This window comes from Stigmatopora argus, chromosome 10 (assembly GCF_051989625.1).
Source record: "Stigmatopora argus isolate UIUO_Sarg chromosome 10, RoL_Sarg_1.0, whole genome shotgun sequence".
NCBI lineage: Eukaryota > Metazoa > Chordata > Actinopteri > Syngnathiformes > Syngnathidae > Stigmatopora > Stigmatopora argus.
The window spans coordinates 1,558,049-1,780,941 of record NC_135396.1 but is presented as its reverse complement, the minus strand read 5'-3'; the positions used below and the strand labels follow the sequence as shown (position 1 = coordinate 1,780,941).

At 39.8% G+C, this 222,893-nt stretch overlaps 5 protein-coding genes and 2 long non-coding RNA genes across 10 annotated transcripts; 3 read left to right on the top strand and 4 right to left on the bottom strand.

Annotated features, from left to right (window-relative positions):
- Positions 1-16,074: 16,074 nt before the first annotated feature.
- LOC144083133 (uncharacterized) lies at positions 16,075-17,643 on the top strand. Its single transcript, XR_013303482.1, has 2 exons — positions 16,075-16,200; positions 16,485-17,643. It is a non-coding gene; the product is annotated as an uncharacterized LOC144083133 (long non-coding RNA).
- On the bottom strand, positions 17,166-25,481 carry ppp2r1bb (protein phosphatase 2, regulatory subunit A, beta b). The gene is made up of 15 exons (XM_077610661.1): positions 25,184-25,481; positions 24,146-24,236; positions 23,926-24,026; positions 23,606-23,838; positions 23,367-23,514; positions 22,195-22,350; positions 21,146-21,260; positions 20,962-21,032; positions 20,483-20,617; positions 19,657-19,830; positions 19,528-19,588; positions 18,339-18,493; positions 18,098-18,240; positions 17,938-18,029; positions 17,166-17,864 (listed from the first exon to the last, which is right to left on the bottom strand). The coding sequence occupies exons 1-15, from the start codon at positions 25,259-25,261 to the stop codon at positions 17,848-17,850; spliced, it is 1,770 nt and encodes a 589-aa protein (XP_077466787.1). The 5' UTR covers positions 25,262-25,481; the 3' UTR covers positions 17,166-17,847.
- Positions 25,482-25,859: 378 nt separating this feature from the next.
- On the top strand, positions 25,860-26,996 carry med29 (mediator complex subunit 29). Its single transcript, XM_077610666.1, has 4 exons — positions 25,860-26,056; positions 26,132-26,190; positions 26,457-26,541; positions 26,609-26,996. The coding sequence occupies exons 1-4, from the start codon at positions 25,898-25,900 to the stop codon at positions 26,837-26,839; spliced, it is 534 nt and encodes a 177-aa protein (XP_077466792.1). The 5' UTR covers positions 25,860-25,897; the 3' UTR covers positions 26,840-26,996.
- A 140-nt stretch (positions 26,997-27,136) lies between these two features.
- mlf1 (myeloid leukemia factor 1) lies at positions 27,137-35,943 on the bottom strand. Of its 2 annotated transcripts, XM_077610664.1 has the most exons (8): positions 35,353-35,943; positions 34,652-34,802; positions 33,427-33,522; positions 30,448-30,531; positions 30,249-30,377; positions 29,001-29,160; positions 28,792-28,930; positions 27,137-27,904 (listed from the first exon to the last, which is right to left on the bottom strand). In XM_077610664.1, the coding sequence occupies exons 1-8, from the start codon at positions 35,394-35,396 to the stop codon at positions 27,844-27,846; spliced, it is 864 nt and encodes a 287-aa protein (XP_077466790.1). In that variant the 5' UTR covers positions 35,397-35,943; the 3' UTR covers positions 27,137-27,843. The 2 variants fall into 2 exon arrangements, with proteins under 2 accessions (XP_077466790.1, XP_077466791.1); XM_077610665.1 differs by lacking the exon at positions 33,427-33,522.
- A 148-nt stretch (positions 35,944-36,091) lies between these two features.
- On the bottom strand, positions 36,092-143,320 carry rsrc1 (arginine/serine-rich coiled-coil 1). Of its 2 annotated transcripts, none has more exons than XM_077610663.1 (10): positions 143,216-143,320; positions 142,642-142,833; positions 141,784-141,903; positions 120,825-121,007; positions 100,031-100,067; positions 88,487-88,538; positions 59,854-59,925; positions 40,179-40,285; positions 37,530-37,628; positions 36,092-36,601 (listed from the first exon to the last, which is right to left on the bottom strand). In XM_077610663.1, exons 2-10 carry the CDS (start codon positions 142,821-142,823, stop codon positions 36,509-36,511), a joined length of 945 nt encoding a protein of 314 aa, XP_077466789.1. In that variant the 5' UTR covers positions 142,824-142,833; positions 143,216-143,320; the 3' UTR covers positions 36,092-36,508. The 2 variants fall into 2 exon arrangements, with proteins under 2 accessions (XP_077466789.1, XP_077466788.1); XM_077610662.1 differs by lacking the exon at positions 143,216-143,320 and adding an exon at positions 142,939-143,176.
- Positions 143,321-145,611: 2,291 nt separating this feature from the next.
- shox2 (shox homeobox 2) lies at positions 145,612-151,474 on the top strand. 2 transcript variants are annotated; one of them, XM_077612279.1, is made up of 5 exons: positions 145,612-146,285; positions 147,266-147,477; positions 149,326-149,383; positions 149,948-150,036; positions 151,209-151,474. In XM_077612279.1, exons 1-5 carry the CDS (start codon positions 145,997-145,999, stop codon positions 151,464-151,466), a joined length of 906 nt encoding a protein of 301 aa, XP_077468405.1. In that variant the 5' UTR covers positions 145,612-145,996; the 3' UTR covers positions 151,467-151,474. The 2 variants fall into 2 exon arrangements, with proteins under 2 accessions (XP_077468405.1, XP_077468404.1); XM_077612278.1 differs by having other exon boundaries at positions 151,173-151,474.
- LOC144084031 (uncharacterized) lies at positions 147,756-215,702 on the bottom strand. The gene is made up of 5 exons (XR_013303700.1): positions 215,576-215,702; positions 213,540-213,656; positions 177,306-177,448; positions 161,202-161,250; positions 147,756-148,630 (listed from the first exon to the last, which is right to left on the bottom strand). It is a non-coding gene; the product is annotated as an uncharacterized LOC144084031 (long non-coding RNA).
- Between the last annotated feature and the right edge of the window lie 7,191 nt (positions 215,703-222,893).

Genomic DNA, 222,893 nt, shown 5'->3' with positions numbered 1-222,893 from the left:
ACATTGTATAGTAAGGCTTTTTTTTTCTCTCATAAAAAACGACATAGTATAGTAAGGCTTTTTTCCGTAAAAAACAACATGGTATAGTAATGCTTTTTTTTTTTTTCTCGTTAAAAAACGACATAGTATAGTAAGGCTTTTTTTCGTAAAAACGACATAGTATAGTAAGGCTTTTTTTCGTAAAAAACGACGTAGTATAGTTAAGCTTATTTTTCGTAAAAAACGACACTGTATAGTAAGGCTTTTTTCCGTAAAAAAACGACATAGTATAGTAAGGCTTTTTCCCGTAAAAAAACGACATAGTATAGTAAGGCTTTTTTTCGTAAAAACGACATAGTATAGTAAGGCTTTTTTCGTAAAAAACGACATAGTATAGTAAGGCTTTTTTCCGTTAAAAAATGACATAGTATGATAAGGCTTTTTTAGTAAAACACGACATAGTATAGTAAGGCTTTTTTTTGTAAAAAACGACATAGTATAGTAAGGCTTTTTTTCGTAAAAACGACATAGTATAGTAAGGCTTTTTTTCGTAAAAAACGACGTATCGTTAAGCTTATTTTTCGTAAAAAACGACACAGTATAGTAAGGCTTTTTTCCATAAAAAAACGACATAGTATAGTAAGGCTTTTTCCCGTAAAAAAACGACATAGTATAGTAAGGCTTTTTTTCGTAAAAAAACGACATAGTATAGTAAAGCTTTTTTCGTAAAAAAACGACATAGTATAGTAAGGCTTTTTTCCGTAAAAAAACGACATAGTATAGTAAGGCTTTTTCCCTAAAATCAACATAGTATAGTAAGGCTTTTTCCCCTAAAACGACATAGTATAGTAAGGCTTTTTTCGTAAAAAACAACATAGTATAGTAAGGCTTTTTCCGTTAAAAAATGACAGTATGATAAGGCTTTTTTAGTAAAAAACTACATAGTATAGTAAGGCTTTTTTTGTAAAAAACGACATAGTATAGTAAGGCTTTTTTTCGTAAAAACGACATAGTATAGTAAGGCTTTTTTTCGTCAAAAACGACATAGTATAGTAAGGCTTTTTTCGTAAAAAGCGACATAGTATAGTAAGGCTTTTTTCCGTAAAAAAATGACATAGTATGATAAGGCTTTTTTAGTTAAAAACGACATAGTATAGTAAGGCTTTTTTTGTAAAAAACGACATAGTATAGTAAGGCTTTTTTTCGTAAAAAACGACATAGTATAGTAAGGCTTTTTTCGTAAAAAACGACATAGTATAGTAAGGCTTTTTTTTCGCAAAAACGACATAGTATAGTAAGGCTTTAAAAAAAAAACGCCATAGTATAGTAAGGCTTTTTTTTCCGTAAAAAACGACATAGTATAGTAAGGCTTTTTTCCCCTAAAAAACGACATAGTATAGTAAGGCTTTTTTCCCTAAAAACGACATAGTATAGTAAGGCTTTTTTTCCGTAAAAAACAACATCGTATAGTAAGGCTTTTTTTTTCGTAAAAAACAACATAGTATAGTAAGGCTTTTTTTTAGTAAAAAACGACATAGTATAGTAAGGCTTTTTTTTCTTAAAAAACGACACAGTATAGTAAGGCTTTTTTCCATAAAAAAACGACATAGTATAGTAAGGCTTTTTTCCGTAAAAAACGACATGGTATAGTAAGGCTTTTTTTCCCCTAAAAAACGACATAGTATTGTAAGGCTTTTTTCCCGTAAAAAACAACATAGTATAGTAAGGCTTTTTTTTCTCGTAAAAAAACGACATAGTATAGTAAGGCTTTTTTTCGTAAAAAACGACATAGTATAGTAAGGCTTTTTTCGTAAAAAACGACATAGTATAGTAAGGCTTTTTTCGTAAAAAAACGACATAGTATAGTAAGGCTTTTTAACTAAAAACAACATAGTATAGTAAGGCTTTTTTCCCTAAAACGACATAGTATAGTAAGGCTTTTTTCGTCAAAAACGACATAGTATAGTAAGGCTTTTTTCGTAAAAAACGACATAGTATAGTAAGGCTTTTTTCCGTAAAAAAATGACAGAGTATGATAAGGCTTTTTTAGTTAAAAACGACATAGTATAGTAAGGCTTTTTTTCGTAAAAAACGACATAGTATAGTAAGGGTTTTTTTCGTAAAAACGACATAGTATAGTAAGGCTTTAAAAAAAAAAACGCCATAGTATAGTAAGGCTTTTTTTCCGTAAAAAACGACATAGTATAGTAAGGCTTTTTTTTTCTCGTAAAAAACAACATAGTATAGTAAGGCTTTTTTTTAGTAAAAAACGACATAGTATAGTAAGGCTTTTTTTTCTTAAAAAACAACACAGTATAGTAAGGCTTTTTTCCATAAAAAAACGACATAGTACAGTAAGGCTTTTTTCCGTAAAAAACGACATAGTATAGTAAGGCTTTTTTTCCCTAAAAAACGACATAGTATAGTAAGGCTTTTTTTCCCTAAAAAACGACATAGTATTGTAAGGCTTTTCCCCCCCTAAAAAACGACATAGTATTGTAAGGCTTTTTTCCCGTAAAAAACAACATAGTATAGTAAGGCTTTTTTTTCTCGTAAAAAAAACGACATAGTATAGTAAGGCTTTTTTTTCGTAAAAACGACATAGTATAGTTAGGCTTTTTTTTGTAAAAAAACGACATAGTATAGTAAGGCTTTTTAACTAAAAACAACATAGTATAGTAAGGCTTTTTTCCCTAAAACGACATAGTATAGTAAGGCTTTTTTCGTCAAAAACGACATAGTATAGTAAGGCTTTTTTTCCGTAAAAAAATGACATAGTATGATAAGGCTTTTTTAGTTAAAAACGACATAGTATAGTAAGGCTTTTTTTGTAAAAAACAACATAGTATAGTAAGGCTTTTTTCGTAAAAATGACATAGTATAGTAAGGCTTTAAAAAAAAACGCCATAGTATAGTAAGGCTTTTTTTCCCGTAAAAAACGACATAGTATAGTAAGGCTTTTTTCCCCTAAAAAACGACATAGTATAGTAAGGCTTTTTTTCCCTAAAAACGACATAGTATAGTAAGGCTTTTTTTCCGTAAAAAACAACATAGTATAGTAAGGCTTTTTTCCCCTAAAAAACGACATAGTATAGTAAGGCTTTTTTTCCCTAAAAACGACATAGTATAGTAAGGCTTTTTTTCCGTAAAAAACAACATAGTATAGTAAGGCTTTTTTTTTCGTAAAAAACGACATAGTATCGTAAGGCTTTTTTTTGTAAAAAACGACATAGTATGATAAGGCTTTTTTAGTTAAAAACGACATAGTATAGTAAGGCTTTTTTCGTCAAAAACGACATAGTATAGTAAGGCTTTTTTCGTAAAAAACAACATAGTATAGTAAGGCTTTTTTCCATAAAAAACGACATAGTATAGTAAGGCTTTTTTTCGTAAAAAACGACATAGTATAGTAAGGCTTTTTAACTAAAAACAACATAGTATAGTAAGGCTTTTTTCCCTAAAACGACATAGTATAGTAAGGCTTTTTACGTCAAAAAGACATAGTATAGTAAGGCTTTTTTCGTGAAAAACGACATAGTATAGTTAGGCTTTTTTCCGTAAAAAAATGACATAGTATGATAAGGCTTTTTTAGTTAAAAACGACATAGTATAGTAAGGCTTTTTTTCGTAAAAAACGACATAGTATAGTAAGGGTTTTTTTCGTAAAAACGACATAGTATAGTAAGGCTTTAAAAAAAAAAAACGCCATAGTATAGTAAGGCTTTTTTTCCGTAAAAAACGACATAGTATAGTAAGGCTTTTTCCCCCTAAAAAACGACATAGTATAGTAAGGCTTTTTTTCCCTAAAAACGACATAGTATAGTAAGGCTTTTTTTCCGTAAAAAACAACATCGTATAGTAAGGCTTTTTTTTTCTCGTAAAAAACAACATAGTATAGTAAGGCTTTTTTTTTAGTAAAAAATGACATAGTATAGTAAGGCTTTTTTTTCTTAAAAAACAACACAGTATAGTAAGGCTTTTTTCCATAAAAAAACGACTTAGTACAGTAAGGCTTTTTTCCGTAAAAAACGACATAGTATAGTAAGGCTTTTTTTCCCTAAAAAACGACATAGTATAGTAAGGCTTTTTTTCCGTAAAAAACAACATCGTATAGTAAGGCTTTTTTTTTCTCGTAAAAAACAACATAGTATAGTAAGGCTTTTTTTTTAGTAAAAAATGACATAGTATAGTAAGGCTTTTTTTTCTTAAAAAACAACACAGTATAGTAAGGCTTTTTTCCATAAAAAAACGACTTAGTACAGTAAGGCTTTTTTCCGTAAAAAACGACATAGTATAGTAAGGCTTTTTTTCCCTAAAAAACGACATAGTATAGTAAGGCTTTTTTTCCCTAAAAAACGACATAGTATTGTAAGGCTTTTTCCCCCCTAAAAAACGACATAGTATTGTAAGGCTTTTTTCCCGTAAAAAAACAACATAGTATAGTAAGGCTTTTTTTTCTCGTAAAAAAACGACATAGTATAGTAAGGCTTTTTTTTCGTAAAAACGACATAGTATAGTTAGGCTTTTTTTTGTAAAAAAACGACATAGTATAGTAAGGCTTTTTAACTAAAAACAACATAGTATAGTAAGGCTTTTTTCCCTAAAACGACATAGTATAGTAAGGCTTTTTTCGTCAAAAACGACATAGTATAGTAAGGCTTTTTTTCCGTAAAAAAATGACATAGTATGATAAGGCTTTTTTAGTTAAAAACGACATAGTATAGTAAGGCTTTTTTTGTAAAAAACAACATAGTATAGTAAGGCTTTTTTCATAAAAATGACATAGTATAGTAAGGCTTTAAAAAAAAACGCCATAGTATAGTAAGGCTTTTTTTCCCCGTAAAAAACGACATAGTATAGTAAGGCTTTTTTCCCCTAAAAAACGACATAGTATAGTAAGGCTTTTTTTCCCTAAAAACGACATAGTATAGTAAGGCTTTTTTTCCGTAAAAAACAACATAGTATAGTAAGGCTTTTTTCCCCTAAAAAACGACATAGTATAGTAAGGCTTTTTTTCCCTAAAAACGACATAGTATAGTAAGGCTTTTTTTCCGTAAAAAACAACATAGTATAGTAAGGCTTTTTTTTCCGTAAAAAACGACATAGTATAGTAAGGCTTTTTTTTGTAAAAAACGACATAGTATGATAAGGCTTTTTTAGTTAAAAACGACATAGTATAGTAAGGCTTTTTTCGTCAAAAACGACATAGTATAGTAAGGCTTTTTTTCGTAAAAAACGACATAGTATAGTAAGGCTTTTTTTTCGTAAAAAAAACGACATAGTATAGTAAGGCTTTTTTTCGTAAAATCGACATAGTATAGTAAGGCTTTAAAAAAAAACGCCATAGTATAGTAAGGCTTTTTTTCGTAAAAAAACGACATAGTATAGTAAGGCTTTTTTTTCGTAAAAAACGACATAGTATAGTAAGACTTTTTTCGTAAAAAACGACATAGTATAGTAAGGCTTTTTTCCCCGTAAAAAACGACATAGTATAGTAAGGCTTTTTTTTCGTAAAAAACGACATAGTATAGTAAGGCTTTTTTTCGTAAAAAACGACATAGTATAGTAAGGCTTTTTTCTCGTAAAAAACGACATAGTATAGTAAGGCTTTTGTTCGTAAAAAACGACATAGTATAGTAAGGCTTTTTTTCTTTAAAACGACATAGTATAGTAAGGCTTTTTTTTCTCAATAAAATGTATTTACTATACCATGTTCATGTATAGTAAGGCTTTTTTCTTATAAAATGACATAGTATAGTAAGGCTTTAAAAAAAGACCATGTATAGTAAGGCTTTTTATTTAAAAAACACCATGTATAGTAAGGCTTTTTTTCATTGACAAAACAACCATGTATAGTAAGGCTTTTTTTTCTTAAAAAATGACATAGTATAGTAAGACTCAAGATAAAAATGTAAAGTTGGATAAAACTGGAACCACACAGGAAGTCTTCCACAAGATGGAAAACCTCTGCAGACTGGGACCGAGGTAGAGAACATGCAGAGTCACTCCTCCAAGCTTATCCGCACAGTTCCTCAGTAGTCTGGAGCTGAAGACAACAGTAGCAGAGTACAGCTCTTCGACTCAGTTGCTTCTTCTCCCGGCACTTTTGTCCAGCTCCGAATTTCCAGCGGCATTGAGGTATTGCTCCTTCTGCTGCGTATTGTAACAGCTAGTCCCACGTGTATGACAGCGTAGGCATGGCTGAATGGTTACAAAAAAGAAGTAGCAGAAAGAAGCCAGGCTAACAGAACAAGGAAAGTTGTAAAAACCTTAAAGTAAAAAGAATAGAGTACATAGTAAAGTAAAAATGAAGTTTTCGTAAAAAACGACATAGTATAGTAAGGCTTTTTTTCGTAAAAACGACATAGTATAGTAAAGCTTTTTTCGTAGAAAACAACATAGTATAGTAAGGCTTTTTTTCGTAAAAAAAAAAACGACATAGTATAGTAAGGCTTTTTTTCGTAAAAAAACGACATAGTATAGTAAGGCTTTTTTTTGTAAAAAACGACATAGTATAGTAAGGCTTTTTTCGTAAAAAATGACAGTATAGTCAGGCTTTTTTCTTAAAAAATGACAGTATAGTAAGGCTTTTTTCTTAAAAAAGAAATAATGTAGTAAGGCTTTTTTTTCTTAAAAAACGACAGTATAGTAAGGCTTTTTGGGGTTAAAAAACGACAGTATAGTAAGGCTCTTTTTTGGTTAAAAAACAACATAGTATAGTAAGACTTTTCTTCTTAAAAAAATGACATGGTATAGTAAGGCTTTTCTTCTTAAAACGACATAGTACAGTAAGGCTTTTTTTCGTAAAAAACAACAGCATAGTAAGGCTTTTTTTGTTAAAAAAACGACATAATATAGTAAGGCTTTTTTTCGTAAAAAACGACATAGTATATATAGTAAGGCTTTTTTGTAAAAAAATACGTATTATAGTAAGGCTTTTTTCTTAAAAAATGACATAGTATAGTAAGGCTTTTTACTTAAAAATGACATTATAGTAAGGCTTTTTTCTTAAAAAACTACAAAGTATAGTAAGGCTTTTTTCCATTAAAAAATGACATAGTATAGTAAGGCTTTTTTCCGTAAAAAACGACATAGTATAGTAAGGCTTTTTTTTTCGTAAAAAAACGACATAGTATAGTAAGGCTTTTTTTCTTAAAAAATGACATAGTATAGTAAGGCTTTTTACTTAAAAATGACATTATAGTAAGGCTTTTTTCTTAAAAAACTACAAAGTATAGTAAGGCTTTTTTCCATTAAAAAATGACATAGTATAGTAAGGCTTTTTTCCGTAAAAAACGACATAGTATAGTAAGGCTTTTTTTTTCGTAAAAAAACGACATAGTATAGTAAGGCTTTTTTTCTTAAAAAATGACATAGTATAGTAAGGCTTTTTACTTAAAAATGACATAGTAAGGCTTTTTTCTTAAAAAACTACAAAGTATAGTAAGGCTTTTTTCCATTAAAAAATGACATAGTATAGTAAGGCTTTTTTCCGTAAAAAACGACATAGTATAGTAAGGCTTTTTTTTTCGTAAAAAAACGACATAGTATAGTAAGGCTTTTTTTCTTAAAAAATGACATAGTATAGTAAGGCTTTTTACTTAAAAATGACAGTATAGTAAGGCTTTTTTCTTAAAAAAATACAAAGTATAGTAACGTTTTTTCTTAAAAAAAAGAAATAATGTAGTAAGGCTTTTTTTCTTAAAAAACGACAGTACAGTAAGGCTTTTTCCCTTAAAAAACGACATAGTATAGTGAGGCTTTTTTTCATAAAAAACGACATAGTATAGTAAGGCTTTTTTCCCCCTAAAAAACGACATAGTATAATAGTAAGGCTTTTTTTCCTAAAAAACGACATAGTATAGTAAGGCTTTTTTCCCCCTAAAAAACGACATAGTATAGTAAGGCTTTTTTCTTCTTCTAAAAAACGACATAGTATAATAAGGCTTTTTTTTCCTAAAAAACGACAGAGTATAGTAAGGCTTTTTTTCCTAAAAAACGACATAGTATAGTAAGGCTTTTTTTCCGTAAAAACGACATAGTATAGTAAGGCTTTTTTTCCCTAAAAAACGACATAGTATAGTATGGCTTTTTTTCCCTAAAAAACGAGGAGTATAGTATGGCTTTTTTTCCCTAAAAAACAACATAGTATTGACAGGCTTTTTTTCTCAATGTTTTTTCCCATGTAGGCAGGTGGGGTTCAAATCCCAGTTAGGAAACATTTTCCCTCAATTATTTCTATGTATGTATAGTCAAGACTTTCTAATAATGACAAAGATTAGAGTGGCTACTTCATGGTGTAGTGGTTAGCTCACCTGACTGCCGTTTGGGCGGGCGGGGTTCGAATCCCAGTTGGGAAACATTTTCCCTTAATTATTTCTATGTATTTGTAGTCAAGACCTTCCAATAATGACAAAGTTAAGTGTGGCCACTTCATGGTGTAGAGGTTAACACACCTGACTACCGTGTGGGCAGGCGGGGTTCAAATCCCGGTGGCCGCTGACTTTAGACAGACTGGTGGATGAACCATTTTGCCATTAAAAAAGACTGAGTCATCTTTCCTTAAATAAAAGCACCCAATGACCATGCATAGGCGGGCCGCCTCGTGGTGTAGTGGGTCAGTCACCTGCCTGCGACGTGGGTGTCGAGGGTTCACGTCCCGGTGTCGCCAGTCAGCGACTGTATGGTGTCGGCAGTCGGCCGCAGGCCGACTGTCGAACACCACCAGGAACCCCTCCCCCTCAACTGTCTTCCGGTCAGCCGAAGGCTGACCGGAAATAAATTGTTTTGCTGAAAAAAAATGACTAAGTCTTTATTTTAATGAAAAAAGGATCATCCATTTACGGAACTACATTGTGTAGTGATCAGTCAAACGACAGCGGGATTCGAACCCCAGCTGCCCACATTGCAGTCAGGTGAACGAACCTCTAGGCCACGAATTGGCCACACTTTATTTTGTCATTATTGGAAGGTCTTGACTACAAATATATATAAATAACTAAGGGAAAATGTTTCCCGACCGGGATTCGAACCCAGGCTGCTCACACGACAGTCAGGTGAACGAACCTCTAGACCACGAATTGGCCACACTTTACTTTGTCATTATTGGAAGGTCTTGACTTCAAATATATAGAGACAACTATGGGAAAATGTTTCCCAACCGGGATTCGAACCCTGCCTTCCCACATGGCAGTCAGGTTAACAAACCTCTGCACCACAAATTGGCCACTTTACTGTGTCATTATTGGAAGGTCTTGACTACAAATATATAGAAACAACTAACGGAAAATGTTTCCCAACTGGGAATCGAACCCCAGCCTCCCACATGGCAGTCAGGTGAGTGAACCTCTACGCCACAAATTGGCCACACTTTACTTTGTCATTAATGGAACGTCTTGACTACAAATATATAGAAACAACCAACGGAAAATGTTTCCCAACTGGGATTCGAACCCCAGCCTCCCACATGGCAGTCAGGTGAGTGAACCTCTACGCCACAAATTGGCCACACTTTACGTTGTCATTAATGGAAGGTCTTGACTACAAATATATAGAAATATATACATAGTATAGTAAGGCTTTTTTCCTTAAAAAACGACATAGTATAGTAAGGCTTTTTCCCTTAAAAAATGACATAGTATAGTAAGGCTTTTTTCCGTTAAAAAATGACATAGTATGATAAGGCTTTTTTAGTAAAAAACGACATAGTATAGTAAGGCTTTTTTTGTAAAAAACGACATAGTATAGTAAGGCTTTTTTTTCGTAAAAAACGACATAGTATAGTAAGGCTTTTTTTTCGTAAAAACGACATAGTAAAGTAAGGCTTTTTTTCATAAAAAACGACATAGTATAGTAAGGCTTTTTTTTCTTAAAGAACGACATAGTATAGTAAGGCTTTTTTCCATAAAAAAACGACATAGTATAGTAAGGCTTTTTTTCCCTAAAAAACGACATTGTATAGTTAGGCTTTTTTTCCGTAAAAAACGACATGGTATAGTAAGGCTTTTTTTTTTTCTCGTAAAAAACGACATAGTATAGTAAGGCTTTTTTTCGTAAAAACGACATAGTATAGTAAGGCTTTTTTTCGTAAAAAACGACGTAGTATAGTTAAGCTTATTTTTCGTAAAAAACGACACAGTATAGTAAGGCTTTTTTTCCGTAAAAAAACGACATAGTATAGTAAGGCTTTTTCCCGTAAAAAAACGACATAGTATAGTAAGGCTTTTTTTTGTAAAAACGACATAGTATAGTAAAGCTTTTTTTCGTAAAAAACGACATAGTATAGTAAGGCTTTTTTTCGTAAAAAACGACATAGTATAGTAAAGCTTTTTTCATAAAAAAACGACATAGTATAGTAAGGCTTTTTCCCTAAAAACAACATAGTATAGTAAGGCTTTTTTCCCTAAAACGATATAGTATAGTAAGGCTTTTTTCGTAAAAAACGACATAGTATAGTAAGGCTTTTTTTCGTAAAAAACGACATAGTATAGTAAGGCTTTTTCCCCCGTAAAAAACAACATAGTATAGTAAGGCTTTTTCCCCCGTAAAAAACAACATAGTATAGTAAGGCTTTTTTTTCTCGTAAAAAAACGACATAGTATAGTAAGGCTTTTTTTTCGTGAAAAAGACATAGTATAGTAAGGCTTTTTTTCGTAAAAAACGACGTAGTATAGTTAAGCTTTTTAACTAAAAACAACATAGTATAGTAAGGCTTTTTTCCGTAAAAAAACGACATAGTATAGTAAGGCTTTTTTCGTAAAAAACGACATAGTATAGTAAGGCTTTTTTTTCGTAAAAACGACATAGTAAAGTAAGGCTTTTTTTCATAAAAAACGACATAGTATAGTAAGGCTTTTTTTTCTTAAAGAACGACATAGTATAGTAAGGCTTTTTTCCATAAAAAAACGACATAGTATAGTAAGGCTTTTTTTCCCTAAAAAACGACATTGTATAGTAAGGCTTTTTTTCCGTAAAAAACGACATGGTATAGTAAGGCTTTTTTTTTTTCTCGTAAAAAACGACATAGTATAGTAAGGCTTTTTTTTGTAAAAACGACATAGTATAGTAAGGCTTTTTTTCGTAAAAAACGACGTAGTATAGTTAAGCTTATTTTTCGTAAAAAACGACACAGTATAGTAAGGCTTTTTTTCCGTAAAAAAACGACATAGTATAGTAAGGCTTTTTCCCGTAAAAAAACGACATAGTATAGTAAGGCTTTTTTTTGTAAAAACGACATAGTATAGTAAAGCTTTTTTTCGTAAAAAACGACATAGTATAGTAAGGCTTTTTTTCGTAAAAAACGACATAGTATAGTAAAGCTTTTTTCATAAAAAAACGACATAGTATAGTAAGGCTTTTTCCCTAAAAACAACATAGTATAGTAAGGCTTTTTTCCCTAAAACGACATAGTATAGTAAGGCTTTTTTCGTAAAAAACGACATAGTATAGTAAGGCTTTTTTTCGTAAAAAACGACATAGTATAGTAAGGCTTTTTCCCCCGTAAAAAACAACATAGTATAGTAAGGCTTTTTCCCCCGTAAAAAACAACATAGTATAGTAAGGCTTTTTTCCCTAAAAACGACATAGTATAGTAAAGCTTTTTTGTAAAAAAAACCGACATAGTATAGTAAGGCTTTTTTTTCTCGTAAAAAAACGACATAGTATAGTAAGGTTTTTTTTCGTGAAAAAGACATAGTATAGTAAGGCTTTTTTTCGTAAAAAACGACGTAGTATAGTTAAGCTTTTTAACTAAAAACAACATAGTATAGTAAGGCTTTTTTCCGTAAAAAAAAACGACATAGTATAGTAAGGCTTTTTTCCGTAAAAAACGACATAGTATAGTAAGGCTTTTTTCGTAAAAAACGACATAGTATAGTAAGGCTTTTTTTCGTAAAAAAATGACATAGTATGATAAGGCTTTTTTAGTTAAAAACGACATAGTATAGTAAGGCTTTTTTTGTAAAAAACGACATAATATAGTAAGGCTTTTTTTCGTAAAAAATGACATAGTATAGTAAGGCTTTTTTCGTAAAAAACGACATAGTATAGTAAGGCTTTTTTTTCGTAAAAACGACATAGTATAGTAAAGCTTTTTAACTAAAAACAACATAGTATTGTAAGGCTTTTTTCCCTAAAACGACATAGTATAGTAAGGCTTTTTTCGTCAAAAACGACATAGTATAGTAAGGCTTTTTTCGTAAAAAACGACATAGTATAGTAAGGCTTTTTTCCGTAAAAAAATGACATAGTATGATAAGGCTTTTTTAGTTAAAAACGACATAGTATAGTAAGGCTTTTTTTGTAAAAAACGACATAATATAGTAAGGCTTTTTTTTCGTAAAAAAATGACATAGTATAGTAAGGCTTTTTTCGTAAAAAACGACATAGTATAGTAAGGCTTTTTTTTTCGTAAAAACGCCATAGTATAGTAAGGCTTTTTTCCGTAAAAAACGACATAGTATAGTAAGGCTTTTTCCCCCTAAAAAACGACATGTATAGTAAGATTTTTCCCCCTAAAAAACGACATAGTATAGTAAGGCTTTTTTTTCTCATAAAAAACGACATAGTATAGTAAGGCTTTTTTTTTCGTAAAAAACGACATAGTATAGTAAGGCTTTTTTTTCGTAAAAAACGACATAGTATAGTAAGCTTTTTTCGTAAAAAACGACATAGTATAGTAAGGCTTTTTTCCGTAAAAAAATGACATAGTATGATAAGGCTTTTTTAGTTAAAAACGACATAGTATAGTAAGGCTTTTTTTGTAAAAAACGACATAATATAGTAAGGCTTTTTTTTCGTAAAAAAAGACATAGTATAGTAAAGCTTTTTTGTAAAAAAAACCGACATAGTATAGTAAGGCTTTTTTTTTTAGTAAAAACGACATAGTATAGTAAGGCTTTTTCCCCTAAAAACGACATGTATAGTAAGGCTTTTTCCCCTAAAAAACGACATAGTATAGTAAGGCTTTTTTTTCTCATAAAAAACGACATAGTATAGTAAGGCTTTTTTTTCGTAAAAAACGACATAGTATAGTAAGGCTTTTTTCCATAAAAAAACGACATAGTATAGTAAGGCTTTTTTTCCCTAAAAAACGACATTGTATAGTAAGGCTTTTTTTCCGTAAAAAACGACATGGTATAGTAAGGCTTTTTTTTTTCTCGTAAAAAACGACATAGTATAGTAAGGCTTTTTTTCGTAAAAACGACATAGTATAGTAAGGCTTTTTTTCGTAAAAAACGACGTAGTATAGTTAAGCTTATTTTTCGTAAAAAACGACACAGTATAGTAAGGCTTTTTTTCCGTAAAAAAACGACATAGTATAGTAAGGCTTTTTCCCGTAAAAAAACGACATAGTATAGTAAGGCTTTTTTTTGTAAAAACGACATAGTATAGTAAAGCTTTTTTTCGTAAAAAACGACATAGTATAGTAAGGCTTTTTTTCGTAAAAAACGACATAGTATAGTAAAGCTTTTTTCATAAAAAAACGACATAGTATAGTAAGGCTTTTTCCCTAAAAACAACATAGTATAGTAAGGCTTTTTTCCCTAAAACGACATAGTATAGTAAGGCTTTTTTCGTAAAAAACGACATAGTATAGTAAGGCTTTTTTTCGTAAAAAACGACATAGTATAGTAAGGCTTTTTCCCCCGTAAAAAACAACATAGTAGAGTAAGGCTTTTTCCCCCGTAAAAAACAACATAGTATAGTAAGGCTTTTTTTTCTCGTAAAAAAACGACATAGTATAGTAAGGCTTTTTTTTCGTGAAAAAGACATAGTATAGTAAGGCTTTTTTTCGTAAAAAACGACGTAGTATAGTTAAGCTTTTTAACTAAAAACAACATAGTATAGTAAGGCTTTTTTCCGTAAAAAAACGACATAGTATAGTAAGGCTTTTTTCGTAAAAAACGACATAGTATAGTAAGGCTTTTTTTCGTAAAAAACGACATAGTATAGTAAGGCTTTTTTCCGTAAAAAATGACATAGTATGATAAGGCTTTTTTAGTTAAAAACGACATAGTATAGTAAGGCTTTTTTTGTAAAAAACGACATAATATGGTAAGGCTTTTTTTCGTAAAAAATGACATAGTATAGTAAGGCTTTTTTCGTAAAAAACGACATAGTATAGTAAGGCTTTTTTTTCGTAAAAACGACATAGTATAGTAAGGCTTTAAAAAAAAAAACGCCATAGTATAGTAAGGCTTTTTTTCCGTAAAAAACGACATAGTATAGTAAGGCTTTTTCCCCCTAAAAAACGACATAGTATAGTAAGGCTTTTTTCCCTAAAAACGACATAGTATAGTAAAGCTTTTTTGTAAAAAAAAACGTCATAGTATAGTAAGGCTTTTTTTTCTCGTAAAAAAACGACATAGTATAGTAAGGTTTTTTTTCGTGAAAAAGACATAGTATAGTAAGGCTTTTTTTCGTAAAAAACGACGTAGTTTAGTTAAGCTTTTTAACTAAAAACAACATAGTATAGTAAGGCTTTTTTCCGTAAAAAAAACGACATAGTATAGTAAGGCTTTTTTCCGTAAAAAAACGACATAGTATAGTAAGGCTTTTTTCGTAAAAAACGACATAGTATAGTAAGGCTTTTTTCCGTAAAAAAATGACATAGTATGATAAGGCTTTTTTAGTTAAAAACGACATAGTATAGTAAGGCTTTTTTTGTAAAAAACGACATAATATAGTAAGGCTTTTTTTTCGTAAAAAATGACATAGTATAGTAAGGCTTTTTTCGTAAAAAACGACATAGTATAGTAAGGCTTTTTTTTCGTAAAAACGACATAGTATAGTAAAGCTTTTTAACTAAAAACAACATAGTATTGTAAGGCTTTTTTCCCTAAAACGACATAGTATAGTAAGGCTTTTTTCGTCAAAAACGACATAGTATAGTAAGGCTTTTTTCGTAAAAAACGACATAGTATAGTAAGGCTTTTTTCCGTAAAAAAATGACATAGTATGATAAGGCTTTTTTAGTTAAAAACGACATAGTATAGTAAGGCTTTTTTTGTAAAAAACGACATAATATAGTAAGGCTTTTTTCCGTAAAAAAATGACATAGTATGATAAGGCTTTTTTAGTTAAAAACGACATAGTATAGTAAGGCTTTTTTTGTAAAAAACGACATAATATAGTAAGGCTTTTTTTCGTAAAAAATGACATAGTATAGTAAGGCTTTTTTCGTAAAAAACGACATAGTATAGTAAGGCTTTTTTTTCGTAAAAACGCCATAGTATAGTAAGGCTTTTTTCCGTAAAAAACGACATAGTATAGTAAGGCTTTTTCCCCCTAAAAAACGACATGTATAGTAAGATTTTTCCCCCTAAAAAACGACATAGTATAGTAAGGCTTTTTTTTCTTATAAAAAACGACATAGTATAGTAAGGCTTTTTTTTCGTAAAAAACGACATAGTATAGTAAGGCTTTTTTTCGTAAAAAACGACATAGTATAGTAAGCTTTTTTCGTAAAAAACGACATAGTATAGTAAGGCTTTTTTCCGTAAAAAAATGACATAGTATGATAAGGCTTTTTTAGTTAAAAACGACATAGTATAGTAAGGCTTTTTTTGTAAAAAACGACATAATATAGTAAGGCTTTTTTTCGTAAAAAATGACATAGTATAGTAAGGCTTTTTTCGTAAAAAACGACATAGTATAGTAAGGCTTTTTTTTCGTAAAAACGACATAGTATAGTAAAGCTTTTTAACTAAAAACAACATAGTATTGTAAGGCTTTTTTCCCTAAAACGACATAGTATAGTAAGGCTTTTTTCGTCAAAAACGACATAGTATAGTAAGGCTTTTTTCGTAAAAAACGACATAGTATAGTAAGGCTTTTTTCCGTAAAAAAATGACATAGTATGATAAGGCTTTTTTAGTTAAAAACGACATAGTATAGTAAGGCTTTTTTTGTAAAAAACGACATAATATAGTAAGGCTTTTTTTTCGTAAAAAAATGACATAGTATAGTAAGGCTTTTTTCGTAAAAAACGACATAGTATAGTAAGGCTTTTTTTTCGTAAAAACGCCATAGTATAGTAAGGCTTTTTTCCGTAAAAAACGACATAGTATAGTAAGGCTTTTTCCCCCTAAAAAACGACATGTATAGTAAGATTTTTCCCCCTAAAAAACGACATAGTATAGTAAGGCTTTTTTTTCCTCATAAAAAACGACATAGTATAGTAAGGCTTTTTTTTCGTAAAAAACGACATAGTATAGTAAGGCTTTTTTTCGTAAAAAACGACATAGTATAGTAAGCTTTTTTCGTAAAAAAACGACATAGTATAGTAAGGCTTTTTTCCGTAAAAAAATGACATAGTATGATAAGGCTTTTTTAGTTAAAAACGACATAGTATAGTAAGGCTTTTTTTGTAAAAAAACGACATAATATAGTAAGGCTTTTTTTTCGTAAAAAAAAGACATAGTATAGTAAAGCTTTTTTGTAAAAAAAAACGACATAGTATAGTAAGGCTTTTTTTTTTAGTAAAAACGACATAGTATAGTAAGCTTTTTTCCGTAAAAAACGACATAGTATAGTAAGGCTTTTTTCCGTATAAAACGACATAGTAAGGCTTTTTTCCGTAAAAAAACGATAGTATAGTAAGGCTTTTCCCGTAAAAAACGACAGTATAGTAAGGCTTTTTCCGTAAAAAACGACATAGTATAGTAAGGTCTTTTTTCGTAAAAAACGACATAGTATAGTGAGGCTTTTTTCTTTAAAAAATGAAATAATGTAGCAAGGCTTTTTTGTAAAAAAAAAACAACATAGTATGGTAAGGCTTTTTCCGTAAAAAACGACATAGTATGATAAGGCTTTTTTAGTAAAAACGACATAGTATAGTAAGGTCTTTTTTCGTAAAAAAACGACAGTATAGTAAGGCTTTTTTCTTAAAAAATGACCATCTATAGGAAGTTCTGGCATTCTGAAGCTGGGATTTGAACCCAGGATGCCAAAGCTGTAAGACTGACGCAGTAACTACTACAAGACTAGAAGTGATCCGGCATTTTCAGGTTAGTACGCTGCATCATTCCTTTTGAAATGTTTTCACAACTTTTTTTTTATCTTAAGGTGAAACGGGAAGCTGAGTCATTCCAAAATGCAGCTATTGTAGTTGATGTCATCGTGTCACTGTCAAACTTCCTTTTCTTGTTAACTCGTGCCGAGAGAGTGAAAGTGGATGACATACGTATTCTTTGTAACTTTATTCAGATGAGGGAGGATACAGTAGAACAGCATCAAATGTGGGAAGCACTGAAAGGAACAATAAAACAAAGTACACTGGTCGTCAAGGTAAGTCTTCAAGAAAAAAAATACAAGACTAAAATGGGGGTTTTTCTTTCCCCAAATTATCTTCAATTGAGAGGAAATTCTCATTTTAATTGGCCCAATTTATTTGTTGCCATCAAAGGCAGGGAGTTAAAACATTCCTGTAGTTAGCCTGGGAGGTGGACTACACATCCTTGGTGTCCTAAAAGTACAGGACGTCAATCTTCAAGCCTAACTGCATTCTTGTGCATTGTTGTTTGGGTAGCCAATTAGAACAAACATATAACACTTACTTTCTCAATCATCATGGGTGTTTTGAAGTTTTATTATTTAGAATTTCAAGCAACACTGGATAAAATGCTCACGCTTACATTGCTTGTTGATGTTTTGGTGCTAAAATTATGGAAAATAAAAGGGGGCTCAAAGCAAAAGGAGGAATGTGAGTGGGGTTGGTGGGACTCATAATGCTTGGCTAGAGAGTAATATTAGCAGGGCCTGATTTTACAGCGAGAGCTCTTTCTAATTGGTCTGTACAGTTAGCCGTTGATCTTACACATCAATAAATATCTTGTAAAAGGCTTGAGCTGAGACGTGTCGCTTGAGTTAGGCCAGTGAGAGAACTGCAAAAGAGAGAACACCACTTTTTAGGATCTAAAAACGTAAACAAGGGACAGTTAGTGGACTTTTGCTTACCGCTGATGGCCTCCTGGGCAAAGTACTTGACGTCCATGTCTGTGTCGGTGGCCAGCTTCTCCAGCACCGGCTTGACTTCTCCCTGCAGCGTGCTGGCGACACAAAACAACGGTGAGATCTCCCACATTCTCCCACTTTCGCCACCTCCGCTAGGACTTACCTGCCGTCCAGGATGGGCCCGATTTTCTGCAGCGACTTGGCCACGTTGAAGCGCACGTTGGCCACCTGATCGTTGGACATCTTGAGGACCACGGGGAGCATCTGCTTGGTGGTGATGTCCTGACCGCACGCCTCGGACAGTGCCTGATGACGCAAAATACAAGTTGGTTAGTCGAATAAAGAGCACAAAAAAAATACTATTTACCGTCTATTTCTCTTGGGTTTACGTTTGCGAGACTCACGTTGATGCAGAAAAGAGTGGTCATCCTGTGGAGGTAATTGGGATCGTTGGCCATGCCCAGAACCTTGGGCACGATGGTGTTTTGCGCCCACTCGGCCCCAAAGCGCTCCACCAGCTTCATCAGGTTGCAAGTGGCCGCCTCGCGGATGGCGTACACTGCAACGAGAAACGGCGGTCAACGGTGAGATTGGGCTGTCGGCAAAAAGAGCTAAAAGTGTGGGATGAAGTCAGCGAGGAAAGCATTCTGAGGAGAGCATATCCCCCCCCCCTTTTAATTTAGATCTTACATAACAGTAGTCCGCCTAACCCCCAGACGCGCGACATTCCAATGATGTAATGCAGCTGGCCCTTTGTCCTCCATCACACATCTCTAATTGGGGAAAAACTCCAGAGGAAAAAAAAGAAGTGCTTCAACGCGACCTACTACGAAAGACAAGGTTCCAGTGTGTGGCGGTGCAAAGCGCCACCATGTTTAGGGAAACTATACTAGTTTTTTTTTTACGAAAAAAAAGCCTCACTATACTGTCTTTTTTTAAAGAAAAAAGCCTTACTATACTCTTTTTTTCTTTAAAAAAAAAAAGACAGAGTATAGTAAGGCTTTAAAAAAAAAAATAAAAAAAAAACCAAAGCCTTACTATACTCGTCTTTTTTTTAAAGAAAAAAAAAAGCCTTACTATACTGTCGTTTTTTTAAAGAAAAAAAAAGCCTTACTATACTATGTCGTTTTTTTTTAAACCTTACTATACTATGTCGTTTATTTTTTTTTAAAAGCCTTACTATACTATGCTGTTCATTTTTTAAAGCCTTACTATATACTATGTTTTTTTTTTTTTTTTTTTTTTTTACAAAAAAAAAGCCTTACTATATACCATGTCGTTTTTTTAAAGAAAAAAGCCTTACTATAAATGGTTGAACGTCAAAAATCATATTTGCTCGTGGGTAAAGAGAATTTTTAGATTGGTGACCCTTACCAGCGAAGTGTATAAAAAAAATAAAGCTCAATTTTAATTTTAAGGTAGTTTCCCTTTTTCCAAGTTTAAAAAAACCACAATAAATCACCTATTGCTCACGGTTTGGTTTTAGCTGACACGCATCGATTCCGCTTGAAAAGGAAGCGATCGCCAACTTTCAAAATAAACGCAGCCCGTGCCGAGCAGCACGCAAACGAAGAAAGGCAGAAGCGTACGTACCGTGGTCGATAAGCCAGGCCATGCAAAGAGTGTTGAGCTTCTCGTCAAAGAATTCCACTCCCTGAGGAAACAGAACGCCAATTTAAAACAGCGCAAAAAAGCCACATTTTCTTTTTCCGCATTTCTTACCAGCTGACCCGCCAACAGGGGCATGTATTCGATGATGGCCAGGCGGACCCTCCACTTGGCGTCCTCGGCCAACTCCACGATGGCCGGCAGGAGGGACTGGGACAGCTGGCGGATGCCGATCACCTCGTTGACGCAGTCCAGGTTGGAGATGATGTTGAGACGTACCTCGGGGCACTTGGAAACAAACCATTTTATTTATTCATTTTTGCTCAACAACTTCATGTCTGTCATATCATAAAAGGAGAAGCGCAATGTACTGACTGACTCTTTACTATTTCATTGTGCAGACCGTCGGTAGGGTGAATTTCCCTCGCGCCTCCATAAAGAAAGTACCTCCCCAAATAAAATTTAATGAACGGAGCACAGGGGGTCTTTTGGTTTACGACGCCGGTGTGAGCCAATTCTGTAAACCAAGTTTATCAGAAAGTAGGGGAGGTCATATTTACAGTATTTATTCCCCTTAGGAAATAGTGTATTCTGCTTTTTTTCCCCATTACGAACACATCACGATTCAAGTATTTTTGCATCTAAATCCTTCATTTCTGGCTGCATTTCGAAAGTCCAGGACAAATTCCTGGGAAAAAGTTCAACCAGATGAACTAAAGCGTCAGAATCTTCCTTGATTGAATTACACGTTTAAAAAAATCAGTGTTTACGGAGGAATTTTGAACGCATTTTGATGACAATCGCCTCTTCAATGACCTTCACGGTATGTATGACCCGTCTAAAGTTTCGCATGATGTTATGATCGCATGCTTGGCACAGCCCGGGTAAATAAAAGAAGAAATGGAAGAGGAAATAAAGAACAAATGTGAATTTCCTTTACCTCGTCCTTGAGCTGAGCCAGGAAGAGAGGCAATAAATGCTCTATTGTGTTATCCTTGCCCAAAATGGCAGAAAGACCCATAATAACCAAGGCCAGTGCTGACTTCACATGTTGGTTGGTGTCGGAAACCAGCTCCTGCAAAAATAGAAAAATAAAAATCAGCATTCGTAGGTTGGAGATGATGGACTCATCAACATACATTTGAGGTTTCACACTAAAAATATTGATCTACGCAAAAAAAGTACAGCTAAAGTCGTTACACGCGAGTAAACACTGCCCCCTGCTGGCTGTAAAGCAGGCCTATTCAAACAGCATCATAAAAATTATACGGTTTTTTTGTCTCCAAGGTGTCACAGCAAAGCACATAAAAAATATTACAAGTTGGGCGGTAGAAAGAAATATCTTGCCCTTGTGCATGCAATTGACCATAAAAGGAGACTAAAGTTCACCTAGGTTTTTTTTAAATATTTTTTTTTTACCTTGACGCAAGGTAGGATGTGAGTCATGATGATCTGCTCACGGTTGTCCTCTGGGAGATTCTCGCAGAATTCTAGCCAATAGAGAGGAAAGATATTTACGTTAAGTGGTAATATTTGACACCTAGCTCAAATGGATTGGAGGCATAGTCTTATTAATAAATTGGCTGTGGATTTATGGACTGACCTTTGACTTTGTTGGCTGCAGCAGCACGGACTTCAGCCTCGCAGTCCTTGAGAAGGTTTTGGAAAGCTGGGACCAGGTCATTCTTGGTGATTTCTGGGCCCACTGCCTTTTGGAGCTGTTTTAAAAAATAAAGTCATAATATTCCTCGCTGATTAAATCGTTTCATTTCAGTAAAAACAACATTAAAAAAGGTGCAATGACTGATCGGGTGGCCAACTTAGCAGTAGATCAATAAAAAAATAACTGATCTTATCAGAAATCAATAAGCCATAACACATTATTACTAGAATTAAATTTTGCCATTTTGAATCTAGGAAACGTTTTAAATGAAAGCTAACATTTGGGCCACATTCAGACTAAAAAGTATTAAGATGTGGAAAAAAAAGAAAGACTTAAGAGAACTGATATAATTTAGTAGTTCATTCCCACAGTAAAGAAATGGAGCATTTTACTATAACCCTGCTATTTTCATATTCTAAAGCAAAAATACTGCATTTTAATTTTCGGTAAATGCATCTTTTCAACGTTTTAGACAACTATCAACTGTGTATCTAAAACAAAAGCCCCATTTCACACTAAACCAAGAGTAATTAAAAACTATACGCCGCTTATGGGAAAAAAATGAAATAAAATTTGGCATCTGATTAAAAAACAAAGATACAGTGATGAAGAAAGTTGGCAGAGGAGTAGTCCCAATGACCATGGCAGTAAACATCCATCATAATGTCATTTTGGAAAAGCGCAATCTCATAATAAGCACTTGAGGTCCAGCGGCAATCAACGTCAGCAGTAAAAGGGCTTATCCGGCAACTCTCACAGCCCGCGGATGATTACGTTTTGAATATGGTCTGCCACAACTAAATTAACAGCAGTGCGCGCGATGCAGCTCATTTATATTCAGGAGATGAGGCACGGCCATCTTAACTCAGCCTTATTGAGAATTTTCCCATTACCGACACGAGTTTGGCTGGAAATAACGGCAATCCCCAGCAATTATTATTATTATTATTTCCCCCCACTTGATCAGTCCAAAAGCAATACAAATTCACCTCAGAAAACTTGTCGGCCACCATGTAGCGGACCCTCCAGGACTTGTCCTCGGCGGCCTGGCGCAGGGTGGGCATGACCAGGGTCTCCAGGTCTTCTGGAGGCAGCAGAGTGGCAATGCTGACGCACGCCTCCACCGCCAGAAGCCGCACAGAGTCCTGGTGGAAAAAAATGGAGTCAACGAAGGAAGGACTCAGATGGTATTATACATTTAGAAAGGGGTAAAAAAAAAAAAAAATCAGAGGCAAAATTGAAATCTTATGAAATGCTCAAAGTTCGCAAAATAAAATAGGTTATATGCTCCCCAAAAAATTCAAATCATGTCCTAAAATAACACGCGTTTCTTAAAAACACTGGAGTACAAAGAAAAGCTCCCTAACACAAAATAGTGACTAAACAGTAAACAATAGCAACACAAAAACAAAAGGGAAAAAAATGTTGATGTCAAATCTCAGTCTTTTACCAAATTAATAGCACAAAAAAATTATTTTACTGAGGCCCAGTGTTGTCAAAATAATTACTAGACCGACTCAACTTGAGTAAAAAAAAAAAAAAATTCCTACCACACTTCATAAGATGTTACATGCATTAATATTTAGTTGGATTGCTGCTTTTGTCCTCGCCAAATGAAACCAGTCAAGGACAAAAAAAATTGGAGATGAGCTACAACATTTTTAGGCAATAACTGATTATGAATAAATTACTTCTGCTGGCAATATTAAAATGTTACCACCCTAGGAATATTCCTCAAACTTTATTAGCAGTATCTTGCCTATACAGGTATCAATGAGTTTGTATATTTAAGAGCATTTTTTTTCTTAAACAGAGCTTAAAACCTTCTTAATAACATTAGTCGTTTTATAGATCTTGCAATTGGGGAATGCCTGTTGGTGAACCTATCAATCTAAAATGTACATTTAAAAATGAAAACTAAAGTTGTTAGGAAATTACATTCTAAAAACCTGTGTTAAATATATAGGCTTTCGAAACCAATGTCAAATATTTCTGCTTTTACAAGAGACAGGATTGATGTGGATTGTCAAAATTATATTTTCCTATTCCTTCTGTATTATAGTGTTCCATTTCTAACTCAAAACTAAACAGCTTCTAAATAGTTTTAACTATTTGGAATGAACAAATATATATAAAAAGGGGGGTTGTTGGGGGAGGATACCTGCTCATCGGACGCCAAAGCGGTGAAGAGAGAGATGATGTCACTCCTGACGTAATCCAACTCCAACACCCGGGCAAACTCGCCCAGTTTGGAAGCGGCGGCACGTCGAACCATCGGCGTGTCATCTGAACAAAGGGTGCGGAAATGCCTAGAAGAGACGCCGCCACGACCACGACAACATCGTCAACGCGACTTGGAAATACAAACATAATAATCCACGGCGTTAAAATGCGACTCACTGGCGAATTTCAGCCTTGACGGTGCTGGAAACGCGGGGATAACAAACGCTAAAGAGGCCGCAGGCGGACGTGCGGGAGGTGAACCAGTCACCGCAAGACAGGCGTTTGACCAAAGGCTCGAAATGGACCTCCAGGTCAACTGGAGAATGCTCCTGAGAGATCTTGCGCAGGGACTCCACTGCTTTGTCGCGAACGACCGTCTCCTCTACTGTAGCGAGGCTCTCCAGGGGTGGCTGGAGGTCAGGGAAAGTGGGAAGCCATATGTCAACAACGGGCAAAATGCCATTTTTGGAGGAAATTGTAGAAGACGTGGAACCTACCAGGAGGCAGTGGACGTACTCTGGGCCACCCACCAGCATCGTGAAGTTGCCAAGCTGCTCGGCCAAGGCCAGCAACACCTCGTCTTCATCATAGATGGTGTCTAACAGAGGGGGGAAAATGATCATTCCAATTGACCAATCACATGATAGCCCCGTTACATAAAACATGACTGTCGAGCTAGTGTGTTTTTATAGGGTGGTGGTGTTAATGGGTTACTACCTGTGAGGAAGGGAAGCAGTTCGGTGCGAGTCCGTTCCACACCGAGCGCCAGTGCAATAGTGGACAGCTTTTTGATGCTGTTCAGTCGCAACTGTGGAAAAGGAGAATGAACCCATCATATATTAGCTGCAACTGACAATGCTAAATGTCCAGTCTATTTTGACTGGGAGAACCGGAAGCGATTATTTGTCTTTGACACTGTAAACAGCCGATCCTTAAATAAATTGAATGTCTTATTGTTGTAAATAGTGGGAAATATGTCAGATACTGCAGAATCTACACCAAACTGTATACCTGTTTATTAACCATATATCCATAAAGATATATACAAAAAACGGGGTCGTGTTTTATCAACCTGAAATGTACGAAAGTATTCTATAAAGGTGCTTTGGCCATCGGTACTGTATAATATAATGTTTATATATGTATATATATAAAAAAACTATATTTTTGTAGTTACAAAAAGCAAGTCGAATAAACTCTAGTTAACCATAGTAGAGAACAACTGTCATTATGGATGCAAGAAATTGTGATTTAGGGAGTGGGTGTGGGTCTTCTATTGGCGGCCGCATGTTTTGGTACGACGGTTGGCTGTAATAAATACAAGCACAGATCCCGTTAATGCGCCATTCAAAGCCAATTCCTCGCAGATCCCTATCAAATGTAGCCATATTTGTTGTCGTATGGACGAGAACTGAAAAACGACCAAGCTACTGTCATGGTGTCCAATCACTCGATACGGAAAAACATCAGAAGCTAGCTTGGATCAGACATTTTTTGGCCCATTTAGCTGTTGAACACAAACTCGAAAAGAATACTATATCTGATCATACGTGTAGTAGAAAGAGTAACTTTGAAGAAAGGCATCATCTGGACGTGGGTGCGACCGTTTGCGAACGCCGCATAGGCCATGGCATGTTTTCGAGTTAGCAATGCTAACCAGTTATCAAGCGGTAAATAAAACACCACAGCGATCCCTGTGATCACCCGATCGGCAGAAAAGCGACAGGAAAGGAAAATATGCCAATCGCCACGTACCTGAACATCCTCGTTTCGCAGTTCGTCGATGAGAACTGCAATAGGGTACAGAGAATCGTCTCCGTCGGCTCCGGCCATTTTGGAATATACAGCGGTGATGAAGCGAACGGTGAGAACTTGGCCTGCTACGGGGTTTCCGGCCAGTTTATAAGGAGCGATGACGTCTTCAAGGAAATGGCTTCTCCCACTCTAGTCATGAATTCATATAGAAGACGTTCATGCTCGTTTCCTCTTTTTCATCTTTTATTAAGATCACGTCAAACTGTGGCTCCAATTGCTCGCAGAGCCTGACACAATAAGATAGTTTACTTTCAAAAATATATATCCATTTGCAAAAACACGCACCTAACCCACACGTTTCTGGTCAATGCACATGTATTCTATATTTTAAAGTGTACTTTTTAACCATTAGCAACATGTCTGTTTGCCTGTCTCCCGTTTATGTGTGAATTAAAATAAATAAAAAAACAAATGATAAACGTTGGATTCCATCACATTCATATGGGCTATATTTTTTTTTTATTTAACAAAAAGCAATTTATAGCTATTTTAAAGGACACTCAATTGACAACAATATTACATTCAAACAAAAGTCCCTATGGAAGAAAAAAAAGATCAACAACTGACGACGCTCATTTCCATTGGCCGCTAACACGCATCAGACATCTACTCTCATATATCTAACATCTACCTAACTGCACCAGTTGAGCCAAGATGGCGTCCCAACAACATCAACCCGGTGTTCCAAGTTTACAACAACAACAAGCCGCTACCCTGCAGCAGCAGCAACAACAGCAGTTGACTCAACAGCAAGACTTTGACCCGGTCCATCGCTTCAAAATGCTCATTCCGCAATTGAAAGAAAGTCTACAGGTAACGCACTGGATAGAACCCCAGCTCTTCCTATTAACGGCGTTTAACGGCGTTTATTTTTGTTTCGCCTCGCAGAACCTCATGAAAATCGCGGCGCTCAACTTCGCCCACAACACGAACATTGACAACGGAGTGTACGTACCCTTATTTTTCTTTTGTTTATACGTCCGCCGTTAACGACGGAACTACGTCATCAAGTGGCGACCCAAAATGGAGAAGCCATCACCCGCGGTGGTTTATTATTATTTTAAATCTAATTTATTATTTGTTTTTAATGGGCCCTGATGAACTTGAATGTTTTAAGAGAGAAACAAATAAGAAACACAGTAAATACAAAATAGGCTAAGCAAAGAGCCACATGTTCACCACTCCTACACTATGAAATGGGTTTCTGTTCCAGTAAAAGCAGCGACACTGCAGTCCAACGCTTTGACAAAAGCCTCGAGGAGTTCTACGCCCTTTGTGATCAGCTGGAACTGTGTTTGGTGAGATCTGCCCACCTTGACTTTCCCTTTCACCCTTTTGACCCTTGACCTCCATCTGTTTTTTTAGCGGCTGGCTTACGAGTGCCTCTCGCAGAGCATCGACAGCGCCAAACATTCGCCCAACCTGGTCCCCACCGCCGCCTCCAAACCAGACACGGTGCAGGCGGAGTCCATGTCCTACGCCCAGTACCTCGGCATGATCAAATCCCAAATTTCATGTGCCAAGGACATCCATAATGCTCTGCTTGAGTGTTCAAAAAAGATCGCCGGAAAGGGACAACCTCCAGGAATCATGTAAATTTTCAGGGCATTGACTTTTTAAAAAAAATGCCATTTAGCGTTGGTTTTGTTTTGCCTGCTTCTGTGCAAGAAGTCATGTTTTTGGTCAGTTTTCACATTATCTCTGCACTTTGGGGAGACTGGAGGAATCCATTAAAGGTATAGGATTGAAAACTTGTTTGTCTTACGTTAATGAATTAATAATTGCCGTTAGCACAACATGATCAACATAAAATTTCCTGATATAGCACCAATTCATTTTTTTTTTAATTTCAATATTTTCCCTCAAATAATTGGAAAATTGTGGGTCAAAATGTGCACATTCATGTTGACATTTTTATTTCTCAATGCTGTGTATATTCAAAATATACGAGAGCAACAGTTGCGTCACTAAGCTTGGATGAAAAATGAACAATACAAAAAAAAGGAAAGTTTTTTTTCTTTGTACAAAGATTACAGCAAATACAAGACATTTTCAGTACTTAGCAACATCTGTTTGACCTCATCTAAGTGCATTTGAATCATCCTAAAATCAGACACTCAAGTTATGGCCCTGTGGTGATGGTCTCAGTGTCATTTTTTTTTTTGGACACCAACTCAAACAATCAATTCCAAATGACAAACACGTTCTTAGCATTTTTTTTAAAATCCATAAATGCCATCTTATCTCCCCGTTCAAACCAGATACCGCGATACTACCCGTGCTTTCCATACATCTCCAACTTAGCTTCATCCGGAAACCAGCTAGCTAACCTAATCACAGGTATCATTGCAAAGTTCTCACGTCCTCCATCCTTTTTTTTTTCTCCACAAAGCGGGAAAATTTGAAATGTGAAAATTTTAAGCGATACGGTAGCAGAAGAAGAAGAAGCAGCTTCGTGGACAAACTGCGGAACGTTAAACCTTGAGGAGCACTCACCAGGTCAACATTCAAAATGGAGAAAACTAAAACATCAGGGATGAATGATACCATTATGTTTGTGTGCCTAGCTCTGATTGCGTTAGGGAGCACTGGACAATTGTTTAATCTTTTGTTGGGTTGGAAGACTTCAGGATACTTTTAGGTTTGGATTTGGGATGTTCTCTGCAAAGGCACATAACAAACAGGTCATATGACAAACCTCAATCCAGTAAATCATTCTTTTTTTTTTTACTATTAAACCTTTGGCTGCCCGATGCTGGCGGAGATTCATGCTTCCGAAAAATGGCATTTTACTTTTAAATATATGAAGGTTGTATTTTCTTCTTTTGCATCATTTTCTGGTCATGTGAACACAATTTCCCATCCAAAAATCTTAGGTTCTTGAGATTATTCATATATTTTTTCTTGAAAAATGACAACTTTTGGGAATTGAAAAAAGTTTTAAAAATACAAGTCAGTCTTTTTTATGCCAGTATTACTCATAAAGATTTATAATGGCCATATGTTATGGAAACAATGGAATAGATAGTTTTGGAATATCTTATTGTCAATAAACATTTTAGTCATTCATTAGCATGAATTGGTATATGTTCATAAATATGTACTGTCCCTTCATTAATAAATCAAACTCAATGATAGATCAAAATGTTATCCGTCAACTTCAGCTGCAACTTTAGAGAATTTGTAGACTATCATTTGTGTAAAAAAAAATCAAATTTCTTACTGAATTTACTATCGAACTTATGAATATTTTTTAAAAAAAAATCATACATTCCATCTTTCATGCAGGTTTAAAAATCTAGAAAAAAAATTCTCATGTGCACTTGTCTTCTGTTTACATTTGAAATACTCAATTCCATTTAACTGACTCTAAATATTTTTTTCCCATTGTTCAAGGTGTAGGGAGCATGGCGCTAACTTCAAAACATTTCTTTTAGCATTCATTGCATTTTTGGCGTGTTGGGCCTATCACGAGATGGTTTTAATTTTGGCAAAAAATATGCTTTGGGCAGTCAAAGTGTTAAAAATTCCTCCGCTAAATAACTAACCTGTGGGTGCGGGCACTACCGGTGAGAGCTGCCGACTGGCCTCGGTGATGATGGGGCGGCTCCAGCCGAGGCATGGAAACAGGAGGCTTGAACTTGGACAGCTCCTTCTGCCACTCCTCGTCGAAGGACTGCGCTTCGGCTAAGTGTGAAAAACCAGGACGCAAGAGTTATGAGAGGAAAAGGACAACAATAAAAATGACTCAACGCACATTCATCGATATTCTGGAAGTCCTGGATGAACTCTTTATCTCCCGTTTTCTTGTTCATTTTCTTCTCAACGACGTGTCCCCGGTCTTGGATGTGGTGGCCGATGGACATCTTCTCCATGCCGCTTTCAGAGTCTTTCAAGGCTCTCATTGTCTCCTTCACCTGCGCACGAGCGGAGCATTTTCCATAGGAGGAAAAGTTTTTGGTGATGATGTTGATTCGCATCATGTGGGCGTGTATTTTTAGGATCATTATGATTCATAAAGTGGTGACCTGATGCAAGTGATGTCGTATATTGTCAAGGGAAGTGTTATTTTTGGACTACTTTCAAAGTGAATGTTGGACAATAAAAAGAACGGAGTGAAAGAGTATTTGCTTGTATTTTTATTTTTTATTTTTTTTTTAAAGCAGCTTTTTCAGTAGGTTCAAATTATTCCAGCAAAAAAAAGCTGCTAATTTTTTTTCCATACCTCTCATTAAATTACCAACTAATTTTGTGTACTTTCAACAATTACCTGAAAAACTGGAGACATTTCTCCAAAATACACTTGTTCTACCAAAATATTCGATTTAGCTCCATTTTAATACAATAACTTTGAAATCAAAGATTATATTTTCATCCTGAAAATAAATCATTATGCCCAAAATACTTGCACTACAATACATCCATAATTACCAATATTAACACAATCATATTAACAGAATCAAAACTCCAAAAACATGCTAATTTTCTTTCCCTACCTCCCATTAAATTACTAACTAATTTTGTGTACTTTCAACAATTACCTGAAAAATTGGAGACATTTCTCCAAAATAGACCCACTTTTTCTAGAAAATATTCTATTCAGCTTCATTCTAAGATAACAATTTTAGTGATTAAGATTACATTTCCTCCCTTAAATTATACTATTATGCAAAAAAACTACAATACCCATAATTACCAATGCTAACACAGAATAAAAACTCCAAAAACATGCTAATTTTCTTTCCCTACTTCCCATTAAATTACTCACTAATTTTGTGTACTTTCAGCAATTACCTGAAAGATTGCAGACATTTCTCCAAAATAAACACTTTTTCTAGAAAATATTATATTCAGCTTCATTCTATGATAACAATTTTAGTGTGAAAGATTACATTTCCACCCCTAAATTATACTATTATGCAAAAAAAAAACTTGCACTACAATAATTACCTATGGCAACACATCATCATATTTTAACGGACCGCCACTGCGAATAATTACTTACGCCTCCGGGGCCCCGACGCGTCGACGACGAGGCCTGAAAGACCTTCGGGGGGTCGTTCCCAACCTTGGAATAGGTCATGACTGACGAGGAGCTGAAGGTGTGGGTGTTGGCGTCCGTGCCCATGGTCTCCTGGACGCGCAAACCCAATCAAAAGCGTCAGAGGAAAAGCTCGGGAGGAAACTCGGCGGCGTGAACTCACAAGGTTTTTGTGCATCCCGTCCATCCTGCCTCTCATGTTGGTCACAAAGTTGTCGAACATGCCGAAAGGGGTCATCGCCGTGTCCTGCACAAACACGGGAGGGAGAAAGAATGCTGGTCACGGCAGCTGCTTTCAAGGCATTACCAGCTCATAAATGACGCCCTTATGGTTGTATGTATTTAAAAAAATAATAAACATACATTGGATAGTCCCCTTTAAATGTGTTAGCGGCCAAATTGGGACAAAATCACAAAGCGTTGCACCGTAACTAAACTTTACGTATTTTGCGTATGAACTTTACGCCCGACTCAAGTTATTTCTATTTTAAAACGTGATTAGTTTTGTTTGTACTGAACGTGCATTCTTCAGCGTGGCATTTTCAGCTCCCGCTCAAGTCTGATTTATATTTAACATTGACTCCAGTTCGTTTGGACCTAATTCAGTGATTTTACACTTGTCACTGGCGCCTGATGACAAAAAAAATGAGTGGCCAGTCAATGGCATTGATCAGAATACAAACATTCATATATGTATCCCTAAAAAGTCAAATAAATACACTTTTGACCCCGATACATATCAATATATATCCTGACATTGTACAGTAATCCCTCGATTATCGTGTGTTCACTTATCGCGAATTTACTATTACGCAAATTTTTCTGCTATTATTATTTTTTTTAAATTATTTATTTTATTTTATTTTTTTAAGTTCATGAAACTCTTGCTACTAGGACTCAGCACTGAAAAAAAAGTTAAAATAAGGGTGACCCTATTTTGCGATTTTTCAATTTTAAGTGGACCAGACCATTTTAGATATAATATTTAATTTTTTTTAAATAAATGGATTAAAAGAACTGGATTAAAGTCCCTGAATATTCCATTTTTTTATAGATCTAAAACAATGTCTATTTTAGTTTATATATATATATTATTAGATTTTACAAAATAATTTTTGAACTAAAAACAGAAAAAATGGATTAGAAAATTGCAATTATTGATTTAAAAGGGGGAAAAACAGGAAATTTAATATACATCTATACTCTTCATTTGAATTTGATCCTAAAACAGAATGTCGACACTCATGATTTACTTTCCCGGGCCACACAAAATGATGCGGCGGGCCAGATTTGGCCCCCGGGCCTCCACTTTGACACCTGTGGTCTACATTAACCGTGATATTCGGGGAATTACCGTATTTCACCTTATAATGACATCATATAAAAGAATTTTTTTCTTATATATACAATTTTTTTTTTAAAGTCAGACAAACGGCTTTAGAATTTGAGCTCAGACTTTTAAACATTAACATTGCTTTCATCACCTGCAAATTCTTTACTTTCCCATATTTCACAAACGTGGGTCATCATCATTCTTGACTCTGAGTTGGCTATTTATTTGAATTAAATTTTAAGTCTGCATTTGTGAGACAATAAGCATACTGCCTACCCATTGTGAACCATATATATATTTCTTTTGGCATAGCTCCGCCCACTTGATCTGGGATGGAGATCATTCCACGGCATGAACGTTTCAAAGCGTGGAAGTCGGCCGAAGCCTTAAGTACTACGACCGGGCTTTATCTGGAACAAACCTGCCGGGTGTTTATGACTGGCGCGAGCATCCCGGCACGTACGAGGGGCTACGAGGGGCTACAACGGGCACGGTGTTGAATGACTTGTGTTCCATGTGTAATTGGGTCGCATTGCCGGAGATTAACGGCGACTTTGGCGCTGAAACCGAGCTTCATTCTGAGAAGGCTTGCACGGGGGGCCGAAAAGCCCAAAGGCTACCACGCCGCGCTCGCTCAGCTCTTTTCCAAAAGGTCAAGCTGATGTAAATAAAACACTCCTGCTCACTATCTCCCAAGGCCAATTTTATCCCAGAGTGGCATCTACGGGCAAATAAATGCCACGTCCATTTGGGAGGGCATTATATTTAGACCGGACGGCTTCGAGTAGAAGATAAGGAACCGTAAAACTGACAAGATGGCGTTCCACGTGATGAGAACGCCACTCTGTATATGGCAGTAGTTCTAGAATAATAACGTATTGATCCGAATATAAGACGATGTTTTGTTGCATTGAAATAAGACTGAAAAAGTGTCGTCTTAAAATCGGGGTCTAGACATTGTACCTGTTCACAGCACTAGCTGGTGCCGATATTATTTACATGATTATTAAATTAGTTATTTACATTTCATTGACAAATGTGATTGCACTTTCGTTTACATATTTAAATGTTCAGATGTTATGATGTGAGTTTTTGCATGATTTGAATGAGGCAAAATAACATTTTTCTCTCGAATGAATTGTTATAATCATTTGTTTCAGATGTACTGTCATTATTTTGTGTATAAAAATTGAATTTTATGTTTTTCAAACTTGAGTCTTAAAAAAGAGGGGGTCGTCTTATATTCGGGCCAATACGGCATTACATACCTGTCAACCTCTGCCGATAACTGCCCTTATAAATGATTATGATTCCCCTTACAAACCCCCAAAAAACCTTACAAACACCGTATTTGTAAGGTTTTTTGGGGGTTTGTAAGGGGAATCATAATCATTTATAAGGGCAGTTATCGGCAGAGGTTGACAAGTATGGTATTAGGATTTTTGATGACAAGGGACTGTTTCAAGACTGAAAAATAGCATCATGTGACTGCAAATTTATAAACAAACGTGGACAGAAAGTGAAAGGTGATACAAAGTCGTGAGTGACGATCCTCAGGGGATGGCGGGGAAACGTGAACCCGCATTACTATGCTATCTAAGTGGGAAGTAAATCGACCGGCCTTATTTTGTGTTGAATACTAGATTTGAAAACGAAAATCAAGAGTATGACGTGGCTGACGTGTTGATGTATGATTTGCTTTTCTATGACAGGTGCATTTTTTTACAGAGCAGTGATCATTAGAGGCGCAAACTAGCTTCAATTAGCTTTTTTTTGTATAGTAATAAGAGAGTAACATGTTTGTCTCACAGTTCTGAAGTTCCGAGTTCGAACTGCTTGGTTGCGGCCTTCCTGTGTAGAGTTTGCAAGCTCTCCCCGGGTTTGCGTGGGTTTTCTCCAGGTGCTCTGGCACAATTCAAAAACATGCATGTCAGGTTCAATGGTTTTTTTTGGCCAATGGTCAATTCCCACTACTTTTGTCCAGCTTATCTTTTAAAAACAAATCATTTAGATAGCAGAAGATCTAAAGAAGCCAAATGTGGCTCTAGAGCTGCACCCTCTATCCTAGTCAACTACACTTACAAAAAAAGTAAAATACTTTCTTTAATACACACGCATTACTCCAATAGACAGAAAAAAAATGCAGATTATAGTATACCAAACCCCATTTTGAGAGCAGATTAAAAACTTTTATGCGCATTGTGTGCAAAGGTTAACACTTTCAATACTTTGAAATTGACTTTTTGTGTCCAATTATAAAATTATTTCTCATTTACAAACTGATATCAGCACCCCATGCAACTCCAAAAGGATCAAAAGTTGGAATCGCCGCTTTTCCGGCACTGAGTGAGGTCATTAGCGCGGGAGGTATTATCTAGTATTCAAGAGGCATCAAGTTGCTGTTTATTGAGGCCCAGTCTTGTGATCAAAGTCATTATCAAGGATAAATATACAGGCCTCCATGGCATAGCGGGATTAAACTGGTTCATGTGCTTGTCCTGATTCGAGGGAAGGTTAACGGGTGCAAAACTGGAGACCAAGTCCTACAAAGTAGGGCCTCTTGCTTCAGTTTGCTTTGAAAACCATTTTTGGAATATCAATAAAGCAGATATGCAACCTAATTTGGCCATGTTTCATAATCAATACAATAGTGTACATTTAGTTTGACGTTTTCAGCTCAAATTTGGTGCACATTTTTTGACATCCACTTGATTTCCCTACAGTTGAAAAACTAACTCGCTTCACAAAAAGCATCCTTCTCCAGCCTTCTTTTTTATTATTATTATTATTTTTTTCTACGACAGTGTTGTCCTCCATGATAGCAAATGTTTACTAAATAAATTCAATGGAACCTTATTGATTTTAGACAGTTATTTCTAGTGCTAAAAAGGCTATACTTTGAGATTTGAGTGAAGTATATGTCATTTATCTTAAATTGTGGGCTGTCTCGACGAATATATTGGATTCAAAGGGAACTTTAACATGAGCAGTTAACGCTTGGAACAGTTCAATCGCTTTGTTGACATGTTCTCACCCTGTGATTGCCCCTCAACGTCGGCGGGTCCAACGGGTCGTGCCCGCGGCTTCTCCCGTCCGTGATACTCGGCGTGAAGGTTCCGCCCATCGGCTCCGAGAAACTCCGCATCACCTGGCGCATGTGATCTCGGTGGGCCCGGAATGGATCTCTACAAAAGACAAGGAAGGTTGCTCAGTAAAAGGTGCTACTGGTTGTTGGCCAGTTGGGATACTGGGAGTGTCATTTCTAGTTTCTACGAGGAAATGGTGTTCATAATTTATATTGCTAAGAGTGATCTCAGTCAAAATGGATTGGATGTTGAGCCCAAATTCAGATGGATTTGATGTCAACTGTTGTCAATGGCAGCCAATGAGTTAAATACTAAAAAGTAAAAGTCAAAAGGAGACTTGGAACAAAAACTGTTATTTTTTTTTTAGCTTAGGTTATTTATTTGCACTCATTTCCAATGCTGCTTATTAAAGTCAAGGTCGAGGTTATTTATTCATTCAAATGACCATATAAAATGACTTTAACCCAGAATATTGGATTTTAGTTCAAATATTTTGAGAATTTTGTCATCATACAAATTAAAACCATAAATGAGACAATAATGTTCACTTTTGAGATGTTTAGAAACTTAGATTTGTATATATTAAAAAAAAACGTTGAGCTCTGATAATGACAATAGTAACAACACAGCTTTTGACGTCAAAACTTACGAGAAAAAGGGGTCATCGTCAAAATCCCTGTAGTTTCCAAACATTTCCAAGGGGTTACAAAAAAACGTGAGTTTAAACAATATGGCCAGATGAACAAAAAAAGAAGTCGAATTTAAACAAACATAATATTCCGAATGGGCTGCAGGTGTATCACGTTCGAGAGAAGCTCCGGTAATGCCCGTGGGGAGGGTGGAGCTAATTTAGGAGAGTGGGCATTTAACCACGTGACGTCAATACCGGGCTCTCATTGGCCGATGGGAGACCACTTCCGTCAACGAGGTTGTTGTCTCGCTCAATGCTGCCATGACGACGGCGCTTTGGAAGCGTGTCGTAAAAACTAGTCTTTGATACTAGTCATCGTATTTAAGTGAAACACAGCCATTTAGGCACCTTCTGACAAAACGGTGGCCAAAGTCCACTATTCGCGTCCATTCCGTGGGTGAAATAGCTTACGAAGCCACGGTTTCAAGGGTGTGCGCTTGCTTTTTTAGCCTGTATTTAGGAGCTCATTACCGCACCGGCTATTTGGAGGGGCAATGGCGGGGTGACAGTGTCCCACACTGGGTATAGATTTACCATCTGGTCCGGGCCATAAATAGGCCCGGATCTGATTCTCTGCACTGTCTTAAAATGTCACTCATAATTAAAATCCAGACATGAACGAACGCGACTTAATTAATCTTGGACAGTCAACAAGGTCACACAGTTTGAAAAGAAAAAAAAAATGTGAAAAGACGTCTGTCAACTAACGCTCTTTATTAATGGAGTTGTTTACAAAAGTTGACACGCCATATCGGCGGTTTCAAAAGTCTTAACTATGTGTTCAAATTATTTTTGGGGGGTGAAATATAAAACAGAGACCGAGATTAGTAGTCATTTAAAAACATTTCCGCCAACGAAATGCAGGAACGTTTCAAAAAAGTTTTAAATTGACTAGTACTCGAAACATCGCTTACAGCGACGCCTAGTGGCAAAATGCAAGAATGGCGTAATCCACTATATAAACAAAGTAGTAATTCTAGCAAAAATGATATCACAGCTTCCACTAGGAATTAATTCTCATTGTCATTCAATTAAACACATTTAAGTAATAATTGAATAAAACTTGAAAGGATATGATGGCCAAGTCCAGATGAAATAAAATGGCGTTCCTCGGTTAAGCCACGGGACTTCCCATGAGCCTCTCCTGGCGTAGGGAATGAAGTCGGTTGAGCCACAACTCCTCAGCCTTCTCTTTGTCAATGAACAGCTGTGTGAGATGACAGATGACAAAATCGAAGACAATAATAAGCGCTCGGATGAACATATTTCCGTTTCAAACATCCGCCATTGTACATTTTTATTCCTTAAAATGTAGACCAGAATTTTGATTTTAAAGGGGGAAAAATCAGTAAATTTAATCTATATCTATACTCTTCATTTTAATCTGATCCTAAAACAGAAAGTCGGCACTCATGATTTACTTTCCCGGGCCACACAAAACGATGCGGCGGGCCAGATTTGGCCCCCGGGCCGCCACTTTGACACATGTGATCTAAAAAGTTTAAATGGTTAAACACAGAATTATGAACAAAAAAAATGAAACAAAAAAAATGTCATCCACGCACATTACGGTATCACACTTGCGTGTTTGCTAGCCTACGGATCGGAAAGCGACCTGTCAATCCGTCACCCCTGACCCGACGTTGCGTTTTTAGCCGGGTTATTTCGTAAGACGTCGGGGAGTTCATGTCTTTCGGCCCGGTGCTGGTTCTGTGGCACTAATGGGGCTGTGTGTGTGTGTGTGTGTGTGTTTGTGTGTTTGTGTGTGAGTGTATACACTGTGAAATTCATCTGTTCTAATTGGTAGCAGAGTTGAGGCCTTGCCCGCCCGGGGACATATTGGTGCCATATATCAGCCCGTAGCAAGGACTTGTGTGTGTATTTATGTAAAGTCTGTGTGTATGTGTTATCTGCATACATCAGGTCATAACTTAGTTTGCCCACAGGAGATAGATGAGCGAGCGGAAAACCCCGGGAGCATTAGTGCAGGTTAAAGTTTGCCTCTTGTTTTTTTTTAATTTTTGCGCTATACACAAATAGCTGATCGAAGATGGTAGTGGGTATACGACACCCCCCGAGGGTGGATGAGAACTCCTGATGGGGTGTTGTTGGGGGTTGTCATGGTGACCACTTACAGAAGGGTGAGCCAGACTGTCGGTGTCATTGTAGACAATGGATAGGGGAAAAGTAACGTCCACAGTTTCGGGTTCCTGCTTCACCACCACAGGCTCAATCTGGTAAGAAAAAGAGGGATTTTTTAAAATAAAATGGATACTTATTGGTGTCATTTTAATCCAATTCTGACAGTTTTTGATAAATGGAGTGCATTAGAAATGGAGGTGATTTGTATTTTCTTCAAAAGCCTGTCAGGTGAATTATTTTTTCCCTAAAGGCATGGAGATATTTGAAGATAATCACCAAAAAAAGATTGTTTTACATTCTTCCACCATACACAGAAATTACAATTTTAGGTGATTAAAAAATCAAAACAAAAAACAACAAATACTACAAGCCAAAATATTAATGTTTTGTACCCAAGTGTCAGCCACATATGTAGACACTAGGTGTTAATTATAATGATTAATTTTGATTATTAATCACATATTTACAAACAAATAAACAAAATGAAAACATTACTGTTAATAAAATTAAAAACAAATACTCTAGTTACGGCCCCCAGTAACACTATCACTATTTTTTTCATATAATTATCTTTTTTTATTTTATACATATATTTCAAGGGAAAAAAACAATTAGATAATAAATTAGCGAATTTAAAATGCATAATGCATACATTTATCAATGAGTGAAGACCTCCATTTATCCAGCAGGTAGCAGTATAGTTCTTCTGGATTCATGAAGTTGTATTGAAGCATCATGGTCACATCATTAGGTACACTCAAACAGTAAAAATATATATACATAAAAAAAGTTTGCATTTACATTGAACGTTTTGAGTGACTCGTATAAAACAGTGTTTTTTTCGGGGATTCTACTTTGCAGTTGCGGGTGAAAAAAGAACATTTTGATGTTTGTAATGGTTATTTTGACTGGCTTCAGCTTTTGAATTAGCTACTCTACGTATTGGAAATGTTATGAAGGTATTCTAAAAGCTTGTTACCGTAAGAGATACTTGATCCACCGTTTCCAGTTGCATTCGTCAAAAAATAAATAATAAAGAAATGACTGGGAGCTATTTTAAAATGGGCAAAAAGGATGAGCCATCTTCCACCTGCTTAAGTAGTAAACATTGAGCTGGACATGTTGCCAAGTGTGTTCATGTTTCAAAGTGTGTGTGATGAGGAGCTCTAGAGCAAATGTTTATCATTTGGAAGCATCTTCTGACATTCAATTTGGCTGCAAGCTAAAAGTGAGGCACGTCTAAGAGGTTCACAAGCTAATAAGCACGCTGATAAGCCAAGAAGCAAATATTCAACCCACTCATCTTAATAGTAACGTTCCACAGAAAAGCTAAATTTGGTTAAAAAAATATCTCAATTTTATAAATACTACTTCCCACATGTAGACGTGTGTTTCAAAGGGTTATAAGATTTTATTTACCGTATTCTCACGACTATAAGACGCACCGCATTACAAGGCGTACCGCATTATAAGGCGCACCCTCAATGAATGACACATTTTTTCCCATATATAAAGCACACGTAGATATTTCTTGTAATAATATTGCCTGAAAAAATATTGCTTGAAAAAATACATTAAATTTCCACAAGCAGGGCGAGTGGCTAGCGCGTCAGCCTCACAGCTCTGGGGTCCTGAGTTCAAATCCAGGTCACGTCCACCTATGTGGAGCTTGCATGTTCTCCCTGGGCCTGTGTGGGTTTCCTCCGGGTACTGTTATTATTTATCATGGAAATGGGAAAAATCCATCCAATTTTTACATTGATCTAGTTTTGAAATCATAAATGAATCAATGGTATAAAAACACTTCATGCGAGCCAATGCGGTTCAAATTCATTTGACTATGATTTGATCACTCAACGGCATTGAATGTGTTCATATTAACACATGGTTTATAAAGGAGTCAAAATTGGATTGGATGAAAAACAATAACCATAATTAACCACGTAAATTTGTTTTTTTGTATTTTCTTAAATGTACCAAAAAGTGATGGTGAGCAACATGTCTCCAGTGCAGTGGTGGTGAACACATGGCTCTTGAGCCGCATGCGGCTCCCGGCCAAAATGAATGCGGCTCTTTGCTTCTTATCATATTTTGTATTTTTGGTGGCTCTTTGCCTTGTTTCATGTTTCTCTTATTTTTATTCTCTCTTAAAACACACTCAAATTCATCAGGGCCCATTAAAAACAAATATTTAAAAAAATCTGGCAAATTGGATTTTTTTATGCTGTTTCTGACGTGAAGTGTGGCTCTTTGACTCTTACAGTTTCAAATTTTGACTCTTTATGTCTAACTCATTCACCACCCCTGCTCTAGTGCATCATTTATTGAATAAAATATAAATATTTCTGAAAATATATCTATGTAAATGTTAAAACCTCCCAGTTGGAGGCGAACAATATCGTGGAATCTCGACCTTGGTGGACACACGACCTATGTCAGATGCCCCCCGCCTTCTACAAAAAAAAAATCCCAAACAAATTAAATCGGAGGAACATTTCAATAATGACTTGTGTGCTCGCTTTATATCCCCATTGGGTGACAGATCCAGGACGCACCAGTTCGTCTGAATGGCTAACGTTTGATTGGTCCCTGGCGGGGGGGCCCCAATTGATTTAAAGAGCAAAAAATTGCCGCACGGGTACCTTGACGTCGTCCCGAGATGATTTGAAAGCCTGTGGAACAAAGGAGTCGCTCTCGATGGCCTCGATGTCCTTTATCCTTCGCACTTGCTCCTCTAGAGAAGTTCCCTCTGTAAAAAAAAAAATGAAATAAAATAAATAAATAACATGAGAGCAAGTCACCCGGGCGGCCCCGGCTGGCCAAGCGGACTCCGCTTGGACGGACGCAGCCGACTCGATTGCATGTGATCCGTCTGCGTAACGCGGCCTGACGCGTAATGTGACATACGGGATGTTATTTTAATCTTTAAGGGAGATTTGGCGTGCGCCGCCAAGGGCACGTCGCGGAACCTCCGAGAAGGCGAATAAATGCTAACAAAATGAGAGGAAATTACACTGGGAATAATGCATTGTAAAATAATCACAAATAGGAACGCAAACTGGCCGCAATGGAATTTCATTAAGGAGACAAAATGGGATTAGGTTTCATCCATTTTTTAAATCTTTTTTTTTGGCCACAGACGATTGTTGCCGCGGTTCGTCCAATCATGCACAAAGATGGGAAAAGGCTTCCAGTATAAATGACTCCTGCATATAAACACATATCATTCGCGAAGGATGGCTTTTATGAGAGTTGGTGGGATGACCCAAAAGGAAAAGTTTGCCTATGAAGTGCGCCGTTATTGTTTGGGTGTCAATCTTGCCTCCGATCAGTCAATATTCATCCCTTGCTCCCGTGTTTATCTGTCCTCCCTTGCACACACCCATCTGTCCATCTGTCAATCTTACACAAATGTGCAACTATTTGGGTGGTGTGGTTAAAATAAGCACTCTATTGTAAGCGGTACTCGGACGTTTGGTCGAACGGATGTTTGGTAGAACGGACCTTTGGTCAAATGGACGTTTGGTAGAACGGATGTTTGGTAGAACGGACGTTTGGTAGAACGGACATTTGGTAGAACGGACGTTTGGTAGAACGGACGTTTGGTCGCCGGGTTGTTACTGTTGTTTTTTTTATTAGACTCTTTTGCATTCACACTCTCATTGACACTCATTTATTAGCAATGATGCTAATTTATTAGCAATGATGCTAAATTATTAGCAATGATGCTAATTTATTAGCATGACAAAATTGTTGAAAGATTTCAGATATTTTTGTACTTTAAAATGGGTGAAATGACTAAAATAAAAATGCACATATTTGCATGTATATACTTTGATATTCTGAGTATGGCTCTCAAAAAATATAATTTTAAAGTATAAAAGTCTGTCAAAAAAATCTACAAAAAAACATCCCAAATTTTCTACATTTCACTCCAAATTTACGGGCAAAATTGTTCGCAATGACATTGAAAAAAGAGCTATCTTGCACTCAAACACAAGTTTTTTTTTTTTAAATATATAGGCCGTCATTTTGCTAAATTTTTGCTCTAAACGCCTACATTTGAGTTAGGAACATTCGACGTTGGCGTTCATCCTAACCCCCGATTTAAAGCAAACATACCAGAAGAATATCACAGCATATTTGACATATTTCAACAGAAATCAGCAACTTGTCGACAAACTAACATAGCTAAAGTTTGACTGAATTACTATCAGCATTTCCCTTTGGAATAAATCAAATCCAAAGAGAATGTGTTCCACTTGAGAGGCGGCGCTCGTACGTGCAGTTGACTCAGGCACGCCACGCTGTCCGCGTACACACAACTAATACAGAAAATGAATTCAATCCATTAGTTATAACAAGATGGGTGTCACAACACTTGGTCATGGCGTGGGGGTGTTTAATGAATACATGAATATTTGTCTGGGCTTCTCACTTACGCTTGCGCACACCCATAGACACGCAATTAGAACGGCACTCAAACATAACCGGGTTTTGATTTAAACACAGTATAGAATTGGACAAATAAGTAACAATTATGCCCAGGAGCGTGTCATGAGTCATTACAGCGAACGAGACGGCAAAATCAAATCACTACCCAGGCACCATTTTCATTTGGACATTTACCACCCGCATTTTAAACCATTCCAAATGATCCTTTAATGGAAAATAAACACTCTATCCATTCATTTTCTGTAGCGTGAGCCACACGCCAGTGATTTTATTTTAGGTGGTCCGCCCTCCAAAATAAAGGTCCTGCGAGTGTTTGAAAATATCGGATATGTCCACTAGGTCTGCCTTCAAAATACAGCAGGGGTGTCAGACTCGGGTTGGTTCGCTGGCCGCTTTAACGTCAACTTGATTTCACGTGGGCCGGACCATTTTAGATATAATATTTAGATTTTTTAAATTAATGGATTAAAAGCCCTGAATATTCAGTTTTTTTGTAGATCTATAACAATGTTTATTATACCTTTTTTTTAAAAAATATCTTTTTCGATTTTACAAAATGATTTTTGAACTAAAAACACAGAAAAAATGGATTAAAAATTACAATTATTTGTTTAAAAGGGGGAAATCAGGAAATTTAATATACATCTATACTCTTCATTTAAATTTGATCCTAAAACAGAAAGTCGGCACTCATGATTTACTTTCCCGGGCCACACAAAATGATGCGACGGGCCAGATTTAACCCCCGGCCCGCCACTTTGACACACGTGAAATAGAGCGATGTTATTCATCTCCATTAAAAAACTACAAAATGTAAAAATAAACTCGTTTTAAGCTATGTGCAGCCTTTAAATTTGGATTTTAGAGCGACATAATTGTACGAGACTTAAATTATTTTCCAACACATTAGATCGGAATGTCTCTTTAAAAAAATGCGATGAGTGGGCGGGGCTACAGCAATGGTTGATTCAAATATTCTGGTTGGTTAAGTGTCCTGTTGCATCATTTTTATGCTCGCAAATGATAACTTAAACATGTAACTTGGTCAAAATTTGTTCTCGACAACAGACCGAATGTTATTTTTATCTATTTTTATTTTTACAGTTGGCATGTTTGTACTGGCCAAATACTTACATTTTAAGTATTTAAGTACAAAGAAAAGTGGGTAAGAAATAGAGGTCGATTCATGAAGATTGTTTGTTGTTTTTTGTTTTCCAAAATCAAGGGGCGGGGCCCATTTTGGACTGGTCGCAAGTCCACTTGTATGACAAAAAAATAGCTTTTCAGTCCCGTTCGCGCTCAAGTGCAATTTGTAGTCTTCAACAAAGCTATCAATGTCAGACACGCACATCAATGTCGATATCAATGTCAAAGACGCGCAAATGGAAATGCAATCAATCCATTACGACCTCCATTTTTTTGGGGACAAACACATTATGGGTAGATAAGATGACTCGCACATGCTGTTTGTCAGATATCAGCGGCCGAGATATGTATTTCGCCGGGAAAATCCCACACGATGGACTGGCGGAGCGAAAAATCGATAGAATAGCGGGCCGTCGGCTCAAAGGTCAAAGTGGATATTTAATATTGACACATTATCTGACAAATGAATTTAGCTTTGCCCGTGACAGTGACGAGAAGAAGGCGAAAAGGAGCGAGACGTCTTGTGTGTCGGTTTTCAAAGGGATTTTCGACCAGCGCTAGGAAATGGGAGACGCTACGTAAACAACCGCACTGCTTTCATGTCATATTTCCCCCCGCTGTGGTAAATGTTTTCAAAATTCCGGTAATAAACAAACAAAAAATAAAAAACACCAAGACGAATCTATCGTGTTAAAACTTTGCAAGCTAGAGGAATGATTTACGCAAAATTAGAAACGTTTATCCTCAGTCAGGAGGAAATGTAAACAAACTACGACAACACCAGGGATTAAAACTAACGCAATTTCGTGTCTGGCTAGAGTAGAATCGCTGGTTTGAGTGGTTTTGTGTATAAATATACTGTGCGAAAATTGGCAAAATGCCATAAAATCAAATTCCACTTACCGTATTTTCTCGCGTATTAGCCGCATCCGCGTATAAGCCGTAGCCTTAAAATCGCCTTAAAATCGTTGAATTTTACGATTTCTCTTGTATAAGACGCCCCCTTCAAAATTTTCACCTCCATATTCATGGTTTTAACAGGGACTAAAAATGTGTTACTTTGAAGGGAAAATATTAAGAAAAATCCTCGCACATTATATAGTACTTCTGTGATAATGTATGAATCGAAAGGATAATCTGCTGGATTGCCGAAGGGTTGCCTAGTCATAGACAAATTCAAAAAGGAAGTCACGTGAGCAGTACAACCAGGAAGTGTGTGTCTGTAGCGGTCTAGTGTTTGCCAAGTCTCTGGGTGCAATAATAGCATGAGATACACATTACGCAGGTATCAAGGCTGATAGGATAGACCTTCGATCAGCCTTAACAACATGGTAAACATTACGAAGACATGTATCAAGGCTACTTGCGTCTAGACAGTCAGAGCATGTTTAACTACCGATAAAAGGTAAGATGGCGAGGACTGAGCGAGTAATGGCATTTTTTTTTCATATTTTTTGCAAGATACGCCTTTTTAATACATTTAGTTTAGAGTTTAATCTGTTTTTCTTTTCTCTATTTTGAAACAAATGAACATATCGGCCGTAATATCTTGCATTCTGGCGTTTCGTCTTTGTCACCCTGCAGTTTCGTGCATGTCAAGTCTAATTTATGCGCATATGAGCCGCTCCCTTGATTCAGACATCATTTTTTTAGGTACAAATATGGCGTATATTTGAGAAAATACGATATTTAAATAAGTCTCCATAGAGGTTTATGGGCAACCACTGATATGATCCTTTCCCAAATACGCCAATGAAAACCCCCGACCTGACCAAGCCACGGTTCCAAATGATTCTGAGTTCGACCAACGGTAGCAAAAGCGAACAGGTGTGAGGATGCATTTTTCCACGCAAAAGCGGCAGTCATTAGCGAGAAGAGTCGGACAGACAGCCACGCTGACAAGCGGATCAATGCGCTATGCTTCCCTCTAAATGGCTGTTTGTCCACCTCATTGATTAAGAAGCAGAGGAAATCAAACAAGCCAATAGCGGCCTGATTTAGAAGCCGTCAGCGTCCGAGCCTCAGAAACAACCGGTCGCCGATAAAATGGCCACAAGAGGGAACTGTTCAACAATGCATGTCAGATACTCGCGGCCAGTGGAGCGCCTGGCTTGGCGTTGGAGGAGCGTCCTGCAAGGATGACTGGCTACAATTGACCGCAAATTTGGATGTAATGCCAAATAATTTCATTAGCTCAACAGTTTTGCTGAATTGGGGTTCAATAAATAAGAGGTTGTGGCTTTGGGAACGAAGCAAATGCAGCAAATCTTCAATCTTGTTTGCAAAAAAGGTTAAAATTCAATTAGCCGCACTGACGGTATGTTGTATAAACTACACACAAGGTCTTAAATAAATGAATAATAACCTAAAATTTTGATACGATTCCAGACCAAAATGTAAAAATGAATATTTCTGTGATTCAGTTTAATTTTTTTTTCTCTTAGTAAGTAAACAAGTGTGACATCATTTTTGCTATTAATGATCTATACTAGGGTCAGACAGCAGAAAAATACATGATGTAAATTTGATTCTACTATAGTATATCAGTTTATTTATGACCATCGTTATGAAAGAATGACTCTAAATTATACTTTTGTTCTTCAAATGAAAGAGTTGTTTTTATGTAACCATTTAAAACCACTTTAAAAAGTACTAAGTTAAAACTGGTGTCATATAAAGTAAAACTACTGGTGTGGAAGCTAACATTTCTGCGGGTGTGTGCAAATATTTGAATATTTAGTGAAGCATTGGTTGAATTTGTGTAATATTTTACTTTACTCCATCAGTCGTTTAAAGTTCTAAAAATGGACTAAGATGCTTATTTGTAGAGAAACACATGCTCACGCAGCAAAATCCCAGCTTTCAATTAAGTGTCTCCCTACGCAGCTGTAAAGATGAAATTCAACACTCAATTTAGGCCATCTCAGTAGAGAATTATTATTATTTTTTTGCTGCTAATTGATAGAAATTAAGCCATTAATCAAGCCACTAGCCATCACTCAGCCCAGGGAAGAGGAATAGCAACTTTGCTAATAAGCACCATCCCTATTTGAGCCCTCATTAGCATTCATTTTTAATGTAATTATGCGATTCTTTTACAGAGGGCTCATAAATTACGGCTCTTTTGTTGCTGGCTGGCCTTGTAAAATCTAAACTAACGCTTTGTAGTCTGATCTTTAAGGCAATTACTGGCTTCTTTACTCTTTTATCTCGCTGCATTTTCAATAACCTGCTCTCCAATGATTTATCTCGCCTCTTTCTCTCTCTAACCGGCGGCCAACTGCCCCTTCGCCAGCCCCCCGCCATCCCCCCCGTACACCCACCTACACGCGTGACGCACCGACGCACGGCGCCATCCTGTTGTTTACATCTCCATTACACATTTTCCAAATCGCGCAATATTTACGAAAATAACGGCTGTTTTTAGCAGACCCACGTTCAGCTTTTGAGTTTGACTTTCATTCATTCATTTTCTGAACCGTTTTATCCTCACAATGTTCACGGAGGGTGCTGGAGCCTATCCCAACTGACTTTCGGGGACACCCTGAATCGGCAACCAACCAAAAGGAGACAAAAGGACGACCAATCATAGCTAAGGGCAATTTCGAGTGCCCACTCAGCCAATCAGGCATGTTTTTTTGGATTTGGGGAGAACATGAAAACCTGGATTTGAACCCAGGACCCCAGAGTTGTGAGGCCGATGCGCTAACCACTCAAGCCACCGTGCTACTGGGACAATACATATTGATGAACATATACATGTAAATATGTGCCCTCTTTGTGTACTGTCTGCTCCAAAAAAATGGGCTGGTCACATCTAAAACGGGGTATCAGTGCCATCTACTGTCGGTTGCTCATTAGTAATATTTTGCTCCGTCAATTGCAGTGACTTTTTGCGAAGTAATTAAACATCTAGATAATCATAAATTTAAAAACATACTTTTAGATTGGTCGGTGGAAGGTTTTAAGTTCGCACTCCCTTGGTCCTTGCTGTTTTTCTTGGTTAGGTCACTAGCGAGTAATTTGAAGGGGGATCAAAATAAAATTTGGTAGGTACATTTACGGAAAGTACATGCATTGATCCTCAGAGCCAGATTTGGGATTTTTTTTTGTTCTGCCGGTTGGTTGGAGTTCATTTTGAACTAGTTTTTAGTAGTACAAGTTGTTTCCAAGTCCTCCATTTTAACCCCCAACATTTTAAGATAGTCTCCCCTCCCTACACTGCATTTAAAAAAAATATTGGAAAGAGCTGCCAAATTATATTTGTAGTCTACAAAATCTAAGAAATGAAAACAAACTCACTGGAAGAGGCGAGTCAGAAGCCTTCCTCCGTTGCAAGTGGATTCATTAAAAAGGTGTCCGGCACGGGCACTGGCGGGCTAATACTTTTAGAGTGTATCGATTACCAGGACCACGGACAGCTCCTGATGTTTAGCCCTCCGAATGCATCAAGTGGCTAATGAGCAGCTATTAGGCTCATCGATTTGCTGATTTCAATTGATAGCTGGCAGGCCAAAGCTGCATGTCAATATTTGCATAGCTAATAGCCGCTCGCTTCAGGCACTGAGTGGAAGCGAAACGAGGGCGGAAAATAAAAAGCACACCAGAAAACAAAGATGGGGAGTGCGTCTACTCTCGACGTTACGTTTGCGCGAGACGGCAAAGAAGCTGTTTGCAATTGTGACGAGACGCGGCCGAGGCCGACCGGGGGGTCAACGGGCCGCCGAGGAAAAGCCCACCAACAGACAGACGGAGCCAGATGTCTCAAGTGCGTCCCCCAGGACTGGATGCACGTATATATGTATGCTTTTTCAATTGTGGCTGAGAGAAAGAGATGTCCAATAACAGAGCAGGTGGCTAAGCCCGTTTAATGTGCGTTCCCACGAGACACACACACGCACACAAAACGCACAATCATATAGTACCCCTCGCGCTAAAAACCTTATAATCCGCTAGGCTCACAGATCACATCATTAGGTACAATTATACAGGTTTACTACAGGTTTTATCAAGTGCAAGTCCTTTTTAAGGACACTTAGAACTGAATTTTGTGGCAATTCTACAGCAAATCTCAGGGTTAACCTGCTAAAAACTTTCCTAAAATGTATCAAACTAAAATCATGCAATGGAAATTGCCATGACGGGGGAAATTGAACTGTTTTAAGACACTGTCAACACAAATATTACTTAGGAGACATGTGTCAAAGTGGCGGCCCAGGGGCCAAATCTGGCCCGCCGCATCATTTTGTGTGGCCCGGGAAAGTCAATCATGAGTGCTGACTTTCTGTTTTAGGATCAAATTAAAATGAAGAGTATAGATGTATATTAAATTTGCTGATTTGCCCCCTTTTAAATCAATAGTTGTAATCTTTTAATCAATTTTTTCAGTTTTTAGTTCAAAAATCATTTTGTAAAATCTAAAAATATATAAAAAAGCTAAAATAAACATTGTTTTAGATCTATAAAAAACTGAATATTCAGGGCTTTTAATCCAGTTCTTTTAATCCATTTATTTAAAAAAAATCTAAATATTATATCTAAAATGGTCCGGCCCGCAAACCAACCCGAGTCTGACACCCTTGGAATTAACACAATAGCTTTTAGGGGGTTTGTCTCATTTTGACATCATGCAGTTCTACAAACACAACAAATAAACTTATTGTAAAACTTTAAGGGGAATAAGGAGAACATCAATTTAAGTGTATATTATTCAGTTGGTGTGAATGACTTCATGGCCATTTAGTCAACACGTGACACGCTCATCCTGCTAATCACGTTCCTGATTGAAACAACATCGGTGCACGCCATCCGACGTCTTTGGGGTCCGAGAACACAATTTGACCTGGAGTAAGATATGTGATTTGTTGATGCGCTATTTTATACGCTATCTATTTGGCATCAGGAAATGAAATGCAGCTCGTGACTGAATGTGAATACAGGTGCACAAACACACACATGCACACACACGCACTTGTGATAGTCATCGGTGACTCTCCAGTCAATAAAAAAGACGGAATGATAAATTAAAGAGGCAAACAAGCTGCTAATGACAGGATGACACGGAAGCCGTGCCTCAGCTATCTCCTTCCTCACCCCGTTCGCTCATTTTTGGATTATTATGTTTAGAAGACTCTACAGTAATCCCTCGATTATCATGGTTAATGTAGACCAGACATGGCCGCGATAAACGAAAAACCGCGATGTAGGGTCACCTCTATTTATAAATAAATAAATAAATATATCTATTTTTTTTATTTCAGTGCTGATTTTCAGTAGGAAGCAGAAGACAGGGGAGTGGCTTCAAATTAATTTAAAAAAAAATCCCCCAGAAAAAAAATCTGCAATGTAGTGAAACCGCGATATTCGAGGGATGACTGTATTTTACAAATCTCGAATTTTAAACTCAATCTCTATTTAGCAACCATTTACAAATGGACTGAAACAGGATTCATCACCAGAGTGAAACTAATTCAGTCCTTTCAGATTTTGCTTTTTTGACGAACGTGTCAATATTGCTTATGCGGATAAAATATAAAAATGAAGGGATTAGTGCTTTTAATTATAATAGGTTAAATGTTGCTAAAAAAGTCGCATATATGGATCTAATGTTGAATAGATTAGTTCAAAATGGAGAAAAAAAGGGCTATATTTCCCTCGTTTTGACATTTCCGAGGATCGGCACAGCCACAAAATCGGGTGAATAAAAATATCTAATCGGGACATCCTTGGTCTAAAAATTAATTAGTGAGCTAGCATTGTCAAATACACAGCAATTATTCCCATCTTGACAAAGACATCTCAACACTTCGCGGCAACATCAATGCATGACAGAAATGTGTGTGTGTGTGTGTGTGGATGCATCTGGCTAATATCACACACACTCATTAACAGGTGACACTTTTACAGGCTGAGCCGTGAAATCTTAAAAGGTCGCAACCACTATTTCTACAGGCAGCCATTGCCCTAAAACATATTCACATTTTCTTTTCTTATACTTTCTAGGAAAAAAATATTGCATATTTCTACATTTTAGGATAACAGCCAATGTGTTACTGGTGTAGCTCCTTACGAACAGATTTTTAATGTGATGAAACTATCAAAACATGCATTCAAAGGGTTAACTTGATTTGAAACTAAGCCATGGGTGTGTGTGTGTGTATGTTAAAGACTAAGTGGCGAGGTCTTGGTTTTTTCGATCCTTTCCTCTTTTTCTTTTTTTATGTACACGTGTATAAGCCGAGTAAAACACCAAGTAGCTAATTACTTAACGAGAGAAAGCCCTTCAAAATGAAAATGATGTCATCGGAATCCAGGAAACGGGCTCAGCTAACACCAAAATATGCGTACACCACAGTCTTCTTGACGTGGAGCCATCGAGCAAGTCGCTCCGCTTCTAATTGATTCTCTCTTTCATTGGATTGGCTGACGGGATGTGTGTGTGTGCGTGTGTGTTCCGCTGCAAAATATATGAGTAAAGGTCAAAGCCGTGTGCGTTGTGTGTGTTTCGGAGTTGCAATTAATTAGGAAAATGCCCTCAGCCCTCCTTTTCTGACCTCCCTTTTTAGACTAATAATCTTGTTACAGCGCTGTCAGTATACTTACAGTTTTTTTTATGGACAAAATGACCAAAAAACGCATCTAGAAAGAATAAAATGAAATCACCTGACCATAAATTTTTTGATGAATTTAGTTAAAGCATGTTCATTACAAATGTTTGATTTATTTCTATTTTTATTTTTTAGAAGAAAACAACGTCTTTATTTTTTTAAATCTATTTAAACAGTCTTAATTTTAATGTATTTTTTATTTCTATTTGTTTTCATTATTTTTATGTTTAATTTACCACCAATTCAGTGTCAGCTGGGATAGGCTCCAGCACCCCCCTATGCTTAATTAAATCACAAAAAAATGTGGTTGCCAGATCTAGTCCAGCCTCGGTTTTTAAAACAATGCTAATGATGGGATCTTAAAAAAAATGTTTTCTTCTTTTAAAATATAATAAGAAAGCTGATGGGACTTTCAATTTTAACGCCTCAAAAGTGATAAAAAAATCCCCCCAAAAAGCCGCAGGAAAACTTTTCACGATTCCCATTTTTGACACCTACAATATAAAGCCTCGTATTTATACGTCCGCTTTCTTAAAATCCAACATTGACTTTACGACGGCTTCCGTTTGACTGAATTTACATCAAAAAACAATTTACTTTGACAGCAGAGGTCTCACTGTAAATGGTTTTCATCAGACGTCCACTCCCGCTAAAGCCACAAACAACTACACAATTGCTTCTACGTGACCTTTAATGTCTAAACCGCAAGGGTTTGTTGGAGGTGGGTGGCGGTCGGCGCCACCCAAGAGGACCACGGCACTTTGACCCAAATCCGTCTGCGGGTGTGTTCTAATGACTGCAGCCTGGCCACCCGCTAACGCCACCGCCGTGTGTGATCATGTCCAGACCTACAGGTGTTCTGCTTCACCACCCGAGGGGGGCGGGACCGTGTTTTCGCACAACGACGCAGACGATTCGCCGATACATCCACAAAACTGTTATTACATTAGGGGATTTGGGTGGTAATAAAACTAGATATTGGTGAAATGTCAACCATCAGAGAGGACAAATATATTTTTGCTTCGACCTGCTCGATTATTTGTTTGCGATCTACAGCAAGGGTGTCAGACCCGGGTTAACATCAACTTGATTTCACGTGGGCCGGACCATTTTAGATATAATATTTAGATTTTTTTTTAATAAATGGATTAAAAGAACTGTATTAAAATCCCTGAATATTCAGTTTTTTTTATAGATCTAAAACAATGTTTATTTGAGCTTTTTTATGTATTTTTAGATTTTACAAAATGATAATTGACAAGGCCACTAATCATACAATTAATCACACACAGGCCGAAGAGATAAAAGGGGGAGGAGCTGAGATTGAATGGGAGGGGCAATGAGAGAAATGTGCATTACTAAAAAAATCTATAACGCAGTAATTGCCCATCTTATCACCTCGTAATGAGATAAATGGAGAGGAGACGGAAAGGTAAGGACAAACCTGGCAAGCCCATGTTATTTTTTTTTGCATTTCATTTTTTTACCCGCATTTTGGCCGTAAAACGTGCGACAGAGTTTGGGCTTCACTTGGGGAGGGAGGAGAGGGGAAAAAAAAGGTCTCCTCGTGATAATTAAATCTTCTCACACTGATTTTCTGCCAAATTTATTTCCCCCGGGAGCGGAACTGTGATTCAGTGCTTAGCAGCCTTGCATAACTAATGGTCTTGGCGTTGGGTGGTGGGGGGCTACGTTGGGGGTGCCGTGCACCTGAACGAATTGGGAGGAGCAAATAAAGGCAGCCAGTGGCACTTTTCATCTCCAATCAATCATTATTTGGCCGACGCGCGAGCGAATCGGCAGGACGGGGTTTTATGTAAGTTTCAAGCGGACTCTTTTCAAATGGACCTTTGAGGGAAAAGTGGAATTAATTGCAGGCCTGCTCTTCTTCTTTGAAATCGGTCCCGCGGTGCATTGTGGGCCAAAAAGCGAGCTTTTATTCTGGGAGTGAATGAAAACGGCATGGTGAGGGGCTCGATATTGTTACTGGTGGGATTGTGTTGAACATAATAACACAACAAATAAGGCTATTCATCACGAGTGAGGATTGGGGATGAGGCTAATGCCGCGGATCGTTAACAAATCAATAGAAATTTGATTTTTTTTTAAACATTGAAATCACCGGGGGATTCGCGCAGTAATAATTCCTGTCTTGATAAGGTAGTGCAGTGTTTCACTTTTTGTATTGAAAAAATCTCAAGGCACTAGCTAAAATAATCCCAAAACTATTTTTTTTCACACCAATCTAACGTCATTAAAGTTGAGGTTAAAAAATTAATGCAGTTTTTTAACCTTATTTTAATTTTTGACTTTTTCTCTCAATATTATGCAAAATGTCATGTGCAATTTTCGTTATTAACCTCATCAAAAAGAAGAAAAAGAAGAACAAAGTAAGCAAGAACCTGCAACCATCGGCGGTCTAAAAATGACTTACAAAAAAATATATACCGTATTATCTGCACTATAAGGCGCAACTAAAACTTCAATTTTCTCAAAAACCGACAGTGCCCCTTATGTAAGGATCAATATTGGTTCATCCTGCTATGAAATTCCCTTTAGCACAGTTGCTTTGTAACACAACTCCTAACCACTTCAATTACAGCTCCATCTAGTGGATGTATAACACAATCCCCTACTACAGGGGTGTCCGACTCGGGTGGGTTCGCGGGCCGCGTTAACGTCAACTCGATTTCATGTGGGCCGGACCATTTTAGATTTAATATTTAGATTTTTTTATAAATGGATTAATAGAACTGGATTAAAAGCCCTGAATATTCAGTTTTTATAGTTTTAAAACAATGTTTATTTTAGCTTTTTTTCATATATTTTTAGATTTTACAAAATGATTTTTGAACTAAAAACACAGAAAAAATGGATTATTTTTTTTAAATTATTGCTTTAAAAGGGGGAAAATCAGGAAATCTAATATACATCTATACTCTTCATTTGAATTTGATCCTAAAACAGAAAGTCGACACTCATGATTTACTTTCCCGGGCCACACAAAATGATGCGGCAGGCCAGATTTGGCCCCCGGGCCGCCACTTTGACACATGTGCCCTACTACAACCACCACCACTACTGCGCCTTATAATCCAGTGCGCCTTATATATGAAACAAATTTTAAGACGTTTTATAGTGTGGAAAATTCGGTAACGGCATATATTTGACTGCAAAAAGATTCTTTTCTCTTTTTAGGTCAATAACGCCACATGCACAGACTATTAAAACAGTTATCAAAGAATGGCGGAAGACCGAGTCGCCAGACCCAACGCCCACCCCCCCGGAGTCGAACAAGATCTAACAACATCTTTGTTTAACGCCTCGCGTGTTTGTTAATGCGACGAGAAGGCAAACAAAAATAGCTCCCATGTTAAATTTGGTCTCTTGTCCTTCACGCGGCGGCCCAAACGCTGGCCTTGGTAATTAAAACATTTCAAGCGCAAGGCAGTCCCCGGTAGAAGCCCCACCCGCCACCTCCACGCTCCCCGGGTGTGATATGGGGGTCACGCGCCTGTAGATTCTAATTTGCGCGCCATTTGTATTCATGACAGACACGTGCTAAATATTTAATAGCAGCCCGGCAGGAGTTTTGTATTGTTAGGCTTTCCAGGTCAAATAATTTGATTTCCAGGCAGATTACATTAAGCATCAATGTCCAAGCAGGCACTTTCACTTGCCTCTCATTTCCTGGCTTTTATTGCAGCTCAAACCCGAAAGGATATTCGGCTTTGGATCTCACAAGAGCTTCTTATCCGAGGGATTACTTATTATTTTCAATTAGAAAAGGCATGGCGCGGATCGTTAGAAAAAATGCTAAACGGCGGCGCCGGGTGCGAGGGGAACGGTTTGGGGAGGCGTGTCTTCATGACGAAGACAAATTAGGACTACGGCGGAATATTTAGCATCAAGTGGTTTTCATTTTTATTTTTGGTCTTGTGGGATTTGAACCTGGGTGGGTAGACTTTCTGCATCCAATGTAAATTTTGAACGTCAAATTTTGGATTTAAAATTATTTCATGAGAATATCAAGGTGTTCAAGCGTACCAAGCGATCACTAATCTGCATTAACGCTGTCGAAACGTAAAAAAATATTTCCACTATATAAATATTAATGTCAATTATAGATGGGTGGCTGTTAAGCCTCTTAAGATGGTAAAAATGGTGAAATAAAAGTACTTTTGAAGGCAAATAAAATAGGATGTTGGTGTTTTATAGTAATCCCTCGAATATCGTGGTTAATGTAGAGCAAACATGGCTGCGATAATTGAAAAATCACAAAGTAGGGTCACTATATTATAACTTTTTTTTTCTTCCAGTGCCGAGTCCTAGTAGTAGGCTTCCGGTTACGAATTTCAGCGTGGATTTTCACATTTTTATGGATAAAAAAAAAAAAAAAAAATTAATAGCGGAAAAAATTGCAAAGTAGGCTCACTATATTATATATTTTTTTTCAATGCTGAGTTTTAGTAGCAAGAGTGGCTTCTGCTTACGAGATTCAGCGTGGATTTTCACATTTTTATGAATAAAAAAAATTAATCATTAATAATAGCAGAAAAAAATCGCAAAGTAGGCTCACTATATTATAACTTTTTTTTCAGTGCTGAGTTTTAGTAGCAAGAGCGGCTTCCGCTTACAAGTTTCAGCGTGGATTTTTAATTTTTTATGAATAAAATAATAATAATAATTAATAGCAGAAAAAAATAGTAAAAAAGTAGTGAATTCGCGATAATCGAGGGATTACTGTACACAACAGTTGAGAGCCACAATGATGATGATAATTTATCCTCATTATATTTATGACATACTTCCGGTTTAGTTAGTCCTTCCAAAATGAACACTTGGTGACCACAAATATTTGACAAAATGATTGACAACAGAGATAGTTACATAGCAAAGAGGCCTTATTGGATGCCAGGTCGAAGAAGGGGGGGGGGGGGCATCTGAATATTTAATGGACATATAATTCCTCCATGTGCTTGCACACACACCGGCAGACACACCAGTCCAAAAGCACCCCGTGACCTGTCCTACACACAAAGTAATTAGAGAAACAGTCCTTTGGTTTGGCTGCCCAAAGAGCAAACGCTAGGTATATATTCCCCTAATGATGTGGGTTAAAGAGCTATTATACGTCTCATTAAAATATATGATCTCCCAATCTGCTGCTGGTTTGAGCTAATGGCCAGAGAGCGGCACGTGGGAGGCTAAAACACTAGCGTTGTTAGCGCTTTACAGGGCGCACGTTTACATTTGGGACGCCATTGACGGCTGGAGACGTCCTCTCCATTTTGATTGGAGAAACTTGAAAAAATAATTACTACTACGTATATACCGCCTTATAATCCAGTGTGCTTTATATATGGAAAAAAAAAAAAAAAGTGTCATTCATTGAGGGTGCGCCTTAAAATGTGGTGCGCCTTATAATGCAGTGCGCCTTATAGTCGTGAAAATACTGTCTACAAATTCGAAAATTCGGGTGCCAGGAATTTTGTTAAGATAAATCATTTTGAAATATATGTTTTTAAAAATGATTTATAATGACCTCCATGGTTTTTTATTGACTTTTGACAACTTGATCTCTTTTTCAGAAGCACCATCATTTCCGAACAATCCTTTACATATGTATTTTTTTTCTTTTGACCACTGACAGCCTGTTATATTTTTTTCTCGGCTATAATTATATAAACAACTGTTATGTTTGGAGATGCCTATTTAACCTATTGCTACTTTGACCTATATTTGTTCTAGGTTTCTGCTAGGTTTCTCCAATAATAAAAAAAGTATGACTTATATGCATTTTTTTATCCTCTTTATTGTGCATTGTTTGGCCGGTGCGACCTAAAGTCCAAGAAATAGTGTAATTATCTTTGTTTAAAGACACCATTGTTCATTATAAAGTTACGCACGAGTTTCTTTGAACTTGCTAACCACAACCGCTAACAATAGATGTTTATCGATTACGCAGGCGTACCTACAGAATGGCCGGAAACTTTTCTCCTTCATTACTGGCAGTTTCTAATGCAGTTTGCACAACAAAAAGGGAAAAAAATAAATAAAAAAAACAGAATATCACGGATGTCAAGTGAGCCTGGTGGGCATGCAAAGTGCAATCTTTTGACTTGAAGGGATTGGACTCAACAAAAGAGCGATCCTCCCCTCTCATTCTCCCCGCCTTTCATTTCATACGTTTCCTTTTTCAAGCGCTAGCATCATCTGGCTGCCCTTAACCAGCGAGGCAAACATTTCTTTTAAGTGGAGACTACTTTGTTAACTGATGGCCACGGGGCCAGTTATTGATCCCTCTTCTTTGGCTCCGAAAAGCCCTGATGGTGAAGCCTTCCATCATTTTCTCGCAGGGCCTCACCGGCAACGATATTGCACACATGGCTGTTGTTGACATGAATCAGATCCGGGTGGTTTCGATTAGCGCCACGCTAGCGCGCGGACGCGTTGCCGGTCTGCGATCTATTTGTGAACGAGGCGTGTAGGAGGAAGCGTTCCTTCTACTCTTTAAAGGTTTCCTCATTTCGCACGACTTTAGCGATTCGAGTAGAAACTTTCTCGCAGCGTCGACCTCGTAGAAGACCCTGCGGGGAACGCCGAGAATGCCACAAATTCAACTTCGTCCTCATTTTGCACTCTTGTGATTGCGTAAAAGAAAAATGGCTGCCCCGTTGTGCCAGTTCCGGGCATCCCTGTCAACCTGGGCCAATTGCTTATTGTTATTAATGATTGCAATTACCCTTATTAAGCGATAAAAAAAACCAACTTGTTTAATCATATCGGGTGCACTTAAGTCTAAAATTTTCCCCAAAATGGACGGGGTGCCCAATCAGTATGCTCTAAATTCAAGATTCTGTAGTCCCCGAAAAATGGTATTAGAACAACACTACCTGTACTCTGTATGCATAAAAATATGAATAGTCTACCTTGACAGGTATGATAAAGCTGCTATTACGATTATGAGTCTGTTTTTAAAATTTCACAAAAGTTGTTCAGCAGGTTTGACCATGACAGTTTTGTCATCACAATCGATATATCGGTAACCCCAAAAAAGGGAATTACAACAACACTACCTGTACTCTGTATGAATAATAATATGAATAGTCTACCTTGACAGGTATGATAAAGCGATTATGATTCTGTTTTTAAAATTTCACAGAAGTTGTTTAGCAAATTTGACCATGTCCTGATTTCAATCATTTTAATTCAAGTGAGGCTGGAGTTATTTAGCATTAAAAGGGCAAAAAACTCATTTTCTTCCTTCCTCCCATCAGCTGTCAGGCTCTTTAACAAAACAAATGGCTGAGTGTTAAGACCTACCGTATTCATGCATGTACGTACATCTATGTGTATGTATGTATATATGTGCTTATATATATATGTATGTGTACATATATGTGTATGTGCACGTATGTATATATATATATATATATATATATATATATATATATATATATATATATATATATATATATATGTGTATGTGCATGTATATATATATATATATATATATATATATATATATGTGTATGTGCATGTATATATTCATTAACTTACTTATTACCTATCTATTTATGTCTAAAATGCCTTTCCTATTTCTGCATCCTCACCCTCTTGCTACTGTGACAACAAAATTTCCCGAATACCAGATGAATAAAGTTATCCAATAAAGTTATCCAATCCAACCCAATTTTTTGACAGTATTGTCATCGAAATCGATATATCGGGAACCCCGAAAAATGGCATAAGAACATCACTACCTGTACTCTGTATGCATAAAAATATGAATAGTCTACCGACAGGAGTAAAAAAAATAGCTGGCAAACAAGTAGTCACACTTGGTTGGTTAATACTACTATTATATGGTAGGTATAAAGAAAAGGAGGAAAAGAAGAAAAGGTTGCAAAAAGGAGAGCAAGAGGAGAAGGAGGCGGGAACGCATCGCATCCCAACCGGAGCCGGTGACCAAAGAAGGAGTGCAAGGCTAATTACTTTCTGATGGCTGCACTTTCATTGGGCCAAAAGGGCAGCTAACTTTAAAGGTCACACTGCCACACACACACATACACACAAATTACACAAAAGCTACAAGAGCGTCTCGGCCAATAGAAAAACACTAAACACCCACACTAGAAGGAATTATTCTGCGGCTACACGCACGCGCAAAGACGGACAGAAAGACGGACGTGCTCTCATTTATACGCTGCCCTGGTCAGAACAAGGACTGGCCTCATTATTCTGTCTCAGGACTTTTATTAGCAGCAGCATATCCCGTGGAAATGACTCTTGGCTTTATTGGAATGTCTATCGAGATCCGATACGTGCACGAACGGGCCGTCGGGACTTTGGCGCTGCCAGCAAATGTATTTATTCACTGGCTGCGGGGTAAAGAATGCACATTTTCCCTGGCAATTGAATGCTAATGAAGACGGTCTTTGTAGAAAGGCACGTACTCCAAGTTCATGTCAGAAGTGGAGTGCAAATATGAATTAAATATAGGTTGGACTTTAACTTCGTTTTAAGTTGCAGGTGGTACGAGAAGGTTTATGCAAAAAAATGATCATGGAAAAAAAAAGAAAATGGATGTAAATAGAAAAGAAAACGTGTATTTCAGTTAAAACGGTGCTCGGACCAAATAAACGGGCAAATAATCCACATTACAGAAATAATACGGTGATTTTTTTAGCAATAAAATACTCTCATGTATCAAATATCTTGAATAAAAAGGTTATTATACGCTTTTTTAGCCACAGTAACATTTAGCATTTTTTTTAGCTTTAAGCTTTATTCAATTTTCAAGCCTCTTAAATACATTTTTCATATCCTTAAAGGTTCTTTTGTTTGTTGGATTATTTTAATGCGAGTGGATTTTAGTTGGCAGTCGCAATTCACTCTTATCTCAATTTTTTGCTCGCAACTCAAAGCAAAGAATCGCAAAAGACCGCATTGTATTTGGGAAAATCCATTTCAGAAGGCACAGCTGAGCAATAGAATTATAATAAGAGGACATGGATTTCGGTCAGCAATATTTCGCAAAGGAATAAAGTAAACAAAGTGGGTGTAAAAGTTCTGAATCATGCGACATATGCGTAAACAAACTCACCAATATTCAGCTTTTTACGGACCTCCTCCTCTTGCTTGGCTATTTTGGCCTTCAGAACTTCATCGCTTTTGGCTGAAGGGAAAAAGAAAAACATGAACATTAAATTCAAGAAAGATGTCAAAACAAACAAGAAGCATCTTGGAAGGTCCCTCAAAATTAATAGGCATGGCGGCATTTTAAGCATTCATCTTCATAAATTCCCCACTCGCGACTTCCTAAGTAAAAAAATAATCTACATTAACGCTGTCGAAACGTAACAAATATTTCTAGAATATAAATATTAATGTCAATTATAGATGGGTGGGTATTAAGCCTCTTAAGATGGTATAAAATGGTGAAATGAAAGTACTTTTGAAGGCAAATGAAATAGCACGTTAGTGTATTACAGTAATCCCTCAAATATCGCGGTGAATGTAAAGCAAACATGGCCGCGATAATTGAAAAATCGCAAAGTAGGCTCACTATATTATAACTTTTTTTTCAGTGCTGAGTTTTAGTAGCAAGAGTGGCTTCCGCTTACAAGTTTCAGCGTGGATTTTCACATTTTTATGAATAAAAAATATTAATAATTAATAATAGCGGCAAAAAAATCGCAAAGTAGGCTCACTATATATAACATTTTTTTTTAGTGCTGAGTCCTAGTAGCCAGAGTGGCTTCCGCTTACGAGTTTCAGCGTGGATTTTCACATTTTTATAAATAAAAAATATTAATAATTAATAATAGCGGAAAAAATCGCAAAGTAGGCTCACTATATTATAACCTTTTTTTTCAGTGCTGAGTCCTAGTAGCCAGAGTGGCTTCCGCTTCCGAGTTTCAGCGTGGATTTTCACATTTTTATGAATAAAAAATATTAATAATTAATAGCGGGGGGAAAATCGCAAAGTAGTGAATTCGCGATAATCGAGGGATTACTGTACACAACAGCTGAGAGCCTCGATGATGATGATGATCTTTTATCCTCATATTTATGACATACTTGTAGTATTCTTAAGCAACATTATGAAAAATATCATGTGCCGAGTGGCAGGATTATCAATACGGTAAATGAATGACATCCCGTTTTGCGCCATTTTGTTTATACATCACTGGCGCCGAAGGCCTTGGCGGGGCCATTCGCCTTCATTGCGATTTTGATGAGTAAGTTATGTGAAATAAATTCCCTGATAACATGACACTAGAAAAAATGTTAACGTGTTTTCTCTCAAGGTGGGCGGAGTAACCCGATAGAAGAGTAGGTGGAGGGCAATCAGAAAAAGCCAAAAGTGTGAATGGTTGCGATGATTACGCTTTGTCTGGAATGCTAATTGGAAACGACAGGCCGCATGGCTGCCAAGCAAACGCGTTCCAACAAAATACCCGCACGGCGTAATGTGTAAAGTGTGCGGGTGCATGCGCGCGAGGCCACGGGGTGAGCTCGACTGTGCCGCTGGTTTTGTTGGCTAATTGGCGTAGACAAAGAAGCCGTCACACCGCCGCTACGGCTGCTTAAGTCTGGAGGTTACGCATCTTTACTAACAATGACTCCACACGGATGACTGCATCCTGGCGTCTGCCTCACGCCGCCTCCGTGTGCGGGCGCCGTACGCGGCGGGTGGGTTGTCGTTGCGGTCTGAAGCCGAGTTACGAACGTCCCAATTTGAGAAGTCGGAGGTTGGCGGGCAGGGAGCCAAACGCGACTTGAGGATTTTAGCGTTTCGTAATTGGAGTGTGACGTCTGTGGTCAAACATGGTACCTTTCTCAAATATTTAGTCAGTTTTTGCAGTGTTGATAGAAGGAAATATTGTGATTTTTAAGTTAAAAGCGAGGTTTTGATCAAGTGCATCCTAGTGGAAAAATATATATTTATATATTATAACTCGGATATTTACGTTTTATACCATTTTGGCATGTGATGATGAAATTTTCTTTTTAATAAGTCTTCATTTCTACTTAATCTTTAAATATGGTGACTTTCAAGCTTAACGCAAGGTTTTGATCAAGTGTATCCTAGTGGAAAAAAATCTTATTTTGGAATTTGAAAAAAAATAATAATAATATAACTTGTATATTTAAGTTATATACCATTTTGGTATGTGATGTGTTAACTTTTCTTTTAAATAAGTCTTCATTTCTACTTAATCTTTTAATTTGGTGACTTTCAAGTTTAACGCAAAAGTGTATCCTAGTGGAAAGATTTTTTGTTTTGTAATTTGAAAATATATATATATATATATAACTTGTATATTTAAGTTATATTACATATATACACATACATTGTCCATTATATATACAATTTGGATATGTGATGCTGAATTTTTCTTTTAAATACGTCTTAACTTCTACTTAACCCTTTAAAAACATGATGTTTTGTAGTTTACTGCAAGGCTTAAAAACGGTAAGCCCTGCTGTAATTGAAAAGTTAATCAACTCATTCGATGCCAATGATGGCATTTGATGTTCAATACATTTGAACTTTGCAGTTAATAATCACATGATTTTTGGTCATGATGACGAAACTTGCACGGCGCATTTTCTCAGGTGGTACGCAATATAATTCAGTAGTAGAGTAGCTTTTACCCTGACTAGCATTTAAGCTAAGGTAGACGTTCCGCGATTTGGCACGATTGCTCAGCCTCTGCTAGAGTTGATTTTGCGTACTAAGTGTGTTTGTTTGTTTGTTTGCGCGTGCACGTAGGTGTGTTATAGTGCATGTGTGGCTCGGGGCTACAGCCAGACAGGAAAGAGATGGCGCGGTAGAGGTGCCATGCCAGAAGAAAAGGGTCCAGAGACAGGCGGCGAGATGGCGGCCAGGTAGGGGAAAAAAAAGGAAGAACCGACAGCTCGAGGGGGGGACAAACTAACGGGCAAGTGAGAGAAAAAGGGCGCTAACAACATCGGGGGGATTTGACGCCTCTTTAGCATTGTTTATCCTCCACCTCCATCCCTTCATCCCAGCGCCAAAAGCGTCTCTCATCCTCTCCTCCTTCTGTTTTTGCCCTCAACGCATCGGCGCCGGTCTCTCCAGTACACCGTGCAGCGTGCCCGGGGGCGATAGCAGCAAATCAAACTGTTTATCCATCCATCTCTCATCAGCGTACTCGCCCGGCGGGCCCCCCCGGCCCCCTCAAAACAATGAAAGCGGGAGCGAGCGCCGAAGCCAGGGATGCCGTTTGATTACATCAATGCGAGCGCTCCTTGAAAACATGAGCTGGAACACCAATGGCTACAAAATTATTGGGACAACAACTTCTACGGGAGTCGGGGTCGACCTCCAAAGCGGGGGTTTGACGCTAGCGATGTCCTGGTCCGATACTCGGGATCGGCATCGGGTATTTTGCGGGTGTTGCCGATTTTGAGACAAGGTTCAAGTAGTAGCATTGAGCTTTTTACACTGCAGTAAATTCAACTACTGGTAAATATAATTTCTCTCCAGATGGTAACAGAAAACGTTGTGAAAATCGAGCATTCTACACAGTCACCTCTAGAGCCAGCTTTTGTTGAACTGTTGGATTTTTTTTTTAATACAATTTCTTGCAGTGGAGGAGGAGCTTCCTGATGGAGGATTTTGTATTTAACAGTATTGTCCCAGTTCTGGCGTTTGTGTGTTTTTAAAAAAAATATCTGACAGTGATGGTCCGTTTTTTTGGTTTTCTGTCCAATACTTGTTGTCATACGGCTTCAATTGTTTTAGTGCGTTGAGCTTGCTTTAATACTTGAGCTTTAATACATACGATATATGTGCATTAAACAAAAAAAATGGAAAATTGGCTTGGAATTCCAAAAATCAGGGGCATAACACAATTTCTTGTCTTGGGTTTGACAACTCTTAATTAATCAATTACTCTTTTTGGGTTGAAGGGTCCAAAACGGATCTATACTATGCTGTAGTACCACTGCTAAAATGTGCAATTCGTGGAAATATCTTCCTTAGCAGCTTTGTGGCTGCCGTCCATTTTGGGATAATAGCATGACGGACTTTTATTAAAGCGAGTAATAAACGCGCTTTCACTTCATTTAGTCGGCGTTCCATCTTGGCCGCGCGGCGGGGGTGGAGCGTGGCCTGATTACGAGTGTAATTGCAGCTCGGGGGAGTCCCCGCCACGGCTGCCAGAAGATGTTTCCGGCGCTACGACAGAGGAGAAGAAAGTCCGCAAAAAGGCAGGTTGCCATTTCTTTTATTCCTCCCTTCAGAAACTCTTCTTCTATCGCTTCTTTTCCCTCCATTCTCCCCTTGGCAGGATTAGCGGGGTCTCGTTAGAGGGGGGGAAACGCAATAACGCTGCAAACCAGGTGGAACGGGGCCATTATCGGCCGCGAGATGGATGGGCCGACGGGGGCCGACGGGGGCCGCCACGCGTGAGCGCGCAATTTAGATTCAATAAACTGGCAAAGCAAGAGCCGCAATCTGATTTATCTCTTTACACGCCGCCGATGCTCGCCGCTCCGTGGCTGATTCCCTATTACCGCGCGGAGAGGGACTATTCATCGGATGTTGTCGAGGAGGGGGACTTGACAGGGTGGGGAGGGGGTGTTTTGGACAGCAGCAAAACAGCCAGAGCAGAGGCTTTAATGCGCTTACGTGAAGATAAACAATTAAATCGAAGGCTGAGGTGAGTTATAGAGTTATATCGAGGACAGATAGAGAGGGAGGCGGTTGCTTAGGCCTTAGGCTTCGCATCCAGCGCTTCGCTGGTAAGAAAGGATCTCATATTACGGAGTTTGAAAGAGCAGCATCCAGCCCACGTTTTGCAGCGAGTCAATAGCACATGTAAAAAGCAGCCTGCCGAGGTCAGCGCCACAGTTATTCACTTAGCGCGTATGCGCGGGTAATGCAAGAGGCCGCGTGTTGGCGGACAGGCACGGCGACGCGTCCTTTTTGACGGCCGGCGTGCGGTGGGCGGCGCCCGCCGGTCAAAAGTTGGGTAAATCGCCCTCGCGGTCGACGACAAACTGAATTTTAGAGACGACGCGCTGCCATTGGAAAAATGTCCCTTTCAATCAGGTGAGAGCTTTACTAGCACGCAAGTTCGCGTAAAAGAAACCGAGGTGATGAATTAAGGGATAAGAGATAGACAGAGATGCTAGCAAAACAAAAAATGGCGATTTTTGGGAAACCACGGCAAAAAAGATAACCCTTAAAGACCTGGCATCTACGCCGGTTGCCACATTTTGGGTCGTGTAGGCCACAAAATTAATGTTAAGTGTGGCCTACATGACGCAAAAAGTGGAAAAGCATGCCAATTAAAATTAAACACAGTTTTAGTTGTTGTTCTTGTGGTCACTAACTTTGAAGAACTATTCCTCCGTCATTATAAAACGCGTCGTTTTGCAACTTGGTAGCTAAGTAGCATAGGCCAATATTAATTGATGCTTGGACCCCGATTTTTCATTTTTTTTGTATGTAAGGCTGATTAAAGAATTGCAGACATATTGTTTCTGTGGGTTACGAATTAGCCACATTTGTGCTCTTCATCACAACTTGCAATGTACTGGAATACACTTGTACTTTAGTTTAATGTATTAAAATCAGTCTTAAATATTGACTCTAAAATAAAATACTACAAAAAATACCATTAAAATGAAAACAAACAGTAATAAACACACCCAATATCAATCTAAAGTTGAATTTAAAAACAATCTAGATGTTCCACCACTCTGACTCAAAGTGGATTGGACGTCAAGCCGCCATTATGTTAAATGAGTGTACTGCAACGAGCTAGGATCATTGCAATTTTCAAAATAAATGGTAGAAATGACACTAGCGGTGTTAGAACAAGAGACAAAAGCAAGTAGATCTCTCACTTTTGTCCTAACCTTTGTCCAATCAGGCCTTGCGAGAATGTAAAATGCCCAACGCATATTTACCAATGCCTGCAACGTTTTTCAGCATCCGAGTGAATAACAAGTGCAGCAGGTGCACAAGAGTTTGTCCACCACCGGGGGGAACCACTAGGTGGCACAGCACGCAGGCAAACCGAAGGTTATGGCGCGAGAGGCCTTCACTCAAATTTGGGCTTTGATGCTTTCATCGCGTGGCGCTAGGAAATAGGCAAGAGTCCACGGAATACGTCACACGGGAGTCCACATTGGACTGCAAACGTCATGGAATATCAATTAGAACTGCTCTAAGAATGACACTTATGGGGGTCCGAGATAGAAAAGCAAAAGTGCGTTTTCAACTCATCTTAATTCTATTGAACTTGAACCAGTCCGCCAAAATAAAATGCTGCTATTAGGAAACAAATAATGCAACAAGGAATACACACGCTGCACAAAATCAAACCTGAAATGCTGTAATTATGACTCGTTTTTAATTGCCATGTTTGTCTAATCCAGTATTCAACAAAAGCAAATTAGTGTGTTATGACTTACTTCCAAGTTTGTGTGTGATTTGTTGCAGGAAAAATCAGGGAAAGACATTGTTTTTATATTTTCAAGACAAAAGTAATCATATGAATAATTGGGACTAAAGTCCAATCAGCGTTTTTTCGCAGGTTGCTTCCGGTAAAAAGGGGAATAAAAAATCTGAAAAACTGGCACCGATGACTAGAAATAATAGTAGAAATTTAAAAAATTCAAAATTTCGAAAATTACCGACTAATGTTAAGTATTAGGGCGGCGCGTCGGTCTCACAGTTGTGGGGTCCTGGGTTCAAATCCAGGTCAATCCACCTGTGTGAAGTTTTCATGTTCTCCCCGGGCCTGTGTGGGTTTTCCACGGGTACTCCGGTTTCCTCCCACATTCCAAAAAACATGCATGGTAGGCTGTTTGAACACTCTAAATTGCCGAGCCACGATTGGTCGTTTGTCTAATGGTGCCCTGCGATTGGCTGGCCACCCGCCTCGTGCCTGAAATGTAGCTGGCATAGGCTCCGGCACCCCCCGCGACCCCCTGTGAGGATAAAGCAGATCCGAAAATCAATGAACGTTAAGTATTGAGGTTTTAGTGAAATATGTTCCAATTTTCCCTAGAGAACTTCAGACCCTGGAGGTTGTGGGCGGGAATTCCGATCAACAAACTCAGCCGCGGGTCTCGAGGTGGGTGTTTCAAGGTCCGGGATTTTAACCCGCACTTTCTACTCTTCACACTCTGCAGCCACTGGGTCAGATTCAAGCTCCAATCTCCGTTATGGAAATGTACCGCGCGAATTACATTTGCCTTTGCCGATCATAAAAGACGGACGGCATCGACGTGAAGACCCTTGCGAGACGAGAAATGGTCTTTCCGGCGAGGGCGTGTATGCCTTTCAGGCACGGACGGACTCCTCAAGTTCTGCCAGGAGAACTTTTGCCGGAGATGAGTGGGTAAGTGCACATGGCGGGTCTTGAGAGGGCAATCAGAGCAAATCCATAATGCAGGGATTGCCGCGTGAAATATTAAAGCATTCGGCGGCCCGCCGATGACATCTCACCCCCGACTTCAACCCCGTCATGTTTCCGCACGCTACTTCCTTTTTGTTGGGTCTGATATTTTTTCCCGCCCTCTCATCTCATCTCATTCATGTTCTTCGAATCTTTCCTTTTCGTTTCAAAACAGCTCTTAATTCTTGGCAGATGTTGGGTCCCGCTTTTTTTTAACCGCACTCATTGAACTGGATGGAAAAGCGGCAGGAAGATATGAAAAGGTCCACGCGGGATATTTGGCAAGACGCCCTCATTCCATGTACCTGTCGGAAAGCCCAAAATGGGAGTTTTGGCCCTTTTCCATCAAGCTCAAAAACTGGTCGACTTGTATTTGATCACCTGAACACAAGCCTGTCAACTTCGCCCCATTGATCCCCTTTTTAATAATTGCAATTCCCCTTATTAAACGATAAAAAATGAAACACGGCACATATTTACTCACATAGGGCGCACTTAAAAGTCTATCATTTTCCCCAAAATGGATGGCGTGCCCAATCAGTGTGCAGTAAATTCAAGATTCTGTTGATGTCGCTGTATGACGCTGACAGCTAGACTGTCTGGGTACATTGCTTGCTGACACGCTATATTTATAGAGTGAAAAGGTGGTATGCTTAAAGCATGACTATTGGCAGTCGACAATGACGTTTTCGTCTGTTACCAGTGACCTAGACGATCCGGATTAGAGCCAAAATGTGTAAAATGAGATCGGTTTTACAAAAAAGTAGACCCAAAATATGGTGTACACAATTTGAAATGGTTAAATATGTATAAAATACGGGAAAAACCTATAAGTCGACAGTTATGTCAACACCACAGTGATCAATTATAGTAATTTGTGGCATATGCCACGTTTTTGCGTACTAGACTCCGCAATGCTTTTATTTTCAATGAGTAGCAATTTTACGGATGAAATATAATAACTGTAGGCATATCCTATGACATAGAATGGCTTTAAAAAAATTCACCTGAGCCAATTGGAAGTATTTTCGCTCCTCATAGTAAACAATTTTTTTGCGTCACAATCCTATAGAAACAAGGCTGGCGAACACGTGGCTCTCGAGCCACATATGGCTCTTTACTTCTGATCATATTTTGTAAATACTGTGACTCTTTGCCTAGTTTCTTATGTTTATTTTCTTTAAACACACTCAAATTCATCAGGGCCCATTAAAAATAAATAAAAAAATATATTTTAAAAAATAATTTAGCAGAAGGTGTGTCTCTTTGACTCTCGCAGTTTAATATTTTGGCTCTTTGCGTCTTTATCCCTGCATTTTATCTTGCCGTGGTAATTTAGTGATTATTACAAAGCATTTATCAACACAATGTTATGCGGTATGGGCACATACTGTAGCTATCAAATTTCCATTACCCAACTAAAATAAAACCAAAAAATGGACTTTCCACTGCTAGTCAGAATTATCGGAATGATCCATTTATTTTTCTGCATTTCAGTATGTTTGTTTGTCCACCTCCCACTTGCGCTTCATTAATACCAACTTCCTTTTCGAATACTGAGCTCTCCCCGATTGGATCTGTGGTGAAAATCATTAAAAAGCCCCAAATTGCCTTGAAATACAACAAGCCTCTACAAGCTTGATACCAGTGCCTATCAGGCTAGTACTGTGTGTTCTCTATTTAGCTAAATGGGAATGTAATAAATCAGGAACTAACATTTTCACCGCAAAAAAACTAAACAATCTGAGTGTGAAAATATCCGTGCAAGCCCGTGTGTGTGTCCACTTATTCTAGGGTGAACGCACTTGATCGGGGCTTTGAAATGGCGGAGAATGAGCTCGGGTTCCCCGCTGAAAGCCGGCTGGATTCCATTGTGGTAGCGCAGCGCTGCGTCTGTTTAGTGTGTGTGCGGCGCCGGTCGTGCCGTGGGTGGGTGGTTGGGTGGGTTATGTTGCTGGGGCTAAGACCATCAAAACCCCCGCACATGAAAGGTAAAGCGCAGCGGCTAATCGGCATAATGACACAAGGAGGCTAGCAAAGAGGCGGCCACTTAGAAGAAGAGAAAGGCGAGGAGAGGCTCTGGCTGTGTCAATGGGGCTCGGTTCAACTGACCACATTACGGGAACAAACACGCAGTGCCACAACAGAGCCGCAGGCTTGGTGGTCTCGGCTGCTCTTTTTGGGGACCATGTCGTCAAAGACTGAGCGCGACGAGAGCATTGTTATTCCAAAATATTACTTTTTTCTTTCTTTCTACCAGCCGTTGCAGCAAATCCAAACATCAGCGTTTTTGCCGATATTCTCAAAATGGAAATTGTACTTTTTTCGCATTCTAAGGTTGTGTTTTGAGTCTGCTTCTGAAAGCAGATCTCTTAAAACAAGGGTGTCAGACTCGGGTTGGTTCGCGGGTTGCTTTAACGTCAACTTGATTTCACGTGGGCCGGACAATTTTAGATATAATATTTAGAGATATTTTTTTATAAATGGATTAAAAGAACTGGATTAAAAGCCTTGAATATTCATTTTTTTATACATCTAAAACAATGTTTATTTTAGCTTTTTTTAAATATATTTTTTAGATTTTACAACATGATTTTTGAACTAAAAACACTGAAAAAATGATTAAAAATGACAATTATTCATTTAAAAGGGGGAAAATCAGGAAATGTAATATACATCTATACTCTTCATTTTAATTTGATCCTAAAACAGAAAGTCAGCACTTATGATTTACTTTCCCGAGCCACACAAAATGATGCGGGGGGCCAAATCTGGCCCCCGGGCCGCCACTTTGACACGTGTGTCTTAAAAACGTTGCCAAAACAACTAAAAAAATTGCTTGTTTTTAGGAAGCTTTCAACATATTACAGATAATGCAATACACATGTATGCATACATACACACATCTATATATACAATATAAATGATATTATATTGATGCTCAAAGTCCATTTATTTCAACTGTACTTAATTAAAAATGTGCCTTAGATTAGCGTTCTGTTCCATCCGACATTTTGAACATAAGGCTAATAATAAACTTTTATCAGTGTCCATATTCCTCTCCTAAAAAATCTATAAACTGTCCAATAGCAATGTAAACTTTCCCTGTGCATATTTGAATATTCATGGAACCAATAAAAAGCATTGTTCCTAAGAACCTTTGAACATCCGTCACATCTTTGCCCATTTCCTTCCACTTCATAAATCTGAATAAAGAAAAACATAACAACTTAGCCAATACCCTTTTGAAATATCCTTCCAGATTTGTCAAAAGCCACCAAATGACAGCCAAATATGTCATTTTTCACCCAGTCTCAGTCTGTGAAAAGGCTGAATATTTGGCATCGGGACTCAAAGCAATTTGGGTTCTGTTCTCCACCGCTGTAGAACGTTTATCATTATTAGAGCTGAATCCGGAATAATTCCGGCTGGGTAAAATGTCAGGAAAAAGCCTATTTTTTCTCCATTTATCTTACAATATATGTTAGATGGCATCCTCCTTTTTAGAGAAGACACACACCATTCCCCTCCACTTCCTTCCTTTCCTCCCTTCGTCTCTTAATGCTTATTTTCACGGCTTTGCTTAAAATATTGATAATCAATTAGCGCTACGTCTGTTTTGCTACAAGAATGGCTGTCGCGCTCCATCACTCTGTCAGGGCCAATTGGCCGCTCATTCAAAGTTCATCTTTCTTTCTTTTTTTTTTTCCTTTTCCTGGTCGGCTGTGCGCCTTTGGAGGAGTCATTACGCGCCCAACATAGCCCGAGGTGCAATCACCTATTCTCTTTCATTACCGGCGAGATGGAGAAGGTGAGAGAGATTATTAGAACTTTGGAATGATCACAAAGCTCCACGCCGCCTGTCAGATCCCCCCTACGTGTAATTCATCTGGCCTCGCTCATTCACCCCCCCCCCCCCCCGCGCGCCTACCCCCCCTCACCGCCGCTCTCTCAGCCAGGGGTTTGGCCACAGACATTATTCATGAACATCTGCAGCGCGCTGAATATTCGGCAGCTTTCGCCATGATGAAAAGGGAGCTGCCCCCCTTTAGACTGGAAAATTAACATGCCGGCGCGGAGATTACGGACATTTTATTGCTAGCTTGGCGCTTTGACGCGGCGAGACTGGCCGCTAGCGATGGATGAGGAGAGACGGAAGATTCTCTCATTAGGATGGTGTCGAGCAAGCTTTTTGGGTGGAGTGAGAAACCCCGTTTGGCATTCCGGGCGTACGTGTAATATAGAAAAAAAAACAGGCAAATAGAAAACAAAGGCATGAGATGCACAATTAAACAAGCGGTATGGATCTAAAAATAGCTTTTTTTTCATGACGCAAAAAGAGATGTGCCCAAATACATCACCTAGTTCACATGTGTCAAAGTGGCGGCCCGGGGGCCAAATCTGGCCCGCCGCATCATTTTGTGTGGCCCGGGAAAGTAAATCATGAGGGCCGACTTTCTGTTTTAGGATCAAATTAAAATGAAGAGTATAGATGTATATTAAATTTTCTGATTTGCCCTTTTAAATCAATAATTGTAATTTTTTTCTGTGTTTTTACCTCAAAAATCATTTTGTAAAATCTAAAAATATATTTAAAAAAAAGCTAAAATAAACATTGTTTTAGATCTATAAAAAACAGAATATTCAGGGCTTTTAATCCAGTTCTTTTAATCCATTTATTAAAAAAAATCTAAATATTATATCTAAAATGGTCCGGCCCACGTGAAATCGAGATGACGTTAACGCAGCCCGCGAACCAACCCGAGTCTGACACCCTTGACCTAGTTCGATAGTCTGCGTGTGAGTATCTGGGTGTGAGTGGTGGTCTACAGCAGCTGGTGTGAGTTTACCCTCAAAAGTGCACTGACAACTGTGGTTACAGTTTTAAGATAAATACAGTTTATATAATAGAAGAAAAAAAGTCAGAAAAAGCAGTTTCTTGTCTATTTGCATGTGAACTCCAGCATCTAATTGGCTATCATCGGACCCTCAACCACAAGTATTTACGATCGCCAAGGCAACAACGTAAGAAGCACACTCGAAGACACACACACAAACTTGGAACCTACGCGCAACAATAAATTTGCAGGTAATTAACCTCATCCTCAGAAATAAGACATTTCAAAGTTCGCTTCAAGAACCAATGAACAACAAGTCCATCAAAAACTGGAGTCCTCCTATTGGCTGGGTGAAGAAAGCCTGAAGTGAGTCAATTTTGTGACGTTTTTCAGGAGCCGTCCAAAACGTAGATCTGTTTTAGCAGTTGAACCACAAGAACCAAACGTAAAGAGCCTCGTCAGTTACCCAAACTATGATCATAGCAAATTCTAATTGATGAAGTTGATACCTGCCTTTTGCCTACATATCTCAAGCCTCCAATCCGGATGTTCACCATATGAAGAACCCACAACGTTCCCCACTAAAGACTCATCAAAAACCTGGTTCACCTGCATCTCCGGGCCTTTCATTTCTCTCCATTCCGAGAACGAGTGCTATTCCTCTCTCGGGCCGCGAAGAACGCAGCTGGAGTCCGGCCAAGCGACAGCTTGGCCTCTCTCTCGTTCTCGCGTTGACGAGCTATGCTAGCGGTGCTTTTGAAAGGGCGCCAAGCCTCTGTTAAAAAACTGGTTAAAACACTACAGGACAGCCTTTACCTCGGAAGGCCAAAAGGTGTCCTTCCACATCCTTTGGCCTAATATTAGAGCCAAAAGACGTTATTACTGACAAAATAATTCGGGGCACTCTGAAGTCATTGTCTTACCAGAATATTTGATTGGTTCTACTTCTTCCTGAAACTACTAGCAGCCATGAACGAAAGAGAAACCCTTATCCAATGATTTTGTTAGCTGTAGTTACGATCCAGTGGAGTGAATTTAATTTTCCATACCTGCCGCGAAAGATTTGCAAATGCATGTGGAAATTCTGTGACCTAAAACTCAGAATCTAGCCTAAACTTTTCTCCCATTTAAACACAAACAAGGAAACGAGAGACAGTCATAATAGATTGTTGAAGCAAAAAGATGCCTTAGTGGTATAATGTCATGGCTTAATCCCCGTTTATCCTTTCCAGCTCGTTCTTGCTGACTTGATTGTATTTTCTTTTTCAATTTGCAAAGATTTGTTTCTGCGAGTCGTACCAGGTATGAAATTAATCTTTATCCCGGTTTTGTTACGTTTGCACCACTCGGACAATGAGCGGCGGCAATTAGTCGGCTAGTTTGGTTCCAAGCTTTTTTAGCCAAGTGCCCCCATTTGCCAACTTTTGCCTTTTGTTCTTGCCACACAATGCCGCCCACTCACCCATGGTGTCGTTCTCCCTCCCTCCCTCCCTTCCTCCCATCCCTGCCTCACACCCACACGAGGCATTACACAATCTATCCAAATGTGCTTCCATTTAAAAGCCCATTACCAAGTCCCTGTTGTTTTGTTCTACGCAATTAAAAAGAAACACGGCCTTTATAAGAACTCGGCTTCATTTGCGCCGTCTCCACTCATTTTTTTGTCTTTCTTTTTGCCATTGGCGCTTCTCTTCTCCCGTTCCAAGGAGTTACTACGAACAGGCCAAGTGAGCTCCTCTTAATTCCTCAGGTTTTGTTTGCATATAGGCTTAGATTGGTTCCATTTGAAAAGGCTCGGTGCCATGCTTCATCCTTAAGCTGCGATATAGCGACTGCCAAATTGAAATAAGGGTAGACGCACGCTCGAAGCGAGAGATGCTGACAATCTTGGAGACCGAACTCACTAAACGCTGACGTGCTCATAAAGGGTAAAAAAACAACAACTTAAAAGCCGTATTTTGAGTGATGATCAACTTTTTAAACTTCAAAAGAGCATCCGGGGATAATTTCAGACTGGGAAGCACTCTGTGAGTGGGGAGGGTCAAAGTTCAAAGGAGGGCAAACAAAAATTAAAGACAATGAGTACATAGTGACAACAGGGTCGATAATAGTTGAGGTGCTAAATTACTGCATTGAGTCATCCGTGTTTACAAATGTTTTTGGGCTTGGCGTAAATGCCGCCTAAGATGTCATTCCAACACATCAATCACAATATGTAAAACCACCAACTAACCAATAAAAGCATAATTAAACCAACAACTAAAAAACAATAGCAACACAAACAACTATTCATTGTATACAATAGCAACCAAAATTGATGGACCGACCAAACAGTTAGCAGCCGGTAGCGGTAGCTCCGTCCGCTCTTGCTCGTTTTGAGTTTTTGCTGCTTTTCTTTCTGTCTTTTTTTAATTGCATTTTGGTATTTAGTTTTTTACCTAGGTCTACAATGTCTTGTGTTTTTTGTGTCTCTCTTGCTGCTGCAACCAAGAAATTTCCTGAATATGGGATGAAATAAAGTTCTAACCTAACCTAACTAGAGGACCCATTAGACCTCAACTACCTTCCGGTCAACTAGCAAGCAGAGCTTGAATGAAATCAACAAACTAAGCCTACTGACCACAAACCATGAACTGGCTAATCCGTGAACAAAACTCCACAGAACCAACTAAATTGACAGTCAGTCAAATGAACAAATGACAAATAAACAAGAACATAAATGACAGACCTTCTAACAAGACATCAACATGTGCCGTCCGTCCCTTATTAAAAAAATCAACCTCAAATTCAAGAACTAGTAGCAAATAAATACAAAACACATTTGTGCGGCATTCAAAGATTTTTACGGCCTGTTTCTATCATTTAGCAACTGACCGTTCTTTTGACACGTTTAGCAATTGACATTCCAAATCTAAGTTGACCAAGATACTGCTCTCACAAATCCAGCTAGATCCAGATCCGTCTTTAGTTCAATCAACGACTACTCTAAAGACAAATCTGCCATATGCACTTATTCTAGCAACACGCCCTGACAGGTTAGCCGGTCTGGTCTTCCTTGTCAAAAATTGATGAGGACGTTGAAGTGGGCCCAGACATCAAATCACAAGCGCCGGTTGGAGACGCTGACCATCGTTTCCCGGTGCAGACAGCTCTATAATTTGCTTCGGTCAAGACGTTTCTGAACCCCACAATGGCTTTCAAGTGTCTCTCCACGTGGCTGAAAAGGATCACCCACTACGTAACGTGACAAGTAGCTAATGTTGGTTTACTAAATCATCGCCTTGTCCTCACAAGTGGAGAACTTCAAGTGGGTTTGAAGTATCCTTCTCAAAGATACTTCAATAGCAGCAACGTGACGTGCCGTCTCCCACCACAGCCAGTCGGGCCTCTAAAAACAGCATATTGTCCTTATTGATCTCTACTGAAAGCCCTCCAATAATAAATTGGTGCCCCAACCGGACAGGGAACGCCACACGGAGGTTTAAGCCCACTAATTGAGTCAGTGGTGAAAGGAAGCCATCGATCGGGAGCATTATGTGAAATTAAACAGTACTGCAAAACTGGATCAAAACGAATTAGAATGAATTTTCCGGGTAACCCTCGGGATGGAAGAGATTATCACCCTTAAACATGAGGTGATTGTAGCGTTTACTACAAAGTATACAACCATTGATGACAAGATCAGTTCCGTTGACAAAATGTATTTATAAAAAAAACAGTATTTTATTTCAATGTAAGGTTCTCATCTCTTCTAGCTCAAAGACCTGTGGATTGAGTCCACTGGGGGAATGAATAAAGCAAAGGGGCCGCGGCTGGTTCATCTATTGGTGCCCGGAGACCAGCGTAATCTGGTCCCCCTGCTCCCCTCCAGCAAGCCCCACTGGTGTGCCCTTAAAGCTTCCAACCTTCTCCTGAGGTGGGGAGGCTTGCTCATGTTTAATGATCACCTTCTGAGATCATGCAAACATATAAGAGGGAACAAAACAAATCAATTGTGTTCTCTGTAAACATCAGCAAATTGCCAATTGTCATTGAAGGCAATTAAGTAGACAATCATGTACTGCTCACTTCTATCGTTTGTAGTCATTTAAAAAGAAGAATAACGACTAGTTTACATGGACTAATCTCTATCTTGGGCCTAAACCATTTTAGGCTATCAGTCAGGAATTAAAAGAATCAAAATCTATACGAATAAAGGGGAAAAAAGTGACTATTTTCCAGCAAACATAAAATGCCAAGACAATTTTAGAGCTTTTTACGTCAGTGTGGTAATAGAGCGACATGACTAGATTAGATTAGAATTTTGTTTCATCCCATATTCGGGAAATTTCCTTGGTTGCAGTAGCAACACAGACACAAAAGACATTGTAGACCTAGGTAAAAAAAAACAGACTGTTCAAACTCGTCTTGAGCAAATAAAGTTGAAAGAATGGGCGACAATTCAACGTAAAAATCAACAACAATCGGTTTCCCAGATTCCCAAAAGTTTCTAGACTACCGACCATCACAACTTCGGTTTCGTACAAAATCCAACCTGATGGAAGGATTTTTTTTCAGCATGGACTCACCGATCAACAAGCTAATGTCCCATAAACCATTGACCACAGATCTATCCTAGCATTAATAGATCTTAATTCCTTCCGCAAGTACATCAGTGCAACTTTGCAAAGAAGAGAATGTTGTATATTTTCAACGGCATCCTGAAAAGTACAACTGTTGCTTTTACGAGCTGTCACAAAACTTAATTCCCGCCACGTTGTTAGCGGAAGCGCCACTGCCGCAAACACGCCTCCACACCATATCCACTTAGAACAAAGTTAACTACATCCACTCCACAATGTGTCTCAATCTACTTACACAGGCAAATCCCGGGATTACATTACACTTAAATAAGCAGCGGATATTGTCAGAACGGCTTTTGTCGTAACCGGCTTTTCTGAGGGAATTTTCCGACCTCGGATTGTGACAACAAAGACCCCCAAAAAAAGTATTCGTCGCTGGCCTCCATCTCCACGAAGAGTTCAGGAGGATCGGAGGGGGCGTTAAGATGATTTGTGGGCCCTTTCTCCTATCAGATCATCTCAAACGTGAGCGATTACACCGGTAATCAGCCACGATCCGGCGCTGGCGCGGTCTGCCTCGCCGAGATAAAGGGCGAGCGACGAGAGTTAAGAACGGAGAGAATGAGACCTGAGAGAGACAAGAGAAAAGCAGGAGGAAGGTGGCAGATTATCACACGCCAGGACGACCGTTTGCGAGCTTCTACAGCTTTACTCCCGTCTCGAACATTGTTTCTTTGGGGAGATGGGTTTGTCGCGGGCCAAACAAATAGCTGACACCGCCTCATCAAAGCTCGGCAGCGCCAGCCAAGTGTGGCTGTCGACAACAACGACGAGCGTCAGAGAAAAGCAAAACGGGAGGACGACAGAAATCCCTTCGCTAATTCCCCAAACTCTAATCCACTGGGTTTAATGGTCTACGTGTACATGTGTGTTGGGGGATTACACGTTTATCGTCAATGCTCATCCCGATGTGTGTGTGTGTGTGTGTACTTACAATACTGGCGCAGGGATTTAAACGGTCATTCACTATCACACGAGCACACATTCTGTCCAAGTGAAAATAATGACAACAGACTATCGACTGGGTTTGATAATCCAGAGGAAGTCCCGATGTGGAGACGCACTCCGGTTTTCGTCAACTCGAAACGTTGTTAGCGCTGGGCTCAGCGAGATGCTATCGACACGGGGTCAGAGTTCCTACCTTGCGGCGTGGGGGCTCAGTTTTAGCACATAATGGGGATTTGAAGGTTTGTCAGATTACATCTGTTACACAGCAGTAGCTCCGCTATAATCGTATCACTTGACACACATGATGTTGTCACACATACGGGGAAATCTAACACACACCTAAGGTTTGTCTGAATATAAGTATAAGGCTTAGTACACAAGTACCAAAGATGTTCCTCCACTGCAAGATTTTGTACAAAAAATATATAATAAGGTTTGCTAATAGAATCAGAATTAGAGCTGGGCGATAAAACGATAACGATAATTATTGTGAAATAATTTTTGTCAACAACCATACTAAAAACCTTTGATAAAAATGCGAAAACTTGAAACTATACTACTCATAATTTCTTTTCTCAGAAAGTAAGATAACATAGTTACTTTCATATTCTATGTATATTTGATTTGATGTATATTCATGTCTAAAATGCCTTTCCTATTTCTGCATCCTCACCCTCTTGCTACTGTGACAACGAAATTTCCCGAATACGGGATGAATAAAGTTATCCAATCCAATAAAGAGGAAAGTGATCTATTTACTTTTTCATGGGATTTGCAGTTTCGAATTTAAAACAAAAAAGATGTGATAGTTAGACTGATTTATCTTTTTATCGTGATAACAATTTTTGTCATATCGCCCAGCTCTAATCAGAACATGTACTTGGATTAATGCTGTCCTCCCTAATGAAGAAACGAGTAATATTAGCATTAGCCACATGAAAACAAGCTCCAATAAAAAACAAAAGAGAAAACATGTGTGCTACAGATGTGGGAGCTCAAGTGTGTTTACGTTTCAGAGCGCAATATTACGAGCAGTAGAAAGAAGGGAAATTAAATGAGCATTAATTCACATATCTCGACACCAAGAGATGTACTTTCTCGTATTTGTACTTCTTGGTTTAAACATTGCGAATTGAGTTTGGGTCGGCCAGATTAAGGTCACCTGATTGTTTCCATAATGGAGAAGAATTGGATTGGATAATCCGTGTTCGGGACGATATATATAATGTTGAATTTGCAGGATTTGTTTAGTGATGGAAGACAGTGGAAGATTTTGGAAGGAAGAGTGAGTTGATTTGCTTCAGGAGGTGTAGCAGTGCAATCTGTGAAAAATTAAAGATCACGTTGGAAGTGTAAAACAATTTGCCTCCATCTGTTCCAGAGGCTGGGAACACGATATTGGAGACGACAGGTGTGTAAATGTTTATTAGCTGCGCTGTGTCTTTGAGGTGAGAGGGAAAAAAAAGTCACCCACACTAATTTCATTCAAACAAACCTTCACTTTTGGAGGTGCCAAAGACGCAATATGCGTGCGTTCGTGCGTGTCTTGGCAAAAAACATTTCAAACGCTTCTGGATGTGAGAGCAACTAATTTTCCGCGTGAGCATCGCTGCCACGCAAGGGACGAGACCGGTCACAATATTTTTAGCGACGTATCCCTAATGCAGAAATTGCAACGCCTGAGGACAACTACACACTAGAGTTTATTCTAATTTGAGGATTTTTGTGCAATATTGCTTCAATTTTGGTCAAAAGCAGTAATTTGTGAAAATTGGGACAGACGATATTTGGCCCCAAAAAGTTTTTTTCCCCTAATTGTGGCAAAGTAATTTGCGTGTTGAACAATTTTGAGTCCAATTGACTTTATATTTGGAACTTATCCAGATTAATGTGTAACGTTTCACGCATATCCAGATTAACATGTAATTTTTCACATTTATCCAGGTTAACGTGTAACTTTTCACATTTATCCAGATTAACATGTAACATTTCACGTTTTTCCAGATTAACGTGTAACGTTTCGCAGTTATCCAGAAAAAAAAGACACATTTCGCACCTTTCTGGATTAATGTGTAACGTTTCACGCTTATCCAGATTAGCGTGTACTTTTTCACATTTATCCAGATTCACGTGTAACATTTTGCGCTGATCTAGATTAACATGTAACATGTTAATGTACATGTTTATCCAGATTAATGTGCAACATTCCACTCTTATCCAGATTAATGTGTAACGTTTTACGCTTATCCAGATTAATGTGTAACTTTTCACATTTATCCAGATTCACGTGTAAAATTTCACGCTGATCCAGATTAACATGTAACATGTTAATGTTCATGTTTATCCAGATTAATGTGTAACGTTCCACTCTTATCCAGATTAATGTGTAACGTTTTACGCTTATCCAGATTCATGTGTAACTTTTCACATTTATCCAGATTCACGTGTAACATTTCGCGCTGATCCAGATTAACATGTAACATGTTAATGTTCATGTTTATCCAGATTAATGTGTAACGTTCCACTCTTATCCAGATGAATGTGTAAAGTTTTGCGTTCATCCAGATTAATGTGTAACGTTCCACGTTTATCCAGATTAATGTGTAATGTTTCACGCTTATCCAGATTAAGCTGTAACGGTTCACACTTATCCATATTATTGCTAACTGTTTCACATTCATCCTGATTAACGTGTAACGTTTGCCGCTTCTCCAGAATAATGTGTCATTTTCCACGCTTATTTTCCAATGTGATGCTCGGCAATATGAAAATTCAATGAAATAATGAGCGGGGGGAAATTCATTAGACGCGTATCAATCAAATCCTTCTCAAGAGCAAGATTCATGAGGATGTTCACACGCCGCATAATCATGCCTCCGTCTGCTCATCCCGCTACGGCATAAAACATTTCATCTGGGAGGAATTCTTTCTGTCTTTGGACTGGATAAACGCCCCCGCCGACCCACCCGAGCCCCCCTCCATTCCGTCGTCTTCCCGCCTTGATCTTTCTGGCTCTGCGGCTGCCAGAAGCCACAATCATAAAATTATTAAAATGCTGTTTGCCCGCCATTAATCAGCGGCGGCGATAAATCCTCACGCGGGAAGCGACGGCACACATTAGTCACACACCTCCGGTCCGTCGGAACGAGCCGCCCAAAAAAAAAAAAAAACGGAACGGGTCAATCATAAACTCATCAAAGGCGTCATTTAATTCCTTGGTTTGGACAAACGCAATTTGTTTACGAGAGCCATGTCAGGTGTTGTGGAATGAGGAACGGCGAGCGAAATGCCTGGCGCATTCATCACAGCTTGATTACGTGCGACTCGGCGCTTGTTTATCCTAATTTCATTCATTTCTATCAACAAAGCAAACACAGGCGAACACACAACCATTAGCCTTGGTCGGGGTTGGCACAATTAAAGGCTCGCCATTAAATAGACTGATGATGAATGGGCCAATACAAACTAAGACAAAGGGGGTTTTATTACTTCAATTGCATCTAAGTGTGTGTGTGTGTGTGTGTGTGTGTTTGCTGTCAACTCTGAATAGAAAAAAAAACGACTAACTGTACAATGCGACACGCTGATGAGATCGGAAATGAAAATACAAGAATGTATGCACACGCAAATAAATGAGTCTATAAAACTGATTTATAAGTCGTAAAAACTTCGAATCAATCATTGATAAAGATTCTGTATTTGAGCCATTTGAAGTATTTTGTTGTTTGTAAGATCAGTGTTTAAAGTGCTTGGATATAACTCATGGCACAAAATGGCCATGCTCCAACGCGCTGATTATTTTTGCGTTTAAACGTTATTATGGAAGGAGGTCTTGGAAATGTTAAATTTTCCGACATTTTGAACCAAATGTGAAGGTGTTTGTCACGAAATGATTTAAGGCACATGTGTCAAAGTGGCGGCCCGGGGGCTAAATCTGGCCCGCCGCATCATTTTGTGCGGCCCGAGTAAGTAAATCATGAGTGCCAACTTTCTGTTTTAGGATCAAATTCAAATAAAGATTATAGATGTATATTATATTTCCCGATTTTCCCTTTTTTAAATCAATAATTGCAATTTTATCAATTTTTTTCTTTTGGTGTTTTTAGGTCAAAAAGCATGTTGTAAATTTAAAAATAATTATATAAAAATATTTTCGGTTTTCCACTAATATTGAATAAAATTTAAAAATAATCCATTTGAAATGAAAACAAATGATTATTAGATGTTTTCCCTTACTAAGAAAAACAAGTTCAAATAAACAGTTTTATATCTATATATTTTTAGTTCAAAAATAATTTTGTAAAATCTAAAAATATATATAAAAAAGCTAAAATAAACATTGTTTTAGATCAATAAAAAACTGAATATTTAGAGCTTTTGATCCAGTTCTTATAATCCAATTTTAAAAAAAATCTAAATATTATATCTAAAATGGTCCGGCCCACATGAAATCGAGTTATTGCGGCCCGCGAAACAACCCGATTTGACACCCTTGATTTAAGGCCTGCTCTAATCCAAACTTGATTTTAATCAAAGAGGTTTTAGTGCTAGAAAGTCGACCTTATCGAAGGGGCGGGGACAATGCACCACTTGTGGTACCGTAGCACGGAACCACGAGAACATCTACGGGTGCTAATGGGGCTAAAATCCATTCATGTTGACACGTCAAATGAACAGATGCTCCAATGTAAAAGGACAGCTGGCGGAAAGATGTACATGTGTCCTCGGTCTTGCCAAGATGTAGTTTGACTGGAATCTTTAGCGTCGACGCGGTGATATTTCAATCACGGCACATCACTCTGGATAGCCCCGCCCAAGATATAGTGCTGAATAAATAAAATTGCCTGGCCATATGTTGTTAACATTCTCAACTCCTTCCCTTCTCATCTCTCCCAGTGTGTGCGCCCCCCCCCACCGCTTCGTTCTCCCCGAGCGCCTGCCAGCGGTCCATGCTAATTAAATTACTTAGCAAAGTTTACTTAACAGTAAACGCTTAGCAAAATTTAAGGCGTTTGCAAATTTGCTTTCATTCCACTTCAGTGCCGAGGCCCGTTTTCGTCTCCTCTGAAAATAATTAGCGTGTGCATTTGCATCAAAATCATTTTTTACCATATGTTGCAAAATTATGGAAAGCAGTAAATTAAAAAAAAACTTTTACTGTTATGGAAATGTCTACATGTTGAGAGACAGACGAGAAGGACGGAGGGGGGATGGAGCGATGCCACCATGTGTCTCCAAACACTGACGACAAGGAGGGGTGCGGAAATAAGTCTGTTTGCATTGGAAGACAGTCGTTCGGGTGGGTTTCGAGAGCCCACCAGATGCTGTTTGAATTGAAGAAAAACAAAAGGCCCGTTCAGAAATATGCAACCTAGCGACAACTCTAGCTTTTAGACGGGCGTCCAGGTATACCGATTTGGCGGCTTTGGCTTCTTATGTGACCAGGGACCTTCACAACCTCGCTACCTCAGCAGAGCCAGGAACATTGTCAGGGACCCATACCACCCTGGTCACAACCTGTTCCAGCTGCTGCCCTCTGACAGACGCTACAGGTCTCACAAAGCACGGACAAATAGACTTAAGGACAGTTTTTTCCCCCACAGTCATCAGGACTGACTTAATGCTGTTAGATGATTGGATACGATGACTCGGCAATTAGTAAAAGCTTTGTCATGACTCCTGAGTCAAAAATAGAGGACGTCATTGTCTATTTATTAAAGACAATGCAAATAATTAATTGGATACAAGCCCTTGGTCCTGCATCTCGCATTGTCATCAAGAGACACACTTTTGGACCCCCGAGAATAATCCTTATTGGAATAATATCCAGGCCATTTTTGTTTTTAAACCTGAGTCACTTGTTAAATGCTTATTCAGGTATTTGGAGGCGGGGCAATCTCCCTCTAACCGTGAGAGTGTGCGAGTCATAATTACAACGGTTGACTGGAACAATGAGGTAATGGCACATAAATCCATTTGATCAATGGTTCCAGGGGTGAATTATAGGATGCCGTACAGTGACATTATCCTCTCAAAGAACATGGTTGTGTGTAGCAACAACGTGAAGGGGATTTTTGTTGTGGTTGTGTAATAAGAAAAGATGGAGGGAATTTAGGACACAGTTCTTCTCCCATTAGTGGGTCGCGACCTTCTGGTGGGGTCATGGTGGGATGCCAGGAGTTCATGTGTGACCATTAGTAAAAAAATTAAAAGCATGTTGCTATGCTTTTATTTTCTATTTTTTAATTGGTCGAACTTGTATTCAATGTAATTGCGCATCCACTGAGGTAGGTGGCAGTGTAGCTGTCATGGCCTTTTTGCACCAAGCAAATAATCAGTGTAAAACTCTCGGATTCTGATTTAAAATAATTAAAATGAGATAAAACTGAATAGGTTGAATGAAAATGCAGGTAAGACTAAAAAAATACAAAATAATGATAATGACGCTTATTCATTTATATATTTATTCATGTATTTATTTATTAATTTACTTATTACCTATCTATTTATGTCTAAAATGCCTTTCCTATTTCTTCATCCTCATCCTCTTGCTACTGTGACAACGAAATTTCCCGAATGCGGGATGAATAAAGTTATCCAATACAATCCAATTCAATAAATTGAAAGCTTTTTGGAAGATGCATGGCCAATACTATAATCATCTGTTGAGATATATTTTGTTTTAAATTAAGTTTTCTCGTCTTCGATGCTTCTGTGGTCTAATTTCCTCGGGAAACAATAAACAAATATAAATATATATGACTGCGAAACAGAAATCCCAATTATTCTATGACACAATTGCAGCTACCAACAGATGTGCGGTTAGTGGAAACACAACAGGTCATTGAGTCATAGGACTGAAATTGTATGTCGGTTTGTGTGCGGGTAGACGGGAGGGATGGAGGAGGAATGGGGGAGGAATGGGGGTGGGGTGCAAGAAATCCCCTTTGAGATGAAGGTCAACACCGTCTAGTGCTTACATTAGTCATGAGTGACACAAACAAGTGGTGCTGTGACCAGAGTGGCGGACAAATTAAGATGTGCAAAATGTCTAATGACTGTTATTATCCAAAGTAATCCACTGCAGCATTCCACAAATAGCTGGGCTATATATGACCAAGTCAAAAATGACGATGTGAAGGTGCTTCAAGACAAAAATGTGATTTAAAAAAACTAAGGGCTATCAATTTCTTTTAAAAATGGAGGTTCCAGCATCCCAATTATGTCTAAAAGTGGCAGAACAAAGGGCGGCAGCCTCCTTAATGTGGGGCATTAGTCCTTTAGTTCCAGAGGGGGTAAGGTGACACCCCCTCCATGTATGTGGTCTGCACACTATACATCTGTCAGGGCCTAAGGGGGTGGGCTGCACGGGGTCTTCACGAAAAGAGCAAAGATTGAAAGAAAGTGCATGTTTAGGAACCCCTGCTGGGACTCAGAACTATTTGCACTGAATTCGTTAGCATGATCGCGCCAAAAGGCTAACTTCTAAGAAAAATATGACAGAAAATGAATGTATAAAAGTCATTTGAAAACAAGGCTGCGTATAGAAAGAAATTTGATCTAAAAAAAATTTAGGGGGTGTCACAACTTAGATTTTTTTTTAATCGGATTAAAAGAACGAGATGGAAAGCCCTAAATATTCCATTTTTATAGATAAAAAATGTTTATTTTAGCCTTTTTGTAGTAAGGGAAAACGTCTTTTAAACATTTGTTTTTCATTTAAAAAAGAAACAAAATATTTTTTATCATGTTCAATATTAATGTGGAAAACCAAAAATATTTCTATATATTTATTTTTAGATTTTACAAAACGCTTTTTGAACTAAAAACACCAAAAGAAAAAAAAATGGATTAAAAAACTGCAATTATTGGTTTAAAAAACTGCAATTATTGGTTTAAAAAACTGCAATTATTGGTTTAAAAAACTGCAATTATTGGTTTAAAAAACTGCAATTATTGGTTTAAGAATGGTAAAATCAGAAAATATAATATACATCTATAATCTTCATGTGAATTTGATCCTAAAACAGAAAGTTGGCACTCATGATTTACTTTCTCGGGCCGCACAACATGATGCGGCGGGCCAGATTTGGCCCCCGGGCCACCACATTGCCACACGTGGTGTAGCTTATCACTAAATGTCTTGTGAGTGAACAACCGCAGCCAATCGAACCGCTGCTGCGCAACTGCATTACCGCCGCGTCCGGTAATGATGACTTGCTGCCAACATTCCACTTGAATACATCAGAATTATCTTTGGCGTGCATTCCATACGCATTCAAATCAGAAGAGGAGCAGCTTAGCGTTATAAAAGGCACCGAAAAACAAGCCGTCCAATTTGGACTTTCTCCTTAACGACTTCAGACAGCTGTCAAGCGCAGACCGAGCGGCGAGGAAGTTAATTCGGACCGCCGAGCCCCCGCCAAGTTCAAGCCCGCGATGAGAGCTTAAGGACTGTTTGTTTTTGCTGCCGTCAAAGGTTCAAACGGGGAGAGGACGGAGGTTTTGATGACCCTGTGGCCCTCGGGCCCGCGGTGGGTGTTCTGCAAACACTCCCCATTGACACGCGGATAAGGAGAGACCCTCCGACCCTTCGCCAGCGCCGCCCTCGTACGGCGCTCGCGCTCATTTGAGTGGAAATGGACGGACGGCACTCTCAAAAGAGGCTGAAAAGACACGAGTACAATAACGGGTGGGAATCTGCCCGCTGTGTATCAATGTACTTTTCGGGGGGAGCGCATTAGCGTGAGATGGCGTCGCTGGTGGGATTCAAAGGAGTCACGGGTTGCCCTTGACAGGAATTGCCGTCCAATTCTCTTTCAAAATGGACGCTGAAATGCGAGTATTCACAAGCAGTCCTCACAGAATTAAGTGAATTGAACGTTTGTGGTTACATAAGTTATTCACGTCAGTCGGCAATGTCAATATAGAGCAAAAAAAAATGACAACCATGCCTGCTTTTGAAGGTACACGGTCGATTGGTCGCTGGTCTTTTGGTCACCGATCTTTTGGTCGCCGGTCTTTTGGTCGCCCGGAAGGTAAGTGATAATTACCATTTAAATCGTAGCTCAAATTCCCGAAATACAAACTGTGAAGTACTATTTACTCATACTTAATGCCCTAGTAATTATTAGGCTAAAGAAAAGCTCCAAATTTCCTGACAAAGACCCTGACTTACGTAGCTTCTTAAAGGGACAACGCATGTACATACAAACTCTTCTACACACACACGTCGGCTCAGTGAAACTGCTCATGGCCATTGTTGGCTTTTATTGATGCGTAGACCATGTTGTTTTACTTTGTTTTGTCGCCGGTCTTTTGGTCGTCGGTCTTTTGGTCGCCTGTTGTCGCGGTCGGGGCGACCAAAAGACCGCGACCAAAAGACCAGCGACCAAAAGACCGACGACCAATCGACCGCACACGGTATCTATCCATCACGGCAGAATGCCAAATTACAAGTCTGAAATTATCACTTATTTGGGTCTTTTTCCAGGAAAACGCACCTTATGGAGAAGCACTACCAATTTCATCATACACCGTCTCTGGGTATGATGACAATTAGGCTTTTGTCGAGCCAATGATGATGATAAAGCCTATGTGCGATTATTATTATTATTATAATATTCTTTTTCATAATGCAGTGACAGACTGTCATGGTAAGAGAGTTTGAAATACGAACTGACTTGTGTGTATTTGTGTTCATATTCACATATGTGTATTTGATATGTGGGCCAAGGAGGAAGTGACCCATAAACATATCCATCCATCCAGCTCTTTCATTGAGAGCCAGTGATGCCCTCCTCCTCATAATCCACATACACTGTCACTCTATAACACACACACACACATATACACACACACACACGCTTAAAGCCCCCAGCGAGCGCTAAGCAGGCCAGCGGGCCAGCCGAGGGGGCTCATTACAGGTCCGCGGAGCCCCCCAACACAAAGGCCTTATCCGCTTTAGCCACGGGATGATCTGCTCTCTACTGACTAGAGAGAGTCCATAGACGGACAAAAGGCAAGGGGGTTTGGGGGTTTTTGGGGGGGTCGTCGGAGAGAATCGGGGGAGCCGCGGGCTTCAAGGATGTCAGGAGACCCCGGGAGAGAAAGCCTGGCGGCCGCTCACAGAGGAGCGCAGAGGAGGAGGAGGCGGCTTAAGCTCCGTGGCTACGTCAGGACATTAACATTCACACAACCTCCCAACATCTGCTGCCTCCCTAAACTACTCCCCCCCACCCAAAATCGCTCCCTCGTCTGCTGCCCAAGACGGGGGGATAAAGACAGCCAGGCCAGGAAAGCACTCACCAAGTTACTTAACCACCTTTAATTGACTCGTGGTGCTTTTATGTATACAAGCGCAAATTACCTGGACCAAGATGGCTACTCTAACTTTTTTTTCTCTCTCATAATGTACTACTTATTGATGTAACCACTTATTCAATGTTGACGACCACTTATTTATTATGTTGACTACTTATTTATTGATTATTTATGTATTAGTTATTTATTGGGTATTTATCTGTTCATGTATTTGTTTGTTGTTGTTGTCATTTGTGCACTTCTCTACTAATTTATGTGGTTGACTACTTATTTATGTATTGATTATTTATTTCTTATTAATTATTGATTGAGAATGTGTTTGTCTTTTTGTTTGTTGTTGTTATTTGTGTACTTTGTGGTGAAGCTTTAAATCTCATTATATCTGTATCATGGCCTTAAAAGGATTCAATTCAATTTTTGGGACAAATTGGAATTGGGGCTCAACTAAGAGTGCTTCAGGGAATCATTGATACAATTATTTTTCAAGAAATACAATGTTTCAACAGTGGTGCATTCAATGCCTGTTTTAAGGGCAAAAAAAGAACTAAAACGGGTCTTACCGGCTGCCTGCAGAACCAACTGCATTCGAACTTTAGCCTGCTCTGCTGGTGTCTGTAAAGAGAAAAGGGAGTGTTTGTTCAATCTATTTTTTTATCCATTAAGTACATTGGTAATCCATTTTTTGTCAGGATGTTGCCTAATGCTGCTGTTTATGCTTTTAACTTGTCCGTTAATATCTCCCCGATTAGATTTAAAAGTCTTAATTGTCGGGAAATAAAGAAAAAAAAATCAGACTTCTGAAAAAATACAAGAGGTGCATCCAAGACACACTAGGGAGAATCAAAGAGGAGGTGACAGAGACTTTTTTATAGTCCTTCATGCCGCTATTTGTGCTTTTAACTTGTCCGTTAATATCTCCCCGATTAGATTTAAATTTCTGAATTGTCATGGACGAATGAAAAAAAAAATCGGACTTCTGAAAAAATATAAGAGGTGCATCCAAGACACACTAGGGAAAATCAAAGAGGAGGCGACAGAGCCTTTTTTGGGTCCTTCATGCTGGTGTTTGTGCTTTTAACTTGTCCGTTAATATCTCCCCGATTAGATTTAAAAATCTTAATTGTCAGGGAAGAATGATGGTGAGCAGAGCCATTAAAAAGTGGGAAAAAACGCGTGTTTGGAAGCATTCCTCCCGCGTTGGAACGGCGACCCTCGTTACCATGCGGCGACGGAAAGCGTGTAGGATTAGAACGAAATTAAATGCTAATGGGGACGGGATCTGAAACTGCTGCCTGAGAGCATCATTTAGATGGCGAGGCCTGCCGGGGTGTCGCTGACAGGAAACGAGACCCCCCCCTCGGTCCCCCACGTCCTCCCCTCGGCCCCCCACGTCCTCCCCCCGGCGACCCACCTCCTCAACCAAAGCGAAAAAAAGAAGAAGAAAATCTGATTTATCAAACTGTAAACTTGTCACTTTGTAAAAACGTCACTTTCCAGTGGCAGGGAAATATAATGACCCGCTTTAATGCGGCACACTTAATGCGGGTGTATGTGTGTGTACGTGGGTTTGTGGGTTTGTGTGCGGGTGTATCCCCCCCGTAGCAGGTGACATTGCGCATCACGCTCCACGTTGACGGGCGCCGCTCGACAGCTGAAATTACCGATGGCTATTATGCCTGGGAAAAAAAAGGACGGCTTGAATTGCTCAACGGCGCCCACGCGAACATCTCCGTGTGTTTGATGGGACAATTCAATTTATTTTCTGGAGGACTTTCTATTTTTAAAACAAACATCTTCGCTGTTTGAAATAAGATGCATCCTACACATGGAAAAAAGGAGGGTACATTTGAAGGTTAAATCTTGTATATAGTTCATTTTTCCATGCCATTCTCTTTTTTACCATGTTTTCACGACTATAAGGCGCACTTAAAAGTCTTAAATTTTCTCCAAAATAGACAGGGCGCCTTATAATCCAGTGTGCTTTATATATGGAAAAAAAATAAAATGTGTCATTCATTTAGGGTGCGCCTTATAATGCGGTGCGCCTTATAGTCGTGAAAATACGGTACATTAGATTTGACTTGCCGTTTTTATTAGAAAAGAGCTTTTTAGGAGGTGTAAATTGAGAAAAAAAGAGTCATTATTTTTACATCATTAATATTCGGAATAAGCGGTGTGGAAAATGAATGAATGAAAGAAAAGAAAAGTTTTTATAGAGTATGTTCTCAGTCAACAAAGGGTGAATTGAGACATTTCAAATAATCAAAATCTAAATTTTTTTGTTAAGGAGCATTTTCCACAAGAATTCGTCAAACTTTCAATAAAATAATCACACTGTTTTAATTCCGAACTAGTTAATACACTAATGTTGTAAGCCAAGGGTGTCAAACTCGGGTTTGTTCGCGGGCCGCAATGACATCAACTCGATTTCATGTAGATTTTATTTTTTTTAATTGGATTATGAAAACTCGATGAAAATCCCAGAATATTCAGTTTTTTATAGATATAAAACTGTTTATTTGAACTTTTTTTTCTTAGTAAGGGAAAACATCTAATAATCATTTGTTTTTCATTTCAAATGGAAACATTTAAAAAAAAAAATCAATATTAATGTGGAAAACCGAAAATATTTTTATATATTTATTTTTAGATTTTACAAAATGCATATTGACCTAAAAACACCCAAAGAAAAAAATGGATAAAAAATTGCAATGATTGATTTAAAAAGGGGAAAATCAGGAAATATAATATACATCTATAATCTTCATTTGAATTTGATCCTGAAACAGAGTCGGCACTCCTGATTTATTTACTCGGGCCGCACAAAATGATGCGGCAGGCCAGATTTGGCCCCCGGGCCGCCACTTTGCCACCTGTGTTGTAAGCAATAGCATTCTATCGTTGGGTTATTAGCCTAAAGTAGAAAATGGAGGAAATCTAGACATATTTCTGCAGTTATACATACTCAAAAGTCGGAGAAGTAACATACATGAGGCGAAAACGTGACAATGCACTCCGACGCATATTTTCCCTTTTGAATTGACATGTGCATGGCCTCTTCCTCTGTGTGTAATTCATTAGTAAACAATAAAGAGGCGTTAATTGCCCTCCCCGGAGACATCTGTCGGAGCCAGAGAGAAAGAGCGAATAAGAGAGGCTGCTGAAGTAGCATCCTGCTCAATTAGAGCACAAACAAACAAAAAAATGCCTTGTGTGTAGGTTGAAATAGAACACACGCGCCCAGCTTATTAAAGTCAAAAAAGATCAACAGAAGCTGGAAAATGCTAGAAATTGAAAAGCAAACTTTTCAAACAATGGCCATTGCATAACATGGCTTATGTGCATTGTAGTTTGTAATATAGGCAATGTACAAAAGTATGTTAAGCTTCCAGCGAGAAGTGTTAACGGTCTAATGATGTGATAACGTTTACTGAAAACAAAAATGGCTGCCTTACTATAGTTCAGTTTTACAGGATATCATTTTCAATTTAATACAAGACCGTTTTTTTAACATATTTACTTGGTTATCAGTTCTACACAATTTTTACATTGCAGCACAGTTAATCATCATCATTGAGTAAAGATTAATTTGTATTTATTGTTCAAATTGTGCATGAAGTGGTTAGCACATCGGCCTCGCAGTTCTGGGGTCAACGGTTTGATCCCACGTGGGTCTACACCACATGTGTCAAAGTGGCGGCCCGGGGGCCAAATCTGTCCCGCCGCATCATTTTGTGTGGTCCGGGAAAGTCAATCATGAGTGCCGACTTTCTGTTTTAGGATCAAATTAAAATGAAGAGTATAGATGAATATGAAATTTCCTGATTTTCCCCCTGTTAAATCAATAATTGTAATTTTTTTAATCTATTTTTTCTGTGTATTTAGTTCAAAAATCATGAAGTCAGCTGGGATAGGATCCAGCACCCCCCGAGACCCTTGTGAGGAGAAGCGGTTCAGAAAATGAATTGAGCATGAAGTTACAGAGGCTAAAAGTGAACTGTATTTTAATATTCTTTATTTAGTATTTATTTTAGGTTCAATGTTGGTCATAGTGAATTTGATCATTATTCAAACCTTACTCAATTGAATAAAATAATTAAAAAAGGGTGGCCACACAAAAAATGATTGAAATTTGGACTCAACTATTTGGCTTGGAACAGGTAACACATGAAGTTAAAGCGAAAAAGTAACATTTTGATGACGGTCCCTGAGAAGTTAACATTTGTTTGTAGGGTAGATGTTACATTTTTTTTAGCTTTCCATCTCCAGCTTTGCTTCTCTGCGGCGTCTCTCCTACTCGCCGACCCAGCATGCCTCGCTCTGCCTGGTCAGCCTCGGGCCTAATAATAACAATAATGGCCTCTCAGAGCAGCTTTCCATTATAAATAGATGTTTCCTTCAAGCACTGCCTCGTTATGCACAGGGTAGCATTGTTTTTTTCTTTTTTACCTAGCTGGCCGGCCGGCTCAGGCTTATTTATTTGCCTAATGGCTTGTGTTTATTTTTGACTAATGGGACAGACGGCGGGCACTTAGGCTTGACAAAGCATGTCCGTCAACACCGCGGCGAGGTCGGCCAGCGCGGCTTGACCGGACTTCCTCCTCCCTCGTGCGAGGCGAGAGCACGGGCCCAGAGTCGCGCATAAATAATTGAAAGGGAGCTCGAGTGGTATTAACAGGGCAAGCAACGTTTGGTACGTTTAAAGGGAATGGAAACGACCTTGTTGTTTTTTGTAATCGTCGTAGACTGTCAAACGGGAGAGAGCATGCTTAAAGGCTGAATTAAAAAAAAAAAAATAGTGGCCCATTACAGGTTTTTGATCCTCCCATTTTACCAGAAATGCCAAACAAGTACCTGTACATGATAGCAAGGTGTCAAAACTATGGCCCGGGGGCACGATCCAGCCCGCCACGCCCTTTTTTGCGGCCCGCCAAACTTAATCGTGAGCTCCAGATATTCGAATATAATTTTAAAATAATGAGTCAGTTTAATTTGATCAAATGAAATGTAAATAAAATTTGGGTAGTCCTGGATAAAATATCCAGATGTACAGAAACCAGAGCATAATGACAAATTCCTTCTTTTTTTTAACATACGAGCAATAAAAATAAAAATTCTACACAATATAAAAACTATATTTAAAGTGATAGAATACATAGTGTACTTTCTTTGAGTTGTTTTTGTTCAATTCAGAAAGTGTTAATCATTTGGATCTTTTGTGAAAAATATAAATTCATTTTTTTTTCAATTATATTAAAAAAATTTAGGGAATATTTGCTATCAAAAGTTTGCATGAAAGGATTCAGTTTTATGTCAATTATGTCTGAAAAAAAAGACTTAAAATTATATTTCTGACCTTGATCATCAACAAAAGCTGTTGATTAGTGGCATGCCAAAATGGCTGCCATTACGATATGTCCTGTAACAAACGAGTGAAACACACAAAGCATATTTTTTTGTGGGTGCGTGCTTTTAGATCGACACGTCCATAGTTTTCCCCACTTCTTGACCAAAATCAACAAAACATCTCCAACTCCAACAATGCTCACAAGGACAAAAACAATGACAAATGACACATCATAGATAAAGAACTATAACAGAGACCGGTTGAACGAATGCTTCTCAATTCCCCAATAACGACAACCTCCGAAACTCCTCCTCATCACGAAACTTTGACGCTCCCGTGACATCAATCTCAATCCCCCGCCACCCTTACCATCCCTCCCATATTGCCGTGGTTTATTGACCAAAACTAATGGAGCGCGGGCCCAAGATACTCCCTACGACTTGCTACTCAATAGTCATCTCATTATATCCCATAATATAGCGGGCCCTTCCCGATCTCCCTCCCCGACCGACAGATCTACAGCCCAAAGAGGACGGCCCCAAAAAAAAACGAGCTGGGAGAGAAAATGTAATATTTCCGTTTTTAATATCAAGGTCTATAAGATCAGGGCAGAGATGGGTTCCACGGCAATATGTTTATTTAGATATTTTATATGAGGGGGGGTAGTCGGAGAGGGGGTCCGGCTATCGGCGTCTGTACGCCGTTGCGGAGTATATGAAAAATAATGTTGTGTATGGCTATACTTTTATATATATTGTCAATATGGCATGGGGGCGCTTTTACAATGTGCCATACTTCAGGCCGGGGCTAACAGCATTTTATGGCCCGCCAGCAGTTCATCTTCATGTCTCGGGCAGGCAGGAGCGCTGCATAATAATGTCGTTTCCAGGCCCCAAATGCTATTTCGCGGGCGGGGGCTCATTTCTCAAACTTCACCGCTTTTACAATTTCCCCAAACTTTTATTTCCGTCATTATGACCAACAAGATTTCATTACGCATTTAGAATGTAAACAAGCCACAGCCATGACGCCCAGTCGGGCCCGCCTTTTCCCCCCCGCCGGAATGACGGCGTCCTCCGAACGCTCCCCAAACGACGGGAAAAAAATGGCGACACTTTACGAACCCGCGGCGATGCAAAAAGTACCAACACGTGCGCTTGTAAAGTGCTACGAACAAGATGCGACTCAAAAGTGTGTGTACGCTCTCCACAAAGGCGGAGATGTGGGTGCGCGGGGGGTGACGGGACGTGGGGGGAGTTTACGCTCGACTCGCATAAATCATGTAGAAGAAAAATGAGCAAATCTGCGAGCTAACTCATCTCCTCTCCATCCGGAGAAAATGAAATTCACGGGAATACCTATCAAAACTGCAATCATCCAGAGATAATATCTTCTTTGGTCTATCTGCACTTTCCGATTTAATTTCCTCCATGCCCTTGACATCCAGCGATAGCATTAAGATGAAGCACGTACGTACAGTAAGGGAGTAGTTCTCCACACCGCTTGATATATGACATCGCCGCCGTCCGACGTCGTCGTGTCATCGTTTTGGAAAATGGATGCCGTCGTTCTTTTGTTTGGGGGGGATTTTGGGGCGGAAAATGTTATAGGTTGATGGAGATGAGGCAGCTGTCGGGGGCGCAGACGCATAGAACAAACTCGTCTTGCGTGGTCATTGAAATGACTCCATCGTTTAGCCGCCACCTCCACATGAGAGACCCTAAGACAGGGGTGTCAGACTCGGGTTGGTTCGCGGGCCGCTTTAACGTCAACTTGATTTCACGTGGGCCGGACCATTTTAGATATAATATTTACATTTTTTTTATTTATAAATGGATTAAAAGAACCGGATTAAAAGCCCTGAATATCCAGATTTTAATAGATTTAAAACAATGTTTATTTTAGCTTTTTTTTAAAAAAAAATTTAGATTTTACAAAATGATTTTTGAACTAAAAACACGAAAAAATGGATTAAAAAATGACAATTATTGATTTAAAAGGGGGAAAATCAGGAAATTTAATATCCATCTATACTCTTCATTTTAATTTGATCCTAAAACTGAAAGTCGGCACTCATGATTTACTTTCCCGGGCCGCACAAAATGATGCGAGAGGGCCATATATGCCCCCCGGGCCGGCACTTTGACATACGTGGACTGTAAATGGTACTACCAACGAGAAACAGATTGTGTTATGTCTACAATTTTGTCGAGAGTGATATTTTTGTCTGACTGGATGATGTTGTTAAAAAATTCTATCGATATCCGGGCCGCTAAATTAAGGTAAATTTGAATGTCTGGGAACAAAAAGGGGTTATTTCATCTAATTTTATGCAATATAACTAAAAAAAAATTACAAAGCACATTGGCTAATTCTACAAATTAATTTCGATCATGTATGAGAACATTACTCATGAATACACTTTGACACATGTGCCCTAAGCCCTCGATACTTTGCTTCAGATATTATGAAATCATCAACATATTTCCATGCTTATGTGGAATAATGTTGTCTACACAATGAGTCGCCCGTTTTCTCCTTATAACTGTCTTTTCTTTATCATCTGGAAAGATAAAGAAAAAAATGCAACATGCGATAACGGTTCTCTGCCAAACTTGCCCTCAGGATCACCCCAAGCGGGTTGCCAGGTCGGATATCATCACAGAGTCCGAGGCATTTCCAGCTGTCCGTCGTTGTCTGTCATTAAGACAACCGGGCTACCATTGGTGGTCAACTTTTCAACTCGCCGAGGGACGCCATCAAGTCGTACTCAAGTCAGCAATGTGTGAGAAGCCCGACAAGTCTGTGCCCTGACACTGACACGTTGCAGAATACAGGAATAGTTAAAAAAAAAGTCAGCCGGGTCTAACTCCAAATTATACCAAAACCTCTTGTTACCTGAATAGCTTCATTTTAATCATACAATATCCATAAAACATTCGACAAAAGGCGGACAACATCCTGAATCGGTGACCAGCCAATCACAGGCAACAAGGAGACAAAGGACAACCAATCATAAAGCTAGGGGCAATTTAGAGTCCAACCAACTAGCCTAGAAAGCATGTTTTTGGGATGTAGGAGGAAATCGATGTACCCAGACAAAACCCATACAGGCCCGGGGGGAACATGCAAACTCCAACATGAGGACTCACTTGGGATCGAACCCTCAACCCCAGAACTGTGACTCCAAGCCGTTAACCACTCTACCAACGGGCCGCTTCCAAGGCAACATATTCCGCCTAAAAACTGCAATAAGGTTGTTAAATTGCAACAAAATGCCATTCTGTGCTAAACAAGCACAACCATGGTCTCCATTTACTGTAATGTATTCTCTACTTGATTTTGAAGAAAAAAATAATTGAAAAAATGCGTAGACCTATTTGATTAGCAGCTGCGGGGCTGCCTATTTGACTACGACTGGTTTTCTGAGCTGAGCAAAGAATCATTGGAGTCATCCTCAAGTGATCTTGCTTCACTGCTTATGTACAAAAGCATTGCGCCGAATGGGATGCACTGGGAGCAATTATCTTCCCTCTTTTTACTTTTTGTTCTCTCAGATTGACGCAGTCTACAGAGATGCAAGAACAAAAACAAATATCTTCGCATTGCCAAATACAAAAACCAATATAGCCACCAATATATCCTCCACTTATAATGCTGAAAATAAGAAAGCAGAGACAAAAATATGCACAGGCCTCAGACTAATCACAAATCCATTCAAAATAAATGTTTTTTTTACATTAATTACAAAAATCTAACTCTCAAAATGGGGAATATTTTTTATACAAATTATTACCGTATTTTCTCGCATATAAGCCGCCTCCGAGTATAAGCCTCACCCTTAAAATCGCCTTAAAATCGTTGAATTTTACAATTTCTCTCGTATAAGCCGCAACTTGATTCACAATTTTCACCTCCATATTCATGGTTTTAATAGAGAGTACAAATATGTTACTTTGAAGGGAAAATCTTAAGAAAAATCATATTTCTGTGATACTTTATGGAATCGAAAGGATCCTTTGCTGGATTGCACATTGGTCGCTGTGACCTGTGATTGGCTCAGGGTATGCCCCACTATCTAGGACAGCACCGGTGTCAAAGTGGCGGCCCGGGGGTCAATTCTGGCCCGCCACATCATTTTGTGCGGCCCGAGAAAATAAATCATGAGACTTTCTGTCAATTCAAATGAAGATTATAGATGTATATCAAGTTTTTTTAAATCGCTACTTAATCAATTTTTCTCAGTTCAAAAAGCATCTTGTAAAATCTAAAATAAATACAAATTTTGTCTAATTCCACTATAATATGAAACATAATTAAAAAAGATTTGGTTTCCTTTTGAAATGAAAAACAAATGATTAAAACACGTTTCCCTTACTAAGAAAAACCAATCAAATACTCATTGTTTTAGATCTATAAAAAACAGAATATTTAGGGATTTTGATCCAGTTCTTTTAATCCAATTTTTTTTTAAATATCTAAATATTATTTGTAAAATGGTCCGGCCCACATGAAATCGAGTTGACGTTAATGCGGCCCGCGAACCAACCCGAGTTTGAAACCCTTGATCTAGGATATGCTCCAGCACCCCCACCACCCTCAAGAATAAGAATGACTCCCCGGCGAAAGAACATTAGAAGGTTACCGGTTTCGACAATCCCTATTGAGACTGATTTGCTTATTCTGAAAGCCTTCATTTGAACAATAAAGTTTGAGAGGGTCAAAACAAACATTTGGAGTCTCTGAACATTTTTAAGGACCTTTCCTAATATGAAGCCGTTATTAGAAGAAAGCCCCAAATAGTGTGGATTGATTAATAACAGAGCCCCGTTTTTATTCCAGCAGTTTCAAGAGCGGCATCTAAAAGAATAATATGTCTCAGACTGAGTCGGCTTGACATGCTCATCTGGAGAGCAGTACATCAACACACAGTCATAAATGCCTGTTTGGAAATCTGCTGGGATGTTTATGAGAGCGACTGAGAGGGAACAACATTTTCAACACTTCTACAAGTCTTCCTCAAGGGGGACGGGGATGGGGGGGAGAACATGCTCCATTATTTACTGTTCCCGGTCCCGAGTCCTAATCAAGAGCGCCGAGCTCCCCAGGCAGGCGAGCTCCGGGGTGCAATCTCCCTATAAGCATAAACATACCCATAAATTCAAACAAGGTGGCGGGCGGGCGGGGAGGGCTTCCCGGAGACTTTTTGCGCGCAAAAATATACGACAATAAAGGAACGAATGTGTGCTTTTATCACTGTGTGTGTAATGCTCAAATAAAATGTTAAAAATATACTCCAGTGTGTGAAACCAAACGCCTGCAAGGGAGTCAGGATGACTTGCATGCGGCTGCATGTCGCTTTTTTTAAAATACATTTGTTAAAGATCAAATTAGACTTGACTAAAATGTACAAAAAAATAAGATATTTATCGGAGGAATGAAAATATTTCCTTGACAAGCACTTTTTTCGTGACGATGGCGTATAAACGTGCCGTGGATAAGTGTAACATAACAAGAAGAATGCCAATTTCGCTATTGTATTATTTATTGATTATTTCTAGTTGTTATTTGTGTGTCGTTTTTTAATACATTTGTTAAAGATCAAATTAGACTTGACTAAAATGTGCAAAATAATAAGATATTTATCAGAAGAATGACAATATTTCCATGACAAGCACTTTTTTCGTGACGATGGCGTATAAACGTGCCTTGGATGAGTGTAACATAACAAAACGAATGCCAATTTTGCTATTGTATTATTTATTGATTATTTACTTGTCTGATTGTTTATTGTTGTTATTTGTGCACTTTGTGGTGAAGCTTAAAATCTCATTATACTTGTATAATGACAATAAAAGCATTCAATTCAATTCAAGAACTACTTTTCAGTCAGTACATCCAAGTCTGTTTGTTTTGTTTTTAAACGGTATCGTGGCTTTATTATACTGATTTAAGATGAGTGCATCTTATGCGCTGTAGGTTCACTTACACAGTATATACACAAAGTGATTAATAATGTTAATGCAAGTAACCCTCACTTGAATTATTAATGTTACTCTTTCTGGAGCTTTGCATTATTGCATCCATCTTTTTTTTCGACCTATACATTCCCATCTAATTTCCTCTCTGCTTTGACTGTCTAACCAGCCAATCACTTAACATTTATTTCCAATTATAAGCATTTTTCCTTCAAAATATAACACACTCACGATTCAAAATCAACAACATTTAACGGGCCTCTGGTCAATTTCCCATATTACCGTTATCACTGCATTTCAGTTTAAAAATGGCTTCAAAGTTCCGACATTTTGGCATATTCAGGGTCATTTGTGTGTGTATGCAGTTTAGTATGCAGGGGGACCAAGACGTGCGACATCCACAGAGAACCAGGACCCTCGCTGACCCCCGTTTATAATTCATCTAGCGAAATATAGGGGCCAAAAGAAAAGTCTTGGTTCTTTCCCACCCAAAAAGACGACGAGAGAACCTTTCCACTTTGTTGCATGGCACCGTGACCTCGGATTAAAGCAAGTAAGAGAAAAAGCTTAGAAAGCGACATTAAATTTTCAGGTTTTTATCCCGGGAGAGTTTCCAGTGGGCTCTCCCGTCCGTCTACCCATGTGTGAAGAACAAGCCGATGTGTGTGTGTGTGTGTGTTTAACAGAATGACATGATTTAAAATGGTCATGTTGTGCTGAAACTTAGATTTACTAAGTGCTTGTTGATGTTGAAGTGCGTGACGTAAAATAGAACTTACCAGATGTTCCAATCCGGCTTTCATGATGGCAGCATCCCTGGAAGACAAGATCAAATTTCCAAACCGTTACTCAAGTTCCCACATATGCAAACAAAATTATTGACTATCAATTACTTTGTTTCATTATGCTCTCACTTTTTTCATCAGAAAGCTGGCACTTCATATATTTTGCTAATTATGCAATTACAGGGCACACGCATGTCACAAAATATCCATACTTTAGGTACATGATACTCATACGCTACTGAACAGTTGAAGAGTGTAATTAGATGAATTATTTTATGATTATTCCATTAAAGATTGCCGGTAAAATGCAGTTTTTTTGGAATATTAGTACAATTCAAGCAACAACATCAATAACATGTCTTTGTTTTCTATTTGTTTGAGTCTGACAACCAACATTAATATATATATATATATATATATATATATCATATTCAGAGAGTATGTGATATAGTAGTTAGCAAAAGAAGATTTATAATAAAAAAAAACAGCCATTAGTGGCAAAATATGTCCAATAAAAATAAACATGGAAGCTAAAGCAGTGCTTGTCGACCAAAATCCAAACAATGAATTGCAAAGACAACATTATTGTCAACGGCCTTATTAAACTGACTCCTCCCACTTCAAAACGATTGGACGAACGCAGTATCTTCATCAGTGGCAGCCAATGAAAAAATAATATTAAAAAGTGTGGGTGATGAACAGAGCTGAAGCGGCAGAATGGCAAGAGGGAAAATGCTTGTGCATGTGTGTTTATGTTCTATGAGAGAAAAGGGCAAATAGACAGTAAATAATGGATGCAATTTTGGCATATTTCAAATTTGCAGCAGTGGAAATCAAAAGATCAAGAGAATACAAACAGCCTCCGATCCCAGCACCCTCTACTAACTCTAGTCCCTTTTACTGACAACTGTGTGTGTGAATGTGGGTGGGTGTGTGTGTATGTTTCTGTGTGTGTGTCTGCACATGAAGAGGCTTATCGACAGGCTTCAGTTGCTAATGCAGCCGGCAGCATCGCAGTGTAAATCTATACCATCTCTAAAATTACACACTGTCCGACGCGACCCCCCCCCCCACCACCATCGCTGACCCTTTCCTCCTAAAAATCTATCCATCCATCAAGCCAGATTCTATAAGCGGGGTCAGTCCCACATCATTAATTTCAAATAAGGTCTGATGGAATGATAGGAAGATAGATTAAAGAAAAAAAAATGGTGGATGGAAACTAATACAACATGGGGGCCGAGTGGGGTGTAGTGTTACAAAAAAAATCTCATCATTATTTCCAATGCTGATTGAGTTGGAGTTGGATTTATTTAATAAAGGACAGCACATATTAATGAACATATATGTGTAAATTTGTAAGATTGTAGCCGAGGGTTAATTTCCATCTTTAGTGCCTTGTGCAGGTTGAAGGTAAAGGATGACACATTATAGACACAAATAGCACAATTTTAGAGAGCGTTGTGTTGGCAATTTTGTTCGTCTAAAAGCCAGGCTTTAAGATGATTGGCCAAGAGGTTCAGAGATGACGTTTGGTACTTGGTACTGTATTTTCACGACTATAAGGCGCACCGCACTATAAGGCGCACCACATTAAAAGGCACACCCTAAATGAATGACACATTAAAAAAAATCCATATATAAAGCACACTGGATTATAAGGCACGCTGTCTATTTTGGAGAAAATTTAAGACTTTTAAGTGCGCCTTATAGTCGTGAAAATATGGTAATTGGTTTTAAGTTACAGGTATGTAAGGCACGGACAGAGAAGGTGTTTTGGCTAATTTAGCACTCTTTTTGAAGGGAACTACACATTCACCTCTAGAGCCAGCCCTTGTTGATTTTTGTACAAAATCTTGCAGAGGAGGAGGAGCTTAGTAATGCAAGGTTTTGTAAACTAAGGTTGCATCTGCATATTTAACCTATATTGTCCCAGTTCAGGCATTTGTGTTTTTTTTTTAAATATCTGACAGTTTTTGGTTCAATACTTTCAGCGCTTGCTTATAAACGGTTTCACAACTGTTCACAACAAGCGCGCAATTTGACCTAAAACGGCATTTAGATGCCACTCAAGCTCAAATAGTCTAAAACGGTTCATCTTAGTTCCTTTCCAAGTGCTTCTGTTTTGATGAGCAACTGATTGCATCAACCGCATGCGAGCAATAACATCTCTAATTTGAGAATTACAGCCCTCCTTCCCTCTGAGGAAGGTGTTCATTTGCTCAAGATAGACAGATCGATGGATAGGTAACTTCCCTTGAGGGAAATTAAGAAAATATAAAGTGGCAATGAAAGCCGGGGGTCAAAAGGTAAGCAGCGAAAAGCCGTTAGTTGTTTACTCCTCCTTCTCGGCAGCACAAAGTCAACCACTTAAGGCCAACTTCATCTGGACTGTAATTAAATTACACGGTGACAAAACACCCCGCCGCATTCATTATACATGGAGGGCAGACAGCGAGACATTTGTTACCGTGGTGACAGTGCGTGTAATCCGCTAATGAAGCGCAATTAACGGGAAACAATCTAACACGAGGGAGACCGGGACGCCGGCTCGGGACCCTCCTCCTCTTTCCGTATCGTTTCCCTCCCATTTGGTGGTATCAAATTTGGATTGAAAAGCGGATTTTTAATGGACATTTAAGCAGCTCCTTTTTTTAAACGGGCAAGTGAAAGCCATCCGTTTGACATGCTCATTCCTGTGTTGAACACAGCATCTAATCTGATGAGGTCTTCGGGGAGCCGGATCTCCGTCCGCCCCCCCCAATCGCCCTCCCTTCTACTCACCCCTCCTTCTTCGCGGCCGGGGCATTGATTTCTGAATTACGCCACAATATTAAATAATTAATATACTTGCCGTGATTGATGTTTTGCATTAGGCCCATATTAGGTTATCAATCAAAATCCACTTGGTTTAATGTAATAATATTGAAAATATGTCAGCGCCTGTTGGTCCACTGGGTTGGAGAGTAATGGCGGTGTAGCAACCAGGTTTGCGAGATGCACTAGTCGTGCTCGCTATAACTGTTAATGATGGGTGTGACAACAAAGTCCAACTTGTGTTTTTGCCTTAATGTTAAAATTGTAGCTGGCGAGCAACTGGCTAGTAATTAATAAAACTACTGAAAATACTTGTTAATGGTGGAGCTTCTTTAAGTAGAATCCTATTGTGCAAAAGTCAACAAAATGTGATATATTGCCAAGCCATGTTATCCGAGATACAATCATCGACCGTCTCTTTAACAATGATATCTAAACATAAATAATCAAATTGTTGTTATCCGTAGTCCAGGGGTGTCAGACTCGGGTTGGCTCGCGAGCCGCTTTAACGTCAATTTGATTTCACGTGGGCCGGACCATTTTAGATAGAATATTTAGATTTTTTTTTTTATATAAATGGATTAAAAGAACTGGATTAAAAGCCCTGGATATTCCGTTTTTTTATAGATCTAAAACAATGTTTATTTTTAGCTTTTTTAAATATATTTTTAGATTTTACAAAAGGATTTTTGAACTAAAAACACAGAAAAAATGGATTAAATTGATTTAAAAGGGGGAAAATCAGGAAATGTAATATACATCTATACTCTTCATTTGAATTTGATCCTAAAACAGAAAGTCGGCACTTATGATTTACTTTCCCGGGCCACACAAAATGATGCGGCGGGCCAGATTTGGCCCCCGGGCCACCACTTTGCCGTAGTCGGTCACATAGTGTCTATTTCGACACATAATGTAATAAAAACACTAGGCAACTCCAAATTGGTAACACCAGAATATAAATAAAGCTGTTTCGGTGCTAAAAGAGCAGGGAGTGGCAGATTTAGGGTGCTGATTTGAATTGAGAGATTACATAAATAAAGCTGGAATAAACAACTGAGCAAGAGCAAATTAAATAAAGACTAGTAATTAACCCTGGTGACTGCAAACAACACATGTCGACACTTGGCTCTTATGATTTCAGTCTTTCTTACTTCCCCTTTCTTAATAAATAGATGTCCATTCCTTTTTAACAGGGATGGCTTAAAGTCAATGCTCATTTTCAATTGCCATTCAATGGTAAGAATCACTCGGGCTGGATTTTACACCGCAGGCCATTTCTGATTGAACGCAAATTCAATTTGGAGTAAATTTCAAGTACGACATCGTATTGTCCCATTCAACCGAGCCTCACTTGTCGCCTCACCTTCTTCAATGTACCCAAACCTCAAAGCTCCAACCGGCAGACAATTAATTACAGGCAAGATGAGCTATCATTTGTGCTAAAGTTTGTAATAATTGCATTAGGTCTATCAGAGAATTTCACCTCCAGGACGCCAATCTTTTCCCTGAATGCACCCCCACTTTCAGCCAAAAGGGCCAAGGCAATGAATACCTTTAGAAATCCAGAGAAGAAGAAAGAGCAGGAGGATTCATTTGATTTCCAGCGAACAGAGCTGCCCATTAGCCAGGCACTCATCAGCCATGCATTATCCGCGAACTGTGTGTGTGCTGAAGCACTTTAATAGGCTTTCCTTCTTGGACTTGGGTTATCCCTTTGCACAAGGCTTATAACAGAGGGCCACACACGGCCTGAAAAAGCACATGATTTAGCCCACATGTGTCAAAGTGGTGGCCCAGGGGCCAAATCTGGCCCGCCGCATCATTTTGTGTGGCCCGGGAAAGTAAATCATGAGTGCTGACTTTCTGTTTTAGGATCAAATTAAAATGAAGAGTATAGATGTATATTAAATTTCCTGATTGTCCCCCTTTTAAATCAATAATTGAAATTTTTAGTCCATTTTTGTCTTTGTATTTTTAGCTCAAAAATAATTTTGTAAAATCTAAAAATATATAAAAATAGCTAAAATAAACATTGTTTTAGATCTATAAAAAAAGGAATATTCAGGGCTTTTAATCCAGTTCTTTTAATCCATTTATTAAAAATATATATACCATATGTTCACGACTATAAGGCGCACCACATTATAAGGCGCACCCTCAATGAATGACACATTTTAATTTTTTTCCATATATAAAGCACACTGGATTATAAGGCGCCCTGTCTATTTTGGAGAAAATGTAAGACTTTTAAGTGCGCCTTATAGGCGTGAAAATACGGTATATGATCATCAAATTCACGGCATCTGCGCCATAGTGAAAATAAAAGCCATTTTATTGACCATTTGGGTAGAAAAAGATTTCAAAAATATATATCAATTGGAGGAGCTTAGGGCTTTTGATCCAGTTCTTTTAATCCATTCATAAAAAAATCTAAATATTATATCTAAAATGATCCGGCCCACATGAAATCAAGTTGACGTTAAAGCGGCCCGCGAACCAACCCGAGTCTGACACCCTTGATTTAGGGTGACCCTACTTTGCTATTTGCTCCAAACAATAGTTAATAAGTTAAAACCTCATTTCGTCTTTTTAATATAGTCGATTAAATATACGTTCGGCAACGTTGCATTCTGTCTTCATTTATGTTTAAGTGCCAACGTCATTGGAATTGGTATGAAAAAAGAGATGTCACTAGTGTGTGTGTGTGTGTGTGTACAATTTGCTACAATTGCATGCCCTGTCAAGTATGTCATTGAGAATTCATACGTCGTTTGACGACCCAAGTAACGACAGGAATAGTTATTGGAAAATCAATAGAATAGGGACCAAGCATAACACCCCCACCCAACACACACACACACACACACACACACAAGTACACAATCAAATACGCAAACACTTCCCAGCAAGGACATGTGCCTTTTACTAACAAAAGGCAAATGCTTGATATGAAGCTGTCAAGGATCCGATATAAGGAGCACGCGAACCCCCCTCGGGCCGGATTGCTCTCATCATATCTCGATTTAAATATTCAAATTGAAATTGAAAAGGCATTCTTATGTGGACAGTGTCACAGGAAACTCTGGGGGATTTATATCGCAAATAGGAGAGATGGCAAACAAAAACAGACTAACCAGATTGAGAGATGTCGGGGGGGAGGGGTTTATTGGGAGCTGTCAATCTTCCAGGAAATCAGGATTCTTATTTTATATAAGGAGAGGCAAGTTATTTCTTTAAATTATTAGAGATGCATGTTTACACCAGCAGAAATACTGTATTTTCACGACTATAAGGCGCACTTAAGTCTTAAATGTTCTCCAAAATAGACAGGGCGCCTTATAATCCAGTGTGCTTTATATATATGGGAAAAAAATTAAAATGTGTCATTCATTGAGGGTGCGCCTTATAATAAGGTGCGCCTTATAGTTGTGAAAATATGGTCATCATTTTTTTAACAAAGTGAAAAAAACACTTCATTTTTATGATGTGTGATAGTAGGGAAAAAAGATGTCAATGTAAGCCACTATCACCTGAACGTTCAATTTTAAATGCCGGTACCATTTTAACTAGGCATTGTCTAAGTCACAGGTGTCGAAGTGGCGGCCCGGGGGCCAAATCTGGCCCGGCACATCATTTTGTGTGGCCCGGGAAAGTAAATCTTGAGTGCCGACTTTCAGTTTTAGGATCAAATTCAAATGAAGATTATAGATGTATATTATATTTCCTGATTTTCCCATTTTTAAATCAATCATTGCAATTTTTCAATCAATTTTTTTTTTCTTTTGTGTTTTTAGTTCAAAAAGCCTTTTGTAAAATCTAAAAATAAATATACAAATATTTCCCGTTTTCCACTTTAAAAAAATATTTTGCTTCCATTTGGAATAAAAAAACATGATTAAAAGACATTTTCCAATACTAAGAAAAAAACCCTCAAATAAATATTGTTTTAGATCTATAAAAACAGACTATTTAGGGCTTTTCATCCAGTTCTTTTAATCCAATTTCAAAAAATAAAAACATCTAGATATGAACCAACCCGAGTTTGACACCCATGGTATAGAATCACATTTGGAAATCTTTGGGCTCTTTTGGTCCCTAAAAAAACGATGGAGAACAATGGCAACCCCACGCAGCATCTGTCATGGCACAATTTAAAAAGATGATCTGGGTATCCAATGGTGAAAAAAACAGAACAAGACGACAGGGATGGGTGAGAGGTTATTCATTTGCAAATCAGGCCCTGCCGCTCAGCTCTTTTGCAAAATAGAGGCGAGTGCCAGGAGTTAACAAGGTAATCACTTTCAATGCCGCCCTACGATTGTACAATCATCGCCAGAACCCGAGAGAGAGAGCGACGAGTAGCAATCTTGCTGAACACCCCTAGATAAGCATTTGTAAGGACAATCTGCGTTTAATATTGGGGCATTTTTTACTACAATAAGAGCACGAAGTAGGTAAAGGTGAAATTTTAAACGACTTTTCAAACCTTCGAGTACATGGTTCAATTATGCCTACTGGGTAAAGAATAATAGTGCTGAGACGTGGATTGAAAAATTGGAATTATTTGCCAGGTGGTCACTTATTTTTACTGGGTGAAATTTGTTATAAGGTGTAAATGGTACTACAAATGAGAAACAGTCGAGAGTAATATTTTTGTCTGACTGGATTATGTCGTTAAAAAAATCGATATCTAGGCCATTAAATTAAGGTAAATTTGAATGTCAAGGAACAACAAAGGGTTATTTCTTTTTTTTTTCACTTGGTTATGCAATATAAGTAAAAAAAATGGCAAATTTTACAAATTAATTTCGATAATTTATGAGAACATTATTTAAGCATCGGAAAATAAAGTTAGAAAAAGTCATTCAGGAATGGGATATGTGATAAGTGGAAAAAGGGCGAAAAGAACAAAGATATATTAAAAATAAACTGTCTTAAGATGTAAAAATGGTCACCTTCCTTAAAAATAATTAGTAGGGTTTAGCAAGGTCAACATTTCAGGACAAGATACAAGTTACTGTCGTACTAAACAAATAAAAAGCTGTACATTGCAAAATAGTATAATTGTACAAGTATGAATACACAATTTTCGAAAGTTACACTTAAACTATTCAAGTACACAATGAGTCTAACCCTAAGATTTCCCTATTCCTCTCATGTATTTAAGGCTTCTTAAAGTACTTGCAGAATTTAGATCAGATAACTTTATTCATCCCATATTCTGGAAATGTCATTGTCACAGTAGAAAAAGGGCGAGAATACAGACAGACAGAAAAAAAACAGAATTTCTATCTGCTAGGGTCAATATTAACCACAAATCGATTAACAAATCCACCACTGCCGCTCTCCGACATTTGCGTGTACTTTTAATAAGATTAATCCCATCTCCTCTCCTTCTCCCTTTATGTATTTTGACATTTCAACATAATATTTCCATATTAAACGCGACGGGACGGCTGTTTACAGGTCACGTCGTCAATTCTGCATGACAAAACGGGCAAAGACGCCGGCAAAGGATAAAGCTGCGTCAAATTGAAAAGCGGTGCATGCAAAAGTGCTCCGAAAGAAACCCTAAAGCCAAAAACCTGTCCTAATCCCTTCCTCTCCTCTCTTTAGCCTGTGTCAGCTGTACCCGGCTGGCCCAAGTGTCAGTTAGCCCCGGTTAGCGCCTCATCTACATAATCAATATGACAACCTTATTTTTCCAATGCAAACAGGATTTGCTTGCTGAGCTGTGTTTGCTGATATGTGTGTGTGGGTGTGCGGGGGTGTGCGGGGGTGCACGCGCCCAGTCGGTCTTTGGCCAGCCGCAGTCATGGCCCTCTTTAGGCTTAATTAGATTAGGTGCGATTATCCCGGCTCTACCTTACAAGTGGACAGGGTGGATAAAGCATCCACAAAGAACCGCCTGTCACAGCGACTGGGTTCTTGCGTGCAGGTTATCGGGGGGTCCACGTTGCGTACATTGTTATTCATTTCGTCTGCGTCCCGTGGCTTTTTTTGGACTTTACTTCGACGCTGGCTACTCCTACGGCGGGGACAAATATTTCTGTCGTCCCGCCTGTCCGTCAGAATAAAAAAGCAAGGCCGATGTCCAATGTTCCCTCTAATTTTTTGTTTGTCTGGGCAGAAAGACAACCTCCCTGAGCACACTGAGTAACCGGTGTGAGCAACATCATCATTGCTCGCTATGGGCACACACCGGTATCACACCTGCCATAAGCAGGTGCATGTCTACTACACATAAATGATTTAGTAATAATAAAATGTAATGATTAATATATATATGAATGGGCGGCCCGGCGGATGAGTGGTTCGCGCGTCGGCCTCACAGCTAAAAAATAAAAAAAAATAAAAAAAGAATAATAATAATTGGGATTTTATTTTGTGCGCTCCATATGATTTGCTGTGCGCAGAGAAGACGAGAGTAGTGCGCAATTGCGCACACGCGCAGCTTAGAGGGAACATTGGCGATGTCTTGAGAGCGCCGGGTGAAAGACTTCAAGGAAGGAAGGACAAGTTTTTGGGTTGGCAAGGTGGTCACTTGCCACAAGAGTTGAGGTCTTGAAATTGTTTTGTTGCAAAAGTGATGGTTGTCAATGGAATGTTTTTGCTCCGTGCTGATGGGAAGGTTGTGTACAAGGTGAAGTTTGTGCTGTTGCAATTAGTTTTAGCATCGAGATGAGCGCTTCCATTGGGATTGTTGACATCCCGTGTTTATCGGGGTCGGGTTGACCTACCAAGAAAGATATCGGACGATGTGTTTTGGCCAAAAACGATGATGAGAGAGAGAGCAGATGTCCTTCATGTTTTCACTGTACTGTGCCTATAAAAGATGTCGAGTTTTGCAAAAAAGTGGGTCTTTCCTCTTGTCTGGAACCGGAGCATATTGTGCATTTTGTTTCAAGTCCAATAATAGTAGTGGTGTTAAGAGGTGTATTTTGGGCCTGACCAAAGATGGCGCCTGCCAAACAAACAAATGATCATTGCACTTGCAATGTGAGTTATCAAATGACTGCATTACAATGCAATAGAAACTGTAGCTTCTGCTTGCTTAGGTAGCATTCACCAGGACTGCAGCTTGAAGTCAAGTAAGTAATAATGCCTCAAATACTATCACTAAAAGTACTACCGTATTTTGCTGTTTGATATAAGATTAAAAGTCTTAAATTTTCTCCAAAATAGACAGGGCGCCGTATAATCCAGTGTGCTTTATATATGGGGAAAAATGTGTCATTCATTGAGGGTGCGCCTTATAATGCGGTGCGCCTTATAGTCGTGAAAATACGGTACACCAACTTTTTTTTCTTGATTAGCAACAAAACATATTTTCCTGTCCAAATGCATTTACATAATTCTCCTAAATCGCTTGCAACCTGCCACACAAAATCGTGACTTTGGCGATGTCAAAGACTATGACAGCAAACCGAGATGAGATCTTTAACACTTGGCTGATTTTGTCTTCCGTGAAAGTCAGATGGTATAAAATGGTCTGAAAAGGTACAAATGAATGCAAAGAAAAGACAGGAGAAAATAAAAGAGGGGAACAGGGTAATTGGATTGGGCATGCATGCGAGTGGACTAGGTGTGCGAGTTTCTCTGTGTGTGTTGGAAGGGGGTGGGCTTTTATTTGGCCGGATCTGGTCTCTGTCATCGCGCTCCAGGCCTGGCTTCTCTCTCCGCCTGCAGCGGGTCTCAAACACATCAACACACTCGGACACACTCGCAGCGCTAAATGTGTTAGCGTTGTGAATCGCCAACGGTCAGAGAGCCAGATTTTTACTGTATTGGTGTGTGTGTGGTTCGGCCTACCCCCCCAACGCAAGTATTTGCATACTCCTTTAACAACTGACTAAATGGTTAAGCAGATTACAGAGCGCACTAAGTGGATTGTCACAGCTCGCTATCGCTCGCTGGGGATGGCTCTCCTGTGATTAAAAGTGGCCAGATACGTATTGCCCTCACTCGCAGACACATTTGGAGCGGTCATTCTCAGACGCCTCGTGCTACAACGTGACTCTCGAGATAACAAAAACAAATCTTAATATCCCGGAAACATTTTGTTTGTATTGGAGTAGCAGTGTAGGGAAGAATGGCGGACTCTGATTTCAGAAATGTATTCGTAGGATATCGTAAAAATAAGACGCTACCTTTAGTGTCATGGTTTTGTCCCTAGGTAACAAAATAACGTTACATCTCGATAGCTAAACAAGCGTAAAAATCAGCTATTTTAAATGGCCAAATTCAATAATTCAATCTTCCTTGGGTTTGTATGCTAGCCTAAATGTTACCAAGTCCAATGGATCTCAAACATTTTACCTCACGCATGTCAAAATGTAGACATAATGATATATTTTAGCTCCTCATTCTCTCGCAAGATCTACGCCACATGTCAAAGTGGCGGCCCGGGGGCCAAATCTGGCCCGCCGCATGATGAGTGCCGACTTTCTGTTTTAGGATCAAATTAAAATGAAGAGAATAGATGTCTATTAAATTTCCTGATTTACCCCCTTTTAAATCAATAATTCTAATTTTTTAATCAATTTTTTATGTTTTCAGTTCAAAAATTATATATAAAAAAGCTAAAATAAACATTGTTTTACATCTATAAAAAACTGAATATCCAGGCCCTTTAATCCAGTTCTTTTAATCCATTTATTTAAAAAAAAAATCTAAATATTATATCTAAAATGGTCCACGTCAAATGAAGTTGACGTTAAAGCGGCCCGCGAACCAACCCGAGTCTAACACCCTTGATCTACGCCCTGTACCTGAGACCAATCTTTCTCCTATCAACTTTCATGAATGATCTCCACGTTAGACAATTATTCCTGGTCTTTGTTCCCATTCCAATTCAGCGCAGACCGTTATACCAAGGAGGTTTCTGCCAAAGCAATCATCGCCTAACTACAATCAACTGCTTCTCCCTGCAAGACAATGGACTGGTGCTTCTCGTTCCCGCCCCAGCCAACACAACCACGGGCTACGTACGACATATCTAACCCTTTCCGATGTTCGTACAGTTCCTCGTTAAAGCGCTGTCTAGCGCTCCCCTTTTAATAAACCCTCAAACGCAAGCAACAACTCATCGATTTGATCCAATGCGAGACCACCCGAACCTTCCTAGGACTTTGTGTTTGAAGTCTTCCTGATCTCCCAAAGTCCCACTCCCCCATTCAGACACAGCCTAGAGTCCTTCACACAAAGCAGCAGCAGCAGTCACATCCATACCACCCATGCACACGCTCCCGATAGGCCGAGCAGACGCCGCGGGCCTTGGCTACCTACTTCCACGCACACACAAAAACACTTACTTTGTCCGCTTACTGTGGATTACCGACACTAATGAGCCGATAGATGTTCAACGGAGGCGAAGAAGCGGGCAATCGGTTCCTCGGAGTGAGGCGAGAAGGGAGTTAAAACCAAACAGCGGTAGGATACTGGACCTATGTGTGTGTTGGTGTGTATGTTTGGACCCAGGGTATGATTTTGTTTTGGCTGTGCCTCGTGGCGTCGTGTCTTGCCGAGGTTAAGGCTGAGCGATGGAGCCGCGCTAGCCCGGCGGCTTCGGCCGAGACCCCATTGGCGAGGCTGCTTCGTCGAAGGAGAAGGCGATAATGAGAGCGTAAAATCAAACGGCGGCCAATAAAAAATCCTTATCATCCGAATGTTTTGAAGCGTGAACAGCATTAAGTACAGAATGGCCCGGTGGTTAGAGTGGTTAGCGCGTCGGCCTCATAGTTCTGAGGTCGGAGGTTTAATCCCAGGTGGGTTGCGACCTTCCAGTATGGAGTTTGCATGTTCTCCCTGGGCTGGCGTGTTTTTTCTCCGGGTACTTTGGTTTCCTCCCACGTCCCGAAAACAGTTAGGCGAGCTGATTTAACACTCTAAATTAAGGGTGTCAAACTCGGGTTGGTTCGCGGGCCGCTTTAACGTCAACTTGATTTCATGTGGGCCGGAACATTTTAGATATAATATTTAGATTTTGGGGGGGTAAATGGATTAAAAGAACTGGATTAAAAGCCCTGAATATTCAGTTTTTTATAGATCTATAACAATGTTTATTTTAGCTTTTTTTAAATATATTTTTAGATTTTACAAAATGATTTTTGAACTAAAAACACTAAACATTAAAAAAATCAGGGGGAAAATCAGAAAATTTAATATACATCTGCGTATACTCTTCATTTTAATTGGATCCTAAAACAGAAAGTGGGCACTCATGATTTACTTTCCCGGGCCACATAAAATGATGCGGCGGGCCAAATTTGGCCCCCGGGCCGCCACTTTGACACAGGTGCTCTACCCTATGGACCCAGATCTGAATTTATCTGGCCTACACCGATAAATATCACTTCTTTGCAACAAAACAAACACAGGATGTTTGCCATAATAGTTGCAGATTGTTTGCACTCCTGTGGTTAAAAAAAGCCATCTAAACTCAAAGACTCAATAGAAATATGACAATCATAACCTCTACAAAGGATCCAAAGCTGCTACCAGAGGAGCATTTTGTGAACGTGGCCTGTTTTAAATGTGACTCTTTTGGTGTTAACAAACAGCCATCTGCTAACTTGAATGGAACAACTGTAAAGAACCAGTTGGGAAATGGATCACAACAATGGGTGAAGAATACCAGTATGCTATGTACTTGTTGATACAAACTGTTGAATTAAAGATGCTAACCTCATTTTTTTACCATTATACTAGCACAAACATTCTGTTCTCCAATGACCTCACCGTGGAAATAAGTAAAGTCAGACCATGATATAAGGAGACGCAATTCCAGTCACCTTGGGGTCCAAGATCATTTCTCAAAGATTCTGCTAGCACAGGGGTGGGCAACCCGGTCCTGGAGGGCCGCTGTGGGTGCAGGTTTTTGTTCCAACCGATCCAGCACAGACCCATTGAACAATAAGATTTCTGCCGAAAACAAGAAGCACCTGAAAACAGTCCACTGATTGGATAGGACACCAGATTGGTGAAAAGGTTTCCTCTTTATCGGTTGGAATGAAAACCCGCACCCACTGTGGCCCTTGGTGGAATAGTTTTCCCGGTACCCGGACATTTCGTCGACGGACAATTCGTCGCCGGACTCTTCGTCGCCAGACAGTTCGTCGCCAGACAGTTCGTCGAACAGACATGTCGCCGGACGATATGTCGAATGGATATTTAGTCAAAGAGCGTTTTTGTCGAACAGTTGCTTCCTCGCGAACGATTGTTTTGTTGCATAAATAATTTGTTGAAGCGATCAACCAGGTAATCTCTCTCTCAAAATTATAATCACCCTAACCTTAACCACTAACTTTAACCACTATCCCCTAACCCTCATTCTAACCACTAACCTTAACCACTATCCCCTAATCCTAATCCTAACCACTAACCTTAACCACTATCCCCTAACCTTAATCCTAACCACTGACCTTAACCACTATCCCCTAACTCTAATTCTAACCACTAACCTTAACCACTATCCCCTAACCCTAATCCTAACCACCAACCTTAACCACTATCCCCTAGACCGCTTCGAATTGTCCGTCGACGAATTGTCCGTCGATGAATTGTCCGGTCACGGTTTTCCCACCCTTGTTAGCCTGTTAAATCATTTTGAGACTCCAGCCAAATCCTATTGACAACTCAATTATCAACCCACAACGTCATCTTCGACATGACTCCATCTACCAAAACAAACTCTTTCCACAGCCCAACAAGTACGGCTCAGCGCAGAGTCAAACCACGACGGGCCTCCTGACCTTGTACAATGGTCTGATTAACACAACCACACACAGACACACACCCACACCCATCCAATCAGCGCTCTCCTCTTTACCACCGGTGAACGGCAATGAGATCTCTTAACACGAGCCGGTGGTTTTCAATGAATTTTGCATGAAAACATGCCGCCGGAGCACCAAGTTGCCTGCTGTCATACTAGAAGAGTGCTAAATGTTTAATGACGACAACAGCGCGAGCACAACAGAGTGGCTTGTCAGGGTGCCGCTGTGAGGCCCCCCCACCCCTCTTTCATCCTGACAGACTCTTTAAAAAGCTCCTGATCCCCCTTGCCATCAACATGGCACTGCCTGGCTCCTTTTCCTCCCACCCAGCAAGGAAACCTGGATGTAAATGAGCTTGGAGTACCGTCTGTGTGCGACCGTGTACGTGTGATTGTGTTTCTTCGGAGTCAGTGATACGGATCTCGGCGGTTTAAAAGAAGACCCCAACCCCCGACATCACCATTAGGCGAAGAGGAGAGGAAATGAGAGAGAAGACAAGGTGGCAGGCGCAGACAGGATGCACAGCTGCAATTGGTGTTTTAAATATTCCTCAAACATTTCACATCTGTCAGCTGTCTTTCTTCAGCTAAAGGAGCATTTGTCATTTGTCAGCCTCCCCATCTCCAGTGGAAGCAGGCGAGGAACATCTACGTCATCCCGGGTTCGAGTGCCGACGATGCCGACATGAAAAGGTCCACGGATAGACCGGCTACGTTTGGAGTGGAGTCGAAAAAGTTGAGCCTTTTTTTTACGGAAGTACTGATGTATCGTTGATGATTCCTTTCTTAAAGTTCGCTTCTGTAAAGGTTTTTTAAAAAAAAAAACAATTTACAGAATGGGATTTTCAAGATCAAGTTAATTAGCAGATTTTTTTCAAAACTTTTAAATCTTTTTTAACTAAAAACAAAGAATAAAATGGATTAAAAATTGCAATTATTGATTTAAAAGGGGAAAAAAATCAGGAAATATAATATACATCTATAATCTTCATTTGAATTTGATCCTAAAACATAAAGTCGGCACTCATGATTGACTTTCCCGGGCCGCACAAAATGATGCGGCGGGCCAGATTTGGCCCCCGGGCCGCCACTTTGACACGTGACCTAGTCTAGTCAAACGTGGGTAATCAGAGCGCAGGATAAGAAGGTCAAACTGAATTTAACACTGGCTGTCAATGACAGCAAAAGACGCCCAATCCATTTTTGACTGGAAAGATTGACAGCGATCATTAGCTGCCAACCCTCCCAGCCCAAATGATTGGACGCCATTAAAGGCAACCATCGTGTTGGTCGCTGGCGTGGGAAGTTGATATGTACGCTGAAATAAAGACAGTCTAAAGCGAGGTCAGAGATAAAGAAAGAGATTCCTATCAATGCTAAAGGATATTGAAGCCTTAATAAGAAAATAGATAGAGTAGTCTGCCTTAACATTTTCTTTGATAGCTTTATTTGTTTTTCTGATAGTGATCTAAAAAAAGCAATATATTTAATGGCAGCAAATATACGGATCGCTATTCGGTTAAAAGAAATTGCCGGCATTGTCGAAATGAATTTAGAAGGCACTTGTGAGCATTTATTAAGCGTAAGAGACCTTGAGAATAGAAGAATAAACACAATCCATAGTTTTACAAACTATATTTCGTTTCTATATTAAAAGTCAACCTTTTACTACACACTTGGTAAATTCCTGTGTCATACTCAAGTGAGACATGATATTTATAAAACGTATTATGGCATGTTGGTTTCAATAAAATGTCTTGGAACGTATTAGTTATTGTTTGTCTATTATTCTGTATTCTAATGGGAGAGAATTTGTTGAAGGTGGCTCGCCAATTAAGATTGACTAGACAGCCCAAATTTCCATAAACTACCCACTTGATATTGATTTTAACTTGTGAGTTCAGTCCTCCCACACTGATGTGGAACTAAACAGATGGCATGCTTCACTTGATGGAATCCACACTAAAACGTACCCCCCAACACAATTCAATCCGGCATTTTAGAATGGTGGGTGCGGACAAAGAAGGGGGCACTGAATTGTCGTTTAAATATTGCGATTGTTCAGTTTTATGAGGATTACCCAGGTTCGAGAAACAAAAATAATTACACTAGGTCACAAAAATGTGGTGTACAATCTGTTGACGTTAAAAACGTGGCTCTCTGTTTGCTACAATCCTTACCTTCGTTTACGCCATCGGTTTCAACTATGCAGAGGCAAAACATTGCATAAATTATTTCTACTCTGCGAATTTAAGAGTTATGGACCTGTGTGTGTGTCTTGAGCATTGATTTTTTTAATCATATTTGACTAGATTTGATCATGTAATTCGCGTGTAAAAGAATTTTAAAGCTGACCTAAAACAGAAGGCCTCTTGACCTTAGAACAGGGGTCTCGAACTCAATTTACCTGGGGGCCGCTAGAGGCCGAGTCTGGGTGAGACTGGGCCGCATCAGGATTTCCACAAGAAAAGCACTGATAAAACATTCCAACGTTATCAAATACCTTTATTTTTTAACAAAAAATAATGAATTAAATAAATTAACTTAAAGATGAATAAAAAATCAATCAATCAGTAATATAAAACCAAATAATACTAATGAGCATACAGTAGATATACACTGGCTGGCTAAGTAGAGAAAATGAATTATTTTTATTCCGTTTCAAATGTCTGTATTAACAGCTCTTTAACCTTTAACTTTCTGAACTTGAATGGAATATTCTGAACACGGCTTCTTTTGCCTACTCCTTGCTGCTAGAGACCTGGCAGCGCTTCTTCTCACATAGTCACATTTGGCTTGAGGGAGGAAGCAGTGGAGACCCTCAGTAGAGCTTGAAGATGCTCATCAGTAAGTCTGGACCTGTACTTGGACTTATTGAAGTTCAAGGTGGAGAAGAGCTTCTCACACAAGTATGTGCTCCCAAAAAGGCACATGGTCCGCTTGAACCTTCGGGAAAGTTCAGGGAAGCTGGGGGTCAACTCTCTCAAAAATTGCCCAAGCTTGTCTGCTTCTCCACTCACCTCCCTGAACTTGGCTTTGAGTGCAGAGTTGCACTGCAGGTCAATGAGCTCCATTTGAAGCTCAGGAGGGGCATCTTGCACATCAAAGGAGAAGGGGTCCGCAAAAATTTGAAATGTGGCTTTGTGTGTCTTGAAGTCTGCAAATCTGTGATCAAATTCCTCCTGTAGCTTCGAAATGGCCTCAACATACTTCTCACCACTGAATGGTGTACCTGCATCCACGAGAGCCTTGCATGCTGGGAAATGGCAAAGGTTTGTCTGAGAGAGCTGGGCTTTCCATAACACAAGTTTAGTGCAGAATGCTCTCACGTTGTCATAGGCAGCACTGACAAGTTGCCCCTGGCCTTGTAGCTTCTTGTTCAGTACATTAAGCTCATGTGTGATATCAACAAGAAAAGCCAAGTCCATGAGCCATTTGGGATCACTTAGCACAGGATCAATCAACTCACAAACGGCGTAGCTAGCTTTGACTGCTGCATTACTGTCTTTGGTAGCCTTCTTGAAGAGATCCTGTTGCCTCAGAAGACGTGTTTTAAGACTGGCAACCTGGTTGGCTCTCTCATCTCCCTGGTATTTTTCGTACTCCTCAGCATTTCTCATAGTACAATTACGTTTCAAATTGTATTCCTTGTGCACCGCAACTTTTTCAGTGTAAATGAGACACGTCGGGGTGCCCCTGTGTTCAACAAAGAAATATTGCACTCCCCACTTTTCTTGAAACTGTCTGTGCTCATCACCGACCTTTCTCTTCACGGCAGGCTTTGAAAGAGACATCTCTGGGGCTCTGTAATATGTTTTTCCACTTGGAATGAGTCTCGGGTTGATCTTTCACATTCAGTCGCGCGGGTTTGTGGCGCATGTGCACTTTCGCTCTCCGTTTCAATCGCGGAGATGGCTACAGACACTGACACAGGCTGGATCACGGATCATAGCGCCTCATTCAGTTCTATGCTGAGAGCAGCGGAGGAGTGTGCGCGCCGAGCGGAGTGATCGGCCTCACGGCTTCTCCTCCGCCCAGCTGATTGGAGGAATGAATGAGTGAGTGAGCGAGGCACTGGACAGCCCGGCCGATGTCCCGCCCTCCAGAGCCGTATACCTCACCGTGATTGGTTCATTCAGCTCCGAACCAAAGTTCCCTCTAATTTTTTGTTGGTCTGAGCAGAAAGACAACCTCCCCCAGCGCACTGAGTACCAGTGTGAGCGACATGATCGGTACTCGGATGATTCGCCTAAAGACGTTTCGCCGACGGACGTTTGACAGACGGGCAGGTCGCCGAATGGACGTTCCACCGAACGTTCATTCGGCCGAACGGAGGTTCCGCCGAAACGGGATTCGAACGCTCGCCCCGCCGGATCGTGTGTGTACAAGTTTTTCAACCTCGGCCCGCGGGCCATATACGGCCCGTTAGGATTTTTAATCCGGCCCGCCGCCGGTGTTGTCCAAATTATAGTAAAAATCAATGTTCGTCTACCATCAATGGCAGCCCGGGAATAAGCACTCTTGGGCGGGCATGGCAGTCCAGGAATAAGCACTCTTGGGCAGGCAGATGTAGCAGAACCGAGCCGTAAAATGACAGCAATCGGGTCAAATCCATCCTAAAACAGCATTTAATGATTAAATACAAATACTGGATGATATCGCGATGGAGGCAAAAAAACGTCTATAAACGTCCATTCGCCAAACGGCTCAAAATGCTCTCAAATTCGGTCAAATCCAGCTGAAAACAGCGTTTAATGATTAAATACAAATACTAGTATTTGTATTTAATCATTAAACTAACAAATACTAGTACGACCTGTCCGTCTGTCAAACGTCCGTCGGCGAAACGTCTTTAGGCGAATCATCCGGTCACGACATCATCATTGCTCGCTATCGGCACACCAGTATCACACCTGCCACAAGCAGGTGCATGTCAATGTTCCCTCTAATTTTTCATGTAAAACATGCTGTAAAACAAGAAAAACATGAGTGGACAGAGCTACTGCCACTGGCTGCCACTTAAACGGCGCCATCATGGGGAAAGGGGTAAAAAAAAAAAATAAAAAAAAAAAAAAAATTAAAAAAAAAAAAAAATTGATCTTTCATATTAAGACGGGGGCCGCAAATTATCGTCCCGCGGGCCGCAGTTGGCCCGCGGGCCGCATGTTTGAGACCCCTGCCTTAGAACAAGGGTGTCAGACTCGGTGTCAACTCGATTTCACGTGGGCCGGACCATTTTAGATATAATATTTAGATATTTTTTTTTATAAATTGATTAAAAGAACTGGATTAAATGCCCTAAATATTCATTTTTTTATAGATCTAATACAATTTTAATGTAAGCTTTTTTTCTTAGTAAGGGAAATCATTTATTTAAGTATTATTAATTAATTTTATTTAATTTATATTTATTTGTTTTTCATTGCAAAAGGAAACCACATTTTTCTTTAATTATGTTCAATATTAAAGTGGAAAACAGAAAATATTTTTATGTATTTTCAGATTTTACAAAATGATTTTTTAACTAAAACCACTGAAAAAAATGGATTAAAAAATTGCAATTATTGAATTAAAAGGGGGAAAATCAGGAAATGTAATATACATCTATACTCTTCATTTTAATTTTAAAACAGAAAGTCGGCACTCATTATTTACTTTCCCGGGCCACACAAAATGATGTAGTGGGCCAGATTTGCCCCGCGGGCCACCGCTTTGACACCTGTGCCTTAGAAGAATACTCTAAATACAATCTGCCTTTTCTTCCAGATTCAAAACTGACTGTCTTTTCTCCCATGACACTAAAGCACTAGAGATCCGATGTTTTTATGCACCAAGACTTATTGCAGGTGGACCACGAGTGGCTGAAGTTGAATTAAATATAGTAAACTTGAAAAAGTCACACACTAAAAAAAAAAAGGCTATCGCCATATCATCCTGTCTTGCAAGGGGGAACTGGATGAGATTATCAGAAGAGCTCAGACAGATGCTTGATTGCAAAAGGAAATTGAGGGAGAAAAGAACCATTGAGTAACAGACGGATGGACGGAACACCGAGGCCAAGCTTCATATTTAACTTCTTTAAGACCCCGCGTGTCCTCTGCGGACTGGACATTAGGATTGAAATGGGAGTGGCCTAAACACCAGCATTCTCCGACATGTACACTTGCATGCAAGGAGTTATTCATCACTCACCCCTTTTTTTCCGCCTTGTCCTTCTCCTTGTCTCTATCTCTGTCACGGCCTTTGTCCCTATCCCGGTTTTTGTCCCGGTCGCGGCCCTTGTGGCGACCGCGGGTGCGATCCCGGCTTCTGCTTCTTCGCCGGCGACCGCGGCTCGCGCTTGTGCTACGAGACCGGCGGTGGCGAGAATGAGACCTAAGGGAGGGATAGAGAGCATGTTTAGGCGACTGGGGAGGAAAAATGGAAGTGCATTTTAAAGATCTTGGTTTTGAATAACTTTATCTTGTGGTTAAACATCTTGGTTTTGAATAACTTTGTCTTTGGGTTGTTTTTCGCCTGGGATAGGCTGGCCACAACAACTTTTTCAGGGAACGTTATTGAACCTATAGTCTGTCGTTGACGTCTCTAGACCTCCAGTCCATTTGGATTTTAGAATTCACCTAGCTGGGATGTGACTTTTTATACTTTTATATTACTATTTGTTTATTTTTCTTGGGAAAACGCATTTGGGGAGTAGCACCACCAATTTCGTTATACGCAGCTGTGTATGATGACAATAAAGGCTTTTGATTTGATTGATTGATTTGATTGATTGACAGGCAGGGCTGGCAGTGAATGACCACTGTCAAAATGGTCTGAACTTTAGCGCCATCAAAGGCAGGGAAATATTTGCAGCCAATCCTCCCAGTTTAAAATTAATTAGATGTTCGGTGTGGTCAACGGCAGACAAAGAGCTAAATGCAATGAAATTTAACAAAAATAATAAAATCCACTTTTGAGCATTATTGTAGGCTATTAACCGAGTGTATTTCTGTTTTCAGTTATTTTAATGTGTGTGCATATATATTGCATATACACACACAAGCATGTACTACAGATACACATAAAAATACAATAGTTTTTTTTACTATCATGATACGACACAATATTTCATTTGCGTTCACACCGATGGACAATTCTCATGAATAAGTCAATACCCAAAAACAAGAATCCAAATTCCACACAAAGACCAGCACAAAGATTCACTCTTCCACTTTGAACCAACCAGATGGGTGGCTAATCGATGCCAGTTTTATTTTGAAAATCAATCAGATCAAAGTAGTCTGCGTGGATTGTGTCCGAATTGAATTAATCGAGCCCGGAAAAAAATGTCGCTTTTCAATGCACGTTGCTCGTAAATCTCCAGAGTACTTTTAGTGCTCTTTTATAGTCTCGGTGGTTTCTCTCAATAGTTTTGACAATAACATATAGACGATGCCATAAAAAATAAAAAATAAAAAAAAGATAACATGACTTCAAAACGCCAGAGAAGTAGATTAAATCGACTGCAGGTGACAGCCCACCCGTCTTCACGGGGTCGTTAGAGAAGACGGAAACAACGTAATTTTGGTGAGCGTCGCCAAAAGGCCGACTTCGAGCGTTCCGTGTTCATCCTTCACCGTTTGCCTTTAATGACACGGTTACATAAAGTCAAAGACTACACACACATCCACACGCTACGACGATAAAGCCAATTAGACGGAGACTCGGAGGAGGACCCGTCCTCGGTATTGATCCCGCGGCTGACCCTCTGCTCTCCAAAAGATTTACAGCGCAAGATTTACTCTTTTACTTAACACATGACTGCACGGTTTGCCACGCCACGAATCAAGACGGCAGACAAAAAAAACGCAATCGCGTTTACGAACGTATAGAAAAATAACAAGACGATCCTGGAAATGAGTCGGCGTGCATCTGATCGCGAAAACGGCGGCCTAGATTGCGCGATGTTCACGGCGTGATGCCGATGCCTGATTGGAAATCCCAGCAGAAATCAGCGGCGAAGATAGCGTTATTTTCCATCATCTATCATTTTATTGATTTGTCTATAAAAAGAGTCAAACCTGCTGTCCGCCAGCTTTATTGCTTTCTGCTCTTCTTTATTAGTTTGCAGTTTGGGACATCCACAGCTGTCTCTCTGCCGACAGAAAACTAATCATTTTTCTACACAGGCCTGTCACCACACAAACAGACAACGGTCTGACAACTGTTGCGATCAATTAGGAGACGAGGCGACGATCGAGATCGCCCCAGACGAGCGCCGCTATTTCGGGTCGCGGCTGACGCCGTGTTCGTACCGTCGCGCTTTACCCGGGACTCGCAGAGGGACGCTCACGCCAACATGGCCGTAATTACACATTTAGATGTCGAGACCGAGGTCTCAGACAAACAAAATGGCTTGGAGCGCAAAGGAGCACCAGAGGTCAACCTCGTTACCGTATGTACTTGTATATAAGTCGCCCACGTGTATAAACCACACCCTTAAAATTGCATTAAAATTTACAATTTCTCACGTATAAGGCATTTCTGACACTTGGGGACAGCAGGTTTGACTGTTTTTAGAGACAAATCAATAAAATAAATATTGTTTAGTGTTTTATCTGTTTCTCTTTTGTAATAAATGGCCGTATCGGCCACATTGTTTTGCGTCATGGCGTCATGATGTAATGACATTATGGTGTGATGGCATTATCAACTTGCAGTTTCATTTAGTGTTTTATCTGTTTCTGTTTTGTGATAAATGGCCATATCAACCGCATTGTCTTGCGTCATGACGTCATGGCGTCATGGCACCATGGCGTCATGACGTCATGGCATCATGATGTAATGACATTATGGTTTTATGGCATTGTCAACTTGCAGTTTCATGCATATATTTTTATGCACATATAAGCAGGTACCCTCGATTCAGTCCTCATTTTTTGTCCGACAAATGCGGCTTTTATGCGAGTAAATGCGGTAAGTCGACATGAGTACAGTAGCTATACAGTAATTTCTCGCGTATAAGGCATTTCTGACACTTGGGGACAGCAGGTTTGACTGTTTTTATAGACAAATCAATAAAATAAGTTTTGTTTAGTGTTTTATCTGTTTCTCTTTTGTAATAAATGGCCGTATCGGCCACATTGTTTTGCGTCATGGCGTCATGATGTAATGACATTATGGTGTTATGGCATTATCAACTTGCAGTTTCGTTTAGTGTTTTATCTGTTTCTCTTTTGTGATAAATGGCCGTATCAGCCGCATTGTCTTGCGTCATGACGTCATGGCGCCATGGCGTCATAACGTCATGACGTCATGGCATCATGATGTAATGACATGATGGTTTTATGGCATTGTCAACTTGCAGTTTCATGCATATATTTTTATGCACATATAAGCAGGTACCCTCGATTCAGTCCTCATTTTTTGTCCAACAAATGCGGCTTTTATGCGAGTAAATACGGTAAGTCGACACGAGTACAGTAGCTATACAGCTAGCATTATTGAAGAGATAAAAATGGCCATTATCGTGTAACAATGGCACGAGAACGCAGAACAACAGAAAATAATAACGGCTCATTTCTTTCTTGAAGAAATCATTGATGTGCCACATTATTTATGGTCAATATAAAAAGTGTACACCATTTCCTAGTTTTAATAAAATAAAATTTCTTTCCACGTTTGATGAGTATGTCAACTACAAGTTGTACTTTTTAAATGGCTTTAATGTCGCTGCTAAACTCTGAACAGTTTTTCTAGTGAACTTGTTCCACTCAGCTTTTTTTTCCAATTGAGTTGGACAAAATAATGGTCATATTAATGGGTGAAACATGTTCTGAAATTCATCAGGCTGAATATTTTCACATCACTCAATCCTCACATTTGAAGGGGGAAATGTAGACTATTTCCAAATGTAAAAATGCAAGTCATATTTAATCTTAAACGTCAGTGGCTTGAATTGTGATGCCTAAAAAAACAGGAGTAGCATGTCATTAAAATGGGCTTTCAATCGTTACTGAAAATATATTTTTCCCCATTCTGCTACTATTACTTGATGAATTATACTTTCCATAAAATGACTTTGCTCCCATCTTCTGTCATACCCCAATTTTGATCAAACCCCCTAATCCAGAAGTAAAATATATTCATTAAATTCACCACACATTTGATGGAGGCTGTTCATCAGCGTGTACAAGATCGGCCATTAGCCTGCATGGAGAATAACAACTAATGTGAAAAAAGGAAAGAAAAACATTGGCATTTTGAGCCTTTGGAGTCTCCAGGCGAGATAATTCATCAATGGCACAAACAGACTTTGGAATGAGTGACTTTGTGTGTTGACAATGCCTGCGCATGTTTGTAATCAACAGTACATGAGGGGGGGAAAAAATAGGACAGAGTTGCAGTGTTCCAAGCTTTTTAGTCTTACATTTAGCGCCAAGCAAATTGCGGCCAGAATCCGCAGATGCATTCGCCGCCATCACTGTTTCTGCAAAGCCCCCGCCCCCTTCCTCTTTTTCCCTGTGAAGAAACAGCCCACTTCTGGGGTGTGTGGCAAATTAAATTTTCTGTAGTTAATAGACTGAGCTTGTGCTGCTAAATGTCAATTTCCTGACCAAGTCCTTCCCCTTGGAGAATGATTAGCTAATTTGAGGCAGGAGATAAATGGGCCAATGCGGGACAAACCGAGATAAACAGTCGTGCTCCGACCGACCGACCGACCGACCTGGCGCCATCATGTCTTTCTCCGCTTTACGTTTCATTGGCCTTATTATCGCCGGGAAAAATAGGTCTCCTATGGCCTGAACATATTTTCATTTCGAATAAAAGGACCTTGCTGTTTTGCCGCCCGACATCACTGGCTCGTTTTCGCCATTTCTCGCTGGTTTTTCGCCATCCGGTCCATTAAATCCCGGCTCCCCCATTGGCCGGGGCCGCTTTCCCGGTGAATTATCAATAAGAGTAATTATGCGGCATGTTGGGGCCCGGGCTAATGCTTATCGCCGCTGACCCCCCGGTGCGCGGCGGGATATGATCCCTCGCCGCAGCCCATTGGAGTAATTATGCGGCCGGGTGTGAAGCTGGATGGTGTGCTCGCCTTATCTGTCAGTATTCCATTTCTCTATTTTATAGAGGGAAAAAAAAATTGGACATTAATGGCGGCGATGCGATATGACGGGCGTCAGATCCAGGTGAACGCCTCTGCTGGCATATGACCCCGGCGGAGTCATTATTAATACCGCGGCGTGTAGCGAGGAGGGACATGGCATCGACGTGGGCCAAGATGAATCCTTTATCTTCAAGCAATTGCTGCGGAATTCCTATTGTTTGCTTATTTTTTATTTTTTTCGAAGGCGAGTAGCAGGGAAGAAAGTGGAATGGTCATTTGTAAGTTGTTACAGGCAGACGTCTTGTTGAAATGGTCCCTGTCTGTCCATTAGGCCACTATTGTGTTTATTCAAAGATGAACGGCTTTGATTGCAACGCTAGCATGCTGGAGTAAATACTGGCAATTGTGAGACGTGGGTGTCCGGGCGGGGTCTTTGTTAGCAGCACAAACTATGTGACATTAGAAGGAAGGAACTAATATAGACATGTCGTTAAAGATAAATACAGTGAGCCCTCCAATATTGTGGTTAATGTAGGGCAAACATGGCCGGGATCATTGAAAAATCGCAAAGTAGGGTCACCCTAAATCAAGGTTGTCAGACTCGGGTTGGTTCGCGGGTCGCTTTAATGTCAACTTGATTTCATGTGGGCTGGACCATTTTAGATATGATATCTAGATTGTTTTTTATAAATGGATTAAAAGAACTGGATTAAAAGTCCTGAATATTCAGTTTTTTATAGATCTGAAAAAATGTTTATTTTAGCTTTTTTTAAATATATATTTAGATTTTACAAAATGACTTTTGAACTAAAAACAGAAAAAATGGATTTAAAAATATATAATTATTGATTTAAAAGGGGGGAAATCAGGAAATTTAATATAAATCTATACTCTTCATTTGAATTTGATCCTAAAACAGAAAGTCGGCACTCATGATTGACTTTCCCGGGCCACACAAAATGATGCGGCGGGCCAGATTTGGACCCCAGGCCGCCACTTAGACACATGTGGTCTAAGCCAAGGGTGTCAGACTCGGGTTGGTTCGCGGGCCCCTTTAACGTCAACTTGATTTCACGTGGGCCGGACCATTTTAGATATATTTAGATATATTTTTTATAAATGGATTAAAAGAACTGGATTAAAAGCCCTGAATATTCAGTTTTTATAGATCTAAAACAATGTTTATTTTAGATTTTTGAAATATATTTTTAGATTTTACAAAATGATTTTTGAACTAAAAACACAGAAAAAATGGATTAAAAAATGACAATTATTGATTTAAAAGGGGGAAATCAGGAAATTTAATATACATCTCTACTCTTCATTTGAATTTGATCCTAAAACAGAAAGTCGGCACTCATTTACTTTCCTGAGCCACACAAAATGATGCGGCGGGCCAGATTTGGCCCCCGGGCCGCCACTTTGACACGTGGTCTAAGCCATCGCGTACTTTGCGGCGATTCCTAGCGCCTTCCGCGGGCCGTGAACCGAGGGAAGGGATAATGCGAGTGTTTGGAAGGAGGAAGCGGCTTGGGAAATGATTGCGACATCTCTGGTAATTAGAGGAATATCATAAATTAAACTTGTGTCTGCCGAGGCGTTTGAAGAGCACTCAAAAGTAATAAATTCTGGATGGCGAACATATTTGCATTCCGTTCAGCTGGCAGCGTCAGGCGGGAACAGCTGTTTTCCACGTCTTTTGGCTGCGGCGAAATACACACTCCTCACTCAAGGTGCTTTTGAGAAATGTTGAAATGCCAGAAAGAAAAAAAATAAGAAGAGAAAAGTGACTTTTAAGCAACACTGCTGTGCGCTCTGTCGGTGGAATTAACGCGACGGGGAACACCACGTTTATGAAGTTGTTCAAATGTGGAAGTGTCTCCTGCTCGGAAATGGCGATGCCAAGGATGCTATAGTTTCTTACTTTTGTGCGGTTGGGGGATAGAATATTTACGGAAAGCTAAGATGAGTCTGATTGATCAGAGTGCCTTGGTTAAGGACATATAGGAGGCAAACATTTCCAAACATTCCTCGAAGATTAGCAAATATGAAACTCGGGATGCTAAATTCATTGGTCTTATGTGTTTTTCAACTACAGACGCTCCCCTACTTACGAACATTCGAGTTACGAACAACGGTACATACGAACATGTCTGCAAATTGTGTTTATGTCGAAAAATGTTCGTAAGTTCGATTTTGTATTGCGCGCCTTTTTCCGAGTAGTGCTTCTACCGTAGTCCCGTAAAAGTCATATTCAGATTTGTCATAAAATGCTGTTTTCTTTCAATTTAAGCGGGCGTCAACAGCAACGTCTGCAGAGCCTGGCTGGCCCACCAAGCAGAAATAAAACGGCGGACGGACCACCCACCAAAAACACACGCCGTTCCAGGCACTACTAGGTCCACTCATTTGGCCAAGTTCAAAGGACCCTCACATCTAAATGAGCCGACGTGGGGCGGTCCACCACGACGGCAAAGAACAAATTGTGCAGAAAGAAGCTTTTCAGTTCGCGTCTCCGTACGCCGAGCGTCACTCAGTCGCCCCGCCGCAATCCTAAACCCCGAGCGCCCGTCACCTTTGACCCCAGCGCGGCCTCGGCTTGTCATGACACCCATTAGCAGCTGGGGACGCGGAGGGCTGGGACGCAAGGTCAAGTGAAGGTCATGCTAAGACTAGGTGCTAACTTGCCAACTCGCTCACAGCCACTCATGCAGACCCAAGCCAGATTTTTTTATTCTTTTTTCCGTCCCACCTTGCCGCCACTGCCTATCGTGGCCTGCAAAAATTAGTTATGGGCTGTTTGGAGAGTCGGTAGTGCTTGTCAAGGCTGCATTTATTTGTAGAGCCCAGAATCACGACAATGTCTCAAACGTTTTTTTCAACAGGCACAAGAAAAAAATGAAGAAATCCCCTAATCTGAGCCACTAAAGGCAAAAACACATTTGGAGAAAAATAAGAAGCCTTGAAAGGGGACCAAAAATTTCTACTTTGGAAGTCAAAAGTGGAATTGCTAGAACTCCAAGTGAAATTTTATTGGACAAATTGGACAGCTCAAAGAACAAAACATACTCAATTTATTTCTTTTATTTCTCTATACTAAAGCACTTCCATGCAAATTATTTTGTGCTAGTCTTTTTTTAAGTTTCAGATTGTCTCTAAAAAATGTAATAACTTTTTTTTTGAAATATCTTCACAACATTATTCTTATTGACTATATTAGTTAAATATTAAATTACATGTGTTGTCTCCTATAATACAACACTATATATCATGACACTTTTTTAGAGATGGTACGCTCTTTTTCGCTATTTTAAAATACTCTCAAGGTTGTTACATTTGTATTTTTCTTCATATAATACTACTTTCTCTTCAAAATATTACAATGACCGTATTTTTCGGACTATAAGTCGCATCTGAGTCTAAGATGCATCAGACAAAGAATACACAACGAAGAGGAGTAAATATATGCAAGTCGGACTGGAGTATAAGTAGCATTTTGTTGGCTTTTTTTTTTATCTATCAAAAAGCCAGAAAAAACATTATACTATAAGGTAATAGTAAAACAGCGAACAACAGACGAAATAAGCACCTGCTAACATCGCTTTAGCAGTTTTTGTAGCTATAAAAACACAACATAACAAGAGGTTGGAGACCAGAGTAAAAGACTATAAAACATCACAGTTAAGAATAAGTAAATATAGTTATAGATATAAGTTAAACAAACCCAAGCGCTAAAGAAAGTGTGACTTAGTCCTGAAAATACGGCACTCCCATAATAGCCTCTATTTTAACATAAATAAAATGCTGAATTCACTCACTAGCCACCCAAAATCTCTCATTTAATCTTCCACTGATTTTGTTTAAGTATAATGAGATTGCCGTATTTTCACGACTATAAGGCATACTTAAGTCTTAAATTTTCTCCAAAACAGACATGGCGCCTTATAATCCAGTGTGCTCAATATATGGAAAATAAATTAAAATGTGCCATTCATTGAGGGTGCGCCTTATAATGCAGTGCGCCTTATAGTCGTGAAAATACAGTAAAAGCTTTCACCACATAGTGCACAAATAACAACAACAAACAATCAGACATATAAATGATCAATAAATAAGAAATGGTGTCTGGATGTTTTAGGTTTTGTACTAAGTATTGTTACATCATTTTTTTTAGTATTGGAGTCTGCATTTTGTTAACATGACAACACTAATATGGGACCATAAAAAAAAAAAGAATGATGAATGCAATTTCACGATGATGAAGAAATCTGTGTCCAATTAGCAGGTGTGCGCTCGAAAAAATAATGTTTTTTTTCTTCCCACCTCTTATACACATCGCATATTTATGAAGTGGCGCAAGATCTGAGGGCCCCGAAAACGAGCGCCTTTTATTGTTTAAATGTGGACTGTTGGTCTCTCTGTGTGCTTAAGTGATTTAGGAGCGCAGTCACAAGTGTGCTATCGAAAAAAAAAAAAGAAATCATAAACGCTGAAACAAACCATGTGGGCGGACTGTAACAGGCACCGAGGAAGGGCCGACAAAAAGCAGACGCCAATTCCACTACCAACGGGAAACTACACTTAATTAAACACCCAAGAAACAACTTGGGAAAGGACCTTATTTCAAACAAATAAGCAGGACTTTCGGTTTTCCAGGATAAAGTTGTCTTTTCGCAAATGGAATTCGGGACTTGCCTCCATTTTTCAAAGCTTTTATGTCACGAAGGAGAGAGCCAACAACAAACAGCCTCTCGGGAAATGAATGGAAAGTGAAAGAAAACAGTTACGTGTGACCAGACAGCCCTTGAAACGACATTTATTTATTGTACTAATCCCCGTTGGACGCCACCCATAAAACCGAGATCTTGTCGTTTTAAAAGAGTTCATAAAAAAGTGATATTATTGAAAGAAACCGGAGTCTCCTATACATGGTCTTTACGACTGTAGATTATGATTCGGTTACTAGTTTGGTCTCTAACGGGTCAGAAAAGTAGGGATAACAATGACTATTATATGGTATCAAAGTCACTATATACAACCAGATTATTCACTATTCGCAATTTGATGTTATTTTAGTAATAAGTGTGACAATTGGCTATACAGTACACATTACATTCATGTAACTAGAGATGCAACTAACAGGTGATTGATAAATAAATCATTTTTTCTTATCAAGCCATAAAACTGCCTTTTTAAGAAGTACACAATTTAATGAAAACAGTACATTATTTCAAATTAGCGGGATCAAAAAGCACACAAACAGGTCGCTAGATAAAAAACCCACACTTATCAATATCCCCATAAGAAGATACATTATCTAATCGTTTGTAACTTTAGCATTCCAATTGCCATCTCAAAAATGCGCTTATTAACTTTTACTCACCTTTAATTCCCTATCTCCAATTCTCCAAATTGACCACGTGTAAAAAGCCAAACATTATAATTTGAAGGTTATTTACCATATTTTCTGGACTATAAGTCACACCTGAGTATAAGTCGTACCTGAGTATAAGTCGCACCGGAGTATAAGTTGCACCTGAGTATAAGTCGCACCTGATTATAAGTCGCACCAGCCCAATAAATGCTAAATTAAGAAGGAAAAAACATATATAAGTCGCACTGGAGTATAAGGCACACTTTTTAGGGGAAATTTATTTGATAAAATCCAACATCAAAAACATACATGTCATCTTGAAAGGCAATTTAAAATAAAAATAAAATAGAGAACAATAGGCTGAATAAGTACGGTACAATAACGTTACCTGACTGAATTGCCTGGGAAAGTCAGTAACGACGTAAAATATTAAGAATTATTCAGATAACTCTAGCATAAAGAACAAGCTAACAAGTTTACCAAACTATCATTTTCACTCCAAATTTCTAAATCCAAAGAAATCATCATTTTCGGGAGGTAGACGCGATTAGCATTTTTTTGTTTTCTTCATTTCATTAAATTTCTCGCTAACTCCAAACTTTCTTTCTGCTGCTCGATTACCGTTTTCGGCTTCATATCTCACTAATTGAAAATAACATGAGAAACGATATAATAATGTGTTAATAATTTCACACGAGTCGCATTCCCCGGCCAAACTATGAAAAATAATCCGAAAAATATGTTAGTCTGTGACTTTAAGTATGTATCTGGCCAATGTCAATTTCAATGGCTGTAAAATGCCTATAAAATGAAAGCAAACGTTCCCTCGATTTAATTTCAAGCCAAAATAAAGTCGCAGCTCGGCTCGCCGTTTGAGCCAAACACGCAACAGTTGGCCATTTTATCCTTCGGTCAACTCGTCTATTTGGCGTCCTCACACCGACCAACGAGTAGAAAACCTCATGTGGACGCTGAGAAAGTGTTTCATTATGTTCAAAAAGATTTCAGTCATGCCGCACGCGATTCCGGTTTCAATTCTGCGCCACAAATAAACGAGGGAACGTGCGAGTGACGCCCGCGGCCTCCCGACGAATGTAGGCGGGGCTTCCATTAGCCGTAATTTGCTCCCAAGTCGGCCAATTGGGGAGAGAGATGTCGATGGGCGATGACGGAGGGCCCGTTTTTGGCAAGACCATCCGCATAGCGCCAATTTAGCTTCTCAAAAAAATTTCGTGCTATCGTTCCAAACACCCTTTTTATGAAAAATTCGGGTAAATTAACAGATCAAAAGACGATACATTTAAACATGACATAGTAAATGCGCTCACGCTGAATTTTAGACTGCGTCAGTGTTCCGATTTGGGCTATATAAAGACATATTTGCCGAAAAACGTCCATATGCTTTGAGCCGGATCATAATGGGAGTTCAAGGTAAACAAGCGTGACTGAGGTTTGTCCATGTATGCTCGTTTGGCTCACGTCTCCACGGACATACAAAAAAAATCTGGCCAGCACACAACCTTTCCTTTGAATGTGTAGTGTAGAAGAGATGACTAATTAGGTGCTGTTTTTTTAAAGATGGAGACTGCAATTTAGAAAGGAATTGTTTTAACTAAAGTAGCGATTACGATGGTCAAGTGTCTAAAGCAAGGGTGTCAGACTTGAGTTGGTTCGTGGGCCGCATTAACGTCAACTCGATTTCATGTGGGCCGGACCATTTTAGATATAATATTTAGATTTTTTTTAAATAAATGGATTAAAAGAACTGGATCAAAAGCCCTAACTATTCAATTTTTTATCGTGACCGGACGTTTTTCGTCGAAAGACGTTTGGTCCCCGACCGTTTGGTCCCCGTTTGGTAGAACAGACGTTTGGTAAAACGGATGTTTGGTCGCCGGGTTCGCTCATTGTCAAATTATGACAGAGTTTACTCAGGGCTTTTAATCCAGTTCTTTTAATACATTTCAAAAAAAAAAAATCTAAATATTATACCTAAAAAGTCTAACACCCTTGGTTTACGGCAAATCCGGTTGGGAGCAACTGGTAGAATTTTCTTAGCTTTTCTCTTTCTCTATCGCCGGCGTCTGTGGTTTTTTTGCCGGACGACCGGTCTTTTTTCTAAAGCGAGCCAAACGGCTCAATGACGACGCTCGGGCCCTGCCAATTAGAAATAATTAGACAGGCATTTCGGTGGCAAGCCTTTTTAAGTGCATATATAACGATGCGACGACGCCTATTAAGCGGGCCGAGGTGGCGAGGAGGAGGCGGCCTCAAACGCTTTGGTGCCCGCGAAAATAATTATGCCAGTGATCACAAAGCGAGCGGCACATCTCTGTACTTCACCTCCACGCGTTTCAAAAATCCACTTCATTAGCTCCCGTAATTAATCCTCCAATAATTGCAGGAAGAGCCCAGTTTACCTCCCTTCGTTTCTAATTATCATCTTATAAATAGTTATGCTTCTAATTAATGTGTTCATTAGGCAGGATATTTCTCTCAAAGCTTCGCTGGGAGCCAAAGGTCCGGCTTGGCTCTCTCTGAAGCCTAAGCAGCCAGAAGGTGAGGCCATCCTGCCTGCATTTGCTTTTATTTTACTACATTCAACCTCCTAATTGGCATTTAAAACCCAATTTGGAAGAACTTCAAGAAGCTTAAATGGGGGGAGAGAGAGAGAGGGAAGAGACTTTTACATTTGGTGCTCGTTTTAACATGGCAGAGCTGAAAAAAATGTGTCTGACTTTTTCCTTTGGACAGACGGGCAAGCTTTTCCATTGTTAGCAAATCGACAAAATGAAGGCTTACTATGGTTTCGCCTTGCAAAGGCGTTTTGGGGAAAAATTTTAATAATTTGTAGCTGCCAAGTTATACGTTTTCCCTGTATTTCATACGTTGTTTGCCGTAAAACAACTTTTGTACGGGATTTTTTTAAGTATGTTTTTGGTAGGAGTGATCTCGTCTTCCCCATTTCGGCTCTAAACTTTTCCATTGTTATCAAATCGGAGGCTTACTATTGTTTCCCCTTGCAAAGGTCTTTTTGGGAAAACAATGGTTATAATTCATAGCGGTCAACTTATACATTTTTCTGTTTATTTTAGCTTTTTTATATATATTTTTAGATTTTACAAAATGATTTTTGAACTAAAAACACAGAAAAAATGATTAAAAAATTAAAATTATTGATTTAAAAGGGGGAAAATAAGGAAATATAATATATATCTATATCTATCATTTGAATTTGATCCTAAAACAGAAAGTCGCAATCATGATTTACTTTCCCGGGCCACACAAAATGATGCGGCGGGCCAGATTTGGCCCCTGGGCCACCACTTTGACACATGTGATCTAGTGAGTCACCATAATATGAGAACTTCCTCATTGTGCGATAGCATTATTGAAATAAAAAAAAAAACAACCACATTGTTGATGCAAAGAGAGAAAGAGGAAAAATTTGAAACTGTTCAATTGCGGCAATCTTTTCCCGACCTAATGTGATTGCTATCTCGATAATGCGATAGCGGCTTTTGCGATTGTTTTTTTTTTCTTAGAAAAGTATGTCTTACAGAGTGCAGACTAGGCTGCCACCCTCGGGATTTAGACTGGTGTGTTTTGGAGGCATTGGGATTGAAAGCTATGCTGGAGTGCTATTGGAGGACGAACGGCGGAGGAGGGGTGGCGGGGGTTAGCGCTCGCGGCGAGGCAAGGATGAAAGCGCCTGTCCATGTCAGTCACTTATTCCTCCCTTTGGTAAATAAAGGTTTCTGACAACAAAGGCGTGCGGCGCCTGACTGGCCTTTGCAGTGGATAAATAAAAAAAGACAACACAGAGAAAGAGTTCAGGCTGAAGAGGATCGGCATCGCCGTGTCAAAAAATATGCTTTGGATCTCACAAGGGAGCGCGATGACTTAAACCAGGTCAACTTTTGTCTTAAATCAACAGCTTGCATGATGACCAATTAGAGAAGAACGAACGGTCAACCCGGAAAGACGACGAAGTCAATAGAACGAGTCGGACAAATGCATTGGCGCCTTGAGATATGGGATTAATTCTTTGAGTTGAGTTTGTACTTTGATTTGCGAGGACAGTTTTGACAGTTGAGTGCTGCATGGTAGCAGTAAATTCAATTCATTCCAACAGGGGGCGTTTGACAAAACTTCTTCCAAACAAAAAACGATACTGGGCACTTAAATATCACTTGAAATTGAAACCAAAAATGACCTTTTTCATTCACATGAGTAAAGTCCCTAATTTGGATGAACATATCATCCATGTTGTTGTGTTAAAACTATTTATGCAACACAAAAAAGGTGGAACAACACACGGAAATTGTCATACCCTGAAAACCACTTCTTGAACGGTGACTTCAATTTTTGACTAAAGTCCAGCGATAACCTAATATGCATATTTTGTTTTGTTATATTTATTTGTCGCCCCAGGAAGAATAAAACTTTGATTTCAAGGCACCACCACCGTGCTGTTCATCAAGGTTTTGGTTTGAGCCTGAAATCATTTGATTTGACTGCGGTCTGGCAAACTTTTGTTTTATATTTAAAAATCACGGCTAATGACAAAAACATGAAATTCCAACAGCTTTTTTCCCCCCACCAACCCTCTAATGCAAGGGTCGGGAACCTTTTTGACAGAGAGAGCCATAAACAATTCATATTTTCCAATGTTATTCCTTGTGAGCCATACTACGAATTTATAAGTCAAAATACATACAGGTAAACGAGTGCCTTTTCAATTTTTTTTTGTAATTTCACCACTTTTAAAGTGAAAAAAAACGTAATATTTTTTCAAAGATTCTTATGCTGTTGCTAATCAATGAGAGGATGCATTCCATAAGAGTCTACTGCAAAAAAAATGAATATTAAAGCAGTTCTAGATGTAATATCTCAGTTCTGTCACCAGCAATTTCCATATTTTAGCTCACAGGTTAGCAAAGAGCCAGATGCACCCATCAAAAGAGCCACATGTGGCTCCCGAGCCATAGGTTCCCTACCCCTGCTCTAATGTATTCTTAAAATAATATTTTCAGGCAACACCAAGACAGTATTATGGACGCAAGAAAAAAATAAATAAACGATGTTCAAGTATGAGTTCATGTCCATCAATATAAGCAAATTACGTCGTCTTTACGAAAGAAAGAGCTGTGCATTGTGGGTAACTGGCCGGATTTGACGTGTCATGTCCTCACACTCACTAACTCCCTACGAAAAAGGAAGTGACACGCCGACACCTGCTACATCTCACACACACACGAACACGCGCCCAGTACAGTGTGAATTAATATCCGACACTTGGGGAATTACTGATCCAGGTGGTCCGGTGAAAGATTTTGCTCGGCCCACCTCTTGTCTTCATCCCTCCCTCGGCGTGACCTTGCACACTGGAAAAGCTATCTAGCAGATGTAGGACACCTCATCTTATACTGCTGAGTGAAATACATACTGGGCTATTGCGGAGAGTTTTGCACACATACAAAAAAAGTGAAGTGGTTAAGTATGTGGCTTTGAGAAAAGTGGTTAGCAAGGGTGTCAGGGTCGGGTTGGTTCGCGGGCCGCTTTAACGTCAACTTGATTTCACGTGGGCCGGACCATTTTAGATATAATATTTAGATTTTTTTTAATAAATGGATTAAAAGAACTGGATTAAAAGCCCTGAATATTCAGTTTTTTTATAGATCTAAAACAATGTTTATTTTAGCTTTTTTAAATATATTTTTAGATTTTACAAAATGATTTTTGAACTAAAAACACAGAAAAAATGGATTAAAAAATGACAATTATTGATTTAAAAGGGGGAAAATTGGAAATTTAATATACATCTATACTATTCATTTGAATTTGATCCTTAAACAGAAAGTCGGCACTCATGATTTACTTTCCCGGGCCACACAAAAATGATGCGGTGGGCCAGATTTGGCCCCCGTGCCGCCACTTTGACACATGTGGTGTAGAGAGTCGAACATCTATAAAAACGGTGCGTCCATTGTGTGTCAAATACAGAAATAGCACTCGTTACTGATACTGCTGCTTAAAATACGATGCGCCATATAGCCGTGAAAATACGGTAAGTACAACCCAAATCACCATTTGACATGCGTTATTGCTAATGTTGACGCTCTTTAAAGCTGCCATTTCTTTTAGCAAAGCATAAAAACATCATAATTCCTCTAACCGTTTACTAATCACTGCGCGTTTAAAACGCCGCGTGAAAGCAATATCACAAGAAACGGGTGTTGCACCATGCACCAATACCAAAACCGAATCCCAGGGTGGCACGATCGAGTTGATATGACTTAAGTAGGCAGAATTATTATCATTTTTTGCCTTGCATCTGATGATACAGCTCATATCAAAACCCGTGTTTGCACCAGCCTTAATGACTGACTGAGCCACCCGCGTTTAACCGCGGTGGCCGTGGCGCGTGACAGCATGATGCCGCGCCTGTGATCCCACCGTGATGAGAGTCTACGTCGGAACCGGGCCGCGCGTACATCACGACGCCCGCACGCGCATTGGCTGGCAGGCTGCGGCGCACATCCACCGAAACAGAGAGATGCCTGCTCAGATCAAAGAGAATAAACATTAATGGCAAATAGGTAATCTGCTCCTCTTGTCTGTTTTACATTTCAGGGCAAGATTGACTGCCTCTGGGGGACCGGGCCCTCCTGATTGAGGGCACACGGAGAAAAAAAAAAATAGCGAAAGACAAGAGAGAGCGACTGAGTGAGCCACGATTGATGGTAACCACATGATAGACTATTATTCTTATTTGGTGTATCTTTTCATTCCTATTCATACAGCAGCCATTGGAAAGAGGATAATAACGTTCACCTTTTTCAGACGACTATGGTCCTAATCATGCCTTCAGACACGCACGTAGGTAATTATTCCCTTTTTTTTGTCTGCTCTCCATTTCATCATTCTGCGTTGTAACCCAAGCACTTCTTCAACATTCAAGGCCACATCTCAACTTTTCCAGTTCCCTTCAAAGTTCCAGTAACCCATTGTCTTGCCTGGGATCATGCACCCCCGCCACTCGGTCATATTCAGCTACGATGCGTCGGGTGCTGGCGTACCCGCGGTGTCTTATATCCTATCTATGTATCCATCATGAGGTCCTGTCCACTCAATCCTGTACTGATCTATCAACCGTGTCCTCATATACACATAACACACCCCCACACACACTTCTAACCGACTAATATCACTGTACAGTCCAAGTAAGCCTTGCTCTCAGTCCACTAAGGTGACAGAACAGTTCATTTGCTAGACAGTGGATATTAAAAAAAAGTTTGACACTATCCATGCTGAAATGCCAGATTTTTATTTACAACCATTCCGAACTTTTACCACCATTAACGTGACCTCTAAACCGAACAAAAAACCTCCTGGTCGTTTCATGGGTACTCGTCGGGTTTGGTCGCCGGTCTTTTGGTCGCCCGGAAGGTTATTGATAATTACCATTTAAATTGTTACTCAAATTCCCTAAATACAAACTTTGAATTATTATTTAGTCATACTTAATGCCCTATTAATTATTAGGCTAAAGAACAGCTCCAAATTCCCCGTACTTTTATTGTGTTTTGTTGGAGAACTTGTTAAGACCCTGACTGACGTAGCTTCTTAAAGGGACAACGCATCTACATACAAACTCTTTCTTATATACTCACACGTCGGCTCAGTAAAACTGCTCATGGCTATAGTTGGCTTTTATTGATGCGTAGATCGTGTTGTTTTAACTTGCTTTGTCGCCGGTCTTTTGGTCACCCGTTGTTTGGGTCCGGGCGACCAAAAGACCACGACCAAAAGTCCAGCGACCAAAAGACGGCGAACAAAATACCGGCGACCAAACGACCGCACACGGTTTCATGTTCCCAATGCTAAAATGCCTACGCTCTCCTCTGTAGCGTCTTTTTCATCCTAATAATAACATCATTAAAACCGCCACTACGGTTGGCCTTTTTAATGTTAAAAGCTTTCCTCCTCTCCAGATTTGCAATTGAGCTACATCTTAAAAATGGAACCAGAACGGAACAAAAAAAAACGTCCACAATGTCAGACCTCGGCTAGCGTTGGGAACTCTGCCGGGTGCCAAGTGGAGCTGTAAAGTGCAAACATCCATCCAGGTTTTGATGTGTGGGAGGATGCAAAAGTACCTGGAGGAAACCCACGCCAGCAAAGGGCGATCATGCAAAATGCACGCAGAAAAGAACCATTGCTCGGTACTCAAACCTGGGACCTCTCAACTGCAAGGCAGAGGTGCTATCCACTTCAACGCTGTGCCACAAATATTGCTAGGCGATAAATGGAAGAGCATAATTTAACATAAAAGAAAATATATTCCATTGTTCATTATCCAGATAAATACAAAAACTAAACAACAAAAACAAGAGGAAAAAAAATGCATATGATCACCAATCAGTGGCGGGCCGTCAGGGCCTTCAAGGCCTTCTCTGCTGGCCTAAGAAATATCTGAATCATATATTATATTTTGTCCATCAATACTTATTAAATAATTCCAAAGCTCCAGTATTTGTATTTAATCATTAAATGCTGCTAGGAAGTGGATTTTACCCGTTGAAGGCGCTACGAGAAAATGCACGGACCGCCACTGTCACCAAAGAATATGTTCTGATAAGTTAAATAAGCAGTGACAAGCAAAAAAAAGCCCAACATTCTGTCTGGAAAGTTCTCAAATAATAATATAAAAAATAAAAATAATAATAACGACCATAATAATAACATTAATAAAAAAAAAATTATCAAAAGAAAAGAGAGCCTCGAGATCTTGTCAAGTGAGGTGGCCATTAATGAACAGCTTAATAATGATTACATTTTTTTTTTAATTTAAAAAAAAAGCCAGTGACCAGCAACAGGATGAGGGGGAGGAAAAAGGGGAGGGGCAATGGGGGGTGGGCGTTGCTCTTTATATATTTAGCTGTTCAATTTTTTTACAAAATATCACTGACCAAATTGGAGCTCTTTACATCAAGCTTGCTGGTCACATGATCATATTGAATGTATTATTCAAAAAGAGTCGGCTGCGACTTCAGCTCTTTTTCGACTCTGTATCACTGTTGTAAATATGGACACAGCTATATAAACTATTTTGATATGTTTGCGTGCCGCCGCCGTATAAAAATGGCGATTCTTCCTTTCCAATCGTCCGTCTAATGTTTGTCCTCCGAAAAAGCCGCCATGAATTTCCGACAAGATGGCACTGACTGAATCCCTCCGGCTCCTCCTTCGACTCTTCCCAACTGCTCGTCGCCGCTAAGCTGATTACACAACTCGGCTAATCACGTCGCCGCGTTTGTACGCGCCAATGTCACGGGCTCGATTTCTAAATCTCCCAAATCCGCCGCACCTTTCATCTGACGGCGCTCCGACGCCGCCGTTTTCCGACAGATGTTCCCATCGCCGTCGCCGCGGTGATTGACTGTTCATCCTGAAAAGTGAGGCCCCGCCCCCCCATAAAAAAAGTTGCCCAACAGTGCAAGCATTAGCTAGCATGTCAAAGGTCTCACTTGCCTTGGTGCTAACACCTTTCTAATGAGAATATGAAACCACGTTTCCCCTCCATTTGTGATTGAAATGATCCCATTTCTCCGCGGCGCTCACATGCAAATAAACAAAGGGCCCCGCTCGCTGCATACATTACGAAAACCTTTTCTCCGCGTGTGCATCTGTGCACGTCTGTGTGTACGTGTGAGGGATTTAAAGGAGGAAAAAAAACGGCATTTTACTGGTTCATTAGCAGCAGATTAGCGATGGTAATGACACGGGGGCACCGCACACGGAGAGACGTTGCCTTTATGTTGCTGAAAAGGATACATTGGCTGCAATGTATGTTTATGTGTGGTGCAGGCGTGGATACTTAAGTCTCACGTGAATTAGTGAGTGCCTTGAAATGCTAAAGAAAAATAAGTTGCGGATGATATGGTGGTAATCGTGACTCAACAAATCAACTAATGGTTAATCATGTTTTTTATCATAATGACTGAATGGAGTTGTCATCATAAGAGATTTCAGTGCAAAGAAAGGATGCGAACAATGATTTAAACTTTAGCTTTTTATATCTTAGTTTGATTAGAAACTATGCAATAATATAAAGTAAAGTGTAGAGAGGTCCCGGGTCCGATGACATGATCATAAATCGAGCCAATCAGAAATAGTAGATGCAAACATGTCATTTTACTTACCTTTTGGCAAACACAATTGGCAATTGTAAACAGTCTAAATTACCATATCTGGTTATACATATGTTGGATGAATAAAAAACGAAATTAAACAACAAAAGACTACAATTTTGGGGATGGAATGTCATTTGACAGCTAACATCTTAAACCCAGATTATAACTGTCTTTGATTTACATAATTTTTGAACATTTCAGAAATATAAGTACCCTCAATTTTTTTTTTTAAATATTTAATACATTGCCGATGTATCGGCAGCTCCTAAAAATTTGCTAACTCGGACATGGGTGCAAAAAATATGTGATTGTGGCATGTTTGGAATCCTATTATATGACTATTTTTCTACTTATTTTTCAGAAGACTAATGCATTACTTGGTGCATTGGTATGATTTTTTTCTTAACAGTAGCAGTTTTCATCCAACACAAAGGATTATAGAGCACAGCAACAAATAATCACTGGTAGTAGAAAGTTTGTTTTTACCTTCTGTCCCGACTCCGTGACCTGTGCGAGTGGTGGCTCCTGCCTTTGTCGCCACTACGACTTCTCTTTTTTCGGGATGAACTGTGTGTGGACGAGCTGCTGCTCGAACGCTTCTTTTGTCTAAAAAAAAAAAAAAAAAAAAAAAATCTTAAAAAACATACCATACCACTCAACATAAAGATCACGAAAAGGAAGGCAAAGTTTATCTTTGTTCTTTGCTTTTGACCTACTGAGCATCTCCATTATCGCTATTGATAATTATCATGAGAGTTAAAAACTGTACATTTGTGTAAGTTTTGACTTCCTCTCGTTCAACTTGAAAAGTTTGCGTATCCTATTTGATCACTTGATCTCAGAACGGTGAGGCATCATGCTCACTATACTGCCATGTTTCTCCATATGCCTGCGAATTGATCAAAATGTATTGGTTAACATAAGTGAAGAGAGCTCCCAGGGTTGGATGGCCCCGCCCGCCCTGCGTAGACAGGCAACGACTTCCCATCAGCAGTAATGGACCTTGACCAGGCCTCATAAATAATTACCATCAACCGGCCTTGTGTAAGCAGCTTCACATAACTGAGGATGGATAACGGCTTGACGGGGGCTACGGTCACTCCGAGCCTCTCAAAAGGGAGCGTTGTAAAAAACCCAGGCCGTCCACTGATGAACTAATACCAGTTGAAAACAAATTATAACATCCATGCTGTTCTTACTCTTCGTGTTTTGGGGATCTGGGGGAAAACATGTCAACTTCAAACTGATTGACAGTTCTGCATCAACAATGAATAAAGTGTGTCGGTATACTGTAACTAGTTCTAGGGAAAACTGCTTAAATATTGCATAGAAGGTTGACTTCACCTTCTGTCTCTGTCCCTGGACCGTGAGCGACTCCGGCGGATGGATCTATGGCTCCGGCTACCTGTCGCTCGACTCCCGGAGGAGGACGAGGATGATGAGGAAGACGACGACGATCGCCGTCGTTGTTTCTTCTTCTTTCTGCTTCGGCTTTCACCTTCGCTGCTTGATGAGCGTCGACCCATGACTGGTTCACTGACACAAACAAATAAGCACGAGGTTTCACATCGGCAAATGTTTGTAGCATGTTTCAGAGCAGCTACTTCCACGTCAAACAGTCACGATCAACACTACATTCACGTGGTTACTACAAATAACTCATCGTAATAGGGACTTGGTGGGAAATGTGTTGCTTTTCGCGGATATAGTGTGCCAAACATTGCATGTTTACACTAGCTAGCGTGCTAGCAAGGCTAATATTACAACGCTACAGTCGAATTATTGATCAGATTCATCAGATTGCAATCCGATTTGCGGCACATATATCTTCGTGAGGGGTTTTGTCATTTGCATGTGAAATCCAAGTTTTAAAAAAGAAGAAATTGACATTATCATTGTTGTACATCACGCTCCTCACCGTTGCCGAGCTCCACAGCATACACGCTACAGCGTCCAGACAAAAACAGTCGAATCGAAGCATGTCGTTCGAGTTCACGCCGGCACACTAGACGCGAGATACATCGATCGATTGACTACTACAGTCTGGTAACAATTCCATGTGCGTCTTTTTTTCTGTTTTGCTAATTTGCCATCAATTAGAAAGTAAATGTCATTATGGTGTGGATTATTGAATACAAATTTAAAAAGTGGCATTGTATTTCATTTGTGAAATCATATTTTAATGGCATTTTCTTTTTCATCTTACTATTTATCAATGTAATTCATTTTTTTCAGTAAGTATTTCATATAGATTTAGCCTTTTTATTTTATTTTTAGATTTTTCTGCCACAAAAAAACAGATTAATATACTACACCATAGTAAGTGTTCATCAACAATGAGATTGAAATATAAACATATTAAGCATGAATAATAAATGAATAGTAGGAAAGAATTCATACAGATTAAATGCTCAGGAAACCAATATAAAAGTTAAATACAACTGAACTGTACTGTATTATTATCATATTTACCACGAGACAACAACACATTTAGAATTTTCAATTTAATCGATTTCTTCAATCATCCCTTCAATTCTCGTGCAGAAATAAACCATGCATACTTGGATTTTTCTGCACCTACACATTTGTAGTCTCTCTACAAAGTACTGTTGAATTCATAACACGATTTGCCTGCAACTCTTGAAATCGGGGGGAGTCGCTAAAGTAAACAGGATGCTCATCACCGCAATTAGGCAGCACGCAATGCTGCTTTGGGCTGCGGCGTTTCGGGAATTACAGTAATTAATGCTTAAAGGTTCACACACTGAAGCGTCGTTAATATTTAATCTGCGGGAATTATTATCATCACGGTGTGGAAATTGAGATACATATAGATTATCAATAAACACGGCTCATTTAGCAGCGAGGAAAGAAAAAAAAACCTGCTCTTTTCTCTTAATTGCTCTCATTGTTTATTTACAAATATGGGCCATAATAATTCCATCGGTAATTAGCGAGCCCATTGGCAACGCATACGAGAAGAGAGAGAGAAGCGTTATAATTGAACGTTTAGCTGCTATTTAACAACATAAAGATGTCTTTAAAAGGGCCTCTGAGGATTAAAGCCATGTATATAGCATTTCAGCAGGGATCATTCAAGGCGTAGCATTTCATAAAATACAGATAAAATATGATATATAATATAACATTCAAGTTCACTACGTCATTTTTTTGCAGAATCTAATGTGTGAGTATATGTTTAAGTCAACTCCATCATAATTGTTAAAAAATATTAGAAGGTACATAACTTTGCTCAGCGTAGCAACATATATCATAACATAATATAATATAAATAATATGATATATCAATATAATATAATATAACATAACATAATATAAGATAACATAACACAACATAGCATAACTTAACATTACATAAGATAACATAACATAACGTAACATAACGTAACATAACATAACTTAACGTTACATAAGATAACATAACATAAAAACATAACATAAAATAACATAACAACATAATATAATAATATAATATAAATGATATGGTATAATATAATATAAATGATATGGTATAATAATATAATATATAATGTAATATAACATAATTTATCATATATACTTTGAATTCAGCATTCAAAACAGTGCATTCTCATCAAAACCTATAGAAACGAAACCTAATTTCAAATAAAATGTGTTTGCAGAAACTAAAAAGATGCATGTACCTCTATATATATTTTTACTAACATGCCCAAATTGCAATCATCCAAAATCCAGTCCACCTTTGGGCCCTGACCCTTATTTTTATCACCCCTCCACTTCCACTCCAATCCCCATGTCTTCATTTATCTCCAAACAAGTTCATTTATATTCCCTTCAAACGCAAACCCACAAAAACCTCCCCACGAAGATAAACAAAATGGTCAGTGCTTGCAAAACAAAACAAAAACACATCAAAATCTCCTCATGAACAAGTCTATCACTCATCACCTACATGTTCTATTGATCAGCGATAGAAGAGAAAACTCTCTCGTCATTTTCCCAGATTTCCAAGCCACTCCCCTGCAAAGAGAGAGAGAGAGAAAAAAAGAGAGAGCAAGAGTAGTCGAGAGAGAGAGAGAAAGCTGAGATTCATGGCATTCTCTCGGGTGTTTAAAAAGTAACTCAGGACAATAGCAGCGAATGAGCGCTTAATTAAATTAATTAGTCCTTCTTGTCAATCTTGGATGAATGGCCAATAGCCGAGGCGGCCCTGCTGCTTAATATTTCTTCTCCTTTTTCTTCACTTAAGGGTGGATGGAAGGAGGAGAGGGAGGGAGGGAGGCAACGAGGAGGTGTGGGAGGGGGGGTCTCGTATCCCGGCATCCTGAGGGGAGGTAATTTGCACGGATCAAGGGGGCAATGCGCCGCAAAGTATAAATAGTGGGACTTCAATCGAGGATCACCAGCAGGTTCCACAACTCCGTTGTACTAAAAGGAGGGAGAAATTGGCCGGGGAGGAGAGACGCGTCTTGACGTGCCATTTTCGGGCGCCCGACTTGGCATCAGCATCACCTCATCTCGGCTTTTTTTGGGTTTTTTGCCTTTTGTTTCAAGGGGCCACACCACCTTGATGTCTTAAGCCGCCTGCCGTGGAGCGAAACGGACGCGGAGAAAGTCTGCCTTGACTGACTGACTCGTTTTTTTTTCCTTCTTTTGGGCGAGAGGGGGGGAGAAAAAACCTCGAGAGTGTGTGTGTGTGATGGAAGAGCTCACCGCCTTCGTGTCCAAGTCTTTCGATCATAAAGTCAAGGAGAAGAAGGAGGTGATCACCTACCGGGAGGTGTTGGAGACCGGCGCGGCGAGAGCGGCCGGTCGAGCCGGCGGCGGCGCCGGGGAGACCCAAACTCCGGAGCCCGGGAGCCGGGAAGAGGCGGTGGCGGCCGCGCTGGTGGCCCGGAACGTGGCGCTCTCGCCGGCCAGAGACGCGGAGGGGATCGGGATCGGGCCCGAGAGGCACAGGGATCCCGGGAGCCCCAAAGTCATTGACGGTAAGGATCACGTCGATTGACTGCTAAAAAAAAAGTTGCGAGCTCGAAAATTTGATTTGGGAGACAAATTATGCTCGCAGGCACTTTGGAAGCTTCACGTATGGATCATTTAATATTTGCCACTGACATGATCATTCGTGAGATGGGTGAAAACACATGAATGGAATCAATATCTTATTTTTTATAAATGCAATTTCGTTCGTATTTTGTTTTTAATGCTGGAGTATGAAAGTACTTATTGGTGTCATTTTTTTTATCGCTTAATCTTTTAGGTACAGGTTAACTTGTCAATGTGTAACCGTAATATGACCTATAAAATATCGATTTCTCAATTTAGTGTCCAAAAGAATTAAATAATCATACTATCATATGGACACAAAATTGATTCGTTCAATCCATGACCTTTTATAATAAATTGCTGCATTTTAAATTTATAGTTCATATGTTTACAAAAAAAAAACGAATTTATCAGTCACCATTTTCTTCTGCAGCAGATTAAAACTTGTCAACATATCCTCTATTTTCCATTTTTTTCTCAATATAATCATTTATTTTATTCAAGCAACCTTGCTCAACATGGCCAGGCCGAGTTGCGCGTTTCCCCGCGTGGCTCTCTCTCACACACACTCTTTCACACACACTCTCTCACAAACACACACACACACACCAATACACACATGCGCGTGCACGCATCCCCAGCAGTAACGTGCACACAATACCTTGCATATTTATAAGCGCTTAATAATTAAAGAGCTTTATGTAGCTCGACAAAACATCCGAGCTCTGATCTGCTCTTTGATGGGGTTTTTTGGAGGCGGTGGGCATAAGGGGGGTCCTCACCCTTTTTTTTTTACCTTGCATTGGTTTCAATGAAGCAAGCATCCACCTTTCGTGCAGTAAAGTATCTAAAAAAAAGTATGTGTGAGAGTGGAATAAAGCAAGAAGCTGTAGTGACGGGGATGTCCTTTGGACCTTTAAAGGGAACACGGATGTGAAAGAGAGGAAAGAAGAGTCCGGGAAAAGCATGGAGGACGAAGCGCAGACCAAAATCAAGCAGAGGAGAAGTCGGACTAACTTCACCTTGGAGCAGCTCAACGAATTGGAGAGGCTCTTTGACGAGACGCACTACCCGGACGCCTTCATGCGGGAGGAACTCAGTCAGAGGCTCGGCCTGTCCGAGGCCCGTGTACAGGTCAGCACATACACACACACACACCTGCACGCACACACACGCACTTGCACATACACTTGCTTGGGTTGCACTGCATGCCGCTATACAAGAGAAACAATCTGAGAATATGCAATATACATCGATGCATAAATGAATAGATAGACAGATAACCATGATCCATTGCTCATAGTTTCTAACAATGTGACAAGTTATATATGAATATATGTATGGATTACAACACCATACTGTAATAATAGTAGCGAGTAAGTCAAAAATGGAAAGAATAGAAGCATATAATGCGTTAAGGGGGAAAATAGCCTTTCAACTGCATGTATTTGCTTAAAGCAAAAATTGTGGCACTGCCCTTAAAAATGTAATTTGTTTAGGATGAATACACATCGAAGGAATACGTGATTGAATTTAAAACGTTATTTCGCATCGTTTGGAAATGGTAACAGTCATGAATTAAAAATTTCCATCCATAATCATGCATTCTAGTTGATTTCTCCAGGGAATAATTAGTCATTCCAAATAAGAAATGCACTGCTAAACATGCGTGCATTACTTAAACAAAATTTTCATATTTGAACGATTAAAAAAAATGAGACGGTTGTTTTACTTTAGCTTGAAAAACATGCTGGGATTTAAACGTTTACATTTACACTATAAAAAAAACAATCATTTCATCATCTCATGAAAAACTACGGTATTAATGAACCATATTCTAAACCACATATTCAATTGAAATCTTTGTTTTTCCCAACGTGATAGTCCTAATTTAATTTCATGTCGATAGACGTACTTTATTTGTCCGCTGTAATAAAAATATATCGACGTATTGCCTCATTTTGATGTATTGTTGCCCATTCAAACAATGATGCTTACTCAATTAATGTGTTAACAATCCCACTTGGGAGTCGTGTGTGTGTATATGTGTGTATATATGTGTGTGTTTACATCACGTGAACGCACATGCTTTTAATCCTCACCATCCACAATGAATGTGTGTGTGTGTGTGTGAGTGTGTGTAACATGTTGTTGTTACCGTGAGGGCCCACGAGCAAAAAAGACCATCTGGGCAAAAACCCAGTGAGGCTTCCAAGGAAGGATGAAGCGAGGGGGGTCTTGGGGGGGGTCTTTCAGGCACCACCAAAAGAATTAATATCCAGCCTTTCTGTGGTGAAAATAATAAGAGTGCTCAACAGATTTGTTTTGTTCCATTTGTACCCCCCGTTCACTTTGCAATCCCCCATTTGCATCCATTAAACGCTGATATTTTAACATCAGAATTGCCACCAGCACATCTTTACATATTAATAAAAAAAGCTATCTTTAATATGAACCCTTTTCTAGCTTTATTTTCTATTTGCCCCTTGCCTCAATCAACATTTTTTTTATTAGCGCGATACATAAGGCTTCATAATTGTCCTAGCATGTCGTTTAGTAAAGATTTTTTTCTATTTTTGTTGGACGACGTGCAGTAATTAACGATAGCGGTCATTTAATGCGGTGCAAGGAGAGACAGAAAGAGGGGTGAGTGGGAGGGACGGCAGGCCCACGGATGGCGGCCACTCGATAGCACAGTCCATTCAAGGCGAGTCTGCGGGGACCCTCGTGAAGAGAAAGATGACACCCACCCTGACAAGGTTATTTATGACAAGGCAATCGTCCTGCAACATCTCCGCAATTTGCCTGGATGCACGAGTCGATATCGCTGCTTCCTTTCTTCCTTTCAAAACGCCCAGTTTTTACAGCTCTCGCACATTTCACTGCATTTGGAGAATTTTAAATGGTCATTTGTCATCATTACGGTCATTTTAAAATGCTCGGAAGCAATGAAATCGATATGAATTTTGTGTATTCCAACAGGTTTGGTTCCAGAACAGAAGAGCCAAATGCAGGAAGCAGGAAAACCAGTTACATAAAGGTACGCTTATGCTGCATTTAGAAATGATAAAATGCACGATAAAATATGATGTAGCATAACATAACTTAACATAATGCAATTAATCGTCATTGCACGTCATTCAATGATGTTATGTGGGTGTTTAGTGATGAAAAAATGTTCACAATACCCATTTTATGACAAAAAATTGAATACCATGTACATTTAGTCATGTTAATCTACTGTAACATTTTAAATCAATATTGCGCTTAAATATGGCAACAATACCGCCTTGACTGTTTTAAAATGTATTTTCCACGAAGCTTAAATATGTAGCAACTTCCAACAGATCCATTAAATATTAACCATATAAACAAAGTTAAATACAACTAAGCTTTTTCCAGGCAGTGATTCATTCACTCTGTTAAAATGACTTTGAAAATGATCGAAATTTAGAAATTTTGAGCTTGCAAACGTCAAATTTCAAAAGAAAAATAGCCGTATATCAGCCATCGGATGAGGAAGAAATATGAATTTGCTATATTGTTTAGAGAAGCATAACCCTCTCGCTCTTTGAAAATAATTGTTCTTGTTTTCTACCTCCAGGGGTCCTGATTGGAGCAGCCAATCAATTTGAGGCTTGTCGTGTGGCGCCCTACGTCAATGTGGGGGCTTTACGGATGCCCTTCCAACAGGCAAGTGTCTCTTTCAAGGTGCCCTCAAATGCTGTTGCAATGCTAAAGATATATTGTAGCATACAGCACCAAATTCAAAATGGCCTACTTTGGGTCAGAAATAATTTATATTTTTAAAAGTTATTCTTTGAGAGCCATACTGAAAATTTCAAAGACAAAATGCATGAAAATGTGGGCCTTTTTGGGGGGGTCATTTCAACATTTAAAGTTCAAAAAGTCTCTGAATTATTTTAACAATATTGTTATGGGAGTTGTAATTATTTTAAAAAACATTTTTTTCTTGTTAAAGTTTTATGATATATGATATATGAAAATGATCTGTGAAAAATAATCTTATCTTGCTACTCAAAATTGATACAAGGAAATATCTACAATTATTGTTCTTTCACTTAATGGTACAGAATTTTGCAACTGCATTGCAAAAACAAACTTAAATACAAATATTGTAATTAAGTCAAAATGTTGTATTTATAGCAATACATTTCAACTGTAAACAAAATCCATTTTAGTTTCAATCTGATAAATTGTCATGTACAAGAAGATGAATCTCAAGTTTTAACATTATAAAGGCCATGTAATGTAAAACATGTCCATTTTTAAAATGATAAGTTTGCAATTGATGTGATAAGCTTCACATTTTTAAATTCCCTCATTTTAACGTTCCATCGGGATCATTTTAATGTTTCAACGCGATGCATATATGTAATAACGACCATTTTTATCAGTCACAAGATGCTAAAATTCCAACAAATCTTATAAATATATTGTTCCATGGTAACCTTATTGTTTTACCATGACAATTTTAAAAAATAGTGCTTAAAAACGACTCACTAAACGAGATTCTATTAAAAAAAAAGTAGTGAGTCAAAATCTTCTAAACGAGCATTTTTAAGGCATAACGTGAAAATCTAAAACTGACATTTTGTACACCATTGCTGTTTTTTTTAACATTGCGGAGAATCTAATTGAATAAAATACTCTGCGACCAACGAGCATTAGTTTACACACCCCTGAAACAGCAAAAAAAAAATCTGAAGTTGACTTGAATGTCCCATAAGCCACTGCGAACTTAACGCATGTTCTCCCCCCTTTTTCTCCCCTCCCCTGCTCCCTCCCCCTTTGCGTGCATCCCGTAGGATAGTCATTGCAACGTGCCGCCCTTCTCCTTTCAGGTGCAGGCGCAGCTGCAGCTGGACAGCGCGGTGGCGCACGCGCAGCACCACCTGCACTCGCACCTGGCCGCGCACGCGCCCTACATGATGTTCCCGGCGCCGCCCTTCGGCCTGCCCCTGGCCACGCTGGCCGCCGAGTCGGCGTCGGCGGCGTCGGTGGTGGCCGCCGCCGCCGCCGCCAAGAACACCAGCAAGAACTCGAGCATCGCCGACCTGAGACTCAAGGCCAAGAAACACGCGGCGGCGTTGGGCCTGTGACGACCACCATCACCGCGAGGACGCTATTTACGTTTTTTTGTTTCCAAGGAAGGACATCTAGAAGAATAAAAGACTATTTATGAATCGATAAAAAAAGGGACTACCTGATACCTAGCCTACGGGAGTGATTTTTTTTTTTACGGCCAAAAAAACTACACGGGACACACTAAAACGCCCCCTGGTGGCACGACGAGGAGGAGGAGGAGGATGCAGCTGGCACGGTCGATACTTTGTCAAACAAGGCGAACCATTCTGCAGTTTGTGTTAACATCGTATTATTATTAAGATTATTATTATTACTTACAGAGGCTGGCCTCGTTATAGTTCAACACCAACCCTCCCAAAAAAATAAAAATAAAATGAGGGGATTCCTATCCAAAATGTTTGCATGACGCTGACCTATATGACCTTTTCTTTTTTTTTTTAGTTTTTTTTTTCTTTTTTCCCCCCAATTAAATTTGGGTAAAGGTGAAACATTTTGAACACAAATGTGAGATCATAATATATGTTTTTTTTTAGTTTTTTTTTTTTTTTTGCTGTGTGGTGTTAGATCTCCTTTTAAAGGGGATTCTTATGTTATATATATAACAATATATAACAAAAAAATGACTGTAAAATACGGTACGGGCACATGTAAAATATGTTTATACACAGGAAACATTCATTATTTTTTGTTTTTGTATTTGACCTCATTTGTAAGCCATTTTTTTTAATATTCCTGAAAGTTAATTCATCTGAGGCACAGGTTTCATATAAAAAAAGATTTAAAAAAAATAGCCATGCCAATCTTTTCCATCTCATGTGAAACGTGACTCCACCAAACCAAAATGTTTTTTTTTTTCCCGTTGCTATAATAAATGAACTAAAAGTTCTTTACGAGTTGACGCTTTTATCGGATCAGGAGGGGCTCTTTGTTCCAAACATTATTTATTGGTAAAGAATTGTTCTTAAATAATTCATGAGCCTTTTGATAACGTCAACGGTGACAGGTCCGTTTAGCGAGCAACGTTGCTTGTTCTCCTGCCAAACTCATAAATGATGCATGCTTTTTGGTTATGGAACATTTTGAAGAGGTTTTCCGATCATTTTGTCCACACTTACACCAGAAAACAACGCGGCGATAGCAGATTAACTCAAGTTTGGCTCTTAATTCTTTGTTATTTTCGAAAAAAAACCTCTTTCATTTGGCGATGGAGCCCTAATTGTTGAATTGGCGGTGGTCAAAGGGGGCTTGACGGCCATTTTGGGGATGACAAGGACTTTGCGTGAAATCTTGATGAAGGCCCACGCCTGGCAGATTCATTTCCTGACATCTTAATTGCGTCTTATTGTGTGGGTAGGAAGGGAGATCGCCTTACGATCGGCAAATATCCGCACGCGACAATGGTGTCCTGAGCTATTAATTAATAGCCGACTCACTTTGACTCCGCACACGCAAGTGTGTGTGTGTGTGTGTGTGTGTGTGTTGGTGTTGAGGGGGCCGAGATCTAGACGCCAAATCTATTGACTTATTGATCGCCGGTAATGGAGGAGACGGAACTGGGAAACTGAACTGATGGTGGTGGGAGCGTTTCCCTGCCCCACTTCAGAAGATGTACAATATTTAAAGAGCCTTTTTTTCACCCGTACAATAATTTCAGACTATTTTCATAGTTTGGCTGGGTCTAAAATTCAAGTGGGACTTGGATATGTTTTTGTTTTTTCTCTTTGGCCACCAAAACCTGTTTTTGGGTTTGTGATTTTAAAAAAAAAAGCCCTTTGAAAAATGAAAAATATATTTATATCTCTGCTTCGTTGCGAATTCTTTAGCTTATAATGCGAAAAATACGGTAAGTGAAAGCATTTAAATTTTTTTAAATGGCAAACCAGGAGTGCCATATTTATGATTATGGTTTATAGCAAGGGTGTCAGACTCGGGGTGGTTTGCGGGCCGCTTTAAAGTCAACTTGATTTTACGTGGGCCGGACCATTTTAGATATAATATTTAGATTTTTTTTAATAAATTGATTAAAAGAACTGGATTAAAAGCCTTGAATATTCAGTTTTTTTATAGATCTAAAACAATGTTAATTTTAACTTTTTTAAATATATTTTTAGATTTTACCAAAGGATTTTTGAACTAAAAACCCAGAAAAATGGATTAAAAAATTACAATTATTGATTTAAAATGGGGAAAATCAGGAAATGTAATATACATCTAAACTCTTCATTTGAATTTGATCCTAAAACAGAAAGTCGGCACTCATGATTTACTTTCCCGGGCCACACAAAATGATGTGGCGGGCCAGATTTGGCCCCCGGGCCACCACTTTGACACGTGGTTTATAGTAAGAATAATTCCATGATCACTCAACCCCAATAATTATCGATCCAGACCAAAAATTCTGTACTATCGTACCTAATATTGAGACCATATATGAATTCCGGCCCTATAGTGATTAGCACATTTCTTAGCCTAGCCATCACTTTTCCCCCAAAACCACTTAAAAGCCACCCAAAACTGTCTCTAACTTGCCCAGGACTTTTTCAAAACCCCAATAAATAAAGCTACTTATCAACACGCCGTCCATAAATCACATGACATGGATTAAATCTATTCCAAAAATGCTGCCATATCGAATAAAAGAGCAAAAATAAGTATCTAGCCAATCTAAAAACCTGATCACCATGACATCTTCTCCCTCCAACGACCCTCACCAAGGCTTCTTTCTGCCGAGGAGCGTTCTGGATGCTATCAGGCCGCCCCGAGGTGTTGTGTGGGAGGGAGACCAGGACCCTGGAGACATGGAGACGGGGACACACAAGGGTCTCGCTGATTAGACCCACAGACCGTCCCGCTTCCCTCTCAACACACCCTTAAGACACACATTGTACCAGCGCACACACCTAGTCAGACGGGAGCCAACCGGCCTAACGCTTTGTCTTGGTTCTCCACTGTTGTTATCACATCTACTTAAAATGCATCAAATCCAACATGGGAAATTGCCCATACTATCTCCCCTCCACACACCCACACATTTACGTCTGAGTCGCAAACAGCACTCCTTCATATCAACTGGTGGCGTTTTGTTGCTATATTTACCTCAGCACGGCCCCTGAGACAAATGCGCAATGCGCTCTGGTTCCCCCCCCCCCCCCCCCCCACACCGGACCCCCAACCCCCTCCCCCCTTTTTTTGAATCAAATTAGAGCTTGTTAAACACTCTCGCACTGACAGCCAACAGAACAGATTGTAAATACGCCGTTTCTACGCGTTGGAGGATGTGCACGCATTGTCTTTTTTATTTCGTGTATTGGCCGCATGTAATGAATTCTGCAAAGATTGTCGTGTCAGTAATTTTTAATGATCCTCTAAGGGGGGATGATCGGCCGTGGAATATTTTTACGTACACTAGGTAAATAGTGGAGTTAAAAGAAAATGTTATTTCAGTCCCGAGAAAAATTAAGTGATGGGATGAATTCATGAATATGTGAGATATTGTCTAGATTCGGAAGCTATGTTTTTACTTTTTAAGCAGAATCTAGAATGTCAGCAAACGACATGCAGCAGTTTATCAGATCAAAATTTCCCCCAAAAAAGGATGATCATCCAATTATCATTTTACAGTCAAACTAAACAAAAAACAAACGCAATGTGTATCTAACCAAAATGTGTTTTTTTACATTCTTAAAATGTGTGCTAGTAAAAGCTAGCTGGGTATTAAAAAAATGGCATGAACAAACTTAAAAAAAAATCATGAAGCATGCACCATAAAAAAAACAAAAAACAAAATTTGCATCATGAACCATGCATAATAAACAAAGTACAAAATAAATAAATAAAAAACTAGCATCATGAACCATGCACCATAAACCAAAAACAATTTTAAAAAATGCATCATGAAACATGCACCATAAACAAACTAAAAAAATAAAATAAAATAAAAACTAGCATCATGAACCATGCATAATAAACAAATTAAAAAAAAATAGCATCATGAACCATGCACCATAAACAAACTAAAAAAATAAAATGAAAAAAATAAAAAACTAGCATCACGAACGATGCACCATAAACAAAAAAAAAAAAAATGGCATCAATGTAAAGAAAGCTTTTACACAAACAGGAATACTAATCCTTTTTTTTGTAATTTAACAGTGGCACCAGAATGAACCGAAATTATAGCGCGTATACAGAAAACGTGTAAAAACACAGTCGTTGTTTAGCTACACTGAGGCTGGTGAATGGAATCTCATTAGATTCCAAAAGGTTTTGTCTAAAGAGGCATCTCGCGAGCTTCCGTCTTGCGCCGCAGTCGAAACGACGGCCGACAGAGAAAAAAACCCGACATCAAAGACATCAAAAGACAGGCAAAGTGCTGAAAATCCCTCCCGTAGCACTCTGGCGAGCAATTAGGACGCCGCGTTATGGCATGCGTACGGGCACGGGGAGCTGACCGCAGCACTCGGTGTGGGTTGCGGTCGGCGGGCGACCGCTCGGTGCGCGCGAGCCGGTCGCTTACGCCGTGTATTTGATTTCACCGGAGGATGAAAAGTTAGCGTTTGCAGATTTGAACCCTGCCGCGACTCGAGAAGCCGAATAAAAACGTCAAAGTAGCAACAAACGCTAACACAGAAATGAACAAGCCTAATGCTTTTATTCTTTTTAGTGGCCTTGGGGTGATCGAACATTTTTTTCGTGCGTTAGCCACGCATTTTGTGGTTGTTAGTTCTCTCCCGGCCATGGCTGGTTCCACGTAACCAAGTGGATAACCGAATTTACTCGCATATAAGCCGCATCCCTGTATAAGCCGCACCCTTAAAATTGTCTTGAAATTGTTGAATTTGACCATTTCTCTGGTATAAGGCGCCCCCTGATTCACAATTTTAGATTAGATTAGTTAACTTTATTCATCCCGTATTCGGGAAACTTCATTGTCACAGTAGCAAGAGGGTGACCAACCAAACTGGAGCTAAAATGTCAACACAAACCTCAAATAGCAGATTTTTATGACTTAACAATGTGACAAATTCAAATCTGTTTTCACAACTAAAACTGATCTGCAACCTGTTTGGCTAAAAATAATAATAATGCAAGCACTGAAAAGCATAAGAAGAACTGTGTATTGTGTTTACAGTTTAAATAGCACGATCTACCACTGCTTGCGTGGGTTTTCTCTGGGTACCCCTCTCACACCAGTATACTGGTTGAACACTACATTCTCCATTAGTACGATTTTACGATTTTTTTTCTCTAGTTGCAGGTGTAGCCCACCCCACCCCACAATTCGCTCCGACACCCCCGCGTCTTTGAAGTAAAAAAGGTGGCATATTGAGCGAATGAATGAATGACTGTTCAATTTGGTAAAGCTCAATGTACAAAGCAATACAATGCCATAGAGCACATGTGTCAAAGTGGCGGCCTGGGGGCCAAATCTGGCCCGTTGCATCATTTTGTGTGGCCCGGGAAAGTAAATCATGAGTGCCGACTTTCTGTTTTAGGATCAAATTAAAATGAAGAGTATAGATGTATATTAAATTTCCTGATTTCCCCCCTTTTAAATCAATAATTGTCATTTTTTAATCCATTTTTTCTGTTTTTAGTTCAAAAATCATTTTGTAAAATCTATAAATATATTAAAAAAAAGCTCAAATAAACATTGTTTTAGATCTATAAAAAAAGTAATATCCAGGGCTTTTAATCCAGTTCTTGTAATACATTTATTTAAAAAAATCTAAATATTATATCTAAAATGGTCCGGCCCACATGAAGTCTAGTTGACCTTAACACGGCCCGCGAACCAACCAGAGTCTGACACCCTTGCCATAGATTCCCGTTGTGTTTAACCACTGGTGACATTTGTTTTGCTCTTTTCTGGGGGCGCTAAACAAATGAATGGCATTTTGTTTCATTTTAATCCGTTCGTTATTAACAGACAACCTTTCCACGTGCTCTAACGCATCGGAAAACCCAGCCACAGTTTCCAATAAGTACATCAGTCATGGGTGAACTGTAATTGTTACACTTTAAGGTGTCCCTTCGCTGTAAATCTACGTTTGTGTCATGTCCAAAAATCAATACATCTTATTTAGGTGGGAAATGCTATAACTGCGGTTGATATACGTTGGCAATTGCCTTTGGTGGACGAGTCCGACGGGCAGGATTTTATGGCAGCTACTTAAGCGCATTGAGCAAATATTAGCTGTACTTAGCAATGAAAGTGGCCACAACTATCGGCATGTGTCAGGCGTTTATTACGATGAAGTCGAAGGGATTTGTGCGGGTGAAACCTCGAGGGCTGAGCTCGATATGTGGGAATATTTCACGTCAACTGCTCTGTGGTGCCCACTTGAGTTTATGGAAGGTCCGGTTACATGCAGATCAGACGGCTGGAATCTCTTATTGATTTTTTTTTTTTTGCCCTCATTTCCTGCCTGCAAAAGTCTGTCTGTCCAATCTGCTGCTCGGTAAGAGCAGACGGCAGAATAATAAGAACAAATGCAAAGAAAGGGAAATGTAATATCGGAAAACAACTATGTAAGTAGTTTTTTTTAAAATAATTTTAATGCTCCTCTAATAATGTTTTTGCCATTTTTGTTGGATTTTATTGTGGGAATTTGACAAACTAATTATTGTAAACATTTAGGAAAACAATGTAATCTCATAACATTACCTAACAACAAATTATTTTTAATATTAAAAATACTCTACTTCGGCAAAATTAGAAATGCTTACATTTTCTAAGCTTATAGCATTTTGATTTGAGAATTTATTCTTGTAATGTTACAAAATTATGAGTGTAACATTACAGCATGTCCTTTATTTTAGTAAGATTATTCTCATCACATTTTACATTTTTTTAACGCAAAATTGCTATTTCATTCTTTGATTTTTCTGGTATTACGACTGTGCGCATGAATTTTGTCGCACGCTAACCACTCGTCGTTATAAACCATTTTTAAATGATATTGAACTGAGCATGTTGTCCTTCTCTAACCCTTTCTGTCTAAGTGAACAGCTGTCATCTTCATCCTAATTGCTCTTAATATTCTTTCCTTCTTATCTGGCAACCTCTCATAAACATTCTTAGTAGTCATTATCGTCTCATATGTACAAACAAACGGACCACGTACTAGCAACAAATGAAAGTAACGTCTAATAAATTATCTAAAAAGTTTTCCGAGTGCCTTTCAATACTTCTGTGAGCTAGCGGGACACGTGCTAGAGTTCGAGAACTTTCCATGTAAGTAATATAATTTTAAAGCAGGGAAGTGCTCCCATTTCCCAAGAGTCAAAGTACGTTGGGCCTACGTGGGTTTTCTCCGGGTACTCCGCTTTCCTCCCACATTCCAAAAACATGCATGGTAGGCTGATTGGACACTCTAAATTGCCCCTAGCTACGAGTGATTGGTTGTTTGTCTCATTGTGCCCGGCGATTGGCTGGCCACGGATTCAGGGTGTCCCGAAGTCAGCTGGGATAGGCTCCAGCACCCCCCGCGACCCTTTTGAGGATAAAGCAGTTCAGAAAATGAATGAATGAATGCATAATTAAGTAGGGGTGGCCCGAATCGGCCATGAATCGGTGGCCAGCCAATCACAGGGCACAAGGAGACGGATAACCAATCATAGCTAGGATCAATTTACAGTTTTCAAACAGCTAGCCTACCATGCATGTTTTTGGGATATGGGAGGAAACCAGAGTACCCGGAGAAAACCCATGCAAGCCCAAAGGGAGAACATGCAAACTCCAAACAGTGATGACCCAGCAGGGATCGAACCCGGGATCCCAGAACTGCGAGGCAGACCATGGCCGACACAACATATTAATGTTGTGACACTTATTTTTTCATTATTGACTTATTTTTGATTGTTTATTAATGATTTATTGATTAGGTATTTATCTGTTAGTTTGATGTTGTTATTTGTGCACTTTGTGGTAAAGCTTTAAATCTCATTATATTTGTATACTGACAATAAAAAAACATTTAATTCAATTGAATAAGCACGCCTGAACACATATTACAATAAAAATATTTTTCTTCTACATTTGCCAGACTAAAAACATCCTAAAATCTCAAGCCTGTGAGCCAATAACTGGACTTTGGCAGCGTGGGAGAAGATAAAGTGGAGCTGAGAAGGCCGCCGATGATACGAGCCGAGAGTGCGCTATGTTGGACAGACTTGTCTGGGATGAGTGCGTCAGAGTGAGCACTTTGCTGCTCTAAAGCACCTTTAAGAGACGGACCCTTATCTTAATAGTGATAGACGTGCCCTTTCAGGAGGGTCGCGTGCATCCCACTCGGCCTCGGTGGGAGTTTGAGGCAAGTTGGAAAGAGCGCGGTGGAACGGAGTGTGGAAATAAGGGGCCAGATGCTGCAAATGAGGAAAACGACTTAATGGCTTTCACCAGTTCTTGGAACAAAGCCAGACCTGCCTGACCCCAAAAGAGCGTTTGCCTGGCCTCGATTGACGGCAGGTAAAAGATGGGAGCGTGTACAAGGTTGCGTCTGACAGTTGTTTGCCGGAAGACGGGCTGGAGACATATTGGCCGTAAAGACGAGGTCGTCAATCCGGAGTTAAACACGTCTTCATTTTTTATCCATGTGAAAGTGCAGAGAAAACTAAATATGTGAGAAAATGTTAGGGAACTATTTTTGGCTTGGACTTTGTACTTGTTGGTGGAGGAATATTGCAAAACTGTAGAGATATTTTATTCCAAATTTGGCTTAAAATTATATCCACCAATATAAAATGACCAAAACCCTACAGAGATTTTTTTCTTCCTTGTTACTTCCTTTATACTTTGACTTTCTACTTGTTTGTGAAGGATTATTACAAAACTGTCGAGATATTTTATTCCAAATTTCGCTCGCAATTAAAATGATATCCACAAATGACCAAAACCCTACAGAGATTTTTTTTCGTTTTTCTTCCTTGTTACGGAGTACTCAAACACCCAAACGCGACTCTATTCCCTTTGTACTTGTTTATGGATATAATATTACAAAACCAGAGCTATTTTATTCCAAATTTGGCTTAAAATGCATATCCACCGATATAAAATGACCAAAACCCTACAGATTTTTTTTTCTTCCTTGTTACTTCCTTTATACTTTGGCTTCCTACTCGTTTGTGAAGGAATATTACAAAACTGCCGAGATATTTTATTCCAAATTTGCCTCACAATTAAAATGATACCCAAAAATGACCAAAACCCTACAGAGATTTTTTCGTTTTTCGTCCTTGTTACGGAGTACTCAGACACCCAAACGCGACTCCTTTCCCTTTGTACTTTGACTTTGTACTTGTTTATGGAAGAATATTACAAAACCAGAGCTATTTTATTCAAAATTTGGCTCGCAATTAAAATGATATCCACAAATGACCAAAACCCTACAGAGATTATTATATTCTTCTCCCTTGTTACGGAGTACTCGAACACCCAAACACGACCCCATTCCCCGCGTCTTCCCGCCGTCCTCAGACTTTACGAGGTGTAATTGCACGCGGCGTGGCGCTGCTCGCGTCGACACTTTTTTCCTATTAATCCCGTTTGTTTACCTCATTGCCCAAAAGCCATCTCTCTTTCTAGGAGTGGGCCGGATAAGTACCGCGTGGCCTATCCGACTGCTACTAAAGCGCCCATGCAAATGTAATATATCTTGATGAGATTTTCCTCCGGGAGATATTTACAATCCCGACACTGGCGGTGATTTTCCTTCGCTACAATTGGAAATAATTGCACGTCGACAAACCTCGTCGTCCATCGGCTCCGGAGAAGTCCCGAAGTCCCGTGGATTGGCTCTACGGACACAGAAAGGAGACCAATCGTAAAAAAAAGTATGGTCGCGGCAGCTTCTTATAAGCGCACGTACGGGACGGGCCAAAATGGAAGACGACACTTTAAATGACATTATTATAAAATGCAATACTCTGGCAATGATCCTTTATTAAATTAGGCCCCGCGATCCAAGATGAATTCCCGGCTTCCCTAATCCATCAAGAGGGGAATATTAAAAGATAGGCCTCCGCCGGCATTAGAAGCTCACTCCGTCTCGACTTTCATTATTCTGCATTAGGTGGCTGCTGGGGGAGAGCCTCTTAATGAGAATTACAATGATTCACTGGCCCCGGCCCCACTTCTGACAAGTCAAATATTAACTCCTCAGTCACAGCTGTCGGAATTAAAATACTTGGGAGCGCCGGACGCGCTAAATTAAATTGGCCTTTTATGTTCTTTACTCGGCTGACCCCCGCGGGGCTCCTCCACTGAAGCGAGGGGACGACGACGGCGGCGGCGGTGGCGCCGCTCTCACCAAAAAACATGTGTCGGTCCCCCCCTCGTGTCGTCGTTTTCTGTTTGTCGACACCGGAGCTCGCTTTCTTGGCAGACAACTTCTCGGGTGCCGTTTGTTCGAGGGCCAATCGGCGGATAGCTGTCTGATTTTGAAGAACATGGCGACTTGGTGCCAACGTAACCAAGGATGCTTTTTAAAGAGAGCCGCCCCGCCGTAGTTTTAGAAAAAGTCACTAAACGTAATCTCACTACCACGAGGTACCCGGATATTTCGTCGGCGGACAGTTCGTCGCCGGACACTTCGTCGCCGGACACTTCGTCCCCGGACGGTTCGTTGAACGGACAATTCGTCGCTGGACATTTCGTCGACGGACAATTTTCGTTTTATGTATTGCCTTTTATTTTAATGTCAAAGTTCCTTTAAAAAATATGAAGTAAAAACTGTCTCTCATGATTATAATTTTGAGAGGGAGAGAGATTAGCTGGTTGATAATAATTATTTATGCAACAAAACAATCGTTCGCGAGGTTGATGTTAGGTTAACCCTAACCTCTAACCCTAACCTTAACCACTAACCTTAACCACTAACCTTAACCACTAACCTTAACCACTAACCTTAACCACTAACCTTAACCACTAACCTTAACCACTAACCTTAACCACTATCCACTAACCCTAATTCTAACCATTAACCTTACGAGTTGTCCGTCGACGAAATGTTCAGCGACAAAACGCCGGCGACGAAATGTCATGTCATGTCCGGTCATGCTACCACGATCATGACAATATAATATTGTCAGGTTGCAGATATGTACAGAGAAGTCACAATTTCAAAAGTTGTCATCTGCAGATACCATGTATACATAGAGATGAAATAGTGTTATTGGGTAATAGATGCAATTTTGCGGCTAAAATCCAGCGGCTAAAAATGGACAAAAATACATTGTAATTCCAGGAAAACCATTATAGCCATTTCATCAACACCCGTACCATTTTATCGCGACATCATTAATATCCATTATCAGTGCACGTGTATCCATTTTTCCGTTTCATCGCAATCTCCCAGTTCTAAGAAATCTGCTACTTCAATACCTTCGGCAGCCATTTTTCACATCAAATTAATATCACATGGTCTTGTCCATCCTTTTTAACCTTGATAAACGCCAATGTACGATCTGTATCTGACACGAAACAAACAAAAAACAATCCAACTGTTGCCCCATTATGCCATATTTCCATCCTCACGCTATAAAATCTCAAACACTTAAGCCTCCAAATCACAACACGCCAATATGAAGTCACGTTAGCTTCCAATGTACAGTTCGGCCCCCGAGGTCATGAGCGCGAACGGGGAGCTCCTCTCGCTCCTCTCCCGGGTCGCCGCCATCTTTGTCTTTCCCCCGCCAGCATTTTCACTCCACCGGTGTTTGCCAGAGCGGCGCCGAATCCCGTTTCGCGCTCGCTACAAAGCATCGATTTGGCTGTTAAACTGAAAACGGGCTAGAAAAACACAACTGGCGGTGACCCCGCCGTCTGTCAAATCGCTGTATTTAAAAACCAACCCAAAAAAAGCCAACATATAAAAAAAACACCCGCACATATAGACGCCCGAGGACGTCACCTCTCCCCTTTCAAAAGTCAAGTGAATGAATAAAGAAGTGGATGAGCCTGATAAAGAAAGACAAAAAGCGGCCAATGGAAGACGGCGGAGGCTTAATTCAGTGGGCAGATGGGTCCCGGTGTCAATTTATGCCATATTCTGATCCGCACCAGTGAAACCAGAGCTTTATCCCGGCCCAAAACAAGCGACCTTTGACCCCCCTCGCGCGAGAAGCCATCTCACTCGTCCGTTTTTGGCGCGCACTTTTATTTGGACTCCGCCCGACTTTAAGACTCCGCACTGGAGGTCACGCATTTAGCATACGGAAGTCCACGCGAGTCAGGCATCTCGTCTTTGCCGCTCCCGCATTTGAAATCGAAACGATAAAATTTAAAAACATATTTGACCGAGGGTGAGTAAAAAGGTTATCAATTACCGTGGAGAAAGCAATTACTTCCCGTTCAAAAGCGCGATCCGTTTGGTGCGGATTCTCGCGGTTGCCTTCGGGATGAAAAAAAAAAGATACCCCTTATTATGTAAGGCATTTGAATGAAGCACCGCTCTGACCTCAAGATTGAATATCCAACGTTTTCGCGGATCTCATTATGTGCTCGTAATTAGCTTCAAGTGCGAGGCGCTTGTCTGGGAATGGACGACGATGCTCCGACGGGGATGCGCATCGACGGCCTGATTTAGGGGACGCCGTTTTACCGTTAAATAAGCCACGTGAAGGACTGTTGCATGGTACCCGGACATTTCGTCGACGGACAATTCGTCGCCGGACACTTCGTCGAACAGACATGTCGCCGGACGATATGTCGAATGGATATTTAGTCGAAGAGCATTTTTGTCGAACGGTTGCTTCCTCGCAAACGATTGTTTTGTTACATAAATAATTTGTTGAAAGCGATCAACCAGGCAATCTCTCTCTCTCAAAATTATAATCACCCGAACCTTAACCCCTAACCTTCACCACCAACCTTCACCACCAACCTTCACCACCAACCTTCACCACCAACCTTCACCACCAACCTTCACCACCAACCTTCACCACCAACCTTCACCACCAACCTTCACCACCAACCTTCACCACCAACCTTCACCACCAACCTTCACCACCAACCTTCACCACCAACCTTCACCACCAACCTTCACCACCAACCTTCACCACCAACCTTCACCACCAACCTTCACCACCAACCTTCACCACCAACCTTCACCACCAACCTTCACCACCAACCTTCACCACCAACCTTCACCACCAACCTTCACCACCAACCTTCACCACCAACCTTCACCACCAACCTTCACCACCAACCTTCACCACCAACCTTCACCACCAACCTTCACCACCAACCTTCACCACCAACCTTCACCACCAACCTTCACCACCAACCTTCACCACCAACCTTCACCACCAACCTTCACCACCAACCTTCACCACCAACCTTCACCACCAACCTTCACCACCAACCTTCACCACCAACCTTCACCACCAACCTTAACCACCAACCTTCACCACCAACCTTAACCACCAACCTTAACCACCAACCTTAACCACCAACCTTAACCACCAACCTTAACCACCAACCTTAACCACCAACCTTAACCACCAACCTTAACCACCAACCTTAACCACCAACCTTAACCACCAACCTTAACCACCAACCTTAACCACCAACCTTAACCACCAACCTTAACCACCAACCTTAACCACCAACCTTAACCACCAAACCTTAACCACCAACCTTAACCACTAACCTTAACCACTATCCCCTAACCCTAATTCTAACCACTAACCTTAACCACTATCCCCTTGCCTGCGACGAATTGTCAGTCGACGAACTGTCCGTCGACGAAATGTCCGTCGACGAAATGTCCCGTCGACGAACTGTCCGGTCGACACACAATCAGGTAGAAGGCAAGTATCATTATCTCCCACAAGTGCGGCTCCGCCCATTGTGGCTTTGGCCTTTTTAAAAGCCATCCTTCCATCCATATTGATCAGTTATTCTTCTGTCTTTCAGAGGGAATCTTCCAAAGCTCTATTTCTTCCCCGGCGTGACTCCACCAAGCGTCCAGCCGCTCCTCTATTGATCCCCCGCGGTGATTGGTGGAGCGGTAATTTGAGACGGACGTTGACAGATGAGCGCAAACTGTTTTTCTTTAGCGGCGGGCGGCTGATGATGAAGTCGCAATGTGAGTGACACAGTCAGAAAAGGGACCACGCCGGCCAATAGAGTGTCACGTAGACTGCTAACCTTTACAGAAAACGGGGAAAGGAGGGGAGAAGATTCCAGGACAGGCTTCTAGATACGTAGTATGTGCTAACATGGAAGTAGACTGGAACGAGACAAAGTGGCTACAACGACGAAACGTGTGTCCTTTTCAAAGGAGTTGTGATAGAAATAATAAACAGCGATATGTTACATGATTTTTTTTAGGGAGCATCATTTTTTGAAGTAGGAGGTTTGACGGTCAAAATGGATTGGAAATACTTGTAATGGTTAAAATCCTCATTTTAACTCCAAGCTGAAACTTTAAATGGGCAAATGTAGCATGTTTTATGTCATAAAAAGTTCATTTTTCCCATTATTAAGATTTATTAGTTACCAAAATTTGTCAAAACTGGCTCCTGCTCTTTAATAGAGAACAGACAGCACTGCCAATGGTTGAAATCTTCATTTTAACTCCAAGCTGAGACTTTAAATAGGCACATGTAGCATGTTTTATGTCGTAAAAAGTTCATTTTTCCCATTATTAAGATTTATTGGTAACCAAAATTTGGCAGAACTGGCTCCTGCTCATTAATATAAAACAGACAGCACTGCCAATGGTTAAAATCATCATTTTAACTCCAAGCTGAAACTTGAAATGCGCACATGTAGTGTTTTATTCCATAAAAAAGTTCATTTTCCCAATTTTTACAATGTATTGGTTACCTAAATTTGGCAAAACTTCATTGATAGACAACAGACTAATGTATATTTAACTTTTTGGGGGGTGAATGAAGGACGCCAACTCTCCTCTGTTGGATTTGATGTGTGCTGAATGCGCAGAATACAATAATAAAAAAAAAGAATGGTCTGTGGGCCTAAACCTTCTGGAGGGGTTGTCTATTTTTAAAACAGCTGGCGCCGAATGTGTTTATGTTGCTGAGAGCCTCTTGGGAGCCTCACTGTCTATCCTTTTGTCTTTATTTATTTATTTTTATCCATTTTAGATGGATGCATCACTGCTTTACCCATTTTTGACCATATGGAATGTTTGACTATATTTAGTGCATTACAACAGCAACAATATAAAAAGGCTACGCACTCATCAATTGTGATGAAGTATATGTAGCAGAACAATCAATTTCCCAAAAATATATCTATGTAAAAGACAACCTAGATCACAGGTGTCAAAGTGGCGGCCCGGGGGCCAAATCTGGCCCGCTGCATCATTTTGTGTGGCCCGGGAAAGTAAATGATGAGTGCCGACTCTCTGTTTTAGGATCAAATTAAAATGATAGATATAGATGTATATTATATTTCCTGATTTTCCCCCTTTTAAATCAATAATTTCAAATTTTTAATCCATTTTTCTGTGTTTTTAGTTCAAAAATCATTTTGTAAAATCTAAAAATTTATTAAAAAAAGCTCAAATACACATTGTTTTAGATCTATAAAAAAACGTAATATTCAGGGCTTTTAATCCAGTTCTTTTAATCCATTTATTTAAAAAAAACCTAAATATTATATCTAAAATGGTCGAGAAATCAAGTTAACGTTAAAGCGGCCCGCGTCCGACACCCCTGATCTAGATAATTTTAGTCTGCTGTAAATTTGGCATTCCTCCCACATGCTCCACATCAAGTATTTCCTCCGCAACCATTTGCGATTACATCCTGGAAAGGCCGTTTTAGCCGCATTCCCGTCGCCGTAATCGTATGCATATTGGGTTTTAATAAAAGTGTCGAATATCATCAGACGGTGATCAGCGGGCCGCTTCCACTCTTTGACAAGTCAATCTCTCATTGCCACTTTCTCTGCTAATGCTATTATTAAACGCACCCGCACGGGAGAAAAACAAAGGCCGACAGCTAAATTTCAATGTTTTTCCCCCCCTTTTCTATATAAATATATATACCGTATTTCCACGACTATAAGGCGCACCGCATTATAAGGCGCACCCTCAATGAATGACAAATTATTATTTTTTTTCCATATATAAAGCACACTTGATTATAAGGCGCCGTCTATTTTGCAGAAAATTTAAGACTTTTAAGTGCGCCTTATAGTCGTGAAAATACGGTATATCAACGTTGTTTCCCCTTCCTTATTTAGCCCCCCTTTGATTTAATAACACATGCAATACGCGTGGCATACGGGCGGGAAAACGTTGACGCCAGCGGTGCGAACTGGGGACATTTTGATTAATATTTTCCATTTATTCAGCGAGCTTTGAGCTAAAATTAGATGGCCACCTCTTCCCTCAGCAGGACAGCAGTGACTTTGGTTTCTCAGCCAGGCCAGTGCAAGAAATACACACACACCCGCACCCACACACACACACACCCGCACACACCCACACACACACACTCGAGAGTGGGAAGGGAGGGCTGGCTGGCTCGGGAGTAATTTCAGCGGATTGTGAGCGGACAGTAGCTCCGCTGGGAGAGCTGGCAATCATGGGGGAAACAATGTTTACATCGATCAGCTGTCAAGAAGATTTATGGCCTCATTTTGCTGTAATGGAGAATTAGTGGGGAGATTATCAGCGACTCAACACCGCCGCTTGTTACCCGTGTCCAGGCCGGGCCATTTGTCTCTTCCCCCCCCCGGAACGGCCCCGAACGCTTGTGACAGCGGCGGCGCTTTGCCCTAATTCAATCACGGGAAAATGTTGGAATTAATTTGTTACAAGGAAATTTAAATATCTTCCGGGTCGGACGCCACGGCCGCCCGAGAAAGCCATACGCTGTCGTCGGCGGGAGAAAGAGGAGAAGGGGAAGAGAGGAAGGAACGCTGATTTATAGCGTCGGGAACGCTATCGATCCGCTTCGATCGGAGGGCTGCGCGTCCGGGGTTTAATGGGTCATAATTTCCAATTTAAAGCTCCTTTTCAAGATCACGGCTGGAAGGAGAGCGGGGAATGCGACGGGTCGGGGCCACGTCGTCGAGGCCCCACGCCCGGGTTGAACCTTACCGCCGTGAGGGCGGATTTATTGGCGATAGCGTTTTCTATTTGATAGGAAGGAAGATGCGAAAATGGGTTCGGACAAACAGGATGGAGCAGGAAATTTAACATTTGTTTCATGTTTTTATTTTTTAATTTTATTTTTTGCACCTTGCAAACTAGGACGTAAAAAAGAAACAGTTTTTTGCAGAGGGATAAAAAGAAGGCAGCAGGAGATGGAGATAACGAGACAAAAGAAAGTTACCCAAACGCTACAAAGAGAAAAGATGACAAAGCGGATGTTGTCCAAATAAGTGATAATTTCAGACTCGTTGGCATTCTGCCGTGATTAATTCATTAGTTTTCTGTTACTGATTAAAATCATGTTCATCTATTAGATTAGTATTGTTCATTCATTTTCCGTATTGCTTATCCTCGCGAGGCTCGTGGAGGGTGCTGGAGCCCATCCCAGCTAAACACAGCCAATCGCAGGGCACAAGGAGACAAAGAACAACCAATCATAGGCAACTTATAGCCTACTCTGCATGTTTTTGTGATGTGGGAGGAAACCAAAGTACCCGGAGAAAACCCACGCTGGCCCTGGGGAGAATATGCAATCTCTACACAGGAAAGTCCAAACCTGGGATTGAACCAATCACAGAACTCCGAGGCCGGCCAACACGCTAAACCACTCGACCACTATATATTAACATTGTATCATTGATTATACCACGTGTCAAAGTGGCGGCCCGGGGGCCAAATCTGGCCCACCGCATCATTTTGTGCGGCCCGGGAAAGTAAATCATGAGTGCCTACTTTCTGTTTTAGGATCAAATTAAAGTGAAGAGTATAGATGCATATTACATTTACTGATTTTCCCCTTTTTAAATCAATAATTGTCATTTTTAACCCATTTTTTCTGTGTTTTTAGTTCAAAAATCATTTTATAAAATCTAAAAATATATATTTTTAAAAAGCTCAAATAAACATTGTTTTAGATCTATAAAAAACTGAATATTCAGGGCTTTTAATCCAGTTCTTTTAATCCATTTATTTAAAAAAATCTAAATATTATATCCACAATGGTCCGGCCCACATGAAATCGAGTTGACGTTAACGCGGCCCGCGAACCAACCCGAGTCTGACACCCTTGGATTATACTTTAAGTACCACTTTGCATTATTAACCATCTTAAAATTAAAGTTGAAATTACCAATGGTAGATTTCATGGTTGAATTCAAGTTCATTTTTAGCATTTATCATTTTTCCCAAGCCGTTGGCATCCCGTCGCTAACATGCTCCGGTCACACTAATGTTACAAAAGTGGAGTGCTGGTCACCAATGATCTGCCCAAAGCAAACAAACAAACATAAATTTAGACATTTGAATATTTCGGTGCAGCACGGAAATTTTTGTCAGCGGGATACGCCATTGGCCCCTAACCGCCACCTAGCTCGACCCCCGAGAACTGCTGTCAGCTGGCCGACCTATTGATCTATTGATCAAGCCAGCCGCCGGCTGCTAAACAGTCCTCAATGAGGCTAGCGAGTTTAAAAGGAAATGGCGAGATAACTATCACATGTAGCGGTCACAGGACACGTGGTGTGTTGCTGATACCAAGATGGATTTGATTTCACACAACATTTAGAGGTGAGATGAGGCCAAAATAAAATACAAAGTTGCTGGAAAAGAGTCCAGAGGATGATTTCATCAGAATATATTTACATATATTTTTGCCAATTCACTAAATAAGTTAGACATAAAGAGCCAACATTTTAAACTAACGTCAGAAGCAGCATAAAAAAAATCCAATCTACGAAATTATTTTTTAAATATAATTGATTTTTATTTTTAATCCAATCTACTAAATTATTTTTCTAAATATAATTTATTTGTTTTTAATCCAATCTACTAAATTATTTTTTAAATATCATTTATTTGTTTTTAATCCAATCTTCTAAATGATTTTTTAAATATAATTTCTTATTTGCGGCTCGAGAGCCACGTGTTCGCCATCCTTGCACTAAACCACATGTGTCAAAGTGGCGGCCCGGGGGCCAAATCTGGCCCGCCGCATCATTTTGTGTGGCCCGGGAAAGTAAATCATGAGTGCCGACTTTCTGTTTTAGGATCAAATTAAAATGATAGATGTATAGTAATAAATTTCCTGATTTTCCCCCTTTTAAATCAATAATTGTCATTTTTTAATCCATTTTTTCAGTTTTTAGTTCAAAAATCATTTTGTAAAATCTAAAAATATATTAAAAAAAGCTAAAATAAACATTGTTTTAGATCTCTTGCCTGAGAAAATGCAACCGTAAAACGTCAAAGGCCGTCCGTAAGTGAACTTTTTGGGCCAAAAATAAAGTGTTCACACGAGATCTATTTGGCACGAACGTGACCTGCGAACCCAAATAATTTTACAACCAACCCCAGCTTCAGCCTACATCGCTCTGTTTATTACCATCTGAAGGCTTCCCCAATTCTGCTCTCATTTCCAATTCCTCCAGCCTACAAGACACTGTCTGTTCCAAACCACTGACGTTTACGTGAAACACTTTTACAAATTAGCGAACAGGCGGACTCTCCTCCCAAAAAAAAGAAAGAAAAAAAATCGGATGCGTACACATTAGCATGAGTTAATTGATGCCTAATTACTTTCTGCTGCCATGCATAAATTTGGGCTGCCTTCCCTTTCTGCGCCGCCAGAGACCAGAGACCGGGGTGATGATTTCCACGCCTGCCATAAATAAATAAATGAATAAACATCGAGATGGGCCAGAGCGAAGCGGCTCTGGCAGAGTCGCCAGGTGGGCAGGGTTAAAGACCAACTAGCTAGCTGTGCACACACACTTCTCTACACACACAGTGGGAGCAGGTGCTAATACAAATGATCTTTGAAACTCCAAAAGAGGCGGCGAGGTGGCGAAGCGGCGCGGCGTCGACATCCGTCCAAAAAAAAAGCACACGCGTGGTTATTTATTCTACCGGAGCAACGCACTTAGATCCTGTGGCAAGCGGATGATGATGATGGCGGCGTATCGGCCTCTCTCGCCTAATTTGCTGTAATTGGTGGCTTATTAGGTGAAGCGGGTCAGAGTCGCGGGGAGCAGGCAGCCGGGCCACCGGGCCGTCGGGTTAATGACAGCGAGGAAGATGCAGATAGACGTCGAAAAAAGGCATCGGGCATGTGAACGCAACTGAAAATGGCAGTTTTACAACCGCTGGACTTTGAGAAGTCGTTCAATGGAACGCTGTTTAGCAATCGATGACAAAACTGGGTATTTTTTTTAGCAATGGTTTGAAATGGGAACTATCCACTTGTTGCATTTTTCAGCAATAAATTATTTGGGAAAAAAGCACCCAAAATATTAGTTTGTGGGTGCTTTATCACACTTAAGCTTTTCAATTTTTTTTTTTTTTTTTTACAGTAAACAGTGCTTCCTTACATTGCAAATTTTAATCATTAAATAATCATGTGACACTATCACAAATCATATCTGCTTTTGAAATGAATGGACATGCCATAAAGCAGCTCAGTGTCATGTAATAAGAAAACTAGCACTCAAAACATGTCATAAAATGACATTAACAACCCACTAACTTATGTTTGCTTCCTTACTTAACCCATTATTGTCATTTTTTGACACATTTTGTGCTAGCCTTAAATTAGTCGCATTGCAATTTGCTTTATGTATAAACGTCAACTAGAATTGACAATTTAAAAAAAAAAGCAGACTCCAGAGCCGCCGAAATGTAGCACGTGTTATCAAATGTATTATCAACAACGACAACAACAAAAACAACAAAAATGAACTAATGCCATATTAAATTACCGTATTTTCACGACTACAAGGCGCACTTAAAAGTCTTAAATTTTCTCCAAAATAGACAGGGTGCCTTATAATCCAGTGTACTTTATATGGAAAAAAATTCAAATGTGTCATTCATTGAGGGTGCGCCTTATAATGCGGTGCGCCTTATAGTCATGAAAATATGATACTATTTTCCCCTTTTTCCAACTCCATTCTGCATATAGAACACTCACTTCCACTCTCATTAACTTCATTTAGCCATAAAAAGTATTCACCCTCCAGTATTTTTCTTAAATAAAATTCGCAATTTAAATCTGGACTAAACTTTATGACCCTTTCTAGAACCACAGAAAAAAATGACGTTCAACCACATTTTTACGACAAAGCCAGAAGCTCACACTTACCAAAAATATCACGACTTTATGAATAACTAAGATTCAAGGGCTCCCACTATTAATCAGCCAACAGGTATGTACATACATATATATATAAACACTTTAAATGCATACATGCAATATGCAGAGCCCAACTTTTCATTGCACATTGATCATTGAATGGCTGACACACACACACAAACACATGCACATACACACACATGCTCATGTAAGAAAATATGAGCCAGTTGTACTTTGCAGGCTGCTATTAATTTCTCTCTAAATGACCACAAAATGTATTTTAGTGAGGACATGGCAGCATGAAACTGATAGCCGGTCGCTAATAGGAAGCGTAGACCATGAGACTGCACTTAGCATGCAAGCTGATGAAAAAAAAAAGAAATAAATAAAGAAATACACCTCTTTCATTGGCATTACGATGGATTTTAAGAGTGTAACAGCAACTAAATGAATGAAATTGAGCTCTTCTGGTTAAATAATCTTCATTTTGCCGACATCGGCGCGTTTTTCCCATCATAACGTGGGAATAATGACTCACTAATTTAGATTGTGTTTCATCAATTGTGTCTTTGCGAGGACTCAAAGCACCGCCAGGCATTGTGGGTAATTATCAGCTGCCACTTTCCCCCGACGTAATCGCCTCCTTTTGACAGCTGAGTTATTAAATTGTCTCCCCTACCTGATAAACATATTAATTTATTTCAAGATAGATAATTTCATCAATGGCGGATTGATATGGTATATTCGGCAGCGATGGCCTCTCCTTTTTAATTATACAAATATCACAGTTGTCAGAACACTGACAGCTTTTTCGGATTTTCTTCCTGGAAGTTTTTATTAAAACGGCAGCGCGGGTGCGTCTTAAGATAAAAAATCATTTTAAAAGCTTTGTTTTATTTTCAAGTGTCTCTGATTTATAACATTACTCGGCTTTCCGTGGAAGATAAAAATATTTTACGCCACATTTTTTCAAGTTGATGGATGGCATTTTTAAGGGACATTAAACCTTCAAGCGTGTCCTCCATCTTGGGGTCGGTGAATTGAAATTGAGGGAAGAACAGGGAGAATGGAATATATGTATTGACAGTATATTATATTATAGTATTGATTTGATCCAAGTCTTTTATAGTTAGTTATTATGTTAAACTTTTCTGTCAAGCTAAACCTGAGACATAGAAACTTTGCATGTTGCACCCACCAGGAGCAGCACCATGTCCATTGAGTTAAAGTAAAAACATCTTTAAAAATTGTTATTTCTTAAAATATTTTTTTAATTTTGTCATTGATATATGCATACAACCATTATGACATGGTGTTATTTTTCTTATATTGTATTGAATTGAATTAAGGTAAAACTTTTTTTATATCATTTCTTAACATTCTTTTTTAATTTGATTTATGTATAAAACCAATATGACATGTTCTTTTTCTTTGTAAATAAAACAATGGACATTTTTTCTGTAAACCTCACTCAGTCAGTTATATGATTGAAAACATAGAAAAACTGCAGGTAAAGCCGAAATGCTAACATAAAAAAAAACATGATAAAAGTACAGTATAGTACTATTTCCTCTAAAGTTTTTCAGTTTTCCTGTCCTATAGATTTGGGGAGTGAGTGCAAGCTGTGCGTGATGACCCCCCGCTAAGAATGTACGCACAGCTGTGCTGATATTGTCCTGATGCCTCAAATAATGTTCCACGACAAAAAGGATATCTGGGATGTCCTCACTTGTGTTTATACAGTTCATCATCAATGTTAGTTTTTCAATTTTGCACATTCTTTTTGGAAATAGTTGGTCGGAGAGTCCCGTTTTTTTGAGTGGGACACATACCTGTCAACCTCTGCCGATAACTGCCCTTATAAATGATTATGATTCCCCTTACAAACCCCCCAAAAACCTTACAAACACCGTACGAGTCGTTTGAAAAAGCAGCCACAAGCGTGGACAAACGTCGATACGATTGGGAAGAGCCCAGTTTGAGGACGTTTTGTTGGGGGTGACTCTTTCAGACCAGGCTTGTGATTGACAGGACCTCATCAGCGGAGCTAGCTCCCCTAAGACCGTCCACCACGAAACCCCCTCGCCAACAACAAGCCGTGACGGGACACGCCGACACCTCGCGTTGTTATTTTATTTCTTTTTTTGTCCACTTTCTTTCCTTGGCGGTCCCTCCGGTAAAAAAGGCCTTCCGTCAAATGGAAAACTTTCGGCGTATGGCAACTCGACAAAAGGACAGTCAAGTTGCAAATGAAAGTCGAACATAAGGTCTTTGTTGATCATTAGCGACCAATTAATCACTCAATTAGCCAAACGGTCCACGGCGCGCATTGAGGAAACGCCATCTAAGACGGGCGACATCAGTGGGAAGCGTCTAATGAAGTGCGGCTGAATTCATCATGAAAAAGCTAATAATTAGCAAACCGCGTCTCGGGAGGGCGCTTCAAAAGGGAACCTCAAAGTGGTCGGCTCCCTTCAAATAAGCCGACAAAAGCTCGCCATTTTGGCGTACGCAAATCTGTCCGCCGCGCCTTTCATGGACGACAATAAATAATGATTCATCGCCCCCGAAAAAGTTTAGAGGGCGGATTTGTTTGCATCAGAAGGCGGTGACCTTTACGGCGATTGCGCGGAAAATGAAAGCCGCAATCAACAAATTTACATAAAAACGGGCCCGTCGCGGCTTTGGTCGGCGGCGGCTAGCGGGGATCGGCTCGTCGGATTTGCGTGGCGGCGGCGCCGAGAGACGAGAGAGGATCGCTCGGCGCAGCGACTGTTGGGAAAAGCGCGGCGTAATTAAAATGACACAAACAAAGTGAATCTAATTAGGAATCCCCGCGCCGGAGCTCGTTAGCGGCTGACAGCGCTGAATTATTTCCTTGCGTGGAAATAAATGAGGCCACTTGTCTGTGCGGGTTTGTGGGCCGCGAGGTGCTTCGGGGACTGCCGACGCGGCCAAAGTCATTATTGTTTAAGTGCGACTAGCCGAGTCAAGTGGCGCCACGCCGACTCGCACGCGCTTAACGGGTTTTGACAAGTACACTAAAGCATACTTTGAAAACAATCGTGGTTCACAAGGGTCGGGACACGACTTTAAATTGTAAGCACAAATAGATCAACAAACTAAACCAAGGGTGTCAAACTCGGGTTGGTTCGCGGGCCGCAATAACGTCAACTCGATTCCATGTGGGCCGGACCGTTTTAGATATATAGTGGTACCTCGACCTACAATCAGCTCTACCTACGACATGTTCGAGGTACGATGAAAATTTTGAGCAAATAATTGGCTCTAGATACGAGAAAAATTTCGAGATGCGAGGAAGCCAGGTGGCCATGACATGAGAGGCTGTTTATCATCGTCTTTTTTGCCGCATCCCTTTCGTGTATTACAGATATCTACGAGCACTGAACGATTTATTCAGACGAGTTTTGACCAGGAAACGCACAACGCGCATGCACGGGCAAAAAGAGGGCTTTCTGGGTAATGAAGTATACTCGTGCACACAACACCGATAGCCAATGGCACCCTTTCTCAGAATAAAACTTCATTACCCACAATCAATACGTTCAATCAGTGTTTTTCCTTCCTTAGCCTGTTAGCTCCCACGATCGCTCATTCAAGACTACTTCTGGTTGGCAAGTGGTCGTGCGTTATCCTATTGTGAGGACATTTGTGTGCATCTTTTTGGGAATATTTTGAAGGGAATACAACAGCAAACAGCCCATCGATAGCGAACGTGAGGGTGGAGGCGTGGCAAACAGCTAACCCGACCAGAAGGTAAAAAAAATCAAAACAAAATTAGAATTCAGTTTTGTGTAAAGTTACATTAAACGTATGTTTGAGTGTGTCTGTATATATTAATCCAAGTTAATTTAAATTTGTTTGGTCGGTTATGAGTGTGTTGCCGTGGATAAAGTCCCCCCAAAACAAACATGCATTTTGACCTAAAAACACCAAAAGAAAAAAAATGGATACAAATTGCAATTGTTGATTTAAAAAAGGGGAAAATCAGGAAATATAATATACATCTTCAATCTTCATTTGAATTTGATCCTAAAATAGAAAGTTGGCACTCATGATTTACTTACTCGGGCCGCACAAAATGATGCGGCGGGCCAGATTTGGCCCCCGGGCCACCACCTTGACACCTGTGAACTAAACGATGGTCAGCGGATGGGTGGACGAGTGGTTAGAGCATCGACCTCACAGTCTGAGGTCGTGGGTTCGATCAGAAGTCGGTCCTCACTGTGTGGAGGTTGCATGTTCACCCCAGGCTTGCGTGGGTTTTCTCCGGGTACTCCGGTTTCCTCCCACAATCCCTTGCTGGGTGAACACTCTAAATTGCTCCTAGCTATGATTGGTTGTCCTTTGTCTCTTTGAGCCTTGCGATTGGCTGGTCCCCCGCCTGGTACCCAGAATGAGTTGGGATAGGCTCCAGCACCCCCCACGATAAATGGCTTCAGAAAAATAATGAATGAATGAATAAACTATGCCCCCCGCCAAACACTTTCATGCCATTTCAAACTCCAAATTTCGATCCAAGTCAGCATATTGTCACTTTGAAAATTTGAAAAACTTTAAATTTTGCCTACCGTGATTGGGTGATCGTTGATCTGCATGCCATCCTCCAAAAATCAGATAGTTGGCGATGGTGTTTCTCGCTGATTCGTATGTCGAAGCGGCCCCCTAGTCTTGTGAGGTAAGTGAATCCAGTGGTTGGTAGTTTTGAGGGAGCCTGGGGAGCCATTGAGAAGCCATTAGGAGGTTAAGTCCAGGAACCTTTCCATTGTTCTGCTGTTTTGATTCCTGCCCTGTGACCCACACTCCGCTAGCCGGAGCCTGGGAACCCCGTTAGTGATGACGAGGGGAAATCAAAGACCCACAAAGGCACGGCTCCCACACCACTGGCTAAAATAAATAAATACACAGGCGGCGAGAACAGTGTGGAAGCTCAGGTGAGTCAGAGAGATTTCCGGCCAGATGACGGTAATGAGCCCGTATGCCAAAGACAAAGGACCAAGGAGGAAGTTGTGATGGTGAAAAAATGAGATGGGAGTCCAGTCATGTGTCTTTTACAGTAAGTCATCAAAATGAGGGCAATTATTTGGGGAAAACATTTTGGTGAGTAGGCCGTTGTCAGAATCAGCACGACAGCTCCCTCTAAGGCAAGGGTGTCAGACTCGGGTTGGTTGGCGTGCCGCTTTAACATCAACTTGATTTCACGTGGGCCGGACCATTTTAGATAGAATATTTAGATTTTTTTTAGAAATGGATTAAAAGAACTAGATTAAAAACCCTGAATATTCAGTTTTTTATAGATCTAAAACAATGTTTATTTTAGCTTTTTTTAAATATATTTTTAGATTTTACAAAATGATTTTTGAACTAAAAACACAGAAAAAATTGGTTGAAAAATGACAATTATTGATTTAAAAGGGGGGAAATCAGGAAATTTAATAGACATCTATACTCTTCATTTGAATTTGATCCTAAAACAGAAAGTCAGCACTCATGATTGACTTTCCCGGGCCACACAAAATGATGCGGCGGGCCAGATTTGGCCCCGGGTCGCTACTTTGACACGTGCTCTAAGGTTTCCACTTTAAGGTGAAGCAGCTAACTTTGATTATGAAGTGCAAAATGGAATAGACGAATGTTTTGTGGGAAACAAGAACTTGTGAATCTGAATGGACTATTTATCGGGAGTTAAACTGTTTCAATTGACTTCACCACCTTGCGAAGAATGATCATTAAACTTAAATGCGAACATTGTTCTGAAAGTATCTAAAACCTGGGACTGGTTTTGTTACGATAACTCACAAAATTAGTATTTGCATTTTGGGGTGGTGGTCTCTTCTGGAGGATAAATTCAAGGACCAATTCCTTTGGACTAAGTCATTTGCCAGATCAACAATGAACTTTACAATAATAGTCTCGGTTTGACGCTACATATTTTCGTCCTGGAACGTTTGGGCCTTTTCCAGTGTGTGAAAAATGTCGATTGGTCGGAGGGTTTTACAATGAAAACAGCCACGTGGCTTTTCCAAATACATCGGCAGTGAAAGAAGATAGATACCTTTGTACCAAGGTGAAGTGCAGATTTGCAAATGGCTTTAGATGAGATCGATACCACTCACGGCGCACCGAGCATGAAGACGAAGCCGTGCCGCAGCTAATCTACGAGGAGGCGCAAATGACTCGGATCGAGCAACGTCCCGTCTCGTTGCGCACCATCGCTCTTTAGACCGGGGGAGTGGACGAGAGGGGAGGAATGAAGAGCCGTGTGGAAGATGACAGCCCAGTGGGAGGAAGGAGGACATGCAGGGGGGAGTAGAAGGGGGGAGTTGAAGGGGGGAGGAGGAGGCCAGGCTGGATGTCTTGTTTGCCTGATAGTAATCTGACAGGTATTAGAGGGCGTAGGGTTAGGGACCTGCTGGCTTGGGGTGCTGCTGTGTGGGGGTGATGTGATATATGCTCCCCCTCGCACTATGTAAGAGTGTGTGTGTGTGCCAGTGTGTGTGTGTGTGTGTGTGTGCGAGCGTGTGTGTGTGTGTGTGTGTGCGTGTCTAGGACTTCATTCTTCTACATTCAATTCTCTCTTAGCCTCAATGGCCTCCCCTCGTCTCCCCCTCGTCTCCCCCCATTCATTTCTCTCTGCCTCCGCTTTTTCCGCCGCCGTCGCCGCCGTACGCTCGGGTGTCTCGCCACGTTACAAGCCGTGCCCTTAATTTGACAGTGTCACAGAGATCCATCTTCATTCTCTCACTCTTTTCATAATCTGATCCTCTTCCTGCAGCATGCAATTAGCGCCCCTCCCCTTTTTATCCTCCCCACCTCCACGCCACGTGCCGTCTTTCGGTCCCCAGAGTGCCGCCGCCGCCGCCGCCCCCGCCGAGCGGCCCGGATGATTGCTACGGCTCTCCCTGTGCAATCCATTTAGAGCAGGGGCCCTGTAATGAATATGTACATTGAGAGGGACCTGGGTGGGGGCGGTGGTGGGGGGGCTTCAGGGGGGGGTCACGAGCAATCAACCTTGAATTCAATTATGCCAGTGAAGGTTAATGACTGTGCTCAGTGGTCAGAGGCACGCGCCGCGGCGCCCATTAAAGCGGCTTGTCACAAGTGACAGCGGACAGAGAGGGAGGGGACGAGGGGAGGACGGTCGGGGGGGGGCGATGGGGGCGGAGTCACGTGACCAAGGCGGTCAGATAGATGGACGGATGGATAAAACACTGGCAGTCAGAGGCGCTAGATTACATTGAGTTGGCCCCAACAAATGGCTTTGTAAAGTTCTCGAACCTCCTCCTCCTCCTCTTCCTCCTCCTCCTCCTCCTCCTCCTCCTCTTCCTCCCCCCCTGGGGTGAGGCCGAGCACGCTAGCTGTAATATGATTAGTCTACATAAAGACGTGTCTGGAGTGTAATTCACTGCTCGCTAATGAGGCCCTGTCTGAACCCAGGACAGATGAGTGGCGCTCACCGCTAACCAATGGCGGGGCCCGTTTACCTGCAGACAGATTTGACCCCTTCCTACACATCTTTCTTCTTCTTCTTCTTCACCTTTACTTCTTCCTAACGTCTTTCCTTGACATGTCGCCGCAAGACACCCAAATGGGTCACAAAATCCGTCCCCCTGCATTTACGCCGATCTGTCAGTCATGTGACTTTCCGTCACCTCCCTTAACGGGGGACTTTTTTTAAAGGCATAAATGGGGACATTTCTTTGATTTTCGTGTTAAAGTTACTCAAAGGCGAGGTTGGGGGTGCGGGATGTTCAGTTTTCAGGCAACTGCCATTTAATTTACGGAAATCTCACTTGGGATTGCCCAATTCATTCATTTCTCCAATCTGGATTAGCGTCTAAACATGGAGTTCCACAGGTGTCTATCCCAAAGCAATTTAGGATGTGAACAAGGCACCTAAAAAGTTGCCCAAACCAACTCGTGGCTCTTTCCAAATGACCATAATCAATTGGAATGACCACACCCCTATCATATCTACCCCAGGGGAAATAATGTAGTTAGCTAAATGGAAAATACAAACCAGAATTTCCATTTTTGAGGTGTCACAGCCGAGAAAAAGGTCAATAATTTTACCACGAGCCAACGAACCGTCGGTGCTCGATGCTCGGCTTCCATTCAAAATACAATTTTAGTAGTTTAGTATTGCCTCACGTGCCTTTTCTTACGACTAAAATCTGTACAACTGCAAAAAAATAGCCAATTCAACTCTGACAAACATAAATATTTACTGACGTATAGCCGAGAAAAGCTAGATCTGAAATTGATTTGTAAAAGGACCATCCCGGGTCATGAACAACTCCTAATATACGCAAGTAATATTGTGTGGGTATGTGCCTGGGTTAATACTCCTCGATCTGGCCAACATTGGAATATTTCCCCAGTATCCATCAAGAGGAATATCCAAAAGCAAATTTAAGGATGGGAGGAAAACTTGGCCCTCCCCTTTAAATCGTTTACGTTGTTCGCTGATGAAGAAAATATCAAATTCCCCATGAAAATGTATGGAAATTGTATCAATGCTATTACGCCGGCGACTTTTTCAAGCAATATATCTCCTTTCCAGCGACAGTCCACGCGCCGATGACAAATAGATGCTCGTCGGAGAGACTTGGGAGGGTCTTTGCAAACATACTCGTCTCTTATTACATTTCAGCCAAACAGGATCAACATGCATATACTTAGGAATGAAGCCCCCCACCCGGCACCCCCAAATAAAGCCGTCGCCGTCGCTCTCTGCCTCTCGTTCTCACTCACTTTATTTGTCATCAAGAATCTCATAGGCTTCTCGGCTCACGGAAGAGTCAGGTTATTGTAAATAAGATGAGATTTTCCCGGCGAGTGTGTGTTTAAGTGTGTATTTAAGTGTGTGTGTGTAAGTGTGTGTGTGTGTGTGTGTGTTTTCACAAGGCGAGAGAATGGCTTTCAAATGGTGATTCGTCAGCTTGTCAGAATCAGGCATCTCTGTGACACTAATAACGGTGTGTGTGGCTTTGAGTGACAGCTTCTCGCAAACATACACATACACACACACACACACACACACACACACACACACAAATGTTGTGCACTTGAGCTGACCCCGTCACCATTTTACACCCAGTCTTGTCTTATGATGGGCCAAGTGGCCATAACTCGCCTGGTTCGTCGGCCCGTCGGCCGGCTGAGTAGTTTCGCCTTTCTAATCAATGCGCTGGTTGTTATGAAAGAATGGAGCACTTATTCAAAACGGAACAATTTCTCGGTCTTTACAAGCTGCGATATTGATTTTCTATTCATCGCGAGTGCGCGTTGCATTTCAGCTCTCGCGTTCCGTCTCTCTCGGAGAGTGCACCGTTGCAGTGTGGGTGGAGATAAAGAGGCTATTTGGCTACTTTTGGATCAAGGGAGAGCTACGTGAATTACACTATGTTCTCGCGTATTAGTGGAAATTGTAGCAAGACCGAGAGATTGATATACAAGACAAGATGGTGATAAGAAAATACTTTTTTGTTAATTAGCGATCATGCTTTTAGGGTTGCCGTTATTGACAGATTTGGTTTGTAAATTGTGACGCAAGAATTGATGAAGAGTAGCGGCTCGGGTTGGTTCACGGGCCGCATTAACGTCAACTCGATTTTATGTGGGCCGGACCATTTTAGATATAATATTTAGATTTTTTTTTATAAATGATTAAAATAACTGGATTAAAAGCCCTGAATATTCAGTTTTTTACAGATCTAAAACAATGTTTATTTTAGCATTTTTTTTATATATTTTTAGATTTTACAAAATGATTTTTTGAACTAAAAACACAGAAAAAAATGGATTAAAAAATGACAATTATTGATTTAAAAGGGGGAAAATCTGGAAATTTAATACACATCTATATCTATCATTTTAATTTGATCCTAAAACAGAAAGTTGGCACTCATGATTTACTTTCCCGGGCCACACAAAATGATGCGGCGGGCCAGATTTGGCCCCCGGGCCGCCACTTTGACACAGGTGCCCCAAACAGTTCAAGGAAATTCCGGCCAATATTTTTTTCTCTCAAAATCAACGAAACGGACAACACATTGATGACATCATCTTTCATGAACAAATTGTTTTGAACTTCTCAATCCTTTTTCGGGGCTGTCATTTACTTCTCCTCAGGACAATGAGGCCCTTAAATGAATACAGGGAAGTGTGATAATTATGGCTATTCTGAGAAGTAGACCCAGAGAGCAGGAGAAGGAGGCAATTATTGTTCTGCAGCGGGGAAGGGAAATACTCGTTTCCTTGGCCGGACCTAAATATTTACCCTGGTCTAACAGACAGCTGACTCACGCTATGGAACGGAACGACGGCATGGAAAGGCCCCCCGAGCCCCGCAATCTGCAGTCGGCCACCTCCAAGCCGAAGTCAACATCCACACACACACACACACACACAAGAATGTTTTCTCTCAGCACCTCACACACCCGACCGACTTCCCCAACCGATTAGTGGACCGCAGTGGCCTGGTGGTCCACGATAGCCCGTTTCCCATTTTTTTGCCATCAACTTGGGGTCTTTTTTTTTTCTTTGGCAGGTGTTAAAAGACCGCAGGAACCGGGCATGCTTCTGGGTTAGGAGCTTGTGCCATTCAGGAAGGAGTCTAAGTCATAAAAAGACGATAAAAAAAGAAATTTAACGGAATGAGCAATTCGGCAGTTCTCCACTCGGACGGAAATGTTTAATGTGGCACGTGATTGGTCAGTTAGAATGCTGAATGTATGCAGAAACCTCAAATATGTGAAAGAAAAGAGTATTGTGCTACAGTGTCAGTAAGAGGACCAAAGAAAAGGGGAAAAACAGAGTGGAAATAAAAAAAATTACATGCAGTACATAACATTTTATGAAGCAGCTCTAAAGCCAACTTTGATTTTTTTCCATTTTCCCACTTTGTTTTTTTAAATTATTTATTTGGTGAAAAGGCCACGAGATGGTTTCTGGGCAGAACAAATTTTCCGTTCAGTTTTTGTAGCACATGCATGTACCGGAGTTACAGGTAGCTCTAGGCATGACATGATAAGAGAATAACGTAGCATCCATTTTTTCTAGGTTATTGTATGTCGGCACATTTAACTGACATGTCAAGAAAGCAAGCAGAAATGATGTTTTATGATTATTTCGAAGCTTGAGTTAGTATGAATACTTGCGTTATTTCTTAATCATTCAAATTTGGCAAGCTAATGTCAACAATGCCATTTATGTACTGTTTCTAATCCAGAAAACATTGGTATCGTCCCTTGATTGGCGGGTTATGAGACGCTAATTTATCCGAAAAAAAAGCATCAAAGACAAGCAATGTATGCTCATTAATAATTTAGTGTTTACGGAAGTAAAATTTCAGATGTTTCCAGGTTCAAACTCAAAGATTTTGAGCAAAACTATTTCTCATCGGCAGGGCCAATGAAACAAAATTTTCCAGCGAATCCGCAGCGTGAAAGTGATACTGCACCCCCAAGAGTCCCTGGATGGAATCATCCAAAGATCACATCTTTTGGAGTCTGATAAATTGTAAATCTCTGAATGAGTCAGTGAACATTTTCATCCCGGCTGCAGCCAAGCCTCGATTTAGCGATACGTTTAACAATTACTGCTACATTCGCTGCTTTGCTCCCCGGTGAAAACAAGAGACAATAAATAATACATTTTTCTCTTTAAGCTGTGTTTCTTACATGAAAAAGTAATGCCTGCTAACACCCATCTTATAGCACATATTTTCCATTTTAATTGGATTTAATGAGCGCTGTTACTCGGGTTAATTAGCAGATCAATTATGTAGTTTGCACGCATTTACCACCATGTTGTTTCTATTTATTCTTAAAACTCAGAATGGAAAATGGCTTAACTTTGCAATTTTCTTCAATACACATCGAGGACTCCTTAGGACTGCAGACGTAGTGAAGAATAGAATAATGTGGATTTAGACGACAATTCATAGTGTCTAAATATGGGGGGGGGGACAAGCTCAGATGGAGCAATTTGTATTTGATCATTAAAGTATCAATAGTGAAATGAAGAAGAATGGGCTAAATCACGTGTCAAAGTGGCGGCCCTGGGGCCAAATCTGGCCCGCCGCATCATTTTGTGTGGCCCGGGAAAGTAAATCATGAGTGCCGACTTTCTGTTTTAGGATCAAATTCAAATGAAGAGTTTAGATGTGTAATACATTTCCTGATTTTGCCCCTTTTAAATCAATAATTGTCATTTTTTAATTCATTTTTTTCTGTGTTTTTAGTTCAAAAATCATTTTGTAAAATCTTAAAATATATAAAAAAAAGCTAAAATAAACATTGTTTTAGATCTTTAAAAAAACTGAATATTTGGGGCTTTTAATCCAGTTCTTTTAATCCATGTATTAAAAATACCCAAAATATTATATCTAAAATGGTCCGGCCCACGTGAAATCAAGTTGACGTTAAAGCGGCCCGCGAACCAACCCAAGTCTGACACTCTTGGGCTAAATAGACTCGTAAAGCAAGTTTTTCAGATATGTAAAACCTAAATAAAACAACATAAAAGGTTGTCGCTGGTCAGAAAAGAAAAAGAAAACATATACACAAGTCACACTTGACTATTCGGCGTACGTCCAGCCAAATGATAGAAACTATAGACCAGAAAATATGGTATGTATCCATTTTAGCAATGCAGCAAAATAAAGCCATTCCCATTCATTTCAATGTAAAAGTCCATTCCGCGCAATCTGGATCGAGAACAACATGTGGCTCCAGTTTTTTTACCTAGGTCTACAATGTCTTCTGTGTCTTATGTCTATCTCGCTACCGCAACCAAGAAATCTCCAGACTACGGGATGAAATAAAGTCCTAACCTAACCTAATCACGACCAAGAAAAGCTATTGCAGCGAGACAATAAATGTCTCCCTGAGGTCAAATGGAGAGTGTATAAAGACACATTTCCTTCTAATCAAGTTTAGCTAAACAGTCCACTGTTTCCTCAGCGTGCGCAAGTAGGGAGGAAATACGCGGCCAAACAGGAGATGTCACAATGATAAAACCAGGAAGCGCCAGTTCCATTATCGGACCGCGGCGGAGGAAGAGAAAGTTCCAACAGCACGCTATCGTCTCAAATATCAAATGTCCGTCAAACCGCCCGACAAAAAGTGAGCCGTCTACAATAGCGACACAAACGTAGCACTGAACCCAAACACAGCTTAAGTTCAGCATTTCTATTAAGACTAATCTACTATTCAAGAGCCTGCAGAGACAACCTATTGGCATCCATTAATCCTGAATTGGCTGGCGATCGATGCGTTCCTCAATATCTCCTTATTCATTCATTCATCAATACTTGCAGCTCTTTCAGAGTGTCCTATCCTTTTTTTAGAAAACACACACACACACACATTTCCCGCTGATATGGGACCACTTAAAAGGGTATTTACAACCATGCTCATTATGCATCGTTCAGATCATTAGTAGACTGAGAAAAACGGTGGTTAGCCTCGGCCACATGTGTCAAAGTGGCGGCCCGGGGGCCAAATCTGGCCCGCCGCATCATTTGGTGTGGCCATAAAAGTAAATCATGAGTGCCGACTTTCTGTTTTAGGATCAAATTAAAATGAAGAGTATAGATGTATATTAAATTTCCTGATTTTCCCTCTTTTCAATCAATAATTGTCATTTTTTAATCCATTTTTTCTGTGTTTTTAGTTCAAAAATCATTTTGTAAAATCTAAAAATATATTTAAAAAAATGAAATAAACATTGTTTTAGATCTAAAAAAAAACAGAATATTCAGGGATTTTAATCCAGTTCTTTTAATCCATTTATTAAAAAAAATCTAAATATTATATCTAAAATGGGCCGGCCCACGTGAAATCAAAGCAGCCCGCGAACCAACCCGAGTCTGACACGCTTGCTAGGCTAATTGAGATCTACTTTCATGAATGACAAACAAAAAACTGTCAGTTAAGAACAAATTACTATGTTCTGCATGCCCTGAATTTTTATATGACTTGTTTACAACAAGAAATGATTTTGCGGACATGATCTAGCGCTCTTGATCACTCTATTTTGAAATTTAAAAAAAAAAAGAGTTCTCAAGGGTCGCCATCATTGTTTTGGATTGAATTAACTAGGTAAAAAACTGAAAAAAGCACAGGACTGGTCGCCAATCAGTCACTCACAATTATACCACCACCAAATCTAGGGTGGAAAAAAATTATATACATATACTATTTACCAAATATACAGGAAAATACATTGCACAAACATGAATGTCTATTAGACTCAAATTAGTTAATCGGTCCATTGAATTGCAAAAACTCGATGTTTGAGGAGATTGCAAATGTTTTGCCACATTTTATATAATTTACGTCTTACACTCAGGTTTGGACATTTTCAAAAGACATTACTGAATGCACATACACTGTATGTCTAGGCATGTGCTGTAAATTCAAATCTACATAACTATTTTGATACATGAAACTTACAAAACACAGCAGGCATTATAAAATATCCATTTTTACTCACTGATGTTATTAAAAAAAAAAAAAAAAAAGAGAAACTGCTTATATAATACATTTTTGGGGAAAAAAGGTGTTCAATAAATTTAGTAAGCAATTGCTTTGCGTAAGAACTAACTTTTGAACACAAAAGAGCAAAGTTTGATTAAGCGCAGCGATTGAGGTGAAGTGTTAGCGTGGCTTGTGAATCCCCCAAACGGATGCTGTCAAGTCCCAGCTGATGCGTATGAAGCGTAAGAAGCAATCCCAGCACGTGCCGGTGACGCCATGGCGTGCGCGTGTGAATGGACACGTCATGGCGCACAAAGTAAATCAATTTAATGTAGGGGAATCTCTCGAGGGAGATGGCGGCGGGTTGGGACGGCCGTGTCGTTGCCCACCCACCCACAAATCCCAGAGGACTTTTAAAATACACAATAAGACTGAAAATGTAATCTGTGTTTCCATTACAAAGCCTAAGCCAGTCTTCTGTGATGGTGGCAGCCCATAAATAGAGCAGATTTACGTTTAATTTCGATGAGCGCGCTGATAAAGATAAGCGAGGCCCAGTCACTTTTAATCAGGAGGAGACAAGAATGTCGCGTTGTTTCTTAATCTTTCTCTAAACGCAAATATTTACATAGTAGGCACTAAATCTGAATTGGGCACTTCTAACGGAAGTGTCAATTCCCCGCGGGAAGCAAGACGAGGTCAGAGTGGGTGGCGATAGAAGGGGCGGGGCAAGCGTTGAAGGTATGCTTTGCTGCTACAGGAGTTAGCAAGAATGATTTGAACCTACTCGAAAATGTCAGATAATGGTATAAAAAGGCAATCATTTTATAATTGCTATCATTTACGGCGAGTTTTCATGCCACAAAAAAACAGAAATCTGGCAGAAGTGTTTCAAATATTCAATTATGATTATTAAATAGCTGCATGCAAGTCGTAAAATATTCTTTGTTAAAAGACTGAAAGTTAGATTTAAACCAATTTTATCAGAATTCTAAAGATGACACCAAACGACCCTTCCAACAGGTTAACTTTAAACATCTTTACAACATTAATATTAGCCATTCTTTATAGAGGATAAAGACTATGACCGTGAGTACTGTTACATTGCTTGTGTGCATGTGTTGCTGCAGCGTTTGTGTTAATTATTGCTTCATGCTCAAAGGGTTACAGAAATGGTTTTAATTTTTAAACTATTGGACTGAAAGGGCAAAAGATCTGCTTCGATTAAGTCAAACCCTAAATTGTTGTTTTTTTGGTTTACCGTATTTTCACGACTATAAGGCGCACTTTAAAGTCTTAAATTTTCTCCAAAATAGACAGGGCGCCTTATAATCCAGTGCGCTTTATATATGGAAAAAAATAAAAATGTGTTATTCATTAAGGTGCGCCTTATAATGTGGTGCGCCTTATAGTTGTGAAAATACGGTAATTTATTGTTTCTTTTAGTACAAAACGAACCGGAAATGGCACTGAAGCGCCTTGTTTACTGGTCACCAATTGTCAAAAAGCTGCTTCTTGTTAAGGAAGTTCAATTCGATGCCACCAAGTTGAAGAAAAATGGAACATTTGCTGCTGTCTTGAGGCACCACTCTATTGTTTAATGTAAAATAAAATAAAATGAAGCCAAGCCTCACTCATCTCCAGTCTGACCTTTGGCCTTAAACATCTGCAAAGCAGGGGAGGCGAAACATGCGAAAGATGAGAACAAAAAAGTGCAGCATTTTAATTAACTTCCATAAGTTATCTGAAAGATAATTATAGCCACAAGCTGTAGACCAGCGCCACATGCAACAATGGAACTTTATCGTTCTATGTCAGGGAACGGCTAGGTGGCATGCGCGTAAATATTTACACAATCAGTCACCCGTCACTGGAATCAGAAAAAATGAATAAATAAAATGGGGGCCGGTGATTGAGTTTTTTACGAGGCGGGATGGCGTCTCTTTAAAATCCACACTTGTTTCTGCCTTAAAGCCATGGTAGAACCCGCCGAGTTGAAGAGCGTGCGCTCGGCGTCGCGGTGCTAATGTGGGAATTAATTATGAATTAATTAACATGACACTAAGGAGCTGCTACTTTTAAACACGCGATAAGGGGGCAGCCAGGGACAATGCGGGGTGAGGGAGACAAAGAAGCTAGGGGTGTTCGTACGTACGTACCAGAGAAAGACGGCCTCCGGGTTAAGAAATTACAGCGTGTGCGGAGAGTTTGTTTCTCCTGGTGAGTCGTTCAATATTTCATGCGTGCACAACCTCATTCAGGCCGCAATTAGAGGTCCATTATCCCTCTTGGCCTCCAGAGCGCCAATAAGAAGCCCTGTGATGAGCAATGATAACACAAATGATGAATAGCATGACTTATCTTTTAGGCTTTTTAATGAAACGACGTCGTCGGACCGGGCCTTTTGTTAATGCGGGTCGTTTGGGAAGTAAATGTTTCAGGGGTTTTTTAACTTAAAGCTTTAAACTACAGTTATACCTTGAGATACGAGCTTGGTGCGTTCTGGGACCGAGCTCGTATGTCAAATTTACTCGTATCCCAAATCAAATGTTCTCATATAACATAACTAAAAACAAATTAATCCGTAATGAAATGACTTTTTTTTTACTTAAAGCTTTAAACTACAGTAATACCTTGCGATACGAGCTTACTGCGTTCTGGGACCGAGCTCGTATGTCAATTTACTCGTATAAAATAACTAAAAACAAATTAATCCGTACTGAAACGGCGGCGTCGGACCGGGCCTTTTGTTATTGCCAGTCGTTTCTGAAGTAAATGTTTTTTTTTTTAACTTGAAGCTTTAAACTACAGTAATACCTTGAGATACGAGCCACGTATGTCAAATTTACTCATATCCCAAATCAAATGTTCCCATTTAACATAACTAAAAACAAAGTAGTCCGTAATGAAATGACAATGTTTTTTTTTTTTAACTTAAAGCTTTAAACTACAGTAATACCTTGAGATACGAGCTTGATGCGTCCTGGGACTGAGCTCATATGTCAATTTACACGTATCCCAAATTAAATGTTCTCACATAAAATAATTAAAAACAAATGAATCCATTCCCACCCTCTGAAAAAAAACAATTACAATGAAAATACATACATTTTAGTCATTATTTCTCCTTTATCCATATTAAAATAAGCCCCTCCCTCTCGCCACGAATAGCACTGCTTGCAAAGGACCAGCTAGCGGCCTCATCATTTCCTCAAAAGTCAAATTTGTCTCGTATCAAAGGGCAAAAATGGAGTGTTCCTCGTATCTGAAATTTCTCGTATTTTAGGACGCTCATATGTCAAGGCATGACTGTATTTTGGTTTGGGTCATTTAACATACTATCACGCAATAAGGAAACGGCATTGCGGCATATTGGCAAGCTCATTTGCTTTTCATAGACGGGTGTCGCCCCCCCTTCCAAAAAAAAAAATTGCCCCCTGGGATAAACACGTGTACGGGGGGACGGCGAGCCCAGCGCCCCAGCAGCAGGTGGCCCATTGCTGCCTAATGAACAGCGCAATCTGTTCCTATCGCAGCCGCGCCTTTCAGCGCACAATTAGGCGACTAAGCATGTGATTATTCCGGGCCAACGAGAAGAGGCTCTCCTCTAATTCTACCTTTTCATTCCTGTTTACTCACCCGCGTTCCCCTCATTAACGAGAGATTTTCCAGTCCCAGCTAATTGGTTTCAATAACATTCATTTTAGTTGAAAGGAAACGATTCTGTTAATTGAGAAGCGCGGCAAAAGAGAGAAAGACAGAAGAAAAAGGGATCCGATTCATTTTCAAGTGCGTCCATGAGATGACGACGCCTTTTGAAAAAGTGAGCCATGGGTTCACGGCTAATGAAATTATGGGATGCTGGCCGGGGAAAAAAAAGGGAATCCCAAATTAAAAGCAATTTATTTTCATTGAGGCACCTGCCATTGTTCGCAAAGGGATGCAAAAAAAGGAAAAGGTCTAGAGATAAGTATACAAAGAGAATCCTAACTAGGATCATTACGTTTTGATTGGTTGCTTAACCTTTTTAAATGTATTATGATATCAAAACGTGGAGGTGCAACAATTAACTGAGAACTTATCGATCCATTGTTTTAAGGATATGGATCATTTTAGCATCTCAGATGAAAATAGTCTCCAAATGTTGTTGTTATCATTATGTGTGATCAAAATGAAAGTTTGCAATTTTTTTACCTTATTTTCACGACTATAAGGCGCAGTTAAAAGTCTTAAATTTTCTCCAAAATAGACAGGGCACCTTATAATCCAGTGTGCTTTATATATGGAAAAAAATTAAAGTGTCATTCATTGAGGGTGCGCCTTATAATGTGGTGCGCCTTATAGTCGTGAAAATAAGGTACCCTTATTTCCTTCACATATTTCACTTCCCATTCAACAAATTGCATTCTTTTGGCACTTGTTGTTTAGATGTCACAGAGTCCCTAACGTAACATTTGGATTCGCTCAGTCGGCTGCCCAACCAGCCTTGTTATAGTCGTTTAGTCACGGCTAAGCGAACACGTTAATGGCGCTGTCGGAGCGGCCTCAGCTGGGAGTGGTCAACGTCAACGAGAAGGTTTTGACCGCGTCCAATCTTTAATCCGGAGCCTTTGGGTGAGACGAATAGAGCGGCAAAGTCTAAAATAATTGTAGAAGATGGGAAAGAAAATAGTTCATTCCCCTCACTAAACCTTTGGAACATCCATCTCAATTTGTCAGCCGGCCAATGAGAAGTCAAATAGGAGAAGTACAGAGTAGAATTTAATGCTGGGCGCGCAGGCAAACTGCAGATGACGGCCTTCATTTACATAACATTTGCATGATGTCAGGACATGAGCTACAAATAGGTACGAGTGTGGCGCTTAATTAGAAATGAGCCAGGCTTTTCAAAAACACCCTTTTGCATCATAATGGAGGAAGTTGAGCGCCGAAGGGAGGCGACACTCTTTATTTCCGACCGTGCCCAAAGACCATTGGTAGTTCCACTGAGCCGTGATTCTGTTGTTGTTATTGTTGTTTTTCTATTTATTACCCCGCCCACAAAGAAGGATGCCCTGAGCCACACCCAATAATGTTTTGTATTCATAGTTTGTTCTTTGTATGAATTTTCGAAGCTCGATGATAACAAAGACGGAAGTTGATGGTTCAAAGTGAGGGCTTGGATTGTCAAAGAAAAAGTCCACAGGGAAGTCTCCTTTTGAAATATCATGATTTTGGGTTTGAACACCAATTTCGGACTTTGTTCTAAACGCTTACGTTTTTGTCAGACTCTTAAAGGATAAATACTGAGTAGATAGATCATCGCCATTTGCCAGAAAATCTCTAAAAACACCAAAGAAGGCTGCCGATCCAAAATGGTTGCCACAAATAGTCGCTGGTCATAGTCCAAAAAATACACTAATTAAATTATACGAAGTGGAGATGGAGCGTCTAAAAAAGGAGACCATAACAATGTTTTTTGGGGGTGATTCCATGCATTACTTTGTAGTTGAATAATTCATTCCAAGTTGAGTGGCATTTTAACTAAAAAACTAAACCAATCCGTCAATTTGCCACTATTTCCAAATGTACGCGAGACCCCCAATTGTGTTCTTGTCATTTGCCCATATTTGATTTGTTTAGCTAAACACCACAGACGACCTTTTTCTAACATCTATCTGTTTCCCAGCTCACCGAGAGCAACGAGTCGGAGCGTTTGGAGGACCTGCACGGGGTTACCAAGGTTACCAAATTGAATCGTCCCCTCAGACATGGCCCATCTACATAATTTGGCGCTATCATTCACAGCGTCTCACATCCCGGATGATGAATGGCACCGACGCAAGATAATATTTCTGCTTCGCCGTAATAAATCTTATGTAAAGTGCTTATATACAGTAGCTCTGGCAGAGAGGAAGGGGGTGAGAAAAAAATAAAAAAGAACATGCTCCTTATATTCTCTTGACTCTACGCTTTAATGTCTTTCCCACAGGTATGAAAGAGAGCCATTTTAAAGAATCCTCCCATCTTTTATGGAGCAGGAATGTTTTGAAAATGGCGTTTTTGTATGCACACGTGACTGGGGATTGTCTAAAATGGTTGTGTTGATCCCTTCGGGGAGCTTTTCTCTCTTTGCTTGTTACACTGTGGCTCATTGTACCTGTTGTATTGATCATAGCCCCTTTCCATCCCTTCAAAGAAAAGCCCGCAACGCTTCGCTATGGCTAAAGCCACCCCCGGCGGTGCCAAACTTTGACCTATGGCTGCCCGGGACCGCTGGCTATGACCCCCACATGAGGCTTGGAGGCCAAGGGATCAAGCCAGAAAGCGGAGGGGCGTAGTGTTCCATGATTTGCTCAGTGGCGGGCCGTCAGGGCCTTCAAGGCCTTCTCTGCTGGCCTAAGAAATATCTGAATCATATATTATATTTTGTCCATCAATACTTATTAAATAATTCCAAATTGTCTGTTAGCTTCCTTTCATTGCTTTTCCCCCTGGTTGCACTGCTTCCAGATGTGTTTTTATATTGAAGCATTTAACCAATCACATTTCAGCCATTATTTGTTGCCAGGGTCAGAAATCTGCCTCAAGGCCTTCACAATCAGTTCTGCAGGCTCTGCTGCATTAAAAAAGCGTCAATAAGACTGTTGCTTTACCCCAATCAGATTTTGAGTTGGCAACACCACAATGCCTTGTCGCAGGCGTAGGGATACGTCATGGCTTTCACCAACTATGATTGGCTAGTGATTAGCCAGAGCTACCAAACTGTATTTGGAGCGAGCTGCACAAGCAAATATATTGTTGTTGATTTAAAGCCATTTTCAAGATGGACTTTTCAAGAAAAAAAGCTGGACATCATTAAGAAAGGTCGGACAACTCCAAAGCAAGCAAATCTGTCACAAGCGGGAATGAACATTTTCAACACTAAATCGAATAAAAACGTATGCCAGAAATACGACAGGACAGGCTCAACTTTCAGCATTAGCTTCGATGGCGATAGAAAAGAAAGAAGGAAGAAAGAAAGGAGGATGGATATTGTGTACAGTTAAAAAGAATTTTTGGTGAGTAAAATATGGCTATATTACTAAATAATATTTCAATTGTTTGAGGTTATTATTGATTATGTTTTATGTGTCGCAAATGTAGCTGCAGTAGTGGTTTTATAGCCATAAAATAGTTTTTCAGGGTTGGATTGATTCGCTGAAGGCGTTGCTAGAAAATGCACATTTTGAACACGTGTTGTCTGCCCAAAATGTTTTTATTGGTCTTTAATTCGAGTATTAGGGATACTCGATTGAAAATATTATAAAAAAAATTGAAATGATTCAAATGCTAGAACATTGAAAAGCAATACTATTAACATCAGAAGCCTGCGTATCAAAGCTGCACAGTACCAAAAAAATTAATATCACCCCTTCCCTAAAACATATACATTACATTTAATGTCCAATTTAATCTGCGAGTGGGCTGGAAGTCAAAGGCAGAGCATGTCAATTAGAAAGATTACAGATCTAATTGTTTACTAATTACGTTTTTCAATCTCCCTATTATGTCTGTTTTTAATAACTTGGAATCAGGTGTACTTGACAGTAATGAATGGCTGATTTGAGATGATTGCCATCCAGCCCATTACGTGCAGAGTGTGTATGCGAGGCTCATAAAAGGGATAATTGTGCCATCTTTGCTAGCAGACACATAAAGCGCTGTGTGTATTGACTGTCTGACAGCCTGTGATTCCAGTGGCGCTAATGGCTTTCTCAATTCTCCCGCTCCATCCATCAAGCCCTGAGAGCACCCTGTCATGTTTCCAATTAATGGAGGGAAAACTATAAAAGTAAAATGGCCGCGTGACACGGAGGAGGACAACAAGCGGGAACCGGTACGGAAAACACAACGCGCACGTGGCTGGAAATAAATGTGGCTTTTAAACATACCGGTTGTGAAAACGATTTTTTTTTTTGCAAATACGGAAGCTCATTTCGGCCTCCGTTTTCCAAGCCTCGCCGTGGTAACGTACTGTCTCGCGTGGGTGCTCCTCGGAGGAGATAGATTAAAACTTTGACTCTACTTGGGTGAAAGATAGTAAAGCCCGCCCCTAATTTAGGCAGGAAATTGCAGAGTTAAGTGGCTTGGTGGCTGATAGTCAAATGAAGGCAGGGTGCTTGGATGCCAAATCTCATCAAGCGATCGGTCGCTTTTAAACATGAAAGCTAAGTTCGTAGTGAGACCTCGTTGCTAGCACGCGAAGACACAAAACTCCTAAATGATTGGCTACTTTACTTTACTACTCCAGTTTCTTACCTAGTTCTACAATGTCTTGTGTGTCTTGTGTCTGTCTTGCTACTGCAACCAAGAAATTTCCCGAATACGGGATGAAATACAGTTAGATTAGAACTTTATTTCATCTCGTATTCGGGAAATTTCTTTCTAATGTGGATTTAGACGTCAATTTATAGTGTCTAAATTTAGAGGGGATGGAGCATTTTTTATTTGATCAGAAACAGATGTTAAAGTATCAAAAGTGAAACGGGCTAAATAGACTAATAACACAAGTTCTTCAGATACGTCAAGCCTAAATAAAATAACATAAAAGGTTGTCGCTGGTCAGAGAGAGAGAAAGAAAATATCCACAAGTCACACTACGTCCAGTCAAATGATAGAAAAAAGTGTGACTATAGACCGGAAAATATGGTACGTATCCATTTTAGCAATGCAGGAAAATAATGCCATTCCCATTCATTTCAATGGAAAATTCCATTTCGTGCAATCTGGATTGGGAACACCATGTGGCTTCAGTTTTTTTACCTAGGTCTACAATGTATTGTGTCTTGTGTCTGTCTTGCTACTGCAACCAAGAAATTTCCCGAATACGGGATGAAATAAACTTAGGTTAGGTTAGAACATTATTTCATCCCGTATTCGGGAAATTTCTTGGTTGCGGTAGCAAGACAGACACAAGACACAGAAGACATTGTAGACCTAGGTAAAAAAACTGGAGCCACATGATGTTCCTGATCCAGATTGCGCGGAATGCACTTTTCCATTGAAATGAATGGGAATAGCATTATTTTCCTGCATTGCGAAAATGGATACCGTATTTTCCGATCTATAAGTCACACTTTGTTTCTATCATTTGGCTTGACGTACCACGAATAATCGAGTGTGACTTGTGTATAAGTTTTATTTTTCTCTCTCTGAACAAGACAACCTTTTATGTTGTTTTATTTAGGCTTGACATATCTGAAAAACGAGTGTTACGCGATGTCTATTTAACCCGTTCTCCATTTCACTATTTTACTACTTTAAAGTCTATTTTTGATCAAATAAAAATTGCTCCATCTGGGCTTAGTCCCCCCCATATTTAGACACTATCAATTGTCGTCTAAATCTAAATTATTGTCGTCTAAATTCTTCACTATGTCTGCAGCCCTAAGGAGACATACAAAAGAAGAATTGACATATATTTAGACGTCCTGAATGTTTGAATATTCCCTTTTGCCAAGAGTAGGATTCATCCAAATGATGATCAACAGTCCTCACAAGTGTAGAAAGGGAGAGCCCAACGCAATGTATTAATTTAGCAACCCTAACCCTGACCCAAAACCGAGCGAGAATCCAGGTTTGTTTCAAATCTACCTTAAAACCAGAAACCAAGCTAATGAAAAGTAGCCTCCCGTATTAAATTCCAATTATTTGCAGGAATCGAACAAGTTAATACTCTCCCGAGTTGCTGCTCAATTTCCAAATTGGTCTGCAAATGCACTCGGAATTTAAACACAAAAGCGGAGAAGCATTGTGTTCCTCAAATTCTGCCGAGCGAGAAAGCAATTTTCTCAAGACGAGCGCAACTAATGGTCTGAGCATCGGCAATCTAGCCATCGCGTCATCACAGGCGTAAAAGAATTAATTTTAAATGATTGACAGTCCTTCATATGCATAGCACTAATCTGGGTAATTCTCCATTACCTTGCCCGATTGAAAGCGCCAGCAGGGAAATGGCGACGGCCTGAACAATCAACTGGGACTCATTTTTCACAATGCCACTTCAATAACAATCAATTAGAAATTAAAACTATACACTGTCGCCATCAGCCGCGCCATCTCAGGTCAACTCATTTGTGACTTGAGTACTCCGGTGGAAATGATTCCAATAAAATGGGTTTACGCAAGCTAGATTTAGACTTGTTTATAATTTGCTGGAGCCAATCGGCAATGCCGAGTGAAATTAGCGGATAAATATGGGAAAAACTGATGTCTGTTAAACTGAAAGCAGTTTTCGCGAGATGCGGACTGACGGGAATTAACGAGTCGTGAAAATGACTCAAACGAAACTCGGCCGAGGCTAAACGAAATTGGTTTTGTGCGTATGTAATTGTCGTATGCATTTCCTGTTCTGTATAAACCGCATTAACGAGGAATGGAGGGATAAAGTTGCCGTTTCGGTAACTTTGAAAAAGTGATGTGATCCGTTACGACTTTTCATGCACAATCCGATAAAAAGGAAATCAGAGTTGGGGCGTCTTATGTTTTAGCAGAATATGTTAGTGTGAATCTGGCAGATTTTATTTTATCAGAAAAAGTATGTGTCATGAACGCCATGATCTCACATTTCCAATTTTTAGCCTTACCGTATTTTGCTGTTTAATATTACGCACTCTTTATGCCATGACGAGGTGCATCAACGTTTTGCAGACTAAAACGACTTACTGCTCAGGTTAAAACTACTTACTGCTGAATAAAGTATGACTTGGAATTTTAATGAACTTAAGTATCTATAATTATTCCCCCATGAACACCATACAAATATTGCCAAAAAAGATGAGTTGCCGTTTAATATACTGTATATTATATATAGTATATTAAACGGCAGGGGTATATTAAACGGCAGGGGTATATTAAATGGCGCACAAACGGGAGGCTTAAAAAAGGCAAAAATCATTTAATATACCCCCAAAAAAGCAAAAATCATTTAATATACCCCCAAAAAGCAAAAATCATTTAATATACCCCAAAAAAGGCAAAAATCATTTAATATACCCGGGTATATTAAACGGCAAAATACGGTAAGTTTAGGCACAATGAAAATGTCAGCCATGAATTATGGAATCAAGCAGAATTTTTGATAAGTAGAACTGAATACAGTTTGAAATTTACGGTTTTTGACGATAACAGACAGAATAAGTGAAGTGAGATGATATTTAGTAAATCTAACGAGCGGCCTTGAAACTCTAAATTCCCTCTTTCAGTGGTTAATGTAGCAAAGTGACGATCTAATTGGAATACAAACAAGACAAAACCTCCCAAGTGGAAAACGTGGGCGCCACGTGCGGCGCAAATTGCTGAATGGCAGCTTTGTTAAGGTTTCGCCCTCCAAGCTCATCGATTTCCTGACCACTAATAGCTTTAATGAGATGCCATGGCCAGGCAAATATAAACAGCAGTCAATTTGCCCCAAAAATATGCGAAACAAGACGAGGCGTCTTCTATCGTAGCGCCTGAACGCCTCCTCACAGAGCTGAAGGTGAGGGAGCTACTCGAAGGACGACCGAACGCGGCGTGGGAGTCCGACGAAAAACGCCGCGTGTCCATCATCATCATCATCATCGTCATCATCATCAAGCACCCTAACCGATGTTGATGTAGTTATTTTTGACTTGACTTGCTTGTTGAATGTAACATGGACTAAATTCCATTTTTACTGGAGTCTTTTGTTTTTTTTTTAAATATATTTCTAGGCTGGGAAAAAAAAATGGAAGCGCAGCTGAGGGATAAAATGCATTTTTCATTATTATAGATTCTCTCCACTTGGACGCTGGCAGAGAGCGCAACCTCTGCTTAAACATCTCCCCTCAGCCCCGCGGCGCTTTCCCCGTGTTTGGACGGCGGCCAAGCACACAAAAAAAACTAATTTAAACATTACGGGGAATTTAATCTCACATTTCCAATTTTTAGCCTTAAGTTTAGGCACAATGAAAATGTCAGCCATGAATTATGGAATCAAGCAGAATTTTGGTGGATAACTTTAAACTGTAAACGTCCTTGACAACAAGGCGGGGCAGTCGGGACGCCGTGCGGCTTGATCGTCTTCAGATGAGGCGCTAATGGCTAACCGTCGTTAGATCGGGACGAGGGAAGGAGGCCATTTTTTTTAACCACACGTGTCAAAGTGGCGGCCCGGGGGCCATATCTGGCCCGCCGCATCATTTTGTGTGGCCCGGGAAAGTCAATCATGAGTGCCGACTTTCTGTTTTAGGATCCAATTCAAATGAAGAGTATAGATGTATATTAAATTTCCTGATTTCCCCCCTTTTAAATCAATCATTGTCATTTTTTAATCAATTTTTTCTGTGTTTTTAGTTCAAAAATCATTTTGTACAATCTAAAAATATATTTAAAAAGCTAAAATAAATATTGTTTTAGATCTATAAAAACTGAATATTCAGGGCTTTTAATCCAGTTATTTTAATCCATTTATTAAAAAAAATAATCTAAATATTATATCTAAAATGGTCCGGCCCACGTGAAATCAAGTTAAAGCGGCCCGCGAACCAACCCGAATCTGACACCCCTGGACTACCGTATTCTCTCGCATATTAGCCGCCTCTGCGTATAAGCCGTAGCTTTAAAATGGCCCTAAAATCGTTGAATTTGACAATTTCTCTTGTATAAGCCGCCCCCTGATTCACAATTTTCACCTCCATATTCATGGTTTTAAAAGGAAGTAAAAATGTGTTACTTTGAAGGGAAAATCTTAACAAAAATCATCGCACGTGGTATTTCTGAGATACTTTATAAATCAATTGCTAGATTGCACATTCCTTAAGGGTGTTGCCTGCACGTAGAGAAATTCAAAAAGGAAGTCATGTGACCAGTACAACCAGGAAGTGACACCGTAGTGGTCTTGTTTGTCATCCCTAAGTAAGATGGGGGTGCCCTGAGTGAGCAATGGCAGATTTTTTATTTTTTTTTCTTCTTAAATGTCATTCATAGACGTCAAAATAAATTTTGTTTAGCGTTTTAACTGTTTATCTTTTCTCGTAACGGCCACATTGTCTTGCGTTATGGCGATTCGCGCATGTCACGTCTAATTTGTGCGCATATAAGCCTCACCCTCGATTCAGTCATCTTTCTATAGCGACCAATACGGCATCTATGCAAGTAAAATACGGTAATTGATCACCGATCATCAACTCATTTCCTCCTTATTTCAACTACTACAAGATTTCCCCACCAAACTGTTGAACTGCCAAACAAACGCTCCATTTCTCGGCGTATCTACCGCTAAATCTTCCACCAAGACACAAGAGTTATCCCAAGATCACCCGTTCTAACGGACCATATTTCATTCTCTAAGCGGAGCATTACGGCAAAGATAATACATCCACTTGATGTGCCTCCCACCCAGACCAAATTATATTTACGGCTAAATCGCATTCCTCACGGTACCGCGTTATTAGAAAATTGCATGTTGCGCCCGTGATTGATGTCCCGGCGTATCTAGACGCACGCCAAAAAAAAAAAAAAAAAAGGAAACCGCCACCCTCCCACGCTCGCAGGTGAGATGAGTTCTCGCAGATTGCTGTTCGTGTCATCCTGCGGGCTAAGTGTTGTATATTAAAGAGACATCGGCGCCGATTGTGAACCCGGCTGCCCCGCCACCTAGCAATGGGCCATCTTTAATTACAAGGCGACAGAGAAGAATGCATCAGAAAAAGGCCTGACGGAGCAGGCGGCGTGTGGATGATTTTAATTTGCGCCCCGCCTCTAGGTGAGCGATGCGGCCGGCCTTGACCCTCCTCTGACTGCACGGATTAACGCTTGGTAATGACTGCTGAGGCTATCATTGCGCCGGGCATCATTAATTATCCTTATTGATTGTCGCTCTCCAGATAAAGCGTTCTGCTGACTGGAAAATACCCTCCGCCGGGGAAGGTCAAGGTAAAAAAATAAAAAATAAAGTCGGATAATCACGTTGATGTTGGCTACACCCACGGCGGAGGATGTAGAGGGAAATATGGCTGCCGCAACGCCACGATGATGTTTTGAGTTCTCGCCATTTTGGTTGGTGTTATTTTGTGTACGATGGTTACGGCCGTGTTGTGCTCACTTTTGTGAATTTATTTGTGGTATCGGAATGATTGCTGCCGGTTGGCCCTCGCGGTCAAAATGGATTGGACATCTAGCTACGGCAAGGGAAGGGATGTTTAATTTAAGCACAAGTGAACGCGAACTAATTCAAAGTGCTTTATATTACGTATAAATTCAAAATTAAATGAGACTAAGTAAAATGTTACATCAATCGAGATGGTTGAAGAGAAAAACAATAGAATCGGGACATAGAAATAAAACTAAAGAAATGAAATGCAAACATCATGTAACGAAATTTGGATTTCAGTTTTCATTCATTTTAACTTTATGAATTTTCTTCATATTAACATTTGATTGATCTGTAATGTATTCATTAATAATGACTTAATAATGAAGAAATAATACATTTGTAATTGAGAGCTGGCAGTCACAAATGTGGAAAGCCATAGTTTAACAGTAAAATGCCAATTATTATTTCTTTAATCACCTCTTTGAGTGGAAAACATAGCAATTTCAGCTCTGAACCATAATTGAATGAAACTGCATACACATCTACATCTATCTATTTATGTTTTTATGACATTTATTTAACAAAAACAGAGCACCCCCCCCTCTTATTTGTATAATTATTCTTTTACATAAGCCATAACAACCCGTATACTACATTTTGATGGGTGGCTTGAAACAAGCAATGCAGAATATAATGGAGTTTACTTTCCTTTAAAAGTCACTGATTGAAATAGGGTACAAGTGTGTTCAATTTCGCAAAAGACGGCCGGAAATTGAGCTTTTTTTTGTTCTATTTCCATGCAGCTCCATCACCCCACCATCCCATCCAAAGCGATCCTCCCCTGCTTACCAATAGCCAACCTTCCTTATGTGTCCACTAAAAAGTCCCAAGTGGTAACGTAATGTCATGTCATTTCCCAACAGGTGAAGTAGGGGGCCCTCTAATGTTATCACGAGACTCCTTGAGTGTGTAGTGTACTTGAGGAGCGGCTGACTCAAAGTCTCCAGTGCCAGACTCACTCACACACACACAATCACACACCAACACACACACACACACATGGACGGACACAAAAAAAAAGACCAGCGCTGCTGAAGGGAAGTGAGCGTGACAGAAATGTATTCTCTTTTCAAACGTTGCCTGCAGAGAGGCAGACATAGTGGAAAGCCAGTGTCCGCTCTGGTGTCTGTGATTGGCGCATCTTCATGTCTGCTGGCCCATTCTTCCAAAACGCTCTCTCATGTCAAATGACAAATCAAAGCACGTCTATTTATGTAACTGCATCAAAAAAAGGGAATTGGCAATGCGATTGGAGGCGGATTTGAAATCGCAAGGGTTAGTTTATTTTGTGTTGACTAACAACAACAAAAAATACCATCACAATTAACAATGTATATGAATAATGCAGATACATATATTTATACATCTGGGGTCGAGGGTTCGATTCCAGGTCGGGCCTCACTATGTGTAGTTTTGCATATTTTCCCTGGGATTGCGTGGGTTTTCTCCAGGTACTCCGGTTTCTTCCCACATCCCCCAAAAATGCACGCTAGGCAAGGTGGTTGCTCCTAGCTATGATGGGTTGTCCTTTGTTTCCTTGTGCTCTGCGATTGGCTGGCCACCGATTCAGGGTGTCCCCCACCTAGTGCCTGTAGGTGACTGGGATGGACTCTAGCACCCCCTGCGACCCTTGTGAGGATAAGCATTTCAGAAAAAGAATAAATAAATTGGAATACAATTAAATTTTTGGAGTAATTATTTTCATCCACTGGAATTTTGGCGTTAAATGTAATGGTCATTCACAGCCAAGCAACAAATGAATAGAAAATATTCTATTTCTTTGTTAAAAAAATGATAAAACAATTTGTATATTTTTTTTCTATTGAAAAAATTAAAAAGGGAAAAAAAAACTGGAAATGGGATGGTGTCAGAGTCAAATAATACATTTGCTCTTGTTTTGAAAGGGCAACTGACAAGCAGGCGGTCGCAGACAAAAGGTGAAAGAATAGGCCTTTTTTTAGTGAGTTGCTGTTTGTAGTGTATCAGAAAGACTGGTCTAAGGTCTGAAAATGCATTACTGGTCAGGAGCTTTGAAAGAGGTCTATTGCATGTGTGTGTGGTTGTGTGTGTGTGTGTATAGCCCTTTGTATTCAGAGCGGAATTGCTAAGTAGTTGCCTCGGGCCAAGGGGAAGGCAGCAATGGCCAGGTATGGCTAGCCATTACTGCGGGGCATCTGAGTCCATCAGACTCTCTTGAGAAAAGATCATACGAATCGTACACACCCGTATACGTAACGTAGTCTGTGTGTTTTTGCTTCCGTGCGTGTCTCGGCAACAAAGACAGACGCCGACGACCACGTCTTCATGGGAAAGAAGGGAACATTTTAGCTGTCTGCTTGGAATGTTCCATATGGAAACTTACCAAAAAAGAGGGGGATTGTTTCAATTCGGGGGTCAAATGCACGAGACAGTTTGTTTGCACCGTAATGGTGGCTTTGCTCTCTTTGTTGTCTGATCGCCGCGCATTTTGATCAAACATTGGATTGGAGATGGATGTTTTCATCAAGATGGAATATCCTGGGGGGGTGTGGTCATTCTCCTTCAGGACATGTGAGACAGGTGCGACAGCAAAGAAAATCCCATGACGCATCAATCATGGAAGACTGGGATGGCAATAGTGACAAAAAAAACCTAATTGTAGGGATGGCTGATAATACGGTTGTAATACCCATAAAAAGGAGACTCATTACAATCTACGCTCTAAATCGTGTGTCAAAGTGGCAGCCCGGGGGCCAAATCTGGCCCGCCGCATCATTTCGTGTGGCCCAGGAAAGTAAATGATGAGTGCCGACTTTCTGTTTTAGAATCAAATTAAAATGAAGAGTATAGATGTATATTACATTTCCTGATTTTTCCCCTTTTAAATCAATCATTGTCATTTTTTAATCTATGTTTTTGTGTTTTTAGTTCAAAAATCATTTTGTAAAATCTAAAAATATATTTTAAAAAGCTAAAATAAACATTGTTTTAAATCTATAAAAAACTGAATATTTAGGGTTTTTAATCCAGTTCTTTTAATCCATTTACAAAAAAAAATCTAAATATTATATCTAAAATGGTCCGGCCCACGTGAAATCAAGTCGACGTTAAAGCGGCCCGCGAACCAACCCGACTCTGACACCCTTGCTCTAAATTAAATATGCACGAGACTGATGATATGGACCTAATGTCCAATAATATTTACATAGCAAAGACCAACTGAGACTGTCACGACCATTCCGAGCATGTCAGAGATATGGGAAAAAAATATCATAGGGGTGCTGTGGTAACGTCGCATTATTCCCATCTATCTTGCTGACATCCCCTGACCCAAACCCAATAGGGCAAACTGAATTCAAACCTCACCATGAGATAACCTCCCAGCCTTTTCCTCTACACGTGTGTAAGTGACTCGCAAAATATCACACAAACAAACAAATTTGAACTGGTTCTGCAGTCTAGAAAGGTTTGACATCTTTGGGTCTGCCCTGTTACTTCCTTCCTTCTTTTCCCCCCAGCCCCATCTTGTTCTCTCTGGGCCCCCTTGCCTCCCAGCCAATCCCCACGACACCTCTCACGCTCCCCTTCTAGCTCTTCACTGATTGCTTGCGCTTCCCGGTGCCCATCGCTCTATGTTTCCATCAAACGCAGCATTTATCTTATCATTGTCGTGACAACTGACTATTAGTCCGAAAAGAGTCTGCGGGCTGTGTGTTCCCATGGCGATGACACAGTGACATTGCTCGACAGCTTCGAACCCGCCCGCAGAGATACTGTTCACATTGTGGTTCTTTTTTAACGTTTTCACTTATGGATCTTGCAATTCACTCCGAGGTAGCCGTGCACGATAAATGTCTTTACGCGAGAGACTTTTGTGAGGATGTCATATCAATCAGACAATTTGTAAAAAAAAAAATGCTGATCAAAAAGAGGAAAAGAAAAATAAGACTGAAATGACGTTATCCGATTGTCGTTAGCATGGATACAACTTTTTGAAAAACGCGTTCATTTTTTTTTTACGCTCATACGATGACGATGTTTGTTTGGTTTTCATTTATTAGGTTTATTTAAGGTTTTGTAAGTGTTACTGTGGACAAATAGGACAATTAAATGTTAGCGCACAGGTGTCAAAGTGGGGGCCGCGGGGCCAAATGTGGCCTGCTGCATCATTTTGTGCGGCCCGAGAAAGTAAATCATGAGTTTCTATTTTAGGATCAAATTCAAATGATTATAGATGTACATTACATTTCCTGATTTTCCCCTTTTTAAAATCAATTATTGCAATTTTTAATCCATTTTCTTCTTTTGTGTTTTTAGTTCAAAAAGCATTTTGTAAAATCTAAAAATAAATATACAAATATTTTCCGTTTTCCACTTTAAAAAAATATTTAGTTTCCATGAAATAAAAAAACATGATTAAAATACATTTTCCAATACTAAGAAAAAAAGATCAAATAAACATTACTTTAGATCTATAAAAACGGACTATTTAGGGCTATTGATCTAGTTCTTTTAATCCAATTTAAAAAAAAATAAAAAATCTAGATATTAGATCTAAAATGGTCCGGCCTACATGAAATGGCGTTGACGTTAATGCGGCCCGCGAACCAACCCGAGTTTGACACCTTTGCATTAGCGAGTCATTTCATTATTGCTTCGTATTGCGTATTTTGCTGTCGTGCCAACCCCCATTTATGTAAGGCAGGAATTATTGATATGGCGGCTTTGTCCTCTGATGTTTGAGTTTGGAAATACGGCGGGAGTGGACACGGGCACACAATGCTTTAGCTGCTTATCAGCATGTTCTTCTGCGCCTGGTGATTCACTGCATTAGACGCCTCGTCCTCAACCAGCGGGGAAGAATGAGGGGTCTCTAAGGGCAGCTCACGGGGGCCCGGGCTCTAATAATAGAGCGCAAATCTCAGTCATTACTGCTCTGACAGGATACTGTGTCATCATTTGTGCCCAACCCCAGTCAAGTGGTGAGGCTTCAGGTTAACTTGAGCTGTTTATTGTGGGTCAGAGCGCTAGCTCTTAAAATGTTTCTATAGGGCGGCCAGATGACACACCAGCACTGCCAGATATTTAAAAAATATATATATACCGTATTTTCACGACTATAAGGCGCACTTAAAAAGTCTTAAATTTTCTCCAAAATAGACAGGGCGCCTTATAATCCAGTGCGCTTTATATATGGACCAATACTAAAATTGTTATCACGATAAAATCAAATAAATCAGTGGATAGGGTACACCATCCTCTACAGCTCTCACAACTACAGCAAGCAGCCTGCGACTCTACTATTTTCCCCGTAGAAAAAGTACTGTGCAGTGACTGCTGGGATATACAGTTCGTTTGTCAATACACCCAGTATGACGGCGAGCACACTATAATTTGGTGCTAGCTAGCTACTATTTGCAAATGGATTGTGGCATGGACATCGACATCAACACAGCTTTACGAAGCGTGGAGGGCAGCGTTGGAATAGTTACGCTAGTTACTATTTGCGAATGGATTGTGGCCGCATGGACGAACGTATAAAACTCAGCGTTTTCGATGACTTATTCGGACAATTGTTCATTTCGTACACAGAAAATGAGGACTTTGATGGATTTGTGGATGAGGATGACATGAGTACATTGTAAAATGGCTAAATAAAGTACAACCCAACTCAGTTTTGCTTCTGTTGCCTTTTTAAAAACGTGTTTTTAGCGTGTGGGTGTAGCGTGTATGTTTAAGCTGGTGTATGTTTTGCCATGCCTGGCTGCGTCTATAAAAACAGTGCGTCCGTTGTGTGTGTCAAATACAGAAATAGCACTCATTATTGACACTGCGGCTAAAAATACAGTATATATGCATGTATATATATATATATATATATATATATATATATATATATGTATATGTATATATGTATATATATAAATATAATATATTATATATATAATATATAATATACATTATATATATATATATATATATAATATATATATATATATTATATATGTATATATAAATATAATATATTATATATATATAATATATATTATATATAATATATATTATATATATATATATATATATATATATATATATATACGTATGCTATCAAAAATGGCGCTACTTGTGTGTGTGTCATCGTTTACTTTCAACCTGTACATAGGACTAAAGATGGAAATTAGCCCTTGGCTACAATCCTACATATTTACACATATATATATGTTCATTAACATGAATATGTATAAGTTCAATAATATGTGCTGTCCCTTATGAAATAAATCAAACTAAAAACGCGCTTGCAAAGTACCCAAACGCACTGTGGTCGCTTTCAAGGATGGCGAGCCACCATCGCATTGGGGCATCCATTGATTTGAATTTGATGGTAAATGGCAGGTAACGAAGCGCGGGGCCAGCGAGCAGAGCAGCCTGTGATAAACAGCTAAAGAAGTTCATTCCCTCCACTGAACTACAGCTTGGCAGCAGAAAAATCAACACTAATCGGATGAGAGGCAGCAAAACAAATTCCGCCGTTGTGCTTTCAACGCGCAACTCCTGGGAGGAGACCAACGCGCACAGGTGAGGGGAGAGGAACGTGTGATAAGAGGGATAAAGGAAGAAAGAAAAAGTGCGGGTGAAGGAAGAAAATAAAAACGGGGAACGGTGCAAGATGAAAGACGCTAAGAAAAAAACAAAAAAAACAAGGCATGAGATAAAGAGCCCGTCCTTGGTTCTCCCTCGCTTATGTGCGATGCGCTTTGCATAATTGACTAATGAACAGCAGGGGAATTGAAGTGAATTTGCAAATTGCTACAAATCACACATTCATTACTGATTTTCCAAAACATACCTTCCTTTTTTCCAGCCCGATGATGGAGCACAGGGATTTTACATTTTACAGCGTCGGTCCTTTGAGAATGGCAAGGTAATAAATTGTGAATAATTGCTTGAAATGTAAAATAAACTCTATTTGTTTCATGTCTTGTGTATAAATAAAACGTGTACATAATAGTCAGAGATTTGTACCTACTGTGGGGATATATTTTGCCGGCTACGAGTTCGGTACGGCAACCACTGCTCCAAAATAGTTAAATTGTGTTTGAAATTTAAGTTCAATACATTTGAATGCAGTGTGGCCATTTAAAAATAATAATAATAATTTACGAATGTACAGTGGTACCTCGACCTACGATCAGCTCATGGTGCGACAAAAATTTCGATCGAATAATTCGCCCGCGATACGATCAAAATTTCAAGATGCGACCAAGCCAGGTGGTCATGACATGAGAGGCTGTTTATCATTGTAGCGCACTGTCTTTTTTTGCTGCATCTCTTTCGTGTATTACAGATATCTGCGAGCACTGAACGATTTATTCAGACGAGTTTCGACCAGGAAACGTACAACACGCATGTGCGGGCAAAAAGAGGGCTTTCTGGGTAATGGAGTATACTCGTGCACCAAACACCGATATCACTGTCTCTACCCACCGCGAAATGCGTCTAATTTTACTTCTATTAAACACATTTTATTACTATTAAACCACTAGTTATGTGTTACTTTGTTAATAGATGGCGAATTAGAAGAAATTAAACATTTTTTTCCAATCCAATATCCTGTTTTTGTTGTTTTTTCAGAGGGTTGGAACGAATTCATTTGTTTTTAGTTCATTTTAAGGGGAAACGTCCGCTCGAGTTACGAAAAGCTCGACATACGATCTCAGTCCTGGAACGGATTAAAATCGTATGTCGAGGTACCACTGTATATATGATGTAAGAGTGGCTTTCAAAAATATTAAATAAACCTATTTTTAAGAACAAAAAACTGTCTGGATTTTGATGAAGCTACTTTTATGATATTGTCAGTCAAAATGTAGGTGGGTGCTTGGAAAATTAATTATAATCAATTTTCCTCTCGTAATGCAATTGCAAACTACTCTCGCGTTCTTACAGCAAACATATGCAGCGCACAAAACAAAATCCAACCTGAATGGTAAAAAAAATAAACAGATTACAATTTTTTGGGCAATTATGATGTTGCTCACAGGGGTCCTTAATGTGCTCAAAGAGGTTGTCGGTATGCCCAGACATGAAAAATTTAAAGTAACATTGATAATAATCGCTCTTTTATCTGAAATGCAACACGTAGCGTTATTTGACGGGGAATGTTCGGCTAGTGTCGTCTTAATTTTCCGACAAACGTAATAACCATGTGTTTAGTCAAAATCTTTCAGTAGTCGGCCTCCCCCTCTTTTCTGCTTTTCTCCGTGAGGATGCCAGATCAAGAGACATGTCATATCCAGGAGAAGCGCTTCCTTTTTTCTGTATAATTGAAGTGCCTTCCTGCCTTAGCGTCTCTGACAGCTCCTTTTGACAAGCCAAGCGTTTTTTGAAAGCAAATCGGCTTTCTTGAGCTCTGAGTGCCGGTGACAGCAGAGATCAGTGAGGGTCAAACTGAATCTTGCTCTCCACGCTAACTTACGGCTGCCTTTTGCCATTGCTTAGCTTGTCACTCATTTTTATCATTAACCTAGTCTTCTTTTTTTGGGGTGTTCTCGGCTTCGGCTACAGACGACGTGTGGTTTTACCGCAAGAGATTAGTGGCATTTGACCACATACTGGAAACAAAAGGAACGGGTCTTATCCTTTACCGTGAAATTACGCCAATGGCCTTTTGTCCAAACGTTTAAAGTCAGGTTTTAGTTGAGGTTTTACATCACAACATGTGGTGAGACAACAAAACATTAAAGCCTAGTTCGTTTGATGAAGTAAAATAACGTCAATGAAGGAAGAAAATCAACGCGCCAAGCAAAAAATATATACTAAGGTCATAACAAAACAAACAGGGAAATGGAAAACTAAAAAAATTATGTTCTATATCAGGGGTGTCCAACTAGGCTGCCAAAATTAATGGATTAATAAATTGACAGCTTTCTCGATCGTGCTAATCGATAGATCGTTTTTGGACATTCAAATGAGTACAAATTTTAGCAATTATTGATTTAAAATGAGGAAACAGGAAAGAATCGACAATTTTGAATTGAATTTCATCATAAAACAGAAAGTTGGCACTCATCATTTACTTTCTCGGGCCACACAAAAGGATGTGGCGGGCCAAATTTGGCCCGCGGGCCGCCACTTTGACACCCGTGTTCTACATATCTCAATTCTACCAATGGTGACTGAAACATTTTATTTTTTACACTAAACACAACTCTTATTGGCTACACTAAACACAAATCAATCACCCTCTGAACCATAAAACAATAATAGTTGATCATAGCCCAGTTTCTCAGTCCAATTATTGTCGGTTAAAATTAAAACAGCTCCACACAAAGACATTACATCCCAAGTATTTTGACCCAATCAAACGTGACATTGCTCAATTTGTTTTAACGCTTCAGGCTGTGATTACGTGGGTGTAAATGTGATTATTGTTTAACATTACGGAATCATAAGCCTTTGAGTGAAACTTCGTTTACAGTCATTATCGTTGAAACCCACTCACATCTAGACGCAATGAAAATACAAATCAAGTCTTAGGAAATGTTTCTAAATTTGACTTGCCCGCTGTTTTTTTTGTCAAGAAGAAGAATTCCAAAGAGGAAATGAAAAAGGGCTTGTTAGGAAGCCAGGGAAAGACGGAGAGAGATCAGAGAGCCAGCGTTCAGACCGACAACAGTCCGCCCAGATCGTCAACTTAGCCGGTTAGTGAAGCGGCTACCGAGCCTTGGCGAGTCTGCATAATTCCACGCAGAGGTCACATTCCTGCTTGCCTTCATTAGCGTTTGCAGGCAGTTTAAAGCTTTAACCGCAGCCGTCAGGGCAAGGATGGTTGCATGCCAAACCAATTTAGATGTTGCTGGTAAAGGCTTTGCTGCCGAGGCTAAAAAGACGCTGGCATGGAGGCGAGAGGTTTTAACTGAATTTAAATGGAGATGAAAACTGAGCCCGCCAGGTCATATTCCATAAAAAAAAATCTGCAAATTAAGACATTTCCTCGTGTTGAAATAAAATCTGGGTTAAAAAAAAACATGTCAGACTCGGGTTGGTTCGCGGGCCGCTTTAATGTCAACTTGATTTCACATGGGCCAGACCATTTTAGATATAATATTTAGATTTTTTTTTTATATATAAATGGATGAAAAGAACTGGATTAAAATCCCTGAACATTCCGTTTTTTATAGATCTAAAACAATGTTTATTTGAGCTTTTTTAAATATATTTTTAGATTTTACAAAATGATTTTTGAACTAAAAACACAGAAAAAAAATGATTAAAAAATGACAATTATTGATTTAAAAGGGGGAAAATCAGCAAAAATGTAATATACATCTATACTCTTCATTTGAATTTGATCCTAAAACAGAAAGTCGGCACTCATGATTTACTTCCCCGGGCCACACAAAATGATGCGGCGGGCCAGATTTGGCAAGATTGTATGAAAAGTGGAACACGCAAATTGTATGAAAAGTGGAACAGGCAAATTGGACGGACACATCTGCGGGATTCCCTCCACCCCCACGAATACCATCTCCAAGAGCTACGCCTCACCCGAGGTTAAGCACCCCCTGTTCTGTTCTCCTCAGCTGTCTAACCATAACAGTTTAATGACACGCTATTAGACTGTCATCACACTTAAAGCATCGTGTTCACACCACAACCGTCACACGCAGTTAGATATATCGTCTCTAGGCTCCAACCCTGCTGATTCCACTTTGGAACTTCCCATCCCTTCCTACCCGGACCAAATCCCAGTGGGATAGGTCAACGGCACCCCCGTGCTTTTTCCGAAACGCCGGAAACGAGAACCTTCCTCCTTCATCTTTGAACTTTTCAGTCCGTAGTCTCAACAGTTCCCTAAACTTTGTCAAGCCTGATGAATTTTGCTGTTGTTGTTTTTTTGTGTTTGTTTGCTTGACTGCTGAGCAAAAAGTCAAATTTTTAAAAAGCAGAGGCTGACATCTTTGGGGAGGGAAAAAAAAGGCATGCGCTGAACCCACGCCTTTGTATTCTTTTGGTCTTTGTAAAAGCTTCATACATGAGGAGGTGGTAGTTGGCACAGTGTAGCAACATCAAGTAGCCTACACACACACACACACACACACACACACACACTAAAATGCACCCTCATTTGTTCCGTCTTTAAACCCAATGTATAACGCCGTTAGATTGTTATTTGAAATGGAGGTAGCAATCTCAATGCCAAATGTCAAATCGGATGCAGATGACTAGGAGGGCTCTTTATGCTAATCTGACGATTAATATTCCGATGATATGTCTACATGAAGCCCGGGTGTTTTAATATCCCAGGGAATGTGTGTGTGTGTGTGTGTGTGTGTGTGTCTATGTGTGTGTGTGAGCTCCACGATGATGCTCGCGTACCCACGGGCGAATCAGCTAGCCTGTGTCAGCTCATCGGGAGCGCCTCGCTGTTTTACCGCGGGAAGTAACACAAAAGAGCAGCAGGAATGTTTATGAACACCTCCAATCCCCGAGGGGCCCGCGGGCTGACCTGATTATCGCCGGGCTGTAATTCAACAGTCGGCAAGGTGCTCTTACGCCTAGGGGGCTCCGAGGGAGGGTGCGCGCCAGCCCGAGCCCGACTGAACGCGCATCCCGCCCGCATCCCCGTCACCGATAGGGTATCATTAGACATCATTAAAGGGGGTCGGATGGAGTCTCGGGCTCGTCGGATTCCGCGTGCGAGACTGTTTTCTGTCAGACACGCTCGAGGAAGATCACTCACAGCCGAGCCCCGAAGCGACACGCGCCGGCGTCGAAAACACACAAAAGCGCGGCGGCCGCGCGCACGCACGGCGCAAAAGAGGGTATTTATCAGTCAAGCTTGTTTTGTTACGCCAGGCGTTCTTTTGACACCGGCGCCGACGGTGGCCTTTGTAAAAAAGGGGAAATCAAATAACGGGGCCGGGAGGAACGGCGCCGACGTCCCCTCCGGCGTGTATACAAACGGAAATAAACCGCCGCGTAGCGTGTCTAACAATAGGAAAACAACTTTTACTTCAAGGCCGTTGCAAAGTTTCAGCATGTGTTGAAACTGCTTTTGTATTCGGAGGCAGACATTTTTCCCCAGACAGCTATTAGATTTAGATTTGCAGATGGGACATTTGAACAAGGAAGATAGATATATTAAAAAAAAGTGGGATGCCATAGTGAGGACCTGGCCTTCAATGACCCCAGTGACCTACCTTTCAGTGTGGTAGCTTCAGAAACTCTCAATCCACCGTTGGTTGGCTGAAGCATTTTCCAAAGATGAGGCAAATTTGAAGCCAAAGCACAGCTGAGTGCCGCCATCTTCTGGCCACCTGCCGTACAGAGAGGGCAAACAATTGCATTAACAAAGATTGCAGCCAAGTGATTGAACAAGGAATCAATCAATCAATCAATACACCTCAATACCGTCCCAGCGTGACTTTGCACGACTTTTGCACATTGCCATGATGCAGAAAAGCACAATACCATACCTGTCAACTTATATATTCTTCCCTTATTTTATACGTTTTTTTGATCATTTCAAATTGTCTACGCCACGTGTCAAAGTGGTGGCCCAGGGGCCAAATCTGGCCCGCCGCATCATTTTGTGTGGCCCGGGAAAGTAAATCATGAGGGCCGACTTTCTGTTTTAGGTTCAAATTCAAATGAAGAGTATAGATGTATTACATTTTTCTGATTTTCTCCCTTTTAAATCAATAATTGTCATTTTTTTATCCATTTTTTCTGTTTTTAGTTCAAAAATGATTTTGAAAAATCTAAAAATATATCAAAAAAGCTAAAAGAAACTTTGTTTTAGATTTAAAAAAAACACTTAATATTCAGGGCTTTTAATCCGGTTCTTTTAATTCATTTATAAAAAAATATATCTAAATATTATATCTAAAATGGTCCGGCCTACGTGAAATCAAGTTGACGTTAAAGCGCCCCCCGAACCAACCCGAGTCTGACACCCTTGGTCTACGCCATATAAAAACTTTTGTACAGGATTGTTTTTCTTCTTAAGTACATGATTTGTAAAACCGATCTCATTTTACCCAATTTAGATTAGATTAGATAACTTTATTCATGCCGTATTCGGGAAATTTCACTGTCACAATAGCAAGAGGGTGAGAATACAGACACAGCAATATATATGTATATCTAAATGCGATATTCCAATAACAGTGAGCTCTCCACCTCAGCAAACAAACACTCATTTAACTTTTATTACCGCAAAAGCTATAATGATCAAAAAGAAACAACTCCAACTTTTCTCGAACATAATGACAACAAAGCTTTTCACTCAATTCAATACAATACAGTAAAGTGACACTATCCATCATAACAACTTGTCGTTACTGACAGTTGAGGAGCCCTGACAAATAATTGATAGGAATTATCCAACTTTTAGGCACTTGAGTATGACTTCAGACATTTCAACAGAATATATTAAAGTTCCAATATCATAATTCCAGTCTCTTACCATCTTCTCAGACTACTACAAAACCCCTCCATACTCGTCAGGCTAACAAACGGTGATCCATTGTGAGTTATTGCCCTGACTAGCAAAGCGTTACTTCAGTTCACAGTCGTTTGATCATTTATTTACAGTTTTTTTCCCCTCAGGACATTTTTCCAAACTCTTTACACTCAATAAACTACAAACAAAGGTCAACGTCTCGAAAAAAAAGACGCGAAACCTCCATACGATTTGCAACGTGTAGAGTTTTAAGAACTACTCAAAGTATCTAACAGATTAAAAAGATCCTCCGGACAAACCGCTTGGCTTCAAGAGCGGTCGCCCACGATTGGCTCGAACGAACGGTCGTCTCCATCAGGCAAATAGAGCCGCAACCTCAAAGCATTATTCCGCCATTAGTTTTCCGCGGGTCGCCATTGCGGCATAACGCGACGGCATTCATCTACTTCATTCATTTTCCTTTCTTTGAGCGCGCCACGCAATTTAATTAGCTCCACTCCTCCCTGAATGTGGAATCAGGAAAAAAGCGTCTAGGATCGAGGGTGCCGAAACAATGATGGATAGAGTCTGAAAAGTGCATTATTTCTGATGCATTTTAGATGATTTCCAGCCTCACCCCTTTTTTTTTTATTCTGCGGGTAACGCAATAAGCCCGATACAGGCCGAGTTCTGTCAAACGCACTATCGCAACGGCTTCTATCAGCGAGAAAGTCATCGTTCCTGAAACGAGGAGTCTCGGGGTTATCTTATCATTTTTTTTCATTTACTTACCCTTCTTTTACTCCCCCCATTTTTCTGTCTTTTCTCCCAGTCTTGGAGACGGAGTCTGCCTATTTGTTTTGAGCTCAAAGACATTCTCAATTGGACCGTTGCCTCGGATGCCCCAAAAGATAGTTCCTTATTGCTGCAAAAAAATAAAAAAATCAAGGACCTCTTCAAAGAGAATGAATCAATAGCGCTCAAATGTGGGGTTATAGAAAAGGTTATGCTGATAGTGTACAACTGTAGACGCTCCCTTAGCGCCTAATGTCAGGCAGAGCCAATAATCATAGAACTCAATCTGTAGAAACAATAAAAAAATACTATATACGTTCCTCCAAATATAACCTGGAAGAATGTATTATCTGCTCCGAAAACAAAGCAGACGCAAATCCTAAGGGCGAATTCTCTCCAGACGAAATTTCCTGCAATCAAACAATGCAAATGTTTACCGCGACTATAAAACAAAAAGGAGCCGTCGGCAAGAATTGATCCCAAATCCCCGGCAGCTTTTCTCAACCAAACCCATAGCGGAGTGGGTCTTTGTTTAGAAATACACAATAGCCAGGTTTTGTGGCTTGACTTTGTTAGAGTCGGGAAGGTTTGGCGAATCCAGCAAAATGTTGCTACTTTGGGTCAGTAACAAAAAAATCTGTCCTACCGTATTTGGCTGTTTAATATACCCCCCCCCATTTAATATTAAATGGCAGGAGTATATAAAATGGCGCACAAACGGGAAGGTACGATCCACTACGCACTCTTTATGCCGTGACGGGGTGCATCAACGTTTTGCAGACTAAAACGACTTACTGCTTAGGTTAAAACTATAAGGCGCACTTAAAAGTCTTAAATTTTCTCCAAAATAGACAGGGCGCCTTATAATCCAGTATGCTTTACATATGGGAAAAAAAAATAAAAATGTGTCATTCAATGAAGGTGCGCCTTATAATGCGGTGCGCCTTATAGTCGTGAAAATACAGTATTTACTGCTGAATAAAGTCTCACTTGGAATTTTAATGAACTTAAGTATCTATAATGATGCCACCATGAACACCATACAAATCTTGCCAAAAAAGATGAGTTGCCGTTTAATATACCCGGGTATGTTAAATGGCAGGGGTATATTAAATGGCGCACAAACGGGAGGCTCAAAAAGGCAAAAATCATTTAATATATCCGGGTATATTAAACAGCAAAATACAGTAATGATAGGATGTGATAGGACAGCTTAGGAAGATCCAGGCAAGCAAGATGATCTTTAAAACCTCCAAACTACTGAAGGACTATGTGGTAACCTCAGTCCCAGTCTGCAGAAAGTCCCCATCTTGTGGACTTCCTGTGTGTAGCTCCATTTTTTTTTAACTAGGTCTACAATGTCTTCTGTGTCTTTTGTCTGGCTTGCTACTGCAACCAAGAAATTTCCCGAATACGGGATGAAATAAAGTTCTAACCTAACCTAATAATAATTTGAAGTTTTGCCTTTTTTTTTTAATCCTAGTGTTGTTGGATTTTGTTGGATTTACGAGACGGACAACCACTTACGCTAACATTCATCGCCAGGGGCAATTTGTTCAACCAGCTAGCCTGGCATGCATGTTTTTGGGACACGAGAGGAAACCGGAGTACCCGGAGAAGACCCACGTGAGCCCGGGTAGAACATGCAGACTCCACACAGTGAGGACCGACCTGGAGTCGAACCCTCGACCGCAGAACTTATCTAATTTTCCTATAAAATCCTTTATAAAATCCTCTATAACATGTTTGTAGGTTAACATTTAGCGAATAATATCAGGCCAAGTCCTCAGGTGGCTGTCTAACAACAACACGCTGCCATCGTCATGCATGTTACTCCACGAAAAAAAGGTTTCTTCTCCACACCTAAAGCTCTTTTGGCACGATGCAGTTCTTCCCAGACTGTGACTGCACCGCCCGTCCTCCACCTTCCTAATTCAGTCTTCACGTAGCAGTGTTCAGCGCTACTTTTCTTTGATTCGGGCAACGGCTCTACACAAAGAGCTACACCGCATCGGCGGGTCACGAGCGCAGGTGAAGCGGTCCAGGTAAGCTTGGCAGGAGATTGCAGATGGCTGCTGGCTGTGTGTACAACGTGAAGCTCAGACAGCTCCATCTTGGCATCCTACTTCACACGCTGATACCGTAACACGAGCGACGGCAGTAATAAAATGTACAGTACGCGGCATTGGCCACATTCCATCGGGGCTACATATTTCCTTCTCTACGTCCCTCTTTTTTGCAACGTACAAAAAAATATTGCTTAATTAGTGTGTCAAGTCATTTTGCTAAGGACAAATTTCCTCAAAAATTAGCGCAAGGAAGAAGGTAGCAGGACTGCTCTAATTAGTGTTGGGGCAACTTTTATTTTATTTTTTACAATTGGAAGGCCTATTGTAGTTCTTCTTATGGACATTAAGGTCATGTTCTCAACAGAGGGTGCGATGGCCAGAGTTAACGGTAACGTATTCTCTCACGTATAAGCCGCCTACACGTATAAGCAGTACCCTTAAAATTGCCTTAAAATCGTTGAATTTTACAATTTCTCTCGTATAAGCCGCCCCCTGACTGACAATTTTCACCTCCATAATTATGGTTTTAATAGGGAGTACAAATGTGTTACTTTGAAGGGAAAATCTTGAGAAAAATCATCGCACGGGCTATTTCTGAGATACTGTATGAATCGAAGGGATCATCTGCTGGATTGCAAATTCCGAAAGGGTGTTTCCTGCACGTCGACAAATTCAAAAAGGAAGTCATGTGACCAGTACAACCAGGAAGCGTGTCTGTAGCGGTCAAGTTTGTCATCGCTAGGTAAGATGGTGGCGCCCTGAGCGAGCAATGGCAGGCACAATTGAGTTTTTTTCACATTTTATCAATAATTATTAATTATTATTTATTTATACGTTTTTTTTTCTTGAATTTCATTCATCGTCGTCAAAATAAATTTTGTTTAGCGTTTTATCTTTTCTCTATTTTGAAATAAATGACCGTATCGGCCGCATTGCCCCGCGTTATGGCGTTTGGTCTTTGTCACCTTGCAGTTTTGTGCATGTCAAGTCTAATTTATGCACATATAAGCCTCACCCTTGATTCAGTCATCATTTTTTTTGCGACAAATACGGCGTATATGCGAGAAAATACGGTCATTTCAATATTTTGCCGCATGCAGATGACCACTCCATGAATCGTACAGCATTACATCCTGAAACCAGTCGATAAAAGTTCTCCCATGCGCACGAAAACAAAACCAGAAGTTGTCGAGCAGTCCCGAGGTCTCCCGGCGCGGTCTCTTTGGTGACATTTTGTCAGCGGGTGATTGCGGCACCCCGGGCGTGCCGACGAGATTGGCTGTCTGGCTGACCTGCCGAAGATTGATGGAGCGGTGGGGCTGGGGTGCGCCTGGGTGGCTTGAGCCTAGGTGGATGTGTGGAGGCCTTTCACAGAGGGGACAGACTGAAAAGGTCAAGGCTTTCAGGTAAAGCCCCCGGTATTGACGTTGCAGGGATTCGCTCTGATGAGGCTGGAGCACCCGCCATTATCCCGCATCGAAGTGGGTGTGGAAACAACACACGCCATCAAAGTGCGGGAGCGTGGACTCTGGCTTGATTGCAATACTTGATAGTACGAAATTGTGCCCGGGGTGTAAGGAGGCAAACTGTTTATTTGTCTGCAGGTTGAACAACTTGATTAACATTTACTGAAGTGAAGGGTTGGATGGAAGGTGATCATTTTGGTGTTTTAACAAATGATCTTAATATTGTTGTGTCTTTAGTGGAGAGTTACATTCTAGGGAGCAATGAGAAGCCATTTTTGTAGTCCCTTAGCTCCAGAATCAAAAGTGATCCTATCCAAATGATCTTTCCTTTGTCACGTGACTTGAATAAAACTGCCTAGCTTACGTAAGAGTCCAGAGTTGTTTGCCTTTGTGAAGACAAAAACCTCTCTCTAAAAAGAATCTGCATCTACCGACCTGTTTTGTACAGATGGCTTAGGACCAGGGTGTCAAACTCAGGTTGGTTTGCAGGCCGCATTAACGTCAACTCGATTTCATGTGGGCCAGACAATTTTAATATATAATATATTTTTAAATCAAATTAAAAGAACTAGATCAAAAACCCTAAATCTTCAGTTTTTTCATAGATCTATAACAATGTTTATTTGAGCTTTTTTTTCCTTAGTAGTGGAAAACGTTTTTTTTTAAGTTATGTTCAATATTAAAGTGGAAAACAAAATATTTTTAGATATTTATTTTTAGATGAAATGCTTTTTGAACTTGGATTAAAAAATGCAATTATTGATTTAAAAAACGGTAAATCAGGACATATAATACACATCTATATTCTTTATTTTGAATTTGATCCTAAAAGAGAAAGTCGGGACTCATGATTTACTTTCTTGGGCCGGACAAAATGATGTAGCGGGCCAGATTTGGCCCCCGGGCCGCCACTTTGACACCCGTGGCTTAGGATCTGTAGTTAGGCGTAAATACGCCTGACTTCTATTCTAACACAGCAGTCCCCAAAAAAACAAAACAAGGCCCAAGCAATTATTTATTATTATTATTATTATTATTATTACAACTTTTCTCATTTCAAGTAGGAGGACGAGATCGAAAACGTTAATATTTTTAACTCTGACGGACCGGCACTAGGTAGCTCGCGAACCAGTACCGATCCACGCACCGGTGGTTGAGGACCACTCCTCTAACAGATCATACATGAACGATTAAATCAACCATCAATGCTAATCGGATTTGAATTACGGGTATTTGAATTAAAATTTCGGTGAGTTCATGTATGTTTACGATTGAGAGATGTTGATTTTAGCTTCCTAGCGCAACTACAGTATAAAACAACAGCTATCTTTTTGTCTTTTTAAAGTGCGCCATGACGAAATCTGAGCTAGTGACCCATTGCCATAAATACTACATTATAGAGCGAGTGGCCACGCCTCTTGCAATGAGCAATTTGCTGTTCCAATTGGGTCCAAATGAAAGTTTCCTTCTCTTTTGTCTTCAGTCCCATTTCTCTTCTTCCTTCTCCCATTCTTCTTTCCATCATTCTCTCAGCACCGACTGCTGTGTTTTCTCCTCCACATTTCCCATCATTGTTCTTGACTTCACAGCGCCGTCCATTTATGTTTCCTGTCCATTCTCGCTGTGCGCACGGCTCTATTGCTATTATGGCCTCCACCTGGCAGCCCTTTGCGTTTCCTGGTCCGATTCCGTCGAGGCGGGCTCGACATCTCTCGCTCGCGATTGGGCCGCGAACGCGGAGGGACTGGCTGGGCTAATTGAAGAAAAACAAACGTTGTGCATTCCGGACACTTACGGCGCAAACGCGGCTTATTAGGATTGAAAGTCAAACTTTGTGATTCATTATCGGGAGGAAATGCGAGCAGACAACGTGGCTGGAAAGGCACGGGGGAATGAAGTCCGTGAGGAAATGGAGAAGAATGTGGGCAGGGAGTGTTTGAATTGTGAAACATTTGCTGCCACAGTAGATCTAATTGTGATTTTTACAAAACACAAAAGGTACTTCCACAAAATGAGTCCTGTCAATCATTTTCTATACTAAATTTCAACTTATTTTGAAAATAGTTGCCAAGATGCACTAATTTTGAACACAACTGTCCATTCCAAACCACATATCAATTCAGAAAGTATGAAATCTGAGGACAAACATCTCCAATCGTTGTGAGCGACGTGCATTGTGCGACTGGGCCTCGTCTTTCCTTTGTCTCCTCGCATGTGGCGAGCGACCATTCCTCTTTGAGATATTTTCCAAAGTGGCCAATCCGTTCTTGGGCAGGAAATTCGTGTCAAACTAATTCACTTTTAATGAGAGGAAACCCACTGATTAGAGTGTTTTCCTTGGCAAATGAACCCATTAATACGGTTGGTTTGAGGAGTCCGGAGTGAAGGAATCTCTCATTGGTCAGACCACACCCCCCCAAACAACCTCACTTTCCATAACATACCCACACACCCACCCACACCCACACACAATGTTCAATGTTAAAGTGGAAAACAGAAAATATTTTTTATATATTTCTTTTTAGATTTAAAAAAATGTCTCATCATCAAAAGCACAGGTGTCAAAGTGGCGGCCTGGGGGCCAAATCTGGCCCGCCGCATTATTTTGTGCGGCCCGGGTAAGTAAATCATGAGTGCTGACTTTCTGTTTTAGGATAAAATTAAAATGAAGATTATATATGTATATTATATTTCTTGATTTTCCCCCTTTTAAATCAATAATTGCAATTTTTAATCCATTTCTTTCAGTGTTTTTAGTTCAAAAATCATTTAGTAAAATCTGAAAATACATAAAAATATTTTCTGTTTTCCACTTTAATATTGAACATAAATAAAGAAAAATTGGTTTCCTTTTGCAATGGAAAACAAATATAGATTAAATAAAATTAATTAATAAAGATTCAATAAATGATTTTCCCTTCCTAAGAAAAAAAGCTTAAATTAAAATTATATTACATCTATAAAAATATTTAGGGCTTTTAATCCATTTATAAAAAAAAAATCTAAATATTATATCTAAAATGGTCCGGCCCACGTGAAATCAAGTTGACGTTAAAGCGGCCCGCGAACCAACCCAAGCCTGACACCCTTGTTCTAAGGTCAACACAAACAAAAGAAATTACAATTTTGAGAAAAAAAATGCAATTATTGATTTAAAAAAGGGAGACACAGAAAATATCCCCTACACATCAATAATCTTCATTTGAATTTGATCATGAAACAAAAAGTCGGCACTCATCATTTACTTTCTCGGGCCGCACAAAATGATGCGGCGGGCCATATTGGGCCCCTGGGCCGCCACTTTGGCACCTGTGTATGAATTTAACTACAGAAAGCGCTCCCGCGAGCACAGCCGAATCGAACGCGGTGGTAGCGGAGCGCTATGTTACGCTCGTCCCCAAACAGTCTGCTTTTTCATGTATTGCGACGGGCGCGGGCCTTTCACAACCTGGCGAACGTCCGTCTCATCTCTCAATTACTGTCGGTGTTTGAAGCACCCGTGTTCCGCCTTCATCTGTCACAATATGGCTGACGTTTGTTGAAGCGTGCGAAATAAAGGCAAGCCGGTGAGGCCCAAAAAAACAAAAGCGGGCGGGCCCGGCAGCTGTTGTGCTTTCAAAGCCGGCCCTAAACACTTAAGATGAAATCCTTTTTTGTTTCAAGTGGCGAGCCCTATCTGCCTGATGAGGGCTCAAGGGGTGAGAAAAAGAGAGGAAAAAGAGAGAAAAAGTGAGAGAGTGAGAGAGACAGATGGAGATGCTGTTTGATTTGTCAGAAGTT

Bases quoted from the DNA above. Each gene is read 5' to 3' on its own strand.
- rsrc1 (XM_077610662.1), bottom strand. From the start codon at position 143,018: ATGTTTGGCACACTATATCCGCGAAAAGCAACACATTTCCCACCAAGT. The intron at 121,008-141,783 runs GTAAAAACAAAC...TCCCTCCCTTAG, and splicing joins TCACGGAGTCGGGACAGAAG to GTCTCATTCTCGCCACCGCC. The intron at 59,926-88,486 runs GTAAGACCCGTT...TTTTCCCTTCAG, and splicing joins GTTGGTTCTGCAGGCAGCCG to CCAAAAGCGATGAAGTTCTG.
- ppp2r1bb (XM_077610661.1), bottom strand. From the start codon at position 25,261: ATGGCCGGAGCCGACGGAGACGATTCTCTGTACCCTATTGCAGTTCTC. The intron at 24,237-25,183 runs GTACGTGGCGAT...CCTTTTCCACAG, and splicing joins TGCGAAACGAGGATGTTCAG to TTGCGACTGAACAGCATCAA. The intron at 19,831-20,482 runs GTAAAGGAAATT...TTTGTTTCCAAG, and splicing joins TGGCTCAGCTCAAGGACGAG to TGCCCCGAGGTACGTCTCAA.
- shox2 (XM_077612278.1), top strand. From the start codon at position 145,997: ATGGAAGAGCTCACCGCCTTCGTGTCCAAGTCTTTCGATCATAAAGTC. The intron at 146,286-147,265 runs GTAAGGATCACG...GGACCTTTAAAG, and splicing joins GAGCCCCAAAGTCATTGACG to GGAACACGGATGTGAAAGAG. The intron at 147,478-149,325 runs GTCAGCACATAC...GTATTCCAACAG, and splicing joins TGTCCGAGGCCCGTGTACAG to GTTTGGTTCCAGAACAGAAG.
- mlf1 (XM_077610664.1), bottom strand. From the start codon at position 35,396: ATGTTTGGAAACTACAGGGATTTTGACGATGACCCCTTTTTCTC. The intron at 28,931-29,000 runs GTGCGTTGAGTC...TTTCACACTTAG, and splicing joins CTTCCAGAATATCGATGAAT to CCGAAGCGCAGTCCTTCGAC. The intron at 27,905-28,791 runs GTTAGTTATTTA...GTGCCTTTGCAG, and splicing joins GGTAGTGCCCGCACCCACAG to AGAACATCCCAAATCCAAAC.
- med29 (XM_077610666.1), top strand. From the start codon at position 25,898: ATGGCGTCCCAACAACATCAACCCGGTGTTCCAAGTTTACAACAACAA. The intron at 26,057-26,131 runs GTAACGCACTGG...TTCGCCTCGCAG, and splicing joins AATTGAAAGAAAGTCTACAG to AACCTCATGAAAATCGCGGC. The intron at 26,542-26,608 runs GTGAGATCTGCC...CTGTTTTTTTAG, and splicing joins ATCAGCTGGAACTGTGTTTG to CGGCTGGCTTACGAGTGCCT.